The sequence below is a fragment of the Rhineura floridana genome, chromosome 2 (assembly GCF_030035675.1).
Source record: "Rhineura floridana isolate rRhiFlo1 chromosome 2, rRhiFlo1.hap2, whole genome shotgun sequence".
Taxonomy (NCBI): Eukaryota; Metazoa; Chordata; class Lepidosauria; order Squamata; family Rhineuridae; genus Rhineura; species Rhineura floridana.
The window spans coordinates 145,471,029-145,759,386 of NC_084481.1; the positions used below are offsets into that span (position 1 = coordinate 145,471,029).

Sequence of the window (288,358 nt, forward strand, 5' to 3'; positions counted from 1 at the left end):
AATGAGCAGGTTGATTTCTAAAAAGGTGAATAGTGATATGGTCAGAGGAAGATGGGAGGTCCATCCTGTGTTGTGTGTGTATATGTGTGTGTTTGTAGGGGTGTGTTTGTACAAGTGCCTATGGGATAAAAATGGTGTAATTAGGATGAAGCACCCCCTCCAATCCAAATTATTGATTTGATTTGATTACATTTATGAATTACTTCCCATAAAATAATTGGAAGTGATTTAGTAATAAAAACATCGACAATGAAAAACAATTCCATATATAAAAACAATCCCATACATAAAAACAATCAAAACCAATTTCAAATCCAATACAGAAATGGAATGGGATAAATTACTGTTAGCATAAGTCTTCCACTGCTAATCCACCCTTATGACCCTCAGAATACTTTATTTGGTGTGAAAGCAAAAGATTTTGTCAGACTGGGGGGGAACATATCTGAGCCAGCCCTTCCAAGCCACTCTGTTGATCATAAGAATGATTATTATGCTAAATACAGATAAATATTTGGCACACGTTTAGACTGATATTTCAAAGCACTGAGTTTCTTCAGCTTTCATATTTTGTTCATTTATTATGTTGTTTGTTATTTTTTAGGGGTATGCAGAGACCACAAGGTTCACGTTCTATCTGTATCCATAGCATTTGGAAGCAACCTGATCTGTTTTGGATCTGCTCTGTGTCATTCCAGTTAAATTTATTATTCAGGTACAAAACTGGTCTGTTAAATCCTAATCTCTGTTTCACCTCCATTGACTATAATGGAGAATCTGAAATATGCAGGTGAAAGAGCCCCTCCCAGTGCGAACTAATCCATCCTGGGTTCACCTATAGTTTATTAGGGTTTTCACATTATTACAATAAAACTGTACAATCCCATATTTCCTCCCTCCCCACCCACCCCTCCCAGCTCCCCTACCTCCCTCTGTCCTCAGGCTCCCCTTTTTTCTGATGTTCAGTTGTTTGGCATGTTATGTAGGGTCCAGGTTCATATGCTTAGATAAGGGTTAAGGTAAATGAGTGTCAATGGTCAACTGGAGTCCCAGATTAACAGCTGTTGGGTTAACAGCTGCATTGTATTATGCCTTCCACTTCTTCCAACTGTGGGTTTTGCTCGGCGAAGAGTTCCAGAAATGTGCTACTAATCCCTTGGAAGTTTGATTTTTTTATATAGTTTATGATCAAAGGGTTTTTGTGCAAGGAACCTTTAAAAGTTTTTTTTTTAAAGTAAGCCTTTAACTTTTTTTAATTTTCTGCCAGAATTGGATGCAAATTGCAGGCATGGTCATCCATGAAGGCATTTACTATTTTGGGGTGGGAAAACAGAAATCATATTCCTGCCCCAAGTTTTTTTTTGTAGGCAATCAGTTTGAACACTGGGGGACATGAGGGAGGTGCCTCTGAATAAGAAACCTGACTAGGTTCAGACAAATAGGTCTAAGGGTATCATGCTAGGTAATTTTAGCTTCATCAAAAAAACATAGGAAAAGTGAGGAAAAGTAACCGTTTTTTCCTCACTCCTTGAAGGTGTGAAGAAAAAAAGACAGAAAGCTATGCTTTTTAATTGTTTGTTGGAAAATGGAATGGTTGTGGAAGAAGCAGGCAACCCAGATAGTCTAACTCAGCTGTTTATGCTCTGCTCCCATAGCCAAAACTCAGAAGAGAATGATGCCTCATGGGGAGAATAACTATTTATTTACTCTCCCCCAAATCACTTGACAGGAGCAGTCTTGGAAAATAGTTCACTGTGTTTAAAAACGGGGCTAGTTCATCAAAACTACCTCCCCCCAAACTCTCTACACTGTTCCTTCTTGAACTTTGTCAGTTAACTTGGTTTTCTTTCTCAAAAAAGAAAGAAAGAAAGTGGAGAGGAAAGGTGATGCATTTAACATTTTGGAAAAACCAAGGCCAAAGAGCAACTTGGAAGCTTAGGGGGTCCCTGATCTACCTTGTGATGTTTTGTTGGCAGCCTGCTCCAACTTGGGAAGGTAAGATCATGACCCAAGTCACTCTGTTTTGCCTCGTTATTCAGGGTACACACAGAGCCAATGCACACCCCTTACATTTTTTTCCAGAGAGGGGACTCGTCATGGCTAGCAGACGTTAGCTTTTATATGGATACTCTGTACCAGGAACTTGATCATAGCACCACTGACATAGGCTCACTCCATGGAATGTTTGGTGGAGTGAATATCAGGCAGAAAGGGTCAGTTGGAAAATGATGATTGAAGTGTAGCTGTGTGAGGGACAAACAACTGGTTGGGGAGAGGAGAAGAAAAAGATTTGAAAGTATTTATAACCATAATTTATTACAATATATCCCAGCTTTCTGCCATGGATCTCAAGGTGGGTTCTTGTCCTCTGCATTTTATTCTCATATGTACTGTCTTCAAGTCGATCCTGACTTATGGAGATGCTGTGAAGAGGGTTTTCATGAGGCTGAGAGGCAGTGACTGGCCCAAGGTCACCAAATAACCTTATGAAGTAGTGTTGTGACCCAGGTTGGGAGGGAAGGGTGATACCAACTTTGAGGACTGGGGCGATGAGCTGAGGGAGGGGTCAAGCAGTGAGTTCACAGTGTGCCCAGTCTCCTCCCCCTCCCCACTGGAGCCCAACCTGAACTGTCAGAGACTGCCCTGTCAGAGACTGCTCCATTAGACATGCCCCCATTGCCCAAGATGCTGCCTTGTCAACAGGACATTCCCCACCCGAGTACCTTCCCATGCTGGAGCAGGCAGGCCCCACCACTCAGAGGGGGAGGATGAGATCCAGCCCCCAACGCCTCACACTCGGAGGATTAAGTGGTGCAAAGTTCAACGGACAGAGTTAAGGAGGAGCCATCTTTTACATGTGAAAGCCAAGCCTACTTAAGTGGACTCAGGGGAGGGGTTCGTTGCTGAGTCAATGTCTGAAAGCTGCGAAGATATGCTTAGTCAGAGTTAGCAAGGGCAAAAGTTCCTAGAAAGAGTAGTTAGGGTGATGAGTTGCAAAGCTTTTGATATATCTATTACTTTAATAAAGAGAAAATTTCACAGAACCGCACAAGACTGCATTCCTTGGCTTCGGGCAGGACAGTTTGACTCAGTCACAATCTTCTCCATCCAATGCCCCCATGACAAAAAGAATGGAAGCGAGTGGTGGAGCAGGGGAGGACGTTCACAGAGCCATCAAAACCTTGATAACTGAAGTCCAGAGCCTCAGAACTGAAACCCAGTGTCTTTGAGCCAAGAATCATGCTAGTACCTCCAGAAGACTCAGCTAGTGACCCAGGGGATCCCCACACAGCAAGCACAGGGAGCTGCCAGCCCACCCCAGCACCCCAAATCAAGTCTCCCATGCAATGCCAGCCCATTATGGAGGGAGAGTTGAGCAATTCTCCATGTTTTTAGCCCAATGTGAGCTTTACTTGCAAGTGTGACAGAATTCCCCAACGATGATGTGAAGGTGGCATTCATCATCAGCCTCCTGGAGGGAGAGGCTGCCCAGTGGGCCACACTGTTGCTACTCTGAAATGACCTCATCTTGTCTCAGTATACAGCCTTCGTTAACGCCATGGCCAAGATCTTTTGAGACTCCCAGCGGAAATACACTGTGTCCCACCAGCTGGGAAACCTACAACACAGGAAGAACTTGGTCAGGACTTACTTACACCAACGCCTTTCATTTCCTTGCCCAAGAAACAGATTTTAATGACTTGGGACTAGTGTATTTGTATCGCCAGGAGCTCAATGTGGAGGTCCTGGATGAGTTGGCAAGAGCAACGCAGCTGAACACTTTCTCAGAACTGATCCAGCTGTGCCTGCAGATAGACAACCGGCTTGAAGACTGTTGCCAGGAGTGCAAAGTGGAATCAGCTTGATCCCTTGCCACCCTTGCCACCCTCTGCTCCCACATTCCCCCCGTCGAAGGAACCTCGATCCCACCAGGGGTGGAGCCCATGCAGATAGGAGGGGTGTGGCCACATCTGACAGAAGTGGAGTAGAAGCGTCAAAAAGAAGGGCTGTGCTTATATTGAGGAAAGGCAGGGCACCTGACTAAGTCCTGTCCAGCCAAGTTGGAAAAGTCTCAGGTGCAGTAAAACTCCAAATCCCAGACCTTGTAGAGGTCCATGAGCTGGGATTGTCTATAAGTCAGCAACCTCAAATTAAGCCACTCCTGCCGAAGTCCGCTTGACATTTACTAGTTTGCATTGGCTTGCCTGCAGGACAAGATATTCAGGTGTATGCCATGGTGGATTCTGGAGCATCCAGCAATTTTATGGACTTGAGTTTTACAAAAAAACACAACGTGCCAATCATTGAGCTTGAATCACCACTCTCTGTGGAGACCCATAGACGGTCTGCTGCTGAAGTTAGGAGTGGTTGCCAGGGGCACCATACTGCTGAGGGTGAAGTTGCCAGGGCACATGGAAAAGATGTATTTCTATCTAGCCACCCTGCCCCACTTCCACGTGGTGCTAGGCATGACCTGGCTGGCTCAACATGATCTGGTTATCTCTGGGAAGGAGGCTACCATGACATTTCAGTCGGACTATTGTCAGCAGCATTGCCAGCCCCTGAGAAATCTGCCCCATTAATGCTGGCAGCTACATTCCCACCCAAGGAGGCATGTCTGCCTGAAAAGTACCAGGACTTTAAAGACGTGTTTGATAAAAAGGAAGCTGCCCAGCTGCCCCCCCCCCACTGCCCTTATGACTGTGCCATAGACTTAATGCCAGGGGCTAGCATCCCTTCAGAGTGCATCTACTCCCTGTCAGAACCGGAGCTGGCGGCACTGAGGAACTTCCTGGACACTAACTTACAGTGAGGATTCATACGACCGTCCAAGGCACCTTGTTGCTATTTGTCAAGAAGAAAAACAGTGAGCTGTGTGCTTGCCAGGTTTTCAGGGAGCTGAACAGGATTACTATCCCCAACAGATACCCCCTGCCTCTGATCAGCTCCTATGTTGGGCAAACGTCTACACCAAGCTGGATTTAATAAAAAGAGAAAAAATCACAGAACTGTGTGAGACTGCATTCCTTGGCTTCGGGTAGGACAGGTAGGTTAGGTTGAGAGGCAGTGACTGGTGGAAGGTTACCCAGTGAGCTTAATGGCTGAGTGAGGATTTGATACGGTTGCCATTTTATCTGGTTGGCCAGGTTTTATCTGGATTCTAGCCATACCTCTCGGTGCCCATTTACACCATCATTTGGCCTGGGTTCCCAGTTTTCATTTAAAAAATAAAGCATTTAAAAAGCCAAGATATGAGGCAAAATGTGCTGGCATGATCTGTCCAATCATTTAATAAAATATGAGCCCACCCTGCCTTCCATTGTTCTTGGCCAATGAGAGTAGTCCTAGCTATAGTATAGGGACACACTTCTTCTGTACCAAAGAAACATCCTGGTTCATTTTGAAGCCAGGTTTTCATTTTTCACGAGGCAGTCGCATTAGTTGATCACAAGAAATAAATAAAAAATCCAGGCTTTTAGTATAACTGTGACTGGGTACTTGAATGTCCATGCAAAAATAAAAGGTAACAACAGAGATAGGAATTCATTGTCTTTCATGCAAAAAACAAAAAACAACAACCCTGATTTATACGTTTAATTTGTGGACATTTTAAAATTGTGCAAGTGTTAATGAAAATCTGAATATTTATTATACCCATATTGCAGATAAGCAGGGTTTGGCTTAGAGATCTAGCCTGTATAGTAGCCCAGTGTTCTTATACCCATTTGGGTAGGCTAAAAAAAGTAGTAAGACAATTGTAGTGTAGTTCAGTATTCTTATCCAGTCTCCTGGTATGTTGGATTTTTCTTTACAGGGGCTTGGTATGTATGTATAGGCCCTTCTTGCACACTCTGAACTCATAGTTGACAAGGTTGGCTAGTGGGCCCACTGGGCAGATGGCAGGACTAGCTCACTTGGTCCAGTGATTGCCCCTCATGTTCTTTAAATGCGTGGAGGGATATGAATCTGAACCCCCACCCCTTTAAAAAATTCCATTTGGGGAACACTATGAGATTGATTGCAACAGCAGTTCTGGGCAGGGGAATGGCAGATTGCTTTCCCACTCCTGGTAGGAAAGTCAGCAGGGGGAATCTCATGAGAGGAAATAGGGTTGCCAGGTTCCTGGCCTGAGACTGATCCTGTATCTTTAGGAGAAGAGAAAGTCAGCCACGTGTAGGTGTTCTTGCAACTCTGTAATGGGAAAAACCACAACGTGGAATTCTACCTTCCCCCTGCACAACTTTTAAAGATACAGAAGACCTCTTGGAGGCTGAGCCTGGCAACCAAGAGGTTTTCTGTATCTTTAAAAGTTGTGCAGGGGGAATGGAGAATTTCACCTTGTGGTTTTTCCCATTACAGGGTTGCAAGAACAACTGCACTTGGCTGACTTTCTCTTCTCCTAAAGATACAGGATCAGTCTCAGGCCGGGAACCTGGCAACCCTAAGAGGAAATGCTGAAAAGTTGATTGCATAAGCAGAGTGGGGAGGGGAGTGTTAATCACTCCCAGTGCTGCTGTTGCAACCAACTTCTCAGTCTGCTAGCCCTGCATTTCCCTCAAAAAACAAACGCACCCCCTAAAATAATCAGGTGTAGTTGGAGCCTCAGGACTGTTAATCAAACCATCTCTTTAAATTTTTTATTTATTTACAATATATCCTGCCTTCACTTCTCAGAGCTCAAAATAAAACACATGGTACTCCTATTTCAGTTTTATCCTCACAACAACCCTGTGATATTGGTTATGACTAAAGACAGTGACTGGCCCAAGGTCATCCAATGAGTTTTGTAGTTGAGTGGAAACTTGAATTTGAGTCTCTCTGGTCCTACACTGACACTCTGTTATACCATGCTGGCTGTAGCAGAAGTTATTACAACAGATGGCAGAAACAAGAATATGCAAAGAGGATTCTTCAACAGGCTATGTTTAAAGCCAGAAGGATAGAGAGGAGAGACATGAAAACATAAGGAGAATAAGAAAATAAGAAATGCAAGAAGACAATAAGGGATGCTAAAAAAGAATTTGAGGAGCACATTGCTAAGAACATAAAAACCAACAACAAAAAATTCTATAAATACATTCAAAGCAGGAGACCATCTAGGGAGGCGATTGGACCCTTGGATGATAAGGGAGTCAAAGGTGTACTAAAGAACGATAAGGAGATTGCAGAGAAGCTAAATGAATTCTTTGCATCTGTCTTCACAGTGGAAGATATAGGGCAGATCCCTGAACCTGAACTAACATTTGCAGGAAGGGATTCTGAGGAACTGAGACAAATAGTGGTAACGAGAGAGGAAGTTCTAGGCTTAATGGACAATATAAAAACTGACAAATCACCGGGCCCGGATGGCATCCACCCGAGAGTTCTCAAAGAACTCAAAGGTGAAATTGCTGATCTGCTAACTAAAATATGTAACTTGTTCCTCGGGTCCTCCTCCGTGCCTGGGGACTGGAAAGTGGAAATGTAATGCCAATCTTCAAAAAAGGATCCAGGGGGGATCCCAGAAATTACAGGCTAGTTAGCTTAACTTCTGTCCCTGGAAAACTGGTAGAAAGTATTATTAAAGCTAGATTAACTAAGCACATAGAAGAACAAGCCTTGCTGAAGCAGAGCCAGCATGGCTTCTGCAAGGGAAAGTCCTGTCTCAGTAACCTATTAGAATTCTTTGAGAGTGTCAACAAGCATATAGATAGAGGTGATCCAGTGGACATAGTGTACTTAGACTTTCAAAACGCTTTTGACAAGGTACCTCACCAAAGACTTCTGAGGAAGCTTAGCAGTCATGGAACAAGAGGAGAGGTCCTTTTGTGGATAAGGAATTTGTTAAGAAGCAGAAAGCAGAGAGTAGGAATAAATGGACAGTTCTTCCAATGGAGGGCTGTAGAAAGTGGAGTCCCTCAAGGATCGGTATTGGGACCTGTACTTTTAAACTTGTTCATTAATGACCTAGAATTAGGAGTGAGCAGTGAAGTGGCCAAGTTTGCTGACGTTACTAAATTGTTCAGGGTTGTTAAAACAAAAAGGGATTGCAAAGAGCTCCAAAAAGACCTCTCCAAACTGAGTGAATGGGCAGAAAAATGGCAAATGCAATTCAATATAAACAAGTGTAAAATTATGCATATTGGAGCAAACAATCTTAATTTCACATATACGCTCATGGGGTCTGAACTGGCGGTGACCGACCAGGAGAGAGACCTCGGGGTTGTAGTGGACAGCACGATGAAAATGTCGACCCAGTGTGCGGCAGCTGTGAAAAAGGCAAATTCCATGCTAGCAATAATTAGGAAAGGTATTGAAAATAAAACAGCTGATATCATAATGCCGTTGTATAAATCTATGGTGCAGCCGCATTTGGAATACTGTGTACAGTTCTGGTCGCCTCATCTCAAAAAGGATATGATAGAGTTGGAAAAGGTTCAGAAGAGGGCAACCAGAATGATCAAGGAGATGGAGCGACTCCCTTACGAGGAAAGGTTGCAGCATTTGGGGCTTTTTAGTTTAGAGAAAAGGCGGGTCAGAGGAGACATGATAGAAGTGTATAAAATTATGCATGGCATTGAGAAAGTGGATAGAGAAAAGTTCTTCTCCCTCTCTCATAATACTAGAACTCGTGGACATTCAAAGAAGCTGAATGTTGGAAGATTCAGGACAGACAAAAGGAAGTATTTCTTTACTCAGCGCATAGTTAAACTATGGAATTTGCTCCCACAAGATGCAGTAATGGCCACCAGCTTGGATAGCTTTAAAAGAAGATTAGACAAATTCATGGAGGACAGGGCTATCAATGGCTACTAGCCATGATGGCTGTGCTGTGCCACCCTAGTCAGAGGCACCATGCTTCTGAAAACCAGTTGCCGGAAGCCTCAGGAGGGGAGAGTGTTCTTGCACTCGGGTCCTGCTTGCGGGCTTCCCCCAGGCACCTGGTTGGCCACTGTGAGAACAGGATGCTGGACTAGATGGGCCACTGGCCTGATCCAGCAGGCTCTTCTTATGTTCTTATGTTCTTATGTTCTTAATGAACCTGCAGAGGGGAAATCAAGTGCGGGAGCATTCTGATGATCCAGGCAAAGCCTGCTTGCAGCCATAGGGCGACTAAACCTTGCCTGAGCCCGGGGCTGCCCTGTGCCAGACCCCAGCTCAGGCCACACCCTGAAGATGTGTAGGGGGTCCAACCCGCATCACTGTTGGCTTGTGTGTTGTTGTGTGAAACAGCATACATTACTTTGGAGTTAAGTTGAGCAAGAAAACGTCTTCAGAGCATGTTAAGAGTCTTTATTAAGACATTAAGGCCAGAGGCTTAAGAGTAAATACATGATTCTTCAGTCACCCCCCTTCTGGGTACATCTCTCTCCATAGATAAACACAAAAGACAGCCTCTCAGCTCAGAGGCATAATACAGAAGAGAACAACACATAGACTCTGTTAGAACTTTCCCAGTGGCTATCAGATGGCTACCATAGCAACGACCCTGGCAGTCCGTTCCCAGACAGAGCATAGACATAACTCCCCCTTAACCACAATTACGTCTTCAAACTTGCAGGCTTCATGGAAAACTACTAGAGACAGTAATGCCTACTGGTCGCCAGCCCAACAGCCTCCCTTTTTTTCATTAAGACTGCAAAATACACATGAAATACATCTCCATAATACATAGTCATACAGTCATACATTTCTACAATACCTCTTGCAATACATTTCAGTACATTGCATTTTCAGTTCAGTACAGTTCAAAAGTATATCTCAGTACATAGCAGTACATTTCAGAACTTTATTCACTCAAACTTTGGTTCATTCCAAGCCTTGTCACCAGTTTGCCAAATTTCTCCTCACACAAAGGCTTGGTCATTATGTCAGCCACCATGTTGTTAGTGTCACAAAATTTTAGGTTAACAAACCCCTGCTGCACACAATCCCTTACGTTAAAGTATCTGACACTAATATGTTTTGTTCTCTTGGTATGAGCTTCTGATGTGGCTATCTTAATGCAGGTCTGATTGTCTTCATATACAGTAATCGGAAATTGCATATCAATGCCTATCTCCTGCATGAGCATTGCGAACCATTGTAGCTCATTACAGGCCTGTGACAGGGCCACATACTCGGCTTCTGCACTTGATGTTGCAACCACATTTTGTTTCTTGCTGCTCCAGTCAATGCATGACCTGTGCCACATCACAACTATGCCAGAGGTTGACTTACGACTGCTCAGCTCCCCTGCATGATCTGCAACCACAAAACATTCAAGACCTCCTGTCTTTGCTCCTGACAAAACCAGACCCTTTGTCTTCGTGCCTTTCAGATAACGCACTATCCTTTTAATCCCTTGCCAGTCAGCCTCTGAAGGATGCTCTACCTTCCGGCTTAAAATACTGACTGCATTACATATGTCTGGGCGAGACACCTTCACCAAATATTGCAATTTCCCTATTATGCGCCTGTACTTCTCAGGATATGTACAAGGCGTCTCCTGCACATTCTGTTGGAAAGCCACAACCATTGGAGTCTTCACAACATTGCATTCTGTCATGTTGCATTCTTCTATGATCTGATTTATTTTACTTTCCTGACTCAATGTTATGCTTCCGTCTTCTGCACGCACAATATCCGTGCCTAAATAGTGTGTGACAGGCCCCAAATTCTTTGTGTCCACCTGCCTGCTCAGTTGCTCCCTTTGATCCCAAGGTTTTTCTGCAACTTTAATGCTTCTACTCAGAATTAACTGCTGTGTTTCTGGACACCAAACTTTGAAATATGCATTCTCTTGTGCTCTAGGTGCACGTTTGCCACGTCTCTTACCCTGTGGCTTGTAAACTCGGCTGCGATGCACTCTTTCAGGCATCAGCCTGACTGCATTACATGAATATTGTGGCTGTGTGCTTTTAACAGCTGTCTATTTACAGCTCTAACCGTCATTCTCTTTCCACCCCATTAAACTCAAGGCATTAGCACACTTCACACCCACGGTCATTTTAAACTGCCCTTGTGTCTTGAAACCCTGACAGACAACATTTTCTCCTCTTTGCACCCAACATTTTCCTTTATCAAACCAGACTGAATATTGACAACTCACCAGTTTTCTCACAGATAAAATATTATGAGCCAATCCTGGAATAAACAAACATTCTGACATTAGTCCAAGTTTGTCAAACTTAACCAGACCACGTGCTTTTACGGATTTCCATGATCCATCAGCAAGTAAAACAAAGTCCTGCTCATCTGTAGACGTGTAAAACAGACTCCTGTCTTTGATTAATATATGGCTTGCTCCGCTGTCGACAATAAAGTTAATTTGTTCCAAGTCTTTAGACTTCTGTTTACAAACAAAGTTCACACTTCCCTGCTTCAAGCCTCCGTCCCTGGAGTTTCGCTTGATTGCACAATCTTTACGGAGATGCCCACGGGCCCCACAGGCAAAACAAGACTTCAGCCGCTGCTGCTCCCGTTTGTTTTCCTGTCTGCTTTCGGCAGCCTACTCCGGTTCGGCACATTTCTCCGCCTTGCTTCTGACAGCCTCCACCGGCTGGGCTCTCTGCGCCTCCTGCCTCTGCTGCCATTCCTGAGACAAATCCTGCAACGCGTCCCACGTCTGTTTAGCCGACGGCTCATCTCTCACACACATCAGTTGAGAATCCGATAGAGCCAAGATTATAAACGCCTGCGCCCTCTGGTCTCGACGCTTCCAGGCCGCGGTCGGTACCGCCGGGGGTTTTTCCTCAATCACGTCCCATAAATCCTCTGTTATCAGCAAAGCCCTCATCCTCGGCTTCCAGCTGGCAAAATTCTTTTCATTAAGTCGTTCCATCGGCAAGCCTCCCCCAGACAGGTTTACAGCCATGTTGCTCACCTCCGTCTGGTTCAATCAATCAAGCTGCCCTCTCTGGAACTCCGTCTGCCTTTCAGACCAGCAACTTACTCCGGTGTAATGCGCTGTGGAGCGTAACCATCCTCTGCTACCACTGTTGGCTTGTGTGTTGTTGTGTGATATCATAATGCCGTTATGATATCATAATGCCGTTGTATAAATCTATGGTGCAGCCGCATTTGGAATACTGTGTACAGTTCTGGTCGCCTCATCTCAAAAAGGATATGATAGAGTTGGAAAAGGTTCAGAAGAGGGCAACCAGAATGATCAAGGGGATGGAGCGACTCCCTTACGAGAAAAGGTTGCAGCATTTGGGGCTTTTTAGTTTAGAGAAAAGGCGGGTCAGAGGAGACATGATAGAAGTGTATAAAATTATGCATGGCATTGAGAAAGTGGATAGAGGAAAGTTCTTCTCCCTCTCTCATAATACTAGGACTCGTGGACATTAAAAGAAGCTGAATGTTGGAAGATTCAGGACAGACAAAAGGAAGTACTTCTTTACTCAGCACATAGTTAAACTATGGAATTTGCTCCCACAAGACTCAGTAATGGCCACCAGCTTGGATGGCTTTAAAAGAAGATTGGAAAAATTCATGGAGGACAGGGCTATCAATGGCTACTAGCCATGATGGCTGTGCTCTGCCACCCTAGTCAGAGGCAGCATGCTTCTGAAAACCAGTTGCCGGAAGCCTCAGGAGGGGAGAGTGTTCTTGCACTCAGGTCCTGCTTGCGGGCTTCCCCCAGGCACCTGGTTGGCCACTGTGAGAACAGGATGCTGGACTAGATGGGCCACTGGCCTGATCCTGCAGGCTCTTCTTAAGTTCTTATGTTCTAAAAACTAGCATGATAGTTCCTTTAACTTCTGATGAGTTCAGTGGACAAATTCAACATATTTAATTATCGGGGTCTGTTAGGTGTAAGGAGTAAACACACTCAGAATATGAGACACCTTCTACTGCACAATAACTTAAGAAAAACTAATGATGGAACAACACATTTGGCTCTATTTAACAAAGCCAAAGGTTATTTTTCCTGTGACCAATGTAGCATGTGTATTAACTGTTAAGCTTAAAGACTTTGTTAATCAGGTTGATAAAAGGAAGTATATCATGAAAGAATGCCATCATTTCAATGCCAAAGGAGTAATTTATGTGGCACAGTGCCCATGTAATCTCATGTATGTTTGCCTGACTGCCAGAAAACATGAGATGAGAATATGTGAGCATAAAAGTTGCATTAGAAACAAAAGACAAAAGTGAGCTATGGACATACTGAAAAGAATTTAAAATTCTGGACTTGAGAAATTATTGGGATCTGGAAAGCACCCAGAAGCAAAGCTGAGAAGCAGAGAGAATTTTTTCTCTGACTCTTGTGCCTACTGGACTAAATGAGGGTTTAAATTGGCCTTCTGTACTGTAAATTCTAAGAACATCTTTGAACACTTTTCTTGGTTTGCTAGAACATGCTTGTATTATTTGGCCACTTTGTATTTCTGATCTATTTTTATGTTTTTGCATGTAAAGCTAGTGGTGTAGTACCTCCATTGGATCATAAAAGGGTTAACTTCTGTTTAATAATTGTCAGCTGAGGAAAGTTATTCAATTGCCTCTCCGATAAACTCTACAGCTGTTTGAGGGTGAGATAGGAAACTTACTTATTTGATTTATATCCTGCCCTTCCTCCCAGTAGGAGCCCAGGATGGCAAACAAAAACACTAAAAACATTCTAAAACATCATAAAAACAGACTTTAAAATATATTAAAACAAAACATGCTTAAAACATATTAAAACAAAAATATTTTAAAACATCTTTTTTAAAAAAAGCTTTAAAAACATCTTTTTTTTAAAAAAAGCTTTAAAAAAGTATTAAAAAGCAATTCCAACACAGATGCAAACTGGGATAAGGTCTTTATTTAAAAGGCTGTTGGAAGAGAAAGGTCTTCAGTAGACACCAAAAAGATAACTGAGATGGTGTCTGTCTAATATTTAAGGGGATGGAATTACAAAGGGTAGGTGCCACTATACTAAAGGTCTAATTCCTCTGTTGTGCGGAAAAGACCTGATAAGATGGTATGTGCAGGAGGTCCTCACCTGCAGAGTGCAGTAATCGACTGACTGGGTATATGAAGGGTAACACAGTCTTTCAGGTATTCTGGTCCCAAGCTATATAGGGTTTTGTACACCAAAACCAGTACCTTGAACTTAGCCTGGTCCCTAATAGATAGCCAGTGCAATTCCTTCAGCAGAGGGGTGACATGTTGGTGATACTCTGCCCCAGTGAGCAGTCCTGCTGCCGCATTTTGCACCAGCTGCAGCTTCTGGACCAACTGTTGCAGTTTTTTTATGTTTCTTACAAACATTTCCTAACATAAAACCAATGTCACCTTACAATAATTGATTTTGAGTTTCAGTATTTCAAAATATCATACCAAATGAAATTACATACCATTTGTAATTCAGTAATATGAGAGCATTGGTCAGGGCTCTGATTACTTTTGCAAGGCACTGTATATATAGTAAAGGAACCCAATGGGAATCTGAAAAAAACTGCCATACAACTTAAAAACTGTCCCTTTTCATTTACTAAAGCTTATACAGAATTATGTATTTATTTTTTGTCCAAGCTTTAAAAATTAAGATACGGATTAAGAGCAACTTCAAAAGCATTTCTTTTCTCTCCCAATGGCAGGCTTATCAAGATGTTCAAACCACAGTGTCCTTCTGTTTTTTGTCCCACAGAGCTCATTGTAGCAGCCATCCTAGTGGCTAGATTATCTTCTTTGTTTTTAGCACTAAGGCCTGCAGTGAATAGCAATTTTCAACTCCAGACATTAATTCCAAGCACTTGGAATTTAATGACTGACAGATAAAACTTCACTCAAGCTGTAACAATAACAACAAAAACTAGGTATGAAAATAATAATGAAAAACATTCATCCCTCCAAATTATATGAAATCCTCAATATATCTCTAGAACACAAGCTTCTCAGTTGAATATATTAAAAATGAATTACAAGAACTCAGCTTGTACCCAGCAGTATTTTTCTGCAGATTAGCTGATGACAGTTTTAAAAATCAGTCGGCAGCTTCAGGCTATTACACAAAGAATTGAGTTCTTGGCTGGAATAAAGTTACTCAGTAGTTTCAAGCTACTACAATTAAACGTATTCTTTGATCTCGTCTGGGAATAAGGCTGTGTACCTATGACAGCTTTTCAGAGGCTTGAGGGCGATGTGATAGAGCCTTTGTTGGTCATGGTATAAAGCTTTAAGGTAGGACAGGAAAAAAATGTATAATCTATTTAACTAGGGCAGAAAACCCTGCTCAATGATAGCTAGTCATTTTTTCCTTAACGTTTCTCAAAATTATTGTCTGTAAACACCTTAAGAGACTATCACAGCAATCTATACTAAGAAGTAAGCCCAATTTAGTATCCAGTTTAATTAGGATGCAACCTATTTTACACGTTACTAATTTAGGTATATCATACTTTTCTTCCATTATGGAACTGGAGGCAGCAACATACCTACTGTTATCAGATGGTCTCCCAGCCAGGAACTGATCAGACAGCAGACCTGCTTACCTTCAGCAATATTATTTAAGGGGAAGGGCTGTGGCTCAGTGGTGGAGCATCTGCCTTGCATGCAGAAGGTCCCAGATTCAATCCCCAGCATTTTCAGGTAGGACTGGGAAAAACCCTTGGCTGAAACCCTGTCACAATGACTTGAAGGCAGGCCATTTTCATTTTTCAAAGCAGCTTCCTATCTTCCTATGTTGTTGCATTGCATGTCTCCAGGCCATACCACTTTAAAAGATGTCACCAATGTCGCATGCTACAAAGATGTTTTAGTTACATGTTGGCTTGTGCATTATAGACACTAGAGGAAATGTGAAATATTTACATAGGTCAATGAGTTCTGCCCATCAACTGTTAACAATCTCATTTGCAGTTTTGCAGGAAGACAGAAGATATGGTTTAACATAAATATTACTATAGGTTTAATGTGAGACTGCTACCAATAAATTGGTAATGTCATAAATGTAGCATTTGAACAAAATCCTAATCCCTTCATAACAACAAATGCAACTTGGCATTGTATTCCAAAATGATCAATATTTCTTCTGAATTAGCAAAAACAAAACAAAAACAAAAAACAACCCACCTATGAAAGGTGCTATGCAAACATATCACTCAGTGGGCTTTAATCTTTAATTCTTGGTGATTAAAGGGGGGGGGAAGAAACCTAATTGGAGCTTGGGTTTCAGATAGATCAAGATTTTATCCACATCCCTATTCATATACATCCTATGCTGTGAAAATACGCTACACTTGTTTCCCGAACAATAAACCTTGGGGATCCTGACTACATTAGACAGACTGTAAATTCACCAGGAGAATTCTGATTGATCAGTTATGATGAAAAACTCCATTAGTGGCAGTCAACAAGAGAGTCCAGGAAAATAAATGAGAGATCAACAGATGAAGAATGAGAGCAGATATACCTTTTGACACACAAGAAAACAGAGAGATTGGCTGAACTGTGGAAAGGGATATGAGTGTAGATTTCATAGGCACCCATATAATTCCTGCTTTCAAACGTTCAAAGGTACAAAAACTGGAGGACAAGAATGTGATGTACAGGCAGCTTGATCCCGTGTATGTTTACTCAATAAGTACGCTGAGTTCAGTGGGGCCTACTAAATATGCATGTATTATGGGATTGCAGCTTCAGTGGCTTTAATGGTTCAACTGACTATTTTCACATAATTGCAAACAGGATTAAGACTGCTCTAGGGCTTCCTTAAATTCTAATAATAACAAACCACAGAAAGTAGCAATTGACTGTAGAGTATCATATGTAGAAGAACAAGAGTTCTGTGGAGTTGCAGTCACTCATGAATGGGAAGCACTGGAGGAAATAAAATAAAATCTCTCCCTCTCTCTCTCTAAATAATTCAGCATATTTTCCTGTCCTGAAAATAACAGGTTACCAGGCAGCCTTAAGAACAAATAATGCATATTCACACAACTAGCCCTATGTTGAATATCCTGAACTGTCAACAGAACAATAACAAAAGTAGTTTAGCCTCAAGAAGCACACTTACTTTACTATCTCTCCTGCAAGCATGCTTATGTGCTAGAGTCTTTTAGAATAATTATTTTGGTCCACCATGGTAATAGCCAGTCTACACCAGCATAAACATAGACTAAACTTTAGGAAGAATTTCCTGATGCTATGTGCTGTTGAGAGTAGAACTTACTGCCTTGGAAGGTGATGGACTCTTCTTCATTAGAGGTTTTTAAGGAGAAGCTGGAAGGTTACCTATCAGGAATGAGGTAGTAGGGAATTTCCTGCATCAGCAGTAGGTTGGATTAGTTAAACCACAATTGTGTTGCCAATCTTTCTGGACAAGTGGGCATTGAATTTTGAGAAAGTGCCGTGTGTCCCAGTCTCAAAATGGCTGCAGTTGGATGCGTACGGCATAACACTAAATGACTGCCACATCTAAAAGAGCAGAAAATGAGACAGGACCACATAAGTGAGAAAAAAGGGTACCTACATCAGCTACCACTGCACTTGCTCACAGAGAGAAGCTCTCTACACCTTTCTCTGTTCAGAACGAAAGGGAGGGTGGGTGTCCAATTCTGGCATCCAATAAAATGTGAGTATGCTTAGATGGTGGTGGTGTTCAATACTGGATAGGTCAATCTTATGCAAATAGGAACCAAGCAGGAAGAGCAAACAGTCTGTTGTGCACTGCAGACTTTTCAGGGGATGTTTACTGAAACCTTTTGCAGGTAGCTTAGTAGGTACCAGAAGGTGCAGTAATACCTGTGGATGCTGAGTTGGCAACCCGGGGACAAGATGACTTTTGAGATCCCTGTTCCAATGCTATGATTCTATAACATCAACAGGAATTCTATGCTTTGTGGTGGCTGTGTAGGTGGATCAGAAGGAAGAGTATATTTTGCCTCCCCACAGAGTTAAATTGATAGTGGCCTGTTAGGTTGACGGAATGGCTTTCAAACCAGTACCGGTCAATGGATCCCATCCTTACTCTGGAGTGGGCATATTACCAACATATATCAGCACAGGGGACTTAGCCCAAATCCTAAAATGCTCCAACTGCTAGTATAGTTGAAGTATAGGATTTGTGCTGTGAGAAATCTTGAATTTAGAAACATTTAATGAAATGTTTTTCTTCATACTCTCATAATCTGTTTGGTCTGTATGTTCAGAAAGGATTCCCTCCTGCCCCCATTAGCTAGTGATTCTTCTTTATTGTTATTATTTTGCCTGCCTTTCCTTGCACCTGATTCTTCTGTTGAAACCATCTAGACTATTATTAGGAATGTGTATTGTGTAGAATTTGATATGCATTCCATATGACATTCATGCATATGCTTATATTTCAGGGGTGCACAAAGCAATTCATTCCAAGGGCCACTTTTATTCTTCTGCAATACTAACTCAGAAAGGACAAATCAGTATGTTAGCACTGGGAAAGCACTGCTTTTTAAAAACAGTTTAACTTTTTTCTTTTCAGTCCAGTGGTTAACTCCCCTTTTTGATGCTTTGTCCTAAGCTAAGGGGGTACATTTCTGGTGTACAAATGAGTCAGTTGGACTATTGCCCTCAATGCACAACCAGCAACTGCAGTCCACCCAAGTCATATGTCATGTGGAAATCATGAGTTGTCTCTGTCATGTCCTCAGGGAGTCCTCAGCAAGAGGCCACAGAAAAGCAAAGAAGTGCTGGTCAGCAGGCCCCAGGGTTGGCCCTTTACAGCTACAATCTTTAGGACAAAGGGGTGGAGCTTGTGAAAGCTGGATTTGAAGAAGAGACTCATTATACAGCCACGAGAGTGGCTGTATACTATAGCCAGCAGGGATTTTTCACATTACGCAATGTTAAATTGAAAATAGCCCCCATGCCATTCTGATGCTTCCCATAAGCTCATTTCAAAACAAAACCTTACATAACTTATAGTCCTGAACTCAGAAACGCTTGCTTAACAACCCTGTCAATTTTCATGGCGATACACAAAACAGTCAGAGAGAATAGACAGTTCAAAGTGTAAAAAGAGAGAGAAAAACCTCAGAGCCCTTTTGGACTTTTTTCTCTGTTCTCATAATCTGTTGAAATTCATGAAAAATCAGCCATGTTCACAGAGTACCTGTAATCCTAATACTGATGTTGCCCCATACTCTGACCTTCATCTGCTGCAGTTTAAAAGTTTAAAAAAATGCCTGGCTGATTTTAAATTAATTTAATAAATTTTGGCTGGAACCCAATGATAACATGGAGCATGCTCAGTAAGAACCAACTGTCAGAGTTCTAAAAGCCTCACAGCTGCTGGGCTTGCCTAATCAGAGGGCCACACCCACACCAGACTTTGATTTCATGTGAGACAGTCATGGCTTCCCTCAAAGAATCCTGGGAAGTGTAGTTTGTGAAGGGTGCTAAGAGACCCCTATTCCCCTGAGAGAATGGTTTAACAGTCAGCCACTCTGATTGAAGGTCTGTGTGGGGAACAGGGCGTCTCCTAGCGACTCTCAGCACCCTTCACTAACTACACTTCCCAGGATTCTTTGAGAAAAGCCATGACTGTCCAAAGTGAAATAAAGGCCTGGTGTGGATGTGGCCAGGGAAAGCTTTGGTTTAAATTTGGGTGGGAGGCTACATGTGTCTGCTGAATAATAAAAAGGTGGGGGAAAGCCTGAAAAAGAATGATTCTGTTTACAATGTTTTCCTTTTGGAAAGGAAAGGGGCTTCCCTTCTGCCCAGTGCCCACCCACCCAATCCCCTCCCACTCCCTGCCACTTCCCTGGGTCAGTGTTGGACTATGACTTGGGAGACCAGGTTTCGAATCCCCACACAGCCATGAAGCTGACTGGGTGACCTTGGGCCAGTCACTGCCTCTCAGCCTCAGAGGAAGGCAATGATAAAATCACCTCTGAATACCGTTTACCATGAAAACCCTATTCAAAGGGTTTCAATAGGTGGGGATTGACTTGAAGGCAGTCCATTTTCATTTTCAAACTTGATTGCATAGAAATAAATCCCACTGAAATATGCAAATGATCAAACCCACCCTCCCTTCTCTTTCCTCCTATCCCCTCCTCTTGCCCCTTCCCTCCCCCTTCTTTTGCCCCTCCCTCCCCATCCCCTTCAAATCCCCTCTTTCCCCTCCTCCCCTTCCCCCTCCTCCCCTTCCTCCTCCCCATGGTCAGTTTTACCTATCTTAAACATGATTGCACGGAAGTAAATACCACTGAAATGGCATGCAAATGATCAAACCTGCTCTCCCCTCCACCTTCCTTTGCCCCCCTCCAATACGCTCCTTCCCACTCCCACTCCTCCTCCCCCATGGTCAGTGTTTCCTATCCTAACCAAGATTGCACAGGAGTAAATCCCATTGAAAATAAGCATGCAAATGATCAGACCTGCTTTTCCCCTCTCCTCCTCCCCTGCCCACTCCATCCCTCCCTCCCCCCCTCCCTCCCCTGGCCAGTTTTACCTATCCTAAGCATGATTTCATGGGAGTAAATCGCACTGAATTTAATAAACATGCAAATGATCAAACCTGTCCTTCTCCTCCCCTCTCCATCCTGCCTCCTCCCCTCCCAGTCCTCCCCTCTGCATTTCCTCCCCTCCCTCCTCCTCCTCCTCCCCTCCCCATCCTCTGTGGTCAGTTTCACCTATCCTAAGCATGATTGCAGGGGAGTAAATCCCATTGAACTCAACAGGCATGCAAATGATCCATCCATTCTCAGCAAACTTGGACAGGATCCCATTTCTTACCTCCGGGTTAAAAAGCAGGGAAATTCACTAATAGGCAAAAAACCTTGCGGTTTAAGAACGTACATATAGCCCACAGCTATTTCTATCAAACTTTAAAAAGCAGGGAAATTGGGCAGCTATAGTGAATGCACCAGGGGAGCAGGAGACCTGAACTTCTCTCTGAGATATTGGACTGCCCTACAAATTGGTCAAAATGCAAACACCATTTGGGTTGGTCTTTCACAGTCCAATCCACTTCCTGTGTAGCTTGAAAGAATTTGGTAACATATGGTGAGTGGTGGCAACACCTGCACTCAGCCCAAATAATAGAAAGAAGACATGTGCTGTGCTAATCTTGTTTTAGCAGGGAGGAAGCAACATTATTAAGACAGTTGATATAGTTCAGATGGTCACTTTGAATATGTCTGATTTCCTTTACAATTTTAGTGATGTTTCCCATAGGAAATCATTTTCTTTTGTTTCTATTTCTGTGAATATGTGAAGTACAGCAACTCTTTGCAAAATTTCTACTAAAAAAACTCCAAACATAATTGTGGAATAATGGCACTGACTTCTGCAGAATAGTCTCCAGTGGACCTCAGAAGTGTCTCAATTTGCACAAGATAAAACAGTGGGAGGTAAAATATATTCTAGCCAAATGCTAGGTGTGCTCTATGTTTTTAATTGACTGTGCCCACCTTGCCTTAAATGAAGTGGTTTAAACATAGCAGGCTGAAAACATGCATCCTCTTTTTTCCCAACAGCTGGAGACATTGCTGAAGTAGCAACATATTGGAATCACTGCAGGTCCAAATTCCACTATTAATGCACCCAAAATAGAAATAGAACATAACCTCCAATTTGAAACACAAAAGGCTGTCTTCACCATCATATGACACTGACCAATAAAAAGGCTTTGAAATTAATAAAAATAAATTTGACACAGATTTCTGGGATGAATAATGAGGGAAATAAAATTTTCTAGTGTAGATTCTCTGTAGAAACATTAACAACACAAGAAAGAAGCAAAGTAAGAAGAACAAAAATATAATTCTCTATCTTTGGAGATGGCAAGTGTTGCCACCACTCACCATATGCTCACAGGCACATGTTACCAAATTCTTCCAAGCTACACAGGAAGTGGATTGGACTGTGAAAGACCAACCCAAATGGTGTTTGCATTTTGACCAATTTGTAGGGCAGTCCAATATCTCAGAGAGGAGTTCAGGTCTCCTGCTCCCCTGGTGCATTCACTATAGCTGCCCAATTTCCCTGCTTTTTAAAGTTTGATAGAATAGCTGTGGGCTATAAGTATGTTCTTAAACCGCAAGGTTTTTTGCCTATTAGTGAATATGTTATATAGTGAAGAGTTCACAGTAGTCAGGAAGATGGAATGTTGGAGAGGTAGAGTCCTGGCAACAGGTGCTAGGCAATGGTTGCTAGGAGGGAGGAGAGGTGGTTGGAAAAGGGTAGACAGAAAGATCACTGTTCATTTATTCTAGCGCTTGTCTGGATCCTTTGATCCCCACCCTAGATCCCTCTTTACTCAAACTGATGGCTTCAACAGTTACACTCCTAACATTTTTTTGACAAGTGAAGGTGTGAGATGTGCAAGTAAATTACAAAGGGCTTATAAAGGTGCAAGAGGCAACATTGCAGAGAACTGAGTTTAGAGATACTGCACATTGAGATTAATAATAATAATAATAAATAAATAAATAAATAAATAATTTGCCTGCTCTTTATCAATAGGTCCCAGGGCGGATTACAAAATCAAGGGTGTGTCTAGCTACATAACAATATTAAAACAAAAAAACATTTCAATTACATGAATAGGGTGGGTTCTGAAAACAAGCATCTCAGGAACCAAAGGCCAGGGTAAAGAAGTATGTCTTCAGCATTCACTGAAAACTGTACTGTGAAGGTTGCAGACTTTGGTAAGCCCACCCTTCTGGTCTGTAATATCCCAGCCAAGGATCAGGCGTGTTTCATAGAGGCCATGAAGTCCCAAGCTGGCCCATATGAACGATCCTCAGCATGGATACAGAAGAAAAAATGTAGGGAATACATCTCTTCAACATAACTACTTTTCCGGTCTTTGACAAGATAAGATACAGCATGAAGCACGTGTTCATAATACACTAGCTGTTCAGTTACTTGACGTGAATGACCTAATAATTGCCAGCAGAAAATACAATTTAAACAGCCTGAAGTAATTTTATTGGCAGAACAAATTATGACCTCTGTTGTTGCCATGGTTAGGCTTGAGGAAGAAATTCAGTCCCATCTCAACGATGGTGATATCCTTTTGCTAAATGATGTGTTGGAGTAGTATGTAGCTAGCAGAATGCTCATCCACGATTATCCCTAATAGCTACATAAGTTATAAATTTACATTTAAAGAAAAAAACCTAGTTGCTATTTGGGGTTCTGTGACAAAGGGTAGAGAAAACGTTTATGTAAAGTCACCACTTATTATTTGAACCAAGTATATCCACAGCCAAAACTTTTGGTTTGTATCGAATATAGAGTTGTATCAAATATAGCACTAAGTAAGCATTCCATCAACACAAGGATTTCCACTTGTCAGTGTTCTAAAAGCACTTGGCTTGGCTAATCAGGTGGCCACACCCATGCCAGACATTTATTCTACTTTAGACAGTCATGGCTTCCCCCAAAGAATCCTGGGAAGTGTAGTTTGTAGTGAGGGGAATAGGGCCTCTCTTTGCAATTCTCAGCACCCTTCACAAACTACACTTCCCAGGATTCTTTGGGGGAAGCCATGACTGTCTAAAGTGAAATAAAGGTGTGGTGTGGATGTGGGCAGGGACAGCTTTGGTTTAAATTTGGGTGGGAGGCTACATGTGCCTGCTGTAGAATAAAAAGGTGGGGGAAACCCTGAAAAACAATGATACTGTTCACAATGTTTTCCTTTTGGAAAGGAAAAAGGCTTTCCCTCTGCCCAGTGCCTACCCACCAAATCGCCTCCCCCCCTTCCCCCAAGTCAGTGTCACCTATCCTAAGCATGATTGTACAGGAGTACATCCCACTGAATTCAAAAAGCATGCAAATGATCAAATCTGCTTTTTCCCTCCCCCTCCCTTTTGCCCCTCTCTTTGCCCCTCCATATGCTCAGAAGCATGTTACCGAATTCTGCCAAGCTGCACAGGGAGTGGATTGGACTGTGAAAGACCAACCCAAATTGTATTTGCATTTTTACAAATTTGTAGGGCAGTATAATATCTCAGAGAGGTGGTCATGTCTCATGCTCCCCTGGTGCATTCACTATAGCTGCCCAACTTCCCTGCTTTTTAAAGTTTGATAGAAATACCTGTTGGCTATAGGTATGTTCTTAAACTGCAAGGTTTTTTGCCTATTAGTGAATATGTTCTAGGTGTTTCCCCAACCCACCAGAGCAGATTTGGACAGGGTGTGGGGTGCATGGGGGTGAAAGAGGAGAAAGTCCTGTTGCTTGTGAAGGAAGATAACAGAGGCAACAATGAACCTGGTGGTTACCAAAACAGAGTTATGAGCATTACTCAGGATTTGGTGCATTGGGTGAGTGGAGATGAGAAGCTAACTTCCTTGTAACAAGAAACTGTCACCTTTTCATACTCTGACAATTTGTGACAATACATTTCCCTTCGGCAACCACACAAAAGATTTCACCATGGAAAGTGTGTATTATCTACCACTGTTTGCTGAATAATTCAAGTAAAGGTGAACTGGTACCAGAAAAATTAGCAGATGCTGAATATCCATCTGTCTCCTGTATGATCATGGCAATGTAGTGTCTATCAGTCAGATTTGATGCACAATGTTCACAACAAGTAAACCAGAATCAATCCCTTCAACCCAGAATGTATTGCAGCAACATAGGAAAAGAATTCACTATCAGAGCGGTGTGGAAGAAAGCTTATAGACCAATTCCTGTCATTCCAAGTTCTAAAGATATGGGATGGACATCTGAAAATGGAGAACTGAAACATGTGCTGATGAATTGATGGCACTCCCAAATCCTGCAAAGAAAGTATGTTTTGTGAATACAAGAAAGGATGTGGAACATGTCAGTGCATTTTTTAAAAGCAAAATAACATGTACCATTAATGGTAAACGTAGCCTTAAATGTGTTAACTTCAACTTCAAAGGGGAAATGGTTTGCTGAAATATTTTTTAGATGTTCCATCGTGATGTCATGGACAATAATAATTTTAAAGTCGAATGGTATCATGTCCAATTTTATAATTCTCTTACAGAAATTTCATTGTATGTATGTATACCTTTTGTACTCAGGCCTTTAACAGGTTGGATGTGGTGGCTTCAGTCCCTTCCCCCCTCTGCAGGGGTGGGAGACCTATTAAGATGATCTGCCTCTGGAGTCCTATGGAATCCAATAGATTCCTGAATGCTCTGGGGAATCTTCCTCCAGTCAATGCTGGCAATTCTGCTACAACCCTAGTTTTACTATGGAATGGCAGGGCACTGTGGGTCAACAACAAAATTGCACACATGGTACTGTAAAGCCTGGGTAGCCCCCTGGTTTACTGAAGAGCTCCAGACAATGAAACAGACTTGGAGACAGCTGGAGCACAAGTCCCACTGTGAGGGTGACTGAACATGCATTAACCCACATAACTGTACTTACTGCACAGCAGTGATGGTGGCAGTGAAGGCCTATGCCACTTCCATTGCATCCTTGACTAGCTTTCCAGTGGAGCTTTTCTGAGTGGCATGAAGGTTGCTCTTAATCTACCCTGGCTAACCTAGTCTTGGAGCCCTCAGAGCCCACTGTAATGATTTTGTAGTGCACTTTATCACCTGCCTCCATGCAGACTTGAGTGCCACCATTAATATAATATCTGTTGAGGAGTCCAATGCATCATCCTGTCCATGTTTGTAGGATTAGTTTTAGTTACTGATGCTTGAGGATATGAACAAGCCGCTTGCAGCCATGCAGCTTTTTACATGCTGTCTTGATGCATGCCCATCAAGCCAGCCATGGAAGGCTGTCTGGGTGGATTCAGGGTGTGGTGCATGATGAAGTGATCCCTGCTGCCTTGAAGGAGTAGGTGATGTGGCTACCATGAAAGAGCCTACCCTGCATAGGGTTGCCATATTGCCCGGATAGCCGGGTTTTACCCGGATTCTAAGCATGCCACCCGGCACCCGGCTAGCTCCTTAGGTGGCCCGGATTCTCAGCTTTCATTAAAAAAAAAAATTAAGTTTCTAGGTGGTGCGGTTCTCGAGATATATATAAAAACGTCAGGCACCCCCCCCCCGTTAATTTTTTTAACTACTGTATAGCACTTCGTAGCTTTAACCCCGCCCATTCAGGATTGCAGCCAATCAGGGATTGTGTTTCAGTTTCATTGACCTGAGGCAGGTCTAGAAAACAAAATGGTGGTTTCGCCCCCTTTTTATCTGAAAATCTCATAAATTGGGTAAGTATATACATTTCAGTTTCCCCCCCTCTTGTGTGTAGGAGTCAGATCCTGGGCAGTGTTTTGAAAACCTTCCCAATACTTGCTTTTGTGGGGGTAAAAGCATTGCTAATCCCATATGTCCAGAGTAAATCCTATTGAATTCACTAGGAATTACTTTTGAGTAGACATGATTATGAATGTGCTGAAAATCAATGGGACTTTGGAGTGAATGTAAAAAAGAATTGTGTTTGTGTTCTCTTTCTGACCCCCCCCCCCCAGTCCTATTTTAAAGCAAGTAGGCAGGGCTTACGTAGGTGTTACAGTTTTTATTCTGTAGGAAGCTAATACTGATTTTTTAAAAACGAATACTGATTTTTCTGCAATGACCAACTGGTTTGACAATAAACTATTATATGGGCTGTATGTATTTATACATCTGCAGTGTGTGCGTGTATGTGTATGGAGTCTTTCCAACACCCCTGTGAGGTAGGGTTGGAAACCAAGGCAGCTCACAACAAGAAATAAAGCCATTTAAAATCCAATAACCATAAAAACAAGTATAAACAGTTGCAAAACAGTGTAAAGTGGCATGATTCGGAATTTTGGGTTGTGTGAATGAAGTTGCTTATCACTTGAGGTTGCATTTCTGTCCCTGTTTGAGTAAGCCCCACTGAATACGCTGGGACTTGCTTCTGAATAAATAAATTTAGGATTGCACTATAAATATCTTTACAGTTTGTGTAAATAATAAATATATTTGATAGTCATGCTTATATAAATATTTCTTCATTTATCATATTTTTGGTTTTTGGTTAGGAATCTTGACTGGTTGTGAGATGCTTAGTTTTTTGCCTTACTCATAGGAATCTTGTTGTGGTTGGTATGGTATTACATTTAGGAAAGTGTTACTGCCTTCTGTATTTTTTTTTCCTATTTGCATTTCACTTATCTTTAACCTCACTCCGTTACAGCCATAGAAGCAACAGCAGCATATGCAAGATAATTAACTCCCATTAGTGATAAGAACAAGAATTTATAATTATTATTTCAATTAAAACAAGAGGCTTATCAATACTTTGAAGAGGACCAGATATTTATTTTCTTTCTGAGCCCAGGACTGGGTCTTTCATGATGCCCGGTGTGTGTGTGTGTGGGGGGGGGAGCAGGAGAGTAGTCGATAAGACAGACATCCTGGCATTGATAATCGAATTAGCAAGGTATGTGTGGGGATGTTGTACACTTCCAGGCTCAGTTTCATTTTGAGTATGGAGGTGGAACCTGTGTAGATGTGGTTATCAAAGGGAGAAGAAATTTTGAGTTAAGCAAAGCTCTGCTTTTATAAAACCTAAGAAACATACAGATACTTTGAATGTCTGAGTGCCTGCACCAGTGGAATACTGGAGGAACTTGTAAAACTTGCTGCAACACCCACCACATCTGTGAAATATATCGTATATGGTTAACCGTACTGCTGCCCTGACTTACTTTATGTTTGTTGCTATGTTGTGTTCTTATTATGTTTTTATATTGATTGTATATTTTTATTGTTTTTATTATATTTGTAAGCTGTGCTGAACTCTGTTTTTAACAGCAGAAGGGCAGGATATAAATCCTCTTAATCAATCAATAAATATTCCATAGTGTTGGAAACTAGAGTCTAGGCATTTAAGGCTGAAAATGTTGCTTTAAAAAAAAAAAGATTTCTCACATCTTTCCCCAGTTTTTGGTGGTAATTCCTAGGCACAAAAACAAAACAACTGGACAATCCAAATATTAACATGCAAATATTTGCATAATATTTGCATAATATGGAAATAATTTGCATAATATGCAAATTAACCTACCTGGATTTGTGGAACTGGAATATGGCAACCCTAACCCTGCACTCAGAGGTTTATGCCAACTGCCACATTTTTGGGGCAAGGTGATTGAAATGGTGGCAGCTGTTCAGTTGCAGATGCTCTTAGATGAAACTAATTTTCTTGACCCATTCCAGACAGAGTTCAGTCCCATTTTTGAAAAGAATCAGCCTTGGTCACCCTAGAGGATGAACACCTTCAGGAGAGGGACAGAGGGAGTGCAACCCTGTTGATTTTCCTGGATTTTTCAGTGGATTTGGATGCCATTGACCACAGTATCCTCCTAGACTGCCTCCATGAGAAGGGACACTGTTTTATGTGTATTTTGTTTTAATGTTTTGCTCCTACTTGTGGAGTCAATTCCAAAAAATAGTATTTGGTGACTGTGCCATGGCCCCCGGGGCCACAGGGCATGATTTTGTCCTGATTCTATATATATAGCTGCTGGGGCAGTTATTTGGAATTTGGGGCAAGGGGTCTCCAGTATCTGGAATCCCAGTCTCTATTTTTGGTAACATCTCAATCAGGACAGACTGTGTGTGTCCTCAAGTGGTACTTGGATGCAGTCACAGGCTGGATAAGGGCTAATAAACTGTGATTGAATCATGACAACACAGAGACCCTATAGATGGGTAGTTCCTCTGTCTGAGAATTGGGTTGTGTACCAGCTCTGGAGGGGATCACACTCTCTCTGAAGGAGCAGATGTATAGTTCGGGAATGCTCCAATCTATCACTGTCCCTAGAGGCCTAAGTGACCTCAGTAACTCAGAGCGATGATTACCAAGGTAGTTGGTTGGTGCGCCAACTACAGGCGTTCCTGGACAGGGACAGCCTTGCCACAGAGGTCCACATATTGATAACTTCACAGTTAGCTTACTTAATGTGCTGTATGTGGGGCTATCCCTTATGCCTGGTTGAAAAGCAGCTGGATAGGCTGCCTAGCAGAACACCAAGCTTTACACATATTATACCAGTGCTGAAAGATCTGAACAACTTGGGATCAGGATATCTAGCAGACTATCTTCCCCAGTACAGGTCAAGCCAATCTTTAAGGAGGAGCCCTTGCTGGTTGCTCCATGACCGATTGTTGCTTGGTTAAATGCGGAAACTGGCTGTCTCGGTGCCAGTGCTTACCCTTTGGAATGCTATCCCTTGGATAATTCATGAGGTGAAAACACCTCTGAAAAATTATGTTTAGCTGAGTGTTCCTGGACTGACTTGTAACTTTTATTTTTGTTTTGTACACTGCTCAGTTTTATTTGTCATATATATTTTCATTTGGTTTTTATCGCCCTTTTAGGAAATTATATTGAATGACTTTGTTGTATTTTATTGTTTTTATGTAAACTGAGTTTTTATTATATTAATTAGCATAAGTTTTTAATAAATGAAAGAATAAATAAGTAGTCATCTGACTCATTTGTATACTGTGTGCTATATACATTCCTTTAAACCTAAGACAAAGAAATTTATGACATTATGGAAATTCAACATAAAGAAAATCAAGTGCTGTCAACTTCTGGGATTTGAATTTGAAGAATTTGTAGTAAGGTGCCATAGACAAATTGTTGTAACCTTTTTAATGAACTGATTCAAAAAATTAAATAATCCTTGTGAAAATGGCTATAAAAAGTATGTGAAAAATTTGATGGGTTTGATAGATTGTACCTAATAACCAAAAATGTGAAAATTGGCAGCCATTTTCTAAATAAGACATTTGACAATCTAGATTTCTGGACTCAGCACACTTTTTTCATTTAGAAACACCCACTTGCATTTAATTCCCCCCAGATGCCGTCACCTTCTTCAATTTTATAAAAGTGATCTAGTCTAAAAGAAGAGCCGGGACCTTGAAGTCGCTCATCAAAAGCACCTGGACAAAAGACTAAGAAGGCGCACAAGCTATTCAATTTCTATTTAAATTATAGTAATTGTTTCTAAATGTACATCTTATTAAAATTAGCTCATGCAAATCTTATAAAAATCTGTACCTAGATTTGATGTCTATTCCAGTGAACAGATAAATATGGGACTTCAATCTGCTATTCTGCCTCCCAGGGCCGGCCCCAGCTTGCCCTGGCACACGCATCCACACCCCACCTACCTACCTTGCCTGTCATCAGCCAAGATGGGAGAGTAGTGCTCCTCTTCCGCGATCTGCAACAGGGTCGTGGCTGCAGATTGCAGGGACTGAGCTTCCAGGCCACTACATGTGTGCACCCCTGCCATCAACCAAGATAGCGGCAGGGGCATCATCCCCTTAGGGAAACCTCGGCCACCATCTTGGTTAATGGCAGCCCTGCATACACAGCGTGCATAGCTGGAAAAGACAGGTGAGAGAGGTAGGTGGAGTGAACAAACTGGTAGGCAGCCAGGCAGCTCCCTGCCCCAGATCGCGGAAGGGCAACACTACTCTCTCACTCTATCCTCTAACAGCCATCCAACTCCAACGTAGTGTTGAAGCTTGAATTAACCACAAGACAGGATACCATACCCACGGCTGTATTGTAACGGTGCAATTGGAGCAACTGCACCAGGGCCCAAGCCAGCAGATGGGCCATTCCCTGAGCAATTTTTTTTAAAAGTAAGTTTCTAGACCTTTTAGAAGAAGTTATAAAGCAAAATGTACAATCTTTAAAGCAATTTCTGTGAGATACGTGGCTGCTCCAGCCTTTCAGTGGTTTTAGACAATGAGTGAAATTAGGACTATGATTGATGATTGAGTTGTCTGGACACCAGACTATAGGAATCCCTGCAGCTCTAAAGCGCTGCTTTCCCCTCCCCTTTAGTGCACTTTTCTTTCCTGCTTCTGTCTCATTTTCTAATTTTTTTGAATCTCTTGTATAGTTTGCTATTTCTTTCTAGCAACTAGGATGCATCTTTCCTTTGGCTGGTTTGTCTGAGATCAAGTACTGCCTTAAAGTTCTAGGAACATAGGAAACTGCCTTATACTGAGCCAGACCATTAGTCTGTCTAGCTCAGTACTCTCTACACTGACTGGCAGTGGCTTTCCAAGGGCCTCTCCCAGCTCTACCTGGAGACTGAGACTGAGGCTTTCTACATGCAAAGAAAATGCTCTGTCACTGAGATATGGTCCTCCCCTTAAGTTATTTTCTACAAATACTACTACACAAAAAGTGTGGATATTAAAGCATCTTCCCCCTGCCCCCCATGGCAAATGCAAAATGTGAAAACTTTGCAGAGGCTTAGTCATATGTCCTGTTGTACAGAAGCTGAATTTCAGTTACTCATTAACTCACAGTACAACGGTATCTCCTTCAGAAGTAAGTCTCTCTGTTTTTAACAGGATTTATCCTCAGGTAAGTGGGTACAGGATTGCAGCCCTGGGTTTCTTATGAGGAAGAGGAAGAAGAATTTGTGTGGTATAGAGCCAGATAACCATTTTAACACATTGATATTAATAAAATACAAAATACTCTATAATATTTAAAAATTCTGTTATCTCAGTGGTTTTGTTATTAGGGAATATGCTTTTCCTTACTATTTTAGCTGCAAAAGTAACATATTAAAAAGTTTTTTTTAAAAAGTATTTTTAAAATGAAAGCAGATAACTGCTTTCTACAGATCCTCACTCCCAGTGGCTAGCTCCTCCTAGGAATCAATCCCCTGTACACACTAATCTGGGAATAATTTCAACTATACACAGGAGGAATTTGTGCATCGAAAATACTCTAATCAGCCCAGATTAAGATTGGTTGAAGCCTTGGAGCTGTAGTAAGGGGGATATCCCTTCATAGTACAAAGATACATTTGATTGAAAGAACCAAATTTTGATGCCTGTGTTAAAAAGCTCTAAGTCCCCCTTTTCAACCATTTTATACCTCCTCCAATATATCATCACAACTGTCATATTAAGTAAGTTAGCGGTACAGCAGAACTGGTGACTGACCCAGGCCAGTAAGCAAACAAACACAACGATGTGTTGAGTTTAAAATGTGAAACTGCTTATATTCAAGAGATTTTTTGGTGCATTTGATTGACTTGGCTGGTTCAGATGTTGTTCTGGGCTCTGTTCAGAAAGATGTATTACTGCATGGAACGTGGCTTATGTGGAAGTTTTGTGTCTTATTGCATGCATCCCATGTAGTCATGTTGGACTGGTGACTGATTGGGAAGTCGCTGTTCCGGGCTGTTTTACATAAAAGCGTATTATAGCCCGGAATGGGTATCGGAACGTAGTTTTCGTGGAAGTTTTGTGTCTTATTGCATGCATCCCATGTATTCATGAGGAACTGGTGAATTTCGGAGGTCTGGCTCGCTGGGAAGTCGCCATTCCCAGCTGTTTCATTCTGTTCCGGAGGGCATTTTGGTTGTTAAAGGGTTAATAAAAATCCTATCGGAATGCTTTTTGTTCCTAAATGTTGTTCTCAAGTGTCTCTAACAGATCCCAGTGTTTTTGGCATCAATTTCTTTTATAAAGGGCCCGTTCCAACCTGTTCCGTCTTTTACACCGTCCCCTGATAAATACAGAATGCCCTTAGTATGTTAAACAGAGCAGTTATTTTGTTGATGGAATATACTTGTTCCACCTTGTGTCTCTGCCCACCCAACCTAAATATTCTACTGAACTAAATTGGACACAGTCCCTGAGCAATACTGCTCAGTCTTGCGGCCTTAGGCCTAATTGTTACCTACCCTTTACATAAGTTCCTTTGAGTGGTATTCAATGCTAGTCCTACTCAGAGTAGCACCAGTGAAGTTAAGCCATGACTTACTTAGGTTCGTTAACTTCAGTGGGTCTACTCTGAATAGGGCTTAATTGAATACAGTATAACTCAATTAAGCGGGGATTTAGTGGAGGTTACTGACAAGTAGGTACGCTCTGGATTGCAAACCGCGCGGCACAATCTTGAACACATTTTACTCAGAAGCCAGTCCCATTAAGTCCAGTGAGGCCTACTCCAAAGCAAACATGTCCATGATTATGAGAGGGAAAGCTGGGTGAGGTCAGATCCTTTGCCAACTTGAAGCTCTGCTAAGTGCTGGAGTGACAACGCAACTGCTCCTTGCTGAGCACGCAGCGAGACGGTGGTCGGGAAACTGGGGCACCGCAGGGCAGGGTGGAGAGGCAGCCTGGGATCAGGGACGCCGCGAGGGCGGCACAATGGCAATAAGTCGCATTGCCGCAAAGAGCTGAAGAGAGTGTGTGCGAGGGAGAGAGAGCGCAGGCTGCTGGCTGGGCGTGAGGGTCCGGCTGCTTAGGAAGGAGGGAGCCTCCCCCGGCCCTCCTACTTCTTCTCCGACCGCTTCCCTGCACTGTAGCCTGGGCCTGGGCCGGGCCGAGAGGCACTCAGGAAAAGAGGCTTTGAAACTTTGCAGAGTGGCCGTCGCGCTGGGGCAATGTGGTTGCTGTGGCTGCTCCTGGGCTCGGCGGGTGAGTCGAAGCCGGGCAAAGAGCGTGGGGGCGGGAAAGAGCTCTCGCTTAAGGCTAGAGAAGGTGGGGGGAAGCGAGCGAGCTGGCCTGGGGGAAGGGAAGAAGATCACACGGTGGGACGGAGCGTTCATGCTTGAGGATGGTAGTGGCGCCGCACACCTCCCCCTCCCCCGCATTATAACTCAGGTTGAGGGTGGAGAAGAAGGCGCGAGCTTTGCTGACCAAGGAGGGAGGGGGCTCTAAGAACCCTCCGGAAGAAGAGTTCTGTATGGCTTGAAACCCATCAAGGCTGTGGGAAGGAGGGAGAGCCGAACATAAACTACAACATGTACAGCAGCTTGGGAGTGCGTTTGCTTCCACTCTTCTTGAGGTTACCTGAATAGCTGCTTACTTGTTGTGATAGCCCCAAATAGAGCTAACGAGTGTGGTACCAAGTTATTTATTTGCGTTTTGTTTGTGGCAAAGTTGCTTAATCCTCCCCCGCCGCAGCTTGACAGGCAGGCTGATAACCGGTAGTGGTCTGCTGTGTTCGCTTAAAATGTTATTAGATTGCAAAATGCTACAGAAACGATCAACAAAGTGCCCTACAATTCCTCTTAACAGCTTAGTTTGTGTTGGGTTTTTATTGGGGGTGGGGGCGAGGCAAAACTCTCAGTCTTTTGCTAGAGGAATCCTCTGGCATGGATATAGAACGGCTTTGCAAAATACCCCCCCCTCCGAACATTCTGAAGTACTGGGAGAGTGACCTTCATTTCCTTAGAACAGCCACATATGGCTAAATGTGACCTTAATTACTTTTTTTGTTGAGGGTTCTTCCTATCTTGCTTGTGATGCAAAATCTGTCAGGGAGTAGCAACTTTTGTTCAGGTGGGGATCCTTTGTTGTCTGTCTAAAAAATACACCTGGAACCTCAAGGGCCTTCTGTTTCAAAGGAACATGTGTTTGGTTGGTGTTGGTGATAGTGTTGACGTTCTGCTGTTAGGGAATTTTTGGCTGTAGATTTTTCTGTAGCTGTACTTTATTCTTGGAACTTGAAAGGCCAGACCAGCATCATTCTGATTTCTGATTAGTTTTGTTTTGGGTTCTTCCATCCAGACTAACTCTGACAGGAGTTAGATAGGTAAAGCTTAGCAATGTTAAACATATCTCTAGAAAAGAAGTGTATGGTATGTACTTGTGGAGAGAGGAACCTGAAAGACTACACCATCTCTGAGACAACGTAAAATAGGAAGGGTACAATCATCTTCTACTCCAGTCCCCTCCTATGAGAAAATAACTCTCTCCCTCCCCCAATTCACCCAAGAGATCCATGCTATAGAGTAATGAGAATCAGACATTTGAAGTGAATCTACTTTCTGGTAATTTGGGAGAGGCATTTTAACAGTGCAAAACAGAGGCTCTTGGCATCTGAAAAGATGAACTGCATATTAAACCTTCAAAACTCAGATCAGGGCAGTTTGGCTGGGACTGAGGACAGCTCTGCACATCTAGCAGCAGATATGAATGTTGCAAGAATACACAACATAGTACACTCAATATAGAGGAATGACTCTGGTGGTTTGTTTTTTCCTTTATAATATATTTTAAAAAGCAACTCAAAATTTGTTGTGTTTGCATCCAGTTGAAATTGCCCTTTAAATTGAATGTGCAAATAATGAACACAGGTTCAAAGGCTATTTCTGTGTACAGGTTTTAGTGAAAATGCTGACAGAATGCTAAAGAATCTCCTTTTTCACACATTTTAGACTGTTTCCCCTCCCCCATCATTGGAGTTTTGTACAACTCTGCATCTGCACTTAGAATTTTCCCACTTCCAATTGTGGGCACATTTTATCAAAACGTAAGCAGACATGCTGGTGCTAGATGTAAAACTTTCACTGTTTTTGCTCTTATACATCATTCCCTCTTGGATTTTCAGTTTTCATTGAAGCTGACTAACTTCAGTATTATGTCAGTATTTGTAGCGGATAACCCTGTGTAATCGTGATACCCTGCTACAGTAGATGTTGGCAGAAGACATCATGGGTGTTCAAAGGATTTTGCTGTAGCAACTCTGCGATTTTCAAAAAGTGTTTGCAAAGCTCATCGGAGTTCTTTCATGGGCTTCACCATATTTTATTTATTTAATTAATTTATATCCCGCTCTTCTTCCCAGTAGGAGCCTAGGGTGACAAACAAGAACATTAAAAATACTCTAAAGCCATATAATATTTTTCTAATATTAAGAGTGCTTTATCTGGGTACGTTGATGTCATCTTTTGTTGCATTCTTTCTGAGAAAATGCTGAAATTGTTGCTTTCAGTGCTGTATTTTTATCTGTGCCATTGGAAGTAGCATCACAGCCTGCTGTTTCACAAGCAAGAAGTAAGAAGTGATAGCACACATATTTCTTAACACATATTTTTTAATATACTTTTAAATCTCTCATAGTTCAGAAGTCCTGTTCTTCTTTGGCTGATGAGTAAATACTTCTATTTTATTTGTAAATATATTTGTATACTGCTATTTTGTTAAAAACATCAAAGTGGTTTACAACACGTTAAGAACAACAACCATAGAATTTAAAGAACCACACATTAAAAATACCAAAAAATGTCAGTTGTGAAAAACGCACCTTCTTAATTGCCTGTATAAGCCTGGCGGAACAGAAAGGTTTTCAACAGGCGCTTAAAAGTTAAAACTTGTAGAGTGTATTCATTAGAAGAGAAGTAGAACAAGGAGATCTGTGCTATCTGCTGTACCATGTTTTTTTTCTTAAGAGTACTGAGAATTTCATAGCAGTCTGCATTTTCACATTGGCATCACCTGAAGCTTATTCACTGGAAGCATTTGTATTGCTGCGGATATTGTCTTAATATGAAACACATCAATAGAACTTGTTTTGATAGATCCTGTTGCCTTCTAACTTCCAAGTTATCTTTATATTGTAACTTTGGTCTTGGAGGTTGGTTTATATATTATGACTTCCACACATAATCACTGTTACCGTATGGAAAGGCATTTCTGTGCAGCAGCTTGCCATGCTGTTGGGTGATTTTTAAAATGCTGTTGACAGCCCCCTCTCTAAAAGTGCAGTGGCAAGGGAAACACTGATGCAGTCTGTATGGTAAGCTGTTGTGCACCCAACTCTTGTGACACGGTAATGCCAGAGGGAGTTACACGAAGACAGTGGCCACAGTGTGCAAATTGGCCTTTTTAAAGAGTCAGTGTCCAGCTTAACTCTGCAGGGACCTTAAACCCATGGTTGCCTTATTTGTACACACTGGTTTATTGCAGCCTTGTAAACAAATCCAGAAAAGGTGCTAGCTTGCTGGGGGCTGGCAGAAGAGTGTTGGAGAACTCTGGCCTTTGCAGCAGACCACGACATTTCTATGCTAGATGCAAAGGATTAATGGAGTGCTTTGCTTACTTGCATGTAGTTCCTTGCCCTCACTTCCATGCAATTCTTCAGTTGCTGGAAATCATGAGTGGGAAGAATGCTATTGTGATTATGGCTTGCTTGTGGGCTTCCCGTAGGCATGTGTTTGGTTGCTGTGAGAACAGCATTCTGGACCAGATGGGCCTTTTTTCTGATCCAGCTGGGCTCTTCTTATATTCTTACATACCAGGCTAGTGGTTAAATACAAGGCTAATTTACAAAAAGTACAGGTGGTGGATGTAACACGGTGCTGAAGATATTCTGGAGAATGCTATTATTTTATTATTTTTATTATTTATTAAATTTATTAGTCGCCCATCTGGCTGGTTTACCAGCCACTCTGGGCGACGTACAACATAAAAACATATAATTCACATTAAAACCTTAAAATTCCAACAATGACACTAAAACCTAACCTGCCCCCAAAGCCTGCCTGAAGATCCAGGTTTTCAAGGTCTGGCGGAAGCTCATCATGGAGGGGGCATGGCGGATGTCATTTGGGAGGGAGTTCCACATAGTGGGTGCCATGATTGAAAAAGCCCTCTCCCTAGTTCTCACCACTCTAGCTGTTTTAAGTGGTGGGACGGAGAGAAGGTCTTTTGAGGCTGATCTTGTTGGGCGGCAATGTTGATGATGCTGGAGGCACTCTTCCAGATAGACTGGGCCGAAACTGTGCAGGGTTTTAAAGGTCAAAACCAACACCTTGAATTTGGCCAAGAAAGCAACTGGTAACCAGTGCAACTCCTTCAGCACTGGAGTGATGTGGTATCGCCGGCGGCTACCCTTAATCAGGCGAGCCCCCGCATTCTGTACCAGTTGCAGCTTCCGGACTGTTTTCAAGGGTAACCCAATGTAGAGTGCTTTACAGTAGTCTAGGCGAGAGGAGACCAGGGCATGTACCACCAATGGGAGCAGATGGTTTGGAAGGTAGGGGCACAGCCTTCGTATTAGTTGGAGTTGATAGAATGGCTCACAGCTGAGACCTGAGCCTCCATGGACAGCTGGGAGTCAAGAATGACCCCCAGGCTGCAGACTTGGTCTTTCAGGGGCAATTGTACCCCATTGAGCACCAAGTTAACATCCCCCAACCTTCTCTTGTCTCCCACGAACAGTACCTCGGTTTTGTCAGTGTTGCTAGTGAATTTCTGGCTTGCCATTGTTATAAATACTAACGCATACTCTTATAAATGCTAATATATAGTAAATGTTTCTACAATGTGTCTTTTAGTGTAGTGGCTGTTATTAACAGCCTATGATTTAAAAATAGATCCAGATATTAGGAAGTGTTATTCTTCCCCTTGAATATGGAGCTGATATAGCAAAATTTTCACAGCTTAGTTGTGCAACTCTAAATGGATAGTCTTTGCGTCCTTTCAGTGTATCATCTAAATGTCATATAGGAAGGCTCCGATGGGTAAAAACTGATATTCCTCATGTTGACAGATATTTCTCTATAAAATTAGCAGGAATATATAATTGGCTACAAAATTATAATGGTAATTGATCGAGTGTAATACCATTTAATGTAATAGATTAATACTTAACTAGAAGATAGTTGGTCCTCACTGGTGCTGCATCGCTCCTTGATGATGAAGTGATGACAAAAAGAGGCAGAGAAATCCCACAGAAGTATCAAATTCACTTTTTCCAATAACTGTAGAAGTTTCTTTGAGGAAAAAACATAGTTGCTATTCATTTAGATTTTTAGGAACTTGTATCTATATCATTTCATGATTCTCTTTAACTCTTAAAAATGAGGCAAGCAACCATGAAAATATGCTGTTTGTAAACATTTGGATTTTACATGCTATTGATGGAGTTTTGGGCTGCATTAAGATGAATAACCACCGTGATCACATACTTTCTCCTCTTCAGTTCCCTCAAATAAACAGGACTGTATTCACTATTTTCTCTCAAAGTTTGCTTTTATGTCTGAACTATGGTTGGAGCGATCCCTCCTAACCAGGATTACAGACTGTGGCTATTAAGTTCTACAAAATGAAATCTCAAATATTAGTTTCCAGGTCCCAGATCTTACTCATTGCAGTATTCAGAAAAAACATAAAGTAATTAGGATTGTAATTGAAGAGCTCAAAGAATGAGCTAAATTAACATTAGGAAAGAAAACAAGACTTTCTAGTTTCTACATACACACCAGCAACATCACTGTAAGACTTAAATACACAAATTTACCTTGGAGTTAAAATCTACTTAATGTAGGATATGTTCCAAACTAATCCTTGGAATTTGTATGATAACATGTAGAGTTTAATTTGAAAATGTAATACCAGCTTCTGATTTCTTTTCCAAGTTCCACATTATTACTAACGGTTGTTTATTTGCAGTAGTAGTAATTTTTTAACAACCGAAAGCATCTTTCTCTTGATACATTCTGGAGTACAATAGGAAGTTATTGACTCAAACCTATCACAGACAAGCAAGAAAACTCCCAGTTAATTCTTTCTCAGTCTCCTTTGAGAGAATAACCACATGCTTGGTGAATGTGAACCATATAACTGAATGTTAAGTAGATGTTCATTTTTGAAGGCCTTTTCTTTGCTCTTGATCATTACATATGATGGTTGCATATAGTTCTCAAATGAAAGATAGGTAAAACAAAGAAGTAAAAGATGACGTGTGAACCTATTTGTGTTGTTTAAGAAAATAGTGTTGGCTTTTTGTTTGCATGGCATAGTAAACGAAAAAGACCACCTAAAACAAGGGAACAATCACAATTCAAAATAGCTTCCAATTCCTCATCTAAGCTGGCAAATTTTAGGAATATTTTTAGGAAACATGTTTAGACTACAGCTTCGCAGCTTCAACTTTCCTAATGAAGAAATCTTGCATATAATATGATTAATAACATGTCATCAACATAACCTATCCTTAGTAGGTTTATTATCCCTTCCTAGCACCACAGCTATTGTTGCCTGAGCTTGTCAAAATACAGCCAGAAACTGACTCAAAAATACATGCAAACAAATTACCATTGTTGAAAAGCATTGCCTATTCAAGGGCTCTGCAACTGACAAGCAGAGAAAAATGCAATGTTTGCATTTAAAGTTCGCAGCCATTTTACCTGGGAATAGTGCTTGGTCTCTGTTGTCTTCTAAGTCTTTTGCAGGAACACTTTGGTTGAAATTGTGTTGTCTTTTCTGTTGGTTTCCCTTTACTAGTGAAGCAAAACCAAAGTTTCTGCTCCTGCTTCTACATTGGGGGGCATCAAGAGTTGTATCCTGCTCAGAAACAGCACAGATTGCAAAAGTTTGCTGCTAAACTAGACCATAACTTCAAAGAATTATGGAACAGAGTTGAATTAACAACTTGTGGTAGTAGGGGAAGTAATGTGATATGGCTGCTATTGCTTATGAATGAGCTAGTGAGAAATAAGTACCACCTCTACTTAGTTTTCATAATATAAGAACACGTGAGGTGCTAGATGAAGTTGTAGATGCATAAACATGCTGCTGAGCAAGTTGGAAGTGACTGTTGAAAATCTGTTTCACTTAATAAGGCGACCATGTATGTGTACAATATGTCAAATGTAAGCCAGTATTTATTTGAAACATACTTTGATTTATGTGCACAGTTGGAAAATACTTAGATTTTTCATGATAGGTATTGCACACTTGAATGACCACTGATGCATCAACATTCGTTGTTGTTGTTGTTATGTGCCTCCAAGTCGACTGCGACTTATGGTGACCCTATGAATCAACGACCTCCAAGAGCATCTGTCATGAACCACCCTGTTCAGATCATGTAAGTTCAGGTCTGTGGCTTCCTTTATGGAATCAATCCATCTCTTGTTTGGCCTTCCTCTTTTTCTGCTCCCTTCTGTTTTTCCCAGCATTGTTGTCTTTTCTAGTGAATCATGTCTTCTCATTATGTGTCCAAAGTATGATAACCTCAGTTCTATCATTTTAGCTTCTAGTGACAGTTCTGGTATAATTTGTTCTAACACCCAATTATTTGTCTTTTTCGCAGTCCATGGTATGCGCAAAGCTCTCCTCCAACACCACATTTCAAAGGAGTTGATTTTTCTCTTATCCGCTGTTTTCACTGTCCAACTTTCACATAGAAATCGGAAATACCATGGTCTGAATGATCCTGACTTTAGTGCTCAGTGATACATCTTTGCATTTGAGGACCTTTTCTAATTCTCTCACAGCTGCCTTCCCCAGTCCTAGCCTTCTTCTGATTTCTTGACTATTGTCTCCATTTTGGTTGATGACTGTGCCAAGGTATTGTCCTTGACAAGTTCAATGTCCTCATTGTCAATTGTAAAGTTATATAAATCTTCTGTTGCCATTACTTTAGTCTTCTTGACATTCAGCTGTAGTCCTGCTTTTGCGCTTTCCTCTAACTTTCATCAGCATTTGTTTCAAATTGTTACTGGTTTCTGCTAGTAGTATGATATCATCTGCATATCTTAAATTATTGATATTTCTCCCTCCAATTTTCACACCTTCATCTTGGTCCAATCCTGCTTTCCGTATGATATGTTCTGTGTACAGATTAAACAAATAGGGTGATAAAATACACCCCTGTCTCACACCCTTTCCGAAGGGGAACCAATCGGTTTCTCCATATTGTGTCCTTACAGTAGCCTCTTGTGCAGGGTATAGGTTGTGCATCAGGACAATCAGATGCTGTGGCACCCCCATTTCTTTTAAAGCATTCCATAGTTTTTCATGATCTACACAGTCAAAGGCTTTGCTGTAATCTGTAAAGCACAGGGTGATTTTCTTCTGAAATTCCTTGCTCCGTTCCATTATCCAACGTATGTTGGATGTAAATTGCTGATTTGTAAATTGCTGATTTGTACTGTGCACAGACCTATAGCCAGCCTACAGAAGGAGGGGGATTTTTTAGGTGGGCTGCCCCCCAACTCTCCTTCTGTGGGCCTGCTGTGCACCAAGTGGATCCTTATGTAGAGCAAGTAGTTCCATGTGTCAGACTGAAGTACCCAGCAGACACTTTTCCCAGATTGCCACAGGACAGAGTATAGTGGAAGAAGTTGCAGAGACGGGCGAAGATGTTTTGGTGTGTAAGGCAAAAATTCTAAGTAGTGGTAAAAATATAATAATAAATTAAATAATTTGTTACCCTGATAGTGTCATAAAATCTGCCCTTAAATATGGGCTACTGTTTCTAAAAGTAGGAACTATACACAGTGCCTTGCAAAAGCGATCAGACCCTTGCCCAATTGCATAAGTATTCAACCTCCACACATTAATATTTGGTAGAGCCACCTTTCGCTGCAATAACAGCTTTAAGTTTAAGCTTTAAGTTTTGGGGTAGGTATGTACCAGCTTTGCACAGTGTCGGAGGAATTTTGGCCCATTCTTCTTGGCAGATTCGCTCCAGATCGTTCAGGTTGGTTGGATGTTGCTTGTGGCCTGCAATTTTCAAAGAGCACCACAGATTGTCAATGGGATTGGGATCAGGACTTTGACTGGGCCACTGTAGGACGTTCACCTTTTTGTTCTTGAGCCACTCCAATGTTGCTTTGGCCATGTGCTTGGGATCATTGTCCTGCTGAAAACTGAATTTCCTCCCAAGCTTCAGTTTTTTAGTGGACTGAAGCAGGTTCTCTTGCAGTGTTTCCCTGTATTTTGCTCCATCCATTCTTCCTTCGATTTTGACAAGATGCCCAGTCCTTGCTGAAGAGAAGCATCCCCCCAGCATGATGCTGCCACCACCACACTTCACTGTAGGGATGGTGTGTCTTGAGGCATGGGCAGTGTTAGGTTTGCACCACACATAGCACTTTGAGTTTTGGCCAAAAAGTTCTATCTTGGTCTCATCTGACCACAAAACTTTTCCCACATCACAGCTGGGACACTCTCATGCTTTCTGGCAAACTCCAGATATGCTTTCAGATGGTACTTTTTGAGTAACGGCTTCTTTCTTGCCACTTTCCCATACAGGCCAGTGTTATGTAGAGCTCTTGATATGGTTGGCTGGAGCACCATTATTCGACTCCCAGTCACTGAACTCTGTAGCGCTTTCAAAGTGATGGTTGGCCTCTCTGTGGCTTCTCTCACAGGTCTTCTTCTTGTTTGAATGTTGAGTTTTGAGAGACGGCCTTTTCTTGGCAGTGCCTGGGTGTGATGCAACGTCCACTTCCTGATTATTGATCCAACTGTGCTCACTGGGATATCCAAACACTTGGATATTCTTTTGTACCCTTTTCCTAATCTATGCATTTGTATTACATTATCTCTCACTTCTGTAGAATGCTCTGTGGTCTTCATTTGCCTTCAGATCCACAGCCTGACCAATGATTCTTCAACAGTGGGTTTTTTATCCTGACAATATGACAGCAACTTTAATGGTTCACAGGTGGAGGCCAGTGGTAAGGTAATTGTGTCTTCGATAGGGCAATTCCTTACATCTATGTAAACTGGGAGCTTCCACAGCACAGGGGTTGAATACTTACGCAAGCAACATGTTTCAGTTTTTTATGTTTCTTACAAACATTTCCCAACATAAAACCAGTGTTACCTTACAATAATTGATTTTTGAGTTTCAGTGTTTCAAAATAAAATATCATACAGAACGTAATTACAATGTACCATTTATAATTCAGTTATATGAGAGCATCGGTCAGGGGTCTGATTACTTTTGCAAGGCACTGTAACTTCAGTGTCAAAGCTTTGTAAAGCAAGGCTTCTAATTCTGCTTATGTAAACATTTTAGTTCGATGTGCATTTGGCCACACATTTTTGTAGGGTTTCTATGCCTTTGTTGTACTTACATACAGTAAAATCCGTGCTTAATTTATGTTTCAGTGTTAAAAAAGACATTTATTAGCAGTTGCAGGTGCAAGGCTTTTCTTCATGCCAAGCAAAATTAATTTTGTAGGCCCCTGGTTTGTCATCATTCAGTTCTCCTGCTTTTAGTAGTATCATCTTTTCAGTGAGTGGGTGGTTTGCTAATAGGCACTTAAAGCAGTGTGTTAAAAGTTGGATTTGACAGGAGCTTCAGTTTAGGCAGAGAGCTTCCGCTTCTGTGTATCAAAAGTTTAGAGTTGCAATTATTATTTTTTCAAAAAGAATATTTGTCTTGGCAAAAGGGTATGATAAAATATATTTTAATGTAATGAAACAGGAGACAGGATTTTAAAATAGTTCACCAGTGCTGTACCTTGGACTGCCTACTGACCTTTAACTTAAATAGACTATGGGAAACTTTACAAGCTAGCATCATTTGTCATTAATAGAAGTTGGGTGTGCTATTTCTTTTACTGCTGAAAAAAGTCTTAGTCCTACTACCTCTCCTTTCCCCAACTAGAAAGTCTTTCCTATGAAATACTGTTTTTAATTGGTTCTGAAGGGAACATGCTATGTTAAGAGAGCTTTTGAAGCATGTTTTTGGTCAGTGAACATCTAGCCAAGTAATATGGAAGAGTTCTGAGACTGTATCCTTTCATATAGCTATTTCACATAGCAGTTTTTCAATAAGGAAATTCCTGTGTACTTGCCATTGGGAAGAAAGTTGCACTTTCTCTGATAATTCTAGTTTTTTATGTTCAGAGCATTCAAATATACCAACATCCTCCTCTATTATACTTGTAGTCTGAAAAGGTACCATCTCAGAAGAAATCTTACCAAGAGATTTTGCTTGAATGTGTCTTCTTGAGTCTAGAAAATAGGGGTTAGGAGCACAATGTCGTCTTGAGAGTTTTACATGAATTGAGAATTCTGTGAAGTCTTCAGGTAATTGCAAGTAGTGGAGGCTATGGGTAATACCTAACTTTGTGTGAGCGCTTCCCCTTCCTCTCCTTCTCCTTATGCCCTCCTAGAGGAGCTCCAGAGGGTCTCTCACCAATATGAAGCAGATTTGTTGGGTGCACAGGGGCTGCAGTGGGGAGGAGAGAGAGGGGAAGTCCTGTTGCATGAGCAGAAGTCCATTCTGCAAGTGGATGAACATAAATGGACAACTCCCTATATGAAAGCACTTGTTTGCAGGGAATGAGGAACTAAAATGTTTGTTACTGAATCTGGAGTGTTGGCCTGGTCTCAGATGTGGTGCTGAGGACCCCAAGACTGTTAGTCTTGGGAGATGTCAACATTCATGCCGAGTCCGCTCTGTCTGGGGCAGCTCAGGACTTCATGGTCTCCATGACAACCATGGGGCTGTCCCAACATGTCATCGGGCCAACACATGTAGCAGTGCACATTCTGCGTTTGGTTTTCTCAGTTGGACAGAGGGTATCTGAAGGTGGGGGACGTAAAAGTCCCTGTGTCATGGTCTGATCACCTGCTGGTGAGCTTTAGACTTACAGTGGCCTTTTCCCTCTGCAGTGGTGGGGGACCTAGTAAGATGGTCCATCCCCAGAGACTGATGGATCCTATTGGTTTTCAGAGGGCCCTGGGGCATTTTCCAGTTGGCATGGCTGGCTCTTCTGTCAAAGCCCTGGTTGATCTGTGGAATACAGAGATGATCTGGGTGATTGACACAATTGTACCCGAGCACTCTCTCCCAACTGGCAGAGCTCAGAAAGCTCCATGGTATACCCCAGAGCTAAGAGCAATGAAGCGAGAAGGGAGATGGCTTGAGCACAGGTAGAGAACAACTCCTAATAAATGCAACTGAACACTGGTACATGCTCATATGTGAGCCTACTCAGTGGCAGGGCGATGAAGAAAACTTACTTCTCCTCCTCCATTGCGTCTTCAGCTTGGCATCCAGTTGAGCTGTTTAGAGTGGTGAAGGGCTTATTACATACTGGCCCTGGGGAGGTGGTAGAGCCATATAAAGCCCGCTGTGACATGTTTGCTAAGGATTTTGAGGATAAAATTGCTTCCGGCTGCTAGGATTTGGACTCCGTTGTTGATGCTGATGATCCAAGTGAGGGTGTCTGGAGACCTTTCTTGTCTGATGTCATTGAATAAGTTTCAGTTGCAGCAGCCTGAGGACATGGACAAGGTACTTGGTCGGGTCTGTGTAACCACCTGTGTTTTGGACCCTTGCCCTTCATGGGTGATAAAATCTGTCAGGGAGGGGACAGCTGGGTGGGCCAAGGAGATAATTAATGCTTCTATCAATGAAGGAATGGTACCAGGCTACCTGAAGGAGACAGTGGTAAGACTACTCCCAAAGAAGCCTTCCCTGGACCCGGAAGATCCTAATAATTTTAGACCAATAGCAAATGTCCCCTTTCTGGACATGGTTCTCGAGAGGGTGGTTGCCAACCAGATTCAAGTACTCTTGGAGAAGACAGATTTTCTAGATCCATTTCAATCAGGATTCAGGCCTGGGTTTGGTATGGAAACTGCCTTGGTCACTTGGTTGACTGTCTGAGCTGGGTATTGGGGGTACTGCATCGCAGTGGGTCCATTCATACTTGGATGGCCAGCTCCAGAAGGTGGTTCTTGGGAAGCATTGCTCGGCTCCATGGGCTGGCTGTCCAGCATGGAGTCCTGCAGGGGTCAGTTCTGTCCCCCATGTTGTTTAGCATTTACATGAAACCACTGAATGGGTCATGGAGTTCTGGAGTGTGTTTTCATCATTATGCTGATGACACAGCTCTATTTCTCCTCTTCATCTTGTGCAGGTGAGGCAGCTGATATGCTCAGTCAGTGCTTGGTTGCGATAGTGGACTGGATGAGGGCCAATAAATTGAAGCTTTATCCAGACAAGACTGAGATGCTGTTGGTGAGTGGTTCCTCTAACCGGCTGAATGGTGTGTGGCCTGCTCTAGATGGGGTCACGCTCCCTTTGAAGAAGCAAGTTCATAGTTTGGGGGTTCTCCTGGATCCACTGCTGTTGCTTGAGGCACAGGCGGCCTCATTGGCGCGGAGTGCCTTTCATCAGCTTAAGGTGGTGGCCCAACTGTGACCTATCTGGACAAGGATAACACGGCTACAGTTATCTATGCTCTGGTAACCTCAAGGTTGGATTATTGCAGTGCACTTTAAGTGGGCATGCATTTGAAAACAGTTTAGAAGCTTCAATTAGTGCAGAATGCAGCTGCCTGACTGTTGACAGGTTCCAGGTGAACAAAGCATATAACACCTATCCTGTTCCAATTGCATTGGCTGGCTATATGCTTCCGAGCCCAATTCACAGTGCTGGTTTTGACCTATAAAGCTCTTTACAGCTCAGGATCCCAATATCTTCTGGAATGCCTCTCCTAATATGAACCTACCCGGATCCTTAGATCTTTCTTTGAGGCCAGGTCCGCCTTTTGAGGGAAGCTTGGAGAGTGGTGACAAGGGAGAGGGCCTTCTCAGTTGTGGCTCTCTGTCTGTGGAATATGCTCCCCAGTGAGGTCCACCTGGTGGCATCATTGACATCTTTTTGGCACCAGGTAAAGGCGTATCTTTTCTCGCATGCATTTGATAGACTGAGATGATGTTTTGTTTTAATATGCTGCCAAAACTTGCTGTGGATGTGGGTTGTGGTGGTATTGCTATTGTTTTGTTGTTTATTGTTATGTTTTTATAGTATGTTTTATTTGTTTTGTTTTAATTGTGTAAGTTGCTTGAGCACCTTTGGGTATCAAGCGACTCATAAATCTATATAATAATATCTAAAATAAATAAATATCTCATCCAAGTGCTGGCTTTGGCTTACATCGTCAAACCTATAAAAAGAGAGTCTTTTTGTTCTCTATAACTCAGCAGCTTTATATTCTGGGGGATGTTAGGGGAAAGGATGTACTGCTAGATTTGCTCCAGTAACCCTAGAGGCCAGGACCCTATGAGCGACCCTTGGAACATCACAGGGGGCATTGTAGGGAATTTAGAGGGTGGCTATATTCAACTGCTTAGAATGCTGGGACAGAAAAAAATTAAGGGGAGCCCAGCACAGGTATCCATGATGGCTTTGCCAGGTGCTCAAGGATGTCAGGCGCTGATGTGGTCCTTGGTGCTTGTATCACATTTGTCAGTTGTCTTGTTATGTAGACTTTGAGTGAGGTTTTTTAGCGATTTGCTGCTTCAAAATGTGTCTGTGGCAAGGATAATATCTTGTCTCTTTTATAAGTAAAATTATGAATTTTACATCTGAAGTCAGAACATTTTGGGAGTACCCTTCCATGTGCAACCTGTTCATCCACCTGCTCTGTATTTGGCTTGACTTTATTTGGTCTGGGTTTATGTTCAGTTACTGAGGGCCAATTTACAGAACCATGTCTATTGTAGTTTAACCACAACTAGTAGTGTGCAGTTGTCTGGCTATGTTAAATTTTATTTCTTAACTACCACTTTCCATGTTGTTTGACTTGGCCCTGCTTTGCCATGCAGGGACAAATGACTTTCGGGAAGGAAGTGATGGGGATGCTGTTCAGCATGCATGAAAGAAGCCTACGCTTAGGTTGGCCTGTTATCTGTGACAAGCTCTAGGTTAGCTCATTGGCCAATTTAGCTGCTGACTATGTATGAGAACATTTGCCACTTGAGCTGTATGAATGGTCTTCTGGCTGCAGCCATGGCAAGGATGATTTTGATGATGCTAATAAAGAGGAACACTGCAAAGCTGCAGGGCAGCCTGGGGGGGGGGAGCAACTGGTCCCAGGCTATGGTCTGAAGGCACATAAGGCCAGCTCCCTGCTGAAGCTAAGCAGGGTTAGGTCTGGTCGGTGCCTGGATGGGAGATCGCCTGGGAACCATATGTAAGCTCCCTTGGATTTTATGAAAAGAAAGGTGGGATATAAATTAATTAATAATAATAATAATAATAATAAGCTAATGGTACATCTTTATTTTATTTAGCTGAGTTTGTATGCAGCTTAATTGTAATAATTAACAAATGTATTGTGGCATAAGCAGTTGTGGAACAGAGCCCACGTTGTCTCCTAAATGGGTAAATTGGTATATATGCAGGTACAGAGGGAGCAATGGCGTAGAGGAGGCCAAGAAAATGCAGGAGGTGGCAGTAAGTGTGCCTCATCTCTTTGTAATAGCAACAGCAGAGTTGTAAGGAGAGGAGCCAGCTGAGACCATGGAGCACCATCGACACCCCCCCCACTATCCTTTTAGCTATCAATATCTGAAGTCCAGCCTGCCAGTTCCGTACCATTTGACTGAATAGCTGCTCTGGTTCTTATTTGACATCCCTGGCCTATCTGGGACTTTTTGCTTACTCCCAGACCATTTTGGGTCAGGAGCCTTCCCGGGGCAGGACACCTTTGCAACAACAGGAGTATAGGGATGGATATGAATTGAGAGCATCTAGTCACCCCCCCCATCTTCTACTCTAACTGTATCAGTTTTTAAAAAATAACATATAGAAGCATAAATGAATACAAAATGTAGTTGGGGTGGGAGTGACATCCTGCCTACCCCAGCTGCATCTTGTACTCGTTAGCACAGCTAGAATCTGGTAATTTTTGTCTACCACAAATTCCTTATGAATAGGAAAACAGCCCTTTAAGGGTGGGTTTGCATAGTCACATCTGTAATAACTGCAACTTGATTTGTAAAAATGTTACAATGGAAAGAGTTTTCTTGTCCTGCAGGCACAATGCTTGATAAGTTTTGTTTCACCTGTCAAGTGAAGTGCAAACCTTATCATTGGATTACTTCTACTTTTAATAGGTCATATGACTTAGTCCTTGTAGCAGTTGTACTGGTACTTCTCATAGGTCTCCTATCTTATATTATAGTTTTTCAGTATTCTGTATGTCTGAGGCACAAACTACATGTGATATAGTTTGCACAAAGTTGGAGTGGGGTGGTGGTGCCAACTTTTTAAGGGCAAAAGTGTGTGTATGGGATGCTAAACCCTTTGCTGACTCGCAGGATACCCGTCTGAAGCTTCTGTCATCAGAACATAAGAAGAGCCCTGCTGGATCAGGCCACTAGCCCATCAGTTTCAGTATCCTTTTCTCATACTGGCTAACTAGAAGCCTGCAAGCAGGACCTGAGCTCAAAAGCACTCTTCCCTCCTGCAGATTCCAGCAGCTGTATCTGGAAGCATACTGCCTCCAACCATGGAGGGAGAACACATCCTCTGTGAATTTGTCTAATCCTCTTTTAAAGCCATCCAAGTTGGTGGCCATCATTGCCTCTTGTGAGAGCAAATTCCATAGATAAACTATACACTGCACGAAGAAGTACTTTCTTTTGTCTATTCTGAATCTTCTAACATTCAGCTTTATTGGCTGTCCACAACTTCTAGTGTTATGAGAGTGGAAAAAACTTTTCTCTATCCACTTTCTCCGTGCCATGCATAATTTTATATACTTCTATCATGTTCCCTAAGCTGGGCTTTAGTATTGGAACTGAGTCCAGCTATGAGAAACGTAGTCATAGGAAAGGCTACAGAGTGTTAAGTCGCAAGTACAAGGAGGGATGATCTCCCTTTGCTATGTTCCCTGTTGTTTCGCACGCACGAACACACGCAGAGTTTCTACCCGTCTTTATATATAAAAACATTTATAAACTGCCCCACATACAAAATATCAGGGTAACGTACAACAAAGTTTTCGAAAGAGCTAAAATACCATTCAAAACAATACAAAATGATCATAAAAATTACTCACTTATCTTAGAAGTTTAAACCACTGAATAGGCCTATTGACATTTTTTTTTAAAGGCTGCAGGTGTTGTCTGAAGGTTGAAAGTGAGGACTCCTGCTAAATCTCTGCTGGGAGAGTATTCGACAGCATAGGACTGGTGGCACTAAATGCCCAACTTCTCACTGAAGCCAGTTGAGCTTTATAAGTGATTGGGACAGACTCGGTTTTTAAAAGCTGAGCAGTTGCATGTAATGTGAACCTTATCACAAACGTATTCCATATAGCTTCTGGTAATATTTTTTGTGCCGTTTGGCCACTAAAGGTGTTACCATGGCATGATCTCCTGTTTGTATTAAGGTCTGTGGTAGTCGCTCCTTCTGTGAGTACATGGCATCAGGGATTATTTCTAAAATAGCTAAGGGGGAACCAGTTCAGAAACGGAGGCTAAATGCATGATGTTGCACGGTGAAAGCAGATGATACATATCGGAAAGCCAATTAAACTGTCATTATTTCTAAAACTGACCACCTATGCAAATTGTCCTTAGTGAAGGAAAGTATTTTACATATGTATTGAATGTGCCAGTTTTTCTCTTTTTTATAGATGAAAATAAGGAAGCTACCTGGTTTAGAGCTTCTGGATGACAAATCACTCTTAAGAGAGTGATCAAATGAAAACAGTAACCTACAGCATTTTTGTAAATTTTAATTTTGGAAGCAGTCACACCCACATGATAGTAATGGGATGGGTGGTTCAAAGCATTAGTTGTGTAACCAGAAGCTCTTGTGACTTCCAAAATTTGATTGCTTGGAAGACTAAACAAAGTGGAGTCATTCCAGTCCTGGGTGTGTACATGTAAAACATATGTTTCTCTGGATTAAGGCAAGAATATAAATATGTGACTGACTTATGTTTGCAAAGCTTCATAAGCATATTTGAATGCATGAAGAAAACTTGGGGGCAAAGAAAAAGAATGCTTGCAGTGGTACATTAATTTGGGCCAAAATGTATCTTCATTAGTGTAGTTGTTGCCAAATGACTGACAAAACATTTTGGCAAGGAAATCAGGTGCCGGCTTCTCTTTTGGCACACAGCGGGTCTCTCCTTCTACTAGGGCAATGTTTGGGTGGAGTACTGTGAAATTACATGCAGTAATATCCTACAGTCAAAGAAATGAGAGATGTCTGGTTTATCTTGTTAATTTCATTCCATAAAGAAGTTTCTTAATGCATTGTGCAACGCATATTATTTTAGCTGGCAGCTTTCAACGTCTGTCTTAGTATCTTTTAATCTTTCTCCATTTAAATGAAGGCACAGCTTTGCTTGTAGAAAGTGGAAAAAAGGTGACTTAACAGCATTAATGCTCCCAGCCACTACACAGTGCACATGTCATTGTGTGCTCACTATTTGCTGTGCATTTGAATCTTGCCACAAAAGCACTGGAAGAGTATTTGTCAGCTTGCACATGTGATCTTTCATTACAGACCTGCACATTCATTGGTAGAAGTTGCTGCGAAGAAAACTGCTGTTTCTTGCATAATGCATTGAAATTTGCTTCCCTGCAAGACCAGTTCCAGGGGTTTAGTGCTTGAACTGGGAGTCATGGTCTGAGTGGGTGGCACTTTGTCTAGTGACCTACTTGTATCTGTGTCCATCCAAGCCATCTCCAGGCAAAAAAGGCTGTAGGAGCTGACAACACTGCCTCCTCTGATTGACAGGCAGAATAAAGCCAATTTATATCCAGACCTGGTACAAATACTAGGAACCCTTGGCCTTAACTAAACATGCCAGTGTCTTCTGCCTGTTGTTGTTCAGACTCCATCTCCAGGCTTGTAGTATCAGTCCTGAGCTCTGGAACTCTGTTCCAGGCCTGCATAAAAGTAAACCCTCCCAAGACACTATCCCAACTCCAGCAGCTAATTGAAAATACTGCTGTGAATGTTCTTGCTAAGTTTCCATTCACAGCAGTAGTTAGTTTGTAACTTCTCCTTTTTAATGCATGCCCAGTATATCTCTGGATTTTAACCTTTAACTAGTATCAAGATCTGCTGAAAAACATTTGCTAAAGACTTTATGATAACCTAAATTTAATAAAAGGGTGGGTGGTTCTGCAGCATTTCCTGATCTGAAGCGGCTTAAACTAACTTTATTAATAAGAACCTGAAGAACAATTGCACTCTACTTTCCCATGACCCTAATACAGCCTTTTAAATGGGTTCATGTAGTGGTCTGGTTTGTATGTTTGCCAAATGCTCTAGCAGGAAGGAGCTAAAATGAAGCCTTGACCTTTATGCCCTGGCAAAGTGTTTTAAAACAAACTGATTAGTTTAACAAGCGAACTTCATAACCTATGGTTTGAAGTTGGCTTGTTTGAATATTGTCTAGTTTGTTTTAAACCATGATCTCTTATTCCTACACAACAGCAAGCCAAGATTTTGTGAAAATAGAAGTAAACACTAGTTTGGCTGTCCTCCCAGCCACAAGAGAGAAGAGTGGGAGAATATGAGCCTGAGACTTTGCTTAGGAAAATAATGCCTATTTTCTATGTTGTTCAGGTTGTTTCTAACTGTTTTAATTATGTGTTTTAAAATTGTTGTAACTTACCCTGGGACCTCCGGATGAAGGGTGGGTGGTGGTGGTAGTAGTAGGTTATTTCTATCTCGTGCATATAGCACTAAGCCATAGTTTAGTGAAACAACATATATCATTTTTTCAAGAGCATCACCTCTGTCCATTTGGGTCTCACACCCATTAGCACTGATGTATTTTCAGCATGTAAGGAACCTTGATGGCAGCTTGTAATTGAGGATGATATGGAAAAATATATGGTGGGGACCAGAAACAAAGGATGTTATTGCTGTGTTGCAAGCTAAAAATCTTCTCCCTTGGAATGACATGCGCAAGTGTATGGCATAGGCTACCCCAGAAGCATCCCCCTGCTGACTGCGTCTTCTGGAGAACTTTGAAGCTTATGTTTGGGAGAAGGATATATCAGGATGGAAGGACAAATTACAATTAGCTACTCCTTTTAAGCTCCTGCTGAATGTAAAGGCTTCCTGCTTCAAAAAGACTTGTTTGTATAAATGCCTGTTTATGTACCTGGTTACACCAGCACAACTTCATTATCAACAAAGAAGTCACACCAACATGAAAATGGAGTAACTAACAGGGATTCTAGTTTGAAAAAGACATCAAATAATTGCTTGCTTAATTTCTATTCTGCTCATCAGAGTTAGAGCTTTCATGTTGCTTACTGTTTTCATTCTTGTTCTGTAATGTTTATTTAGATAGGGTGTTGCTTGATTTTTATCTCCCACTGCAGAATTGTTTACACCAAGTTAAAAAAAAGTGTGTTGGATCGTGATTCATAGCTGTTAGCGAAGAGTTTTTGCTGGCAGGGTGTCACTTGTAAAGATGTGTCTTTAGCAGAGGTTGGCGTGTCACCTGGATCCTGTTGTCAGACTGGAACTTCATAGTCTGGACTTATTTATTTGTTTAACTTTTAACACTGCTGTTACACAGTGTTTTCATGAGCATTTCCCAGAATATTTTTTAAAACAAAAATGCAGTCAACAACATAAAATGTACAGTAACATCCAAAAAATAAATGACAAGGATTAAAACTACTGTCCAGTTGAAAAGCCAGTTTTCTCATTGAAAAGCCAACATGAAAGTTAAAATAACAGGGAATTTATTTATTTATTGTTTGATTTATATCCCGCCCTTCCTCCCAGCAGGAGCCCAGGGCAGCAAACAAAAGCACGAAAAACACTTTAAAACGTCATAAAAACAGACTTTAAGATACATTAAATCAAAACTACTTTAAAAACATTTTTAAAAAGCTTTGAAGACATCTTTTTAAAAAAGTTTAAAAACACCTTTTTTAAAAAAAGTTTTAAAAACATATTAAAAAGCAATTCCAACACAGAAGCAGACTGGGATAAGGTTTCAACTTAAAAGGCTTTTTGAAAGAGGAAGGTTTTCAATAGGTGCTGAAAAGATAACAGAGATGGCACCTGTCCAATCTTTGAGGGTAGGGAGCTCCACAGGGTAGATGCCGCCACACTAAAGGTTGGTTCCTATGTTGTACAGAATGGACCTCCTGATAAGATGGTATCTGCAGGAGGCCCTCACCTGCAGAGCACTGTGATTGACTGGGTATATAAGGGATAAGACGGTCTTTCAGGTATCCTGGTCCCAAGCTGTATAGGACTTTGTACACCAAAACTAGAACCTTGAATTTGGCCCAGTAGCAAATGGGCAGCTGGTGCAATTCTTTCAGCAGCGGGGTGACATGTTGGCGATACCCTGCCCCAGTGAGTTTCGTAAATAGGGCAGTGCTGTGGAGGCTATATTATATTATATGCCACCTGAGGGTCTCATCTTCCAGTACTATCTTGTGTTGTATTTTGGATACTTTCTTCGTAGGGTTTTCGTGGTAAGAGGTATTCAGAGGTGGTTTACCATTGCCTTCCTGTGAGTTTGAATGCATCTTAGTCTGGTGTCTCAGCTTTGACCATTCCGCCATGGGTGCCCCTGCTAGGAGTCTAGCCTCTTGTTCTAGACTCCTGACAGCATTGCTATCAGCTTCTTTGACACTCTCAGACCCCCTTACCACATTAAGGTGTGCATCCTAGACAGGGTGGTGGTGGGGGTGATGGTAATGTTTAATTAACAAATGGTCAGGAGGGGGGTGGGGGAAGGTGAAGACACTGTGTCTCCCTCACTACCCTTTCATACTGCAGAGAGCATGTAGGAGGGTCCAGTCCTTCTGGGTGCTTCTTAAGTGCCTTCTCAGTGGGGAACATGCTTCTGAAGCAGCGAGCTGTAACCTGTGGGATTGAACCCTCTTGTGAAGGAGCATCCTGAAGCCAGCAGGACTGAGTCTTCCACTTACCAGCTGGTGAGCGGAGCGTTAAATCCTGCTCAGTGTCACTGTGTGTGTTCCCCTCTAGGTATGGGTGCATGCAGTCAAAGGGCAGCGCTGGGCTATTTCAAAGCCTGGCAAACAGCCCTCCATTGCTCTTTGCAGAGGCTGCCTATCCTTGATCCAGTCTTCTCAATCCTCCTGGGCAGTACTAAAGGATATGTTGTTGGTGGCATTAAAAGCTGATGAATTCTAGGAAGATCAGCAAGAGCACTGTCCTCCTCTTATCTCCTGGCAAAAGTAATCAGAATGACCATCAGATAGTTTCTGTTCCCAAATGAGATCTGAAACCAGATTGAAATGGATCTAAATATTCAAAAAAAATTCACCACATCTTATCTGTTTGCTCCAAAAGTATATGAAAGACTTGTGAGCAACTCTCTCGATCCAAATAATCCAGGGAAATTAGGAGTGGCTATATTATGGTAACCTTAAAAGGTGTAGAAACACACCTCAATGGGGTGGTAATGATAAACTAATGCCCTTATGTTGCATTTTGCTGCATGCAAACTTCTTAAATGTGTTTGTTCTGAATTGTTAGGATGGGAAAGTATTTGAAAGCCTTTACTTTTGTTAAAATGTCACATTTACAAAATAAGTATTATTGACTATAATATTAAATACTGTGTATATCTGTCTAATCAACAGATAGTTTTTTAAAAACGTGAATGGCCTTGGCCCACCTCTCACGGATATCAAAATCTGGTGTGGAAGAACAGATATTATGAGCACAAGTGGCTTGTTGAACCATTCCAAGAACCTTGTCCACATCGTTTAGTTTTTAATACCTGCAAGTCATCCAAGCAAAAGCAATGAGATAGAAGCAGGGATGCCCCAGTCCACAAAAGAGTCCAAGCTGGATCAGATGTGAAAGATTGTATCAGTAGAGTTCTTGGCATATATCTCATTGGATTACAAATCATCAGTGTAATCTTTGGGCCCCAGTACCTAAAGGGACACCTCTTTCCATACATAACTACCAGTGCTGTTAGATAATCGCTGGAGGCTCTTCTTCAAGTGCCCTCTCATAATAAGTCCTAAGTAGGGTTGCCAGGTTCAGGGCCTGAGACTGATCCTGTATCTTTAGGAGAAGAGAAAGTCAGCCAAGTGCAGGTGTTCTTGAAACCCTGTAATGGGAAAAACCACAAGGTGGAATTCTCCCTTCCTCCTGCACAACTTGTAAAGATACAGAAGACCTCTTGGAAGCCGGACCTGGCAACGAAGAGGTCTTCTGTATCTTTAAAAGTTGTGCAGGGGGAAGGGAGAATTCCACCTTGTGGTTTTTCCCATTACAGTGTTGCAAGAACACCTGCACTTGGCTGACTCTCTCTTCTCCTAAAGATACAGGATCATTCTGAAGCCCTGAACCTGGCAACCCTAGTCCTAAGGAAAGGGTATTCTCAGTGAAGGCCTCTGTCTGTGTGATGCTCTCCTTACAGAGCATTCCTTCAGGAACAAATGTTCTTTTTTTCCCTCCCATGCCTTTTAACACCATTTAACATCTTTCAATATATTTAATATCCTGAAAAATACATCTTTATGTAATAATTTCAACAATGGCCTTGCAGCTTCACACAGTCAGATTATCAAGGATTATTTTGTTGTTGATATGTCCAACACATTGTTCAAGTGTGAAGCTAGTAGCAATATGTTGCATGATCCTCTTTATTATTACTAATGTTTTCTTTCTCTTAAAGTGAAAATTTAATTATTTTTAATATATCTTGCTCTTCTGTTAGAAGTATCCACTGGTGATTAAACTCTTCTCATTATTCTCAAGATTTCTGTGCAGTAAGCTGCATTAAGAAGCTATTTTGCTTATTCACAGCAATGCAGAATCCTATACTCATAATTGTGGGTGACAGTGAGGCACTGGTGTATGCCTAAACTGTAAGGCTTATCCATGCTTCTTTGGAGAAGATACTGTTCAGCTGAAGATTCTAGCAACAATAAAACTTTTCATAATTAAAGAGGTTTTGGGATACTTTTCTACATAAGAACAATGCACAGAGTTTTAGTCTGATGCTGCTGCACCTACATTTTATTGAGGAGTTAATCAGGAAGATGTCGAGGAATGGTTAATGCAGTGAGATGTTTTGCTGCATGTTTAACTTACTGAGTCAGGAATAACTATGTAGATTATTCAAAGGGTTGAACTTACAACTCTGCCTCCACAGTATGTTATAGAGTATATTACATTTGAACAGAGGGAAATTAATTGCTTAAAAGAGGCTAGGAAGATGGTGGGAATACATATAATCATTTATCAAGTTCTGCAGTATTAGTGAACATTATAAATCTTAAGTTATACAAATTGTATTTATTCTTTGAGCTTCACGCATTCATCATTTTCCTTTTTAAAAACAAGTCTCTCATCCATACAATTGCCCTGTAGTCTCTCATCCATACAATTTCCAGCAGTGGTATTCACTTTATGCCCTCTTGTTATATCCTTCTGATTTAAATGGAAGGCGATAGCTATCCTGCCAACATAATGGACAACAGCAATGCTCAGTTCTTAGGAAAAATACTCCAGTTACATGACCATTAATAGCTGAATGATTAATGCAGTGTGTCTTGCAGAGGAAACTTTTTGACTACTGGATATCCTCTTACAATTGGCATGTTAGTAGCTGGCAGCATAGGAGCTATACTGTATTGCATGGGGTGAGAAGACTCCTAATATGAACAGGTCTGAATCGGAGCTGAGTAAATAATAATAATAATAATAAATTTTATTTCTAGGCCACCTATCTGGCCGCACAAGCGGCCACTCTAGGCCGCGTACAGGATAAAGTAAAATACAACATACAAACTACATAAAAACCCAAGAACTACAATATAAAACAAAACCGAACCCACCCATAGCTAAAACCAATGGCACCCAAAAGAAAAAACAAACAAAAACAAAAAACAAAACAAAAGACAAAAAATGGATTTGTAGGAAGACGTAGTTCTATAGAGCTTTGTTTTCTGATACCAGGGTGCAGAATCTTGCATTTTGGAACAAATGGGATAAATGTGGATACTGAAATGGGACATGAAGTTCTTAAGTATTTGCCATTGATCCCATTCAGAGCTAAATGATCTTACAATTGGAAGCAACTGCCATCTCAAATGTGACGTTGTGCGGACTAACAACTTCCTTGTGAATCCTAAACCATGCTGCATATTTTCCCTTGCATTAACAGTTAGGGCAACCATCCTGTTTAGCTGATGTGATAATGTGTCACAGAGCACTAGAATTCACAGAGATAAGATCCTTACCCTTTGGGGGTAAGACATTAGAAAGAGAAAAAACGCTGCTTTGATGGATGGTTTTCATTCAGGCCGAAAGGCCTAGGTTAGACATAATGAATAAATAATGGTTTTGCATTATGTGCACGAGCCTCAGGCACTTTCATTCTCTGACATTGTGACAATGAGTTTGGAAGCTGTTGCTTCTGATTTAAATTAACAACAGTTTCATGTTACGTTTGAACCTTGAACTGGGGGTAATCTTTTAGTATAGTTTATGGTAATAAGCCAGCTTCATAAAAAATGATTTACAGCTGTTTCTGTAAATGAGGAGTGGCCAGCCTTTTTTCTGGCTGATGGCTGCATTGACATATGGTTAATCCTCTAAAGGCTGCATGTCAAAGCCCCTCGCTGGATTGTAGTGGTGAGTGGGCTTGTGTGTTCCAATGAACTCTGTGAGCAATGCTGTTGCGAGTCATGTACTCCCAGCAGGGTCACCCATGGCGGTAAGGTCAAGGGAGAAGAACCAGACAAAGAACGATCCAAGAAAGTCTTCAACAGCAGAACAGGCGGAGGATAACAATGTGTACTTTACAACGGCTGTGAAGGCGGGTGAAGGCTGCAGCAGGTAAAAGACTTCCAATTGTCATTGGATCCATGCCATTGGATCAAAGCCTTTTTCTGTCAAGATTGTGTGTTGATCGTCGTGCACCGATCTCCCCACATAAAACAAATTCATGCACAGGCGTCTTTCAACCAAACCAAACCAAAAGTCCCATGGCGGTTGGCGAATGGTGACGGGGGCAGGACTGTGAAATCCGGAAGCCCCTGGTTATGGACCGGCACATGGGCAGTGGATACAAACTCAGTCGTCCTGGCTCAAGGACTGAGGCAGTTGAGCAGCTATATCCATGACTGAGCGGTCCTATTCAGGACCCACTCTGCTCACCTCGTATGGGGACGGGGCTGAAAAGGTGCCCTAAACATAGTCTGCCTCATCTCTCTCCCTGACTGGATTACCGCATCCAGTGCGGCCACCACTTAGCGGTTGAAAAGACAATTGAATTTTGGAACATGGGATATACGGACATTGTTGGACAATACAGATAGTGAATGCCCTGAATGCAGGACTGCCATCATCGTGAGGGAGTTGAGACATTTTAATATTGACATAGCAGCACTCCAAGAAACACGAAGAACAGGAGAATGACAACTGAAGGAAAAAAAAGGAGGTTATACCTTTTTCTAGAAAGGACTGCCTGAACAAGAACGATGAATACATGGGGTAGGCTTGCTATTAAAAATCATCTTGTGAAGCTCTTGTCAGAAGTTCCTATTGGCATTAATGAACGACTCTCAACTCTCTGGTTAAAACTTGCCAAAAACCAGCAGGCAACTATTCTAAGTGCTTATGCACCAACATTAGATGCTGATGAAGACGTCAAGGAAAATTTTTATACCCAGCTGGACGTCATCTTATCAGAGATACCTAAGGAGGATAAAATTATCCTCTTGGGTGACTTCAATGCAAGAGTTGGGCGTGATTTTGATTTATGGCCAGAAACCATTGGGAAAGAAGGAGTTGGCAATAGCAACCTGAATGGAATTTTACTTCTGACTAATGTGCAGAGCATAATCTTATTATAAACACACTGTTTCGTCAGAAAAATAAATTTAAAACATCATGGAAGCACCCTCGGTCAAAACACTGGCATCTCCTGGATTATGTAATTGTCCGTGCCAGAGATCATCGTGATGTACTCCTCACTAGGGCCATGACGAGTGCTGATGACTGCTGGACAGATCACCGATTAATTCAATCCACTATAGCCATTAATATTGTTCCTCAACATAGGCTCCAAGGAAGAAAACCAAGGCGTAAAATGAACATCCATGCCCTTCAAGATCCTATTAAGCGAGCCTGCTTTCAAACAACTCTCAAGAAACATGTACTGATGGAACTTCCTGAAAATGTCGAGGAACACTGGATTAAACTGAAGACTTCTATTATTGCAGCATGTGAACAAACTATTGGATACCAAACTAAGAAACATTAGGATTAGTTTGATAAGAATGATAGTGAGATTGAACATATGATTGACAAGAAAAGGAAAGCCTTCCAGATATGGCAGAAAGACATTAACTGTGCTGCTAAGAAAAAAATCTATGCCAGTGCAAAGGCTGAGGTCCGAAGAAGAACTAGAGAACTTAAGAATGCCTGGTGGATAAAGAAAGCTCAAGAAATCCAGCACCTTGCAGATGCTCACGATGGATGGGGCTTTTTTAATGCCACAAAGGCCATCTATGAACAAACAAATTACGGTACAAATCCCTTACATTCAATGGATGGTAGCAAACTTCTTAAGGATAAAGAGTCTATTGCACTGCCCTGGAAAGAGCATTACCACGACCTCCTCAATTGTAACTCTATTGTGGCTGATGAGGTCTTCTCGCAAATTCCACAACAACAAACTAGAGATGAGCTTGCAGTATCCCCTAATTTGGATGAAGTCAGTAAAACCATCAATCAAATGAAGAACAACAAAGCTAGTGGACCTGATGGGATTTCTGCTGAGGTCCTTAACTTACACAACAACTTCATAAGCTCATCGAAAAAATCTGGATGAGGGAGGAGATCCCGGAAGACTTTAGGGATGCCATAATTATCACCCTTTTAAAGAAGGGTGATAGAACAGATTGTGGGAACTATTGAGGTATCTTTGTTCTTGCTACCGCAGGTAAAATCCTTGCAAGGATCCTCACAAATCGCCTCCTGCCAATCTCAGAGAATGTCCTCCCCGAATCTCAAAATGGTTTCCGCCCTTCCAGGGGGACAGTGGACGTGATCTTCACTGTACGACAGCTTCAAGAACAATGCCGGGAGCAGAATTGACCTTTATATATGGCGTTTATTGATCTGACTAAGGCCTTTGACACTGTGAATCGAACCGCTCTCTGGACCATCCTTTTGAAACCTGGATGCCCTGATAAATTTGTGAATATTTTGCAACTCCTTCATGACAACATGACAGCAACAATTTTGGACAACAATGGTTTTCAGAATGATCCATTCAGAGTCGGATCAGGCGTAAAACAGGGATGCGTCATTGCTCCTACCTTATTTGCTATCTTCAGTGCTATAATTCTACACCTTATTGAGGGGAAACTTCCTGCTGGTGTGGAAATCATATATTGAACAGATGGAAAGCTTTTTAATCTCAGTAGGCTGAAAGCAAAATGTAAGGTAATGTCAACCTCTGTCATAGAACTTCAATATGCCGATGATAATGTAGTCTCTGCACATTCAGAGAAAGATCTTCAAACTATCCTAATCGTCTTTGCAGAAGCATATGGAAAGCTTGGGCTCTCACTTAATATTAAAACCCCCCGAAGTGCTTCATCAACAGGTGCGAACTAGTCCCTCTGTAGCACCATCAATCCAGCTTAATGGTGTGACGGAGAATGTCGATCACTTCCCCTGTCTTCACAGCCATCTCCGTAAAAGCTGACATCGATGCTGATATTCAACATCGTCTGAGCTCTGCGAGTGCCACATTCTCCTGAATGAAGAGTAGAGTGTTCGAGGATCAGGATATTCGCAGGGAGACCAAAATGCTTTTTTACAAAGCCATTGTACTACCGACCTTACTGTATGCCTGTGAAACATGGACCATTTATAAACGCCACTCCCAACTTCTTGAAAGATTCCACCAACGCTGCCTCCAGAAAATTCTGTAAATTACTTGGGAAGACAGATGGACTAATGTTAGCATTTTGGAAGAAGCAAAGACTACCAGTGTTGAAACAATGATCCTTCAACATCAACTTCGCTGGACCGGCCATGTTGTTCGAATGCCTAACCACCGTCTTCCAAAGCAGCTACTCTACTCCCAACTTCAGGATGGAAAACGGAACATTGGTGGACAGCAAAAGAGGTTTATAGATGTTCTTAAAGTGAATCTAAAAAAATGTAACATGAACATCGAGAACTGGGAAGTCTTAGCCCATAAACGTCCCAAATGGAGGTTGACTATTATCAAAGGTGCTGTGGACTTTGAAGCATGAATACAGGGCAAACAGGACAAACGAGCTAAGCGGAAGGCACGTCAAAGAAATCCTCATCGCGACCATCTGGAAATCTATGTCCTCACTGTGGGAGACTGTGTGGATCCAGAATTGGCCTCCACAGTCACTTACGGACCCACTGTTAAAGACCTTATCTTGGATGACAATCTTACTCGGCCACGAGTGATCGCCAATGAATGAATGAATGCATGTCAAAGGGAGTGTGGGCAATTTTTTAAAAAGCAAATTGGGATTTAGGCTTGGGGGGACACACAAACTGTTTGGTATCACAGCAAGGGATCTGTGGGATGGTCACTATATATATATATTTAAAAAATGTTGAAAACCTTTTTCAAAAACAATGAACGAATTTTTGGGGGGATGTCACCAAAAACTTCTTGGTGTTCCAGTAAGGTACCTACAACAACCTATTGGAACAGTTGCGCGCGTGCGTTAGTATCTTTGACAAATTTGGAGAGGCCTTGCGAGGGACCACCGAAAACCTCCTGGGGGTCCAAATGTGGTCACTGGGTTAGCCACCACTGCTGTCAACCATCTTGAAGACTAACTGCAGTTTGCCCAGGTTCAGTCATGATGTTTAATTGTAGTTAGTTAAACATGGAAGCAAAAGCTTCCAGTTTCTTCATACCTGTGCCAGGATGGGAGCGGGATTACATGATCTTGAGATTCACCTAGGCTCATTCTTGTAACAGTAAATGGAAATGGACTGCTGTCAAATTGATTCCAACTTATGGCGACCCTATGAATAGGGTTTTTATGGTAAGCAGTATTCAGAGTTGGTATACCATTCCCTCCCTCTGAGGGTGAAAGTTAGTGAATGGCCCAAGGTCACCCAGTGAGCTTCATGGCTGTGTGGGGATTCGAACTGTGGTCTCCCAGGTCGTAGTTCAACACTTAACCACTACGCCACACTGGCTCTCTTGTAACAGTAAGCAGTGGGTTTATCATTACATCTGAATGGGGCCAAGGCAAGGGATTGCTTTTCAATTGATGCTGTAGGTTTGGTTTGTGGTCCTACTTTTTAGGAACAAATGAAATATTATATGTAGTTGGCTTACAGGAAGTAGGCCTCACCCCTTCAAGCAGCTGGTGTGCATCCTTGGGCAACAGCAACTGAAATTCATCCTACAAAACTAGATCAGATGGTGGCTATCTATATAATGGCCAAGCTTCTGGTGTTACTATTTTGAGCAAAAAACTTAAGGAAGCATTATTTTACTCATGGTAATTAATAAGATTAAATGAATAAGATGAGGACAAAGCCTTAGACATGGAAAACCTACTCTCCTAATTAATTTTTCAGAAGTGTAGTGGTACAGTTCAGACAAGTTGTCTTGAAGTCAAGCCAATCTTATTTGCAATTATGCATGCTTGGCTGCAGTTTATGGGTTTGAATAGGATCTGAGATTTTGTGAATTTGCAATTAATCCCTGTATGTTAATTCATCTGCCCCCTTCTGACAACAGTGAACTTCTTCACAAGGTTGTTGTATAAACTGTGGTACTATATGATGCTTTTTAATTTTTCAGAAATTATAGATGTAATGGGTGCTACCCAGCTTACTCAGAGTAGACCCAATGAATCCAATAGTCTTGATTTCAGTGGGCCTGCTCTGAACATTTGATATCACTAATTGGTTTTGACTGAAAGGTCACAGTTAGAACTGGCGTCCTGTGCTGGATATACAAGCCACGTACAGTCTAGGATTAGTGCATGTTTTATATATACCATGGAGAGCTTTTTCTAAGTCTTGGTAAAGCAGCTGCAATTCGCCATGTTCCTTGGAATATTATTGTTATCTGATTAGTGGCTATTGCTTTGCTTTGCAGCCTCAGTCTTTCCCTTCTGAACCTCATTCCATTATTTCCTTACTGTTCATGCATTGCACGATAGAGCTATCATTTAAATTATGTAATTTGAACCTCACTTTGTATAGTGCAAGCCATTATGTTATGCTCCTGCTAGTTGCAAGGCTGTCTTAATATATTACGTATTTGACTAGCATTTTGTTGTGGCTGTTCTTGTGGGTTGGAGTTTGTCACTTGTGCCACACAATAAAATTAGCCCTTCCTGCTCCCTTATTCTGCCACTGGAGAATGCTGCACATGACAGTACACATTTATTTCCCATCCGCATTGGCTGAATATGTGTTCTATTGTAATAGAGAGAGATATATTTTCTTTTAGTGAGGGTTTCTGTTGTGATGAATAAGTGGAGTAGATAAGGTGAAATTAAACTCCTGTGAGAAGAATGTGGCTGACTTCAGTATAATGCCTGCTGTGCATCTTCATAACAGTTTGTATCCCATTGACAGAATGCAAATGCCATTCATTGGTGTCATTGATTTGCTTGCAGAAAGCAGCTGAAATCTAATAAAGCAGGAAATAACAAGTTGCGTTATATTTTGCACATACTTTAAAATTTATTGCTGAAGAGAGCATATTTAGAAGAGGAGTCTACTGTGTTTTTGTTTTACACAAGGTAACTATGAATGCTATTATTTTCTAGGTGCCTGGTAGTGATTTCATCTGATTATGATATTTTAAAGGCAATAAAACAACTATATTTTTATCTATTTTAAACTGTGTTAACTTTCATGTGAAGCTTACAAAGTGAACATTTTGACATATCAGTGACCGCAGGTGAGAGAGCTCATACTCACTCATTGGCTTCTGCACTCTTGGTAAGACTTTGTGATGCATGTTTTGTGATGTACTTGGGCATCAGGGAGACATACATACCGTATATTCTGGCGTATAAGACGACGGCGTATAAGACGACCCCCAACTTTTCCAGTTAAAATACAGAGTTTGGGATATACTCGCCGTATAAGACTGTTGGAATTGCGGCTTGCCTGTCAGGGCAATGCCACTGCGTAGAACAGGAGTGAATAGAGACAGAACGCTAGAAGTGGTGAAGATGAATCTTTTACTGATTCAATAGCTTACAGATACACAGATACACGAGCTCTCTCCTTCACATACATCAAATGCACCCCCCACACCCTGAGCTGTTTCTATGGAGGTTTTATAGCCTTGGCAGCTTTCCTGCCCAGCCACCTGCAGCCTTCGGTCTGCTCTCTGTCCTTGAGCCCCAGAGTGTGCTTATTTTAACCCTGTCTTGACTCTGTCCATGTCTTTTGGAATACATCATGTCTCAGCATTCTAACAAGCCCCCACCTTCCAAACAGACATGGCATTCATACATTTTACACTTTACAGATTTTTCATCTTACACATACCACTATTACAATTACAGTTCAGTTATTCACAGTTGTACAGTTTCTTTTTTTTTTTTGCTTGATATTGTTTTATTGTTACATTGCAATCTTTGTTACTCTTTTACTATACACATGCCCATTTTGTTTATTAACCTGTCATGCATTTCTTCAGTCAATGGTTTTGTTAATACATCAGCAAGCATTTCTTTAGTGTTCACATAGCTCAATTTAATCAATTTGCTTTGTACACAGTCTCTAACGTGGTGAAACCGCACACTCACATGTTTAGTGAGCCTATTGTTGGCTTCTGATTCAGCCAAACGTATGCACGACTGATTATCCTCATATACTCTTACTGGTTTTTGGATTTTTATCTGTGCTTCCTCCATTAAGAGTTCATACCAATTCAATTCGTGACATGCCATTGACAGGCTGATGTATTCTGCTTCAGTACTAGATGTTGCCACAAGCGTTTGCTTTCTGCTGAACCAGTCTATTGTAGACCCATGAAACATAATCAACACACCCGCTGTTGATTTACGGTTATTTTTGTCTCCAGCATGGTCTGCATCTACATAACATGCTAGATTTCCTGTTGCTACAGCAGATAGAGCGAGTCCATAATTCACCGTACCCTTGAGATATCTAACTACACGTTTAACCCCACGCCAATCTTTCTCAGTGGGCTTGTCTACTTTTCGACACAGTATGCTAACAGCATTAGCTATATCCGGGCGTGTCACTTTGGCTAAATACTGTAGTTTACCTATGATTTGTCTATACAAGTCTGGGTCAGTAAAGTAGTCACCTTCTGTTTTGTTTTGAAATGACACCGACATGGGTGTTTTCGTTTCATTGCAATCTGCCATCTTACTGTCAGCTAACAGCTGCTCTATTTTGCTTCCTTGATGTAGGATGAAACCACCATTATTATCATGTATTACATGCATACCCAGATACTCTTGTACGGGCCCTAAGCATTTTGTTTGCATGTATCGTTTCAAACCAGAGGCAAATTCCTGTTCCTCCCTCTCATTGTTATGCATATATAGGATATCGTCTACATAAACAAGACAGTAAGAGATGTCTTTTCCTTGTTTAATATAGACACATGGATCTGCTACGCAACGTTGAAACCCCATGGCCTTTAAAACCTCATCCAACTTGATGTTCCAACATCGTGCACTTTGTTTCAGGCCATATATAGATTTGTGTAACCTGCATGCCATTCCTGGTGGTGTTACACACCCTGGTGGAGGCTGCATATAGATCTCTTCTGTTAAATCTCCATAGAGAAATGCAGTCTTGATATCATAATGATATACCTGTAAGCCTCTTACAGCTGCCACCTTCAATAGGAGTCGAACAGACTCATGTCTGATTACCGGTGCAAAGACGACATCATAATCTGTGCCCTGTTTCTGTAAGAACCCTTTGGCAACCAGACGTGCTCTATGTATTTCACCTGTGTTTGTTCTTTTATGTTTGAATACCCACTTGCACCCTATCATTGACTTGCCAGGAGGCAATGGCTCCAATGTCCACGTTTTATTGCTATCCATTGCCTCTAATTCATCCCGCATGGCCTTTTGCCATTTGGCTTGCTCATCCGGAGACATTTGTTTAATCTCATTTATATCCCCTGGATCTCTCTTTGTGCCTCCCTCAATCCACGAGGGACGTTCCTCGCACAACGCTAATGAGGCTTTTATTTGCGGCAGCGCTTGCACTTTTTCCTTCACTACTTGAGTACCTGTAACTGCAGTGAGTGTCACATGAAACAAAGACTGCTTAATGAAACCTTTCAAACATGTCTTGTTTCCCTTCACTATCTCACATGTTCTGTTTCTAAATGTAACTAAATCCCATCGCACATAATTTAGATACAGATAAAATGTTACATTGAATGTCTGGCATGTACAAAACGTCAGTAATAATCGTATTTAAAGCACTTAAAGTCACAGTACCCATAGCTTGTACCTGTTTCTGTGTTCCATCAGCCAGCACCACGTGTGAAGTCGCTGGAACCATTGTTCTGAACAGAGATTTGTCATTTATTAAATTGTGCGTAGCCCCAGAATCAATAGTCCAGGTCCCTTTAATTTTATAGTTTCTTTCTCTGTCTTTATCTTCAGCTTTCACTAGCTGCACTTGCGACAAATTCTTTCTCTGTTTTCTCTGCCGCAACTCACAGTCTCTTTGAAGATGAGTTAATGACCCACAACGATAGCATGCCTTTGTTCCAAACGACCTGCCAAACGACCTGCCATTAATCTCAGTCTTTTCACTTTTTCCTTCCGACTTTCTTTCCTTCTCCTGTTCAGAAGCCTCCTGACGTCTCTCCCACTGCTGTATCAACTTGCCTGTCACGTAAGGGAGCGATAAATCCTCTTCAGGGAGCGCTTTGAGTGAACTAATAAGATTGTCCCATGATGAATTTAATGTTGCCAGGATTATATATATTTTTTGTGTGTCCGGATATATTACATTTCTTTCTTGTAACTCAGCAAACAGCTTTGAAATTTTAAACAAATGTTCAGCCATTGTGACGTTATCTGTGTACTTGAGCTGGTACAATTTTCTTGTCAAACTTATTTTATTGCTTGTTGCTTTTCGAACATGGATCTCATTCAGAGCTTGCCAAGCTAATTTCGCTGTTTCTTTATCCTGCATGTATAGCAATTGAGAGTCACTTACTGCCAGGATAATATACGATCTCGCACGTTCATCCAGCCGTCTCCACGGTGCCGGTGGGGGATCAGACGGGGGATCCTCTGTTACAACAGTCCATAAGTCTTCCTTTGTTAGAAACGCCTGCATTCTCAGTCTCCAATTCAAGTAATTAGTTTCGTTCAGACACTCCAGCGACATTCCTTGCAAAAGTGAAACTGCCATTTTTCACAGTTTCCTTGCGTCACTTTGGAGAAACGAAACTTCTCTTTTTACAGCTTCACCGTATCTGATTTCTTTACACTCCAGGCCTCTTTTACGTCCTGCACAGGCTTCCACTGGCTCCTGTCACCGTTCGTGCTGCCTTCGACAGTCGGTTCAGCTCTGCTGCCTTTCTTTCTTCACTGCACTCTGCTTATGCTCTATTCCTTTCCTGTCTCTGGGCCCATAACCCTTTGTTGGAATTGCGGCTTGCCTGTCAGGGCAATGCCACTGCGTAGAACAGGAGTGAATAGAGACAGAACGCTAGAAGTGGTGAAGATGAATCTTTTACTGATTCAATAGCTTACAGATACACAGATACACAGATACACGAGCTCTCTCCTTCACATACATCAAATGCACCCCCCACACCCTGAGCTGTTTCTATGGAGGTTTTATAGCCTTGGCAGCTTTCCTGCCCAGCCACCTGCAGCCTTCGGTCTGCTTTCTGTCCTTGAGCCCCAGAGTGTGCTTATTTTAACCCTGTCTTGACTCTGTCCATGTCTTTTGGAATACATCATGTCTCAGCATTCTAACAAAGACTACCCCTGCTTATGACATGCAGGTACTTAGCAGGAAAACTGTCACTTATAAACATAAGGCTCTTTGTCATCAAACATGTAAACATAAAACAGTGCAAGTGGATTAAACTTTTCCTAATTCACTCTAAAGCTGAAAGGAAGGAAATTCCCTAACGGCTCTCAGGGTGACCGCGGCTGCGGCTCCTTTCGTTTTTTCCCCCAGTAAATTGCCTACGGCTTTCAGGGAGGCTGCGGCTGCGGCTCCTTTTGTTCTGTGGTGGCTGACGCAGCTCTAATCAGGAGCTTGCGATCGCGGCTTCCTGGCCCGCTCCGCGGCATTTTTTCCTGACTTCTTTGGCTTACTTACATAAGGAGCCTGTACATACGGCTTCCTTTTGCCTCCTGAAGCTCAGTGACGTTACGGGAGACCGCGGCTGCGGTTCTCCCCCCCTCAGCAAGCCACCTAGAATTAACTGAGAGCTTGCAGCTGCTGCTCTCAGTATTGCTGCCACTTTACCTTTTTCACGGCAGCTCCAGAGCCTGCAGCTGCGGCTCTGTGTCAGAGCCCCTATCTGGGGGGTTGCTTCGCCTCCCCCGGCTCGTCTGCGGCATCTTAAGCCTACCGCAACTGCCTTTAGAGCCCGCAGCTGCGGCTCATTCTTTCCCTCGTTTGCTGAGCCCAATCGTGCTCTCGCAGCCCAGCGGCCCCAGAGTTTTGGTTTGAGACTGTTTTGTGCTTGCTGGTGCGTTCCTATGACCGCCATTGCTTCTTTATCACCCCAAGCTTCTCTGATTGGCCAATTTTCCCGCAGTTTTTTGCGGCCGCCATTTTATTTGTCTCTTTCTGTCTAGTCAGTTACAGTGCCAAAAAGGGGGGTCTCAATTACACGGGCTGTAGTTTGCAGAGCCAAGGCTTTCTGGCAGCCCCACAGCGTGATTTACATAGCTTTCTCTCTGCTACTGCTGCTGCCTCTTGCGACTATTTGAATACTGCAACTGCTTGAAGCTGTTGATGCTATCCAAAACTGTTTGACAAAGACTGTCCATACTATACAAAAGGCTCGGAAGTTTCAGCATCCGCCCTATAAGACGACACCCGGTGTATAAGACGACCCCCAACTTTTGAGAAGTTTTTCCTGGGTTAAAAAGTCGTCTTATACGCCGGAATATACGGTAGTTACTGTACATAGTTCTCTAGAATATGCTAGATGTCTTTATATCCTTCTCAAGAATTAGAGACAAAATGGTTTCCTTTTGAACACTTATCTCTCATGAATTTCTTCATCCCCAAAAGCTTGAAAGGAAATAAAAGAAAAACTTCCTGAATCTGGAAGTGATTGATATTCTCCCATCTGGAAGGATGCTTCCGGCAAGGCTCCTTCTCTAGACTTCTAATTTATTTGCATCAGTTTGTAGCATTAGTTTATAAACTATCAATAAAAAGAGGACACGTACTTTAGGAATCAAAATAAGCAAGACTTTTTTTATAGTTCCTTAATCATCTTCACTCTCATTCAATTCCCACCTGCAAGCAGCTGTATCCATTTCTCAAGGCCTATCTCTCTGGAGCAGCATAGCACACTGGCTCTGCTTTTTTTGTATAAAAGGCGTGTGAACAGGCTACATTCCATCTGGCTTCTTTTTAAAACTTCTGTTTCAGTCCATTCAATTAGCAAGCCTGTTAACAAAAATCAAGGAAACGCAGAACAGTCTTTCTCTGGTTTATTATTATTATTATTATTTATTATTATTTATTAAATTTATACCCCGCCTTATGGCCAAAAGGCCCTCAAGGCGGCTTACAAAAACATGAATATAACACATCATAATGCATAAATACAATAATGCGATTCTGAAAATTAAATAACAAATAACATTATTAAAAGAAAAGAAAAAACATTTAAATGTGTCACAATAAGAGAACCAAACACTTTATAAAAAGGCCTAGATAAAAATCTTCAATTTCCCAGCAAATAAATAGCATTTTTATTTTTAACATATAAATATACACAGTATATTGGTTGGCTATACTGCAAGTTTGATCATGGTCTGAATATTGGCAAGGCCAAATTATTTATCAGAGAAGGATTTGCAGTATTTAACTCCTTCACAGAATGCACGTTGAATTTTTTTAATATCTTTGTATAACTGCTCCTACTGAACCTTTTGTCTATATAGAAAACTGACCAATTTGTTGGTTTCTTGTTTTAATTACTGATAACCTTAGCTAAGTACATTTTACCCAGTCCAAAGAAGAAGAAGCATGCTACAAGTGTACTTGCACACCACCTTGGACACTGAACAGCATGAGGGGTGTGTAAAAATAAAGGGTTATATTCAACTAAATCCTGCTCAGAGTGGACCCATTGAACTTAATGAGCCTAAGTTAGTCATGTCTTTTAATTTCAGTGAGTCTAATTTGAGTAGGACTAGCATTGAATGCCACCCAGAAGATTTTAAAAAATAGGATTTTAGAATTAAATTATCCTGATTTTCAAAAATCCCAACTACAGTGCCTTTTGTTTCCCTCACTGTAATTTAAAATTAAATTTGAGTTGACGACAAATACATCTACACAGTTGTCTTTTATAATTGAATCATGGCCATTTATCAAAACCAGGGTTATTGATTGAAGAAATCATTCAGCCTAACCTACTACCTCACAGGGTTGTTGTGAGAATAAAATGGGGGGGAGCCACGTACAATGAATTGAGGTAGGATTTAAAGATGAATATTTTGATGATAAGTATGCACCATTTCAAATTAATTCTGTATGAGAAGCATTCCATGCCAAGCAATTTCTTTTCTTATACATATATACAAACTGAATGAGATGTATCTATGTAAAGCATTTTTCCTTCCCCTTTTAATTTTTTTATTATATTAGTACTGCTATGTAATTTTGTTTTCCTTAATAAAGATTATTTTAAAAATATTATTAATCATAATGGCAATTACAAAATTGCTTATAGTGTGTGTGTGGGTTATGAATGGATTGAAATGGGTTTGCTTTGGAAGGAAGGAACTCTGTGTGTGCGTGTGCATGTGAACATGCACCTTCAAGTCAATTACGACTTACGGTGACCCTATGAATCAGTGACCTTCAATAGCATCTGTTGTAAACCACCCTGTTCAGATCTTGTAAGTTCAGGTCTGTGGCTTCCTTTATGGAATCAATCCATTGCTTGTTTGGTCTTCCTCTTTTTCTACTCCCTTCTCTCTTCCCCAGCATTCTTGTCTTTTATTTATTTTATTTATTTATTATTTTATTTATACCCCACCCTTCCTTCCAGCAGGAGCCCAGGGCAGCAAACAGAAACACTAAAAACACTTGAAAAATCATATAAAGACCTTAACATACATTAAAACAAAACAACGTTAAAAACATAAAAAAGCTTTAAAAACATCTTTAAAAAGGGTTAAAGATATTAAAAGACATATTAAAAGCATATCAAAAGCAAGTCTTTTCTAGTGAATCATGTCTTCTCATTATGTGTCCAAAGTATGATAACCCCAGTTTCATCATTTTAGTTTCTAGTGATAGTTCTGGTTTAATTTGTTCTAACACCCAATTACTTGTCTTTTTTGCGGCCCATGGTATCCGCAAAACTCTCCTCCAACACTGCATTTCAAATGAGTTGATTTTTCTCTTATCCGCTTTTTTCACTGTCCAACTTTCACATCCATACATAGAGATTGGGAATGCCATGGTCATCCTGACTTTAATGTTCAGTAATGCTTCTTTGCATTTGGGGACCTTTTCTACTTCTCTCATAGTTCCTTCCCCAGTCCTAGCCTTCTTCTCATTTTTTGATTATTGTCTCCATTTTGGTTAATGATTGCTCCAAGGTATTGATAATCCTTGACAAGTTCAATGTCCTCATTATCAACTTTGAAGTTATATACTGTTGTCATTATTTTAGTCTTCTTTACATCCAGCCGTAGTTCTGCTTTTGTGCTTTCTTCTTTAACATTCATCAGCATTTGTTTCAGGTAATTACTGGTTTCTGCTAGTAGGATGGTATCGTCTTGCATGTCTATTGATATTTCTCCTTCCAATTTTCACACCTCCTTCATCTTGGTTCTATCCCGCTTTCCATATGATATGTTCTGGATATAGATTAAACAAATAGGGTGCTAAAATTCACCCCTGTCTCAAACCCTTTCTGATGGGGAACCAGTTGGTTTCCCCATATTCTGTCCTTAAAATATACCTTAGATCTATCTTTTTCAATATGTATCATAAAGGCTTAAGAATTAAGGAGAAAATTGCTGCAATGTCTTCTATATATAAAAGATTTTTTATGTTGAGGGTGGTATATAGACACGTTTATAAATAAAGAAAAATAAAATGTGTAGAGGTCAGATCTTGCTGGATGTTCCTTTTGAGTTCAAATCGGCAGTAGCTTCTTGTCCAGATTATAGGTTGCGCATCAGGGCAATCAGAGGCTGTGGCACCCCCATTTCTTTTAAAGCATTCCATAGTTTTTCTATTATCCAATGTATGTTTGTAATATAATCTATGGTGCCTCTTCCTTTTCTAAATCCAGCCTGGACATCTGGTATTTCTCGCTCCATATATGGTAAGAGCCTTTGTTGTAGAATCTTGAGCATTGCTTTACTTGCATGGGATATTAAGGCAATAGTTTGATAATTTCTGCATTTCCTGGGATCCCCTTTCTTTGGAATTGGGATGTATATTGAATGCTGCCAGTCTGTAGGCCATTGTTTTATTTTCCATATTTGTTGACAAATGGAACAAACCTTCCCTGCCAGCAACTGAGGCATGTGCGGGGCTTGCCCAAGCAAACATTATTAAGGTATAGGAGGCAGGCTTCTAAATTGGAGGGAGAAATATCAATAATTTAAGATGTACAGACGATACCATACTATTAGCAGAAACCAGTCATAATTTGAAAAGAATGCCGATGAAAGCTAAAGAGGAAAGCGCAAAAGCAGGACTACAGCTCAACGTCAAAGAGACTAAAGTAATGACAACAGAAGATTTGTGTAACTTTAAAGTTGACAATGAAGACATTGCTCCCCCCCCTGCCCAAAAGTAATGCTGGAAATGTTACAATTATACCTCAAAAGTAATAAAATTACTCCTTGTTCTGTTTGAATAAAATATAAAGAAATTACCCACATCTTCCTCAAAAAAGTAATTAACGACAAGTAATTCATTTTCCCTAATGAATTGCTTCCAAGCTCTAGTCTGAACCCATACAAACTGTGGATAAGTTTAACTAAACAGGCCAACTTTGGTTTTTTTAAATAATAAAATTTAAAATTTCACTATTGGAAACTACGAATAAATTCAAACCAGAGGTCACAGTTCTGTGGCATTTCAGAAACCAACTGACAACAATTCTGTGGCATGTAAAAAAAGCCAGGCTTTTTTTTTTGAGCCTTGGTGGGCAAAAGTTCATTTCCAGTATTTTTCTTGAACAAGCAAGTCAGTAGATTTGATCACTTGAAGTAAAAACTTTTATTTGTGTAGTTTTCTAGTTAACACTTGTCACGTTATAGTTCTGGGGTATGGTTTCCACACAGTTTGATTTTAAGTAATTGTTATATCTCCCAGTAAAATAAATGGTTTTACATTGAAACTTGAGGGTATAAGTATGCAAGGAGACACTATATTTCGACAAAATCACATCCACAGCTGTTGGTTTGTGTACATAATGTCATAAACAAGGTACATTATTTTATCTGTTCAGCTTTGTTTTTTTATTGTCCAGGTAATTAGTACTAATAAAAACTGAATTTGCATAGCAGAATGTGGAAACTTTAAAATGGGAATTAAGGTCAAGGGTAGAATATTAATAAGGAACTGATTTGGTGAAAGTCTTTCTGAGCATTTGTGGGAGTAGTTGAGTACCTTTGGGTACTCAGTTTGCAATTCTGGACAATGGTTCATTCTCTATTTAGGAATGTTGTCGTGTGTCTTTCATTTATCATGATGATTTTTTTTTTACTATATTACATTTTTATAAGTGTCATGCTGCCTGTGAATACTTCTGCACAGGTGCATCCCTGCACTGAAGCGTTCACAGGTAGCATGGCGCTTACAGGTGTGGAGGGCAAGGAGAGGCAAACCTTGACTGTGATGGCAGTGGCAAGGAGGAGAAGGTAGTGACGATGATGAGAGGGGCTGGGGGGGGCTAGGCAGGACCTAGCAAGTGAGTGAGTCAGCAGCAGCTGCAGAGCAGCAGCAAGACTATAAGGTAAGTGGGGAGGGTGTGTGTGGAAGTTTGGAAACCCATGGGGAGTGGGGGGAGGAAAGTTTGGAGACTTTTGGAGCGGGGGCGCTTCAGCGACCATTGTGTGCCCGGGGGGCTCTGGCGACTCGTGTGGGGTAAGGTTGGTGAGGGGTGGGGGGATGGCTAGGGGCACCTGGCAGATGCAGTGGGAGGAGTTGTAGGGACAGCATGGCAGAGCGGATGGAGAGATAGCTAGGGGGTGCCTGGTAGTGGTAGTGGGGTTTGGCCTTGGGGTGCTGTAGGGTGGAGTGTAGGCAAGGTTGGTGAGTGAAATGAGGTGGCGGCCCCTAGTGTTTTAAAAAAAAGAATCATGCCTGTGTTACTATTGAAACCATTCAACAGTTATGGAACAAGTGTTCTTTGAACATTGCGCTTGCTGACTATTTAGCTTCACAGCCTCTATATGTCTGCTTTTTATGCTTTTGTGGCTTGAAGTTACAGCCCTGCAACAATTTTGGTTCAGTGGTACTTATCCAGCTATAGACTTCCACTGTAATTTGAAGAAGTATTTGCTAACACAGAACGGAGAGTGGATGAGTGTGTGTGTGTAGGCATGGGTGAAAACATATCTAGCTAATATGACTGACTTTCCTGATATACCCACCATCATCTGTATATCAACATTGATTTGAGCCTTCTCATGTTTGTGCTTATATAGCCAAAATCACATCACTGACATACCAGCGAGAAGCACCGGCGGGATGCACAAGTACAAAAAATGAGAAGGAAAAAATCCTTAGGGAAGGGGAATCCCCCAAATAGCTCTATAACAATTCATAAGAGGTGAGATTCAAACTAGACATTTTCCGAATGTATAGCTCCTTCTGTTAGTCAATGATATAGGAGGTCTGCAAGATGACATTCTAGGCTTTTTTTATTCTTTTAATTTGCATTTGGAGCACATTGGACCTTGGGGGAGTCAACTATCACTGGTTTACTAGTTTATCTTTTTATTCCTTCATTTGAATGCATATGGACTTAATGGAGCCTGCCTTCCAGATCTTTTTCATCTGCCTAAAGTTTGGCTGAAATTCTTCCAAATTTCTCCCTAGTTTATTTTGGCGCAGAGTGGTAAGCGGCGATAACGCAGCCAAAAGCTCTGCTCATGGCTGGAGTTCGATTCCAACGGAAGGAGGAAGTCGAATCTCCGGTAAAAGGGGTCGAGGTCCACTCAGCCTTCCATCCATCCGTGGTCGGCAAAAGGAGTACCCGGCATATGCTGGGGGGTAAAGAAAGGCCAGGGAAGGAACTGGCAATCCCACCCCATATATACGGTCTGCCGAGTAAACGTTGCAAGATGTCACCCTAAGAGTCGGAAACGACTCGCACTACAAGTGCGGGGACACGTTTACCTTTTTACATGCCCAAAAAATCTGCATCTGATCCTTTTTGCAGATCCTTTTAATTTGGACTGTTTACTTGACGTTTTACCCAACGCACATGCATTCTACTGCTTTTGCCTTTAACTCCGGATTAAATAGATGCGACAAAAACCAGCATTTGCTTTTAAAATCTGCACCTGCTTCTACTGTGTATTACCTTTTAAGCGCCTTTTCTGGCTGCACAGTTTCTTCGCCATTAGATCCTCCCTTTTCTCCGCCCCTTTCACTGTCTCGGGCCGTCATTTTGTTTCCTGCAGTTGACGAAGCAACTTCCGGTTGCTCTCTCCTTCCTTTCTCCTGTTTACTCCCACTTCCCCACCAATACATTTCCTCCCCTGCTCCTTTAAACAAAATCACATTCCTCACCCCTTCATCAAGGGTAGCAGGGCTGGAGCTCATAAAATTCCTTTCTCGGAGCTGTGATTTTGGCGCTGTTGTTTACATCTAGCGTGTCTGTGTGCGAGAGAGAGTGTGAGAAAATGTGTGTGTGGAGGACCTCTTCTGCCTCGTAGCATCCTTCCGCTCCCCCCCAAAGCTGGATCTCTCCCCCCCCTTGGGCTGATGCATGTGCCATTTTCACAGCCACGGCGAGAGGAGGCTGGCGAAGGCGCCGCTGGGGTAATTTATAAGCGCCCAAAAGCGCAGGGGAAAGGTAAGCTGCCTTGGCGTCTCATCCCAGCATCTGCTCCACTCACGGAGAGCGATAATATTAAACGGCCAATGCTTCCTTTAGCAGCTGCTTTTAATGTCTCTCTAAAGATAATTGTTTGGGGTTTTTTTTATGTTTCCCAGAATGCATGCTGAGGCTTGTCCTGGGGTGCCAAAGGCACACCAATCTTGCTCAGGGACAGCCTAACTGCCACGGGTGGGAACGAGTCCCTTTCTTTCAAGCACCCATTCCTTTGTTTAGGGAAACACCACCCCTTCCCTGCCTCCGCAGTTAACATGCTAATGTGCGGGCGCGGCAACAAGAAAACGCTGATAGCAATAAACGCACATGCGTGTGAATGCTACAACGAAAAACAGCCAATTCGTAGCAAGGGTGGAAGTATGTGAACTGTCAGAATCAATTGTGATGGAAAAAGCAGCATTTTTAATGTGGATCTGGGGTCCCATGTAAACAAACCCTTAGTCTACCCTACTCTTTCTTATGCAAATTCAGAACCGCTTACATGGGTAATCCAGTTGACTCCCTATCCAGACTCTGATCAGATCCATGCTTACTTAGCTGTTAACTAAACTCCTAAGTGCAATTCTTTGTAAAAGTGTGGGTATGTATTGTTACCTTTTGGTCTCAAAACTCTTAAGACATCAAGACGTTTCTAGTGTTCACTATTTCTCCCATTCACTCTTTTATGGTGTCTGAGCTGTATGTCCTTACCTGTTTATGTAATCTTATGATGGTCAGAAGTATTCTGTTGCCAAATAAATGTTAGGGGTTGTGTTTACTAAAAGAACAATTAGCTACAGTCAGGTTTAACGGCAAAACTATAGACAGAGTTTCAAGTACAAACATGTTTTTCTAGCCATGATAAACATTTTCATATGAAGTAGACCAGTGCATGCCTTTAATTAGTTTTTGCAACTGGTATGCTTGCACACGTGCTGAAATTCACTGCCAGAATGTTTAGTAAGGACCATCATCTTAGATGGATTTAAAATGGAATTAGACAAATTCATGTAGTATAGGCCTGAAAAGATAGTATAGGCCTGAAAATATAACAGAGATGGTGACAGTTTAATATTTAAGAGGAGGAAATGTCAAAGGGTAGGTGCCACAACACTGAAGGTCTGCTTCCTATGTTGTGCAGAGTTCAGTGATCAACTGGGTATTTAAGGGGTAAGATGATCTTGCAGGTATCCTGGTCCCAAGCTATATAGGGCTTTGTACATAGCAAAGGACACAGAACAACATTCCTTCTAAGTCATGGTGCCATAAGCAGTCTGCTCACCATGCTGTGAAGTCATGGACTTCCACGCTATGCCATTTTAATTTTTTTCCTTTACTAGTATTAGCTTTGGTGCAGTTCTAAGTCTGCCCCAGTGGGTTTAAAAGACGTTGGTTTCCAAGTTGTGTGATGATTATTTTCCTAGATAAAACTAGGGCTGTGCACATAACAAATATTTAAAGCATGTTGAAAGCATGTGACTCTTCCCAAAGAATCCTGAGAACTGTGTTTTGTTAAGGGAGTTGGGAAATGTAGCTCTGTGAGGGGTACACTACAGTTCCCAGTTTTCTTTGGGGGAGTCGTGCTATAAATCTACGGTGTGTATGCAGCCTAAATTTGAAGACAACGTCATGAAAATAGTTAATGTGTACATTTTTTGTTATATGAATAGCAGCCTCAGGAAGCTTTAGCTTCTAGGCTATGGGGGGCTGGGTTGGGAAAGGAAGTTTTAATTCTTTATCTCTCATTACTAGAAGCTGCTGTTTGCAATCAAGAGAAGCTTCCATAATGGAAAATACCTGCCCTTCGCACTCAGAAACGATAAGCAACCTACACACATAGCAAGAACCAATGTAATTAGAGAGCATATCTTCATTATAGTCTGGCCCTAGCACCTCTCACTTTAGCAATTGTCTTTCAAGGGACACAACTAAAGTTGCCAGTTTGTATCCTGGAGAATTGGTTTTACTTTTGTTGCCAGTAAAATGGGATAGGAGGTAATATGTATAGCTCTTTAATAGGTTGCTTAATGCTGTTCATGTGTTAATATGAAATATGACTACTATGCAAGCACTGAAATAGTACAGCCCAAACATCATCATCGTTGTTGTTATGATTTTATTAATTATTGATGCTATGGCCTCAGTTTCCCATTGTCTGAATGTTTGCTGTATAGATGCTCCACTTCTCTGGTGTTTTGTCAGAAATGTTCTTTTGGAGAGGAGGGGAGAGGCAGGGCCAATAAGTGACTTTCCTATCTCTGGATGTCCTCCCTGAAGCTCTGCTTATGTGTTAGGGTACATCCATGTTGACAACAGAGATGGGCCGTGCTTTTAGCCCCACTGCTACCCTTGAGCCTTTTCCTCAGAAGTTGTGTGTTACAAGCTGTTTGCAGAGAAATTCAAATGTGTGGAGCCCCTATATGAAAATAGGTGCTCTCTCATATTTGATTTTTTCTACAACCACACACAATGTATGGTTGTTGCAGGAAGACCTGGGGCAGGGCTAAAAACATGAACCTGCTTCACTGTCAACACAGATATGCCTTACAGATATGCCCTACACACAAGTAATGTGTGAGCAAGGGTTGAGTGAACAGTCTTGAATATGTGGTATATTTCTCCTCTTAGTGGTACTTGCCTGGTTTTTTAATAGCCTTTTTGGTGGATAACATGTAGTCCTGTCAAGCTTGTTCTTTTATGCTCAGTAGTATTGGAAGTATTATTTTCAGGCAATCACGTGGAGCTGGTTTCTTATATAAGCAAGAAAGCACTATCCAGTTTGCCTTGAGTTGGACTGTATATTGGTTTGATGCCATCTACAGCTTTCACACAAACTTTATTTCCCAGTGGCTCATGTTCCTTCTTTCCTCTCACCCATTAAAGAGGGCTTGTGAGCTTTGTCTGTATTTATTTTTGTCTGTGTCCAAGCAGAAACAACAGCTGCTGTGGAGACAGCTAAAACCTAAGGGTGGGGATTTCACCAAGAATCTCCAACTGTGAGGCCTAGCCGTGTCATGTTTGGTGGGATTAAACCAGGCACAGTCCATTTTGGGATGAATGATTCTTGTATTGGGGAGATTTAATAAAGGAGAGATATGTCAGCATGTTGGTGGAGCATGTTGAGAAAGCATCTGATTTGGTACATAGAATTTCTAGAGCAAATTTTGAAATGCAGTCCTCTCAAGTGAAATATGATGACCATTTAGAACTTTGAATAAGAGTTAAAGTATATATGACACAATTTAGAGCAGGTTAAGTGCAGTTAAATTCTGTTGAAATGACATTGGAGATGATCAATGCTCTTAACTCCTCTATCTGTCCCTTGAGATATAAAATCTGACAGAACTATTAGCTTTGATTGCAAACTAGCACTATATAAGAAAGGAAATAAGATTATTGTAGTCCAAGTAATAGAGCAGTTTTTGACATGGTTAAGTGAGGCTGGTATAGGTGTCAAAGTCATATACTGATTTCTCTTCCTTTCCCCATGCCTCTTGTCTTTCATCTGCATTGTATCAGACACCTGTAACAACTTATTAGGGTATGAGTAGAATATTTGTTATTTGTATACTTTTCAGGACTGTGGAGTCGGTACGTCAAACCTTCGACTCCTCTATTTTTCTACTGTCCGACTCAGACTCCTTCATAAATGGCAAATGTATATTATCTATTTATTTATTTTATTATTTGATTTATATCCCGCCCTTCCTCCCAACAGGAGCCCAGGGTGGCAAACAGAAATGCTAAAAACACTTTAAGACATCATAAAAAGACCTTAAAATATATTAAAACAGAAAAAATTAATTATTAATTTGAGTTTGAAGCCAGAGTCGGAGTCGGTACATTTCTACCGACTCCGACTCCACCCAAAATTGCTTCCGACTCCACAGCCCTGATACTTTTACCCTGCTTCTCAATTGAAAATTGGAGGTAGGGAGAGAGAATAATTCATTTTCTGCATATGCAACTAGTGTCGGTTTATGTTTGTTTGTTTTTTATTCTAGGCATGTATATACAGCTGTTCAAACTAATTCCCCAGGCAGTTTGCATAAAATGTCTATTGGGACGGTATCTTCACTGTGTAGAATAGTACTACAATAAAAAATCATGGGGGTAGGGGAGGATTTCATTGCAGTAAACTGGAATTAATTGCTGAAGTTTCATGTGTTTAATAGAATTCACGAGTAGGCAAAAAACCTTATGGTTTAAGAATGTACCTATAGCCCATAGATATTTCTATCAAACTTTAAAAAGCAGGGAAATTGGGCAGCTATAGTGAATGCACCAGGGGAGCAGGAGACCTGACCTCCTCTCTGAGACATTGTACTGCTCTACAAGGTTGTCAAAATGCAAACACCATTTGGGTTGGTATTCCATAGTCCAATCCACTTGCTGTGTAGCTTGGAAGAATTTGGTATATAGGTACATTCTTAAACCACAAGATTTTTTGCATATTAGTGAATTTCTCTGCTTTTTAATCCAGGAGGTAAGAAATGGAATCCTGTGCAAGCTTGCTGAGAATGGATTGATCATTTGCATGCTTATGGGGTTAAGTGGGATTTACTCCCCTGCAATCATGCTTAGGATAGGTGAAACTGACCACAGGGGATGGGGAGGGGAGGAGGGGGAGGGGAGCAGGAAGAAGGGGGAGGGGAGGGGAAGGGAAGGGCAGGTTTGATCATTTGCATGTTTATTGAGGTCAGTAGGATTTACTCCTATGCAATCATGCTTAGGATAGGTAAAACTGACCGGGGGGGGAGGGAGGGAAGGATGGCTGGAGTGGACAGGGAAGGAGGTAGAAGGAAGAGGAAAGGAGGAAGGGAGAGGAGAGGGGAAGGAGAGGAAAGCAAGGTCTGGTGATTTGCATGTTTATTGAGTTCAATGGGATTTACTCTTATGTAATCATGGTTAGGATAGATAAAACTGACCATGGGGGAGGGGGAGGGGAGAGGAGAGGGAAGGAGAAAGGGGGGGAGAGGAGGAGGGGGAAGGGGAAGGGGAAGGAGTGGATTAAAGGGCGGCAAAGGAAGGGGCAGGGGGGCAGGTTTGATCATTTGCATGCTGATTGAGTTCAGTGGTATTTACTCCCGTGAAATCATGCTTAAGATAGGTAAAACTCACCATGGGGAGGAGGAAGGGGGGAGGGTGAAGGAGAGGATTGGAGGACGAGTGGAGGGAAGGGGCAAGAGGGAGGGAATAGGATGGAGGAGAAGGGAGGGTGGGTTTGCTGATTTGCATACCTTTTGAGTTCACTGGGATTTGTTTCTTTGCAATCATGTTTGAAAATGGAAATGGACTGCCTTCAAGTCAACCCCAACTTATGGCGACCCTATGAATAAGGTTTTCATGGAAAACGGTATTCAGATGTGGTTTTACCATTGCCTTCCTCTGAGGCTGAGAGGCAGTGACTGGCCCAAGGTCACCCAGTAAGCTTCATGGCTGTGTGGGGATTTGAACCCTGGTCTCCCAGATCATAGTCCAACATTGACCTGGGGGAGGGGCAGGGAGGATAGGAGGAGGGGGAGGAGAGGAGATTGGGTGGGTGTGTGGGTACTGGGCAGAGGGGAAGCCCCTTTCCAAAAGGAAAACATTGTGAACAGTATCATTGATTTTCAGGGTTTCCTCTACCTTTTTATTCTACAGCAGGCACATGTAGCCTGCCACCCAAATTTAAACTAAAGCTGTCCCTGGCCACATCCACACCAGGCCTTTATTTCACTTTGGATAGTCATGGCTTCTCTCAAAGAATCCTGGGAAGTGTAGTTAGTGAAGGGTGCTGAGAGTTGTTAGGAGACAGCCTGTTCCCCTTACAGACCTTCAATCAGAGTGGCTGACTGTTAAACCAGTCTGGCCACTGGAGCTCTCTCAATGGAACAGGAGTCACCTCTCAGCATCCTTCACAAACTACACTTCCTAGGATTCTTTGGGGAAAGCCATGACTGTTTCAAGTGAAATCAGCCTGGTGTGGGCATGGCCCCCTGATTAGGCAAGCCCAGCAGTGGTGAGTCTGGCTTTTAGAACACTGACAGTTGGTTCTTACTGAGCATGCCCAGCACTATCATAGGGTTCAAGCCAAACTTTCTTAAATTAATTAAAAATCAGCGAGGCATTTTTTAAATGTTTAAACTGCAGAAGATGAAGGTCAGAGTATGGGGCAACGTCAGTAACAGGATTACAGGTACTCTGTGAACATAGCTGATTTTTAATGAATTTCAACAGATTATGAGAACTTGAGAGAAAAAAGTCCAAAAGGCGTCTGGGTTTTTTCTTTCTCTCTTTAGACTTTGAACTCTCAATTCTTTCTGACGGTTTTGTGTATCACCATGAAAATTGACAGGGTTGTTAAGCAAGCGTTTCTGAGTTCAGGACTATAAATTTTGTAAGGTTTTGTTTTGAAATGAGTTTATGGGAAGCATCAGAATGGCATGGGGGGTATTTTCAATTTAACATTGTGGAGTGTGAAAAATCCCCACTGGCTGTAGTATACAGCCACTCTCGTGGCTGTATAATAAAAGGGCCAGTTGAGACAGGCACTGTAACATCTTGCTACTTGATTGCTCAGTGCATGGTGATTTACAGCTGAATGTATTTGTGGACTCTGCTGAAAAGCACTAAGTTTGATGTGATTGAAAAGTCTGACACTATCCATTGCACCAGTAAAGAACAGCACATGAGCTCAGAATTTTAACTCATTCTGATCACTAAGTCTCAGTAAACCTGAGGCACAGGCATAATTAATGGGGAGCAAGAAAAGCAGAAGCAATAAAACTATAATAAAAAATCTTCTGAAGTTAACCATGATGGCACACTTTGAGATAGAAAAGAGCTATATCTCTGCAAGCAAGTCAAGGTTGCACATATTGTATTAAGACAACCATCTAGGCCTAGTATCATCTGCTTTGACTAACAGCAACTAACTGGGTTTCAGGTAATAATCTGTAATATAGCACATAAGATTCTTTTAACTAGAGATACTGAAGATTGTACTTGGAAAATTATATATAAAGATTCAAGTTCTATTATGTAAATATTCCTCCAATAACTTTTAGTGACATTAAAATAATGTCCCTGACAAATGCTATACATCCAGGTTACTAGATTTGGCAAATTCAATGTGGATTAAACAATGTCTGCTGTTTGTTGGCCATAAACTCGATTTTGGAATTCTAAAAATAAACTAGTTGTATGAAGATGAAAAAGTGGCCCCTTTTGCATACAACACACTACTTATGCATTAGGCCTCATCTTGAATACTGCATCCAGTTCTGGTCTCCGCACTTCAAGAAGGGTGCAGACAAACGAACAGGTTCAGAGAAGGGTAACAAGGATGATCAGGGGACTGGAAACAAAGCCCTATGAGTAGAGGCTGAAAGAACTGGACATGTTTAGCCTTGAGAAGAGAAGACTGAGGGGAGATATGATAGCACTCTTCAAGTACATGAAAGGTTGTCACACAGAGGAGGGCCGGGATCTCTTCTCGATCATCCCAGAGTGCAGGACATGGAATAATGGGCTCAAGTTGCAGGAAGCCAGATTTCAACTGGACATCAGGAAAAACTTCCTGACTGTTAGAGCCATATGACAGTAGAACCAATTACCTAGAGAGGTAGTGGGCTCTCCAACACTGGAGGCATTCAACAGGCAGCTGGACAGCCATATGTCGGGAGTGTTTTGATTTGGGGGATTGGACTTGATGGCCTTATAGGCCCCTTCCAACTCTACTATTCTATGATTCTAAAATTGGGGAATGGAAAATATATGGGTGGGATGGAAAAATCCTAGCCTGCAGTTCCAGTCTTAAGATGGATTGGAGGGGATACTTTGCAGGCTAAGGATTGTATTCAACTAAGTCCTACTCAAAGTAGACCCATTGAAATTCATTAACCAAAGTTGGTCATGTCTATTAACTTCAATGGATCTACTTTCAGTAGGATAGCATTAAATTCCACCCTCACTGTGCATCCTGTATATATCTACTCAGTAGTAAGACTCACTGACTTCAGTGGAACTTACTGCCAGATATGTATGGCATTGCATCCCTAATCATTGTAGCTTTTCCCAATACAAAGAGATCTTGGGCTGTGAGATCTTTCATGTTAAAGTGAATAAATAGTGGCTTCTCTTCCTTTGGATCTGCCTGTACCCCTAATCAGAACACATGGGTCTCTTGAGACCAGAACTAAGGACAAAGATGATAGTCTTTATGGGTTGTGTCCAGTACTGCCCTTCCATTCACAGAAGGACCTTTGATCAAATGAAGATCTCCAGTAATGGAAGGGGGGAGCCAGTAGTATTGCTTCAGATGTGAAAGCCATTTCTGCATATGTAAACACTGTGCATTTTATCTTCTTGTTACAGAAGGCCAACAGTTGCCTTGGAATAACTTCACAAATGAATGTAATATTCCTGGAAACTTCATGTGCAGTAATGGACGTTGCATCCCGGGAGCCTGGCAGTGTGATGGGTTGCCAGACTGTTTTGACAAAAGTGACGAGAAGGAATGCCGTGAGTGACTTCTACTTACTTGCTACCTTTCATATTTTGAATAGCAAGATGTAGCTGTGTAAAATCAAATGCTTTTCAGTGATTAGTATTCAACCAATGCATCATATTTCTTATTTGTTTGTCTAACTGAAGTGACTCTTCACTTCTTGGTTGGTGTCGTTAAAATTTATTGTGTTCCTATCCAATGACTTCAGAGTGGGATACATGGTAGGAACCCTGTGTGAGGTAGGTTAACATAAAAACAGAAGCTTCCTGAAGGGTGCTGTGAATTTCATGGCTGCACAGGCACTTAGGCTGTGTTTGCCCTTATCCAAATTAGGGATGAGCTGATGCAATCTGTTCTAGCTTGTTGTCTTCTGTGGGTTGGATTTGCTCCATGTTTCACTCTGTTTGTCTTCCAGTTTTAACAAGCATAATCTCCAAAATTAATTCTGGAATTGGCACATAAACAGTTTCCCATAGTTTTTAGTTTATATTTCCCTCCCTGCTTCCTGGTTATTGATGTGCAAAAGTGCATATGCTCACCGAGTGCAATACCTGCAAAAAGGGGTCACTCTTTTTTGCAGAGTGTTACTTTATAATAAATGTACACAAATATTGTATCAAGATAGGTTTTAATCAGTGCAGGTATGCAGAGACATGTATTAGTAACTGGTAAAGGAAGAAAGACACAAAGTGAAAACTTAAGCAAAACTGAAGAGACAGCAGTCTGAACAAAAATAACAGAAGAACGGTACATCAGTAATGCATCAGTACCTTTCTGCAAACAACATCAGATAAATTAGAACCGTCAAATCCAGAGAGAAATTCATTTGAGCAAAATTTCATAATAATACCTAAATAGTTTGTTAACTGTTGGCAAATTTATGCTTTCAGTTGTACATCTTGCCTGTTCTCAGAAATTCTGTTTGTTCTCTATAAGACCATAATCCTCAGAATGTTCTCAGGCCCCCTCTTATACCATAGGACAGAGCCTAGAGTTACTCTTGGTCTTTGCTCTTGGGACCCAAGAGCTGTAACTCTTCATTGGGTACGAGTGAGAATAACCTGGGTACGAGTGAGAATAACCTATCTTTCCTCCTAGAAACACACTTCATAGTTCTCCCAACTTTCCTGTGATACTCCTTTCTCTTCTTGTCCTTTGTTTGTTGTCCATCTACCTTTTTTGTTTCTCTTTCTGTGCTGCTTATAAAACTACCAGGGCTTGATTTCAAACAGGTGGAATGGGCCAGGAGACTAATCACCTTGGCTTCTCTCAAGCCTCAACCCATTCTGTTCCAGGGACTTATTTGTGTCATTGGCACAAAGAGTCCTGGGACAAGTATTTTCCAAGGTGACTGAAGTTTATTCTAAGGGCTTGGGTGCCCTGGGAAAAATTACATTTCCTGGGATCCCTGACTTCTTGTGATGCTATATAACAGTATTCAAAGCACCAGGGAGACCATGTACAGAAGCTTCCAATGGTGCTCCCAGGTAAGTGAGAAAAGAAGCCGATGGACTTGGAAGGCTCTGTGGAGGGATAATTAGTGGGGAGGATTTATTTCTACCACATCCTGCTTATAGAGTGATGGGATCTAAATTTTGGAATTGGGCCTAGAATAAAACTAACTGTTTCAGTTCTAGAGTTGTGGCAGGGAGGTAGTGGGGGACTTCTCCCATCACTAATCCAAACCACTACACTGGCTGACCTGTTTCATAATGGATAAATGAACTCTATAGTTGTTCAGACCTGCATCAGTTTTCTATCTTTGCATGATATCTAACCTATTAGATTCATTTTAATGATTTGATATGAAACATAGACACAGAATTAACTGGGAAAGTTCACACTTATAGCCGATTAGTGCAGTTCTTGAATTTGCTTGGTTAAGATTTTCTAGTTCAATATCCTCCACAGAAACTGCAAGTTGCATAGGAAACAAAACCTAGACTATAATTGTAATTTGTTTAGCCTATGTACTTAAGCATCTGACTATACTTTTGTGACAACGAGGACAAAATGCGTCTATTCAGTGAAGAGTCAAAAGTTAATTGACTTGTTTCAAATGTTTGCTATATAATTCTCCTTTGATCAAAGGTAAATTCTCTTTATTTCAAATAAAAACATTTTAATTGCAACACCTGCTCAGAACAGGAACAATCCTGGATATTTGGGTTGACATGTTTTGCCAGCTATAAAAGATACCTGTGAAATGTCAGTGTAGCAATGTGTTTTTGTGAAAGTGCACTGGCATAGCCACCTATACTCAGTTGTTTTTAGAACTTGTTTGCTGACATAACAAACTTTCTGAAAAGGCCAGAAAGCACATGCTGTGTGCATCCTTCTTTAAATAGATTGTCAGAATGAAATGTGAGGGATAAACTTAATATTCCATTATTAACTGTAGCTTGGATTCATAATGCCTTTTCTGCCTTTATTTGTTACAGAAATTCTCTATTTGGTTTTCGGTACAATATTTGCAAAAAGAAGCCAAGGTCCCACAAACTTCATGTGTCTTACAAACACTTTCTCCAAGTTCTGTATTGGCTATTTAGGCAAAAACATTTCATGGCACCAAAATCACTATTGTGATGTAATGTTAGTTGCTTAGAGCTGTGTGGCCCAGATCTCCTGACAACAAAAAATTAACATTAACTGCAAAAAGTGGTTTGGATTTCCTTTTTGGCTCACAATTGTGTCTTAAATTAGGTGTGCTGGGATTGTCATTATGGGACCTGAGATGATCATCTCTGGCCAAGATTAAGAGTAATTCAAGACTCTTTCTATCTATAGTATTTAACACCAAAATATTATCATTAAGCCAGGTAGAATAAATTTTGTATGTGTATATGTAAATATTTTTTTAAAAGAAAAATCACCAAAGGGATTTTTCTTTTTCTTTTGTCATCTCCAGCCCCCCTTATGAAAACAAGCAGTTAATGAAATATTGCTGAACAGGGCTCATGTTTTGCTTATGAATAAGTTGGTAATAGTCAGCCACTGACCACAGACTTCATTCACAATATTTCTTTGTCACTGAGAATAAGCTGGATCCAGTAAGGTTTTGTTAGAAAGGAATATAGTAACTGCAGATAAAATTTAAAGAGCTGCAAAACCTCAGTTCATAAAACTCCTTTCTTAGTTGGATCGGGTTAAATACCTTGGGATTTCACAATTGATGGTTTTGCAGAACTGTGATCTTTTCCCCTCTTTCTTTTCTAGTTGGGTTAGATTATTAAAATATTTTAGCTAGGTCATTTTAATTTCATCTAAGCAGAGATAATCATCCTGTTTTTCCATTTCTCCTTCCTTTGTCTCGTGCCTAACTGAATTGTGCCTAACTTAACTGATTTCATGAATAAATTTAAAACAAAAGCAAAGGAAAAAGAATCTAGGAGCAGGTGATTCATTTCCTGTTTTGCCCTGTAGTTGACAGGTAAGGTACAAGAAAACAGAAGAGACTGTGTTGATAGATTTTGAGTTTCAGATAACTCCGGAGGGTTGCAGACTTTCATTTTTATACCCTGATTTTCTCATTACAAAATGGTGGTGTAAGTTTCCTTACAAAATGGGGGAAAAGGACAAGAACAAGAACATTAATTAAACAAACACCACAGGGGGGATCATTCCGCTATAACATGCCAGAAAACACAACAAATCCAAAATGTAAAACTAGTGGTGTGAAATTAGGAATGTTTAAGGTATGAGCTCCAGCTGGGAAGATCATTGCTTATTTGGGATGCTACAAGCGACGGAGACCTACTTTGTACCTCTCGGGATTTAATTTATTGTACAGGTTAAGTGGATCAGACTTTCTCACATAGATCAGTTGGCAGGATGGTTTAATATGGGGAAAGACACTGCTTCAGTTATGCTGGACCCTTAGCCATGTATGGATTTAAAGGTAATAACAAGCACCTTGAATTGTGCCTGAAAGCTAACTTGCAACCAATGTGATATAATACACTTGTGTCTCATGCTGTTTACAACGTGCTCCCACAAATGACGTAGGCCTTACATTATCTGCAGTTATGAACAATTTTTAATGTTAGCCTCTTAGAATCATAGAATAGTAGAGTTGGAAGGGACTTAAAATGCCATCATGTCCAACCCCCTGCTCAATGCAGGAATCCAAATCAAAGCATTCCCAAGAGATGGCTGTCCAGCTCCCTCTTGAATGCCTCCAGTGTCGGACAGCCCACTACCTCTCTAGGAAATTGGTTCCATTGTCATATGGCTCTAACAGTTAGGAGTTTTTTCCTGATGTTCAGTTGAAATCTGGCTTCCTGCATCTTGAGCCCGTTAGTCTGTGTCCTGTACTCTGGGACAATCAAGAAGAGATCCCAGCCCTCCTCTGTGTGACAACCTTTCATGTACTTGAAGAGTGCTATCATATCTCTCCTCAATCTTTTCTTCTCCAGGCTAAACATGCCCAGTTCTTTCAGTCTCTCCTCATGGGGCTTTGTTTCCAGTCCCCTGATCATCCTTGTTGCCCTCCTCTGAACCTGTTCCAGTTTGTTTGTATCCTTCCAGAAGTGCGGAGATCAGAACTGGATGCAGTACTCAAGATGAGGCCTAACCAGTGCTGAATAGAGGGGAACTAATATTTCATGTGATTTGGAAACTATACTTCTGTTAATGCAGCCTAAAATAGCATTTGCCTTTTTTGCAGCCCCATCGCGCTGTTGGCTCATATTCAGCTTGTGATCAACAACAATTCCAAGATCCTTCTCATATGTCGTATTGCTGAGCCACATATCCCCCATCTTATAACTGTGCATTTGGTTTCTTTTTCCTAAGTGTAGAACTTTGCATTTATCCCTGTTGAATTTCATTCTGTTGTCTTCAGCCCAATGCTCCAGCCTCTCAAGGTCCCTTTGAATTTTATTTCTGTCTTCCACGGTATTAGCTGTGCCCCCCAATTTTGTTATCATCTGCAGTTTTGATAAGCATGCTGTGCACCTCCTCATCCAAGTCGTTAATAAAAATGTTGAAGAGCACTGGGCCCAGGAGTGATCCCTGTGGTACCCCACTTGTTATTTCTGCCCAGTTTGAGAAGGAGCCATTGATAAGCACTCTTTGAGTACAATTCTGGAGCCAGCTTTGGATCCATCTGATAGTTGTTCCATACAGCCCACATATAGTTAGTTTGCTAATCAGAATATCATGGGGCACTTTGTCAAAAGCTTTGCTGAAGTCAATATATATTATGTCCACAGCATTCCCACAGTCTACAAGGGAGGTTACCCGATCAAAAAATGAGATAAGATTAGTTTGGCAGGATTCGTTCTTCATAAATCCATGTTGGCTCCTAGTAATCACTGCATTGTTTTCAAGGTGCTTACAGACTGACTGCTTTATAATCTGCTCCAGAGTTTTTCCAGGGATTGATGTTAGGCTGACTGGTCTGTAGTTCCCCGGTTCCTCCTTTTTGCCCTTTTTGAAGATAGGGACAACATTAGCTTTCCTCCAGTCTTTTGGCACTTCCCCAGTCCTCCATGATTTTGCAAAGATAATAGATAGCTGTTCAGCCAGTTCCTTCAATACTCTAGGATGCAGTTTATCAGGTCCTGCCAATTTGAACTTGTTCAAAGTGATTAGGTATTTCTTGACCATTTCTATCAATCACAAGCTCCAGTCCTGCCCCTTCCACTTCATGTTTCCCGGGAGAGTCATAGACCCTTTTTTGGAAGAAGACTGAGCTAAAGTAGCAATTGAGCACCTCTGCCTTTTCTTTGTCATCTGTTATCATTTTGCCATCCTCAACTGTGCCACCATTTCTTTTCTCTGTATTTTACTGTGGATGACCCGGAAGAAAGCTTTTTTGTTGCTTTTAGCATCTCTCGGTAACGTCAGCTCATTCTCATCTTGAGCCTTCCTGACACCATCCCAGCAATTCTGTGCTACCTGCCTGTACTCTTCCTTTGTGGCCTGGCCTTGTTTCCACTTTCTGCATGCACTTCCTTTTTTGTTTTCAGGTCAGCTCTAAGCTTTCTGTGAAGCCACATTGGCTTCTTCTGCTGTTTCTCCCCTTTTTTCCTTGTTGGAATTGCTTGCCATTACGCTTTTAGAATTTCCTTAAGGTGTTGGACTACAACCTGGGAGACCAGGGTTCGAATCCCCACATAACCATGAAGCTCACTGGGTGACCTCGGGCCAGTCACTGTCTCTCAGCCTCATGAAAACCCTATTCATAGGGTCGCCATAAGTCGGAATCGACTTGAAGGCAGTACACACACACACAGAGAAACTCCCACCCATCTCGGACTTCTTTTCTCATTAGGGTTGCGTGCCATGGAACCGTAATTACAGTTGTTCTGAGTTTATTAAAACCAGCTTTCCTGAAGTCCAGAGTGCACATATGGCTACTCTCAGCTTTTGTTTCTGTTAAAATCAAGAATTCAAGTGTGGTGTGGTCACTTCCCCCAGAGTTCCCGTAACTGCCACTTCATCCACCAAATCATCTCTATTGGTTAGAATCAAGTCCAGGATAGCTTGTTCTCTGGTTGCTTCCTCCACTTTCTGTAGGAGAAAGTTATCTCCAACACAAGTCAAAAATTTCTTGGAGGGGCCGTGTTTGGCAGAATTTGTCTTCCAACAGATATCGGGATAATTGAAGTCCCCCATTACTATTACATCATGACTCCTAGAAACACTGGCAATTTGCTTTTCAAAAGTTACATTCTTGTCTTCTCCTTGATTGGGTGGTCGGTAGTAGACTCCATGCACCACATTCCTTTTATTACTTGCCCCATTAATTTTAATCCAAATACTCTCGGTGGAGCTACCAAGCTTATCTTCCTGTATTTCTGTGCAGGGATATATATTTTTAACATATAGCACGACTCCACCTCCTTTTTATTCCTTCTGTTCTTTTTGAACAAGTTATATCCTTCAATTGCTGTATTCGAGTCATGGGAGTCATCCCACCAAGTTTCAGTTATACCTATCAAGTCGCAATTATCCTCCTGTATTAAGAGTTCAAGTTTGTCCTGCTTGTTTCCCATGCTCTGCACATAGTATACAGACATCGAAGACCATGTGATTTATGGCTTGGCTTCCTTACTACATTTTTCTGAGGACTGTTACTGGTCCCTATTACAGCTGATCTCTCTGTTCCCTTTACTGTGCACAAGCCTTCATCAGTCGTTACTACCAAGTTGATGTCTCCCTCCCCCTTAGGATTCAGTTTAAAGCCCTCCTGATGAACTTCTCCATGCTGTGGCCAAACACATTCTTCCCAGTCCTTGTGAGATGCAACCCATCACTTGCCAGCAGTCCATCTTCCAGGAAGCATAGCCCATGGTCCCAGAATCCAAATCTCTCACGTCTGCACCACCTTCGTAGCCATTCATTCACATGGAGTATTTTTCTTTCCCTTTCTACTCCTCTTCTAAGTACTGGAAGGATGGATGAAAAAACTATCTGGGCCCCAAAGTCCTTGAGTTTCCTTCCCAGAGCTTCAAAATCTGACGTGATTTTTTCATAGCTCCGTTTGGCAGTATCATTTGTTTCCACATCAATGAGGAGAAAGGGATACCTGTTGGTGGGCTTGGTGAGTGATGGCAGCCCTTCCGTCACATCTCTAATCCGTCCTCCTGGTAGATAGCATATCTGGCGAGTTCACGGATCTTCTCGACATACTTGAGTTTCGATCCCACTCAGCAGGGAGTGTTCCACTACTAGTACTCTTCTCTTCTTGTTATGGGGTGTGGTTTCATTGCCTCTGCTTGATTGAGCTTCACCCTCTTGCTCGTTGTCGCATGGGGTCTCCTGTAATTCTTCCACCACAGGCTGTCCTCCAGTCTCATCCTCGAATGGTTGAAAGTGGTTCCATAGTTCCACTGGTGATGGGTGTCTTCTCGCTCTTCTGCTCCTGTCACCCTTTGCCATGGAGTTTCCTCCACTTCGTTGTTCCTCTCCAAAGCAGTCTCCGCTTCTGCTACCACATGTTGTTTTTCCATGTCCACTTCTCTTTGCTGCTGTTGTTCCAGCGTTCTGTCTAAGAACTCTTGATCTTCTCTTATAGTCCTCAGTGTGGCCACCCGCTGTTCCAGGCCTCTCACTTTTTCTTCCAACAGTACCATAAGCTCGCACTTGTTTTATTTATTTATTTATTTATTTAATTGCACTTTTAAACCGCCCTATAGCAACAAGCTCTCAGGGCGGTGTACAACAAGATAAAACCACATTTAAAATACGAACAAGTGTGGATTACAGTATACAATTATAAAAACATATTTAAAAACAAAATTAGAATACAAATTAAAATAAAAATTACAATTACAGTTTAAGTTTAAAAATTAAAATTAAAAATTAAGCTTAAAATGCCCGGGCAAAGAGGTAGGTTTTTACCTGGCGCCGAAAGGATAACAAGGAAGGCGCCAGGCGTATCTCATCTGGGAGGGCATTCCATAATTCGGGGGCCACCACGGAGAAGGCCCTAGATCTAGTTGCTGTTCTCCGGGCTTCCCTATGAGTTGGGACCCGGAGAAGGGCCTTGGACGTTGAGCGCAGTGAACGGGTTGGTACATAGTGAGAGAGGCGTTCCAACAGATATTGCGGTCCAATCCCATTAAGGGCTTTATAGGTAAGAACCAACACTTTGAATCTGGCCTGGAAACATATTGGTAGTCAGTGCAGTTGGGCCAGAATAGGTGTTATGTGGTCAAATTTCTTCGTCCAAGTAAGAACTCTGGCCGCAGCATTCTGCACTAGCTGAAGTTTCCGAATCGTCTTCAAAGGTAACCCTACATAGAGTGCATTACAGTAATCCAATCTAGAGGTTACCAGAGCGTGAATAACTGAGGTGAGGTTCTCCCTGTCCAGATAGGGTCGTAATTGGGCTACTAGCCGGAGCTGGTAGAATGCATTCCGTGCCACCGAAGCTACCTGGGCCTCAAGTGACAGGAGCGGATCTAATAAGACCCCCAAACTACGGACCTGCTCCTTTAGGGGGAGTGTAACCCCATCCAGGGCAGGTCTGACATCTACCATCTGGGCAGAGAGCCCCCCCCACCAACAGCATCTCAGTCTTGTCAGGATTGAGTTTCAGTTTATTAGCTCTCATCCAGTCCATTATTGCGGCCAGGCAGCGGTTCAGTACATTGACAGCCTCACCTGAAGAGGATGAAAAGGAGAAATAATGCTGCGTATCATCAGCATATTGCTGGAAACGCACTCCAAAACTCCTGATGACCTCATCCAGCGGCTTCATATAGATATTAAAGAGCATGGGGGACAGAACTGAACCCTGTGGGACCCCATATTGGAGTACCCAGGGACTCGAGTAATGTTCCCCAAGCATTACCTTCTGGAGACGATTCTCAAGATAGGAGCACAGCCACTGCCAAGCAGTGCCTCCAACTCCTAAATCCGTGAGTTGCCCCAGAAGGATACCATGGTCGATGGTATCAAAAGCCGCCGAGAGATCAAGGAGAACCAACAGAGTGTCATCATACAGGGCGACCAAGGCCGTTTCTGTACCAAACCCCGGCCGAAAGCCCGATTGAAATGGATCTAGATAATCAGTTTCATCCAAGAGAGCCTGGAGTTGGTGAGCAACCACGCGCTCTAGAACCTTGCCCAGAAATGGAACATTTGCTACCGGTCTATAGTTGTTGAAATTATTGGGGTCCAAGGAGGGCTTTTTTAGGAGCGGTCTCACCACCGCCTGTTTCAGGCAAAGTGGGACCACTCCCTCTCGTAAAGAAGCATTAATCACCTCCTTGGCCCAGCCGGCTGTTCCATTCCTGCTAGCTTTTATTAGCCACGAGGGGCAAGGATCCAGAGCAGAAGTGGTCGCCCGCACCTGTCCAAGCACCTTGTCCACATCCTCGAGCTGTACCAACTGAAACTCATCCAATAAAACCGAACAGGACTGTGTTCTGGACACTTCATTAGGTTCAACTGCTACAATATTGGAGTACGCCATGTTGTTCTCAGGCAAAAAAACAAGCATGGCACACATCTTACAGGTCACAACCACTGCAGTAACCTTCCTGTTCATACTCTCTTCTACCTTTTGTTTCTTTCTAACTACTTGTTTTGGAGCGGCCTGTGCTTTGTCCTGTCCTACTTCAGGGTAAACTTGAGAGTCCCACTGGTATGCGGTGCGCCGTACAAGAAGAATTGGTAATTATTTTTTTTAAAAAAATTTTTTAGGGACCTCCCCCTTGACCTCCCCTGTCGAACTCCTTTGTCAAACTTCTGTTTGCTCACTCTGGTTGCTCACTCTCTGAAAGCTGGCTTGCTTGTTTGTATCTCCTCTCCTGTGGACCAGCTGAGACAGCTCCCTCTGCTCTGCTCAGTTAGGAGTCAGGAAACAGAACCTTTAATAGAGGGTTTAACAGAAACCAATCCTCATGCTTACCAAATTAAGTATGACAATTGCCAGGTTTTCATTTTACAATTAGGGGTGAACTGGCATATATAATACATAGGATAAAAAGTGCCATGCTGCCATTTCTTTTTCCTCTGGCAGAGGCAATATGCCTCTGAACACCAGTTGCTAGAAATCACAACTGGGAAGAGTGCTATTGCACTCAGGCCCAGACTTGCCATAGGCATCTGGTTGATCACTGTAAGAACGGGTTGCTGGATTAATTAGATGGGTCTTTGGCCTGATCCAGTAGAGCTCTTCTTACATTTTTAGAGAGTTCTATAGGTCAGGAAAAGGAACTTGTAGCCCTCCAGAAGTTGTTGAACTACACGTCCCTTGATCACTGACCACTGGCCATGATGACTGGGACTGATGGGAGTCCGACAGCATCTGGAAGCCACAGGCTCCTAATCCCTGCTATAGGTGTTAAATTCTACTGGGGAAAGATGTCTTGTAAGGTACAACAACATTCCATCTTATGGAATGTAGAACCGCACAACTTTCTAGTATTGTAAAGAGAGGAAAACCTTAGAGCAAGCTTAAGGTGGAGTCCCTTTTCTCCCATCATAGGTGGTCCTGTTAAATTTGATCGTTAATAGTTTATAAAGATGGTGAGAACTCCAGAAGAATTAACATGGCTGTTCTTATAACAGGAGATGCTACAATGCCCCATGCATTGGGTGTGAGTCGTTCCAAAAAATGTGCCCCGAGAAAGGATTTATTCTAGGGCCTGGAATATTTCATTTTAAGTACCTGAAGCTTTTATTCCTCTCTCTGTGCCCTGTTTATTCTAAACAAGATAATAAGCTAGGGCAGTGGTTCCCAACCTGGGGGCCGTGACCCCCATGGGGGCCGCGAGGTAATCCAGAGGGGGCCGCAGACAGTAAAGAAATGATTTTTTTTTAAGGCTTCACTCTCCCTGGACACTGTCTGCTCCCCACTGCCACTGCAGATGACACCTCTCCCTTGCTGCAAATGAGAGGGGAGGACTTTTGCTGAAGCGCCAGAGCACTTTTCAGGCACTCCGAGGGCAGGCATCTGTCTGTAAAACATGTGGCAGATGCCAAAGGAGGCTGAGGGTGCAGATACCGGAAGAAGGGATTACTATCACTGACTCCAGTCTCCTCACGTTTCCGCTGCTGATGGCACCCTTACTCAGAACGAGAGGAGAGGGCTTTTTGTGAAGCAAGGCTGCAAGGAAAGGCTGCTTTCCCCCTTCCTTCCTGGGGGGAGGGGTTCATGAAAATTTATGAGTTTATAAAGGGGGTCCCGTACCCATAAAAGTTGGGAATCACTGAGCTAGGGTCTTGTCCCCTAGTCTGCAAACATCATGTTGAACAACTGAAGATTAATGGCCATTACATATACTGTCGCCTTGCTCAAGAGCAGAAGATTTGAAACTCGCTTATAATTTATATTTTTGTCGAGACAGGCTTTTGAAAGAAGCTTTCCAGTAACCACTGTTTTCAGAGGTAGTAATGGCATCGTCACTTCCTGAAGAATAGCATTAACCTCAACAAACTGGGCAGGTCTATCTGAGTATGATTTAACTAGTCCATATTGGCAAGGGTCAGGTGCACACACAGTAGCTGAAATGATCCAATAAAAAGGATCAACTGAAATTTGCTGATAGACTACACTTTACAATAAAATTCTGATCAGTTTTGGCAACGTTAATTTGCAACATTGTGAGTTTCCCCCCCAAAAAACATTTAAGATCTTTAATAAAAAAATTAATTTAGTATATGAGAGGTTTTGTAGATAACTACAAAAAAAAATGTTTTCCAATTGCAATGATTAGGGTACTTCTACCTGTGCTTGCTTTACCTTGCTTTCAGCACTCCAGAGTGTGTTCACTTGCATCTCTTTAAGGCAGTGCTAAGTCCAGTGTGGTATTATCTCTGTATTAACAGGCTTAATTTAGTTTAGCTGATTCCCTGCAGTCTTTTGTGCCCTATGTCATTGAATGCTGGGGAACTTCCCAATGACCCCTAGAAAAGCCATGTGTAGTCCCCATGCCAAAAGAGGTAACTTAACCATGAATTTCTGTCTTGGATGTCTGCACTAATTGATCCTCAGTGTGCAGCTATTCACTTTGGCTTCCTAGTGATGATAAATTTGTTAATCTGAAAGCCGCTTAAGACACTCTGTTGTGTTGGTTGCTATAAACTAAAACACCTTTTCTTCTTGTGAAAACTACTGCAAATGTCTTTAATAGAATTTCAGTATTTGGACTGGTTGTAAAACAGGTGGGGAAGCTGTGGACATTCAGATGTTGGTGGACAACAACTTCCATCATTCCTTACAATTGGCCATACTGGCTAGGGCTGATGGATGCTTCTGAGTAAACATAGAATTGTGCTTCTATAATCTTTTTTTTTTTGGTAATGTACAGAGATTTGTTATGTACAGAGATAACCTGTGGATGTGGACAGACTATTGTATGCTGGCCTAGAGAATAGCCTGATGTTTTCAGATGTAGCTCATGCCTGGAGTGAAGGAGGTAAGGGCCCTGCCTGTAGTGGGATGAGAGATTACCTTGAGGCCCCATATAGATTGCTTTGAGCAACATGGAAGAAGAGTGTTATATAGGTCTAACAAAATAAATATATGTGCATGGCAATGAAAGTTTAACAAGTTCATAATGAAATTTAGAAAGCCCGGCTTTCCTCTTCTTTCTTTTATACCAAATCGAGACCGGGTGGCTGGGGTCTTCCATGCTTACCTTTTTTCTGTAAAGCTTTCCAACTTCACCAGGTGGTACCCATTTTACTGCTGGATCGGTCCAAGCCATGGGTAGAGATTGAGGCACTAGATAACCAGGAACGTCCTTTGAATGCACTATTACTTTCCCCCAAGCTGTGCCCTTTTTGGCATTGTGAGTGTAATCTCTTTTACCAAATGCTCCTTGGGGGTATGGCGGCAATGGCAGCACAAATTAATTTCTTCCCCTCCCCATCAACTCTGCTTCCTTACCATCTGTTATTTCATGCTTTGAACAAACAGGCCCTTTCCTGGTTTTTGGCCCAGGCAGGTCTCTCTCACTTACTTTTTACATGCAAGACTCCCTATCTGAACCTCAATTGGCTGAGAGGCTACAGGGTTCTGAATTGGATGGATTATGTATTAGGAAAATCTTTAGGTTAATTAACATTCCTGGAGTACATGGTACTAGGACACTTCAGCCCTCTGAGACTTTTTTGAATTTCTAGGTAGCTATAAAGGGCTGGCCTCTGCACTGTACTCTAAGCTTTTAAATATGCAATTCTCCCCTCTGGAATCTCTTAGGATTGCTTGGGAGTCAGACCTTGGGCTGGTGGTGGACTGTGCCCAATGGATTAAACTCTGGCTTTCCCGACCTTTCTTATCTGTGTCTGCTAGTGTTCATGAAAACTCTTTAAAGGTTGCACACTGGTGGTTCTTGACCCTGGCTGGGCTTGCACGTATTACTAGGTTGGGCACCCCATGGTGCTGGAGGTATATCAGAGGTACTTATCACAACATTTGGTGGGCTTGTACTCATGTATCAAAATTTTGGGTGGATGTGTTAAGGGAGATTAGTCTGATTATTGGATGGAAGGTGTGTTTGGATCCTAGACTCTGCCTTTTGTCAATATTTGCTGATCATAATTCAGATTTGCCTTGTAAAAACTTGATTATGTATCTGCTGCAGGTACTGATTTGGTGATTGTGCAATGATGGAAGGATGCCACAAGTTATTGTTTGGATGTTTGGTTTAAAAAGACTCTGTTCCTTGTCATTTCTGAAAAACTGACCCATCATCTCTGTACAAGCCCATGGATGGTGTATTCCGTCAGAGTATGTTTTTATTTGGAGATCTTAAATATTGTTTCCCCTGTCCCCACTCTTGTGCATTTTGGGTACACTTTTTGGTCCTCATTTCTTTCCCTTTTTTGTTTAAATCTATTTTCTTATGTGAACTGTTACCCTCTGTAAGCTCTCCCACAGGTAAAAATTGTTGTCTCTTTTTTTACATTGTATTTCTTGATAAATTACACCCACACATTTTTTAAGGCATGATGATTATGATGTCTCTGGGAGTATCAAGTTTGTGGCAGAAAATGATTGACTGGGCCATGGAATCCTTACAACACATCCCCAAATCACAGTGTTCTACACTGGAAATATATATCCAGGAGCTGGTTCACTGTTTATAATCATGAAGATTAGAACAGTAGAATTGAAAGAGTGGGCTAAAAATAAAGAAATGAATTACTAAGCACAAAAGGGTGAGTAAAATGGATGTGTCAAGTGGCCTGGTTTGTATGTCACACTAAACCAAATCATGGTTTTGTGTAAGCATGTTGGCTTTGGGAGAGGTGATTGCTGTTGTTTTGCTCCTCCCCTGTCTGAACCAAGACTAAAATTTAGCTCTTTCCAGTCTAATCGCAAGCTGCAAGCAAGGTTTGTCCTGTGCTTATGGCTCATGGTGTGTATGGGAGAACTAAACAACGAGCTTGGGTTGGATGTCACACTAAGCCAGACCATGGCTTAGTTCAGGGCAATGCAGCACAGCAGTAGGACAACCAGGAAGGTAAGTCAGTCATAAAACTTTATTGCATATAGCTAAAGGCAATTACAAAGTATTAAATGAAGAATTCAGTGCAATAAAAAAATTTAAAACATGAAATAATTATAAACAGCTCAGTGGATCGGCTTTTAGGCATTCCATTTTAGACCAACCTCCAGGAAAATCAAATCCTCCAAATCTTAAGAACTAAGAGTTACAATTTTTTAATATAGCGGGAACACAGCTTCTCGGCTGCAAGTGTGAATTGAGCTACTATATACATAATATACAGTTGGTTATCGGCTAGCAACGCTACTACAGCTTCCTGTGGCATTCGATCTGAATGCAACTTAAGAATGGATGACAAAAGAAATTCTTTGGGATCCAAATACAAAGGACAGAACAGCAAATAATGAATTATTTCTTCAATCTGTTTACATCCAAATATACATTTCTGTTCTGTAACTGAAATTCCAAGATATCTCCCTTCAAGGTATGTGGAGGGCATCTGCTGGAATCTGAGTTCTGTGAAAGCCCTGCAAAGCTGCAAGAGAGTCAGTGACTCAGGGTAATGTGCCCTTGTTTGATTAACCTTGAGCTGAGCATACCAAATAGAGGAACATGTGCCAACAATAACTGCCCTATCTTTGCTGGCATCATTAGCAAAGAGCCAATTCCTAAGAGCATATGGACTTATTTTTCCATGGTAAGATTATAGGCCTCTTTACTTGGCACTGCTGTGCCTATCCTCCAAACCTTAATTGCTCTTGCCAACATAACCTAGTAAAGCAATGGTCCTCCAGTCCATTTAATCTATGCCAGTATCTGAGGTATGACAGGTCAATTCTGGCTGTGATTGATGGGAAACATAACTGCCGCCCTGGGCTCCTGCTGGAAGGAAGGAAGGGGTATAAATAAAATAATAAATAAATAAATAAACTCAGCCCTAGGACAGGCTGACAGCTGGGAAGGATCAAAGCAGTTACCTCCTTTCCAGGAGCCCACACACTCATGTCCTCAGCCATGGTTTGGCTTAGTGTGATGTGCAAACCAGGCCAGTGTGTGGCTAATGCATGTTAAGTAATCCTGAGTATGAGTCTTCAGTAATCAGCAGTGCAATTGTTTGTTTTCTCTTTGTTCTAGGTAAGCTACATGTCTCCTGTGCACCTTCTGAGATAGAGAATATTTTAATTTTCTTTGAAATAGCTGTTGAAGTGGCAGCAACTAGCCAACATAGTTGTGAAAAGTGTGTAACCCTGGTGATTGGTTTTGCATCATGAAAGCTGCTTGTAGTAGGCAGAAAAGGCTTGACCTAGAAGGCTTTTGCAATAGAAACAGAGATTATTCTTGACACATACAAAATCTCAAACAAAAGCCAGGATAAATTGAGAAAACTGGAGGAGACTGTTAACTCTCTGGTTTCTGAAGTTAATTCTGGGACTAGGCACCTTGGTGATACATTTGTTTGCTTGTTCACGATGCATCTGTCAGTCTGCAGTAAAAGGGGGCCAAGAAGAGGTCCAGTCTCTAGAGCTGACTGTTGATCAGTGTGTGTTTGTTACACACACTGACATAAAAATCAAAGTATGAAAGGAAATGCTAGAGAAACCAGTATAAACCTTGCAGGGTGAAAAGCTTAAAATGTTTTACTACATTTTTGAATATTGTGAAATGTATTTCATTTCTTGTTTTGCTAATAGTAACGCTGGAACAGCTGGAAGGTGTTTTCCCTGGTTTCCAGCCTCACACCACACAGGTCTTTAGTTGTGAACCTTGTCATTAGCTTTACTGGGAGTCAGATCCTGATCATGCTGCCATATTAAATTTTCCTTTGTACTCTGTGTTTTTTCTGTACTCCTTCTTTCTCATCAAATATAATCTTCTGTCTGAAATAATCTAATAATATGTGAGCATTGAAAGTCGCTTTTGTAGGCTAATGAGCAACAGCTACTTAGAGAGTTGGTAGGTTGCTGCCTTTGTCAGCTAACGAGCAGCAGATGGTGCATTTTCAAAGTATGGCACATCATCCTAGCTTACTGCCTGACATGATAGGAGCCAAAATTAAAGCTGTACCATATATCCAGACGTTTCTGATTATAACCCCCTTCACCAACACCTTTGTGGGGAAAATACACTTTTTTCTGCCAGTTCTGTGTGCTTTCAGAAAATGTGTCTGTAAACCAACAGTGACACCCAGTGACCAGCCACATTAATCTTTCCTGTGTGTGACCATTGCATTTAAAGTTAGAACAGCTAAGCAAAAATTGACTGAATACTATTAAGGGTTTCTTCATGGCACATTTTGTGGTGTTTCGGTGTAAAAAGGAAGGAATTTGTAAATGTCTTCACAGCAAACTGAACTTGGGATATGAAAACAAAGCAGGCCTTATGGCACTGTTTCCAGTAACTGGGTCAATAAATACTCAAATTAAAATAACAGTCACTGATCCATGATGCACCTGAAGACTCTTTTGGAATAATAGGGGTGAGAAATCTGTGTTCAATTAGATTCCAAGATCTTTATCCTGGACCACACATCCCTGCTCTACTGCTGCTTCTCCCAGTGATACATCTGTGGCAAAGCTGGGGAACTGGATCTACCCAATTGGGCCAGATCCTAAACTCTAATCCACCCCCCACAATTAGATAATTTTGTAGCGCCATAGGTCTATCAATGGTTATTAACTATGATGGCTAAATGGAATTTCATGTTTAGAGGCATTATAACTCCCCCCCATCAGTTGTTGGGAACAAATAATGGAAGCAAACCGTTGCTTTCACTTCCAGGATCCTGGAAGAATTATCTGTCCGGCCACTGTTAGAAATGGATCATATGGCCTGTTTGTCTAATCTAATCTTAAATTAGCCTAGCTTAACTTTATTTACACTGTCAATGGCTTGCCTTTGTCTTTGATAGCTCATTTTTTTTTATTGAGTAACCTCCCTGGCAGACTGTAGGAATGCTGTGGACATAATATATCTCAATTTCAGCAAAGCTTTTGACAAAGTGAGAGCTTTGCTATCTGGACTTCAGATTTTAGGCCTCATTGCCATGGTGAAACTGACAAGATCACACAGTTTCAGCTCTCATGATGCAAGTCTTTCCCTTCTTTTTCTTCTTTTGGCAAGCCAAATGTTCCCATCTCTTCAATGCTGACACTCGCATCTAGGCCCTTTAAACAAAACAAAAAACAAAAAAGTAAAGAGAATATCAATACAGCTCCGTATTCCACCGCTGTTCTCTTGCCCACTTGTCTGGGCTGGAGATTTCAGTATTACCTTGAACTAAGCCTTTCAGGAGGATTCTGAAAAGGCAAGCAAGTGGTAGGGTCACAGTCTGAATGGATTCTGTCTTCATTAAACCTTGGCCTATTAAAGGTTAGGGCTTCAGATCATGATAATGACTTTGAAGTCAACTATATCATTAGATTTAGGATCTGCAGTAAGAGCCAGAGCCTGTGTTTTTGCAAAGTATGACAGTAAGCTTTTTATGTCCTATTAAATATCTCCCATTGGTTCTTAAATGTTGCTGTTAAAAAACCCAAAAAAACACATGCGTGTGTGTGCATGCACATCAGCACCTAACTGTACCTTTGTCAATCTTCTTTACTCAGGACTCATTGTGCCTTGTCCCAAAGGCTGCTGAATTCCTTAACTGTGACATGGTGCCTTTTTAAACCTCCTTTCTCTGTAAAGGTACATAGGAACAGCCTGCTGGATCAGGCCTATCTAGTCCAGCATCCTGTTCCAGTTGCCCATGTGAACTCGCAAGCAGATCTGAGTGCAAAGAGCACTCTCCACTCCTGAAGTTTCCAGCAACTGGTATTTGGAAGCATACTGCCTCTGCCTGTGGAGGCAGAGCATAGCCATCCTGGCTAGTAGCCATTTATAGCCTTTTCCTCCATGAATTTGTCTAATCTCTTTTAAATCCATCCAAGCTGGTGGCCATCACTGGCTCCTGTGGGAGCAAACTCCATAGTTAAACTATGTGCGGTGTGAAGAAGTACTTTCTTTCGTCTGTCCTGAATCTTCCAAAATTCAGCTTCATTGGATGTCCACGAGTTCTAGTGTTATAAGGGACAGTAGTAACGAATGCTGACGAAAGTTAAAGAGGAAAGCACAAAAGCAGGACTACAGCTGAACGTCAAGAAGACTAAAGTAATGACAACAGAAGATTTATGTAACTTTACAGTTGATAACGAGGACATTGAACTTGACAAGGATTATCAATACCTTGGTGCAGTCCTTAACCAAAATGGAGACAATAGTCAAGAAATCAGAAGAGGACTGGGGAGGGCAGCTATGAGAGAACTAGAAAAGGTCCTCAAATGCAAAGATGTATCACTGAACATTAAAGTCAGGATCATTCAGACCATGGTATTCCCAATTTCTATGTGGAAGTTGGACAGCAAAAAAGCGATAAGAGAAAAATGAACTCATTTGGAGTGTGGTGTTGGAGGAGAGCTTTGCGCATACCATGGACTGCAAACAAGACAAATAATTGGGTGTTAGAACAAATTAAACCAGAACTATCACTAGCAGCTAAAATGATGAAACTGAGGTTATTATACTTCAGACACATAATGAGAAGACATGATTCATTAGAAAAGACAATAATGCTGGGAAAAACAGAAGGGAGTAGAAAAAGAGGAAGGCCAAACATTAGATGGATTGATTCCATAAAGGAAGCCACAGACCTGAACTTACAAGATCTGAACAGGGTGGTTCATGACAGATGCTTGGAGGACACTGGTTCATAAGGTCACCATAACTCTTAATCGACTTTAAGGCACTTACCAACAACAACAAAAAGTAAATGACTTTAATTTTTAGGCAACAGGAAAAATCTTGCTTAAACTGCTTCATTAAAAGAGAGAATGAAAAATATTTAAAAACAGCACTGAAGTTTGGGCCTCTTAAGAGATAGGAAAACTTCAATGTACTTTGATAGTTGCTTATGATCTTGGTTACAATTATTATGACTGATATTAATTGGATTGCATTTATCCACACAGGAGTCAGAGGTTAATGAATTGATTTCATGAATAGAAACTCACAAAGGGCATAAAAGTAGCTCAGGCTGCTCTTCTAGAAATGCCAACCTTGAGCACTCAGAACAAAGTATTTTGCTAGGCATAGTAAGGATTTCACTTCCTAAGAAATGCACCTTCTGTAGTAGTATCAACATGAGAAAACACTGGGAATTGTCTAAAGCTGTTATGTGCTTTCAAGTCAATTACAGGCATACCCCGCTTTAACGTTCACAATGGGACCAGAGAGTATACTTTAAATGAAAATCTACTTTAAGTGAAGCAATTGTCTTCACTTGTACTGCACGCAATGACCACTAGATGGCAGTGGCGTCATGCCAATAAAATGTACGTTATTGCAAAGCACGCGAACATTAAGCGGGGTATGGGGACGTATGGAGCATGTACGTTATAGTGAGGCAACGTTAAGTGATGCAACGTTAAGCGGGGTATGCCTGTATGACTTATGGCAACCCTATGAATCGGCGACCTCCAATAGCATCTGTCGTGAACCACCCTGTTCAGATCTTGTAAGTTCAGGTCTGTGGCTTCCTTTATGGAATCATTCAATCTTTTGTTTTGCCTTCCTCTTTTTCTGCTCCCTTCTGTTTTCCCTGCATTATTGTCTTTTCTAGTCAATCATGTCTTCCCATTATGCGTCCAAAGTATCAGGTTTGGTCTGTCTATTTTTGCTTTTTATTTCTTAAAGTTTGCCTGAATATCAGTATTAGGTGCAGGAAGACAAATTCTGCATCAGCTCCATTATACCGACTTATTCATGTACTCATCTATATGCAGTGGAAAACACAATGTGCTTCCAAAATTGCAATAGTACTTATGTGAACTACTGAACAGTTGAACGCTTGTCAGGTAGCAGAGCAAAGCACTGTTCATGAGTTCTGTACTTTTTGCTGGCAAGTCATTCAAACTTGCCTCAGTGCCACTTATCTAAAAATAGGGGTTGCATTTATGTATCTGAGAGCGATCATTGTTTTAAATTGATGGTTATTTATAAAATACTTATTGTACCACAGACTATGCAAGTGTAATTTGACAGGAATAATTTGTTCGTTCACATAGTAAACTTTCTAGTTAGCTATCCAACATGCTTAACAAGCAATCCTCATTTTAAGTTAAATGGCCCAGCTTCACAGAAAATAATGGAACCTTATTACGAGACAATAATTTCCTTTTCTTTGACCGGCTTCCTGCATTTCCTGGATTTGACAATGCCACAATAATTTTTAAATCACGACCAGGTGGCAAAGCCAGCACCCAGTGATTTTTTCTGTAGTGGTCTGTCTTGTGACTAGAAGATTTAGCCTTTGCTGTGTGTTCACACTTGACACTTCCTGTCAAACCTTTAGAAAAGACAGGGGAAGCAAACAACTAAATAGCCACAGTCTTGAGACATTTTGGAAATAATTTGAAGCGTTCACAAGATCGTTCCGCAAGGCTGGCACAGATATCTGAAGCAGCACAATAGCATGCAAATCTGTCAGCATTTGGGAGATAAAAAATTATTGTGAAAACCATTCCAAAGTTGTTCTATTCTGTGTCACCTCATTAAAATATGAAGAGACAACTCTCTGGAACAGGAGTTAGTTCTTAAAAAGGTAGTTCACTGAGAACCCCTCCCCCAAGAATTATATTCCTAGTTGTGTTTTGTAATTCAGTCAAATTGGTTAATATACATCCCCATTGATCAACATGCCCCCTTCAACTTTTAAAAAAATATCTGGCTCATTAATTCATAAGATTTTATCTTTTCCTATGTGTCTTCATTTTGTGCTGTTGTACTGGACCAAGGAATACAACATAAACTTTCATGGTTCAGAAGGATAACACAAAATGAAAAGAGAAAGAGACATAGTTTTATAAAATAATCTACTGACCAAAAAGGTTTTTGACAGCCATAAATACTACATCCATAATATTCAGTTCTGTACCATCTTGGAGTATATTGGAGACTCCAATATACTCCTCTCCCCCCCAAACCTACAACTTTCAGCTGCTTCTCCAATCATTTCCTATAGTTTTTTCACTGGTAGTCTTGAATTTAATATCTGAATGAACTATCTTCAGAAAAGAACAAAGAAGGAAGGCTTGAAACAAATAAGCTGTAATCAGTAATGTAATGGTACAAGTGTAAGAGCTTATCACAACAATTTCCACAGCCGCACCCCTAAGAAGAGCACAAAAATACAGAACATTCCATTGAATTCAGGGGTGCTTACTTCTGACTGCATAGGATCAACCTGTAAAACACACTGAACTATAAGAAAAGATCTTTAGGCAGCTGACATTTAACCTTTAGCTTTTAATTAGAAATGCAAAAAATCTAGCAAAGAAGCATTAGTGTGAAGTACAGGAAGCCCATCAAAGAAAAGGAAAGAAGTACCTAGCCTCTGCTTAAGTGTTTTCCTCATTCTCTGACTTCCTCTATGCTTATCTGTCACAAGCCAACTTGAAAGCCTCATTATCATATCATTCACTTGCCATAGGAAGGAGGGCCCATTGATTATCCAGGCACTCCAGCAGAGGACATCATCACTCCTGCTCTGAAAAAATCCCCTGATTTCCTGTCCGCTATCCATGGCTGTCACCAGAGAAGGTGATCAAATTCTGGTGAAAATGCTTTTAGCCCTTTTTTTAATGTTTCTATTCAAAGCAAACACTTTATCACTATGTACATCTAAGCCCTCTAGAAAAAAAATCCATGCATTTTTCATAATTGTATTCTCTCTTTAAGAAAATATTGTACAGAGCTAACCAATCATATTTGATTTCATAATATTTGCAAGACAGCTTGTTTGCAGACACCTGCAGGATCATTAACATAGTCTTGTGGCAGCCGGTTTATCATGACTGTTTTCTGAAGACTCATTTGGGGCTTAATATCTTCTTGAGCTATTAATTTCTTTATTAACGCTTGGCATTACTTTCCTCTCCAGTTCAGTTCAGAGATGTGTTCAGATTTCCTCAACAACACTAAACCAGATGAACATAGAATAGGATAGAAACGTGAGCAGAAATCTCAAATCTTTCAGGATTCTTTCATGCTCATCAAGTTGAAGCATGAGGAGCATAGCAAGATAAAGAACAACTTCCCCTTGGTTTGTGGTATTGTACAATCCTTTGAAAAAATTGCTAGATCCCTCACAATGGTCTGGAAGGAGAATAATATTTAGAAACCAAACCTATGCATCCTAAACTTACCTCAGTGTGTTGAATACTGGAACTTTGCAGCAGTGTGGCATGCCACACGTGCTCCAGTGACACACATTCAGCTTACAGGAATTTCTCTGGATCTTTATAACCAGTGAATCTCATCATCTCTTATTTCTACAGGAACCATTACAAAATCTTGGCACTGCACTATGAAATCCATGAATCAGCTACTAATAAACCATCCAATTAAGTGACAATGGAGTACCCCCTACATGGATCAATGGTGCTAATTTCCTTTGGCAAATGACCATTTTTGCTGAAACTATACATAGTTTGCATTAAAGTTGAGCCAATTTTTATTTAACAAAATTTATATACCACTTTATTGTGAAAAAGCGATTGACAAAAAATGGCACAATACTTTTCAAACACGGCAACACAACCTACTGTGTTACAGGCAATGCTATGCTATGTAGAATTATAGAATAGTAGAGCTGGAAGGGGCCTATAAGGCCATGGAGTCCCACCCCTGCTTGATGCAGGAATCCAACTTAAAGGATACCCAGTTACCTCTTGAATGCCTCCAGAGTTGGAGAACCCACCATCTCCCTAAGTAATTGGTTCCATTGTCATACCGCTCTAACAAGCAGGAAGTTTTTCCTGATGTTCAGCCAACTTGAGCCCATTATTCTTTGTCCTGCACTCTTAGATGATCGAGAAGAGATTCTGGCCCTCCCCTTTTCAAGTACTTGAAGCATGCTATCATGTTTCCCCTTAGTCTTCTCTTCTTAAGACTAAACATTCCCATTTCTTTCCGTTTCTCCTCATAGGGCTTTGTTTCCAGTCACCTGATCATCCTTATTGCCCTCCTCTGAACCTGTTCCTTCTCTGAACCTGTTCCTTCTTGAGGTGTGGTGTCCAGAATTGGACACAGTACTCAAGATGAGGCCTAACCAGAGGAAAACTAGTACTTCATGAGATTTGGAAACTATACTTCTGTTAATACAGCCTAAAACAGCATTAGCCTTTTTTGCACAGCTGTACACAGAGCTATGACAATAGGAAAATGGTAAGTCAGAGCAATCCAAAACAGGGCTGGATGGACTGGCAGAACTGCAGCTGTATCCTACTGGGAGAAAGGGTGGGATATAAATCTAATAAATAAATAATAATAATTAATAAATAATCCTAAACCCTGCTGGGCCATGCCAACCAAGACCAGGGAGAAGGGTGCCTTTCGTGCTATGCTAGCTCCAGGCTGGCACTGCACAGGGGCCTGAGGATCCAGCAGAACCAAAACAGTCAATGCCCTACCCCTAAAACATCCCATTTCAGGGCTTAGCTCTGGTGGCAGCATTCCATCCAGCCAGGCAGAGGTTTCCATCACGATGGTGGTCATAGAGAGCAAAATAATAAAAGGAACAACAGTGTGACCCAATACATGTTTACTCTAAAGTAGGTCCCATTGTTCCAATAGAGCTTACTGCCAGGTAAGTGTGCAGATATCCAGATTTTTATCTCTGTATTAAAAAGTCACAACAATCTTTGCAGGTGTTGATGATTAGCTGAATTTGATTGCTATGCTTCTGGGGATTGTTTAGGGAGGTCTCAGCTTTAGACCCCCCTCTAAAATGCACACAATAACGTGGTGAGGGGGGTTGAGAGTGTTGAAGAAGCTGAGAGCAATGCCGTCAGGAGTCTAGACCAAGAGGCTAGACTCCTAGCAGGGGCACCCAAGGTGGAATGGTCAACGCTGAGACACCAGAGTAAGATGCATCCAAACTCAGAGGAAGGCAATGGAAAACTACCTCTGAGTATCTCTTACCATGAAAACCCTATGAACAGAGTATCCAAAATGCCACACGAGACAGTTTTGGAAGATGAGACCCCCAGGTGAGATGGCACTCAATGAGCTACTGGGGAAGAACAAAGGACAAGTACGAGTAGCGCTGTGACTAATGACGCAGCTGGGTCAACGCCAAAAGGAAGCCCAGAGGCTCATGTGCACAGATGCAAAAGGAGAGTCTGGAGTTATACGACGCACACAGTAGGAACATGCAATGAAATCAGAGACATTATCAGAGGAGAATGCAAAAAGGCAATACCTCTAGTTAAAAAGAGAGAAAGACCTCAACGGATGACTGAAGAAACTCTTAAAATGGTTAAAGAGAGAAGGAAGGCAAAAGCTAAAGGAGATAGAAACACAGTCAGAACCGTAAATGTAACAATACAGCGTCTAGTACATAGGGACAAAGGGAACTATTATAATGGTTATTGTATAAGAATTAGAAGAGGACCACAAAAAGGGTAGAACAAGAGCCCTATTCCAAAAGATTAGAGAAATGAAAGGGAAATTTAAACCAAGGGTAGGGATGTTGAATAATCAACAGGGGAACACACTGACCGACCAAGATGAAATAAAAGGAAGATGGAAGCAATACACTGAAGAACTCTATAAAAGAGATGCAAGCGTGACAGATTCATTCATAGAGGAACCATATGATGAAGAACCAGAAATTTTAGAATGTGAAGTGAAAGCTGCTCTTAAAATACTTGGAAGAAACAAATCACCAGGAACAGATGGCATACCAATTGAGTTGCAGCAAGCTACTGAGACTGAATTTTGAAATTTTGAAAAACATTTGTCAACAAATATGGAAAACTAAACAATGGCCTACAGACTGGAAGAGTTCAATATACATCCCAAATCCAAAGAAACGGGATCCCAGGGAATGGAGTAATTATTGAACTATTGCCTTAATATCCCATGCAAGTAAAGTAATGCTCAAGATTCTACAACACAGGCTCTTACCATATATGGAGTGAGAAATTCCAGACATCCAAGCTGAATTTAGAAAGGGAAGAAGCACCAGTGATCATATCGCAAACATATGTTGGATAATGGAACGGCCCAAGAAATTTCAGAAGAAAAATCACCCTGTGCTTTATAGATTACAGCATAGCCTTTGATTACGTAGATCATGAAAAACTATGGAATGCGTTAAAAGAAATGGGGGTGCCACAGCATCTGACTGTTCTGATGCGCAACCTACACTCTGGACAAGAAACTACTGTAAGTACAGAATATGGAGAAACCGATTGATTCCCAATCAGAAAGGATATGAGACAGGGGTGTATTTTATCACTCTGCTTGTTTAATCTATATGCAGAACATATCATACGGTAAGTGGGACTGGACCAAGATGAATTACCAATACTACTATGTATTAAAGTTAGCAGAACTGTGTGATGAAAGAATGTTGGCTCAAGATATCCCTGGGTAAGAGCTGAGCAACACAAGAGAGCTTCAGCTATGGGGTGGTATACAAGTGCAATAAATAAATAAAATAAATAAATAAATAAGAAGAGGCTACATCATGAGTACTGGTTTCAGTCTGATGATGATGGTGATGAATTTGACTGATTACAACTTTGGTGCTCTTTCATGCAGAAGCAACCATTTGGTGAATACAGGTGGGCCCCACATTCCGGCGTTCCGCTAATGCGGCGGTGGGAAATTCCCCCTTTTAAAGCCGATTTTGCAGCATTTCGCGACATTTTCATGCGACGGCCCCATTATAGTCTATGGGTTCCGCTTTATGGCGGGGGCCTGGTCCCTAACCCGCCATATAAGCGGGGCCCTACTGTAGGTTCTTTATCCTTTGAAGAGAACTTGCTATACTTCACTGTCACAGACTCATCCTCAGCCCCTTCTCTTTGCCAGGCTGCCCTCAGCAAACTCCAGCAGCTCTGCTACAGCGGCATTCTTCAGATGATGAACAACTTCTGTGCAATCAGCACCAAGTGACTTGATTTATATAGTGTCTCTACACAGCCTAGGAGGGTCTACTAGCTTAAAAGCACCCTGTCATGTGGAACAGTGGCACCACTGGTGGAAAAGAAAGCACATCATTTCTCTTATGCTCATTTATTCAGAGACCATCAAAAGAACTTCAGAAGCCTGCAGTTGTTTTGTTTTTAAATTCTCAGAGTGAGGCTAAGGGAGTAATATTGTTTTAGCTAACTACCTAAAGCAAACCACAGAAGAATGACTTGGCCAGTACAGTTAGGAAGAAGCTCTTGGCCTTCACACAGGGCTGCTACCTTGCACCAGATGCTCACACAACAGAACAGCATTCTAAAACAAGTGCACTGTGCTAGCCCCACCCCACCATCACAAGTCACACATCATGAGCCAATGCGCATACAGCAGGCTTACCTCTACAGAGATTCCCCCTCCCCTGACCCAGTGCATAGACCAGCAGGCACTACCTCATTCTTCTTCTCACATGACTGTTAATCGTTAATCACGTGAGGGGAAACATCCAAAAAGGGCTAAAATGAACTTGCAGTGGGATAGTAAACTCCAAACTAGATGTGACAGGCAATCTTATCTTTCTCCTGACTTCTTCAAAAAAGCAACCCCAAAAGTAGCCTCATGAGATTCAAGTTTGAGCAGAGGAACTCCTTCTCATGTTCCCCAACCCCCTCATATCCTATTCTTGCACTCAAAATTGGCCCTCCCCTGCTGCTGCTGCTGCTGCTTTTAACACCCAGGCAAGGAAAATATGTAGATTACATGGTAGAAAGATGCAGGCATATTTTTCCTTGACAAAGGGTTAAGCAATCTGTTCGCCTTTGTCATTTTTTCTGCTCAAACTACTCACAGGCTTCTGAGGCTGCTTTCGGTTAAAAAATAAAAATTAGGGAAAAGATGCAAGCAGTTGCGTGTCATGTCTAATTTAGCCCTAAGCCTCACATCTGCTTCAGTCCACTTAACTCTGCTAAAAACAGACTTCTATTAACTCTCAAAAATTCCAGCTTGACAGCATATATAACATAAGTAAGAGCTGGGGAGTTCTCTATTTTAGTTATACCATTCTGTGCCATGATGCCAGCATAACATACTGCAAATAGTTTATCTACCTCATTCCCATGAACACATCATAATGGGCAGAACTAGAGTCAGATGATGCAGACAGCAGTTTACCTCCCCAGCAGCAGTTACCTTTGGAACTTGGAAAATTTAGAAGCCACAGCTTCAAAATATCAGTGCAATCTTCAAGGGTGCTCTGCACTGTAACCCAAAACATCTGGAGGGGAATAAGCTGGTGGAGACTGCTCTAATGGCCTGGGCAAGCAAGCGAGTCTTCACCAGGTGTCAAAAACCCATAAAGAGCTAATACCAAACATGTTTCGGGTGACATTAGTAAGCTAGTTCACTCATGTACTATGATAAAAAAATCAATTCATGCCACAGGTGACAGAACTGAATTTCCTTTTAAACTGTAGTTCAGCCATTTCTCATTGGACTTTCTTTGTTCACCTTGAGCTCAATTCCAGAGTGCCCTGGTAGGTTGCTCTCCTATTGGTTCATGAAAGCTTTTGCCACAATATAAGTTGTTAGATGGGGCAAGACTGAGGGTTTTTTTTGTTGCTACAACAGACTGACATGGCTATCCTTCTGGAAACTAATTTTGTGGTTGTCTTTAGGGTTTTTTTGCCCAATGGGGGGTGCAGTGATGAAATGACACTTTGGAGGCTGTGAACATATCCTCTTCAGCATGGAAGCCCACTAATCATTCTTTTTCACACGGAGGTAGAACTGTAGTCACCCTTAGCAAGACTATTTACCTGTGCATTACGTAGGTACAGTACTTCCCACCACTGCATATGAACTGGGGCTAAACCTAGGATAATCAGTCCACAGTATGACCTGAGGAGCAACTAGTATTTCTTGTTTTTTAATAGCAGCTTTCAAACATATGGCAAGTGACAGTCATTTCATAACTCCCAAAGCAAATGACAGACTAAAGAGAAAAATGAAATTGAAATCTGAGTTTCCACGTTAACAGAGATTTGACTGTAACACGATGACGATGTCGACGACACCACCATCACCAAAAGAACAAAGAAGCCAATGTGGTTTTACAGAAAGCTTAGAAATGACCTGAAAACAACAAAAAAAGGGATACATTCAGGAAGTGGAAGGAAGGTCAGGCCACAAAGGAAGAGTACAGACAGGTAGCACGGAATTGCAGGGATAGTGTCAGGAAGGCTCAAGATGAGAATGAGCTGACGTTAGCGAGAGATGCCAAAAGTGACAAAAAAGCTTTCTTCAGGTACGTGCATAGTAAAAGGCAGAGAAAACAAATGCTGGTACAGCTACTCAATGAGTATTGCAAAATGATAACAGCTAACAAAGAAAAGGCAAAAGTGTTCAATTCCTATTTTGGCTCAGTCTTCTCCCAAAAAAAGGATCTATGACCCTCCTGGGAAATGTGAAGTTGAAGAGGCAGGATTGCAGCTTGAGATTGATTATACAGCCACAGGAGTGACTGTTGTATGTATACTATAGCCAGCGTGGATTTTTCACCTTCCGCAATGTTAAATTGAAAATACCGCTCATGTCATTCTGATGCTTCCCATATGCTCATTTCAAAACAAAACCTTACAAAACTTATAGTCCTGAACTCAGAAACGTTTGTTTAACAACCCTCTACGTTTTCATGGCAATACACAAAACAGTCAAAGAGAATTGAGAGTTCAAAGTGTAAAACAAGAGAAATAAAATCAAGACCCCTCTTGAACTTTTTTCTGTCAGTGGTATCATAATTTGTTGAAATTAATTAAAAATCAGCCATGTTCACATAGTACCTGTTATCCTATTACTGACACTGCCCATACGATGGCCTTCATCTGCTGCAGTTTAAAAGTTTAAAAAATGCATGACTGATTTTTTATTAATTTAAGAACTTTAACATTGAAGTCAATGATAAGCACGGGCATGATCAGTAAAAACCAACTGTCAGTGTTCTAAAAGCTGTTTAGATTGGCTAATTAGGTGGCCACACACGCCAGATATTTATTTCCACTTTAAACAGCCGTGGCTTCCCCCAAAGAATCCTGGGAAGTGTGGTTTGTGGAGGGTACTGAGAGTTGTTAGGAGATTCCTATTCCCCTGACAGAGCTCCATTGGCCAGAGTTGTTTAACAGTCAGCCCCTCTTCTGAGGATTGTAGCTCAGCGAGGGGAATAGGGCATCTCCTAGCAACTCTCAGCACCCTTCACAAACTACGCTTACCAGAATTTGGGGGGGGGAAGCCATGACTGTCTAAAGTGAAATAAAGGTCTGGTGTGGATGTGGCCAGAGACAGCTTTGGTTTAAATTTGGGTGGGAGACTACATGTGCCTGCTGTAGAATAAAAAGGTGGTGGAAACCCTAAAAAACAATGATATTGTTCACAATGTTTTCCTTTTGGAAAGGAAAGGGGCTTTCCCATTGCCCAGTGCCCATCCACCCAACCCCCTCCTTCTCCCCTCCCCCCCGCCACTATCCTTCCTCCCCTACCACTACCCTTCTCTCCCCCTCCCCCCAGGTCAGTTTCACCTATCCTAAGCATGGTTGTACAGGAGCAAATCCTGCTGAACTCAAAAAGCATGTAAACGATCAAGCCTGCCCTCCCCTCCTCCTATTTCCTCCCTCTTGCCCTTTCCCTCCCCCTTCCTTCACCCCTCTTGCCCCTCTTCCTCCTCTCTGCCTTCCCTTCCTCCTTTACTCTCCTCTCTTCTTCTCTCCCCTTCCCCCTTCTCTTCCTCCCCCCCATGGTCAGTTTCACCTACCCTAAGCATGATAGCACAGGAATAAATCCCACTGAACTCAATAAACGTGCAAATGATCAGACCTTTCACCTACATTCTAAAATTTCTGGTTCTTCATCATACGGTACCTCCGTGAATGAATCTGTCATCCTTGCATCTCTTTTATAGAGTTCTTCAGTGTATTGCTTCCATCTTCCTTTTATTTCATCTTGGTCAGTCAGTGTGTTCCCCTGTTGATGATTCAACATCCCTACTCATGGTTTAAATTTCCCTTTCATTTCTCTAATCTTTTGGAATAGGGCTCTTGTTCTTCCCATTTTGTTGTCCCCTTCTATTTCTATACAGTAACTATTGTAACAGTTCTCTTTGTCCCTATGTACTAGACGCTGTATTGTTGCATTTAGGGTTCTGTCCGTGTTTTTATCTCCTTTTGCTTTTGCTTTTGCTTTCCTTCTGTCTTTAAACATTTTAAGAGTTTCTTCAGTCATCCATTGAGGTCTTTCTCTCTTTTTAACTAGAGGTATTGTCTTTTTACATTCTTCCCTGATAATGTCTCTGAGTTCAATCCATAGTTCTTCTGGCTCTCTGTCAACTAAGTTTAAAGCCTCAAATCTGATCCTTATTTGATCTTTACATTCTTCTGGGATGTTATTTTAATTGTATTTTGGCATTATGATCGCTTTGTTCTTCTTCTTTAACTTTACTCTGATTTTCGATATGACCAGTTCATGATCTGTACTGCAGTCTGCTCCTGGTCTTGTTTTTGCAGAAAGTATGGAACTTCTCTATCTTCTGCTACCAATTATATAATCAATTTGATTCCTATATTGACCATCTGGTGATGTCCACGTGTACAGTCGTCTTTTTGGTTGCTCAAAAAATGTGTTTGCAAGAAACAAATGATTGACTTCACAGAATTCAATAAGTTTCTCCTGCTTCATTTCTGTCTCCTAAGCCCCATTTTCTCACAATTCCTAGTTCTTCTCTGTTCCCTACTTTTGCATTCCAATCCCCCATGATTACCATCACATCTTGTTTTGGTGTGTGATCAATTTCCTCCTGTACTTCTGCGTAAAATCCCTCCAATTCTTCTTCTTCTGTGTTTGACGTAAGAGCGTAGACTTGGATGATGGTTATGTTAATAGGTTTCCCATTTAATCTCATTGACTTCACTCGCTCAGACTTTGCGTTATAGCTCCTAATTGCTTTTGCTACATCACTTCTCACTATGAAAGCAACCCCGTTTCTTCTTGATTTCTCATTTCCTGCATAACATATTTTGTAGTTGCCTGATTGAAAATATCCCATTCCCTTCCATTTTAATTCACTCATGCCAAGTATTGTAATGTGTTGGATGTGTAATGTGTTGGATCTGGCAAGATATATTTTAGAACTGGCAGTCTTTTTCACATGAATATTTCTTAAAGTTTCCCAGGTTTCCTTTGCCGTTGTTGCATCACGCACGTGCAGTAATTGAGAATCATCAATAGCAAGAACAATTAACGCCTTTCCCCTCTCATCCAGCCTTCTCCAATCTGCTGGAATTGGCACCACGGCGGGTGGGTCTTCTGCGATAGCTTTCCACAGGTCTTCTTTCACTAGAAAAGCCTGCATTCTCTGTTTCCAAGTGCCATAATTTTTCCCTGTCAGCCTTTTCAAGGGAATCCCGGCCGATAACGTAATAGACATACTTTCATTTTCACAGTTCACCGCCTTTGTAATTAGAGCTTCTCACCTCTGTCCTTCAGTCAGGTTTTTTTTTTCCCATGGCTCTCTCACAGCTTTCAGCTCAGCTTTCGGTTTCTCCGTCTCTCTGCTGTTTTACTCGCTGGTCTGCAATCCTGGCTTTTCTCTGCCGCTTTTCTGCAATCCTCCGCTCCAGGTAATCCTCAGCACCAGGTAATCCTCAGCACCAGGTAACCCTCAGCACCAGGTAACCCTCAGCACCAGGTAACCATCCTCTGCTACCACTTGTTGGATGTTGTATCTGGCGCAAGCAGATGCCCAGGATGCAGAACAGTATAGTGACAGGCTAGATGCCAGTTGAAGCAATGAGCCGGACAAGCAATAAGTTTTAAGAGTTACTTTACTGACAATATATCACAAGCTCTCTCTATACAAACTCCTCGACCCCCACACCGACTGGCCAGATCTGCTAAGTCTTATAGATAAGGCCAGCTGGTTGCCTTGGCTACTTGTCCTTGAGATCTGCACGGACTCTGTGCTTCTTGGCCTTGTAACTCTGCTGTGGAAAAATACATTCAGGCACTCTTTCTTTGCCAACATAATGTTGATGCGTTCCATTTCTTGCTTGACAATTTCTAACTTTCCCTGGTTCATGCTTCTCACATTCCATATTCCTGTTGTGTGCGTCATACAACTCCGGACTCTCCTTTCGCATCTGTGCACATCAGCCTCTAGGCTTCCTTTCGGGGTTGACACAGCTGTGTCATTAGTCACAGCACTACTTGTAGTCCTTTTTTCTTCCCCAGTAGCTCGGTGAATACCTTCTGATCTGGGGGTCTCATCTTCCAGCACTATCTCGTGTTGCATTTTGAATACTATGTTCATAGGGTTTTCACAGTAAGAGGTATTCAGAGGTGGTTTCCCGTTGCCTTCCTCTGAGTTTGGATGCATCTTAGTCTGGTGTCTCAGCGTTGACCATTCCGCCTTGAGTGCCCCTGCTAGGAGTCTAGCCTCTTGGTCTAGGCTCCTGATGGCATTGCTCTCAGCTTCTTCAACACTCTCAAACCGTCTCACCACATTAAGGTGTGCATCCTAAATGGGGGGGGGAGAGCCATTGGAAATGTTAGAATTGAAATTCCAACAACCCATCAACCATGTAGTTGAGTGAACCTGGAACATCTTTACTGAGAGGGACCAGTGAAACCTATTGCTTAGATTCACTAATAGGCAAAAAACCTTGCGGTTTAAGAATGTACCTATAGCCCACAGATATTTCTACCAAACTTTAAAAAGCAGGGAAATTGGGCAGCTCTAGTGAATGCACTAGGGGAGCAGGAGACCTGAGATATTGTACTGCCCTACAAAGTTGTGTAAATGCAAACACAATTTGGGTTGGTCTTTCACAGTCCAATCCACTTGCTGTGTAGCTTGGAAGAATTTGGTAACGCGTGCCTCTGAGCAAGGTTTTTTGCCTATTAGTGAATTTCCCTGCTTTTTAATCCCGGAGGTAAGAAATGGGATCCTGTGCAAGTTTGCTGAGAATGGATTGATCATTTGCATGCTTATGGGGTTAAGTGGGATTTACACACACACACCAGGCAATCATGCTTAGGATAGGTGAAACTGACCACAGGGGATGGGGAAGGGAGGAGGGGGAGGAGGGAGGTGTGGAAAGGCAGAGGGGAGGACTGGGATGGGAGCAGGCAGGAGGGGGAGGGGAGAAGAAGGACAGATGTGGTCGTTTGCATGTTTGTTGAGTTCAGTGGGATTTACTCCCGTGCAGTCATGCTTAGGATAAGTAAAACTGACTGGGGGGGGGGAGGGACGGAGGGCTGGAGTGGGCAAGGAAGGCGGAAGAAAGGGAGAGGAAAGGGGAAGGAGGGAAAAGGCAGGTCTGATCATTTGTATGATTATTGAGTTGAATCGGATATACTCCTATGCAATCATGATTAGGATAGGTAAAACTGACCAGGCTGGGCCTGCCAACCAAGACGTCTTCTGTATCTTTCAAAGTTGGGCAAGGGGAAGGGACAATTCTACCTTGTGGTTTTTCCCATTACAATGTTGCAAGAACACCTGCACTTGGCTGACTTTCTCTTCTCCTAAAGATACAGGATCAGTCTCAGGCCCTGAACCTGGCAACCCTACCTCCCACCCAAATTTAAAACAAAGCTGTCCCTGGCCACATCCACACCAGGCCTCTATTACACTTTGGACAATCATTATTTATTTATCTATTTATTTAGTGTATTTATATATCGCCCCATAGCCGAAGCTCTCTGGGCGGTTTACAATAACTAAAAACATTGAAAACAAATATACAAATTTAAAAACACATCTTTTAAAAACAATTTAAAACAATTTATCATGGCTTCTCTCAAAGCCAATCATGGCTTCTCTCAAAGAATCCAGGGAAGTGTAGTTAGTGAAGGGTGCTGAGAGTTGCTAGGAGACGCCCTGTTCCCCTCACAGACCTTCAATCACAGTGGCTGACTGTTAAACCATTCTCTCAGGGGAATAGGAGTCTCTTAGCACCCTTCACAAACTACATTTTCCAGGATTCTTTGAGGGAAGCCATGACTGTCTCACATGAAATCAAAGTCTGGTGTGGGTGTGGCCCTCTGATTAGGCAAGCCCAGCAGCTGTGAGGCTTTTAGAACTCTGACAGTTGGTTCTTACTGAGCATGCTCCGCGCTATCATTGGGTCCCAGCCAAAATTTATTAAATTAATTAAAAATCAGCCAGGCATTTTTTTAAACTGCAGCAGATGAAGGTCAGAGTATGGGGCAACATCAGTATTAGGATTACAGGTACTCTGTGAACATGGCTGATTTTTCATGAATTTCAACAGATTATAACTCTCAGAGAAAAAAGTCCAAAAGGGCTCTGAGGTTTTTCTCTCTCTTTTTACACTTTGAACTGTCTATTCTCTCTGACTGTTTTGTGTATCACCATGAAAATTGACAGGGTTGTTAAGCAAGCGTTTCTGAGTTCAGGACTATAAGTTATGTAAGGTTTTGTTTTGAAATGAGCTTATGGGAAGCATCAGAATGGCATGGGGGGTATTTTCAATTTAACATTGCAGAATGTGAAAAATCCCCGCTGAATATAGTATACAGCCACTCTCGTGGCTGTATATGTATAATATACAGCCACTCTTGTGGCTGTATAATTAGAATCATGAATCTTAGTTAGCCATGTTGTGATGCTGTCCTCTACAAGATTGCTTCTTTAGGAGGGGGTTTATCCTATGATAATGAAGTAAGGCAATCTTACTATTGGATAATCCTGGCCATGTGCCTGGGACAAGAGGCTATACAAATAGAATTTATTATTACTTAGGTTTATGGTAGTCAGTATAGTTGTTACAATTTCTGTGCTGAACATTGCTTGTGCGGGTGCGTCTGCTGCTTTAGGACTAACGGGTAAAGGCAAGATGGAGGGCCAATGCAGTAGAACAGGGTTCGCTAACCTTTTTAAATCAGCAGACACTTTGTGAGCATTGAGAAAGTGCTGTGGATGCCAGTCAGAAAATGGCTGCCATGGGGACATAGCATACCACAAAATTAAAGAGGATACAGTCATTGCTGCCCTTCTCACTGACACCTTCATGCTTGCTGTGGGAAGTCACCGATGTTCTGCTAGTCCTGATTATGGAGATAATACAGTATTGAGACACGCACACACACACCATGATGCTCTCACTGTTTAATAATGGAGCATTCCCCAATACTAGGAAAAATATATACACTCACTGCCTCTCGTATGCGCTACACACATACAGACCATAAACACATATGTGTATCTCCCTCTCTCTGTCTGTCTCTCACAGACACACACTAACATAGAAATACACACACACATGGACACCATAGTTGAGCACACCCACACTCCTCTTTGGGTAGGGAAGTGCCTTTCAAAAAAAGGCCCCTCCCTCAAAACAGAAAAAAGATGCATGAGGGCCAGCAACCCTGCTTTAGCAATCCCTGCTTTAGAAGAAGTAGATCTTCTTGGAAAGGTTGCATGCTTGAATGCTACTCACATTCAGAACTCCTTGTACATGATACATGAACCTATTAAGGAGAAGAACAGTGTATGAATGTGGCCTCAGAAAGTTGCTCATTGGATAGTCAGGCCGCTCTCAGAACCCTGATTTATTCAAAAGCCTGGAGACAGTAGGATTCAATGTTTACAAGTTCCAAAAGCCAAATGTAAAAAGACCATTCATTTTAAGGATATATGGACTTGCCTCTTCCTGCAAGGCTACTGAATGGTATAGCAAAGCTCAATGTAACCACAAGTTCATATTCATAGTTTCATTTGATTTTAAAATTTGGAAGTGGTTTCAGTGTTTTAAAAGTATTTCTGCTTAAGAATTTTCCACTACTGGAGTTGGTATGTCACAGCAGTAACTCAAAGATAATTTATTTCCTCTATTCAAAATTATGGCCTCCCATTTCTGAGTTGGCCTTGGGTCCTGTCTAGAAAAATGTTAGTTGGTGTGCAAGTGACATTTAGTTGATATGTCTCATTTTCTGCTCTACAATCCCAGCTAAGGAGTAATGCATCTGCAAAGGGTGCATGCCATAAAGGAATTGCATTGCTTTGTTTTTGAAAGATAGTAAATCAATTTAAGAGTACTGTGGCTGCTGCTTAATAAAAATCCTTTATACATTATTACCTGCTACCAGATACTGGAGAAGCCTTCAGTTCAATGGCAGTCATTTAAGCTCTGAAAAGGATCTTTGTCCAAATGGTTGCTCAACATTTGCCTTTTCCATCTTCTTAACTACCTTGCAGCTTCTTCCTCCCCCTTGAAATTTCCTTCATTTTCCCCTTAATTGATCTTCATGGACTGGGGATTCACACATGCACGTTCACCGCTGAATGACTGCAGCTTCATTTTTCACGTGTGAATCTACCATCACAGTTCGAAAATCATAGATGGGATATATTATGTCAAATACAGTGTTTTTCATAACACAGAATACCACATACATTCTGCAAATTGAGTAACAGGTTATTAAGCGACTGAAGATACAAAAGTGAATTAGCCTCATTTATCATTGGTAGAAATCCCTGACTTGAACCTGTTCAGTTGACAAAAACAAGGGAAAATCAGCACGTATGCTTTGGCCAGGTTCACTTGCACCTGATACCCATATGTTTAGCCAGTCCTTTCTCTGTGACTGGGCACACTGCATTTTGTATGTAGATTCTTATTGCATAAGTAATATTTTGAGTGTATCTGCAATACACAGCATTTCTTGTAGCATGACTAGTTCAGCTGACTGAAACAGGATAGCAGACTAAAACATGCGGAGAGAATATTACACCTGCTAGTTCCACCCTCATCTCTTCTACACAGGCTGATGTAGCCGTAAGAGGTGGGGGCATGATCCACGGGCATAATTCTCTTCCCACATACTATTTCTTGCTTTAGTCAGCGAAATAGGGTTTTGTTGCATAAAATCCTATGTACTGCAGATGCACCGATAATATTACTTCAGTAACATTGCAGGGACTTTAGAACATGACATTTGAAATGTACATATGGCCCCTTTTGAGTGGACCTTAACATGGTTTCACTCAACTTTTTATTAAATTTTATCTGGATTGGTATTTTAACTGCTGCAGTTTTGATTGATTTTAATTGTATTTTAACTATTGCCTATTTTATTGTTTTCTTAATCTTGTAATCCATTGGAGAGATTTTAACCTGGAAGGTGGGGTGTAAATGCATTGAATCAATGAATCATATAAATAAGTCTGTTCTGGAGAATTGAGCTCCTTTTCATCTAATCAGTGGGGGGGGGGGCTGTTCACTATAAAATAAGCCGATTTTCCACTACTAATGGACAGTCTTCACATTGATACTATTGTGATCTGTCTCATTGGTTTGTTTTATCCAGTTCTGAATCCATTAATCAACCACACTGAAGGTATCTAAATGATACACTTTTGGACTAATTTCTAGCCTTGATTGTGCAATAGAAAAAATACTGTCAGAAAGGACAGAAGGTGTACAGAACAGATTGGTTGGGGAAATTTTCTTGATGAGCTTGAAATGCTATAGAAAAATAAAATTACAAAGGTTACCATTTTGTCTCAAATAATACATTTTTGGAAGGAGGATGACTTGTTAGTGATATCTCATTAGTGTACCTTGTTCAAGTAAGAATGTAGCTGTGATTGGTCTGTGATGTAAGAGCCTCTCCACTGATTCTAGGTCTTGCTGTTATTCCAAATCCTGTTCTTATCAGCTAGCTGAGGAGTGGGAACTTGTGTTCCTCCAGATGTTGTTGGGCTCCAACACCCAGCAGGTATGGCCAATGTTTCGGGATGATAAGAGTTAGAGTCCAGTGATATCTGGAGGGTCACAGATTCCCCACATTTGAGCTAGCTGATACTTTATGAAATTTGGGCCTGGTCTTTGTTCATGAATGTATAGGAAACACTTTCTTACCTGTTTACTTCGCTTTGAACAAAAATCTAAGAGCTAGGAGTCTAACCTTCCTAGCCTTGCTAAGGTAGCCAAAAATTATAGCCCTCCACTTCCTGTTGGCCTTTCCTTTTAGACAGGGCATTTCAAATCTCCCCCATCCAGTTCATTCGTCCTAAGGGAAGGACAGGTGGGCAGGTTGGTCAGTTAGGGCACCTTCAAGCAGTAGCATCTGACACTCTACCCACTCACCTTTCCTGTTTTGGAGAGGAATAGGAGAAGTGCCATTCTGGCCCTGAATGGCCAAGACTCTCTGCATCTCCCAAATAATCCCTGCCCTTCTTCCCAACCATGGAGGTGGGGAAGTGGCAAAGAAGTGCTGTGCAACTGCTGCAAAGATCTCTGACCACCGTTGAAGCTTCAGTGTTGGAAAGAAGTCTGGGTGCTTGTCATACTTGCCAGAAAGCAGCAATTAGAATTACTGAAGCCTGGTAATAGCCAGTTCAATCATTGGGAAATCTTATGGGTTAAAACTGGTTAGGAATGTAATGAAACTTTAAATGACTAGAGTACCAACACTGTAGTAGCCTAGTCCTGTGGTGTATTGATGGCTTTTTTAAAAAGTGTGTGTCACCAGCTAAGCAAAGGGAAGTCAGTGCTTGACTTTAGCGTTGTTGTTGTTGTTATCTTTATTTATACCCCGCCCTTTTTCCAAACTGGAACTCAAGGCGGCTTCCAGATAAAATACACATAATTAAGAACATACAAAAATCTGCATTAAAATATAATTAAACTATTGAAGTATTAAAACCATTTCACAACATTTAAAATACTGCAAACTCAGTTTCAATAGCCATGCAGATAAAACAATGACAGTACAGCACCCACTTCAAGCCCTGTCCTTAAGACATTCAGGTCCCGGACTTCCCAGGAGGATTGCTCCGCCTGTGACTGCCTCTGAGACGAGCTCCCGTCTCAGAGGAAGCTTTTTCAGTTTTAAAACCAGTCAGAAGAGTTTTTTGACTGGCAAAAACTTTCTCCCAGGCAAGGGAGAAACGAAGAGATCATCCACAAAAGCTTCGTTGTGTTTGTTGGGGACTGGAATTCATTAGGATCGCCTATGAACGAAGGTGTAGCCAGCAGCGTCGAACGGAGCCAGGGATTTCAAGCAAGCTCAAACTGACTAAGCGAGATGTGTTTTTTTTCTTCAAAGAAAAACGGATTTTAACAGGCAAGCATTCTTCTGTCTACTTTTATCATCTAGCCTAAATTGTTACAGTAAAAGAGATTTGTTAAAGAATCAGCAACAAAGAATCCCTGGGTGAGTTATAACTTTCTCTTTTTTACACGGAATTAAGGAGGAAGAAAATCGAAATAGCTTATCTTTGTTTTTATTGCAAAAAGCTGGCATGGAATTGAGCATTATAAAGATACAAACGGATGAGGGGCATCTAATCTGAGGAGGAAAATCTGATTTATATGAACATTTGAGTATTATATGTCTGGGACTATTTTTTCTGGTCTACTTCATTTTGACGAATCTGCTTATTCTTTATGCCACTAACTATTTTGATGCTGGGAACTAAATTTGTTTTGCACTCTTGGTCATATAAGAGATAAGGCAGTTTGTGCTGTCTAGATGATGATGTCAATAGGCTTAGAAGATTAACTCCTTTGTGGCTGGAAAAAGAAATAAATTGCTTTTTGTTTGGGAATAGTGGCTATATTGGAAATTGAAGGGGTTCTTTCTCTTGGTTTTAAGAATGACAATCAAGAAAGTGGCTGAGACCTTGGCTGTACAGAAAGGGGTTCTCTCTCTAGATATGTTCCAGAAAATAGTGGATGAGATTAAGATAACGAAACAAGAACTGAGACAGGACAGACAAGAGATGAAAACTGAATTTGGCAAAATGAAACAGGAGCTGAAAGAAATAGAGGACTTTATGAGAAAGGAGGTAGATGAGATTAAAGATATAACTGGACAAACAACAGAAGATGAAAGAAAAATTAAAGGGAAGGTGCAAGTCCTGGAGATTGGAATAGATATATCAAATGTGGAACTGGAAAAAGATTTGGATTTTATGGCTATGACGGATCCTAAAGACAAAGACTACTGTTTGGAATTCAGCGCTGTCTCTGAAGGAATGGATGAAGATATTAGAGATAAAGTTACCAACGTTTCAAAAAAATTTCTGGACTGGAATGATTTGATGGACTTGAAATAGAGAAAGTTTATAGAATTAATTCTAGATATGTGACAATGGAAAAACTCCCAAGAGATGTGCTAGTGCACTCCGTAAAAAGGAGGATTAGAGATATGACTTTACAACAACATTTCAGTAATACATTCAGAATTGATGGCAAGGAAATATTTGTGATGAAGGAAATTCCTATCAGACTTTTACTATATGACTATGACAGCAAGATCATTATATGTGCGAAGATGGAAGATGGAATTAATACTGATAATGGAAGAATGGCTGTTGAAATTACTGGATTTAGTAGACTTGAAGAGATGGATTAATTGACATGTCTAATTGGAGAAAAATCGATGGATATATTTCTCAAGGACTGGAAACCTCTCTTTGACTTTTTGTGGAAAGATTAAAATGATATGATGTGAATGAGATTTGATGATTAAGTAAGATAACCACTGGAGGAAGGTGATTTTGTAATATATTAAGAGACAGGTTTGTTATATATTATAGACATATAGCTGATCTACGACAAATTGGAAGTCAATATTTTTTATTATATTAGTTATTAATTTGTATTGTATTAGTTATTAATTTGTTTTTTCCCTTTTTGTTTTGTTTTGTTTTTTGAAATTTTGAATAAAAATTAATATTACAAAAAAAAAAAAAGACATTCAGGTCCCAAACCCTGTAGGAAGAGAAAAGTCTTTACCTGCCGACCGAAGGACTGCACAGAGGAGGCTATTCTTACCTCCCTAGGAAGAGAATTCTACAACCTAGGGGCCACCACTGAAAAGGCTCTATCTTGCGTCCCCACCAGTCTAGCTTGTGAAGGTGTTGGGACTGAGAGAAGGGCGTGGATATTTATTTTACTACTAAGCCATTAAATTAAGCAGTGCGGGAAAACTGATCTGAAAAAGAATATTTGAGAGCTTTGTGTGACAATTTCTGACATGGAGCTCTTTCTTTTTCTCCTCCTACAGCAAAAGCCAAATCCAAATGTGGCTCCACCTTCTTTCCCTGTGCAAGTGGAATTCACTGTATCATTGGTCGCTTTCGATGCAATGGTTTTGCGGACTGTCCTGATGGCAGCGATGAAGAAAACTGCAGTAAGTATCTGCCTAAATGCACATAATGAAACATTCATTTTTAAAAAATAAATTAACATGAAGATGTATTACCAATTTCCCAAGCCCAGATTCAGCACAACAATCCCTACCACTTATTGTTTACAAGTATCTGCGTGTGGCTTTGTTAGAGGCAGAACCCTTCAGAGGCAAACTAAGATTTTATAATTGGAAATCTCCCCCCATATAATGTAAATCCCAACACTTCTGTAGAATCCCGAAGGTTATGTAGACAAGTGACTTATCTCTCTTGCAGCTTTGCTTTTAAAATCCACTGTTTTCACATTTATAACACACTTTTCTTTGTAGCTGATTGATTTAAATTTTAAGGCCAGCATAGGGCAGCTCGTGAACAAGTGGAGTTTAAAATTAATATCTCTACAGCTTTTACTTACTTTTTAAGAAAACTATTATATTAAAGTGCATGCTGTTTGTAGTGTTTTTGAAAGTTTTCCATTTATCTTTGTCAGATATTGGCCTTAATGACTGCCCTGCTGTGCAATTCCGTCTTGCTGCCTTTCATACCTCCTCATCCATCTATCTCTGTTATGTTCTTTACCACCACATCCTCTGTGATGCCCTCTGCATCATGTTGTTCCTTAACCCTGTAAAAAAGAAAAGTGTGTTTTATTTAGGCTTACAGAGTCAGTGCAAATATGAAAGAACAAGATGGGTTTTTGCCTGCCTTTTATATCATCAGCAGGACTTCCTGCAGACTTGCTGTCAGAACGGTTGCCATAGTGCTTGATAAAGGTAGAAAAGCCCCAGCTGCTTTTTTTTTTTTTTTTTTTTTTTCAATAATTTTTATTCAGATTTTCATAAAACATACAAGACAAAATCATAAAACATTCAAAGACAAAAAACAAAATCAAAAATAGTTAAACAAAAAGAAAAAAAGAAAAAAAAAACAAAAATAAAAAATAAAGAGTAAAATATTGACTTCCCATTTGTCAAAGATCAAATCAGTTATAAGTCTATAATATATAACAATCCTGTCTCTTAAGTCATATTATAAAATCACTTTCCTCCAGTAGTTATCTTACTTAATCATCAAATCTCATAAACATTACTTTATTCTTTCCACAAAAAGTCAAAGAGAGGTTTCAATTCTTTAAGAAATATATCTATCAATTTTTTTTTCCAGATAAGCATATCGATTAATCCATCTCATTACTAATTATGATAATCTTATTGTCATAACCATAGTCAAAATAAACATTTCAATTAATCCATCACATCACATCAGAATCTGTTAGGTTCAATAATTTCAGTAGCCATTGTTCTATTATCTCTATTAGTTCCATTTTCCATCTTCCATCTTCAGTAGTCTTGTTAAGTCCAGTAATTTCAATATCCAATCTTCCATTATCAGTATTCCATAATAATCTTGCTGTCAAAGCCATAGTCATATAGTAAGAGTCTGATGGGGATTACCTCTATCCCAAATATTTTCTTGCCATCCATTCTGAATAGGTTGCTGAAATACTGCTGTAAAATCATATCTCTGTTCTTTTTTTCAAAATACACTGGGTCATCTCTTAAAAGTTTTTCCATTGTCACATGGCTGCAGTTAATTCCATAGATTTTCTCTATATTGGGCTCCATCACATCATTCCAGTCCAGAAGATTATCCATGCCATTGATAACTTTATCTCTAGAATCTTCATTCATTTCTTCAGAGATAACATTGAGTTCCAAACAATAGATTTTATTTCTAAAGTCCATAGACTCCAAATCTTGTTCCTGTTCCACGTTGGTTCCAATCTCCGGGATCTCCTCTCTCACAGGGACCCCTATTCCAGTCTCCAGGGTCACCTCTCTCACAGGGACCCCTGTTCCAATCTCCGGGGTCTCCTCTCTCACAGGGACCCCTTCCAGGGTCACCTCTCTCACAGGGACCCTTATATCTTTAATCTCCTGCTTCATTTTACTCAATTCAATTTTCATTATCTCAATCTCATCCATTATTTTCTGAAACATAGTTATTTCCAGATTTTCAGCCACTTTCTTAATTGCCATTTTAAAAGAAAAATATAGGAAAACCACTTCTTATTTCAGCAACAATTGGGTTAATACTCCAAACTTGGTGACATCACAGTATAAACAGAGCAGACAGCCTTATCTCTCCAATAGTTAAGTAAACAAAATGCAGTTCCCAGGATCGAAACAATTAATGGCAATCGTCAAGAAACAGATTCGTCAAAATAAAATAGACCAAAAAGAGAGTAGTCTCAAAACAGTATAATATTTTTCAAAATAAAAATCTGGAATAGAAATCCCTCTTCTGTGTATATCTTTAGAATGCAAATCCAGGACAGCTTTTTTGCAACAAAAACAGAGATAAGCTATTAATTAGTGCGTAGCAGAGAGAAGTTATGGCTCCCCAGTGAGATGTCAAAAACTGATCAATCTGGCAAATCTCTTTTAAACAGCAACAATTTAAGTCAAGTAAAAGAAAAATATAGAAAGAAGGGTGCTTGCCTGTTAGTGCGTTCTCTCTTAGAAGATAAGGTGAACGTTCGCTTTATCAGATAGAGCTTGCTGTTAAAAATCCGTCCCACCTTCGTCGGCTGGACCTCGTCCCATAAATTAATGAGATCTGGTCGTCCCAACAAAAATAGGCTTTGAGGTTAATCTCTTCGTTTCTCCCTACCCGGGAGAAGTTTAATCAGTCAAAAAAAAAAAGAAAAAACTGACTGATATATCTGAATAAGCTTCTTTTGAGGCAGGAGCCCGTCTCAAAAGCAGGCACAGGCTAAGTCACCCTTCCCGGAAGTGAGAAAAGCCCCAGCTGCTGATGCCTAGTGGTGCTTGGCAGTAAAAAGGATGTAATTTGCCCCATGCAATGGAGCAGCACTAAGATTGTGGCATCTAAATTCTAATCAAAAATTGTTAAAATCTCTTTGGGGCTTTGTGGTGTTCTCTGTATTAGTCACTTTTGATAAAAAGTATTTCTGTGTGAAAATAGTTGAAAAATGGGGTGGGAGACAGATACAGAACCAAGACTTCCTGTTATTTGTAAAACGATCCCAGGGAGAAAAAGTGCTCTGAATCTTTAAGCTGAAGTTACCTGCATATGACATGGATTTTTAGCTGCTACCTTTCTTTTTCTCCTCTGTGGTTGCAGGTGTTTCAAGTGCATCTTCCTTTCTACAACTCTTGTGAAAGCACTCTTTTTATAGATGGCTGAATAGATCTTATGGTACTGTGAACAAAATAGCGCAGCATTACAGCTGTAAGGAAACATTATGTTTGATAGTTATTGGTAAGAGTAGGTAAATGTTGTTATTATGTGCCTCCAAGTCGACTACGACTTATGGCGACCCTATGAATCAGCGACCTCCAAGAGCATCTGTCATGAACCACCCTGTTCAGATCTTGTAAGTTCAGGTCTGTGGCTTCCTTTATGGAATCAATCCATCTCTTGTTTGGCCTTCCTCTTTTTCTACTCCCTTCTGTTTTTCCCAGCATTATCTTTTCTAATGAATCAGGTCTTCTCATGATGTGTCCACAGTATGATAACCTCAGTTTCATCATTTTAGATTCTAGTGATAGTTCTGGTTTACCTCTGAATATCTCTTACCATGAAAACCCTATGAACAGAGTAGGTAAATAACTTTATTTACTTACCACAGTCTCATCAAATATCAGGGCAGTGTACAACAGTTTATAAACAATAAAACACAAAAAACCATTCAAAATGTATGAGATGGTGATTCAGCCATGCATTTTAAACAGCTGCATAGTCATGTTGGCATAAAGTCTTCATCAAAAGTAAGGATGCTTGCTGAATCTGTGCTGGAAGAATGTTTCACAGCATAGGACTGGTGACACTAAATGCTCAACTTCTAGTTAGGCCTCTGAAGAATGGGGGACAGCTAACAGCACTTCTCCAGAAGATCTTGGTGATAAAGCTGGGATGCAAGAGCTCAGGTGGTCCTTAAGTTATCCTGGACCCTAAGTTGTTTGTATATCAACACAAAATCCGTGAACCTGGCCCAGTAGCATATGGGTTGCCAGTGCAGACATCTTAGCAGAGGTGTTGCATGCTGTTGGGCATCTGACCCCATCACCCATATAGTCTCTGTATTCTACACTAGCTGGAGCTTCAGGACCATGCCGCACATAGAGTGAATTACAATAATCCAGTCTCAAGGTTATCAGTGCTTGGACTATAGTGGCAGGTTATCCTGATATGGCCACAGCTGGCATACCAGCACTCCTAGCTACCAAGGTCACTTGGGCCTCTAATGAAAAATATGTATCCAGGAGTATCTCCAAGCTATGTACCTGCTCCTCTAGAGAGAGGGCAGCCGTGTTCCAGACTAGGCCACTAGCCTATCTTCTGGACACAGTAGCCATCTACCCACAGTGCCTCCATTTCCTAGGAGTCAAATTCAGTTTATTGGTTCGCATCTTGTCCACCACTGCATTAAGGCGCAGAGCTTGCACTGCCTTTTCTCATTCAGATGTTATGGCAAAATAGTGCTGTGTCATCAGCATACTGATGGCACTGTGCTTCAAAACTCCTAATGACTGCTCCGAGTGGCTTCATATAGATGTTAAGTAGCATTGGAGACAAAGTAGTGCCCTGCAGAACCCCATAGGACAAGTGCCGGGTAGTTTATAAGCACTTCCCCATTGCTACTCTCTGGACTTAACTCTCTGGACAGAACCGCTGTCGTATAGTGGCTTCAGTACTTATCCCACACAGTCAATCCAGGAGGATACCATGCTCAATAGTATCAAAGGCCACTGAGAGACTGAGTAAGAATAACAGGGCTGCATTCCTCCTATTCCTCTTTTGATAAAAGCCTTCCATCAGGACAACCAATGCTGATTTAGTCCCGAAATCAGGCCTAAACCCAGATTGAAGTGGAACCCAATAATCACTGTCATCTAGGAACACTTGCAGTTGCTCAGCCACCACCCTCCAATACCTTTCCCCAAAAAAGTGTATTGGTGATTGTTGGTGGTAGTTGCACATCATTGGGTCCAGGTTGGGCATATCTTCAATATGTTTTGGATGCACACACCTGCTAGAGGAAGCTGGAATGTTGTTTCTCAATGACGTTTAAAGGTAAGGAGAAGGAAAACACATCTGGGAAGAACAGATCTGTCTATTTTTGGTCCTCATCAGTTCCATGTGTGCTCATTCTGAAGGCCATTCTACCCATTTCCTCTCTAATCTGTGAATTTTTTCTTTTGAAAATCCATATGAAAGTTGGGATTTAAATATGTGTTTTGTAACAAAACAATATTTGAATACACATTTTATCTCGATGTACACATTTCTAAATGTATTTTGTTCTACAATATAACTCCATAGTATTTTCCAAACTTAGAGAAGTGTGTAATCCAAAGGTTGGTTAATTGCAGTCTGATCTGTATATTAGTCCAAGAGGCAGAAGAACATCTTGGAACCATGAAGCTCAATAGCTGGCAGCTCCATCTCAACATTTGAGGATATTTGTAATTAATGTTGAAATAAAACTAAGACAATTATACTTTTCAATGAAGTATAATTAACTCCTAAGTAATGAAGTGGGTTTAGGTTTGTTAAGAAAGTATTTTGCTTATATATTCCCCCACCCAATTTTTTTTCAGGAAAAATGTTTTTCTTTTGAATGTTTGGTTAGGCCTCAATCTCTGCCCTGTTTGTTATTTTGTTGACCAATGGATGTCTAGTTTTTGCTGTGGACTTTTGCTCACATTGTCATGCATACGTGAAGTGTGTGCTTAGTGGTTTTATTACAGAATCGCAAGAGCAATAAATTCCCAGTTTCTCTGCTGTGGATTATATGTACCTTGTCTTTAGGTTTTTGTTTGTTCTTAGAGATTCTATACTTGTGCTCTTTAATGGGTCTTTCTATTTGATTCGCTTAAAAATAGCAGAAAACTCCAGAGTCTGAGAGCTGTAAGCCAAGTTGTAATTGTAACCAATAATATTTTTGAAGCAGATTGTGAAACTAAAGGACATTGCAAATCTACTTTTATAAAGCTGTTTAAATTTACACTTGCAGTATTATGCTTCATTTATAAACAACATAGGAAGCCACCATATTCCAGGCCAGACCATTGGTCCATCTAGCTTAGGGCTGTTGACACTGACTGGTACCAGTTCTAGGTTTTCAGACAGAAGGCATTCCCAGTCCTACCTGGAGATGTTGGGGATTGAACCTGGGACCTTCTGCATGCAAAACAGATGTTCTACCACTGAGCTATGGTTCTTCCCCATTTCAAATTCTTCATTGGAAATACCTAATAGACATTCAGAGAAAAGGGGTGTGAGATAAAGATTCTATGAGAGGAATATAAACAACATGTGTGCACTACTGGTAGGTCACTGCTCAGTATAGGAAGCAAGGCCATTTTTTGAAATATTGCTGCATGCTCCAAGATATTCCCATGCAGATGTGAATCCAAGAGTCTTCATAACACCCACTTTTGGAAACCAGTTGCTATAATCTCTGGATCCATGTGGCAAGCTACTGCATATTAATGCATATTAATAATACCTAATAGACATTCTGAGAGAAGTGGCACAAGATAAATATTCTGCGAGAGGAATATAGACAACAAATGTACATGTGTGCACTACTCTTAGGTCACTGAGCACAAGAAGCAAAGACTATTTTTGAAACATTGCTGCTTGCTGCAAGATATTCCTATGCAGTCTTGGCATGTAAATCCAAGATTTTTTGCAACATCTTTGGTGCACACCAGTTGCCATAATCTCTGGATCCACATGGCATAAGCAAGTTAAAAACACATGCTATTCAAATGCTGTTAAAATGCCTGGGAGAAGAGGAAAGTCTTGACCTGGTACCAAAAGCGCACCTCATCAGGGAGATCATTCCGTAATTTGGGGGCCACCACTGAGAAGGCCCTCTCCCTTGTTGCCAGCCTCACAGCTTCCCTCTGAGTAGGCACCCAGAGGAGGACCTTTAATGTTGAGCGTAGTGTACGAGTAGGTTCATGTCGGGAGAGGCTTTCCATCAAGTATTGTGGTCCCAAGCCATGTAAGGCTTTATAGGTTAAAACCAGCACCTTGAATTGAGCTCGGAAACATACAGGCAGCCAATGCAAGTGGACCAGAATCGGTTTTATGTGTTCGAACCATCTGGTCCCTGTTACCAATCTGGCTGCTCCATTTTGCGCAAGCTGAATTTTCCACTGCAGCCCCAGATAGAGCGCATTGCAGTAATCTAACTTGGAGGTTACCAGAGCATGGACAACTGAAGCCAGGTTATCCCTGTCCAGATAGGGGGCATAGAAGGCCACCAACCGGAGTTGGTAGAAGGCACTCCGTGCCACTGAGGCTACCTGAGCCTCAAGTGACAAAGATGGTTCTAGATGAACCCCCAAGCTATGAACCTACTCCTTCAGGGGGAGTGCAATGTGAGGCGTCCCTCCCTGGCTCTCCCTGTCAGGTTCCTACCTGCTCGTGGTTACTGCCTGTCTCTAGGCACCACCAGGGACTCCACCAGTCCGGACCGCTCTCTCTTATGTTTTCTCTCCCCGCTCTAGCACAGATCTCAACAGATCCCCCTGCTAGGCAACCACCAGTAACGTCCCAATACTAGTATTCCCAGAGACTCTGAATACTGGTATTGTTATTCTCTTCACCGCTGCCACCATTTGTTACAGTTCCCCTTCAGCCTTGGTCATTACCTTACCCTCCCTTCTGGTCTGTGAAACCCCAGCCAAGGATCAGGCCTTTGGTAAACCAAATTAAGTATTTATTAAAGATAACAAAGCTAACAAGATTAACAAGATTTCTTCTTAAGGCACATAAGCATATGGTTTTACTCAATACTAATCCGAACTCCACCCCCCTCCTTCTTCACTCTCTCCTGGCAAACAACTCTCTCAAACCCCACCAAGCAATCCACTCTTTCTCTTCTCCCCCCAGATTCCACAATTCACCACCTCACATTCACCCATTTTAAACACTCAGCCAATCATCTCGCATTCTACTGCCCATTCACTCCCCCTCTTTCACTCCACTTACCATGTATCTTCTAAAACAACACATACCATATATACATTAATATAGGAACATCACATGCAACCCCATCTAGGACAGGTTGGACATCCACCAGAAGAACCACCCACTAACAGCATCTCAGTCTTGTCTGGATTGAGCCTCAGTTTATTAGCCCTCATCCAGTCCATTGTCGCAGCCAGGCACCGGTTCAGCACATTGACAGCCTCACCTGAAGAGGATGAGAAGGAGAAATAGAGCTGTGTGTCATGAGCATACTGATGGCAGTGCACTCCAGATGACCACACCCAACGGTTTCATGTAGATGTTGAACAGAACTGACCCCTGTGGAACCCCATACTGGAGAATCCATGGGGCCAAGCAGTGTTCCCCAAGCACCACCTTCTGGAGCCGACCCGCCAAGTAGGAGCAGAACCACTGGCATGCAGTACCTCCTATTCCCAACTCAGCCAGTCGTCCCAGAAGGATACCATACTTTTGTCAGTTGTGCTGTGCCATGAATTGTTGTGCAAGAGCTAGTAGAAGACTGTGATGTTGTATGACAGGTTGAGCAATGCCTTGTGATTATAGGGATATTGAGATATTGTGCAGTAAAGTGTGCAGTGTCTTGCCTAAATGGAATCATTCCTCTTGTATTGAGGTTCTCTTTTATCACTGCAAGGAAGAGGCCTTCTGCTTGCAAAAGGGCACCTCTGACTCCAACCCAGTGCCATAAGTGAGCATGGCACTTAGAGGACAAGTCCCTGATCTGAGGACCTTAAAATTGACGTGGGAAAAATAGAGGAATAGGATACAGAGTAAAGAGAGAGATATGTGATTGCTTCAGATAGAGATATTTTGGCCTGGCTGCAGTGTGGCACAGCTTTCTGTTCAGGAGAGCAGCATTTTCCAAACTTTTTGTTTCCCATGGACCACATGAAAATTGCTGAGGGTCTTGGCAGACCGCTTAATGATTTTTCTGCTGTTGTAGTAATTCAAGCTGTAATACAATGTAAACAAAAGACACAACTCAAATACAATTAAAACTAAATATGAATATTCAGTGTGATGGATGTGCTGTCTCCCGTCTTCAGTCACATATCCACAGACATGCTGTGGACCTCCTAAATGAGGCTAGTTTGGGAACCTCTGCTGTAGAGATACTGTTTATCTTGAAAACTGCCTCTCCCTAAGCAGCCAGTACTAAGTGTACAAAGCATTGCATTATGAAAGCAGAAGACTGTCAGGTTGAAATTTGAATCACACACTGTATGGGATTACTCTTGTGAATTGTGTCAATCTGGGTGAAGTCTCAAGTTTGAATAAAAAGTTATGTTTTTGTCTTCACAGCAGCAAATCCCTTGATATGCTCTACTGACCGATTTCACTGCAGGAATGGCTTGTGCATTGATAAAAGCTTTATGTGTGACAATCAGGATAATTGCCATGACAACAGTGATGAGGATAGCTGTGGAAACCCTTCAGGTAGGCACTTCCAGGTACTAAATTCTCTTGACCTCATTCTGACTTAATAAAATGCCACTGCTTCCTTTGCTTGGGTTGAAACATTGTAGCTTTCTTTTCTTCTTATTGCATAGATAATATTTAGGGATGTCTGAACAAATACATCTGTTGTTTAGTGGTTTGTTTTCAGAGAAAGACTCAGCTGCTTTGTCAAAACAATATGCTATTTATCTCCTATGGCGTCTTGCCTATGAATGTCACAAATTTTATTTATTTATTTTATTTATTATTTGATTTACATCCTGCCCTTCTTAGCAGGAGCACAGGGCAGCTCTACAAATTCTTGTAGATTATGCATGCTGTACAGTAGACACGTTGCCAGGTCCGTACCACAAGGGGGCATTTGTGGGCAAATTGCCAGCAGGAAGTTTCTTGGTACCAGTAAGAGCTATGGGATCTCCTCACAAGGTGGCAAGGGTTTCGCTCCGATATGACTGCTGGATACACTTGCAGTAGCACAAAGACTAGATGGTCTGAGCTTCAGCATCCCTAGCGCAGCCAACAGGGATGCTCCAGTTAAAGAGCCCAACCCTGATGCCACTGCTAGCAAGCTCTGTTGACCTCTGGGAAGAAGGGAAATGCCTTTGGGAAGCTCAAAAGCAGCAGAGCATGAGGATAACAGCATCCCCCTGTTTGTCACCAGCATTTGGTATTCAGAAAGAGGTTGTTAACCAGTGCCTATCCTTTAAAAAGCAATGTCTAAGGGCCTGCCATATCCAGGCGCATGTTGTGGAGATGCAGACTGTCTTCAGTACAAGTCTAAAATCAATGTCTAACCCTCAAAAAACCAATATCTACAAGCTTACACAGGCAGGTGGCATACATGTAACGAGAGAAGGAGGTGGGTACTACTGCCTTTAATAAATTCTTAAATCTAAAACCCACGTCTTATCGACACAGGTGCTGTGGAGGTGTGTACTGTCTCTAATACAGCTCTAAAACCAATATCCAAGCTTAAAACCAATGTTGATCAAGAACAAGTATGAAGCTGAATTAAAACAAACTCTGTTCCGCATTAGTGCTGTCAGGTTCCCAGTTCGGATGATTTTCTGTCACTCTGTGTAGGCTTCTGGTAGATAGATAGATATAAATGCCCAGGTGTATTTAAAAGATGTTGTATAGTGAGTGGCATGTGCTATGGACATGAATTATAATGTAACCCAGCAGAATTTCTGAGGCCCCACGAAGAGCATGTTCCTGGATATGACTCTGCACATTGCTAAACTGAACATGTAAATATAATGAGCCTCAAATCTCATTTGTGAGGCCTGCTAAATGTTGGATCATAGCTAGGTGTGTGACACACAAATGTCAACCTTTTTCTTAAAATACAGAGGGTTGTATCCGATAGGATAAGTTTTTAAACTTATCTTTCAAAGCTATACACTTTTAAAGTAATGCTGATTTTTTTTATTCTAAAGAAAAAAAATAAGGTGTATAGATGTTGAACCAGTTGTTGATTGTGTACATACAGTGAAGTAGATGCATATGAAATGGTCTTAAACTTTTGATATTTTTGAAGCCGCTCAAGGACCAAATGTTGGAGTTGTACGTTGTCCATCTCTACAGTAATTGGGAAGTCAATGTGGTGGCTCTAGGCAAGTCCAACTGAAGCATTGTCTAAGCACTTGGTTCCCTGTCTAAAAATAGCAGTTACCGCTTAATGCAAAATCTCTGGCGATGAGCAAGATAAAGGTTGTAATACACCTTGCACATTGGAGGCTCTATATAAAATGTGATTAATTGTAATCTATAATGAAGTCTGTCACTCTCTTGATAAGAGTGGAATATAATAGGAATGTATGTTTGGGGGGGGAATCTTCCTACAGCTTTACATTATTTTATGAAAACCATATGGTTGCTATACCTGGTTACCATCTCACGGATGATTTTCTTGCATCATCTTAACAGTGGTTACTAATTCACAGAAAATAATTTTGTCAGCTTTTCCAAGTTTGATCAAGTAGTTGACCCTTTCTTTACTCTTCAGGACTCTGAGACTGAATACATTGCTATATACTTTTCTAAAGTCCCAACTGAATATGCTGCAGAGCATTATAAAAGCTTTGTGGTTTTAGTTTTTTCTTCATTAAGGTAGGTTATTTCTGCAAGCCATATATTGCCAGCTTCAGTTCTACACTTTTTCTTCCTGTGTGTATATGTATTGGTATCTTAAACTGTATACCCAGTAAGACTTTCTTCTGAGGAGTCCATTGGATGGCGCTGTAATGACTTGCACATATAACACACTGATTATTAGTCCAGGCATATGATTTTACTTGGAAAGATGGTATTACAGGAGTTTTTGAAAAGTATATGGGTTTATTTGGGGAAAATACATCCAGTGGGAGTAGATGCAGAGCTTGATCTGTGTTCTTCCATGGGGCATTCTCTCTCTTATTCTGCACATCTAAACACATTCTGACATCACCAGAATGTTCCTTAATATTTAAGAAGCTATTACAAAAAAAGCTGTTCAGAATGATAAATCCTACAAACTAATCTCTTTATAGTGTTCTTATATTTTGGAGAGATGAACTAAATATTTCTGCTTTGTCATTTCCTTTTTTACACACAGCTGGATCTTACCTGTCTTCCTGGGTTTTATGCATTTAAAACATTTATACATGGCGCTTCATCTTAAGTTACAGCAATAGCAGATTTTCTTTACCTTATTTAGAATGCAACAATTGTGTGTTCAAATTATTCTTCCAAGTATTTATTTCTTTAACTGTATCAGTAATTCTGTAGCCACTTCCTTTATTTCTGCTCAAATGGTGCCTTAAAATATATATGTTCTAAAAAATAGAGTGGAAATAAGGACCGCCACAAAAATCTGCTGTTGTATCAATCCAGTCTTTTCTTAGTGGGCTTCTGTGCCTTGTCACATGCTTACGAAAAGCTCTTCTTCCTTTTAACCCCTTAGGCTACTGTAAACTGATTGTCCTTTTATTGCCGTGCTTATTGGTTCCTTAACTGACTCTGAATGATGCTTGCAAAGTGCCGAAGCATGGTGATATCTCTACAATGCTGTTATTAGTTTAATTATAGCATTGCTGCCCAATTACAGGCTGGGTGGTCTACAAGCCTCATTAATTGTTAGTTTGAGTATTATATTACCATGCTGTTGAAGACATTCTCTTTCTGATTAGCATTTTGTCTCCACTCAAACAGTTTCCGAGGAAAGAAGAAAAACCTGGCTATTAACCCCCCCCTCCAGTTTCTGCTGAGACTGCAGTCTGGTCTTCAGTGACTGCCTTCTGTTTTTAGCCATTTTCCAGTTGCTTAAGGTGGAAGGAATAAGTGATCCATTAAAAGATGCAAGTTTAATATTTGTGATTGCCCTCAAGTAAGAGGTTCTCTAGTCTCATGCTAATAGAAAGATTGCAGGATTCAATAATAGCTATTGCAAAGCCCTCAATTGATGTGCATGTTATCCATTCAAGCAACACCAGCACAGGCTGCAGTGACGGGGGGGGGAGAGGAGTTGCTGTGGTCTACAGAACTTCCATCTCTGTCACCAGGAAACCACTCTGTCTCAGAGCTGGCTGTGAAGGCCTGCACCTGGTGTTGAACGAAGAAGACAGGAAACTAGGGTTGCTGCTGATGTACCATCCACCCTGCTCTCTGGCAGCTTCTCTGACCGAGATGGTGGAGGCCATCTTGGCTATGGTATTGGAGGAGCCCAGAACGATGGTCCTGGGTGATTTCATTGTCCATGCTGAGGTTGCCTCTGGTGTTCCAACTCAGGACTTCATGGCCTCCATGATGACCATAGGGCTGTCTCAAGCTGTCACCGGCCCGACACATAGGGCAGGGCACGCCCTCGACTTGGTTTTTCTTTCAGATGGAGGAAGGGGTGGTCTGGAGATGAGGGGAGGTGGACCATTTTCATGGTCAGACCACTTCCTGGTGAAGTTTAGACTTATGGCTCCGATTCTCCCCTGCAGGAATTAGAGACACATTAAGATGGTCTGCCCTCGGAGACTAATGGAATCTACTGGATTCCTGAATGACCTGGGGGAGTTCCCAGTAGATAGAGCAGGTGACCCTGTTGAAGCCCTTGTCACACTGTGGAACAGCGAGGCGCATTGGGCTCTTGACACGGTTGCCCCCAAGCGCCCTTTCTGGCATTATGGAGCCTGGTGTGTACCTTGGTAAACCAGTGAGCTAAGGGCAGTGAAATAGGCTGGACGATGGCTAGAGTGCAAGTGGCGAAAGACATGCTGTGAGGCTGATCAGGCACAAGTAAAACATCATAACCGTGCCTACTGTGTGGCGATGAGGGCGGTGAAGATGGCCCACTTCTCTGCCACCATCACTTCCTCAAGTAGCCGTCCAATGGAGCTTTTCCATATTGTCAGAGGTCTGTTGACATCAACTCCAGGAAATGGAGTTTTAGACCCTTCAGAGGCCCACTGTGAATTGTTTGCAAGGCACTTTGAGGGTAAAGTTGCTCACCTCTGTACCAATCCTGATGCCCCATCCACATCTTCTGTAGTCCGCAGTGAGGTGTCCAGTGCAATGTCTGCTGCAACTTCTTTGGAACAATTTCACTTGATGTGGCCTGATGACGTAGACAAGGTGCTTGCGACAATGCAGCCAGCAATGTGTCCTCTCAACCCTTGCCCTTAGCTTATTAAAGTTTGCTGAGGGGGTTTGACAGAGTGGATCCAGGGTGTGGTCAATGCATCATATACTTCTGTTAATGCAGCCTAATATAGCATTTGCCTTTTTTGCAGCCACATCACACTGTTGACTCATATTCAGCTTGTGATCAACGACAATTCCAAGATCCTTGTCACATGTCATATGGCTGAGCCAAGTATCCCCCATCTTATAACTGTGCATTTGGTTTCTTTTTCCTAGGTGTAGAAGTTTGCATTTATCCTTGTTGAATTTCATTCTGTTGTTTTCAGCCCAATGCTCCAGACTATCAAAGTCCCTTTGAATTTTATTTCTGTCTTCCATGGTATTAGCTGTGCCCCCCAATTTTGTATCATCTGCAAATTTGATAAGCATACTCTGTACCTCCTCATCCAAGTTGTTAATAAAAATGTTGAAGAGCACTGGGCCTAGGACCGAGCCCTGTGGTACCCCACTCGTTACTTCCACCCAGTTTGAGAAGGAACCATTGATAAGCACTCTTTGAGTATGATTCTGGAGCCAGCTGTGGATCCATCTGATAGTTGTTCCATCCAGCCCACATTTAGCTAGCTTGCTAATCAGAATATCATGGGGCACTTCGTCAAAAGCTTTGCTGAAGTCGAGATATATTATGTCCACAGCATCCCCACAGTCTACAAGGGAGGTTACCCGATCAAAAAATGAGATAAGATTAGTCTGGCAGGATTTGTTCTTCATAAATCCATGTTGGCTCCTAGTAATCACTGCATTGTTTTCAAGGTAATTACAGATTGACTGCTTTATAATCTGCTCCATAGTTTTTCAGGGATTGATGTTAGGCTGACTGGTCTGTAGTTCCCCGGTTCCTCCTTTTTGCCCTTTTTGAAGATAGGGACAACATTAGCTTTCCTCCAGTCATCCGGCACTTCACCAGTCCTCCACGATTTCGCAAAGATAATAGACAGTGGTTCTGAGAGTTCTTCAGCCAGTTCCTTCATTCCTAGGATGCAGTTTATCGGGCCCTGCCGATTTGAACTCAAAAGGAACATCCAGCAAGATCTGATCTCTACATATTTTATTTTTCTTTGTTTATAAAAGCATCTATATACCACCCTCAACATAAAAAATCTTTTATATATAAAAGACATTGCAGTGATTTTCTTAATTCTTAAGTCTTTATGATACATATTGAAAAAGATAGATCTAAGGTATATTTTAAGGACAGAATATGGAGAGACCGATTAGTTCCCGATTGGAAAGGGAGTGAGGCAGGTGTATTATTACCCTATTTGTTTAATCTATACGTAGAACATATCATACGGAAAGTGGAATTGGACCAAGATGAAGGAGATGTGAAAACTGGAGGGAGAAATACCAGTTTAAGATATGCAGATGATGCCATACTACTAGCAGAAACCAGTAATGATTTGAAAAGAATGCTGATGAAAGTTAAAGAGGAAAGCACAAAAGCAGGGCTATAGCTGAATGTCAAGAAGACTAAAGTAATGACAACAGATGATTTATGTAACTACAGTTGACAATGAGGGCATTGAACTTGCCAAGGAATATCACTATTTTGGCACAGTCATTAACCAAAATGGAGACAATAGTCAAGAAGAAGGCTAGGACTGGGGACAGCAGCTGTGAGAGAACTAGAAAAGGTCCTCAAATGCAAAGATGTATCACTGAACACTAAAGTCAGGATCATTCAGACCATGGTATTCCCGATCTCTGTGTATGGATGTGAAAGTCCCAGGTTATGGTCTGAAGGCACATGAGGCCAGCTCCCTGCTGAAGCTAAGCAGGGTCAGGTCTGGTCAGTGCCTGGATGGGAGATCGCCTGGGAACCATATGTAAGCTCCCTTGGATTTTATGAAAAGAAAGGTGGGATATAAATGTAATAAATAATAAATAATAATAATAATAATAAAGTTGGACAGTGAAAAAAGTGGATAAGAGAAAAATCAACTCATTTGAAATGTGGTGATGGAGAAGAGCTTTGTGGATACCATGGACTGCGAAAAAGACAAATAATGGGGTGTTAGAACATATTAAACCAGAACTATCACTAGAAGCTAAAATGATGAAACTGAGGTTATCATACTTCGGACACATCATGAGAAGACATGATTCATTAGAAAAGACCTGAACTTACAAGATCTGAATAGACAGATCATGACAGATGCTCTTGGAGGTCGCTGATTCATAGGGTCGCCATAAGTTGTAGTCATCTTGAAGGCACATAACACAACAGCAAGGTATATTTGGGTTAAGCTTTAAAGCTCAACTCACTTCTGTGAATTGTGCCTGAAGGCTGATAGAAACCAGAATGTTTTATGCCTCATTGAGCTGCTACATTTTACATTGGCTAGGGTCTCCACAAAGTCTTCAAGAGCATGCCCACATAGAGTATACTGCAATATTCATCCAAGTTTGAGGGTATGAATAATTGTTTCTACATCTGCATTCAAGGTGAGACTATGCAGCCTTCTCACCAGATGGAGATGGTGGAAAACATTTCTAGCTGACACCGCAGATTAACTTATGCGGCTTAAGAAAGGAACCAGAACGCTCCCTACAAATCGGAGAGTCTTTTCAGATATTTCTGATCGGCATGAACAATCTGATCTCCCCAATAATGTGCTTATGTGGGCAGACAGTATACATGACCTCAGCCTTCATCCAATCGCTAACCACCCCGACACCATAGGACTGATGTCAAAGGTTTTGCTGGTGTCAGTGTAAATTATTACCAATGTGAAACTTGAAGTGTAAAGAAAGAAGACCTGGATGATTCTTTGGAGAATTATGGACTATGTCCTTTGGATAACATTTTTACATCTTAACTTTGTCTTTAGTAATGTGTCTTTATGAACCAAGACCTAAGTCATGAAAGGAGTAATTTCTTAGTACTTTCCAAGAAAATAAGAGAAATCTTTTGAAGATAGAACACTTCCTATTAGTTCACCTAGAGCAATACCAGTTTCTTTATCAGCTCCTGGAATATCAAATGTGAATAGTTCAATCCAGAAACTTGACACATTACATAGAAGGAAATGAACTAGGATCAGAATCCTTCTGTGTGATGGATTCCAAACATGGCTGCAAATGGTGCAGGCACATCCTGATTTGCAATAAAATACTGCAGTTTCTTATTTCTAAAATGGAAATAGCTTCCAGCACATTCTGCCTCATGTTGAGCCTGTAACCAGTCCTTTACACATGGCAGATTGAAATACCTTTAAGCTCATATGGCTACAATATTGCTTAGACTTCCTGATCTCTTACAGCCCAATTCTGGCTGTGTTAAGTTTCCTTTTATTGAGTCTGTCTTTGGCTTGCTATTTATGTAGGCTGTAAACTGAAGCTTAAGTTGCAATTATTGTACATTAGCTTAGTCGAAATGCAGCCTACATCTGGAGTTTAATAGTTAAAGGTAGACTAAATAAAAAGCAAGAAAATTATTCAAGAACAGATACAAATGAAATGACACCAGATTCTTAATTAAAGCAAGCCTGTGCTTGTGCATATTTTAGTAGCCACAAATAGCTTGGTTATAGCATCTGGTGTTCAGAAGTAGCTTCCAGAAAGTTTTATCAGCTGGAAATAATTTTTCATGATAAGTTATTCTCTTGCCTGTTTCACTCTATTTTTCCTCAGTAAAATGTGCTTCAGTAGTCTTTAAAAGAAGAAGTGAATGTATCATTTTAGGGGACATGTCTTCATGATGCAAAGCAGATATGGCAATTGTTGAAGCCATCTTTAAAGTGATGTCTGTGATGAGTTAATCATTGAATGACACTACACCATTGTGCAACTCTCTTGCAGTTGGGGTAATTTGAGAATTTATACAGAAATTAGACAGTTATTCATTCTGTTTTGATTTAATAATAATAATAATAATAATATATTTAATTTATGTGTCGCCTATCTGGCCAATGGCCACTCTAGGCGACGTACAAGTAGGCAATTAAAACACAATACAAAATACAATAATACAATATAAAACAATACAGCAGCGAGAACAATAATAATATCGGGTACGAGGCATTTCAATCATAGCAATTAACCCTCCCCGGAAATCCCGAAGGCCTGTTGAAAGAGCCAGGTCTTTAAGGCTTTACGGAATACATTTAGGGAAGAGGCGTGCCATAGATCTTGTGGGAGGGAGTTCCAGAAGGTGGGGGTCGCCACTGAGAATGCCCTCTCTCTAGTACCCGCCAATTTAGAAGGGCGAATAGTTGCGAATTGATTTGGAGAGAAGTGTTCATTTAAAGCAGGAAATTTTTGATTGATGGTGAAAGAGGAGAATGTTTCCATCACAGCCTGGCTTATCTTGGATAATCTTACAGGATTTATTACAAATAATTCCACATATACCTTTCTCTTCTTGTAAACTGTCCTCTTCCTTCTGAACGTTTCCTACATCAACATTATGTCTAGTTTGGCTCTCTGCAGTCTCTCAATTCTTTAGAATCACTATGTGTAGTTCAGCAAATATTAATGTTGCATAACATAGGACTTGCATGCCTTAAGCGTCATTATTGGTTAAAATTCCTTCCCCTTTCCCAGATGATGGAGCTTGCAATACACAAATACTCGGAAACAAGGTTATCAAGTGTGTGTTCAACCTGTGCACCGCTGTGTAGCTCTTGCTTGTAGGAGGCAACTGCAGAGCAACCTGGCATGCTCGCCCAATAATCCTCCTTGGCCATGTCCTGGTAGGCTACAAGTCAAGTGATGTGCCTTGACCCCCACTTTAAAAGCTTCCAGTTCAGACTTGCTTGCTCACCTTGGCAGCAAGATGACCTGCTACTGCTGAACAGAAATCAGTTTCAACTTCCACCCTGAGCTGTGCAGGAGCTGGCCCTAACACCATGCAGTGTGCTGGCTCCTTCTGCTGTCCATCAGGCTTGATGAGCTAGATCCTTAAAGATACCGTTCTTTGCCAGTTTGTGTTCAAACCTAGCACATATCTTGACTTTTATGATGTAACTACTGTGGCTTTTTTTCCTAACATAAAGAACCACAAGCAATTGAAACAGACAGTTGAAATCTTCTAAATTTTTCAGTTTGTGTGAACTTGGTTTGTTAAACTTACTTTTCTCTAGGTGTTTCGGCTCTATACTACTGGAGTATGAATACTGGCCTTGTTGATGATGGAAACATCAACTTTGCTGTTCTTTCTAACAATAAGTAGTAGTTTTTATTACTTTGTTTTATACTGAAAATAAAGTGTTCAAGTCTTTCCTTTTGCATTCATTAAAACTTGTAAAAAGTACATTTTATTTAAATTTGATTTGATTTTCCTCATTTACAATAGTTTTTCCAAGAACAGCTTCTGCAAGTTTAAGCTGTTCTTGAGAAGACAAAGCAGCTTTGAGGCCTGATTCCAGGTGCAGTTGGCAAAGATCCATACCACAAAGCTGGCCACTGTAGCTATCAGGATGTATTTCACACAGAATAAAACTGAGCGAGCTACTGTTCTTCCTATAAGGGAACCCTGCAGAATAGCAGTCGGGGAGCAGAAAGCTTTCAGGACAGCTGACGGCTGTTCTCATTTGGGGCTGTCAATTCAGACTTTTCATTGCACTAGATTTCACACCAAATAAAACCTAAGTGGATTTTAATATATGTGATATATTAAACTGATTTGTGCTAATGTAATTCTGGCCATTGTGTGCTGGTGGGAGTGAATAATTGTTGGCATCCAGCATAAAATACTACTCTCTCCCCCTCCTTTCTTCTTTAGTAATGTGTCTTAAATATGGGAAACAATAATACAAATCTATTCCTTGCATATTGTTTCCCCCTTGTGATCTGTATGCTGTGCTATGACTTTGAAAAGGATAGAAATCCAAATATTTCCTCCTTTTATCATTTACCTTTCTCTATTTAGTTTACTTAATTGGTAATTCAATTAAAAACCTCTTGATATATTAAAAAGTACTCCTGATTAATTAGGAAGTAAGACTTAAGAAAAAATTGATACGTGCTTAGAAAAAATGCAAATGTCCCATACCATCTTCCCTCTCACACACGAGGAAATGCCTCTTCTAATATGGTTTACCTGCTGCATCATGTGAATGCATAATATAAAAACAAAGTTAAAATGGGTTTTAATTCAGAACTATGCATACTTATGAGAGATACTCTATTAATTATTCATTCATTAATTCCGCACAGGGTACAATCCTGTACTCATTGCTTTGTTAGCTGAGTGGTCTTAGGATGAGGGGGAAAAGTCTTCCAACATAACCACAAATGAAGAACCGCTGCCTCCTGCCAAAAACACCCATGGAAATGCCACCAATCACTGCAGAAAGGCTTTGCCAGTTGAGTTGCACCCATGGATCCCCCAAAATGGGATGGAGTGATGGGTGGCACAGGAGAGGAACACTGATTCCTGGCCCCCTCATTGCATAGACACACCCACAAGAGCAGCAGGAATCTATGCCCGGATAGGACCTGGCATAAGTAATTCCCCTCCCACTGATTCCAGTAGGAAGGAGCTGGGTAAAATGGAGGTCTCTCTTCCTGTCACACCTTTCTTCTGTCTTTCCCCTCCCAAGCTGGGTATAGTTTGGTTGCTGCAGACATTCTGGAGCTATAATTGGAATGGTTTCCCCAACCCACCCCTTCCAGTGGAAAATATAACTACAGGGTTGCTCTGTTAATGCATTAAGATGCATTAATAGGGTGATTGTCTACATAGTTGTTTATTGTTCTATGAAAAATGATCTTTACTAAAGGTATAGTCAAAAGCTTTCATTCACATAATTCAAAAGGCCACCTTGTCCTCAAATTTGATCCTCCTCCTACTTACCTCTGGTGCAATAAGACTTCCCCCATCTCCATCCCCCGCATCCTCCCCAAATCTGCTCTGGAGGGTTAGGGACCTTTGCACTGATAGAGCTATTTATTTAGTACTATGTTGAATACAATCCCTTTGCTTGGTGTAGAAATGTACACACTTTTTTAAAAGTAAGATTGATGTAAGTCAAAAGCTCACACTCTCATACAGCAACAGAGGTTTATCTATGATATTTATTAACTTTTGTTTCAGAAAGTAACATGTATATCTCACCATTTAAGATAACTATAGAATGGACTTGATTATGGGAACCCTTGTTGGAATTTGCTTGGTATTCAGATTTTTTTATATGAGCCATTCCAGGGACTGAGGTGTTCGATAGTGCAGTCTCTTGATTAACAAAGGCATATCACACTGCAGGGTTCTCTCTGGAAGAGAGCTAGTTCTCAGCAGGAAAGATTCCAGCAATGGAAGCTGTGAAGCATTAATTTGCCCACCTACTTCCAGTCGTTTATCAAATCAATAGTAGCACTGAAGTTAAGAACACAAAGGGGTTAAAGGTGGGAACTCCTTACTTTATTGCTTGTTCTTTTCCTTACTCTTTTCCATCGCTTCTAAGCAACAGAAGATGGAAGCATGATGCATGGTTATTAATGTTCTGTCTCTTGTCTGCTTGGTGACAAGGTGTTTTCTATCACAGGCTCGTGGCATGTAGAATGCTTAAATATTCCTTAGACCACGTATATAATCATTTCTGCATGGATCAATCAAATGTATCCCTTTCACTGGTTGGAGAAAGCAGTTAAAAATTTGGTTGTCAATGTACAACAAATATTATGTGGTAGCTATTTCAATAATTAGCTGTTTGCAGGTTGTTCAGAGGAGTTGTGGCCACATAGTTCATCACAGGTTGGAGCTGGGGATTTCCTTTTCTTCTGGGGCAAAACAGATTTCCTTCTACTTCCTACTCTTCTGCTTTTTTGAAAAGAAAAGAAAAAGTAACTGAAGATGTGTACCCGTCTTTCTCTTTTTCGGGAAAAATAATATGATCCACTGGGGCACAAAATATTGCAACTATTCATTCTCCTGCCACAACACCCAGTTTCTCCTGAAGAGAAAAGAGGGATTAAACTCTCTCTCTCTTGCATGTGGTGTGTGTGTGGGGAGAGTATGCTGGAGAATCGGTATAGCCATTGTACTTTAATTACTGCTGCTGTCAAAACAGCCTCTGTGCATGGATAGTTCCATAATATTGGTCATATTTTCAACATATGTTCTGAAGTCTTGATGAAGCACCATAGGTGTATAAACTTCTGTTTAATGATCAGTTGTTCACCATCTGACCTATATAGTGGGTATGAAATACTGAGCTATTCCACCCGCTTTCATCATGACTCATACTTAATTAGTATAATTGAGAAGGAAGCAGACTGGGTTAAAAATAAAAACAAAATGAACCATGGAATAAAAGATGTTTGAAGCTCTGACATTTTGACAGTGTCACGGCCCTGGCTTTGAGCTCAGAGTCAGCAGAGCAGGGGAAGCAGGCTGAGGCTGCTCAGTGGGGACTTGGATAAGGCTCCTGACACTTACTGCAAGGCTGCTGAGCTTGAAGCTGATGGGCAAGTTCCTACAGAACCAGAGCCATGACACTAGTATTCGCCCTCCCCCCAGCATAAGAAGCAGTGTGCCTCCAGCACTGTCGTACCTGTCTGATGATGCTGGGAGAATGCCAGGTGGGAAGCCAGAGAAATAAGAAGAGCCCATCAGCAGGTCAAGGAGTTGGCCCTTTAAGAATTGGTATCAAGCAATTCTTAGGGAGGGTGAATTGGAGGCAGAGACTTCTAAGGTCTCAGCTCACCTCCGGTCTTTGTTGGAGCAAGTTGTTTACTAAGAGCTTTTCATGGTGCCGCAACTAGTGGCTTGCACATACCATCTATAGTCAGATCCAAATTGCCAAGGTGACTAAGGGATCACTACTATGAGTTGACATGATGTCTGAATGGACAAACCATGGTTTGTGTTTGGAAGCCAAACCAGAATATGAAACCATGGTTTTGCAGAGGGTTTGTAAACAATAGTTTGCAATATAACTTGATGTGATATCCACATTGACAAACTATAGCTCAGGCTGGAGGAGCAACAGAATTGCTAACCAAAACTTTGTCAGCTAGATATATATCCAGGTCAGGTGAGCCTTGGAATTGATGTCCTAGCCCAGCTGTGGTTAGACTTTCGTTTCTTGTTACCAGTATTTTCTCTTTTCTAGATTTACCATGTGAACTTGTGCAGTAAATGAAAGTAATAATACACATGTCATGGGTATTTCTGCTGATGCTTTTCTGTATGTGATTAGCACAGAGAGAGCCATTTCCTGAACAGTTTTGGCACAAAGGATATGTTTGGCAGCAACATTTTCCTGTATGACACCACCTTGAACAGAATATTATGGAAGGGGGAGGACAGGGAATTCTTGGGAAAGAATTAGCATATTCTTGGGTTTAATCGTGATAGCTTGAGCAGGTTGTATGCTTTTACTGGAGCTAGATCATCCCATTCCAACTCGGGGCATGACTGAAGGCTCTTTACTAAAAGTGCAGGTTTAGGAACATATGCTTGTACTTACCAAGTTGCAGGCTTAAAATTCTTTGTGGCACTCCAGAAAGGACAGACTTTGAAACTGAGTTCTTGCCACTCTATTTTCTCTCTCCCTTCTGGAACCTGTGTAAATAGAGGGAGGGAGAGATTAGGATTGTAGCTGCTGGCCCCACTGCTAATCTTCATGGGTTCAAGGTTGCATTTGCACAGGGTCCTGCCTATATATACCTGCCGCCCTGGGCTCCTACTGGGAGAAAGGTTGGGATGTAAATCTAGTAAATAATATATATACCTCTTGTGTTCAGTCTATATCCTGCAAAAAATGTAGGGTACTGATCAAGCACAGGGTGCCTATATACATTCAGCAGTGTGCAAATGGGATTTGAATGTATGGAGGTATGGGGTAGCAAAGCCAGGAGGCACAGTCCCTTTCCCTTAGTTGAACAGCTTGTAAACATCTGAATAGGGTTACTGTATTCTCAGGGAAATGTCTGGCTGTTGCTGGAGACTGGATGTCTTGCAATTTGGCATCTTTGCAAGAGCATTTTCCTCTACGTAGCCAAAATTGTGTGCTACAGTGTCTTGCTACCATGTTCCTGGGGAAGGCATAACCAGATCCCTTCAGCAATGCCAGACAATTTGTAATTAATATACTTCCTGTTCAACCCTGTTCCTCTTTGTTTAAGGACATCACACAAGAGAATGAGCATGAGCCTCGTTCAAATCTAACTGTGTGTGTTTTGGCTAATTACTACTTTTCAGCCTCAGCCCCCTGTTATATGGAGGTACTGTAGTAATATTGGCCAGCCTACTTTGCAGGGTTTCTATAAAGATTGCAAAAATAATTTACAAAAAGAGCTGCTTTTTCCTTATTGAGAGCATCTGCAATAGTCCCTACTTTTGTTTAAAAGTGCAGTGTACCACTTAACCAAGCAGCTGCTGTTAGCAAGCATCTTTGGTAGACACATGTTTCACATACACATCAGGAGTCTCATGATTTTGGATCTTTAGGCAGTGGTAGTAGTGCGCCTTGGCAGATTTATCCATTACTTTGCACTCACACGGATCTTAAAATGAAGATATTTATTGCACGCACCATGAGCAAATCATAATATACACGTTTAACACTTTAATGAGGAATAGCTCAGCAACAATACATATCTATTATGGCAGTGGAGATAGATCAGTAACAATATGCTTTTCTTTGGTTTGAAGGAATTAGCCAATTCTAACCATAACTAAATTAACTCGCACACACAAGACAAACACAAAAGGTGTTAGAGGGAGAGGAGATGGGGTAGGCACGTCAGATTGTTCTTTCTCTTTGGGCTCGCTTTGCAGACTAGGCCTTTGCAGTCACGCACAGCTGGGCAGGGAAGACCAGAGGGTGGCTTCTAAAATTCAGTTACAGAGAGAGAGAGAGAGAGGAAGCCAAAAGCAGATCTGAAAATACAGTCTTGCTCAGAGATAGGAAGAGGGAGTAGAGGGGGCTACAATTTGTAGGGAAGGGAGCAAAGTTATCTTTCCAGCCTTGCTGGGCGATAAAACTGGAGCAAGAGAACGAGGGTGTGTTGAAGGTCCTGGGATAGGCAGTGAAATAGCAGGGAAAGCAGGCAAGTGGTAGCCCTGAACATATCTTCTTGGCAACTATAAGAAGGATCTCTGCTTAAGCTAGTAGGGATCTGGGGAGGCAGGTGGCTAGTGTCAGTGGAGGAAGAGCAGAGACAGATAACAGAGTCAGACCCTGGCAGCATCCAGGAAGTGATTTCAGGCAGAGTGGAACTGAGCAACCAGAACAGGAAGTGTGCTCAGGAGCCCAGTTTTTATATCCTTTCGGACAAAAGCTTCAAAGCAAATTCAAAAATTAAGCGGATCAGGGAGATATTCCTAGCTAGCCTTACTTAGTATAGCTCTGCAGTTCATGGCAGGATGGGACAGGTCCCTACACTGATGGGATTTTCTTTTGCAAAGACATGTGGTTTTAGTCACTCTGTTAAATTATTAGTCTCTTGATTTCCTGAGGGGCACACTATTTAACGATTGGCCCGAGCTATGCATATGACTTGTTATAGCACCTCCACTGAGATGACCAATTTAACTCCTTCAGCTAATTTTTTCCCCATCAGGCAGGCCTCCGTTCTTTTATTCCAAAGTGAACCAAACTGAAGCTGTTTTTAAAATCATGTTCACCAGTGTTCTTCACCCTTGGGTCCCCAAGTGTTGTTGGACTCGACTCCTGTTATCCTTAGACAGCTTAGTCAGGGATGATGGGAGTTCTTCAACCTTGGGTCCCCAGATGTTGATGAACAGTGATGTAGACCATACTGGAGTGGAGTGTCTCTAAGGCTTTTGAGCTGGCAGCCTGCCAACATTTCTGTTCTCCCTTAGTAGGCAAAGGTGGGTGCAGCAAGCAAAACTAGGAGCAGCTGTTGCTTCTGCTGAGGACTGGATGGCTCCTTTTCCCCTGAGAACACCACTCAGGGCAAAACAAAGTAAACCTGTTCTTTGAGCCCTTCCAGCCCTGTCTGCATGTAGCTGATACTGGAAGAGGAAAATCCCTTCTCCAGCAAACCAATGTGAACAGAGAAGGATTATTAAAAAAATGCACTTCTCCTTCTAGCCAGCAATTATTTTTCAGCGGTATAACACCTTTAGTGAAATATAAGTTAACACACATAACCACCTAATTCAGGGATGGGGAGCCTGTGGCCTTCCAGCTCTTGTTGGACTCCAGCTCCCTCAGTCCCAGCCAGCATGGCCAGTGGTTAGGTATGATGGAAATTGTAGTCCAACAACATCTGGAGGGCCATAGGTTCTCATCCCCTTGCTTAACTATATGCAGTACCTTGTACTATAAATACAAGCAAATGTGGAAAGGTTGAAAAAACAGGGTCACAACCTCTATAATTCTGAACTTTTAGCTGGGATTGCCATTCCATTCTCAAATGCCTTTAAATGAAAATAGATGTTGTTAAATTCAGGTGAAAATGTTTGACGAAGGCATGCTCATGGCTTATTACCAATCCCTACGTTTGGGGGTTTATAGTGCTTAGTAGTGTGTGCTTATGCTTTGAGTTCTAGTTTCTAAACAAAAAAATAAAAATCTAATCATATTCACCTAAATTTCATTCTCCTAATCTCTTTTAAATTAAATTAGCAAAATTCAATCAGTAGCAGACTGTAGACTGTTACAAAATGTTTATCTTGTTTCTTAAGGTGCAAAGTATATACATGCTGTCCCTTTAATTTGAGCCTCGCTGTCAGATAAATGCTGAACTTTTGCTTTGCTTCATCAGAGCACCACTAAATTATGTGTTAGAGATGGTTGCCTGTACTAATTGTTGTCCAGAGCTTGTATTGATTGGTATTATACAGCCACAAGAGTGGCTGTATGCTATATAGCCAGCATGGATTTTTCACATTCCGCAGTGTTAAATTGCAAATAACCCCATGCCATTCTGATGCTTTTCGTAAGCTCATTACAAAACAAAACCTTACAAAACGTATAGTTCTGAACTCAGAAATGCTTGCTTAACAACCCTCTAAATTTTCATGGTGATACACAAAAGAGTCAGAGAGGATCGAGAGTTCAAAATATAAAAAGAGAGGGGGGAAACACCAGACCCCTGCTGGACTTTTTTCTGTCAGTGTTCTCCTAATTTGTTGAAATTAATTAAAAATCAACCATGTTCATAGAGTGCCTGTAATCCTATTACTGACCTTGCCCCATACTCAGACCGTCATCTTCTGCAGTTTAATAGTTTAACAAATGCCTGTCTGATTTTTAATCAATTTAAGAAATTTAGCATTGGAGTGAATGGCGTGCTCAGTAAGAACCGTCAGTGTTCTAAAAGCCAGACTCACAGCTACTGGGCTTGCCTAATCAAGGGGCCACACCCACACCAGACTTTGATTTCATGTGAGACAGTCATGGCTTCCCCCAAAGAATCCTCAGAAGTGTAGTTTGTGAAGGGTGCTGAGAGGAGACTCCTTTGTCTAAAGGACGAAGAGTCTATTGCACTGCGTTGGAAAGAGCATTACTACGACCTCCGTAATCGTAACTCTATTGTGGCTGATGAGGTCTTCTTGCAAATCCCACAACAACAAATTAGAGATGAGCTTGCAGTATCCCCTAATTTGGATGAAGTCAGTAAAGCCATTAATCAAATGAAGAATAACAAAGCTAGTGGACCTGATGGGATTCCTGCTGAAGTCTTTAAAGAAGGTGGGCCTGAACTTACACAACTTCATAAGCTCATCGAAAAAATATGGATGAGGGAGGAGATCCCAGAAGACTTTAAGGATGCCATAATTATCACTCTTTTCAAGAAGGGTGATAGAACAGATTGTGGGAACTACCGAGGCATCTCTCTTCTAGCTACCGCAGGTAAAATCCTTGCAAGGATCCTCGCAAATCGCCTCCTACCTATCTCAGAAGACATCCTCCTTGAATCCCAAAATGGTGTCCGCCCTTACAGGAGGACAGTGGACATGATCTTCACTGCATGACAGCTTCAAGAAAAATGCAGGGAGCAAAACCGACCTCTGTATATGGCGTTTATTGATCTGACTAAGGCCTTTGATACTGTAAATCGAACTGCTCTCTGGACCATCCTTCTGAAAATTGGATGCCCTGATAAATTTGTGAATATTTTGCGACTCCTCCATGACAGCAACAGGTTTGAATAACAATGGCTGTCAGAGTGATCCATTCAAAGTGGGATCAGGCGTCAAACAGGGATGTGTCATTGCTCCGACCTTATTTGCTATTTTCATCGCCATGATTCTACACCTTGTTGAGGGGAGACTTCCCACTGGTGTGGAAATCACGTTATCGAACAGATGGAAAGCTTTTTAATCTCAGTATGCTGAAAGCAAAAAGTAAGGTAATTACAACCTCTGTCATAGAACTTCAATATGTCGATAATAATGTAGTCTCCGCACCTTCAGAGAAAGATCTTCAAACTATCTTAAATGTCTTTGCAGAAGCATATGAAAAGCTTGGCTTCTCGGTTAACATAAAAAAACCCAAAGTGCTTCATCAGCAAATGCGAACCAATTCCTCTGTAGCACTGTCAATCCAGCTTAATGGTGCGACGCTGGAGAATGTTGATCACTTTTCTTATCTTGTAAAAGCTGACATCGATGCTGAAATTCAGCATTGTCTGAGCTCTGCGAGTGCTGCATTCTCCTGAATGAAGCGTAGAGTGTTCAAGGATCGGGATATTCGCAGGGAGACCAAAATGCTTATTTACAGAGCCATTCTACTACCGACCTTACTGTACGCCTGTGAAACATGCACCATCTATAAATGCCACTCCCAACTTCTTGAAAGATTCCACCAACGCTGCCTCCAGAAAATTCTGCAAATTACTTGGGAAGATAGACAGACTAATGTTAGCGTTTTGGAAGAAGCAAAGACCACCAGTGTTGAAACAATGATCCTCCAGCATCAGCAACCGGCCATGTTGTTCAAATGCCTGATCACCGTCTTCCAAAGCAGCTACTTTACTCCCAACTTAAGGATGGAAAACGGAATATCGGTGGACAGCAAAAGAGGTTTAAAGATGTTCTCAAAGCTAATCTAAAAAAATGTAACATAAGCATTGAGAAGTCTTGGCCCATGAGCATCCCAAATGGAGGTTGGCCATTATCAAAGGTGCTATGGACTTTGAAGAAGCACGAGTACAGGGTGAAAGGGACAAACGAGCTAAGCGGAAGGCATGTCAAGCAAATCGTCATCGTGACCATCTTCCATCTGGAAACCTATGTCCTCACTGTAGGAGGCTGTGTGGATCCAGAATTGGTCTCCACAGTCACTTACGGACCCACCGTTAAAGACCTTACCCTGGAAGACAATCTTACTCAGCCACGAGTGATCGCCAATGCATTAATAATTCCCCTGAGAGAGCTCCAGTGGCCAGAGTGGTTTAACAGTCAGCTGCTCTGATTGAAGCTCTGTGAGGGGAACAGGGCATCTCCTAGCAACTCTCAGCATTCAATGAGAAGTGCAGCAAGTCTTCCTAAATTTGTGGTGCTATTCATATTTTATTTCCAGTGTCCATTTTATAACTATTTTTAGTCATTGCATTCACTCCTTCACAGAGAATCCTTTTTGGATTTCGTTTTTTCCTCTCTGTCCTAGTTTGAATGAAAGTGAACTCAACAAATATGTAGTGCAGGCTTATGATTGCCACTCCTTAAATCCTTCAGATCTTTGAAAGTGTTCACAGTGTATGGACTTACATATTTGCGAATGCTGGCCCTTTGTGTAGTGAGAAGTTGAAATAATAGGGATGGGCACTGAAAATACTCCATCTTGTGACAATTGCAAGGGCTAGTTATATCTCCTGATGAAATTATCTCTTTTCTTGAGCATTTTTCTGGTGCCTGAAACGCCATATCACAAACGGGTTTATTTAAAAGTAAACAAATGAGACCCTGTTTCCCTTAAAAATATTGGATGGCTATTTAAACTTTGCGTGAGAGGAAAACAAGCCACTGAAAAGAGAGGGGTTTTTATCAGGTCTTTAAACCCTGCTTTATTACCACTTACAGTATCTTTGAACTCTGGCTTAATTTATCAAGTGAATATGTAGCAAATGTAAGAAGTGAATACGTAGCCTGAAGAAGACAGCTTTAATATTGTTCATTCATTTTATTTCATTCATTCTCTTTCAGTATAAGGAAGACTCCTTTGGGAGAAGTTTTTTATTTGTCCACTGTCTTCCAGCCTCTTTGAGTAGGGCTGCTGGCAGTGAAACGGCACCAGTAGTCTTCAAGTGCTTTTTGTCACAGCAGCTTATTTACTGAAGAGAACACCTACCCTAGTTTACACAAATCTGGTATGTGGCTACACCTGAAAACTGATTGGAGTTACTACTTGGAATTGGTAGCTATGGTATTTAATCCACACACAAACTGATAAAATCATTCTCAGACATGCATGCAGTGTTTCTAACCTGCCTAACCTAGGATTCAAAGTTACCATTTTAGGCTGCAATCTCATACATGTCTACTAAGTAGTAAACTCCACTGAGTTAAATGGGACTTTACTCCCAGGTAATTTTATTGAATTGCAGCCTTGGTCTACAACAGGGTTGGTTAAAACTGTAGTCTGAGACTAAGACTGCAATGCAGTGCACACTTATCTAGGAGTAAGTACCATTGAACCTAATGGAGCTTTCTTCTGAGTAGGCATGTAGTGGATTGCAGCCTAAGTCTTGAAGAAGGCTGTTTTTCACAGTCACGGGCAAATGAGTTCCTGTCTGTGTTGCCAAGACTCCTGGAGGTTCAATCTGGAGTTTTAAAGAAACTTTGTTACATAAGACCAGAGAGCACAGAGTCCAGGAGTTTCTGCATTATCTTGTTGCAATTTAATAGTTGGTGCTAGCAAATTTTGCTTGGAGATTTGCCACACATTTCTTCTCCTTTCCCCCTGCAACTCACTCAAGGATGGCTGGAGAAAAGCCAGCAAAAGTATTTCTTGCTGAGACTTTAAGGCTCTCCAGAGCCACTAGGTCTGTGGAAAAGTGATCTTTGCCTAACAGCAAAACTGTGTAAAATGCTTTGTAGGCCAGTTCCCTCAACAATCTACTGATGCTTCTATCATTTTCATCACTTATTTTCCTGCACGTTTGGTCTTTTATGCATATGTTAACATGTCTCTGTATGCTGCTTTTTCTTCTTGGTATGTCTAGAATTCTGTTCTTTAAAAAACTGTTCTTGTGGAAATATGCAGAGCAAATAAGCCTAAATTTGTGTGTTTGTGGTATGTGTGGGTAGGTGGATGGATTGAAAGACAAAAAGGTGTAGGGATGAGGCATATGCATGCTATCAATACTAAAGTCCTGGGGAGGAAAAGTAGGCTTTGCAGATTGAAGACTACACACACTCCAAAAATGACCTGTTATATTTTCCAGAAGGTCTGCTATCTGACCATCTCTTCTAGACTTTATGGAGAAAGTGTATAAATACAATCCTCTATGATGAAATTCATCAGGATTCTGAGACATACATTGCTGCTTGAAAAAGGTTCTTCAGTTTATTTGTGACTGCAGCTCTCAAAAATCCTATGGTAGTGTTAACTGGACTAAACCAAATTAGAATAAGAAACTAAAAGCATAACATCTTACATATAAAATGACATCTGAAAAGGAGAATGAGAATTGCTTAACGTGTGTAATTTTTAAAAATCTTGTTTAGCTAAAATGTTATCTAGGAACATATTTCTTTTCATGCATGTAGTGTTCTCATTAAAGCATATATAGTAGTTCCCATTCTTCAAAGCAAATTCACTTATTTGCCCATTCATTCATCTCTCATTCATGCACAAGTAGGTTTAACCAGTCTGAAAGAACATCCTTCTCGCTCTCCTGTTCATTGAAAAACTTTTCATTTGTCCTCTTAAGTAGAGTGTCTTGAAGTAGCTGAGTCTCTTTAGGTGGCCCTCAGGTCTCTAGTCAATTGAAGGGAATCCTTTAATAAGTTGAAGAGTTCAGAAAGGGCAGATTGATGGATTGGTTGGCTTATTCTTGAAGTTATTCAGCTTCTTTCTCTGTTTCTGTTTAATTAGGAATACATTCTTGGGCACTTGCAGTGATCTATCGGTGTTAACAGTAGGTTCTGATGATCAAGAAAAGATCCACTGTTGTAATTAACCAGTTGTATGAACCTCGTATGAGCTGTATTAACATCAGGGCTGAAAACTCACATGAAATCATAGGTCTTCTTCCATGCACTTGAAAAATCACACAGAGAAAACATATCTGTTTCCAGAATGCAGGAAAGATTATTATTATTACTGGTAATTTTTTTTTTACCATTAATTTTTATTCAAATTTTCAAAAACAAAACAAAACAAAACAAAAATAATTAAACAATAAAATAAAATGTTGACTTCCGATTTGTCGCAGATCAGTTATAGGTCTACAATATATAACAAACCTGTCTCTTAAATTATATTACAAAATCACTTTCCTCCAGTAGTTATCTTAATTAATCATCAAATCTCATAAACATTACTTTATTCTTTCCACAAAAAGTCAAAGAGAGGTTTCAATTCCTTGAGAAATATATCTATCAATTTTTCTCCAAATAAACATGTCGATTAATCCATCTCATCAAATCTGTTAGGTCCAATAATTTCAATAGCCATTCTTCCATTATCAATGTTAATTCCATCTTCCATCTTCAATAATCCTGTTAAGTCCAGTAATTCCAGTATCCATTCTTCCATTATCAATATCCCATAATAATCTTGCTGTCATAGCCATAGTCATATAATAAGAGTCTGATGGGAATTTCCTTTATCACAAATATTTCCTTGCCATCAATTCTGAATGTGTTGCTGAAATATTGTTGTAAAGTCATATCTCTGTTCTTCTTTTTTACGAAATGCACTGGCACATCTCTTGAGAGTTTTTCCATTGTCACATATCTGTAATTAATTCCATAGATTTTTTCTATGTCAAGCTCCATCACATCATTCAAGTCCAGAAATTTAGCCAAGACATTGATAGCTTTATCTCTAATATCTTCATTAATTTCTTCAGAGACAACGTTGAATTCCAAACAGTAAATTTTATCTCTAATATCCATAAACTCCAAGTCTTTTTCCAGTTCCACATTTGTTCCAATCTCCAGGGCTTGCATCTTCCCTTTAATTTTTCTTTTTTCATCTTCTAATGCTTGTCCAGTTGTATCTCTGATCTCATCAACCTCCTCTCTCACAAGATCCAGCTCCTGCTTCATTTTGCCAAATTCAGTTTTCATCTCCTGTCTACCCTGTCTCAGGGTTTGTTTTGTTATCTCAATCTCATCCATTATTTTCTGAAGCATAATTACTTCCAGGATCTCTGCCACTTTATTGATTGCCATTCTTAAAACCACGAAGAAAAAAAAAACCACTTATTCTAGCAACAATTGGGTTAATATTCCAAGCCTGATGACATCACAGTGTAGACAGCACAGCCTGCCTTATCTCTTATATGTTCAGGAATGCAAAACAAATTTAGTTCACAGCATCAAAACAGTTAGTGGCATCGTGAACAAGCAGATTCGTCAAAATGAAATAGACCAAAAAAAAAAATCCCAGACATATAATACTCCAAAAGTTCATAAATCAGATTTATTTATTTATTTTTCTCCTCGGAATAGAAATCCCTCATCCGTTTGTATCTTTAAAATGCACAAATTCCAGGCCAGCTTTTTGCAATAATAACAAAGATAAGCTTTTTCAATTTCTTTCCTCCTTAATTTTGTGAATGAAAGAGAAGAGTTACAACTCACCCAGGGATTCTTTATAGCTGATTCATTGACAAATCTCTTTTTGCTGCAACAATTTAAACCAGATGATAAAAATAGAAAGAAGGATGCTTGCCTGTTAAAATCCGTTTTCCTTTGAAGAAAAGATAAACGTGTTGCTTAATCAGTTAGAGCTTGTTTGGAAGTCCGTCCGGCACTGCTGGCTGAACCTTCTCTCATAAACTAATGAAATCCAGTCCTCCCAACAAACACAGGCTTTTGTGGTTAATCTCTACGTTTCTCCCTGCCCGGGAGAAAGTTTTTACCAGTCAAAAAAAAAACGTTCTGACTGATTTTAAAACTGAAAAAGCTTCCTCTGAGACGAGAGCTCGTCTCAAAGGCAGGCACAGGTGAAGTCACCCTTCCCGGAAGTCACTGGTAATTTTTTTTAAAAAAAATGTTATTTTGAGGCAGTGAAGCAAGGATTTCCCTATACAGTAGAGCCCCGCTTTACGGTGTTCTGCTTTACGGCACTTCGTTCATGCGGCGGTTTTCAATTAGGGAAAGGCCCCGCTCTTACAGCGCTTGTTCCGCTAATACGGCGGTTTTTTCCCATCGCGTGCCATTTTGACGTCATTTTGACATCATTTTCATGCAACGTGGCCCATTATAGTCTATGGGGCCCTCTTTACAGCGGGGGCCTGGTCCCTAACCCGCTGTATTAGCGGGGCCCTACTGTACTTTGTTGTTGTTATATGCCTTCAAGTCGATTACGACTTATGGCGACCCTATGAATCAGTGACCTCCAAGAGCATCTGTCATGAACCACCCTGTTCAGATCTTGTAAATTCAGGTCTGTGGCTTCCTTTATGGAATCAATCCATCTCTTGTTGGACTTTCCTCTTTTTCTACTCCCTTCTGTTTTTCCCAGCATTATTGTCTTTTCTACTGAATCATGTCTTCTCATTACATGTCCAAAGTATGATAACCGCAGTTTCTTCATTTTAGCTTCTAGTGACAGTTCTGGTTTAATTTCTTCTAACACCCCATTATTTGTCTTTTTTGCAGTACATGGTATGCGCAAAGCTCTCCTCCAACACCACTTTTCTTTTTTTTTTTTCAATAATTTTTATTCAGATTTTCATAAAACATACAAGACAAAATCATAAAACATTCAAAGACAAAAAACAAAATCAAAAATAGTTAAACAAAAAGAAAAAAAAGAAAAAAAGAAAAAAAACAAAAATAAAAAAATAAAGAGTAAAATATTGACTTCCCATTTGTCAAAGATCAAATCAGTTATAAGTCTATAATATATAACAATCCTGTCTCTTAAGTCATATTATAAAATCACTTTCCTCCAGTAGTTATCTTACTTAATCATCAAATCTCATAAACATTACTTTATTCTTTCCACAAAAAGTCAAAGAGAGGTTTCAATTCTTTAAGAAATATATCTATCAATTTTTTTTTCCAGATAAGCATATCGATTAATCCATCTCATTACTAATTATGATAATCTTATTGTCATAACCATAGTCAAAATAAACATTTCAATTAATCCATCACATCAGAATCTGTTAAGTTCAATAATTTCAGTAGCCATTGTTCTATTATCTCTATTAGTTCCATTTTCCATCTTCCATCTTCAGTAGTCTTGTTAAGTCCAGTAATTTCAATATCCAATCTTCCATTATCAGTATTCCATAATAATCTTGCTGTCAAAGCCATAGTCATATAGTAAGAGTCTGATGGGGATTACCTCTATCCCAAATATTTTCTTGCCATCCATTCTGAATAAGTTGCTGAAATACTGCTGTAAAATCATATCTCTGTTCTTTTTTTCAAAATACACTGGGTCATCTCTTAAAAGTTTTTCCATTGTCACATGGCTGCAGTTAATTCCATAGATTTTCTCTATATTGGGCTCCATCACATCATTCCAGTCCAGAAGATTATCCATGCCATTGATAACTTTATCTCTAGAATCTTCATTCATTTCTTCAGAGATAACATTGAGTTCCAAACAATAGATTTTATTTCTAAAGTCCATAGACTCCAAATCTTGTTCCTGTTCCACGTTGGTTCCAATCTCCGGGATCTCCTCTCTCACAGGGACCCCTATTCCAGTCTCCAGGGTCACCTCTCTCACAGGGACCCCTGTTCCAATCTCCGGGGTCTCCTCTCTCACAGGGACCCCTTCCAGGGTCACCTCTCTCACAGGGACCCTTATATCTTTAATCTCCTGCTTCATTTTACTCAATTCAATTTTCATTATCTCAATCTCATCCATTATTTTCTGAAACATAGTTATTTCCAGATTTTCAGCCACTTTCTTAATTGCCATTTTAAAAGAAAAATATAGAAAAACCACTTCTTATTTCAGCAACAATTGGGTTAATACTCCAAACTTGGTGACATCACAGTATAGACAGAGCAGACAGCCTTATCTCTCCAATAGTTAAGTAAACAAAATGCAGTTCCCAGGATCGAAACAATTAATGGCAATCGTCAAGAAACAGATTCGTCAAAATAAAATAGACCAAAAAGAGAGTAGTCTCAAAACAGTATAATATTTTTCAAAATAAAAATCTGGAATAGAAATCCCTCTTCTGTGTATATCTTTAGAATGCAAATCCAGGACAGCTTTTTGCAACAAAAACAGAGATAAGCTATTAATTAGTGCGTAGCAGAGAGAAGTTACGGCTCCCCAGTGAGATGTCAAAAACCGATCAATCTGGCAAATCTCTTTTAAACAGCAACAATTTAAGTCAAGTAAAAGAAAAATATAGAAAGAAGGGTGCTTGCCTGTTAGTGCGTTCTCTCTTAGAAGATAAGATGAACGTTCGCTTTTCCAGATAGAGCTTGCTGTTGAAAATCCGTCCCACCTTCGTCGGCTGGACCTCGTCCCATAAATTAATGAGATCTGGTCGTCCCAACAAAAATAGGCTTTGAGGTTAATCTCTTCGTTTCTCCCTACCCGGGAGAAGTTTAATCAGTCAAAAAAAAAGAAAAAACTGACTGATATATCTGAATAAGCTTCTTTTGAGGCAGGAGCCCGTCTCAAAAGCAGGCACAGGCTAAGTCACCCTTCCCGGAAGTCCTCCAACACCACTTTTCAAATGAGTTGATTTTTCTCTTATCCACTTTTTTCACTGTCCTACTTTCACATCCATACATAGAGATGTATACAGTATTGGAAAAGAGTCAAGAAGGTAAAATGTCTTCAGGATGCTTGGAGTATTTAAAAACGAAATGGAAGCCCAGATTGAATATATGGTTTTGGAAAATGTACAGTGGCAGTGTAGTTAGCACAGTTAAGAATGAACATTATATTATTTTTTAAAAGTGGCCCTATCCAAATTAGAAAAATATGAAACTGCCCAAATTCTGGTAAAACTAATGATGCAAGTCCCTCTAACCCAGTAGGAAACCAGTCAGAGTGGATTGTAGACTACTAGATTAAAGAGGGGTTATTAAAGGAGGATAGTGAAATCGTAATGAATCTGAATAAATTCGCAGCAGCAGATATTGGACAGATACCACCTTTTTCTGTGAAACTCTTGATGGAGAAGAATATATATTTGTTATTAAATCAGCTCCTTAAGGCTTTGAAACTAGCCAACGTAGCACAAATCTTTAAAAAGGGCTCCAAGGAGGGAGGTGTGTATGAGGAAATTACAGGTCTCTTGGGCTAACATATATCTAGATACTTTGGTAGAAATGCATTACTAAAGTCAAAATTGTTACACATTTAGAACCACAAGCCTTGGTGAAGGAAAACTGGCATGCTTTTTGGAAAGGAACGTTTTGCCTTAGAAACTTTTTGGAAATATGTGAGGGTGTTAACAAACATGTAGATAGAGGCAATATGATAGACACAGTGCTTTTTTGGTAAAAATGAGGTGCCGGTACTCATACCATGATAAACTTCATGGGTGCCAACCCAAAATGGTTGCCGTGGGCAGCAAAAAAAAAGTGCTGGTACTCCACACCAGTGAGCACGGTCACAAAAAAGGCACTAGGTAGGCATATATTTTGAGTTACAAAACACTTTGCAAAGTTTGTTACCAAAGTTTCTAAGTGAAAGTAGTTCTAGAATAAAAGAATAGGTTCTTCTATGGATCAGTAAACAGTTAAAGAACAGGAAGCAGAGGGTTAGGAATAAACTGACATTTCTCACAGTGGAGGGAGGTAAGTAACGGGATACCCCAAAGATATGTATTGAGATTGGTGCTATTTAATCTTGAGTTTAAGGTGCCCAAATAATGCCCCCTCCTGTGAATATTGAGCCAGAAGTTCTTATAGAATAGTAGAGTTTGAAGGGGCCTATAAGGCCATCAAGTCCAACCTCCTGCTCAGTGCAGGAATCCAAATGAAAGCATTCTCGACAGATGGCTGTCCAACAGCCTCTTGAATGCCTCTAGTGTCTGAGAGCCCACTACCTCTCTAGGTAATTGGTTCCATTGTTGTATGGCTCTAACACAACCTTTCCCAACCGGTGTGCCTCCAGATGTTGTTGGACCACAACTCCCATCAGCCTCAGCCATTGGCAATGCTGGCTGAGGCTGATGGGAGCTGAGGTCCAACAACATCTGGAGGCACACTGGTTGGGAAAGGCTGCAAACAGTTAGGAGGTTTTTCCTGATGGCCAGTTGAAATCTGGCTTCCTGCAACTTGAGCCCATTATTCCGTGTCCTGCACTCTGGGATGATCAAGAAGAGATCCCGGCCCTCCCCTGAGTGACAACATTTCATGTACTTGAAGAATGCTATCATATCTCCCCTCAGTCTTCTCTTCTCCAGGCTAAACATGCCCAGTTCTTTCAGTCTCTCCTCATAGGGCTTTGTTTCCAGTCCCCTGATCATCTTTGTTGCCCTCCTCTGAACCCGTTCCAGTTTGTCTGCATCCTTCTTGAAGTGCGGAGACCAGAACTGGATGCAGTATTCAAGATGAGGCCTAACCAGTGCTGAATAGAGGGGAACTAATCCTTCATGCGATCTTGAAACTATCCTTTTGTTAATGCAGCCTAATACAGCATTTGCCTTTTTTGCCGCTACATTGCACTGTTGACTCATATTCAGCTTGTGATCAATGACAATTCCAAGATCCTTCTCGCATGTCATATTACTCAGCCAAGTATCTCCCATCTTATAACTGTGCATTTGGTTTCTTTTTCCTAAGTGTAGAACTTTGCATTTATCCCTGTTGAATTTCATTCTGTTGTTTTCAGCCCAATGCTCCAGCCTATCAAGGTCCCTTTGAATTTTCTTTCTGTCTTCCACAGTATTAGCTGTGCCCCCCAATTTTGTATCATCTGCAGATTTGTTAAGCATGCTCTGTACCTCCTCATCCAAGTCGTTAATAAAAATGTTGAAGAGCACTGGGCCTAGGACCGAGCCCTGTGGTACCCCACAGATATATTATGTCCACAGCATTCCCACAGTCTACAAGGGAGGTTACCCGATCAAAAAATGAGATAAGATTAGTCTGGCAGGATTTGTTCTTCATAAATCCATGTTGGCTCCTAGTCCTTCTCATATAAGAACTTTCAGCTCAGCATGAGTGAAGACAAATACCAGAATTTAAATGAAATCCTTTGGTAACAGACAAAAGAAATTGGTAGAGTGTTTAAGCATAACATTTATAGGATTAACTGTCACGTAAATGTAGCGATGGCTATGGGTGTTACCTGGCTTGACAATACATGTGGAAATGATTTAGTGGTTTTTAGTATACCACAAGCTAAACATGAATCAGTAGTGTGATGCAGCAGCTAGAAAGGCTACTGCAATTCTAGACTGTGTCAATATAGTATTTAGATGATAAGTAGTACTGATAATACTTGCACTTCTTCAAGAATATTGACAAACTATAACATGTCCAGAGGAGGGCAGCAAAGATGATGAAGGACCTAGAGACAAAGTTCTGCGAGGAAAGGTTGCATGAATTCTGTACGTTTAGTCTGGAAAAAGATCATTATGAGGCAATATGATGGCTGTAGCCAAATACTTGAAGATATTTGGAGAAAAATATTTGTGTGTGGCTCTACAATGGGTTCAAATTACCACAACAGAATTTTTTTAAAATTGCATGAACTTCTTTGAAGATACAGTGTGCTTAAAAGTGAAACAGGCTGCTTAGGAAGATGGCAGGTGCTCCTTCATTAGAGGTTTTTAAGCAGAGACTGGAAAATATTGAACGGGGTTGCTGTAAATTTCCTCCATCTGTAGGTCTCAATGACCTTTGAGGTTCCTTCCAAATGTATGATTCTATGGATTCAAATGACTTTAACACTGAATTGGATAAATTTATTACTAGCCTATCAATAACTGTTGGCCATAATAGTAATATAGAACCTCCATGTTTAGAAGCAGTTGATCTTGGAAAGTAAGGGGACTGGCCAATACATTCATGTCTCTCTTATGAGTATTTCAAAGACTTCTGGCACTGTGGGAAATAGAATGCTAGACTGGATGTGCTTTTGGTGTGATCGAGCAGGGCTGCTCTTACATTTATAGATTAATGGGTCTGCTTTGCATCCCATTTGAAATTATCCTGAATAGTTCACTGCTAGTTCTACTCAGAGCAGACCCATTGAAGTTAATAGACATTCCTAATTTAGGAATACAGTCCCCCTTTGTTTGCACATTGGATGCACCTAAGTGGTGTGTACAAACTAATTACAGTACTGTTGTGTTATTTCCACTTAGTATTGTTTCATTCACTTTTCCTTGCAGGCATACTAGGCTATGCTAAGCCAGCTATGGCTTAGTATGAACGGATGGGCTGCTTTGCTCTTCCCTGATCATTCTGCTGCTGCTAAGCCATGTCATCTCTACCTGGGCTCATGATTTAGCTCTCCTGGACAAACCATGAGCCATAAACTGTAGGGCAAACTTAGTTTACAGCCCAGGGTTGTCTGGAAGGGAGCTAAACCACAAGGTACGTTTATAAAGGCTAAGAAGGTTGAGAAAGAAATGACATACCAGGTCAGATTTTTAAATTGCATTTATTGAACTGAGCCGTAATGACTTCAGTTCCCTGTGAATTGGGCTCTGGAAGATTATTATCTGATTTTTTTCTCCCAAACATTGTGCCATATTCAACATGAAAGCTGGATATGGCAGAAGGAGGCAAACTATGCTGCTTATTCAACTGCAGCCACTGTTTTGAGAGGAAAAGCAACTAACTGAAGAAGTATTCATAAGTTTCATATTACTTCCCTCAATATATATCTTCGATTCAATTTTCACTGACTACATGGAAATACAGAATATGCCCTTTGTTTATTTCCTCTTCTGTGTACTTTCATACAATTTCAGTTCTTTAGATGGATAGATACAAAATTGATTTAATGTTGTCCGAAAGCTGTTATCCCTCCCTCCCCCCACCCTGCCATCTTATCCGTTAAGGCTTTGAACAGCATAAAGATGTTAGTTTTTGAACAAAAATATAGTAGTTTAATGAAAGCTTTCAACTGAGTATTACTTTTGCAGATTGTTAGGCAGGGCTTGTCTTGAATAGTCTGGTTGTAGCCTTAACATAATTCATCCAGATCCCTCCCTTTCTCTGCTTTCCCAAACCAGAGTCATACAAGACTTCCTGAGGCACAGTGATTGAACGCTGATTTCTCATGTCAGACTCATTAAATGTAGCCTCATCAAAGCAGAATACTAAGGAGTCAATAAGTAGTAAGAATATCCCCATACGCAAGAATTCTTTTTTGGTCTATTTGTCAGATTTCAACCTAGTTATGAGCAACCCATCAAATATGAACTAGTAATGTAAGGTGGCTTCCATGCAAGTCATTTTCCATGTGATGTGGCCAGTGGAAATGGATATAGTGTGTGACTCAATATAGAGACAAGTGTAATGAATACACATAAATATAATGTTCCCCAGGGCCAGTCCCAGGCATGCGGGGCCCTTGGCTACCACCCTGCCCCGGTGCTCCCCTTCCGCTATTCATGGCAGGATTGCTGCTGCGGATCGCAGAGCAGGAGCTTCAGAGCTCCCACCATTCCCTCGGTCAACCTGCCTTTCTCGGCTGTGTTTTGCAGCTGTGTGCGCAGCATGCGCAGCACTGCCCTTAACCAAGATGGCGGCTGAGGTTTCTCTAAGGGGCTGAATCCTCTGCTGCCATCTTGGCTGATGGCAGGGATGCACACGTGTAGCCCCAGGGCCCCACCTGGCCACCCTTTTGCATTTCCCCAGAATATAATCAGTCATATTTTTGTACATCCTATCTTAGCATGCTGTGCAGAGCATAGCACAGTTCCATGTTGATTAAATTTTGAGACCAACTACTCAAACTAGTAGTTTCAGCACACGTCGCTGATCCTCTCCAGTGAAAAGAGGACACCAGTCATGTTCCCAGAAGGAAATTTGCTTTCACGATGTTGCCATAGCGCATGTCTTTTGTTTCTTGGGAATAGTAAACTGAAGGAAGGGTGTATGCCTTGATGCTGGAGACAAAGGCTGAAGAGCTTAATGGACATAGGACTATGTAAGAAGTGGCTAGGAAGGGCCAGGCAGAGAGGTGAAGAGGTTTAGGATGACAACATGCTTAATACCAACCATCTTTGGATCACCTTATTAATCCCTATGAGCTTCCATCCCGTGTGTGTGTGTGTGTGTGTGTGTAGTTCCTCTGAGCTATCTAGTCCCACAGTAGTTTGTTAAATCTTTAATAATTGAATCGCTTGATACATTGTATTTTTCCAGGGATCAATCTATAAATGTTGAGTCAGCAGCTTGAATATTGAAGGGAAGAGTTTCTATAACACACAGGTTTAATTTATCTGGATTCAGTGGGTGGCTGACTTGTTCAGTGCATCATGTGCACTGAAAAAATGTTCTGACCAGTAATAATATTTTAGTATTATTAATCAGAGTACTGCCAATTTTTAGGTTTTTTTATACTTTGTGGCTCTGCAGTAAATATTCTTGGTTTAAGGATCATATGATCCTTATATGATCCGTATTCCCCTTACGAGGAAAGGTTGCAGCATTTGGGGCTTTTTAGTTTAGAGAAAAGGCGGGTCAGAGGAGACATGATAGAAGTGTATAAAATTATGCATGGCATTGAGAAAGTGGATAGAGAAAAGTTCTTCTCCCTCTCTCATAATACTAGAACTCGTGGACATTCAAAGAAGCTGAATGTTGGAAGATTCAGGACAGACAAAAGGAAGTACTTCTTTACTCAGCGCATAGTTAAACTATGGAATTTGCTCCCACAAGATGCAGTAACGGCCACCAGCTTGGATGGCTTTAAAAGAAGATTAGACAAATTCATGGAGGACAGGGCTATCAATGGCTACTAGCCGTGATGGCTGTGCTGTGCCACCCTAGTCAGAGGCAGCATGCTTCTGAAAACCAGTTGCTGGAAGCCTCAAGAGGGGAGAGTGTTCTTGCACTCGGGTCCTGCTTGCGGGCTTCCCCCAGGCACCTGGTTGGCCACTATGAGAACAGGATGCTTTACTAGATGGGCCACTGGCCTGATCCAGCAGGCTCTTCTTATGTTCTTATGTACACCATTAGTTCACATGCTGTTTGGGGCAAAGTACACAAACTCTAGGAAAGAATGTTATTTATTTTATTAAAGTATTTATAAGCCACACTTTCATAAAATTATATCAAGGCAGCTTACAACATACAAGGACATTATAAAATTAAAAACCAATTAAAACATCATTAAAAGCAATAATAAAATAACAAATACTGCATTGGTTGAAAGAAAAAAAATCATGTTAACAGGCTTATCTAAAAAGTTTGGTTTTCAACAGATGCCTGAACGAAAGAAGGGATGGTTCCTGCCAAACCTCTATTGCTAGGGAGTTCCACAGGGCAGGGTCTGCCACACTAAAGGCTCTGTCCCTCCGAGATGTGGGGAGTCACCAAAAGTGCCCCATCAGAAGATGTCAGTGATCGAGATGGAACATAGGGAGCCAGGCGGTCCTTAAGCTACTTTAGGCCCAAGCTATTTTGGGCTTTGTGAATTAACCACAAAGAAAGGAGAAAAAATCCCAAAATGCTGAGAAAAAATATTTCTTGGGAAAGCCCAACGTGTTTTGGCCTCTAGTATATTGGGCCTTCATCAGGGGCTAAAAAAAGACAATATACTATATTAATACATATAAATAGACAATTATAAATCACAACACAAAATATAGCATTAAAACAAGTACTAACTGATCTTTCGAAAATAAGTGACATTTTGGTCAAAAGTGAACTTAGGGATCATAAGCCACCTAGTTCCAATATCCTACCAGATACAAATGACCCTAAGGGCCATCACCCATGTAGTCATTGCGTTTACTGTAGATTCACATGCAAGATGACAGAGTTTGAAAATCCTGTCAGCCGCAAAAGACACCTTTTGAAACACTTTTCAACCTGCAATGCTGCTTGTGTTATTTATGCCATTCAATGTAGCTGTCCAAAGATTTACATGGGGAAAAGATGAGAAATATTAAGAAATGCACATGTGAACATCTCAGCAATATCAGAAATAAGAGATTGGGGACCTGTTTGGTTGACCATTTTATACAACGCAATCATTCTTCAGAGTTCAAGTTTTGGGTTTTAGAAAAATTAAATACCAAAAATAGTAATGTTTTGCTAAGGAGAGATGGCATGGATATTGGAACTAAAAACTCTGACCCCTGGTGGGCTTCATTGGGAACTGGAATTCCTTCCCCTTTTGTACTGTAGTTTCAAACAATTGCAGATCCCTTCTTTATTCTTCGTTCATGGTCACACGCCATCCCTTGATGGCAAATTGGAAACACCTGAAATCACAGGTGTTGTAATACATATATCTGTAGGTGTTCAGTTTTCCTCTTGTAGTTACCATTAAAATTTTAAGCATTTTTGCTATTAGAGATATCTATAGAAATATGTATTTACAATTTTTTCCCCAAAGATCAGTTAGTTAAATCAGTTAAATACTTGTGTTTTAATGCTGTATTTTGTGTTATGATTTATAATTGTCCATTTGTATGTGTTAATGTAGTGTATTGTCTCCTTTATAGCCTCTGATGAAGTCCCAATATACTAGAGGCTGAAATGTGTTGGGCTTTCCCAAGTAATAAATTTTTCTCAGCATTTTGGGATTTTTTTTCTTTCTTTGTGGTTCTTTGGATGCTGAGCATATTTTGTTTCCAGTCCTTTGTGAATTAACTCAAGTACTTTGAACATGGCCTGGTAGCAATTTGGCAACTAGTGCAACTCTTTTAGCAGCGGGGTAACATGTTGCCAGTAATCTGCTCCTGTAAGCAGTCTGGCTGCTGCATTCTGCACTAGTTACAACTTCTGGACCAGATACAAGGGCTGTCCCACTTAAAGCAAGTTACAATAATCGAGTCTTGAGGTTACCAGTGCCTGCACCATCATCATCATCAGAGTGCCTGCACCACTGTGGTGAGGCTATCGTGATCCAGGAGTGGTTGCAGTTTGGCAGAAAGCACTCCTGGCCACAGAGCTCACTTGAGCCTCTAGTGACAGAGATGGATCAAGGAGTTAACCACAAGCTGTGTACCTGCTCTTTCAGAGAAACTGCAACACCACCTAGGGCAGGCAATTGACTTATCTCCCAGACATGGTAACCACTCACTCACAAGCCCTCCGTCTTTTCAGGATTCAAGCTCAGTTTATTGACCCTCATCCAGTCCATCACTACATCCAGACACTGATTCAGATGTAATGGAGAAATAGAGCTGGGTATTATAAGTGCACTGATGGCACCTTACTCCAAGACTTCTGATGACCACTCCCAATGGCTTCATTATTATTTTTATTATTAAATTTTATTTATACCTCACCTTTCAGCCAAGGCAGCTTACATGTAGATGTTAAAAAGTACTGGCAACAAGGTAGCATCTTATGGCACTCCATAGCATAAACACCTGGGACCCTAGGAGCATTCTCTCAGTGCTACTCTCTGTACATGACCTTGCAGGTATGAACAGAGCCATTGTAGCACGGTGTCACCAATACCCATCCCACAGAGCAGGTCCAGAAGGACACCATGGTCAATGGTATCAAAAGCCACTGAGAGATTGAACGGGAGAAGTAGGGTTGCACTCCCCTGTTCTTCTGTCTCTAAGGTCATGCCTCAGGGTGTCCAAGGCTGATTTGGTCCAAACCCAGGCCTGAACCCAGATTGGCAACTGACAGCTTATAAGGCCACATCTAGCCTCCTTAGGAGTGCCTGCTTGTCCCTAAAGCTTCCAACTTAAGTTTTGAGCATGAGGTTAGGGATGAGGAACCAACTGAACCTGAGGCTGGCTGGTAGGCAGGCTGGCAAGAAGACACTGAACTGCATCCGACAGTACCAGGGTCTGTAGAACCAGAACTGGTATCCTCACAAGTGTATTTCTTTGAGTCCAAGGAATTGAGTGCCTCCCATGCGACCTTGCCAGTCAAATAATGCAGGAATTACACAAGGGGAAAGGCCATGGAGCAAAGTAGGAGTGCCAGTCTTCAGGTCAGAGGGTTGGCTTTTTAAGAAACTGTACTTCAACAATGGGAGCAGAGCCTGGGAGAGGTGGACTGGAAGCAGAGGATCAAAAGGACTCTGTTCCCCTCCAGCTATTATCAGACCAAGTTTCACTTGGAATATTCCTTAACGCTACAGTGACCAACTTGCCTTGCCACCTTGTCCTTTGGGCATCTCCTTGACACCAGAACAGGATATCCCTATGCCTTCAGCTGACTGGGGAAAGTATATGTACATGTGCTAAATTAACATGTGTCCATTTTGCCATTTGTACTCATGGGTAGAAAAATCATAAATGGCTGTTGTATATAGGGAAACAGGCACATTTTGTCACATGTTGATATGTGTTTTTCTTACTTGCACAGTCTAGGGGATGCTGTTGGGAGTTAGCATCCCAGTTACAGGAGGTACAAGGCTTTTACCAAAGTATTCACCAACAAGGGCATGATTGCACATGCAGCACAGTCCAAATAAACCAAGGTCAAGATCAGTACCACAGGGAGTTCAGGCAAGGTACAACACAGCAAGACAAGGAAATTAGAACTGGGCACTAGAAGCCAGAGCTTGTTTCCAGCAATTGGAAAGTTCAAGAGGAGGCCTTATATATTCTGGCTTCCTAAACGGTTCCCTAACCACAGCTGCTGGTAGTGAAGGAGTATCAGGGATTGCTAACTTTCAAGTAGACCTATTATTAATGACTAGACTGACTAATCCAGGTGAATAGGTACATACTGTGTTGTTCTTTGACCTGGACTCAAAGCTTTTGGTGCCCACCCTCTCAAGGATTGGGGGGGTAGTTCCACCTCCTACCCTTCAGACAGTTCCAGCAGTTCTTTATCAGTTATCAATCCAAACAGCCTCAAGGAGGACCCTCAGTATTGGATTCAGGGGGGCCTGCCTGATCCTCCAGGCCCTCATCCTGTGGGGTATCTGGTCTGTCGTCTGAGAACTCTGTGTCTGGTACTAGGTCAGGGCTAGGCATGACACTTCCTACATAAAGAGTAATTTCTCAATGAATTCTTAGCTAGTATGTACATTTTCCATTACACCATTTGCTCTCTGTGACACATGCAAACACTGACACCTCATTTCAGTCATTTCCCCCTCACAGCTAAGCTGTTAATATACCAAAGCAGGTCCTGATTACTTTGGAACCATTCTACTTTAAGGAAAATTGGAATCCCTCACCTCCTTCCAGCTGCATTCTCCTTTGCTGTTAAGATGGATTCCAAAGTACGGTGTCAGTGATAAAAAATAGCGCGTTAAGCTGCTTCATTCCATTGATATTATAATGTCAACTTTTCCAGAGCAAATCCTTTTGTGTGAAGAGGAAGTAGTACTATTAGGGTTACACAGATATAGCCATAAAACAAGCAAGGGAACGTCTCTGACATCTAATGTGATTTGTCTTATAAAGTGTGTAGCTGTTGAAGACTCTGAAAACCATTTATTTTGGAGGGTTCATTATGGAGCAGATATCTTAATAAATGCCAAGCAGGAAGTTATTTGTGCTTAACAACTTAATTAAAGGAGTTACAATGTGGAGATACATTATCTCCATTTCTGTTTTTAAATTCTTGTTTTGTATGCAGGTGGGGCATAGGCAATTGCTAGTTGAGGAGCATAGTCCTCAGATCTCCTTCCAAGGCTGATTTCTATGTGACCTGTATTTCTTACTTTTTTATTGTGCAATGGCTATGTATGCTGTGTTATCCCAGCACTTCATAATTTACTTCTAAAGGGTTTTTTCCCACCTCCTGCCCCATTGATGGCCAGGGGAAGGTCTCTCCCTTTTTGATCTAAGCCTTTCCTCCTACGTAGGCCCTGAATGAGAGTGATTTCCCCCCCAGGCAAGTTGTGCCTTGGCTGCATTTGTGCTTGTAACACACCCAGGGATCCTTTAGAGAGTTCTTGCCACTCTCTGTATCTTGGTAGCCCCTGGGGTCACTAGAAAGACCAATTTAACTAGGCATCAAAATGTTCCAGGTTTATCACTAGGATTAAACCTACAATATAATAGTCCAATGCAGTACCAGCTGGCAGGGCAGCATGGCACACCTGGGTTCCCAATGTCATTTGTTGCTGCCAGTTCCCAATGCAATGTGAGGCATGGCAGCAGGGAGTTCAGCATGGTACAAATGCAGGAGCGGACCCAATACAATGCACCTGATGCTGTGCCCGTGCTGAGCTTCTCTCTGCTTTTCTGTAACTGGCAGTGACATGCAGCATTGGGAAACCAGATGACCAACAACCCTGCCTAGCTGGCCACTATTGGCCCACTGGATTGTTAGCGCTCACCACGTACTGAATATAGAGTAGTAGGACTCTAATGTAGCTTGGCTAAAAGGCCCAAGGCAAGGACTTCCTTTGGATCAAACTAGCTGTACATTCAATGAACAATATTAACAAAATGCATAGAACATGGTATTAGTGTCTGAACTTGCCCTAACTTCTAACACAGGCAGGTACCTTATTTTATGCATTGAATCAGCAGTCTCACCTTGATGAACAGCATGGATTTCACCAGCTAACTCCAACTGAAGATACCTAAAGCAAGACTTGGTTAAGCATTTGTAGATCTTTGCCTGTGAAATTGAAACAGAGGCCTAGACTGCATCAGGAAGGGATGAAACAAAAGTCAACCTTGATTATCCATTGAGGAGGGAAGGCAGGAAAGAACATTGAGGCCTTGGGGTGCAACAAAAGGTCAAACTTAAACATTTTAGGAACTTTCTATAATTTAACCCTAAACTGCCAAGTCTGCAATCAATACATGTTTACTCAAAAGTAAGCTCCATTGGGTTCAATGGGACTTACTCCCAGGTAAGTGTGTATTGGATTGATCCATATGTACAGATTGGCCATAGAAAATTTATCACTCATCATTTTATTTATACTGTCATACAAGCCTACTTGTTAATACATACTACAATACTGTATGTAGTGGGAAAAACAGTAGGTAAGGAGTCTTTGAAAAGGTTCTGATTTTTTGCTTTGACATATGAATTGTTGGAGAATTTCTGTTCACTATAAACGCTACTGTTGCAGGAATCAGTATCATCATAAACAAAGCTTAGGGCTGAGGCGTTAACTTTAAATGGAGCTACTAAGTCCTAATGCATGTTGTTGCAAACAGGGAGAAAGAGAAGCTAGTAGTCGCACCCAGCCAAAGCACAAGTTTGTATTACAAAATTCTATAAACACTCTTTCTGTAGGCTAAAAGGGAGGGAACAAGGCTATAGCTCTTATTCAAAATTAAAAATGTAGGGGGCAATAGAAATGCCTTGAAAGATATAATTTTCCAATTCAGTTGGAAAAGAGATCCAGATGGGACAAGGTTAACAAATGACTGACATCAAAGTACATTCTAGAGTATAAAAGCAATCCTTGCATGTTCTCTTTCTTGATTAATAATACAAGCATCTCATTCCCCGTTGAAAGTTACATTCCAGAGAGATAGATGCATTAGGGTGCATCTAAGTGTGGGGCGGTTAATTGTTGTAATACTGCAAATGGGGTCATTTACAACAGGTTTTTTAATCAGATTTTCACTGAAAAGAGTAATCCTTAGTCTATTGCAGCAGAAACAGAATCTTGTTGATAGATGTTTTGCTGTCAAGTTGGTTGGAGAAAACCTGACCATCTGTTTGCCATGGAAATGGTACCTGGGTTTTTTACAAGGAAAAAATGGCTTGGTTATAAGTTTCCAGTGTTTCCAAACAGCCACTTACAAGTGGTAAAGGAACGAAAATCACAAATGAATAATCATATCAAGAGCTTTTCAATAAATTAATTATTTTATTATTTGACCTAAGGCAACATAATACTTTATTTTTTTAAGAAAGAACTGATTTATTAACTATGTTGCATGTCCTCCACATCATATAGGTTTGAATTCCTGTCTTTTGTGCAGTGTTTCTTACCATTGAACACTTACACAGATTTCATTATTGACAGTATATTCATACAGATGCATTCCTTTGATGCCATAGAGGTGTGGTAAGATTTAAGGAATCATTCCAGTAATTTCAAGCCTGAAAGGAAAGCTGTAATTATAGGAAATAGAGAGGGAAGGGCAATAAAAGGCTATTGGGACTGGAAGCAATCTCCTGTTGCTGTTCTGTTAAAAGAAATATGAATGCCAGTGGCATAGGATTGCACAGCGAGCTGGGATAATTTAGACTCCAATACCTGGGTGAGCAATTGGATGTGCAGTATTGCATCCCTCCCTCCTTTATTTTGGCTCCTGACCCCAATGCCCTTTTAGTGAAATCGTTAAATTAAATCATACACAGGGCTTGAAATAATGTCAAATGGGTGGGGCCCAACAAAGTCCTCCAAGCCTCTCTGTCCCTCAGGACTCTCTCTAGGCCATGTCTAGGGGAGGGGGAGGGGGAGTGGTGGTTATTTATCAAAGGTCCTTGGTTCTCACCAGACCCCCACTCTATGAGACCAAGGTGGCAGATTGCATGTACTGGAGGTTGGGCCCAAAGGGCAGTCTAGGGATTCTGCTCGTGTACCGTCCACCCCGCTGCACGATGGACTCCCTAGCCGAGGTGCTGGGGGTGGTCTCGGATGTGCGGGTGCAGTCCCCAAACCTTTTGGTGTTGGGGGACTTCAACGTACATTCGGAGGCCAGTCTCACTGGAGCACCTCGGGACTTCTTGGAAACCATGGCTTCCTGGGAGCTGCACCTTATTTCAATGGGGCCCACCCATGTAGCCGGTCATGCACTCGACCTTGTGTTTGTCTCGGGAGAGGAGGGGAGTGGTCTGAAAATTGGGGATACATCCATCACCCCCTTGTCATGGTCAGACCACTACCTGGTGAGGATGGACCTTTCGCTGCCACAAACCCTCTGTGGTGTTGAAGGGCCCATTAAGATGGTCTGCCCCAGGCGTCTGATGGATCCTGATGGATTCCTGAATGCGCTTGGGGATACTTTGGAGCAAGCACACAGCCACTCGGCTGAAGCCCTGGTGGAGGGCTGGAATGCCGCGATCACCGGGGCACTAAACTGAGTGGCTCCAAAACGCCCTCTCCCCCTGAATAGAACTCAGACGGCACCGTGGTTTACCCCACGGTTGCAAACTCTGAGGCGGGAGGTGAGATGGCTAGAGCGCCGGTTGCGAAAGTCTCGCTCTGAGGACGATCGAACACATGTTAGAGCTGCTGCTGCAGCCTATCATGTGGCAATAAGGGCAGCAAAAAAGGATTTTTATGCTGCCTCTATTGCATCTGCAGAGTGTTGTCCCAGGAGACTGTTCCAAGTGGTCCGGAGCCTGGTCAGTCCGGTTGCTCCGGAACTGGTGGAACATGACAAGGTCTCCTGTGAAGAGTTTGCTAAACACTTTGCGGATAAAATCGATTGTATTAAAAGCAATATTCCGTACACTGTGGATACAGGGAGTGAGCCAGAGGTGATCAGTGTTGCTCCGGTGGCGTGGGATCGGTTTCAGCTTCTTCCCTCTGATGAAGTGGACAAGGTGCTTTCAACTCTAAAGCCGACCACCTGCCTACTTGACCCTTGCCCTTCGTGGCTCATTATGAGCTGCAAAGATAGACTGGGGGAGAGGATCAAGCTGGTGGTAAATGCATCGCTTGAACAGGGAATAATGCCATCAGTGCTCAAGGAGGCGATAATAAAACCAATCTTAAAAAAGCCCTCCTTGGACCCTCAAGATCTGAACAACTTACGCCCAGTCTCAAATGTGCCATTCTTAGGCAAGGCAGTTGAGCGGGTGGTGGCTAAGCAGTTGCAAGCACACTTGGAAGAAGCGGATTATCTGGATCCATTTCAATCGGGCTTCAGACTGGGGCATGGGACTGAAACAGCCTTGGTCGCCTTGGTAGATGATATGAGAAGGGCGTGGGATAGAGGCGAATGCACCTTCCTTGTCCTCCTCGATCTCTCAGCGGCTTTTGATACCGTTGACCACGCTATCCTCTTGGACCGCCTGCAGAGGTTAGGAGTGGGGGGCACTGTATTGCAGTGGTTCCATTCCTTCCTCTCTGGGAGATACCAAAGAGTAGCACTGGAGGAGGAGGTTTTGGATCCCTGGCCTCTCACTTGTGGGGTGCCACAGGGATCGATCCTCTCTCCAGTGCTTTTTAATATCTATATAAAGCCGCTGGGAGCAATCATCAGGAGATTTGGGCTGCAGTGTCATCAGTATGCGGATGACACGCAGCTCTATCTCTCATTTAAATCTTCACCAAGGTTGGCTGTGGAAACCCTGTCCAAGTGTCTGGAGTCGGTGAGTGGCTGGATGGGAAGGAATAAGCTGAAGCTGAATCCTAACAAAACCGAGGTGCTGTTTGTGGGAGACAAGGGTAGGTTGGGAGATATAGACCTGGTGCTTAACGGGGTACGTTTGCCCCTGAAAGACCAGGTCCGTAGCCTGGGGGTCATTCTTGACTCCCAGCTGTCCATGGAGGCTCAAGTTTCGGCTGTGAGCCGGGCAGCTCTGTATCAACTCCATCTGATACGGAGGCTACGCCCCTACCTTCCCAATCATCTGCTCCCACCAGTGGTACATGCCCTGATCACCACTCGCCTAGACTACTGTAATGCGCTCTACGTGGGGTTACCTTTGAAAACAGTTTGGAAGTTACAGCTGGTACAGAATGCGGCGGCGCGTCTGATTGCAGGCAGCCGCCGGCGAGATCACATCACTCCTGTGTTGAATGAGTTGCATTGGTTACCGGTTGTGTACCGAGCCCAGTTCAAGGTGTTGGTCTTAACCTTTAAAACCCTATACGGTTGTGGCCCAGCTTATCTGAAGGAGCGCCTCCAGCATCGACAGGGATGCCGCTCAACAAGATCAGCCTCAGAAGACCTTCTCTGGATCCCACTGGTTAAAACAGCTAGACTGGTGAGGACTAGAGAGAGGGCCTTCTCAATAGTGGCCCCCACCCTGTGGAATTCTCTCCCAAATGATCTACGCCATGCCCCGTCTATAATGAGCTTCCGCCGGACCCTGAAGACCTGGCTTTTCAGGCAGGCTTTTGGGACGGGTCAAGTTTGTACTGTTTTTTAATTTTTAATTGTTTTAGTTACTGTTTTATCTGTACATCGCTCAGAGTGGCTGGACAACCAGCCAGATGGGCGACTAATAAATTTAATAAACAAACAAACAAACAAACAAACAAACAAACAAACAAACAAATAAATAAATGTCTCCTCCATAGGTTGCATCCCCTCTCCCCAGGCCACACCTTTGCCTGGCTGGAATGTGTCCTTTAACTCTGATAATGCCCTTTGTTTGTCTGGATGGAGGACAGAAAGATGTGGTGTGGCTGGATGGAGGGGTTGGTGTGGGTGTAGAAACATTTGAGTATTATATGTCTGGAATGTACAGGGATAGGACTCTCATCCATTGCTCCACCCACTGTAGCCTCTGGTCCCGATCAACACTGACAAGGGTTATTTCTTCTTTTTTTCCTCTCTTCCAAAATGCCCTTGCCCTGGTTGTCATATGGCAAAAAGTGGGACTCAAACTGCTGGAAGTGTTGGATTTTGCTCTTTTGCCTTCTGGCATTGAATGCAGGTAACTGATGTAGGAATTGACCCAACTGCCTGTACACCATTGGAGTCTTTTCTTCTTTTTTCACTCTCTACTGGTGATGTTCCCAAGTGGCCAGCTTTCTGTCAGACAATTCTGTTTTGGAGTCCCTCTGGCACAGGAAAAAAGGAGAGTGAGGCTGGAAATCTAACTCAAGATTCCTGCGGCTTTTCTCTCTCTCTGTTCAAACAAATGGGTTTGGTCTGAAAAATTCATACATCAGAACTAAAATAGTGTATCAGTAAGCATGCTGCTATCATCCACCGGGATTTGGAGGAATGTGCCTTTTTGAATCTGAATGAAAGTTTACGTAATCCTCAGAGAATGCAGTACAGCAGAAGACTCCTAGTCTTTTGGGGAGGGGGCGGTGGTGGAGGGAAGCTTTTGTGAAAATAGCTTAAGTATATCCTATTTTTGGTGTGCCTATTTCAGTCATAATCAGCAAACATTTCTGCATATCATTGGCTGTTTCTTTTCAATCTACTTAACTCAGACTGATTCTTTTCTACTTCAGGTAGGACTAAACTATAAAGTTGCACTGGAAACATTTGGTGAAGGGTAGGCTATAAATACAAATCAATAGATTGTATGATGGGGAAGATCTGCAAAAACCAGGTGTGTGGATGTGCTTTGATTGATTTAGGTAATTTATAACCCACACTTCATTAAAATCAGTAACAGAGCAGGATACAGCATAAAACAATATATAATACATAATAAAATAAACAATCTGAAAAACCACTCCTGCTACTAATTAATTATTAGTACAAATTATAATGACAGAACTTAATCATGGCATAATATTTTTGCTTTTACTTTCCTATGCTTTTATTTTATTGATCCTACTCTGGCATTGCCAAAGGTACTCAGATATTCATACATAAACCAGTCATTTCTTGTTACTATATTACTTATTAGTTGTAGTAGTAATAGTATTTATTAATTCAATTTATGAATTAACTATGCCACAATCTATAGGTGACACAAAATAGTTTTAAAACATCAAACAATAAATACAGTCCAGACAGATGCATAGCTGGGCTGTGAACTTAAGCTGTTAGAAGTCATTCTGTGCCACATAAGGAGAACCTGCTGGATTAGGTCAGTGGCCAATCTAGTCCAGCTACTTGGCCCACAGTGGCCAACCAGACACCCATGGAAAGTCCAAAAGCAGGACCTGAGCACAGCAGCTCTCTACCCCCTTGCCCATCAATTCCACCAGCTGGCATTCAGAAGCATACTCTTTTTGACAGCAGGGGAAGACCATTTGAGCCGCTATTGAGAATGAAGAACCCAAGTGTGTCCGCAGGCTATGGACCTGATCCTCCAGGGGGAATGCAGTGCTGTCCAGAAATGGTTGAATACCACTTGTCCAGATAGAGGAACCACCCTCTACTTGAATCTATCTTGTTTGGATTTAGCCTTAGCTTATAAATTCTCATCCAGTCCATTGCCACAGTCAGGCACTGATCTGGCCTACCTACCACCACACCTGATTGAGGTGAGAAAGAGAGCTGCATGTCATCTGTATATTTATGGCAGCACACTCAAAAACTCTGGATAACCCCATTCAATAGTTTCATGTAGATGTTGAATAGTGGATAAAATTGATCCATGTAGAACCCCATACTGGAGGTTCCATGAGGCTGAACAAAAATCTCCCAGCACCACCTGGGATCAACCATCCAAGTAGGAGCAGAACCATTGCAAAGCAGTGCCTCCTCCCCTTAACTCTGACATCTGTTCCAGGAAGATGCCATGACTGATGGTACTGAAAGTCACTAAGAGATATCAGTCTTACTGCTTTGTGTGTGGTAAGAGTTTTCTCTTGTATGCACACCCAATGAATTGCTATTAAGTGTTACTCCCTTACCAGCAGTTGTGTATGATGGCTTTGTGATGGCATTATTTTCGTTGTGTCTTTCAACCACCTCTTTTAAAACATCCCTCTAATCCATGATTGGCACATCTAGAAACTGCTGCAGAATAAATCAGTTTTTAAAGGGACCTCTAAATATGTGAGAGATATGTGATGTTTTGAGTTGGTAGAGTAGTTGCAGTGCTATGGTCATGTTTACAGTCTCTGAACCAAGTGTAGCCATGGGGTAGAAGGTTTACACTGGTACAGTTTCCATCTCAAGCATACTATAGGTTTATGGTTACTCAGGCAGTTAATTTAATTGTATGCCATGTGCCTTTTTCCTGTTATGCATTCTTATGCATTCTTCTTATGCATATCAAAATACTATTCCTATGAGACTAAATATAGTAATAGCGTCATGATATTTTATGGCCTACTTCCTGTAGAAAAATTATTTTAGTTAGAATCAATAGCACTCTTCAATGAGCCACAGTGTTTTTAATTGTTCATTCTGTAACATTGTAATGAGGTAAGCAACTCATATTTTATCAGACTGTGAAGCTGCAGCAAATACGCCAGAACAGAACTGGACTATGGACCGGTTTAAATTTGTAATGTATTTGAACCAGAATAGTAGTTTATGTCTTAGCACAGCTCTTAATCTGTCCAGAAATTATATTTTTTATTATCATATAAGCTGAGGTATGTTTTCTCTAGAGACAGAAAGGACCTTTGAAAATAGTTGTCATTGTTTGTTAGAATTCTGTCCCACACTTTTCCCCAAAGGAGCCTAGTCAAATCCTTGTAACTAAGACAGGATCCTCCATATTGAAACATTGCTAGAGGAATCAGTCCATTAAAAAGTTAAATTTAGTTTATGATGCTCCATATAGTTGCATGGTGGGGTATGTGCCTACTCTCTTAAGCCCTATAAGAAATTAATTTACTAGGACAGTGGTTCCCAAACTTTTTCCCCCATTGACCACTTGAAAATTGCTGATGGTCTTGGTGGACCACTGACAGGTGTTATTTTTTTGCTTGTTGTAGCAATTGTAAAGCACTGTGCTAGATGCTGTATGATTTTTAATTGTATTTTATTGCTTTTATTTCTTATATTTTATTGTATTACAATTTGCATTCCATAGAATTCAACTTGTAATACCAGAAATACAATATAAGAAACAAAATAAGCAATAAAACTACAATCAAAATCAATATATTTAATGAAGACGTGCTGAGGATCACCGGATTGAAGCTCACAGACCACAGTTTGGGAATCCATGTACTAGGGCAAAAAATAAATTTACTATAACATTCAGTGAGAAGTTGTGATTTATTACATTATTATTATTTATTTGACTTGTTAGTGGTTTGTTACCAAAGGTCTCCAAGTGACTTACAACACATTTTCCCCTTTCCTAAAGAGTGGACAGTCTAGTAGATAAATGGGGAGGAAAGGTTGGGATGGATAGGGCACAAGAGCAAGAAGGTGGCAGTGGTGAAAGATTTGTAGAAAGAGATTATTTTAATTCATTATTATTCTAATTTAAATGTAAATTATTAGACAAATAGCAAAAGGCTATAGCATAGCTCTCCCATGTTTCAAAAGTACCAAATTCTGATTTCGAAAGGAATTTAATCTAATAATAAGCCAGCCAGCCAGCCAGTCAGCTTCTATACAGGTGCATAATTTGATCGTTACGATATCACAAATGGGTTGTTGACAACAGATTTTTGTAAACATATCCAATTTTCCCCCTGAAAGAATAAATCCAGATTAAAGGGGGGGGGAGTTTACTGGCATTTTGATGCAAGTGAGGTTATGTGGACCCTGCAAAAAAACTTCAGGAATGAGGACAATTCCCACAATAAATACCTGCCTGGAAGCATCCCCAGCCCAAGGTGTGGAGAAAGTTTCTACAGTAACAACACCCCTCCCAGCAATATAGTCTTTGGCAATATAGGTGAATCTCTCATGAAAACATCCTCTTGTAAAAGAATTTTCAATCTTGCATAAATCTGATCTTTCACACAGTGAAAAACTGTTAAAATTAAAGAGCTTTGTTTTTCAAAAGACCTCCATGCTAAGCAGATTTGAATTGAATGCAAAATCCATTTAGTCTGCAGCATTCTTCAAAATTCTTCAAAGAGGTAGCTGCTTCATACATTTTCATTCATTTCCTGCAAAGTATGTAAAGGTGCAGTTCTCCTTTGCCTTTTTGTATTTGCATGTATTTTCAATTGACAGGAATATGAGTAGTGAGTGTGGCTGAATGTTAATACAAAAAATGTATTCTTTGTTCTACTTCTCTGCTGTAAGTAACAATGGTAAAGAGAAATTAACTGCATTTCCACCTCTTTCCTTATATTTTAGTTTTCCTATACTCTTGTAGGAAAAGCTTGAATAACCAGATTCTAGAAATAGGCTTCCATGAAATAAAGTCTCTTATAGAACTAGGATTCTATTTTGCAAACCTAAGTTAAGCACAGCATCGTGAATAAAAGTTTGCATTTCAGGCCTTTGAGATCAAAGGGGCCTAAGAAAGCATTTGTGTACTAACAATTGCCCCTATATTGCTACCATTGAATGGGACGCCAAAAGTGAGAAAAAGGCATGGAATAAGAATGTTGGCAATGGCAAGGAGAATGCAGAGCTCTGAGACTGCAGAACCTGAGGCTGCAAAGTCCATACTACCTACCACCAGTGACCAGACATGTTATGAACCTTCAATTGACTGGCATAGGAAAGGCCTCAGCACTACATAGCCTACACAGTGTTTTTTTCCATCAGTTCAGACATCTTGGATAGCACATAGGCCCACACAGTTATGTTTTTGCATGTTTATATGTTTAGGTAGACATTTTTGGTATTCTGTTGTAATGTACATTCTTGGCATTCCTCCTTTTTGTGTGTTCTTATCAAACTAACCCAGTCATTCATGGGATCAATTTTATATCTGATAAAGCTGTTTTGTTTTTGGAATTTGTATGCATGATTTTAGTGTTTTTAGATTGTTGGATTGATTTTATTGTTTTTAGATATTGTGCTTGTATGTTTTATTCGGTATTTATCTTGTACGCTGATTCAATGGCTTTACGCTACATTTGTATAATAATAACGGTAGAGCAGACTCTACAGCTTGAAATAAATTAAGGATTGTTCACCACATGCTGTTTTGAAAAGTTCTTGTATTCTCTTCCAAGGCTTACCGGCCCTAGCTGCATAGAAAGAGGTCATTGGGACCTTAAGGGAAGAAACAAAACCTTTGAGTGAGGAAACTAAAGTATTTGAATATCTTTTCCCTAGACCAGAATAATGTATGGAATTTTTTTAAAAAAACAATAATACATGAGCAAAATTGTTTGGGAAAGATACAGGAAGTGTTTTTAAGGTTAAATACCAGATATCTTCCTTAACCATTTGGAAATTTTCTGTAAAAATATATATAGAAATAATTTCTCAACTGTATTAAATCCAAGAGCGACTGGCAGTGAGAGAACATGAAGTCTTGGATGAGAAAGAGGTGATGGGGCTTCTTTTACACTTCAGACTTACTTGGAGGCATATTATTGGCTTCGTGTGGTTTGCAGATATTTAGTGATTTACATATATTGCTATTCTTGAAAAATCTCTTTAGTATTAATTATATAATATATTGTGTATATATTTGGAATACATGTGAATTGAAGGTATTCAGTTTTCCTTTTGAAAATAGGAGCATAGGGAGCTGCCTTACACTGAGTCAGACGATTGGTTCATCTAAATATTTAAATTGTCTACACTGATTGGCAGCTGCTCTCCAGAGTTTCAGGCAGGAGTCTCTGCCAGCTGTACCTGGAAATGCCAGTTGTGTCTACCAAAACATGAAGGGAACTAAGTGACTGTCAGTGTGAACCTCAAAAAAAAATGCATTTGTGCAATTTTGTATCTTCCTTTCAAGCAAATGATTGGTCAAGCTGAAAAATCAAAACAAATGGGGTCAGAAAAATTACCTTGAAGTGCATAACTTTCTCAGCTGAAAAGGCAGAAAGAACAGAGGCCAGAACAATTACTGAGTTTTATAGTAATCTCTGAACAATAAACCACCGATCCATTTCCACACTTCTGCATGATTGTACTTTTAAAGTAATTATGATTAGCTACTGGAAAGCTTTGCCATACTCAGTTCAGCTAATGTTAGAGAAACACAGCAACTGCCAGGAGGCAGTTTCAGAGCAGAACATGGAATCTTTTTTAGCTTATTACTCTGAGCGAAGAAATATTGCTCAGTCTGCCATACATTGTTAGGTACATGTCTGTACTCTTTAAGATATTTAAATGTTTTGGAAATTTCAACTGATGTAAAAATATTGCAGTCTTGTTATTAACTCGGAGAAGCAGCAGGAAACATGCCAGGCTTCTGCATTGTTTTCAGATGTAATTCAAACTGCTAGTCCGCCCATACGGCATGAATCTGTGGTACTTAAAAGGAAAGCCTTTCATAATAGTTCCTTCTCCTTGCTGAGGATGTCATCTGAAAGACTGCAAGTGTCATACTTTAGTGAGGTTGGAAATATGGTGATACAAAGTGGCAGCTCTTGGGTAGCAGGACCCCCATTGATCCGTCCTCCCTGTCTGAAGTGGGCTGCCTATTGTTATTGTTATTCAAATGTATGGACCGCTTCACAGCATAAAGCCATTGAGGTGGGGTACAAGATAAAAACAGAATGAAAGACAAAAACACAATTATCTAAAAACTATAAAACCATCCAATACAAATTCAAAAAACAATACAACAGTTTCATCAGATGTAAATTAATATTTCATATATGACTGGATTACACCTCAGAGAAAGCCTTCCTAAATAAAAATGTCTTCAGTAGGCACCTAAACATCATCACACTTAAGCTCCTATCTGATTTTAGGCTGGCAATCAATTCCAGAGAACTGGAGCTACAACACTAAAAGCCTGATTTCTAGTACAAGCTAAGCATATGGTACTTTCAGGGGTGCAGTTGTCAAGCAGGGATATCTTGAGCAAGGCAGTACCTTAGATACACTTGTTCCAAACTTTTTAGAGCTTTTAAATGCTAAAAGCAAAACCTTGAACTGCATCAAGTAGCATATTGGTAGCCAGTGTAGCTCCTTCAGCAGAGATGTTATATGATGTCAGTGGAGTGCCCAGTCAACAACCTTGCTGCTGCATTCTGCACCAGCTGCAGCTTCCAGGTTAAGCCAAAGGGAAGATCCACATAAAGTGCATTGAAGTAATCCATTTTCCACAGGTAGCCTGCCATCAGATTGGGTAGTACTGCCATCTAGCATCCGAAGGCAAGAATGCACTAGAGTTAAAACCTGGGGCTCGAGCCCCTCCCACTCCAGTCTTCATTCTTGCCTCCGTCCGAGGCAGATCTGAATTTAGACAGAGCGTAGCTAAGTCTTATTTCCATTCTGTTACTCTTCTTATCTTTTTACCTCTTGATTTCTTCGGGGTTCTTCCCTGAGGCTTCACCAGCAGCGGCTGCTGCTTTTACATTTAGCGGGGACTCCGTGGCTGCGATCCTCCCCCCCCTTTTTTCTTTGCCGTTTGTTACTCAGCTTTCAGAACTTCCTCCAGCAGCGGCTGCTGCTCTTTCCCATTTAGCGGGGGCTCCGCGGCTGCGGTCCCCCCCTCCCCCTTTTTTGCCGTTTATTACTCAGCCTTCTCAGCCTCCTCCAGCAGCGGCTGCTGCTCTCTCGTGTTTGCGGGGGCTCCGCGGCTGTTAGGCTCCAACAGCAGCGGTTGCTGTTTTTTTTCGTTTAGCGGGGGCTCCACGGCTGCGGTCTCCCCCCTCCTTATTTCAGTCTATATTTTAGCCTCTACATAGGGAAGCTTGCGGCTGCGGTTCCCTCGTAGACACCCCGCCCGTTCTGAAGCCTCTTGTAGCGCTCCCGTTTTTCCCACCAACCCCTATATCGCGGCCGCCATTGTTATTTATTTCTGTCCTTAGGGAAGCTTGCGGCTGCGGCTCCCTCGGCGGCCGCCATTGCAATTTCTTCAATTTTTTTACAGAAGCCCTTCAGCCCTGCTGTTCATTCAACCCGGCTTGGGCTCAATTACGCTTACCCTCTCGCCTGTTTTTTAGCACCCTCTGGTGGCATATCCTCCCAGCTGACTCCCAGCCGTTTTCAAACCCTGCGGCCGCCATTTTGTTCGTTTTTTGCCGCCTTTTTTCTTTTCTAATCACTTGGGACTTGTGTGCTCTCCTGTTAACAAACATATACTCACCTATTCAGTATTCCCCTCAGACACAGCAAGTAGCCCTGTTGTGGGACTTGTGTAGTCTCCGGTTATCAAATTTATATTCACTTAATCAGTATTCCCTTCAGATACATCAGGTAGCCCTGTTATACCACACCTTCCTCTTCGTGTGTGTGTATATTTGTAGGTGCACCTCCAGTAGCCCTGTTATACCACACTTGCCCCATTGTGTGTGCGTATATTCGTAGGTACACCTCCAGTAGCCCTGTTATACCACACCTTCCCCAGTGTGTGTGTGTATATTTGTAGGTGCACATCCAGTAGCCCTGTTATACCACACCTTCCCCATTGTGTGTGTGTATATTTGTAGGTGCACATCCAATTGACTAGTCTGTGCACCTTGGTGGTACCGCACCTTCCCCATTGAGTGCGTGTATCTAACCTTGGCCACACTGCGATTTTTAAATAAAGCTTACCTCTCTGGCAGTGTCACTAGCGGTCTCGCACCTTCCCCATTGTGTGCGTGTACTTAGCTCAAGGCCAAGTTGGCAGTGTAACTAGCGGTCTCGCACCTTCCCCATTGTGTGCGTGTACTTAGCTTGGCGCCAACCTTACCCGAGTTGTTACCTTTCTCGTACTGGGCGTACTCACTCCTGTCATACTGTTTCTAGTCTGTCCTATACTATTTCTACCTTGGCTCTGTTACCGCTCCTTCCCCATTGTGGGCGTCATTCAGAGATTGTCATGGCGGATTTGAACCCTGAGGTGACAATATCCCCTGAAGCAGGCCGTCCATCCCAGCCAGCTAAACATAAACACGCCAAGGCAAAAGCAAAGACTAAACACCTGTCTGGTCATGGAGCGCCCAAGAGAGCACGCTACGTATCATCACTCCCAGAGAAACCTCGCCATGCAGCCGTTCCTGCACTTTTCCAGTCTCCTTCTGAGTCTTCAGAGGAAGAGTTTGAAGGATTCCCCTGTCAAGCTCCTCAAACTCCGCATGGGCAGCCTCAAATTCCTCTTCAGGAACAGGCACTACCTTCTTCCACTCCCCCAGGGATACAGTTGACCCCTGACTTCCTGCAACAACTACGAGAGCTGCTGGGGTGCCTATCCCATCCCCAGCCTACTCTACATTTGTCTTCTCAACCCGGAACCTCGCGACAGCCCAGCTCTGCGAGACAACCCGGTGACAATACTGATGCTCCACTACCCTCTCCTAACCCATATGAGGTGGTCAGGGGTAGATTGGACGTAGAACAATCTCAGTCTGATGACTACATGAATGTTTTTCAGACTGACCTGGATGAATGGAGTGGGGAATCTGACCAGGAGGAAGAGATCTCCTATTGCCTGTTTGACCCGGCGGATTTCTCTCGTCTGTCACGTAGAGTCATGGACACTCTTGGCATTCAACCAGAACTTATTCAACCGGTTGTCCCTCCTGTCAAGGGTGCCAGAGTTCTCAAGTCCCCCAGATCAGTGCAGCACTTCATTCCCGTGCCAGACCCCATTAAAAAACTGACCAGAGAAGAATGGGCCCGTCCCCTTTGTCCACGTCGTTCCTCCTCCTTAGCCAACAAGCTCTATACCCTGGACCCGGAATCCATGTCCTTTCTGAACGTCCCAGGGGTGGACCAACCTATTTCCAATCTTGTATCCCGTTCTCTCCTTCCAAAGGAAGGCGAATCACTGTTCAAGGACCCCTATGAGAGGAGGCTTGACTTTGTCTTCCGTAAGATCCATGAGGCCTCTGCTCATTCCATCCGGGCATCTTCTACTGCCTCTATCTTCTCACGGGCTTCCATGATGTGGTTAGAGGATATCCTTGATGAACCCAACCCGGATCCCGCCAAACTAAGGAAAGGTATCCTCAAGATACACAAGGCTGCTGCCTTTGTGGCCGACGCCACATTAGACGCTTCCCATCACGGTGCACGCACCCTTGCAGCCGAAATTGTAGCTCGTCGTACTCTATGGCTCCAACATTGGGACGCCGACTCGACTGCCAGAACCAACTTATCCTTAGCTCCATACTCGGGAAATATGCTCTTCGGCGAGGACGCTCTCAAAGCAGTCCTTGTCGACCCCAAGGACAATCGTAAACCTGCACTAGCTACGGCCAAAAGAGACGACCGCAGACCCGTACGACGGTTTACCCTTTACCGTTCCTTCCAACCCTTTCGGAGAGGACGACCCGGTGGACGCGGACGGGACACCAGGCCTACAAATTTCCGTCCCTTCGAGGCACCCTGGTCCAGACAACGATCACAATACAGGGGCCAATACCAGAGCAGGCAGGCATATGGCAGAGGAAACCGTCAACGCAGGCAGTTCTGACTCCATCCCCATTGGAGGCAGACTCTCCTTCTTCTCCAGCATCTGGCTAAACTTGACAAACATCTCCTGGGTCAGACTTCTCTTCACCCAGGGCTACAATATAGAATTTTGGCGGACACCACCGGACAAATTTTGCATCTCCCCCGTCTCCAGGGCACGCAAAAAGATCATGCAGGACGCACTACGACATCTACTAGAGATAGCCGCTATAGAGCCTGTTCCCCCATCCGAACGGCTACAAGGCGTGTACTCCATCCTCTTTACGGTCCCCAAGCATAGAGGGCGGTCTTAGACCTCAAGGGCCTCAACCGCTTCGTCAGATACCGCCACTTCAAGATGGAATCTCTGGCATCTATTGTAGAGGCTCTACAACAAGGGGACTTTATCGCATCCATCGACCTGAAGGACGCTTACTTACGCATCCCAATTTGCCCGGGTCACAGACGGTTCCTGAGATTTGCACTAGGCCACCTCCATTTTCAATACCGGGCCCTTCCATTCAGCCTCTCCTCGGCCCCCCGAGTCTTCACCAAAATGATGGCCACCATGCTGGCGTATCTCCGCCTCCAGGGGGTCCACATTTATGCTTATCTCAACGACCTCCTCCTCCGAGCAGGCTCCCGGGACTTGGCCAACAGGCAGATCCAGTTCACCCTAGAGGCACTACACTCTCACGGCTGGCTGATCAATGCCGAAAAGAGTCATCTACAACCAACTCAGCGCCTCCAGCACTTAGGGGCAATACTGGACACATCCCTAGCCATGTCCTTTCTGTCCCCAGACCGTATTGCTTCCATCACAGCCATGGCAAACTTACTTCTACATCGCCCCACAGCAGATGTCATGTTTCTGGCCCAGTTTCTCGGGGCAATGATCTCCACCATCCACATCGTTCCGTGGGCCCGACATCATTGCAGACCTTTACAATGGGCTCTCCTACCCTTTCAAGCGGACATCTCCAAGTCCAACCATCGCGTAATTCCTCTGGGCCAATCTCTGACGCAATCATTCCGCTGGTTGGTATCCACAACTTCCCTTACCAAGGGGACACCGTTCCGGGACCCAACCAGAGTCCTAATCACCACGGATGCCAGTCTGTCCGGCTGGGGAGCCCACTGCAACTCCACCTTTGTCCAAGGTGTGTGGTCAACCCAGGAACTAAGTTACAACATCAACTGGCTGGAGCTCAGGGCTGCTCATCTCGCTCTAAGACACTTCCAGCCACTATTCGCTCTACAACACGTCCTAATTCGCACGGACAATGTTTGCGTGAAATCTCACATCAACAGACAAGGAGGCACAAGGTCCAGGGCTCTACAGGAGGAAGCGACACGACTCTTCGACTGGGCCGAGTCCCACCTCCTGTCATTACGAGCAGAACACCTCAGCGGCACGCTAAACATTACGGCCGACTGGCTCAGCAGGGAAACGATCCATCCGGGAGAATGGAAACTTCATCCAGCTGTGTTCACCCTCCTTCAGCGGCGGTTCGGCCCCCTCTCACTGGATCTCTTCGCCTCCAGCCAAAACTGCCAACTGCCTCGTTACTTCTCAAGGTACCTAGAGACAACGGCGGAAGCAGTGGATGCGCTGACGACACCATGGCCACACGGGCTCCTGTATGCCTTCCCGCCTATATCACTCCTAGGCAGGACATTGACAAAACTCTCCTCAATTCTGTCTGTTTCTTCATCGGCAGCACCCCTAGGCACTCACCCGCTCATCAAACGCTTCTTAAGAGGAGCTACCCACCTCTCTCCAGCGGTACGTCACCACTTTCCATCCTGGAACCTCTCCAAAGTTTTGCAGGCATTACAGCGACCTCCATTTGAGCCTCTTGCCTCAGTGCCTCTAAGACTGTTGTCTTTTAAAGTCCTTTTCCTTGTGGCTATCACTTCAGCGAGGCGGATTTCGGAGTTACAGGCCCTGTCATCGGCCCGTCATCTCTGCGTATTCCATAAGGACTCTGTAGTCCTGAGGCTGGATCCATCGTTCTGTCCTAAGGTCAACTCAGTCTTCCACAGTAGCCAGGACATTGTACTTCCATCCTTTTGTCCAAAGCCTGTCCATCCCCTCGAAAAGGCCTGGCATTCGCTGGATGTTAGGAGAGCGCTCAAAGTTTATCTCTCTCGCACCCAGGATATTAGACAGACAGACGCATTATTTGTATCCTTTCATCCGAGATCTTTGGGAAAAAAGGTGTCCAAATCCACTTTGTCCTGTTGGCTTCGAGCCTGTATTTCTATTGCATATCAGTCACTTAATTTGCCAGTGCCGTCTAACATCACGGCCCATTCGACCAGGTCTGCTGCCACTACGGCGGCTTTCCTAACTAATGCTCCTCTTACAGACATATGCAGAGCGGCGGTATGGGCTACCCCTAACTCCTTTGTGAAGCATTATAAGATTGATCGCTATGCTTCAGCTGACGCCTCTTTCGGGAGACGTGTCCTGCAACACGTTATTTCTGATTTGTAACTTCCTAGGAATCCCTCCCTATTAGGGGGCTACGTTGGTACATCCCAATCTGATGGCAGGCTACCTGTGGAAAATGGTCCCTTGGACCCACCTGAAGGGTGATTTTCACAGGTACGCCTGCCATCACGTCCCTCCCTTGTGGGGGATTTCTGGGGAAATTCGTTCAGTATTTCGTATATAGTTCAATCTATGTGCTTCGTGCTCTGTCTGATTTTCTTTAGTTAAAACCTGTTCTTATGTTGCAAGTTCTATGATATTTGCTGTGTATATTTTCTTTGCTGCTGGGGCTTTTGCCCTTTGGTTACTTTCAGATTACCACTTCGGACTCGTCATCATGAAGACTGGAGTGGGAGGGGCTGGAGCCCCAGGTTTTAACTCTAGTGCATTCTTGCCTTCGGACGCTAGATGGCAGTACTACCCAATCTGATGGCAGGCGTACCTGTGAAAATCACCCTTCAGGTGGGTCCAAGGGACCATTCTTGAGTTTACCAGTGCCAAGATCACAGTGGCCAAACTATCTCAGTCTAGGAACAGCTGAAGCTGGTAAAGTAGCTTCTCCTTGTTTTTAGATAGCTAGCTAAATGTTTATGTTTTGGAAGGTGTTGGAAGGTCTTAGCTGAATTGTTGAGTTTAAATTGAAATTTTAAATGTATTTTATGTATAGGCCACCCAATGTTTCCTGGGTGGCTCACAGAAAGTTAAAATAATAAAATACAATATCAAAACCATCAAAAAGTATAAAAATTGTTCTCTTTGCTAAATACAGTATTAAAATACAGTATCAGAACAAAAGAAACAGCATGAAAAATGTTTCCAGTAGACGATGACATAAAACAATAAATGTAGATATATAGTAGAATACAACTAATAAATTGAGAAGCCCAGATGGTAAAACACACACATACATGTGTGCGCTCACACACAAACACCACTATTTATGCATTTACCTTCAGCGTACAAGTGCTCTCAGCAAAGCTACCATAGAAATATAATCAATTATACTGTGAAAGTCTCATGACAATCTTTTAGTACATCTGTTGAACTGATTGTATCTTTTAAATTTTGGTAAGATTTTATGCTGATTTAATTGTCCATTTAATTTGTAACCTACTTGGAGGACTTATAGGAATACAGGAACCAGACACCTCAATCTATTAGTTGTTTATCCACATTTATTCTATTTTTATTCTTTTACATCAATAAAAGTATTTTTAATAAGAAAAAATAAGATTTATTTTTGGCCATGTATATGTATAGGCATTATGATTGCTTTGTTCTTCTTCTTTAGCTTTACTCTGATTTTCGATACGACCAGTTCATGATCTGTACCGCAGTCTGCTCCTGGTCTTCTTTTTGCAGAAAGTATGGAACTTCTCCATCAGAGTAAAGTTAAACAAGAACAACAAAGCAATCATAATGCCAAAATACAATTTAAATAACATCCCAGAAGAATATAAAGATCAAATAAGGATCAGATTTGAGGCTTTAAACTTAGTTGACAGAGAACCAGAAGAACTATGGAGTGAAGTAAGAGACATTATCGAGAAGAATGCAAAAAGATAATACCTCTCGTTAAAAAGAGAGAAAGGCCTCAATGAATGACTGAAGAAACTCTTAAAATGGTTAAAGAGAGAAGGAAAGCAAAAGCAAAAGGAGATAGAAACACGGTGAGAACCCTAAATGCAACTATACAACGACTAGTACGTAGGGACAAAGAAAACTATTACAATAGTTATTGTATAGAAATAGAAAGGACAACAAAAAGGGAAGAACAAGAGCCCTATTCCAAAAGATTAGAGAAATGAAAGGGAAATTTAAACCACGAGTAGGGATGTTGATTAATCAACAGGGGAACACACTGCCTGACCAAGATGAAATTAAAGGAAGATGGAAGCAATATACTGAAGAACTCTATAAAAGTGATGCCAGGATGACAGATTCATTCACGGAGGAACCATATGATGAAGAACCAGAAATTTTAGAATGTGAAGTGAAAGCTGCTCATAAAATACTTGGAAGAAACAAATCACCAGAAACAGACGGCATACCAATAGAGTTGCTACAAGCTACAGAAAATGAATCTGTCCAAATTTTGACAAGAATTTGTCAAAAAATATGGAAAACTAAACAATGGCCCACAGACTGGCAGCGTTCAGTATATATCCCAATTCCAAAGAAAGGGGATCCCAGGGAATGCAGTAATTATCGAACTATTGCCTTAATATCCCATGCAAGTAAAGTAATGCTCAAGATTCCACAACAAAGACTCTTACCATATATGGAGCGAGAAATGCCAGATGTCAAAGCTGGATTTAGAAAGGAAAGAGGCACCAGACATATGTTGGATAATGGAACGGAGCAAGGAATTTCAGAAGAAAAATCACCCTGTGCTTTATAGATTACAGCAAAGCCTTTGACTGTGTAGATCATGAAAAACTATGGAATGCTTTAAAAGAAATGGGTGTGCCACAGCATCTGATTGTCCTGATGGGCAACCTATACTCTGCACAAGAGGCTACTGTAAGGGCAGAATATGGAGAAACCCATTGGTTCCCCATCGGAAAAGGTGTGAGACAGGGTTGTATTTTATCACCCTATTTGTTTAATCTACATGCAGAACATATCATACGGAAAGCAGGATTGGACCAAGATGAAGGAGGTGTGAAAATTGGTGGGAGAAATATCAATAATTTAAGATATGCAGACGATACCATACTCTTAGCAGAAACCAGTCATGATTTGAAATGAATGCTGATGAAAGTTCAAGAGGAAAGCACAAAAGCGGGACTACAGCTCAACATCAAGACTAAAGTAATGACAACAGAAGATTTATGTAACTTTAAAGTTGACAACAAGGACATTGAACTTGTCAAGGATTATCAATACCTCAGCACAGTCATTAACCAAAATGGAGACAATAGTCAAGAAATCAGAAGAAGGCTAGGACTGGGGAGGGCAGCTATGAGGGAACTAGAAAAGGTCCTCAAAGGCAAAGATGTATCACTAAACACTAAAGTCAGGATCATTCAGACCATGGTATTCCCAATCTCTATGTATGGATGTGAAAGTTGGACAGTGAAAAAAGTGAATAAGAGAAAAATCAAGTCGTTTGAAATGTGTTGGAGAAGAGCTTTGTGGATACTATGGACTGCGAAAAAGACAAATAATTGAGTGTTAGAACAAATTATACCAGAACTATCACTAGAAGCTAAAATGATGAAACTGAGGTCATCATACTTTGGACACATCATGAGAAGACATGATTCAGTAGAAAAGACAATAATGCTGGGAAAAACAGAAGGGAGTAGAAAAAGAGGAAGGCCAAACAAGAGATGGATTGATTCCATAAAGGAAGCCACAGACCTGAATTTACAAGATCTGAACAGGGTGGTTCGTGACAGATGCTCTTGGAGGTTACTGATTCATAGGGTCGCCATAAGTTGTAATCGACTTGAAGGCACATAGCAACAACAGTGTATAGGCAAATGTATAGACCTTTCAAGCACAGAGGCTACAATCCAAAGTGCTACATTGGGAAAATTCCTGTGTATGCCAATCTCCTTTCCACTTGGAGCAGCTTGTGCCAAACTATCACCCAACAAGCATCTTCTGAAATTCAAGGGACCTTTGGGAACAGCCTCTGTACAGTGCAAGGATCCATGATTGGAGAAGGAATTACTTGTTTTTACTTCAAATACCTACACATAGTTTCACAAACTTTGATCTTTACAATTCCTGCAGTGGCAGAGTTGCTGCTACTATATTTAATTAAAATTCCTGGATCCATGTGTTCAAAGTGCAACATGATGCAAAAGTACTTTTTGGGTCCATTTTTTAAAAAATACCAAGCCCTCTCTAAAATCAACAGTGATAGAATCACTTACACACAAAATAGCTTACCTTACATTTCAGAGTAATTACTAAGCGCACTTTGATTTGGAAATTGTCTGAGGTAATTATTAAATGCAAATGACCATACCTGACCAAAGCATGTACCCTTTTCCTATTTTAATTGCCGATTCCCTTTAAAGTAATAACTCTCAGTTCCAGATTTTATAATGAACTACAAGTGGGGCATTGTTTTACTATGTTAAGAGAAGAGACATTTCAAAGGAAGTGCTCTCACATTACCTGACTGTGGGAACCTTGTTAATTTGGGGCTAAAATTAGCATCATAAATTGATTCAGATCATAGAAACTGATTGAGCCCGATGGAAACCCATGGATTCTTTGCCAGTCTTTCATAGGAACAGTTACTTTTACCAATTACCTTAAAGAAATGCTGTTCATCTTGGTATCTATGGATATATACACATAGGTTTTGAATTATGGTAACTTTTCAGTGTTGAAGCCATCTCAGCATTCTACCAGTTAAGGTAGTTAGGAGTCATTTCTTCTTTTTCTTAAGTTGCCTATTCTCTTTGATGTTTTCTTCTCTCTGTGGATTATGAATAAAAATAGGTTGTTGCATTCAAGTGTTCTTGAGTGGTGTGCATGTATGTGTTCAAAATGTCCCTTATCTCTCTAGTTGTTCTGCCGCGTTATTGATGGAGAGAGGTGGGGAGGACTACAGCCATTATGCTCAGAGAGATGGGGAAGGTCAGCTGTCTTGCCTATGGATGTATCTTCCTCAGAATTCCTCTATAAATGGCTTTTCACAGGCAACTTGGACCAATGTGCTGCTGGGTGAATAGCCTCACAACAGGTTGCTATTATTATTATTATATGTTCCTTAACAAATGTCCACTTATACATTAGGGTTGTTTTTATGTTTCAGACTTTTATTTTTTTCTGGGGAGGGAGAGAAGGACAAGCACTGCCTCCTCCTTTATCATTATATGAATGAGCCTTGGTCTTGTCAAATTCCCCTTCCTTCTGCAGTGTGGTTGCAAGGGAGTTAACCACAGTTTAGTGTTACAAAATGTGGTTAGTGGTATCCAGTTTCCTAAAATGATCCAACATCAAGCCTTTGGTTATGAAGCTGGTTTGTTTCAATAAACCATAGTTAAGATTAACTAGTTTGTGTGGGTTGAGACATAATACTAAACTCTGGCTAACTGAAAATTGAAGTGAGAGATTTCCTCATGGCTGCAACAGGGGAGGAAGATGGAGGGTGCATAATCCTGAGATGCATTTCACATAACAATATAGTTTGTTGTTACACCAAAATGCAATCAGTGATGAACCTGGAAGAAGTGAAAACTAAGAACATAAGACTATAAGAAAGAGCCTGTTGGATCAAGCCAGTGGCCCATCTAGTCCAGCATCCTGTTCTCACAGTGGACAACCACATGCCCCTGGGCAGGGCCGGCTCCAGGAATGCCGGGGCTCTTGGGCATCAGCTTGCCCTGGGCCCCGGTGTGTGTGTGCACGTGTATGCACGCATGCGGCCCCCCCACCTACCTGTCTGCTGTCTTTTACCATTGCCCTTAATGAAGATGGTGGCTGCGGTTTCCCTAGGGGGATGACGCCTCCGCCGCCATCTTTGTTGATGGCACGCGTGCATGCTACATGCGCGCATCTCTGCCATCAACTAAGATGGTAGCAGGGGCTTCAGTACCTTAGGGAAACTGCGGCCGCCATCTTTGTTAAGGTCAATGGTAAAAGACAGCAGACAGGTAAGTGGGTGTGTGTGGGGGGCATGGGGGACCCGCGGATTGCAGAAGGGGAGCAGAGGGGTGGCTGAGGAGCCCCCTGTAGCTCCAGGGGCCGTCGGGCCAGTGCCCCACCTGGCCGCCCTTTAGAACTGGACCTGCTCATGGGAAGCCTGCAAGCAGGACCTGAGCACAAGACCACTCTCTCCTCCTGTGTATATGACAGAGAAAAACTTTTTCTATGCCAGCAAAACTAGAAAAAAGAGAGTAGATCCAACCTGAGTGAAGTCTTGAAATAAGTTGTGAGAGAACTTAATGGAGAATGCCCATAGACTTGTTCTTTTTGTTCTGAGCCACAGCTCACATTTTTCTATATCTGCAGTTTTTCTTCTTATACTTATGTCATGTTTGCTTTCTGTCTCCTTAACCGCTTTTTAGTTAATGAGCCATAACCAGAGCTTAGAAGTAATTAGTTAGGAAGAATGAGTTACTTGTAATTTATTACTTTTTGAGGTAATTTCTGAACATTTTAATTGTAATAGAATGAGGAGTAATTTTATTACTTTTGAGGTGTAATTGTAATGTTTCTAGCATTACCTTTGGGTGTTCATGGATGAAAATCATGTGCCTCAAACTGAGCTTCTGTGTAGTGTTGCTCTTGAGAGCGAGACGGGTGAAATGGAGAGAAAAATGTTTAAAAAATGGGTGGTGGTGGAGAAGAATGGAGTGGATGGAGAAAGGAGCTGGAGGACAAGGATGTAAATGAAGGAGGTAGCAGAGGAATTGAGATGAACTGTAGAGGTGAGAGACAACGGTGTGTGTGTGTGTGTGTGTTCTGTGTCTGCATTTGGCATGCAAAATGCCAAACCGCCTCTACCGCCCTCCCTGGCTACTTTGCTGCATTTATACTTTTTTGTACCCCAGGGGAAAATGTTTGCTTGGGCAGGTGTGCCTTAGGCCACATTCACACCATACATTTATTCTACTTTAAACAGTCATGGTTTCCCCTAAAGAATCCTGAGAACTGTAGTTTGTGAACGGTGCTGAATGTTGTTAGGAAACCCTCTTATCTTCCTTGCACAGTTACAATTGTCTGATAGGTTAACAGTCCCTCTTCCCAGTGAACTCTGCGAATTGTAGCTCTGGGAGAGGAACATGAACACCCTTCACAAACTACACTTCCCAGAATTGCTTGGGGGAAGCTTGGACAGTTTAAAGTGGAATAAATGTATGATGTGAATGTGACCTTAGTTCATGGCATGGCAGGATCCGGGAGGTGGCTGAGTGAGAGAGTGAACGAGTAAAAGTGAAGTAATAAAATCCTTTCAGAACAGTTGTAATTGTAATGGCAGTTTATTCTTTGGGGGAGCCATGTAACAGTAATTGTAATTTATTCCTTTTTCAAAATAATCTTCCAAGCTGTGGCCCTACCTCTTTTGACCTAGTCTGGAACAAATGGGCAGCTTCTTCTAGAATAGCCAGCTTTTGCAGGCATATCTGTCAGGCTGAGATTTTCCATCTATATCATTCACTGAGTTGAAAATGATTTTACAGAGAACAGGCTACAAGGTCAGAATCAGACAGTGATTGTTTCCCCCCCCCTTTTTTAAAAAACCCTCTATGTGGACTTGAAATGAAACCATTGGTGCATCAACATATGTTGCAGAAAATGCCTGAAGCTCAGCTAGGGGGTACTGGAATATAAACCTCTTTATCAAATAGTGATCAATGCAGTAGAGTTTCCAGGTACAAAGAAAAGGGGATACAGAGGAAAAAATAGGGGCATTAATTGCAACAGTGAAAATAAATAGCTAATAGATCTTTTAAAATTTGTGGAACAGTATAACCTGGAAAGAATAAATAGCTGTGGACTTACTTAATTTTTCAAGATGCAAGGTCTTTGGTGCAGAGGTTGGACTAGGAACCACATGCACAGTAGAAACACATTTGGATATAGGTGATTCCAATGCCAAAGAGGCAAGCTTGTTGATCAGTATCAAATGGCATTCTATACAACCTGAGAAACTTTTTAATTGAAAAAAATGACCTTTCCTCCCTATGTACACACTTTTCCCTAGACTCGTTACTGTGACATTGGGTCACAGGCAAAGGATATATGCAAATATAATAATGGATTGATGGGATTGACTGCATTCTGACATATCTATTTTGAAAAGACTTTTTTCCTAATTTTGTATATATTTTTATTTCCTTTCATGTAGAGTACAGTACAACTGCTTGACAGATCAGGGGAAACTGCATTTGTTTTTATTTGAACAAGCTGTGGAAATGAAAATACCTCCTGGTGTGCTAGCAATTTGCTATAAGCAGCACATATTTCATTCACATTTTCTTTTTAAAACTAGTAGCATCATAAACCTAAAATTGTTTTTGCCTAAATGCTTTTGGAATTTAATAGGTACAGTATAATCTAGCAGCAGAACAATAAATATGGGTGCAAGCCTTTGAATGCTTCAGAAGTGCATGTGTTTGTGTTTAAATAGCAAAGCAACCTGTTGAGACCAGACAAAGAATATAAGGTATAAATCAAATTCATTCTTAATTGTATTAAGTGATTATTTAAAAGGGGGATTACAGTGATTATGACAAATGGTGATGCATTAGATTTCTTCCTACTGTAGTACCTTATATGGAAAAAAAATAAAAGTGGGCATACTTAAAAAAAAGAAACTGGTTTGGAAGGTCCCAAGGTTCCCAACTGTCAGTCATGAGAGTAAGAAAATGAATATGTGGAAATATCAAACTAAGGTCTTAGGCATGTGGTATATTTCTAACTACAGATTTCACGCTTGTGAGATGACTTGGTTTGTTTATTGCAAAATAATTTTGGAATCGTTATAGTAACAGGTAGCTTCTTGATGAGATTTTTCATGTTACACTTTCCATTGGATCCTGTACAAGAGAGATTGCCACATACATTTAAAAGAAAAAGAAGCATCCTTTCCTTAGGGGGAGTGGGGCAGATTTGATACATTTTCATCCTCTACATAGAGATTAGTCAGTTGCTCTGTAACATTGCCACATAAAAAACACATGAAGGTTTTTACCAATTCCCATAATTCCGTTCCATTTCATTTTTATTTTGTATATTGTTTTTCTTCATTGCTGTACCCGAGGCAGCTTAAAATGCATAGAAATGACAAAATATTCAACAAAAATCACATTGCCAATCCATAATGGCTTACCAAAAGGCAATAGAGTAGAGCATGACCAAACCACGCTAGGGATAGCTATGTTACAGCACAATCCAGACTCAAGATCCACTGGGATGAATAATTTAGGAATAGGTGGATCTTGGACTACCCCTGGCTCAGCCGGCAACACCCCCTTTCTTAAATGGAGTTTGGAATACAGGTAATTTACACTATCTTCCTGTACTTAGGATTGGTTTGTTAGTCTCTTGCAGCAAGCACAACAAAGAGTCTTGTGGCACCTTAAAGATTAACAAATGCCACAAGTGCCATAATAAATTTGTTAGTCTTTAAGATGTCATAAGACTCTTACAGAGGACTCCTAAATATAGGAAGTCAGCAGAATTTACACTGGTTTAAATTAATCTTAAATTACACTTAAAGTAAGTGTAAATTACTCCTATTCCAAACTGTGTTTAAGAGCAGGGCTAGTGGCAGAGAGGAAACAAGCCTTTAGAATAGAGTTTGACTTACACCACCCTTTTTTCCAGTGTAAGTTTCACAGAGTTGCCAGGTCGTGACTGGGCTAAAAGAGGTTTGGAGTAGGTGTTAGTCTCTCCTTGCCTCGCCCCCAGAACACCCCTTTGTGCTGGCTTAAGTTCCGCTGTTGAGCCATCACAGTCCTTGCTCTGTCAGGTTGAGGGAGTTACAATGGCCAGCCAGGACAGCACAATATCTGCCCATTCCAAACTCACTCATCCTGGCGGATCTTGGGTTCAGATGATGCTGTTAATTGTGTTTGTTCTATAAACTGTTTTTTTAATTTCACAGTTCAGGTATTCTCACAATGACGTGTTAAAACATTCCTGTTATTTACTTGAATTTTGAAACTGTGATCTGCCAAAACATTTCAAGAAAATGCAGTGCTTTCTCTTAATATGTCAGATTTCAGTTTGAGCTACTTTAATTTTTAAAAATGGAAACAAATTTTTGAAAACTCCATTTAGTATTAACTAATGCTACATTTTTCATATAGGCTTTATTGATTTTTTACAATACTTTGCAAATCTTATATTACAATAATGGTAATGATATTGGGTGAGATCCAGTGTTACTCAGAGTAGTAGACCCACTGAAATCACTGGTACCTGATTTCAGTGGGTTTACTCTGAGTATGCCATTAGCTTATATTGGTTATGCAGACTAAAATCAACTGTAGAACAAAAATAGCAAAATATTTATAATACATGTCATTTATAATACATCTCTTTTATGAGATGAGCAGGGTGCTAACCAACTGATGAAGAGTGGTGGTAAATTGCTGTTTGATGATACTTTTGCTGCATTCGGCCTCAAGATGATATGGGGGAGAGTGTAATAAAAGAACATGTATTCCATGTAGTGTGGGGGGTTTTCTTTTAAAAAAACCTTTTGTGCCCCACCTTTTCTACAAGTGAACTCAAGGCAGCTTACAAAACACATCCTCATAATAACAAAAAAAAAATCATAGAATGGCAAATCTTGAAGCATAAAACACAACTGTAACAGGAACACTATTAAAATAACAAGCCAGCAGAACCTTCAGCCAAATGCCTTCTTGAAGAGCCATGCATACTTCTTCCAAATGCAGAGTTAATTTTATGTTCGGTTTTCTGTTTTGGTTTAGAAACTGATCAGTTTAAACTAATTTTGTTTAATAAAAATCAGAGGTATATAGTTTAGCAGTATAGGCTATGGGTTGTCCAGTGTAGTGCTTACTTCTTGTTTTAAAATGATTTATAATGCTACTGATCATTTTATCAGGCTATATAATTAATGAAAAGGCTTTATGTTAATTCCATTAAGTAGAGAGAGAGAAGAGAAAAAAGTATAAATTGTGAAGGAAGACAGGAAGCCATCAGATTTCAGGCAGGAAGATTAATTTCCAAAAGGAATTTTTTCAGCTTGCATACCGCGTTAAGACATGTCTAGAAAAATTCTCCGCTAGTGAACATTTCAGTAATGTAATCCCTCACTTTCTCAGATAGTGATGTAAAAAAATGATAGAGAAACAAACAAAAGGGTTTCAAAACTCTTTTCACCAGTAGGTGGAATACATCATGGGCATTCCAGCTGGGGTAAATTTGTGGTTAAGATACCAAAGAAGAGAATTAGGAGCACTCAATGGTGGCCTAAAAAGAAAGGCAGGCAACCCTTGCATAAAACTAGCCTTCACTTTTATAATAAAATATGGCAACTTTAACTGCTGTTCTAGTATTGAACTGCTACAGCAATACCAAACCGTCACCTGTTTAGATTTTGGGTAAAAGTAGTTTGGGGGTGCTGAAATGTTTCCACGTCGTATGTACACCATGTTTGATCCCTGCTCGCATTATTGTCATTCCCCATTGGTTCAGCACCCTTAGTGGAACATAGGCAGCTACTTTATACTGAGTCAGTCCATTGGTCTATCTAACTCAGTAATGACTTCACTGACTGGCAGCAGCTCTGCAGGATTTCCGACACTGTTCTCTCCCAGTCTTAACTGGAGGTGCAGGGCATTGAACCTGGGACATTCTGCTTGCAAAGCAGATACTCTATCACTAAGCCACAGACCTTCCCCTAGTTATACAGCCAGTTGGTAGTGATGTTATTGCACTGCCTAGCCCAGGGACGGAGAACTTTTTTGGCTTCATGGGCCAGTTCCTTGTCAATTTTGGCCTCATGGGACAAATTTGACAGGGGGGTGGGGCTGCCCAGCTGTCAGTCACATGGTGATGTCATAATCACATCACATGAATGACAGGTAGGTTGTCGTGCAGGCTTCCTTCTTACACTTCCTGCAGCAGCAGCAGGAGGGCAGCTTCTAGAGAAAGCTTCTTTCTTCCCTTCATTTCTGCCCCCCATCCCACTGCTGCTGCCAATGCTGTTGCCAGAAGCGAGAGAAGGAACCCTGCATTTTAAAATTCCTTCTCTTGCTCCCAGCAGTAGCAGCAGTGGCAGGAGGGGGAGACAAAGGTGAGGCTCCCCTTTGTGTGTCCCCCCCCGGGGCAGCAGCAGGGGAAGCATGGGAAGGCTTGCAAAACACCTGTTGCCATTCTAAAGTGCCCACTGTGGGTGAGGGAAGCCTGAGAAAAAGTCTGCTTTTTAAAATGCAGGCTTCTTTCTTGTGCTTTCTACAGAGCTTCTTTCTCCCCTTCATTCCCGAGCCACCCACCCTCGTTGCTGCCAAGGGGGAGCTTGGGAAGGGTTGCAAAGCCTGCCCTGCACTGATCCCTTCAGCATCAGGTATCATTCAGCCTAAGATATCACAGGTTGAAAGGATCAGTGCAGGGTGGTTTCAAAGAGCAGCACTGGGAGGAAGAAGCATTTCCCATTGAATGGAAACCACTTCCCTCCTCCTTGAGCAAGGCGCGCTACTACCCCCAATAATCTGGTAGGTGGTTGTGAGCATGCCTTAATCCAGCGAAGGAGCAATCAGCCTGCTTGAAGCTCCTGATTGTTCCTTTGAAGCTCCTCCTTTATCCACCCCACACCTGATGCACCTCATGGGCAAAATGGAGGGGGGCTGGAGGTTCCCAACCCCGATCTAGCCAATCAGATTTTGCTATGTGGCAACATGAAGAATCCAGTTGAGAGTGAGCATCATGTTTCCTGGATCAACATTGTTCTCTCTGAAAGAGCAAAGACTCATATATATATATTGCTACCTGATAAATCATCAAAGTGAAAAATGTGTTTTGCCACTACCAAACATTTTCACAAAAGGCCAGACACCCCATTCAACCGAACGTACTCAGTTCAGTAATGGGGCACATTACTGGCTATCAGGGGATGCCTCTCTCTGCAATACCCTCCTTTTGTTTGGATGAAGCCTAAGACATTATATGGCGAGAGTTTGTGAGGCAACTCGAAGGCAAAATCTAGATGACCTGGGAATCCTCTAGCCCACTTTGATCAACTATAGATCAGAGATTCCCAGGTTTTCCAGCAGCAGTCCTCTTGTTCTGAATGAGGCAAGTAAGTGAAACATCTTTTTCTGAGAATCCCATCTTCCTTTGGCCTGAAGCTCTTGGAAAATGCATAAGGACAAATGGTGTGTACATGTACCATCAAACTTTACTTGAATATTTACCCCCAGTGCATGATAAGACTATGCTGGAGAAAGCCAGAAATCAGTCTTCCCCAACCTTGTGCCCTTCAGGTGTGTTGAAGTCCCCAGGCAGTATGGCCAGTGGTCAGAGACGATGGGAATTGTAGCCCAAAACATCTGAAAGTCACCAGGTTGAAGGACACTGCCATAGATTATTCTGATGTAACTTTTGTCAAAAAAAACCTGTCTAGATGTAAGTATTGTATGAACACCGTAAAATGAGTTCCCTGTATAGAGCCTGTAAGAGCACAGAAAGCCAGTTTGGTTCATGAATAAAGGGTTATCCCTTGAGCCTGGACAATATGACTTCAGGTTATGGACCCACTGCAGTGTTTTGTGTAAGTCGCTTCAGTTTAAAAATAACATTTGCAGAATTGTGAAGGTAAACTTTAAAATTGTGAAGCACTTTGTATATGAAAAGTGATACTGTAGTAATAGTTGCAATAGCAGCTGCTTCCCTCTGTGTAACAGAGTTGAAGAGGAATAAGTGGTACATTCAGATCACCAGTTTTCTGATGTCTTTTCCTTCTGGGTCATGACAGGGTGCTCTAATTGCGAAAGCAAGCAAGCATTCTGTCATTTAAATTGTGGAGAGCCCATCCTCTTGTTCTGCTCTTTTTCTGTTAGACATGATTTTCAGTGTATGGAACCTGATTTACTGACAAAACTCCCCATAGGAGCAACTAGATAAAAGCTGTTGACAATGAAAAACTATTATGTATTCTGTTCTTTGTTTTTTGTCTAGACAGTATAACACCCCAGGATAGTTCTAAAAATACAGTGACAGGTGGTTATTCTTTCTGAGGGTAAGAAAGGGTGAGGCAGGAAATAGTGTAGCTGCATTTTTTCATATATTTTACTTTCTTAAAAACTACTTCTGGCTGAATAGAGCCCATAGCCACACTTGAATAAGTGAGCAAGCAGAGGTTGTGTTGTGATCATGGCATTTCTGTGTTTATGCCCAAAACCTGGATCAGGAAATTCCAAATGGTCCATGAGCTCCATTCAGATAGTCTATGCAAATATTATGGAATAATCAAGAATATTTGTATTTGACCCTGCACTTGATTTCTGACAACAGAGACTGAGGCCATTTGTCAGGACTCCCAGCCGAAGTAACATCCTGGGCTCTGTCTCCAGCAAGGAAAGTCCACTTGAATCTGTCACTGTCATTGGAGACAGATGTCAAGATCATTGCCCTGAGTAGCAGCCTGGATTCTAACTCTTGACTTGGAGAGGCTGGTCTGATCCATTGGTCCAGCAGCACTGGAGGACAACCTAGTCCCCAGCTGTAGCCTGAGCCCAGAGGATCAAAGGCTCTTGAGCCAGAACCTATGGAGCCAGCATACCCTGAGGAACTGCCCCCCTCCATACCAGTGACCCACATCCTCATGTTAACCCAGTAATACATGTGGAGGCCTTGTCAGGATGGACAGTGCTAGGCTCCAAGTCAGAGGCCTGTCCCTCATTTCCATTCCTCAAGAAAGGGGTGAAACAGGTCACTGGATGTATAAGAGCCTTCACTAAAGAATTTATCAGAGCAAGTTGCTCACTGTGCGTGCTCCCCTCCTCTCCCAGTGCCCCATCGGTCCTTTTCAAGACAAGGAGTGGCCCTGGGCCTCTGATTTTTGTAACTTGGAGCTGATGCAGTCTACTAATTTTATCTCAAAAATTACCAGTTAAAGGAGCCCTTCTTAGCAGTGTGATTTTGGGTCCAAATGCTGTGCTGGCTTTGATCCAAATAATGAGCTGTTTTTTGCCTGCACTGAAGAAAAAAGTTTATTAAGTCCCCATCTGCCCCAGCAATCCTAAAGTGGGAGGGGACAAAGTTGGAGAACGGCTAACAAAAATGTTTGAGTTCCATAACATTTTGAAGACTTGAACTCTAAAACATTGGTGCAGAAGAAGAATGACTCAAAAGTAGCATAGACTTGCACAAAATACTTGAAGGTGGTGTATGGAAGTTGCTCACTGTCATGTCCCAAACACCAAGGCCAGCAACCAAGTTTGAGGCAGTCCTGGGTGAATTGGTCTTCCCCCAGTAAACTGGGCAATCAGTGGCAGCCAGCAGCAGGGACTGGCATCTCTTTTTCAAAACATTTTCACTAGGGCAGTTGGCTGGTGCCTCTCAGTCCGCTACTGTGAAACAAAGCTCCAGATATACTATAGTACTTGCCATCTTAATTTCACCACAATGCCTCTGTGCCCCACTACTCTAGGCTCAGAACATTCTGCGAAAAAGAAGATAGTCGGTGACTGCAGCCTGGCCTGGTGCTTTGCTTAAAAAGAAAGAAAAGAAAAAAAAGGAGATGCCAGCAACTGGTGTCAGCCTTAGGATGCTTTTTGAGGCCCATGGGGCTTGGCAGTTGCACTATAATGCCAGGTGCTGATCCCGAACCTGCAAAACGCATGCAGATTTTTAATACCATGTGTTATGAAATGGTTGCACAGGTAAGGAGCCACAGAGATGTCTTCAGTTTCTTTCAGATATATGTGCTTGGAAATGTAAGGCTTGGATTCTTCTTCACCTTCACAGAAGGGGCATTCCCTCTGTGGCCCCCATTACTCCTAAAAGTTTGGAGACTCTTGTGAAAGGTGTGGGATATGGAGAGAGGGACATAAATTGGGGAGTTTCCGGAAATTCTCTTCCCCCTTGCATGAAGAGAAGAGCAATTTAGGATCCAATCCATACAATCTTAAAAGAGCCTAATCACAGAAGAATGTTGTGGGTGGTTCTGTGCTGTGAACTTATATCTCATTTTATATTCATAACTCCTCCTCTAAAGAATGGCCCACAGACTGGAAGCGTTCAATATACATCCCAATTCCAAAGAAAGGGGATCCAAGGGAATGCAGTCATTATCGAACTATTGCCTTCATATCCCATGCAAGTAAAGTAACACTCAAGATTCTACAACAAAGGCTCTTGCCATATATGGAGCGAGAAATGCCAGATGTCCAAGCTGGATTTAGAAAAGGAAGAGGTACCAGAGATCATATTGCAAAGATACGTTGGATAATGGAACGGAGCAAGGAATTTCAGAAGAAAATCACCCTGTGCTTCATGAAGTGTAGCTAAGCTTTTGATTGTGTAGTTCAGTGGTTCCCAACCTTTATGAGCACAGGACCCCCTTTATAAGCTGAAAAAAATTAATGATCCCCTCCCCCCAGGGAGGCGGCTGGCTGCCAGGAAGGAAGGGGGAAAGCAGCCTTTCTGTGAAGCCTTGCTTCTTTTTGCTTCACAAAAACCCCTCTCCTCTCATTCTAAGTAAGGGCGCTGTCAGTAGCGGCAGTGCAAGGAGATGGGAATCAGTGATAGTAATCCCTTTTTCTTCCTGGTAGCTCCACCCTCAGCCTCCTTTGGCATCTGCCATGTATTTTATAGGCAGATGCCTGCCCTTAGTGCGCCTGAAAGACGCTCTGGCGCTTCAGCAAAAGGCCTCCCCTCTTATTTGGAGCAAGGGGGAGGTGTCATCTGCAGCGCCAGTGGGGAGCAGACAGTGTCGAGGGAGTGAAGACTTCTTTAAAAAACAATAATAAATAATTCATTTATTTACTATTCACGGCCCCCTCTGGATTACTTCACGGCCCCCCTTGGGGGTCCCGGCCCCCACGTTGGGAACCACTGGTGTAGATCATGGAAAACTATAGAATGCTTTAAAAGAAATGGGGGTGCCACAACATCTGATTGTCCTGATGGGCAACCTATACTCTGGACAAGATGCTACTGTAAGGACAGAATATGGAGTAACCGATTGGTTCCCCATCGGAAAGGGTGTGAGACGGGTGTATTTTATCACCCTACTTGTTTAATCTATATGCTGAACATATCATATGGAAAGCGGGATTGGACCAAGATGAAGGAGGTGTGAAAATTGGTGGGAGAAATATCAATAATTTAAGATATGCAGACGATATCATACTACTAGCAGAAACCAGTCATGATTTGAAACAAATACTGATGAAAGTTAAAGAGGAAAGCACAAAAGCGGGACTACAGCTGAACGTCAAGAAGACTAAAATTATGACAACAGAAGATTTATGTAACTTTAAAGTTGACAACAAGGACATTGAATTTGTCAAGGATTATCAATATCTTAGAGCAGTCATTAACCAAAATGGAGACAATAGTCAAGAAATCAAAAGGAGGCTAGGACTGGGGAGGGCAACTATGAGAGAAGTAGAAAAGGTCCTCAAAGGCAAAGATGTATCACTGAACATTAAAGTCAGGATCATTCAGACCATGGTATTCCCGATCTCTATGTATGGATGTGAAAGTTGGACAGTGAAAAAAGCAGATAAGAGAAAAATCAAGTCATTTGAAATGTGTTGGAGAAGAGCTTTGTGGATACTATGGACTGAGAAAAAGACAAATAATTGAGTGTTAGAACAAATTAAACCAGAACTATCGTTAGAAGCTAAAATGATGAAACTGAGGTTATCATACTTTGGACACATCATGAGAAAACATGATTCAGTAGAAAAGACAATAATGCTGGGGAAAACAGAAGGGAGTGGCGAAAAAGGAAGACCAAACAAGAGATGGATTGATTCCATAAAGGAAGCCACAGACCTGAACTTACAAGATCTGAACAGGGTGGTTTATAATAGATCCTATTGGAGGTCGCTGATTCATAGGGTCGCCATAAGTCGGAATCAACTTGAAGGCACATAGCAACAACAATATTTATAGCTATTCACAAGCCATTCTTTCTAATGTATCTAGCATTGCATTTAGAAACTTTTTTTAAAATGAGGAATTAGTGTTTGCTTTTTACATTAAACATCCCATTTGTTTTCCATGTCATGGCATTCTTTTTCAGTGACCACTCTTGTTAATGAACTTAAAAAACATGGTTGTAGCTGGACTTTACTTACTCAGGGATACTAATGATATTGGAGTTTTTTCCCAACTGATTATTTTACTGCATCAAGTTTGTTTATATAGCTTGCCAGTTCAGGTCAGTGTCAGTACAGCACTTGCCATGAAAATAGATAAAAAGCTATCTTTCATCTCTGGTGAAGGAATATGCAGGTTTCTGAGTTACATGCACTATAGATGGATTATACATGCATTTTAAAAGTCTGTCTTTCCCAATAATGGTGGTGATAAAGCTTCTGGGATTGATTCATTCTCTTCCTTTTTGTAAGTCCAAAGGTTAAAAATACAACCGAAATCCAAAAGTCCTGATATGGTTTTCCCTATGTGCCACAACCCCTCATGCCATATTAAATACTTCTCCAGAGGGAAGAACAAGTTAGGTTCAAACTGTGTCAGTCAAGCAGTAGAGTGCAATTGGAATTTGCATATCAAGAGGACATGCAACAACTTGTCTTACAAATACTATGGGTGTTATTAATTGCTAGTGCTACTCAGAGTAAACACATTGAAGTTAATGGACATTACTAACTTAGGTTCATTAATTTCAATCAGTCTACCCTGAGTAAGTTGAATATAACTCTGTATTTGTAATGGTAAACATTATGTGAGGGGTTGAAATTTACAACATTCCATGTGCCTTATTATTGCATGTAATTAGAAAGTATGCTAGTGTTCACTGTTTTCTGGTGTAAACCATTGCATATGAGTTTGGGGAGGATCCAGATTTCAAATAAGCATGAAAGGACAGAGTGCAAGATTAAGTAACTTGCAATTAATTTCAGTATTAATTATGTAAAAAATTCCAGGCATGTGTAAAAGACAAGGAGTATGGTATAATTAGATGTGGGATTTTTCCCCCTACTGCTGTAATTACACCGATGAATATGCATGAGGCAGCTTGAGAAGGCAAGCACAGCAAGCAATTGTATTTAATTAAACTTTTAGCTGGCTTAGCTATGGAAGCTGCTTTTTTGTTTTAATCCTCTCAAAACTATTAGAAAATTTCCGGGAAAATAACCTGTACGCTAGGATATGAAAATGACATTTCATGTTCCATTTTTCACTTGCAGAGTTCTTTGGGGCTGTATATCATTTCTTTAATACCCTCAGTTCTTGTTGGGTAGCTGTTACACTTTAATACCCTCAGTTCTTGATTTTCTGTGTGCAAAGCTCTCTCAAACTCATGTAAACTTAACATTTTGGGTATTTGAAAAGAAAAGTGTTTGCTTTTTGTGTGCATGTGAAATGCAGCTGAGAAGAAGCATTCTTCTGCTATCAATAATACAGCTTTTAAAATATGCCATTCTGTTTGGCCTTTTGTCCAAGGCCAGAATAAAGTCTTAATTATACTTTTAAAAAATCTGTTTGTAGACATTTTGTCTGAAGTGTGTTATCCTGTGTGCTTTATATGTTGGCAAAGGGCCGCTAAGCCTAGCTGAAAAGAAGAAAGTAATGAAATTGCTCAAACCTTAATGGGTTGGGGATAAGTATTCCCTGCCTCTCTATCCTTTCTGTCCAAATCTGAATTTTAGTTCAGAAGTTGCTATTTGTACATTTTACATCAGTGTCACCTGTTTGTATTCCCACATTGAAGTGATGGCTCTGTATGCTCTTTACGAAGGTGTTTCAAGAAATCTTTGTAAAACCATCCAAATTGTTTACTCCCTGTACATTCTGTGTCAGCAAATTCCATTCTGTAACTATGCACTCTGCGAGGAAGTACTTTCTTTTGTCTGCCCTAGATCTCTCAGTGTTCAGGTTGACTCATGTTCTAATACTGTATGAAAGGGAGAAAAACGTCTCCCAATCCACCATGATTGGGAAAAAGTAATCTGAAACTGCAACATCTTTGCAGAGATAGGGATGGAAAATGTGAAAAACTTGGGCAAGAGTTTTAGCTCTCCGAGATCCATTCCCTTCATTTGATAAATTACATCAATCAAATATGAACATTAAAAATGAAAAAGCATCTTCTTCCACTGTGCTGGTTAGCTTTTCTTTTTTTAAGGAATGGGAAGGCATCTTTTTGTGTGTGTGAACTGGGGTGCTAGAACAAGGAAATTCTGGAGAGAAAAACTAAACCAGAAGTGGATTATTTGTGCAGGGAAAGCTGTGGACTCAGCCTTCGTAATGAATATCCTGGACTGAGCATGTGCTTGAAATTCTGCTTCTGAATGCTCAGTGCCTGGGGGAACAGGACTGCAGCTTGATGATTAAGGAAAGACATTCTGCACTTACTTTAATTCATATAGTCTCAGTTGGATGGTGGGGGGGGCAGGGAGGAACAAGAAGTTGATTGTTGTGTGGAAGAAAACAATATATTTTCTCTGGCTGTAGTTTTCTTCCAACTGTTTTGATTTCTAAAGACGGAGCTTTTGGGGGTTTTAATCTGTGTGGAACATAAGTCATTACTCTGTAAGCCCTATTTTTCTAAAAATAAAAAACCTGTGAGGAGGGAAAATGCCTCCTTTCTTTACTGATAAATGCAACTGTAGTTTGTATATCCACAGATAAATCCTAAGTGTGTGGTGAGAGAGGAGGTTACAGTTGCTCAGTAGTGAGAAGAAGGCACTCTGCATATGCTCAGAAGCACTCATTTACTTGATTGCTTTTGCTTAAGAATTCCCTGCCATTATACACTAAATGATCTTGGGCTGGTCACCCATTGCTGGGCTCAATATGCTTCATCTCTAAAATGGTAGCAATATTTTCTAAAGTACAAGCAAGCAGGTGACACCAGATGACAAAAGCAATAAATAGGTCACAGGCTACAAGGCAATTCAAATGTCTACAAAAGACACATACATGTATTTGAATTGACTTGCTTGTTGCTTTTGTTGTCTGGTTGCTTGTACTTTTGCTCCCGTTTTTCTGTTGAAGCACATTTGAATCTGGATTATGATGGTCCTGCCATTGTTTGTCAGGCCATCCACTGGATTTCCCAACTCTGCCCTTCACGCATGTTCTAAGTTTACATTAGGCAGCCAGCACTGGTACAGACTGAGAATGCATTGTAGTAACAGGTGGGTGACTGATTGTGGGGCAGAAACTAGCAGTGATCAATGTGTCAGTCATATGAATTAAAGCCTGCAATCTTAATACAATTGTAATATTTTTGGATAATTCTTGATCATTTCCCCTTGGTTGCTTATAACTAATTTCACATTCATTTTTTTCATTGTCTCTTTACCATATTTGCTTTTTCTTCAGACTGTACACTGTACACAAAATGTGATATTACAACATTTAATGAAAGGAATAACATGCTGTTCTTATGCTTTTTTAATGCACCATAGTTACAAAGAAGAATTCTGTTAGGTTTCTTGGTTGTAATTCTAAACACCGAACCAAGAATGTGCCAGAATGGTTTTTTCTTCTTTTAAAATACTGGATATAGCAGTGAATTTGAAACCTTAGGCTGCAAAGGTATACTTTAGAATACAATCTGCCAAGCACTCCTACTGGGGCAGCAATTTTCTCTAGTTTAAATAGGACTTGAATTGATTTCCTGCCCAAATCACCACTAAAATGGTCAGAGTATGTTCCACAACAGTAATCAGTAGATTTGCACCTATTCTGAATAAGATTTACTATCTTTTGGAATACATTGCTTGTAAGTAGGGCCCCGCTTTACGGCAGCCCTCTTTATGGCAGTCTGCTAATACAGCGGCTTTCAATTAGAGTAAGGCCCCACTCATACGGCGCTTGTTCTGCTTTTATGGCATTTTTTGGGCATCGGGCACCATTCTATTGAATGAGTTCCGCTTTTTGGCGGGTTTTGCTTTTAGGCAGGGGTCTGGAACATAACCCACCATATGAGTGGGGCCCTACTGTATTGCTTTTTAATTTAACACTTGTCTTCCCTATTCTTAATTAAGCCCTCATAAATTGTGACCCACAAAGCTGAAGACAGTCTATTAAGAGCTCAATAAATTATGGCTGATATAACTTCCTGTAATACATAGTGTTCAGAATGGGTGGGTCACAGGTTGCGCAGGTCTGTTGTATATGTGTATTTGTTTCCATTAAGAATATAAGAGAAGCCCTGTTGGACTGAATCAAAGTTCCACCTTATCCAGCACCTTGTCTTCAGCAGTGTCCAGTTAATACAATTTTATGGCCAAAGGGGAAACCATTTCCCTGCAAGTGGACAAGCTTAATATATTCACTTCAATCATGCTTTTGTTGCCAGCAATAGCTTTTTAAAAAAAAGAAAGAAAAAGAAATGAACAAAGTAGAAGAAACTTCCTGCTAAGTGAAGCAGTTTTTTCCTTTCTGTAATTAAAGCAATCTTTTGCTTAATTCTTTTCTGTGAAAACTCGGTGAAGTCAGACTGAATCTTTATGCAGTGTGTACATCAAATGGGAAATAAGGAGCTTGGAGAGAGTCCCAGGGATTGTAATATCTTGATTTACTGCCAGACATGCTTAACTGAATCCATCTACAAAAGAAATCCAAGTTAACTTTACACATTGTTTCAAAAGGCAAATATTTTAATATGCTTGTGATTTGCTTGTAAAGTTTTAGAATTTATGGAACTGTCAATTGTGTTTAATGAAATTGGTATTGGGATGAGATTATATTTATGTCAAACACCTTTGACATAATTCAAAGGTATTTGCCATTTAAATAGGTTCAGAATGTCTCCCAGCACTGGGTCCTCTCTTGTGCTGGGTGACGAAACTGATAGAAACGTGTCATTTTTCTAATACATCATTTATATATTTAACTAGCAAAATGAGAATCTATTAGAGAAAATTGTCTCAGTATATAATTAATTATACTTGAACACACACACATCAGCGACATTTTAATGGAATTTCTGTTCTGCAGTAGCTAGAAATTCAGAAAGCATTCATGCTGATATAGGAGTATTTACTCCTTGCATTTATCAGTGGGATATGACAGCTTTGCAGGTGATTGAGTGAGTTTGCTAATCTATCCAGTTGCATCCACTGTTATGTGCATATGAAGTGAAAAACTTTTTAAATCTAAAATGTATGTTTGAATGGAATTAGGCAATACTTATATGAATTCCATTTCATTCATTATTAATAAATGAGAATGGATCAGTTGTTGCATGGGTTAGGTCCACCTCTGCTATTGTACTCTGTCACCCACCTCTTTTCCAAAACAAAGAATCAGCAAGTTTCACTTGTGGATAACTTCCCCCAGCCTGTCTTGGCAGAGAGGATTGGTCAGATACAGGCTTTGGTAGGGTTCAGAAGTTATTAATTTGTGATATGTGCTATTCAGAATGGAATGTGTTGTAGAACTTAAAGATGGTGGCAACAACACCTGGAAGGATTCTAAACTGGGTCATTGGCTTAAAGGCATTTCCAGTATTTAACCAGCTACTGCTACATCTCTGTTGGTGAGAATCAAGTCTAGTTGTTTCCTCCACATTTTGTAGAAGAAGGTTATCTCCAACACAAGTCAGGAATTTCTTGGAGGGGCCATGTTTGGCAGAATTCATCTCCTAACAGATATCAGGGTAATTGAAGTCCCCCATTACTACTACTATTACTACTACTACCTCCTCAAAACAGTGGCAATTTGCTTTTCAAAAGTTTCATCCTCATCTTCTCCTTGATTGGGTGGTCAGTAGAAGACTCCAACCACCATGTTCCTTTTATTCCTTGTCCCGTATATTTTAATCCAGATACTGTCAGTGGAACTACCAAATTCATCCTCCTGTATTTCTGTGCAGGGATATATATATTTAACATACAGTGCTGCTCCACCTCCCTTTCTATTCCTTCTGTTCTTTTTGAACAAGTTATATCCTTCAATTGCTGTATTCCAGTCAGGCGAGTCATCCCACCAAGTTTCAGTTATACCTATCAAGTCGTATTTATGCTCCTGTATTAAGAGTTCAAGTCCATCCTGTTTATTTCCCATACTCTGGGCATTAGTATACAGACATCAAAGACCATGTGATTTATGGCTTGGCTTCCTTTCTACATTTTTATGAAGACTATTACTGGGCCCCATTAGAGCCATTCCCTCAGTTCCTCTTACTGTGCACAAGCCTTTGTTAGTCATTGCTGCCAAGTTTTCATCTCCCTCCCCCTTAGGATTCAGTTTAAAGCTCTCCTGATGAATTTCTTCATGCTGTGGCCAAACACATTCTTCCCAATCCTTGTGACATGCAACCCATCACTTGCCAGCAGTTCATCTTTCAGGAAGCGTAGCCCGTGGTCCCAGAACCCAGATTGCTTGCATCGGCACCACCTTTGTAGCCAGTCATTCACCTGAAGTATTTTTGTTTCTCTTTCCACTCCTCTTCTAAGTACTGGAAGGATGGACGAGAAAACTATCTGAGCCCCAAAGTCCTTGAGTTTCCTTCCCAGAGCTTCAAAGTCTGACGTGATTTCTTTGTAGCTCCACTTGGCAGTATCATTTATTTCCACATGGATGAGAAGAAAGGGATATCTGTCAGTGGACTTTATGAGTGATAGCAACCCTTCTTTCACATCTCTAAACCATCCTTCCGAGACACAGCATACCTGGCGAGTCCATGGACCTTCTTGGCATACTTGGTTTTCAATCCCACGCAGTAGGGAGTCTCCCATCACTACTACTCTTCTCTTCTTCTTGTCATGGCGTATGGTTTCATTGGCCCTGCTTGATTGAGCTTCAGCCTCTTGCTTGCTGTTGCGTGGGGTCTCCTGTAATTCTTCCCCTTCAGACTGCCCTCTAGTCTCATCCTCAAGTGCCTGGAAGTGGTTCCATAGTTCTACCGGTGATGGCTGTCGTCTCGCTCTTCTACTCCTGACACCCTTTTCCACAGAGTTTCCTCCACTTTGTTGTTGCTCTCCACAACAGTCTCCTCTTCTGGTTCAGCATGCTGCTGTTCTCCCACCTCCTGTACTTCTCTTTGCTGTTATTGTTCCAGTATTCTATCTAAGAACTCTTCATCTTCTCTTATACTCTTCAGTATGGCTACCAGCCATTCCAGGCTCCTCATTCTTTCTTCCAACACTGCCACCAGCTTGCACTTGTTGCACATGTACACCATATTGTTGGCAGGCAGGAAGACAAACACTGCACACAACTTGCAGGTCACCACTACTGGAGAGTCCTTCCCATCCATAGTCTCTAATGCCTTTTGTTTCTTTCTTTCTACTTGTATTAGAATGGCCTGTGCTTTGTCCTGTCCTCCTTCAGGGAAAATAGGAGAGTCCCACTGGTATGTGGTGTGCTGTACAAGGGGGGGATTTAGGGACCTCCCCCACCAAACTTCTCTGCCAAACTCCTGTTAGCTCTCCCTGTTTGCTCGCTCTCTGAGAGCTGGCTCGCTTGTATCTCCTCTGGACCAGCTGACACAGCTCCCTCTGATCTGCTCAGTTGGGAGTCAGGAAACAAAATGCCATAGTACATTTGTTAGTATTTAAAATGCCACTCTTAATTTTTAAAAAAGTACCTTCCTTAAGGAAAAACATCAGTAATCAGAAATAAAAATTGTTAGTGAAAACTATTGAAATCCTTCCCTCCCCCTTTTTTTCCCTTGGCTAGTGAGAACTATGCTGCTGCTTGGTAATAGCAAAATTTGTATTTCAGGCTTGATGAACTTCTTGTTACCTATCTTCTGTGACTATTAATTTTTTTATTTTTTTTGCAATAGATTAACATTATTTTGTGGTTTCAGGATGCCTCACGTGTTGTAAAACACCAGTAGCTTTTGTATGAAAGTGTACCCTTTCACTGCCACTATCATTGAGACATAATAGCATTTTAAAGTTCTGTGAAGACCAACCATCTTTCTCTTGAAATTTGCAAATTATGTGCATCCTACATACTCGTTAGCACAAACTTTTGTTGTTCATGTATTCTCCTTTTTAAAAAAAATCGATGTGAAAAGTTAAAATTCCTAACCATGACAGTTGATCGTGCATGGTAGAGCATCCAAATCAAGTAAACTGTCAGATGTCATGCTGTATAGTCACATGTCAGTAACTCACCTTTGGGGATAGTTTCCATTTTCACAACTGCATGCTAGAACACATAAGTACATTCTGAAATAAACTATTATGTGCTCATAAGTATTAGAAATTCATGGTGGTGCAGTTTTAATACATAATTTTGTTTTACTTTCTGTTCACATGATTCCATGCACTGCTGGCAGGCATATGAAAATATTTGTCTATGTATGAGAATTGAAAGTCTTTTATATTTATTTATTATTTTTATTTATTTATTGCGTTTGTATACCACCCCATAGCCGAAGCTCTATGAACTATGGGATCTTTTGGATACATATATAGATAGGTTGATGATAAAGCACCTAATGTTTTATTGTATGACTAAGGTCAAGCTTCCCTACTTACGCTATAAAGAATGTAACGAAGTTTCCTTTAAGTAACAAAATTTCTTTTTGTCTCCATAGTGTCAGTAAGTAGCCTGAGAACTGGGATGTATGGTAGCTGTATTGTCCTTTGGCAGGGAATAATTAGTGGCCGAACTGTCAAGATTAAGAACATTCTGCCGCAGAATGCCCTTGGGCAGAGGACCCTTTATCAATATAGTAGTGTCTAACTTATATCCAGATAGCATCTCTACAAACATATGTAATCTAACCCAGAAAGCCACTAAATCTGTGGTATTGTGATCCACACCAGAGACTCTATATGCAGTAACAACCCTTCTATTTAGAGGGATTGAATGGTTAAAAGGACTGAGATGTCCTCGAAACTTTGCACTCTTCCTGCTCCACAGAAGGCAGTGCCTTTTTCTTGGCCCTGATTTCAGCTAGTATTTCATTTAGCTGTGCCCCAGTCAGTTTGGACCTAGGGGAATTTGTGAACCAGATTGTGTTCTTGAATCAAGATGAATATTTTAGTACCATATATGAAATAGCTTAATCAAGGGAGCATGTTGAGGATGGGTGGATGGTCTGAGCCCTCCTGCTGCCCAGTTAGGGTACATAAAGCATCAATTGGCTTGTGAATACTGTTGGAGTTGATTGCTCTGCTCAAAGTACTATGCCGTCCAAAATGGCATCCATCCCTGACACCTTAAGCTGGTGTCTATTTCCCATTAGTAGAAGAGGAGTCTACAGCTGCAGTGATGGCTCAGAGACATACCCCCATTTAACTTTCTAGTCAGCTGGATAGCTGTGGTTTTGTGCTTGGTGATATATGCCCATCCAGTTGCAGGGAGTGAATCCGCTCTCGATATATGGCTGCTTTGGCTGTAAGTACAGGCCAGGTCAAATGACCTCAAGGGGATTACAGTGAGCCTAAGAAATTCTGCCTGATCTACTGACATATTGTAATTGGGAGGCAAAAATTATCTAATTAATCACTGGATGATGGATTGATATTCCTTTTCCTTCCAATGAGACAAAACTAATATGGGAAGGCAGGAGTCCCTCTTCCTAGATAATGTTTTAATTTTAAGGACCCCCATCTGCCACTAAACAGAAATGCAATTCCAGTTGCCATCCCCCCTGCAGGTGTGTCACTGCTGCTTATCAGCACTGCATCAGTCTCCCCATCACTTCATCCCTTTTCCTCCCAGTAAGTGGCAGCAACACACTTGCTGGGAAGGTTGTGTTGCAGCTCTGCTGCACTGTCCAAGCCACTTCTGGTTGTCAGATTTCCCTACTGGTTGGAAACAGACAGATGAAACTATTTCTGTTCCATTTCAATTTGGCACACATTCAGTCATCAGCCCATTCTGCAGATTAAAAAAAATTAAAAAATGTGTTTCAATTGTACACATGTTCTCTAAGACATGCTTGTATGAATTTACCTCCTAGAATATGCATTTTTGTATTTTTATGCATTTCCCCATAAAATGTATTTTTGTATGCATTTTCCCATTAAAATACATATTTTTGTAAGCATTTTTTAATGAAACTGTATCACCATTCAGAGAAGTGTGCAGTCTGACTGCTTTCCAATTTACGTATCCAGGAACTGCACGTTAAGCTGGTTTGCTTTAAAGTGTAGACCCCAAAAAATTATCCTCGATGTCTGCTACTGACACTAGAAATAACAGAAATGTATGATAGCATCTTAGCTGGTAGATATGAAAACAGGGCAAGTATGGTAGTTACCAAGTCGTTTAGTCTCTGGCAGTATGTCATCAGCATCACCAGTGCTTGCAACAAATTCAAACCGAAGAAGTGCACCAACTAGGTTGGAAATTCCATTCCCACCAAGGCACAACAACACTCAGTTTGGATGATCTTCTGTTTGCTTCTTGCATTTTTCGCTTGTATTACTCAAGACTTCCTATGGATTTTGAAAGAGGTTTCCTGTCCCCCTCCTCCTTTTCTCCCACTTTTCTTTTTCTAGGAGCAATATTGATAACATGGCCAGGCAAATATTACTTTACTGATATGTATTTGCATGACCATTTGTTAGTCAAAATCCATAAATGCAAAATAGTATTCATTGAGATGCCATCAAGAATAAAATCTACATAAATTAACAAATGCATGACTGCAGTGTTTGTCTTGGTGATCATGGAACCTCAGCTGTCTTTCAGTTATTTTTGAACATATAATGTTCCATTATGGCCAAAGGATTCTCTGCTGATTCCTGAAATCTTGGGCAAGTCAGCATTGCCCGTCTTGGTTTTCTTTCTCCTGGTTACCTATGTAAGCTGTCTGATGAACTTCCTTTCCTGTCTTAATGATGTATGATATTCTCCAGTATATACCTAATGCTTGCAAACATTTTTGCCTGCACAGGTGGGTAGCAAAGCTGTATGTTGGGACCTAATTCATGATTTTGTGAATTGTAAGGTGGGTGCAATATCTGTATAGAGTAAGGGAGATCCTGCTTTCAGTTAACTGTAGAATCTCCCATTTTGGATGTTACCTTCTACCATGTGATCTGGGGAGGGCGTGAGGGGGGATGAAATGTGAGATCCTATAGGCCGCTTCCAGTTTCACAATACTTGGAAGTGAGGCTTTGTACAACTCTTATTTATAGACATTATACACAGTGTCTTGCAAAGGTAATCAGACCCCTGACCAGTGCGCTCATATTATTGAATTACAAATGGTACATTGTAATTTTGTTCTGTATGATATTTTATTTTGAAACACTGAAACTCAAAATCAATTATTGTAAGGTGACATTGGTTTTATGTTGGGAAATGTTTGTAAGAAACATAAAAAAACTGAAACGTGTTGCTTGCATAAATATTCAACCCCCACACATTAATATTTGGTAGAGCCACCTTTTGCTGCAATAACAGCTTTTAAGTCTTTTGTGGTAGATACGTATCAACTTTGCACACAGTGTCGGAGGGATTTTGGCCCATTCTTGGCAGATTTGCTCCAGGTCATTCAGGTTGGTTGGACGTCGCTTATGGACCGCAATTTTCAAAGAGCGCCACAGATTCTCAATTGGATTGAGATCAGGACTTTGACTGGGCCACTGTAGAACATTCATCTTTTTGTTCTTGAGCCACTCCAATGTTGCTTTGGCCTTGTGCTTGGGATCGTTGTCTTGATGAAAAGTGGATTTCCTCCCAAGCCTCAGTTTTTTAGTGGACTGAAGCAGGTTCTCTTGCAGTATTTCCCTGTATTTTGCTCCATCCATTCTTCCTTCAATTTTAACAAGATGCTCAGACCCTGCTGATGAGAAGCATGCCCACAGCATGATGCTGCCACCACACTTCACTGTAGGGATGGTGTGTCTTGAGACATGGGCAGTGATAGGTTTGCACTACACATAGTGCTTTGAGTTTTGGCCACAAAGCTCTATTTTGGTCTCATCTGACCACAAAACCTTTTCCCATATTGCAGCTGGGGCACTCTCATGCTTTCTGGCAAACATGCTTTCAGATGGTACTTTCTGAGTAATGGCTTCTTTCTTGCCACCCTCCCATACAGGCCAGTGTTATGCAGAGCTCTTGATATGGTTGACTTGTGCACCATTACTCCACTCCTAGCCACTGAACTCTGTAGCTCCTTCAAAGTGATGGTTGGCCCCTCTGTGGCTTTTCTCACAAGTCTCCTCCTTGTTCACGTGATGAGTTTTGAGGGACGGCCTTTTCATGGCAGTGCCTGGGTGGTGTGATGCAGCTTCCGCTTCTGGATTATTGATCCAACTGTGCTCACTGGGATATCCAAACACTTGGATATTATTTTGTACCCTTTTCCTAATCTATGCATTTGTATTACAGTAGGGCCCTGCTTCCCGGTGCTCCGCTTCCCGGTGCTCCGCTTCCCGGCGTTCCGCTAATGCGGCGGCTTTCCTCCCCTCTTTTAAAGCCGCTTTTGCGGCATTTTCGCACAACGTGCCCCATTAAAGTCAATGGGGTTCCGCTTTACAGCAATTTCCGCTTTATGGCGGGGGTCCGGAATGGAACCCACCGTATAAGCAGGGCCGTATTGTACATTATATCTCACTTCTGCAGAATGTTCTTTGGTCTTCATTTTCCTTCAGATCCACAGCCTGACCAATGCTCCTTCAACAGTGGGATTTTTATCCTGACAATGTGACAGCAACTTTAATGGCTTACAGGTGGAGGCCACTGGTAAGGTAATTGTGTCCTCAATAAGGCAGTTTCTTTCATCTGTGTAAATTAGGAGCATCCACAGCACAGGGGTTGAATTTTTTTTTGCAAGCAACTTTCAATAATTGATTTTGAGTTTCAGTGTTTCAAAATAAAATATACAGAATGAAATTACAATGTATCATTTGTAATTCAGTAATATGAGAGCATTGATCAGGGTCTGATTACTTTTGCAAGGCACTCTAGATAATGAATACTATGATTAAGGGTTGGAGGTAATGTCTAATCAGGCCCTGTGTGACCTAACAGGGCTTGCTTCTGCTTTCTGGACTGATTTTCAGCCTTAGTCACAGGATGCTGCAAATTTCTAAATCATCCAGACACTATCTTTTGAAGAATGAAACTGTATGGACTACTTATCTGACAGGAGGATCTCTTCCCTAGAGCATTTCTTTAAAGGAATTGTGTTCATAAAAGTAATATGCCAGAGCAGATAGATGTTGTGCTAGCAGTTTTTCAGAGCATCACTTCTGGAAAAAAATTGAGTCTTTGAATGCTGCATTTAAATTTTACAGTATATCTAAATCACACTTAAGCTAGCAATATTTCTTGCCTACTGCAGCTGACTCTGCAGGCTCATTAAACCCTTGCATTATAACTGAGTCTTATTATCACCCTGCCTTCCCTCCCATGCAAACCAATTGTCTGTACTATTAACATAGTATCATAGTATTAACATAGTATCTCACTATTAAGTTAATTTGCTATTTTTAGGTAACATCAGATTTGTTCTGTCTGTGTCCACTCAGTAGGCTAAATGTTGTACGGAACATGAAGTAGTATGCTTCCTGCGTAGAAGGTTTGCAGGAGTGTAGAGAAGTTCAACAGACAGGAAGAAGGGAGTGCTTAACCCTTCCTGTGCTCACTGATTCTCCTCACTGTCATCTTCCTCCAAGCCAGGCTTATTTTCAGCCTTGGAACTTTGCTGGAGGAAAATGGGCTACAAATGGCCAGAGCAGGCATTTGCAGGGGAAAATTGGCAACCAGGGAACAGCTATGCACTTGCTCCTTCTACCCATCGAATTTCCCCTAAAGATATTCTCTTTGACTCACTGTATTAGCTTTACAAGGCATGCATGACATTGGGAACTTTGTTGGCCTTATAAGGCATATTTGTACCCCAAATAACATCTGGAAAGCCCCTGCATGTTAGTAAAATGTGTGTCAGTGTTCTTCATTGAGGAACACTTGCTTTGGCAATGAAATTGAACCAGTAGGTTGCAGCTGAATGGAGTATTTGTTGGACTTGAGAGAACTAGGTGCTCATCCCAGCAGTCATGACATTCTCTGGATGTCCTATATAGTAAAGACCAGTTCACACAGCATCTGTGCTGACTTCACTCTTTTGCAGTAGATATATGTCTGGGTTGGTACGCAAGCCATGCTGGACTGCCTTTTTCCTGCGAGTATTGGGGACTGAGATAGTTATGTGAATCGTCCCAGAAGCACTGCTCCTCTAGCCTACCTTTTAAGACCTTTTGTGGTGATAAATCATTTAAGCTTTGTAATGTGTTTTGTACACCATGTATAGCACTTGATGTAATCAAAGCCTGTCCTTTTTATAGCTGTTCAGATTAATTTTAGAACTGCAACTAAGTATTCATGTGCTCTCAATATATTTTCTCACTTTGCTGATTGTGCCCTTTTTATCCTTGCACACTGAAACTGGGACAGAAGAGGTATTCTGGATAATTATCCAGCACTGTAGGAAATAAAAAAGGAGAGAAGGTGAGAGGTGAAGTTCTGGGTCTTCAGTCTGATGAGTCAGTGCACAATCATCCTGCAGGGCTAAGCAATAGCTGAAATGAACTATGCAGCCACTAGCACTGTTCCTGTGGAGTGCCATCAATTACTTAATGAAAGTTCTATGTGGTAAGGACTAAATTAGTGGTTGGCGGTACACTAAGAAATGTGTTCCTTTGACTCTGAAAACATTACAATATATACAGATGCCATTTTTATTTCAATCTACTTAATTGCTGTGATAAATTTCAATTGCTGTGGCTCAGTTTAAAAAAGGTGGAGTTTAGTTTTCATTTGATGTCTCTCTTATTTGTTTGTATGTGTGTGTGATCATTTGTGGAATTTTTTACACTGGCTTGGGCAGTTGTGCCCTGAAAGGCAGTTTATAAATAACTTAATAAAATAAATAATTAAATTAATTGGACATATTTATGGAAGATTGATCTCTCAACACCCATTAACTACGGTAGCTGTGTTTAAAATCTATCTGTATTGTCCATGTCTAAAATAGGTTCCAGAGCAGTTAACACAGTTAAAATGGAATGCAGGATTCTTCTCCAAGGTTAGGCAGCAAAGAGAGTCTTGTTCCAAAACTCTGGCAGTAGACACATTCACTGTGGACCCTCTCTGGCATGTGTTACGGCCTTTTCCTCTGGGGTCAAGAGCTCTCATCCCCTTACTGGAGGTTGCAGGTCAAGTACTATAAAACATGCTGCCCAGCTGAGGCAGATTCTCTTTTTCTCCTCCTGGGTGCATAGCTGAAGAACTGCCTTCAGAGCCAGCATAGCTCAAGCAGCAACTTCTGAGACTCTTGGCACAGCTTATCCACTATCATTGGGATGAAGTACTTGAGCTGGACTCCATTTCTCTGAGCAGTTATGAAGGTGGGCAGCACCTCCTTGAGTGAGGGACCTCTGCGTACAAATGTAGTTTATATCTGAATACCAAACACTGAGAACTGTTGACAGGACCACCCCTTTCACGCCCTGCCTGCAACCCTTCAGAGGCATCTGACTTTGGACACTGCTGGACTAGATGGATCTTATGTGTATAACCTTTTGCATTCTGCAGGCACAGATCCTTTTTTGGCTTCCACTGCAAATCTCCAGGTTCAGGTACATAAAAGAGAAAGATTCTGTGTGCCCGTCTTGCTAGACTTTCTTTCTTATGTATTGCCTTGGATAACATATTTAGCAAATTGCTGTATGTATAATAAGCACCTGTATAATAAAGAAAATGAAGGTGCACTCATTATGCGCGTAAGGGAGAAAGAGTGATGGGTCAGTGACACTTAACAACCCTCTGCCTTTTACTCATTTTCCAGCATGCCAAGAGGTGAAAGCCACTCTAGGCAACGCATCTCAAGTGTCTTTGTCAGTGACTATGTTGCCACTGTTACTAAGACAGATAGGAAGATCCTGTGGTTACCCATCACCTCTAAACCAGCACTGCTTCTGAGATGGGGACTGAGTTTCCCTATCAGCAGTGAAGTACATAGAGAAGTCAGCACACAAGCTCCATCCTACCTGGGCTTTTGAGGTCAGCTTCACTTCTTAGAATCATAGAATAGTAGAGTTGGAAGGGGCCTATAAGGCCATTGAGTCCAAACCCCCCGTTCAATGCAGGAATCCAAATTTAAGGCATACCCAACAGGTGGCTGTCCAGCTGCCTCTTGAATGCCTCCAGTGTCAGAGAGCCCACTACCTCTCTCGGTAATTGGTTCCGTTGTCGTATGGCTCTAACAGTTAGGAAGTTTTTCCTGTGTCCAGTTGAAATCTGGCTTCCTGCAACTTGAGCCCATTATTCCGTGTCCTGCACTCTGGGATGATTGAGAAGAGATCTCGGCCCTCCTCTGTGTGACAACCTTTCATGTACTTGAAGAGTGCTATCATATCTCCCCTCAGTCTTCTCTTCTTCAGGCTAAACATGCCCAGTTCTTTCAGTCTCTCCTCATAGGGCTTTGTTTCCAGTTCCCTGATCATCCTTGTTGCCCTCCTCTGAACCTGTTCCAGTTTGTCTGCATCCTTCTTGAAGTGCAGAGACCAGAACTGGACACAGTATTCAAGATGAGGCCTAACCAGTGCTGAATAGAGGGGAACTAATACTTCACACGATTTGAAAACTATACTTCTGTTAATGCAGCCTAATATAGCATTTGCCTTTTTTGCAGCCACATCACACTGTTGATTTATATTCAGCTTGTGATCAACGACAATTCCATGATCCTTCTCACATGTCGTATGGCTGAGCCAAGTATCCCCCATCTTATAACTGTGCATTTGGTTTCTTTTTCCTAAGTGTAGAACTTTGCATTTATCCCTGTTGAATTTCATTCTATTGTTTTCAGCCCAATGCTCCAGCCTATCAAGGTGCCTTTGAATTTTCTTTCTGTCTTCCACAATATTAGCTATGCCCCCCAATTTTGTATCATCTGCAAGTTTGATAACCATGCTCTGTACCTCCTCATCTTCAGAATGTCACACTTTGTAGCAGAAGGAGGATATCCCAAGAGCCTCTTTCCTCTGCCCATCACCTTGTCCTTTTACAGCTTTTCAGTGGCAAGCAGATCCTGCCAGGGACCTCAGGGTAAAGTGAAGGCTAGCTTGATTATTGCCAAAACTAGTCCTCTGGCCGTTACACAACTTGCAACACCTGGGGTTCTGATACAGTGCACCAATACTCCATTCATGGAAAAGACATGTCCAGTGGTGTTCCCAATGGTGCTTTAAAGGTTATAGGAAGTGCAAGATACTGTGTGAGATCCTCATTTGCTACAAGGTATCAGGGACAACATGGGCTTCTGGAAGGGAAAGTAAACAGGTCCACCATACTTGTTATGTACTCATTAGTATTAAAATAATGAGCTTAGGTACACAATAGGAAGTTAACAAGAGGGGATACAACACCCTCTAAATAGACCTTTCTGAATAGGCTGCCGCCTGCCCTGATTAGTACCTGTGACTCACATAAAGAGCATATTTCTACTTAACCCTGATGAATAAGACCAGTGCAGTGAATTGAGCCTTTAGTCTATGTGTGAAGTTTTTCCCACAAGAGTTCTTGAGGAGCTGCCCATCCTCACCCCTCTCTCACACACCTGTACTCAAAGCTTACCCCTTAGAACATAGGCAGACACACTTTACATGGCATTACTGGATTATGAAAATCAAAACTGACTGCCTTCAAGTCAATTCCAACTTATGGTGACCCTATGAATAGGGTTTTCATGGTAAGTGGTATTCAGGGGTGATTTACCATTGCCTTCCTCTGAGGCTGAGAGGCAGCGACTGGTTACCCAGTGAGCTTCATGGCTGTGTGGGGATTTGAACCCTGGTCTCCCAGGTCGTAGTCCAACACTCTTAACCACTACGCCACACTGGCTCTCTACTGGATTATGAAGCACTACAGAATTAAGAGGAATGGTAGAATCCATAGGGCCACCTTGAGCTCTGATCTGGCAGCTCTAGTTCCTGTACAAATAATGTGTGCTAGCCAGCAGCCTTGATGATTTTGCTTTCTCATCTCTTGTAACCTTTTAAGTGGCTGTCACATTTTTGAATCTGTTGAAATTTAATTGGGTGTTCAAACAGGTATCTTTTGTTGGAGATGGACAGTGACTTGTCATTAAAGCTGCAGGTGCCTGCTCCAATTATGTGTTTGAAAAGCTTTTAGCTCTGATGAAGTGTGAAACAGCTAGGCTGCGCAAAGGCTCAGGAGAGACAAAGTAATGGCCTCTCCAATTCTAGAGTCTTAAGAGGCTTAATACAATCGGCCCTAGACCTTTTTAATAATTTTAAGATGGTGTAATTTGTTCAAGGATAATAAAACAGTCCTATGAGTACACCCTGTAATGTTTTCCATTACTATCCTTCTGTTCAGCCTTAACTATTTAGACCTTTTCTACATACATTTATCCTCAAAGCTTCTCGTTTGCACACTCAGCGTGCTTCCTATAATGAGGTTTAATAGGCAAAAGTGGCATTGATGAACTATCTCTACCTAGTGCTGTTAAAATACATAGATCCTGCTAAGAAAACCAGAGAAGAGTGGGAGTTGCATGAATCTGAGTTAATTCCGCTTGCCCGTGCTCTCAGTTATTGTGAAAGAGAACAAACAGTATTATAAATCTTCCCATGTCATACCTGGCTCTTCACAGAGAAATTGTTCCTCTGTATTACCAGGAAACCTAATTTGGTGGCTTCGTCTGCGATGTATAAACATTTGCTGAAAGTTATTAGAGCAGAACTAAAAGGCCATATATTTCTCTAAAATGATAAACTGAATATCTACACAAAATGCTGCCTTATTTCCACCCACTAACATGTGTTATACCCAATCACCACCATCCAGTGAGAGCAATCGGGAAACAACTGGTGTGGATCTGCCCTCTCGAAGGCTGAAGATAGGGAAAGGCTGTATTTAGCACCAGGAGCAGGCGGAAGTACAAGCAGTGTTCCACCTGCCCTCCTTTGTTCATCTCCACTTCAGGCATAGGGAACATCAGCTATAGAAAGGGCCAGCCATCAGTTTTCTAACAGTTGTCCTGAATACTTATCCTTACTGTAATAATTTTGTATAGGTTTGGTGTAATTGAATACCACAGTTTTTTTTAATAAAATACTGATTTTTTTTACCATGCCAGTGTAAATTCAGTAATTGTACTAGCTAAACTGTTCATTATGTTAGTATCCCAGGAGGACTGAAGCAGTATACATGGCTTCTCCCCCCCCTTTTTTTTAAACTATCAACAGAGGGGTTAGTCTGAGAGGTGGTGATTGCCCAAAGTCATCTAGTGTGTTTCATAGTGGAGGGAGGGTTTGAACCCAGATCTTCCTCATAGGTCCAACATTCAGTCCACTGGTTTTCTTGTGCATAGTATGCAGACTGCCTGTCAACTCATCACTCCCAGCTGTCAGTTCTGACAAAGCTAGTAATTGTTGAACATAAGACTCAACCAACAGTTGATCTGTGCTATGATAATTGTTAGTGCTTAATCTTCAGCATGGGAGCGTGGGACCTCCATGAGTAAAGTAGCTATTGCATGCTCTCCTCTTATTTCCTTGGGTCGCTGCACCCATTTATACATGTAGAATCATACACCACTGCTTGCCATCCTTTTTTTTTAATTAATTTTTTTATTCAAATTTTCAAAACCAAAACAATACAAAAAGAAAAAACACAAATTAATAACTAATACAATAAAAAAGGGGAAAAAACTATTGACTTCCGATTTGTCGTAGTTCAGCTATGTCTATAATATATAACAAGCCTGTCTCTTAATAGATTATAAAATCACCTTCCTCCAGCGGTTATCTTAGTTGGTATCAAATCTCATTAACATCATATCATTTTATTCTTCCACAAAAAGTCAAAGAGGAGTTTCCAATCCTTGAGATATATGTCCATCAATTTTTTTCTAGATAGACATGTCAATTAATCCAACTCATCAAGTCTACTAAGTCCAGTAATTTCAAATCGCTCTTCCATTATCCATGTTGGTTCCATCTTCCATCTTTACACACCCAATAATCTTGCTGTCATAGTCATATAATAAGAGTCTGATAGGAATTTCTTTTATCACAGATATTTCCTTGCCATCAATTCCGAACGTATCACTGAAGTATTGTTGCAAAGCCGCATCTCTGTTCCTGTTTTACAGAATACACTAGCACATCTCTTGAAGGTTTTTCCATTGACACAAAACAGGGATTAATTCTGTACACTTTCTCCATTTCAAGTTCCATCAAATCCTTCCAGTCAAAGATATTATCGGTTCGAAAAAATTCTTGATCTCCAACCTCTTCATCAATTCCTTCAGGGACAGCGCTGAGTTCCAAACCGTAATATTTGTCTCCAGGATCCATCACAGCCAGGAAATCCAAATCTTTTTCCAAGTCCATATTTAATCCAATCTCCATAGTTTGAACCTTGCCTTTAATTTTTCTTTCATCCTTTTTTGGTTTTCCAGATCTATCTTTATTCTCCTTTCTCATAGAATCCTGAATTTCTTTCAGCTCCTGTCTCATTTCGCCAAATTCAATTTTCAACACTTGTCTGTTATTTCTCAGTTCTTGTTTTGTTAGCTTAATCCCATTCATTATTTTCTGAAACATATCTAAAGATAAAGTCCCTTCTTGTACATCCATGGTCTCAACCATCTTCTTAATTGTCATTCTTAAAACCAAAGGAACAAAACTCCTTCAATTTTCAATGTCCCAAGCAAAGAACAGTTTATTTCTTTATCCAGTTACAAAGGAGTTAATCTTTCAAACCAACTAACGTCACACTCTAGACAGCACGGACTTCCTTATCTCTTATATGTCCAGAAGTGCAAAAACAGCTTTAGTTCACAGCATCCAAATAACTAGTAGCAGAAAGAATGAGCAGATTCGTCAAAAAAAAAAAGAAAGAAGAAAGTAGACCGGAAAAAATAGTCCCAGACATATATTACTCAAAAGTCTTATAAATAAAAAAAAATTTTTTTCTCTTCCAATTAGAAACCCCTCATCCGTTTGTAATCTTTATAATGCTGATTTCCATGCCAGCTTTTTGCAATAAAAAAAAAAAAGATAGGCTATTTTTATTTTCTTCCCCTTAGTTCCGTGAATAAAAGAGAAGGTTATGACTCACCCAGGGTTTCTTAATTGCTGGTTCTTTGACAAATCTCTTTAGCTGTATAGATAACAAAATAATGAGCGTAGACAGGAGAATGCTTGCCTGTTAATCCATTTTTCTTTGAAGAAAAAAAAAACGGCTCACTTAATCAGCTGAGCTAGCTAGAAATCCTAGCTCCGTCCGAGCTGCTGGAAGACCTTCTTTCACAGACAATTCTAATGAATTCCAGTCTCCAACAAACACAACAAAGCTGTGTGGGAAATCTCTACGTTTCTTCCTTATCCGGAAGAAATTATCCCCAGTCAAAAAGCCCTTCTGACTGGTTTTAAAACTGAAAAAGTTTCATCCAAGACGGGATCCCGTCTCAGAGGCAGCACAGGCGGAGCGATCCTCCTGGGAAGCACCACTGCTTGCCATCCTATTTGGTCAAGCGGTCAAGGTTGTCCACTTGTAGGAGCAAGCAAGTGCATGAAATATTCCTGTTGCAAAAGAGTGTGTGAAAAACTGATTTAGCATTTCTCTCAAATACTCTTGAGTTTCAGTCATTGAGCTGTTTCTGTATATCTTTATAGAAGTGTATATGTGACAACAATTGCCAGACTGGAGAGAACTATGAAGTAAGTCCTGGGGTAAAACTCAAGAGATGCTAGTTTGCTGTAAATCAAAGACTATGCACCATCCTAAAGATAGCAGCACTTACTAATTCATTTCCCCACTTATTTGTCTTAGTGCAATTGCACAGCATTGTATGGCAGTCAAAATCACTATTCTGTTTTTTTTTCTCTCTCTCTCTCCCCCCTCCCTTCAAATTTAGCATGTGGTGGTGGGATTATAAGTAATAAGCCCAGAGGCAGCAATAGCAGCAACTGAGTTCTGCTGGGGTGAGTGGTTGTCTCCCATTGATGTTCCTTTCTTTTAAATTGCCTCAAGTTAAAGAGGAGAATGTCACGATCAGGAAATGCTGGGTTCCTTAGGAAGGTTTTGACTTGGTCTGTAACAGGAAAGATTTTTTCAGTAATAAAATGCCACAGGATATTAATGGCTCGTATTTAGCATTTCTTCAGATAGACACAGAACAAAGCAAAGTATGACTTACATGTTCCCTAATGATATTCTCTTCTTTCTTACCTAGTGCAGCAAGCTCTATTTAAATAAAGTTTGAATTTAATTAATTGATTATATTTAAAATCCCATCTTCCTGGATTGGGAATTGTTTTAAGTTGCCACAGAATATGTAACTTGCATTTAAAGATTTGAAGTTCTGAAATTTAAAGCAGAAAGGGATGGTAGGTTTTGGCTTTAGGATATTCAGAAAAAAGCTTTTTGTTGAGTTCTCGGAAACCATTTTCAATCTTTACAAAACCATAGAAGCTTCTGATGTTTGTTACCAGCTGACAGGTTATCATCAGTATATTGTGGCCTGTGGCTTACCAGCATCAACAAGAGCTTTTACAAAATAAATGGATACCACTTATTGTCTTCATACAATATTGTGCCAAACAAGCAGATACTTTAATATTTCATCATTATTACCTTTTCCTTACAGGCTGTTGGTTTTGCTAAATATATATATATGTGTTTTGTTTTGTTTTGTTTGCAATGAAACAGTTTGTATCCTGAGGAAGACAATATAGAGATAGCACTCTAGTGACTAACACAGAATTGTAAATTGTCATTCACCTGATTACCTACAGCAAGGAAGAATCACGTCCAGGCAGTTAGGCAGGGAAGCAATAAAAATGTTTATTCCTTTTTTTATTTTTAACACCAAGTAAGTGAGGGTGTGGGGGCAGGTGAACAGCTGGTAATTTTTGTGGGTTTGTCTGTTGGATTAGCATTGCACTGGAATTCAGGCAAGATACATTCTGTTTTAAACTTTACCACATGGAAACAGGATGTGACTTTTTTCCATTCAGCTGTTTACTAAAAGTTAAATCATAAGTGCTGATACATGGCTAAATAAATCTTCTTGTCTTTCCTGTTGAGTTTTCTTTCCCTCCACAGTCATTGAACACATCTGTGCAAAGCAGAAACATCTGAAGCACACAAAGGGGAATGTGCAATTTCAGTCAGCTGGTCTCCATTTTGGGTGCATATGTTCTGGATAAGCTCATTTTCCACACTTCCTAAAGGAGGATGAAAACTCTGTGGGAAGCTAGCCAGGCAGTGGTACATTAGCGAATAATATGTCTAGGGAACAGAAGTGCAGCTTCTCTTCCACAAAGACTAATTTTATCTTTGTTCTGCTTTGCAGAAGCTAGCAGTGACCAGAATTATGTGACCACAGAGCCTCAGCTAATCTTCTATCCCAGCATTACCTATGCGGTCATTGGCAGTTCAGCTATTTTTGTTCTGGTAGTGGCCCTTCTCGCCCTGGTCCTGCATCACCAACGAAAACGCAACAACCTTATGACACTTCCTGTGCATCGACTGCAGCACCCTGTCCTCCTGTCCCGGCTGGTTGTCCTTGACCATCCACATCAGTGCAGCGTCACCTACAATGTCAACAATGGCGTCCAGTACATGTCCAACCAAGCCTACCATAGGCCACCAGATTTAGACTCCCCACCATCTTATTCAGAAGCTGTACTAGATCAAAGGTATGTGTAGCAAGCATTTATCCCAGCACTAAATCAATATAAAATGGCTGCCACTTGTCAAGTCTGTGGCACCATTGCTTCTATACATAGCTGTGTATTTATTCTCTTTTATAGCATGCAGTGTTTTGACTGTTTTCCCATAATAATTTTGCCATTCTTAATCCATTTGTACTGATCTTTGTGTATAACTCTCCTGGACAGTGCCGTTCTTTTTAATTACTTGAACTCAATAACTAGTTGGTAGTACTGGGTTATGTTAGAATTGGCAGAATGTCTACTAGATATCACTTCCTTTTTAATGTCATTTGTGGCAATTTGGAAAAACATCCTTTTCCATATTGCATGGACAACATGGTGCCCTACAGATGTTGTTGGACCACAATTCACATCATCCCTGACGATTGGTCATGCTGCTGGGGGTTGTAATTCAACTACATTCTGCTGGGAATTGTAGTTGGCTATCCTTGCCCTATTGAAATATGTAATGTAAAATACATGGAGTTATGTTTTGTAACACTTACTGTTTCACTGAGAGCCAGTGTGGTGTCGTGGTTAGAGTGTCAGACAAGGACCTGGGAGACCAGGGTTCAAATCCCTGCTCAGCCATGAAGGTCACTGGGTGATCTTGGGCCATTCACTGTCTCTCAGCCTAGCCTCCCTCACAGAGTTGTTGTGAGGATAAAATCGGTTTGTACTTCACCTTGAGCTCCTTGGAGGAAAAGTGGGATATAAATGTAATAATAAATAAATAATAAAAAATAATTAACATTAATTGGGGATACTTGCTATACTCAGGGTCATTCCTGCCTCATAAATGTGATATTCTGTCTCCACATAATGGAGAAGAAAGACAATAATAATTCAGGGATTAAGTTTGTTGCTGCCTTTTTAAAAAATCCAGAAAGATGTCTGCAATTCTGATGGAATAGGAAGAATGAAGAGCCTTCAAAGAACTAAACTGCAAAATGCTGGGCCATTGTTGTCAGGGGCTGGAGGGAGGAAGGTGGCATCCACTTTTTCTTGCCATTCACCATTTTTCCTGTAAGGCACTGCACAAGCACTTTTCCATTCAAATGGTACAGCATTGGAATGTGCAACGTCTGAAGAATAAATAATTCAAAACAAAATTAAACTTTTACAAGATTGCACACTAGCAAGGGTGTAGGGAGTTGTCCTTCACTGTTAATGGCATTGCTAACTGCCCATGAGATTCTTGCAGCCTTGTTCTGCAGAGCACTCATAGTCATAATTCCCACATGTGGGAGGGGAAATTGTATTTCCCAGGCACAAAATATTTAGGTTTGTGCCCTAGGAGAATGTGTCATCCCTATATAGAAGTGTTACCTTGAGAGCAGACATCTAGATCCTCTAAAACAGATGAGTAAACAAAGCTCATTTATTGTGTAAGAAAAAAAAGAAAAACACCTAGGAAAAGACCTAGCCTGTAGGATTCTTTGCTCAAAGTTAATTGTGGCTGCTAACAGTTAATTAGTGGCTTCATGTATTTATTCTGAAATTTGGCTTGGCTTTCCCTAGATTTTAAAATGCAGCTCTTGAAACTTAATGGCATGCCTGCTCCATCATCAGACACTGTTTCAATAAAAACACTTTCTGCCCACAGTCTGTTGTGGGAGATACATAGCTACAACTGCGCCTTTTAAAAATAGGAAGCCATTTTGTTCATTTCTTGGCTTTGCTACTAAGACCAATATGGCTTCAGTGGTGATTGGTGGCAGCAGGCAGCGGCTTTGTAATTTTGATGGATTTCCAACATCCCTTCATCTTAGGCCAGCAGTCTACATCATTGCTGTTCTGGGGCTAGGAAGAATGGCTGGCATCATGCAAAATGAAATGTTCTATAGCCCAATATCAACCTGTGCAAAGTATGTGATTAATTTAACATTTTCATATTTGGAAGGGTGAATGGGAGCCAAAAACTGAAATATTGCTTGCCACATATATGCCAAGCATTATTCATGTTAGGGTGCTTACAAAACTACCTTTAAACAGGACTTGCCAGTCTCTGTTTTTCTGCCTGAGTAAGCCCAGCTTTCAAACACACATACACAATCCATTTGATAGATGGTGCTTATCAGCAGTTGGAATGCTGATTCAGTTATCTGTCCTGCATCTCGTGTTTTAGGCAGATGGCCCACCTTTTAAAAATATATTATTTTAAGTGCTGCATGAAATGTATTCATTTAAATATTGATATGACATTTTACGAAACAAAATTTAAAGAATTTGAAATCCTTTATGTTCTAGGAGCCAGCAAACCACTGCTGTGCATAGGTAGAACAGGTTTTCTTGGACAGATAATTATTTGTCTGTAAACAACACTAAGTGTACTTCTACTTACTGAACAGCTTGGCCACTCATGAAGTGTATGTATGTCAGTATCCTTATTCCAGTACATTAACTGTATAACTTGGTATAACAAAATTCAGCTACGTTTAGTAATATGCCATCTCATTTATACCTTGCAGCCGACCGCCATGGTTTGATCTTCCTCCACCTCCTTATTCCTCAGAATCAGAATCCCAGAATCATATAGAACTTCCTCCTTATCGATCTCGGACTGGAAGCATTGTGAGTGCAGATGCTACAGTAGCAAGAAGTCCAGAGACTGTGGGAAGAAGTCGAACAAGAAGCACCATTGCCAGTATGGATTATCATAATGCACTGTGTGCAATTACAGCTGAGCAGAGTGACACACTGATCAACTCAGATTCTGTCAGAGCACTGTAAAGTTATTTATGAGGTTCTTATGGATGTCTGTTTGGGGTTGGACTGGACCTCAGAAGTGCAGAATCACTTGGATGTCTTCTACACAATGACTGCAGTGTATTGGGGAGATTCACTAGTGCATGCCCTGTTGAAATGAACTGGAGCTGTGCAAGCCCCATTAAAACAACTTATGTCACTTGTTTCAAGGGACTGTGAACAGGAAAATGACACTAGTGGCCTCAGCCATGTTAGATTTCAATGTTTCGAGTTCATGGGAACAGTTCTAGAGTCTCAATTCAGATTCACTCTGACTTTCTGTAACACATCATGCTTTTAAAATATTTGAAGGGTATTGACCGTGTGCATGTGTCATAATATAATACATACACGTGAGCCTAGATATATTCCTGTGTTTCAAAACATCTCTATCTGGATTTTTTAAAATGTATATTTATGTATGTAAGTATGTATATAATATACTAGTAAATGAAGCTTGCATTATGCAAGTGTTGATCTGTGTTGCTGGTGGTTACTGGAAGCCCCACCATGGAAAAAAAATCCAAGCCTGAAGAGGCAGTAGAACTCATAGAGCCAAACATTCTGCCCTACATACGGTTTGATTTACTTACTTTATGCTAGAATCCTGAACTCTCTTATGAGACTTTATGTCCGTGTTTTGATGGTTAGATGGAAAAATGTCCAATCTCCAGACTCGTCTAGTAATCACAGTGTACCTAATGTCATCCTTTTCCTCAGTGGTTAAGACTTTGAGAAGTTTCTCTTTCAGACTTCTGTAGCAATGATTAGTGTGCCTTGCATTACAAGAGTAACAGATTTCAGCTTCCAATATAGCATGGGAATAGCTTAACCATTTAGGGGGTTCATTTTGAGTCCTGCTTTGACAGATGTACGAATCTCTCTCTCACTCTCAAGCTTTTCTGGCAATTAAGATGTTTCAGGCTATATGTGTGCCAAAATTTATTTTTCTGGTTGCTCAGAAATACCTTAACCACTTAGAAGCATGCTTTAATTTCCCCATTTTAAGAGAGATCATGTTTTCATTCCCCCCGCCTTTTTTTGGTTGTAATTTGAAGTGCCTTGGAATATGCAGGTACCAAATTTCAGAGCTGTAGCTAATCAGGAAATAACTTTTGATATCCTAGGAGTTAGACCTTTTTCATACAGAAAAAAATCCTGTTTATTCTTCATAGTGTTTGCTGGATGAAATTATGATTCACACTGTACGCAACAAGCTCATTTGCTACATACACACCAGCATTTTCAGGCATATAAATAAAGTGCAAAGAGGAGGTACATGCTACAACTTGTCCTTGAATGATTACCAACATGCATCTATGCTGTACACTGTACAGTGTTTACCACTGCGAACACTGGTACACACAGGGCACTCATTGCTGCATGGTGTGGCTCAGTCTTTAAAATGATCAGGGCTTCATTCAGATAGCCCTTAACCAGTGAAACTAAGGTACTGCATTTACAAGTTTTAATCGAATGCAGTGTTTCCTCTTTTAATAACTGTCCTTACTGTACAATGCATTTCTTTAGGCTGTATATTTGTACATTTGTGTTGAAATATTTAGTTTTGGACTTCTAAAATAAATACTTTTTTAATGGTATGTTTTTCATTTTCCCTGCTCAAACTAAGAATGTGCTTGGTTATTAGAGCAGTTTTTAAAAATATATGAATAAGGTATACATAGGGCAGTATAAGGGGACTGTGCTTTTTGAGCTCAGTGTAGGAAATTGCTTGGTAACAGGACACATAAGACTAGCATGTCTACTGTGCACATTTGGTAAATATTAAAATATCCTTCAAAGGCAGATTTATTTTCATATTCATATATCTTAATATTTATTATGTCCTCTAATGTGGAAACATTAAACCCCTCAAGAGGCTATCAATTTTGAAGTGTGTTGAGAATTTGTGCATTTCATGATGGGATTTAATGCAAATCTTGGGTTAAGATGTGGTTTAAAGCCGTATTTTAAATAGTCATGCATAAATAGCGCATTTTTTTCTACAATGCATTAGCTAAGTTTCTTCTTCTTCTTGGAGTATTATGATTTACCATAGGCCAGGATCCAAAGAGCTACTTTAGGAACACCTAAGTGCTTGTGCACTTAGTCCTGGTATAGACTACTACTGCTTCTTCCTTGGAATAGCGGACACTCATGCAATCTCACATATTTGTCCCTTCCAGTTTCACATGGCACAGGAACAGCTCTGTAAAAACCACAAGCCTAATACCTCCATGGCCATGAGGAACTTTTGATCCCAGTCCACAGTATTTGACTAATACAGGGAAGAGGGACCTTTGACCTGCCAGATTTTGTTGCTGGTCTGTAACTCCCATCATACCTGATCATTGACTATGCTGGCTGGGGCTGATGGCAGTTGGACTCCAGCAGCATCTGCAAGGCCACAAGGTTACCCATCCTTAGTCTAATATATGGTAATTGTGATCAGTGAAATAGTTATATATTCCAGGAATTATAGCTTTCATTTTAAAAACCATTATGTTCCTTTTGATAATGTTTATCATATCAGCAGGCTATAAACCAGCAGTGGCTACACTTTTTTTTTTTTTTAATGTGAGGGTTGCATTAACCCTTGGCCAACCCTCCAGGGGCCAAATGCCTGCAATGATAGACACACACACAGGCAGAAGAATACGGACTTGGGTGAAGGAAATACAGTTCCAAATACAATTCACATAAAGTACTGCAGAGAGCTAATTATCGGCCCTTTTTCCTTTTTAAAAAAATAACAAGCTTTTATTACAATTTTTGAACAAGGTAATTAAAGTAACATTCAAATGAAAAGGGAAAGTTAAAATAGAAAAGGGGGATATGAGCTAAAGTGCTTTGAACATATGAACTGGAACTGGTGCATGTCTCAAGAAAAGCTGACCAAATGTCATTTTATTTCTCTTCTTTGCAGTCATGTAGGCACATTGCCAGCTCAAATAAAGACTGTAAACTGTGAATCTCCTTTAGTATATGGAAGGCAATGGCTTTTTCTTCCAGTGTTGAAGCACCAGTCATTTGGCTGACACTAGTGCAAGCACGACCCATAGCTCTTGTTCTGGTGGTAAATTTTAAATAGTAGGACTGTAATCCAGCAAAACACGGGTGGGCAGACTTCAGTCATGCAGAATCTACTTTGTGTTTTACTAGAACCCCAAGAGCTATGAACTATAGTTGGGAGCAAAATACATACACTTAAACTGTGGGCACTCTAGCAAATCATTTCCATTGGCCACACCTGGAGGGGCCACGTGTTGCTCTGCCAATCAGTTGCAAAATTTGTTTGAAGCTGAATTTTAAGAAATGCACTCGAGCTGATCCAACCAGGTTTTAGAGTAAAAACGGGCAGGTTTTGACTAGCAACGTGTACACCCGTTCTCAGAAAATAGAGGTGGAGATGCACTGGAACAGGCAGAACAGTAAGGGTGTCTCTACCTGAGCAGTTGCTGAACCCAGAGATTTATTTTGAGACCCAGAATTGAGTTCACAGTCCTTTCACACAAAAAATCCATTCCTGACTACCCTCAAGCATTCTTCATTTCAGTAGTCTAATTTGGCAGCAGGGAAGAGGTGTTGCTTTTAAACCATTGGGATCAGAAATCCTTGCTGGTCTACTGCAAAACTCCCAGAGATCTACCAACAGATACTGATCTACCTTCTGCCCACCTCTGGTCTATATATCTGAAATGAAGTGAGATTTGCAGGACAACATTTATTACTATCAAGGCTTAATCCTAAAAGGGTTTTACTACTAGGGGACAAATGGCAGTAGCAAATATGGAAAAAATGCTGATCATTAAAAGGATAGACCTTTTTGTTCCCAATTTATAATAACTACCTCTGCTGTGAAAATAAAATGGCAATCAAGTTGCAGCAACTAATTTTCCGCTAATGCTAGCTGGAAGCTGCATATTTGCTTTTACTACCTATTACTAGAATACTGAGCTAGTCTGAAATCTGTGGGAGAAAACAACACACACTTTTCTTATCACCCTCGTACAAAGCATGAGCGAATCAGGCTTTCTCACTGGATGGCCAGTACACCCATTCTGACACACCTTTAGCTTAATTTTAAGTGAGGTGGCAAACTTATCTGACCTGTATAGCAGAGGGGCATAGGAAGCTGCCTTACACCGTGTCAGACCATTGGTCCCTCTTGCTTGGGGTTCTCTGTGCTAACTGACGCGAGCTCACCAGGGATTCAGACGGGATATTCTCAGCCCTACCTGGAGATGCCAGGGATTGATTGAAGCTGGAACCTTCTGCAATGCAAAGCAGATGCTCTACCACTGACCTATGGCCCTGCAGGTGAACATTCATGAAACTAATAAGCTGCACTCCCCAGCTCAAACTACTGCACAGCGAATCAGCACAATTTCCCTGAATGGCTGTTGCTCATACATAACTGCTAGGTTTTCTAGATGAATTTCCATCCTATAGTTTAGATCTAAGTCAGGGGTTGCCATTCTGTTGCCCATGGTGCCCATGGTGCATACCTCCTCGGGGAGACTATTCCACAGTTCGGGGGCCACCACTGAGAAGGCCCTAGATCTTGTCACCACCCTCCAGGCTTCCCTATGAGTCAGAACCCAGAGGAGGGCCTTCGTAGTAGAACGTAGAGTACGGGCCGGTTCGTATCGGGAGAGGCGTTCCGACAAGTATCGTGGTCCCGCGCCGTATAAGGCTTTATAGGTTAATACCAACACTTTGAATCTGGCCCAGAAGCATATTGGTAGCCAGTGCAGGCAAGCCAGAACAGGTGTTATGTGCTTGGACCGCTTGGTCCTTGTCAACAATCTGGCCGCCGCATTTTGCACTAGCTGTAGCTTCCGAACTGTCTTCAAAGGCAGCCCTATGTAGAGCGCATTGCAGTAGTCCAAACGCGAGGTTACCAGAGCATGAACAACTGATGTAAGGTCCTCCTTACTCAAATAGGGACGTAGCTGGGTTACCAACCGAAGTTGGTAGAACGCATTCCGTGCCACCGAGGCTACTTGAGCCTCAAGTGAAAGGGAAGAGTCTAAAAAGACTCCCAGACTACAAACCTGCTCCTTTAGGGGGAGTGTAACCCCATCCAGGACAGGATATGTATCCACCATCCGATCAGAGAAACCATCCACCAACAGCATCTCGGTCTTGTCAGGATTGAGCCTCAGTTTGTTAGCTCTCATCCAGTCCATTGTCGCAGCCAGGCAACGGTTCAGCACATCGACAGCCTCACCTGAAGAAGATGAAAAGGAGAAGTAGAGCTGCGTGTCATCAGCGTACTGATGACAACGCACTCCAAAACTCCTGATGACCGCTCCCAACGGCTTCATGTAGATGTTAAAAAGCATGGGAGACAAAACCGACCCCTGCGGGACCCCACACTGGAGGGCCCATGGTGTCGAGCAATGTTCCCCAAGCACTACCTTCTGGAGACGGCCCGCCCAGTTAGAGTGGAACCACTGCCAAGCAGTACCTCCAACTCCCAACTCCGCGAGCCTCTCCAGAAGGATACCGTGGTCGATGGTATCAAAAGCCGCTGAGAGATCAAGGAGAATCAACAGAGTTACACTCCCTCTGTCTCTCTCCCGACATAGGTCATCAAACAGGGCAACCAAGGCCGTCTCAGTGCCAAAACCAGGCCTAAAACCCGATTGAAATGGATCTAGATAATCGGTTTCATCCAATAGTGCCTGGAGCTGGCCAGCAACCACTCGTTCCAAGATCTTGCCCAGGAATGGAACATTCGCTACTGGTCTGTAGCTGCTGAAATTTTCTGGGTCCAAGGAAGGTTTTTTCAGAAGTGGTCTCACCGCTGCCTCTTTCAGACAGCCAGGGACCACTCCCTCTCATAGAGAGGCATTTATCACTTCCTTGGCCCAGCCAACTGTTCCATCCCTGCTAGTTTTTATTAGCCAGGAGGGGCAAGGATCCAGTATCGAAGTGGTTGCACGTACCTGTCCAAGTACCTTGTCCACATCCTCGAGCTGAACCAACTGGAACTCATCCAATAAAACATGACAAGACTGTGCTCCGGACACCTCGTTAGGATCAACTGCTATAAATTGGGAGTCTAAGTCCCGGTGGATGCATGAGATCTTATGCTGGAAGTGCTCAGCAAACCTATTACAGCGGGCCACCGATGATTCTACCGTGTCCTGAAGGTCTGGATGGAGTAGCCCCCGGACAACTCTGAAAAGCTCCGCTGGGCGGCAAAGAGATGACTTAATAGTGGCAGCGAAATGCTGTTTTTTTGCCGCCCTCACCGCTCCTACATACAGCTTGGTAGAAGCACAAACCAGCTCATAATTGCATCCGTCAGGAGTTCGTCTCCATCTCCGCTCAAGCCACCTCCTATCTTGTTCCATCGCTCTCAGCTCTGGAGTATACCAAGGAGCTGTATGAGCTCTACACAGGAGAGGGCGCGCAGGAGCGATCGTGTCAACAGCCCGGGTCATCTCCGCATTCCACAGATCAGCCAGGGCTTCAACAGGAGCGCCAGTCCTATCAGCCGGAAAATCCCCCAGAGCCCTTTGAAAACCTTCAGGATTCATTCGTCTCCGGGGGCGGACCAATTTAATAGGTCCCCCACCCTTGCAAAGGCTACTGACAGTCTAAACTTCAACAAGCAGTGATCTGTCCATGACAAAGGGAGAGATGTAAGACTCCCCACTTCCAGATCACTATCCCCATGTCCAGTAGCAAAGATAAGGTCTAGAGTATGCCCCAACACATGTGTTGGACCACTAACATATTGAGACAGCCCCATGGTTGTCATGGAAGCCATGAAGTCCTGAGCTGCCCCGGACAAAGTAGCCTCGGCATGGATGTTGACATCCCCCAGTACTAATAGTCTGGGGGATCTCAGCAATACCTCCGAGACCACTTCCGTCAGCTCAGTTAGGGAAGCCATTGGGCAGCAAGGTGGGCGGCACACCAAGAGGATTCCCAGCCTGTCTCTTTGGCCCAGCACAAGGTGCAAACACTCCAGACCGGTAACTGCATGGACATGGTGCTTGGTGAGTGAGATGGAACTCTTATAGACCACAGCAACCCCACCTCCCCGACCCTCAGATCTACCATGATGCTGGACCAAGTACCCCGGTGGGCAGAGCTGGGAGAGACTAACTCCTCCCTGCTCACCCACCCAGGTCTTGGTTATACATGCCAGATCGGCTGCCTCATCCACAATCAAATCGTGGACGAGGGAGGTTTTATTATATACCGATCTGGCATTTAAGAGCAGCAACTGGAGATCTGAGAGTTGGCTGAGAGGACAACCAACGACCCTGCAGGTGTGAGAAGGACAGGAACAAGGCACAGCCACCACATGTCTGGGCCACATTCCCCTTACCTGGCACGTCCTTCTCACAACGCCATACCTCCCTCTGCCCGTCACTACGGTAATTGGGGCCCCCTCAAGTCCCCCCGCTTGATGGAAAAACCTCTTTCCGAGGCACATAATAAAACTTATATATACAAACACTTATATGTGCAAACAACTTATAAATACAAACATACACACTCACAACACACACTCATATACACACCCACTCATCCAATTCAGACCAACACGTCAAACATAGTCCCGCACTCTGTGCACACAGACACCGGCTCCAAAATCTCTCTTCTTCCCACAAAAAACGCCACCCTCGAGGAGTCCAGATGATAATGGTGGCAAGGAGGCATGGGCCGCCAATGGAAAGCATAGACCGCAACGGCAGGGATGGAAAAACACAGGCCGAACAGCGGCAAGGAAACACCAACTGCAGCAGGAAGAGAAGCCGCAGCGACAATGGAGCACAAGCCACGACAGGAAACGAAGCACAGCAACAGCAGCAGCAGCAGAGGGCACAGCCACGGTGGCGGCGATGGAAAAGCACAAACCGCGGCAAAAAGCGCCGCATATCAAGCCTTTTCTGGTATGGAAACACAATTATGGGAAAGCATTCAGCATGACTGCTCTCTAATTTTGTGTTATGCCATGCTCTCATGGCTGCAAATACTGTGAGTGCTGCAGCACTCCCTCAAAATTTGAAATGTGCCCTTTGGTCCAAAGAGGTTGGTGACCCCTGATCCAGGCCATAGTGATGCTGATTAAAGCCATTTAAAAGAGATTAGCCCATTTCTGATGTCCTGGTGTCAGTTTGCCAATTTTTGGTTTAGCAGGTGGCAACTGTGCTTCACAAATAAGCTGCTCCTCCCATCTCTTTTTTTTCTAGTTTACAATAACCTTCATTTGCTATGATGTCCAACTCAACCCAGCTATGGTTAGTGCTAACCAGTGCTTTTTTTGGGGGGAGGGGGCCAAAAATATATAAGGTGCCAGTACTCTTATCTTGAGTACTGCCATGGGCAGCAAAAAAACAGGTGCCAGTACTCCATAATGGTGAGTATTGTCGCAAAAAAAGCCCTGGTGTTAACATTACTTCCAACCCATGGTTTTACATCATGGTTTGGAGGTGCTCCACATGAGTGCTAACCAGTGGTTGCTTAAGTCAGATGCCACAGCACATTATAGTTATCGCAAACCAGGAAAGGAGAACAGAAGGAGCCCATGAACTGAAGAGGGGAGGAGAGAGGAATGCCAAGACTTCGTTTAAACTGAGCCACTGTATTAATTAATTACAAAAGCAATGCAGCCAAAGAGAAAATTCAGCAACAATGAACTTCAGAAACCCTAAAAGTGAACTTTTTTTTAAGGGTTAGTGAGATAGCAATTGCTTCACATGCAGAAGGTCCCCAATTCAGTCCCTAGTATCTGCAGTTAGGGCTGGGACAGACTCCTGTCTGAAAAGGAGAGCTGCTGCCTGTCAGTGTAGACAATACTGAGCTAGATGGACCAATAGGCTGAGTCAGTATAAGGCAACTTCCTGTGTTCCTATGCAACTTGATTGTCCATTTCAAATAACAAATACAGGATCTAAGTTGCTTTGCCAGAAACATAATAGAAAACGCCATAACTTGAGCCAAAGAATGGAAAGCAAATGCACTATTGGCCATGTCCACCTGACAACTGAACCTTTTTATTTATTTATTAACAGCATTTCTATGCCAGAATAACTGTGTTCTCTGGGCAGCTTGCAAGCAATAAATATTAAAATACAATAATAATGTGAAATCAAAAATGGCATACAAATTTCACCAGTGGAAAGAATTGCACAGCAGATTGGGACCTAAGAAACTCCCACAGAAGGGATTGTTGGAAGGTAATATTCCAGCCCCTTCTCTCCCCAGCAGCCCCCTGAGCTCTCTGGAAGAAACGCCTGGGGTTTGGGGAACCCTGCTGAATGGAGCAGACTGTGGTATGGAATCTGCAGGGGAAGGAAGCACCTTCCATGCATGGGAGCTCTAGGAAGGTGTCTCTGCCCGATTTGGGGATATCCCCTCTTTCCCCTGAGACCGCGCACTACAGCAAACTCCATTAGCAGTCATAGAAAAAGGCTTCCCCGATTATTTCTCTGTATCCAACTCAACATCACTAAAAATACATACAGCCATTTCTAAAGTTTGATGAATTCAAACGTTCAAAATCTAAAATGTAAATGTTTAGGAGAATAAAAAGGTCATCTTCCACCAAAAAGACCACTAAGAATGAACTCCTCTGGGGAGAGCATTCCATAACTAGGGTGCCACTACCGAAAAGGCCCTTTCTCCTATAGCTAGCCATTGCATCTCTCTTAGTGGGGTCAGCCAGAGAAGAGCCTCTGAAGATAATCTTAGGGTTTGGGGCATGTACCTGTGGGAGGAGGTGTATACAGGGCTCAAGCCCTGTATAACTCTAAAGATCAATACCAATATGTTGAATTGGGTCTGGGAACAGAGTGAATGCCACTGTCCTGTTCTGGATGAAATGATGTTTCTGGACAGTTCTCAAAATCAGCTCTACATACAACATATTGCAGTCATCTAAACTGGAGGCTATCAGAGCTTGAATAATTGAAGTAAGATCGCCATCCTTTTTTCATGGCTACTCAGGGTTGCAACTCAAGAGATGTGTGATGTATACTTTCCCACAGTATCTGGAAAGAGGCAAAGACATTGCACATACTATTTTTAGTACTTAAAAGTAATTGCACTACAGCAACACTGGGTCTCATGCTCTACTCCATTTGTACCATCTTCCATTCCCTTTCTGAAAGAGTGCTAGTCCTTCATGGGGGAAGGCCTCAGGAAACATTCTTTCTTAAAACATAATATCCACATAAGTGTTCCAAGCAGTTAACTAGACAGTCTTGGTTCAGGTTCCTCTTTCAATGAAAAAAATGTATTCAATCCTCCACCCAATATGGAAGATGGAAATCTCTCTAGCTACATTTGATCTGTGTATTGGCAGCTTATGTGAAAATGCTGATCATTTTATCCACTCAACCCTTTATTTTCCATTGCTCTCCATCCCATGGAGACACTGTGCCCCTCTGCTTTTAATCTGCCTGGTTTTATTTTTCACTTTGCTATCTGAATTTTATGTATAAAAAAACAAAGCAGGAAGTTGGAGATGTAAGCCCATGCCTGGTTAATGTTACCTGCCAAAATCTGGAAATGTTTCACATTATAGTCTTGTTTGCTGTCACTTTGACAGCTCTTTATAGTTATGGCCATTTTTGCATTATTGGAAGGTTAGCGATGTTTTTGTCATACTTGGCTGGGTTCTGACATATGCGTGGTACTTTCTACACTTTTTTTACCTTATTGTTCAGCATCAAATCTTTTTTTAAAAAATGGTCTTTCTTAAAGCTATGTGCAAAAAAAAGTGGGCGAAGAGAAATTAATCTAATTTATTTACTAAATGCAAAGAAGATGCCTTTATTTCCCTTTCTAATTTCCAAGTCTCATGGTATTTGCACATAGACAGGTTGAAGCAGCTTGTACTTTTGCCTTTATTAGCATTTCAGCATTGCCCTCTGATGGCTCCTGTCAGAAACAGGGCTTCATTATGTGCATGGAAATTCTCCTTTAATTGTCTCTTTCATCATACACTGTACATAAGGGCAAGAAATGTTTTTAATCAAGACTTCTACAGTGAAATTATTTGGGGAGGAAACATCTTGATGGAAAGGAAAGTTCTGAAATAACAAGGCTTTTGTTGTTTGCTTGATTGCACAATAATAGTGCAGAGTTCTATTTTGTTGACTTGCTTGCAAATGCTTCTCTTTTTTCTGGTGAATTATAATTTAATGGAAGCTAATCTTTGCTGGCATGTTTGGGTTATATTAAAGCTCAGCTGAAATGCCCTTCCCAAATGTACTATCTCGTGGGTTTGGGAAAAGGTACTCACTGTGTGAAGAAACCTTACTTCAGGTCTGCCCTAATACCCGGAAGCAGCAGGAGTCAGGAGAACTTCAATGGTTGTATTTATTCATAGTAAACAGAACAGCATCTCAGCAGAGCATAGTAGCTAGGACTGGGACTTGCCTTACACACAAAATCTAAGTCTAAGGAAAAGCTTCCAACCAGTTCTAGCCAATTCCAACAGAGGGAAGGGGACTTTTCCCTACAGGTAAGTCATGTCTCTTAAAGAGACAGGTGACACACCTTCCCTTTTGCAGATGACAGAAATGGAGGGGAACAGTTCAGCAACTTGGGGGGATAGGGGCTGCATCATGATGTAGAGGTCCTCTAGATGTATTGTGGGGTGAAATGGGGCACTGATTTGTAGCTCTGTCACCACAAGAACACACACAAAAATCTTCCCACCCCTACTATGCTAAACATCCTCCAGAGCCTGAAAATTGTAAAAATTTCTGTTGCTCCCTGAGAATATTACCAAAAATGCTGCCTCACTTTGGAGGCCTGCAAATGGGACTGCAAAAGTGGCGTTTTTGACACAGCTTTGATTGATTCTGATCTATTAACATAAGAACATAGAAAACTGCCTCATACTGAATCAGACCATTGGTCCATCGACTTCTGTATTGTCTACACTGAGTGATAGCAGCGCACCACGGTTGCAAGACAAGCCCTACCTGGAGATGCCAGGGATTGAAACCGGAACCTTCTACATGCCAAGCCAAGGCTCTCCCACTGAGCTCTGGCCCTCCCCTGATTCTTGCAAATTTCGTAAGACTTTCACAACTCAGAGAGATACAAGGAAATAAGCTGGCATAAAGGCTTTCAAACATCACCTACAGAGTTCAGCCTCATTAACCCCACAGTACAGGATGCCCCAGACTTCTGGGCCCAGGTAACATGTTCCCTTTCTCCCCCCCCCTCACTCTGCCTAATGGTAGAGCCAGTCCTGGTTGGACAGAAATTAGTTCCTGAAAACTAGCGGTGTGGTGTGAAATGGGAGGAAAGGGAATGATTCTCCTGTGACCTTTGCACATGGTATCTCTGGTTGCATACCTGGCTGGTTTAGTGCAATATAGCCTAGAGTGCCCCTGTTTTGCAGACCACTTTTTCACTAAAAAAACTACTTGATGCTATACAGACAAGTAACTAGATTTTCTAATACTGACAGATAAGTGTCTGTTTGACCTGTGCTGATGACATGTTAAAATGGGAGGCTACCAGAGGTTTGGCAGTATGTTGATTCATGAGAATTTGCAGGTTTTCACTAACTTGAGCTCCCTGATGATTCAGCATTTACATTTGATAATTTTTATTTCAGTATTTTTTTTAGTTGTGATGCTTACATTCTAAATGATAAGCTCACCATTCCATACTGATGAGCTGTTCAAGTTATGTCTAGAAACAATCAATATAATCTTTCAGGCTAGATTGCCTGTCAGTCAAGAGTGCTAAAGGCCACACAAGCTTGATGTGCTGGATTCTCTAGAAAGATGGTTTATTGATTGCTAGTAAATCAAGGGAGAGCTTTCATAAGGAAAATGTGCAACCCTTTATTATATATCTCTTTTAAAATCAAAAGCTAGGATTATTTTATTTTGAAATTGCATGCGCTTATCCATCAATACCAGAGAAAGTAATAACCCATTTAACAACTGAAAAAAAAGACTGAGAGGCAATTATACAGATTTACCAACGCCGACCACCTTTAAGAAGGAAAAACGCATTGTGGCATTTGTGTCACTCAAGTGATGTTAGAGTGCATTAAAATAAATTAACAAAGAGGTTAAGAAGGAACAAATACAAACAGAATTCAGAGAGACACCTGCTTGAAACCTGGAGAGCCACTGCCAGCCAGGGTACACAATGCTGATCTAGATGGATCAATGGCCCAACTCAGGATAAGACAGCTTCCTATGTTCCTAAACTAAATTAGAAATTGTGTTATTTTTGCAGATTTTTTTCTTTGCTCTCCTCATTTGATTTGGTTTATGGTTAAGGTTAAATCATTTTTCTGTTTTGTTTGTTTCAAGCATCAAAGATGTCAACTATTAGCCCTATGTCAAGAGCTTAACAATGCCCGTTGTGTTTCAGTGGTACTGTCCAATTTTCATGGCAAATGTCCAGATTTTCTTTTATGATAGGAGAGGTCCAGTTTATGCAATCAGTAATTCCCTCCCCCCCGGATGGTAGTAGATACAAGTGGTATCCAATGCAATCTACAATAATTTATGCTTGAACAAATGCTTGTGGGCTTTCCCTAGGCATCTGGTGGGCACTGTGAGAACAGGATGCTGTACTAGATGGGCATTTGGTCTTTCCTTTATGACATTCTTACCCTGTGCCCTCCCAAAATCTGCTCTGGAGGGTTGGGGGAAAACCCAGAACAGATTTAGGGGGTGTGCGGAGGGGGGGGAGTTCTGTTGTGCAACAATCAGTGCTTATGCTAATGGAACTAGTTACTTAGTGCTTGGATATAAGCCTACATCAGGCTTCTGGTGGGGATGTCGATTGTTAAATGTTCCCGCATAAAAACAAACTCCCTTGACTTGTAAAAATAGTATGTCAGGGGGAAACATCTAAACCAGCCTTCTCTTTTTCAGTGTACAGAAGTTTGGATCTAGACGAAATTATTAATGAGAAGGAAGAAAAAGCGAAGGAAAAAGCTACAGATGGGCATGGAAGGATCTGTCCATTTTGGTTCTCTCCGTTTCTAATTTTTCCAGTCTTAAATTCAGTTCTCCATATTTCTGCAGCAGTTTGCATTTGTTTTCGTTTTTTAAATCCGAATGAAAATTATTCAGCATTTTGGTGTGAATTTCTCCTAATAAACACATTTTTGTCTGCAGTTTTGACTAACGAACACAGTTTTTGCAAGCACTTTCTCATCATATAATGCATTTTTGTATGCTATTCTCACTAATAATATATACATATGCATTTTTATCAACTTTGATTGGAGAACTGCATAACAAAATGTGGATAAGTGTTACTTTTGAAGGATGGCTATGTTTCAGTTCTTATATTTTTTCAGATAAAATTCAGCTGTAAACTAAATTGCCTTTCTCCCCATCCCTAGCTACTGGCAGAACTACTTGAGGACAAACAGCGCACCTCTTGGCTGGGAAGAACCAGTGAGACGATGGAGGGGGTTACAACTACTTATCAGTAAGAGACTTTGGGACTAAGGTTGGTGGAGCTATTGCGGATCCATCTGCAGCGTGGTAAGCTACTAGTTTTGCTACTTAACATGGAATCTTGGGACAGAAAGAACTAAACTGATGCAGACATAAACTTGAGCCTTGGAGCTCTACAGATTTTTTTTTATGTGTGTACGAGAGTAAAAGCAGAGAAGAGTAGCCAACAACAAATATGTGGACTGCTGTAAGTGTAGTTTATCTGCCATCTTTAGGCTGTGTAAAGCTGTGGCTTCCTTTGTATTTTTGGTCCACGCATAAATTAATCTGTGGTTACAAGTACAATCAATAGTGCTTCACATGCCATTTTTCTTCGGTCTAATTCTTTGTGATGACTTGGTGCTCATTCATTAAATTAAATAGTGCCAATAGTGGTTACCACTTCCCTGTTGCTAGAAAGATCCCATCTTGTCCACCCAGTAACATGTAATGATGTCTAATGGGTAGATCACATAAAAACCTTCAATGTTAGTACCATCCTCCTTTTACGATCCATCCCATGAAACTCAAGCATTACCAGAGCTTGGAAAAGTTACTTTTTTAAACTACAACTCCCATCAGCCCCAGCCAGCATGGCCACTGGATTGGGCTGATGGGAGTTGTAGTTCAAAAAAGTAACTTTTCCAAGCTCTGAGCATTACAGTATAGGATCCAGCATGCAGGAAAACTGCAGCCATATCATGCTGATTACACGTGAGTCTTAGATAAGTCAGTATGGGAAGTGTAGTTAAAAGACATATGCCACTGATCTCAGGATTGTATATCACAATGTTAAGTCATTGACCAAATGATGCTAAATAGCACTGTAGAAGAGTCACAAGACCTGATGCTTATGATCAACTCAGTTCAGTAAACACAACCTCCAAAAGCACTCTTGGGAATCAACTAAAAGGAAAACCAGTGAAGTCCCCTTGTAGTTCTACTATGTGAAAATCAATTCAGAATAACTTTTTTACTTACACATTGGCTTGAAAGGAGTAACTCTTTAAATTGGTTGCCTTAAGGTAAATAAAATTTCATATCCCATTTGCTGGCCATAGTAGAAGTTTTACTGTGACCCACAAATCCTCTTGATTTACGTGTGACTGATCATTCAGTAGCAGAGGTATGGCCGTCAGTAGCAAGATGTCTTGCCCCATTTCAGCTAAGACAATTTGTTACAAATAACAAGATATTCTTTGTTTATATTATAAAAAATACCCTTGCAGTAATAATAGTAATGGGAACAATCCACCAGGATCTTCTCCTGCTAGGATTCTTCTGAAATGAATAGAAGTAGTCAAGAGCAAAATTGTTTTTATGCCATTTCCATTCCCATTCATTTCAAGGAAGGCTGTGCAGCAGACACTCCTGATGAACTGTACACAAGGGAAGTGGCTTTCCCTTTTTTCTCTCCCTTTTTACCTTTCGAAAACTTGAAATGTTTGTCACAAGAATCCCAGGCCTTCTGTGATAGCCTGAGGTTGAACTAGGGTTTTACTGCCCCTACTACAATTACTCTATATAACCAGACACTCTGGAAACCTGAGATGCGCATAGTGGTTTACCAGCAGCGTCTGACAGACCGAGGGTTATCCTGTACATCCTTCAGGTTGTGCTTTCAGATGGTTAGGCCTTAGACAAGCCCTCTAGGAACCACACATGCAGTCAATTTCAGTTACCTTAAACAGGGATGTATTTATTAAAACAAAGACATGGAAGCACACTTTTAAAAGAATTATGAAAGATCCTTAGAACTGTCCAATACTAGTTTCCCTTTGTTTTGCTTTGAGTAGCACAAGAAATCTCAAACTCAGTAACATCAAAAGTGCATTTGAAGTTGGCTTCAGAAGTCTCCCATATATTTCAGTTACTGGGGACAATATTCAACGAAATAGTAACACTAGTGCAAGGATTAGGAGGAGAGGTGGAGAAAGTCCAGTTGCACTAGTGCTATTATTATTATTATTTAGATGTATTAATCGTTCAATACCCAAAGGTCCCCAAATGACTTACACAATGTCAAAACAAAAACAAATCAAACACGCTATAAAAACATAACAATAAACAACTCATCATTCGTTCATTGGCGATGACTCGTGGCCGAGTAAGATTGTCATCCAAGATAAGGTCTTTAACAGTGGGTCCGTAAGTGACTGTGGAGGCCAATTCTGGATCCACACAGTCTCCTACAGTGAGGACATAGGTTTCCAGATGGAAGATGGTCGCTATGAGGATTTGTTTGATGTGCCTTCTGCTTAGCTCGTTTGTCCCGTTCACCCTGTATCCGTGCTTCTTCGAAGTCCATAGCGCCTTTGATAATAGCCAACCTCCATTTGGGACGTTCATGGGCCAAGACTTCCCAGTTCTCGATGCTCATGTTACATATTTTTTAGATTCACTTTAAGAACTTCTTTAAACCTCTTTTGCTGTCCACCGATATTCCCTTTTCCATCCTTAAGTTAGGAGTAAAGTAGCTGCTTTGGAAGATGGTGATCAGGCATTCGAACAACATGGCCAGTCCAGCGAAGCTGATGTTTGAAGGATCATTGTTTCAACACTGGTAGTCTTTGCTTCTTCCAAAACACTAACATTAGTCCATCTGTGTTCCCAAGTAATTTGCAGAATTTTCTGGAGGCAGCGTTGGTGGAATCTTTCAAGAAGTTGGGAGTGGCATTTATAAATGGTCCGTGTTTCACAGGCATACAGTAAGGTCAGTAGTACAATGGCTTTGTAAATAAACATTTGGTCTCCCTGCGAATATCCCGATCCTTGAACACTCTACGCTTCATTCGGGAGAATGCAGCACTCGCAGAGCTCAGACAATGCTGAATTTCAGCATCGATGTCAGCTTTTACAGAGAGATGGCTGCCAAGATAGGGGAAGTGATTAATGTTCTCCAGTGTCTGGATTGATGGTGCTACAGAGGGACTAGTTCGCACCTGTTGATGAAGCACTTTGATTTTTTTATTAATTGAGAGCTCAAATTTTTCATATGCTTCTGCAAAGACATTTAGGATATTTTGAAGATCTTTCTCTGAATGTGTGGAGACTACATTATCATCAGCATATTGAAGTTCTGCGACAGAGGTTGACATTACCTTAATTTTTGCTTTCAGCCTACTGAGATTAAAAAGCTTTCCATCTGTTTGATATATGATTTCCACACCAGGAGGAAGTTTCCTCTCAATAAGGTGTAGAATCATAGCAACGAAGATAGCAAATAAGGTCAGACCAATGACACATCCCTGTTTTACGCCTGATCCAACCCTGAATGGATCACTCTGAAAGCCATTGTTATCCAAAATTGTCACTGTCATGTTGTCATGGAGGAGTTGTAAAATATTCACAAATTTATCAGGGCATCCAGTTTTCAAAAGGATGGTCCAGAGAGCGGTTTGATTCACAGTATCAAATGCCTTAGTCAGATCAATAAACGCCATATATAAAGGTCGATTCTGCTCCCGGCATTTTTCTTGAAGCTGTCGTACAGTGAAGATCATGTCCATTGTCCCCCTGGAAGGGCAGAAACCATTTGATATTCGAGGAGGACATCCTCTGAGATTGGTAGGAGCCGATTTGCGAGAATCCTTGCAAGGATTTTACCTGCGGTAGCAAGAAGAAAGATACCCTGATAGTTCCCACAATCTGTTCTATCACCCTTCTTAAAAAGGGTGTAATTATGGTGTGCTTAAAGTCTTCCAGGATCTCCTCCCTCGTCCAGATATTTTCAATGAGTTTATGAAGTTGTGTAAGTTCAGGCCCACCTTCTTTAAAGACTTCAGCAGGAATCCCATCAGGTCCACTAGCTTTGTTGTTCTTCATTTGATTGATGGCTTTACTGACTTCATCCAAATTAGGGATCCTGCAAGCTCATCTCTAGTTTGTTGTTGTGGAATTTGCGAGAAGACCTCATCAGCCACAATAGGGTTACGATTGAGGAGGTCGTGGTAATGCTCTTTCCAGCACCGTGCAATAGACTCTTTATCCTTAAGAAGTTTGGTACCATCCACTGAATGTAAGGGATTTGTACTGTAATTTGTTGATCCATAGATGGCCTTTGTGGCACTAAAAAACCCCCGTGCATCATGGGCATCTGCAAAGTGCTGGGTTTCTAGTTCTTCTTTGGAGCTCAGCCTTTGCACTGGCATAGATGTTTTTCTTAGCAGCACAGTTAATGTCTTTCTGTCATATCTGGAAGGCTTTCCTTTTCTTGTCGATGATATGTTCAATCTCACTATCATTCTTATCAAACCAATCCTGATGTTTCTTAGTTTGGTATCCAATAGTTTGTTCACATGCTGCAATAATGGATGTCTTCAGTTTAATCCAGTGTTCCTCGACATTTTCAGGGAGTTCTGTCGGTGGATGTTTCTTGAGAGTTGTTTGAAAGCAGGCTCGCTTAATAGGATCTTGAAGGGCATGGATGTTCATTTTATGCCTTGGTTTTCTTCCTTGGAGCCTATGTTGAGGAACAATATTAATGGCCATAGTGGTTCGAATTAATCGACGATCTTTCCAGCGGTCATCAGCACTCGTCATGACCCTAGTGAGGAGTACATCACGACGATCTCTGGCACGGACAATTACGTAATCCAGGAGATGCCAGTGTTTTGACCGAGGGTGCTTCCATGATGTTTTAAATTTATCGTTCTGGCAAAAGAGTGTGTTTGCAATAACAAGATTATGCTCTGCACATTTCATCAGAAGTAGAATTACATTCAGGTTGTTATTGCCAACTCCTTCTTTCCCAATGGTTTCTGGCCATAAATCGAAATCATGCCCAACTCTTGCATTGAAATTGCCCATGAGGATAATTTTATCCTCCTTAGGTATCTCTGATAAGATGGTGTCCAGCTGGTTATAAAAATTTTCCTTTATGTCTTCATCAGCATCTAATGTTGGTGCATAAGCACTTACAATAGTTGCCTGCTGGTTTTTGGCAAGTTTTAACTGGAGAGTTGAGAGTCGTTCATTAATGCCAATAGGAAGTTCTGACAAGAGCTTCACAAGATGATTTTTAATAGCAAAGGTTACTCCATGTATTCATCGTTCTTGTTCAGGCAGTCCTTTCCAGAAGAAGATATAACCTCCTTTTTCTTCCTTCAGTTGTCCTTCTCCTGCTCTTCAAGTTTCTTTGAGTGCCGCTATGTCAATATTAAAACGTCTCAACTCCCTTGTGGTTATGGCAGTCCTGCATTCAGGACGTTCACTATCTGTGTTGTCCAGCAATGTCCCTATATTCCATGTTCCAAACTTCAAATGTCTTTTGCAACCGCTAAGTGGTGACCCCACTGGATGCGGTGATCCAGTCAGGGAGAGAGATGAGGCAGACTATGTTTAGGGCACCTTTTCTAGCCTCTTCCCCATACGGGGTGAGCAGAGTGGTTCCTGAATAGGACTGCTCAGTCGTGGATACAGCTGCTGAACTATTCAACTGCCTCAGTTCTTGAGCCAGGGCGACTGAGTCTGTATCCACTGCCCATGTGCCGGTCCATGACTGGGGGCTTCCGGATTTCACAGTGCTGCCTCCGTCACCATTCGTCGATCGCCATGGGACTTTTGGTTTGGTTTGGTTGGAAAATGGCTGTGCATGAACTTGTTTTATGTGGGGAGATTGGCGCATGACAATCAACACACAATCTTGACAGAAAAAGGCTTTGATCCAATGGCATGGATACCAGGACAATTGGAAGTCTTTTATCTACTGCAGTCTTCATCTGCCTTCACAACCGTTGTAAAGTACACATTGTTATCCTCCACCTGTTCTGCCGTTGAGGACATCCTTGTATTGTTCTTTGTCTTTTTCCTCTCCCTTTACCTTACTGCTATGGGTGACCCTGCTGGGAATACATGACTCCCCACTGCATCGCTCATAGGGTTCACTGGAACACACAAGCCCACTCACCACTACATGGTGACAATCCAGCAAGGGGTAAACAACAACAAAACCATAGTAATAGCACCCCCATGCAGCCACAGGAAAGTTTGGCAGCATATTAAAACAAAACATACAGCCTTAGGTGTCGCTCTGTTTGTCAGCAATGAGACAAATCAAGGAAAAAATGAAATTAAGAATGTATTTTGCATAGGAATAGTCTCTCAGCTCTTTTTTCACCCCTGCCCAAACATTACCATATCTCTCTTATGCAAATCCTAAGCCAAGTAGAAAAAGCAGACCATTCAGGAGGCAAATGTCCACAATGCCCATCTACATCAACACAAAAGGCAGACCCCCAGCATCAAAGGAGGTTTATGCAGACAAAAAGTTGCTTCACTGGCCCTGAAAGCTCCTATGGAATCCATATAGCAGGCATTGAAATTTGCCTTATAAGAAAATATCCCAATGGTTAAAGTTGTTTAATTGATATTAATATAACTTCCCAATGGTGCTGGACTAATCACCTATGAAGGGTACTGACATTTTCACAGATGGTGGGCTAATTATATGCCTCCTGTTGTTTCTGAACTGTTTATGAACAGTCTGCTAAGTGTTTGATATATGGTATATTCTTGGGGGAATGTGCCTTCATTCTGCTGTGTTCAAGTGTTTTATTATTATTACTACTACTACTACTGCTACTACTACTACTACTACTACTTGGAATGTGCATTCTGATCTGGAGATAGCAATCGAGGCAATGCAAAGCTAGTGCGGCATAGTAAATGCAGTGTGTGGGTTAGACCATGGAGACCCTAGTAGTTCAAGGCCCTGCTCAGTTATAAAACTTAGTGGGAAAGCAGTTGAGTTGGTATAAAAACAGTCTGATTGAGTATTGCTTTCCAACAACCTAATGCATGGAAGGAATTTCTGTTTTCAGATGCCATCATGGCTAGCACAAGGTATTTTAATATGTAAGGCTGCACATATACTTACCTTGGAGCAAGCCATATTGAGCACAGCAGGACTTTTTTCCAAGCAACTATGCATTGGCCTGGATCACAATGCAGGAAATCCAAATCACCCACCTCACTTCTAATTAACACAGGGCACATTTCACATTCAACACTGTGCAGTCAATGTGTTCTTAGTATACCTGAATGACTGTTCCACAGAGCACAGTACAAAATCTAATCAGCTGAAAGGATTAGAAAGGATTAGGAGAAGCAACTTTATAGTAAGAGTGGTTCAGTAATCCCATAGGTGGTGGTGTCTCTGGAGGTCTTCAAGCAAAAGCTAGACATCCATTTCTTGGACATGGTCTACCAGCTCTGGATTTCCTACACTGAGGAGAAGGCTGGGTTAAATGGTTTACAAGACCCGTTCCAACTCTATGGTTCTAAGTAAAAAAACAAACAAATGTAAATCAACCATTAGTTGTACTCTTAACATTGTGGCCTGCGTCCCAGAAGATATCTGAAAATGGTTACCACATGCTTTCCATGGCTTGCTTATTGCAGAGTATTCTTTACCACACAGAATGAGTTTCTAACCACACTTCCCACTCTCAGCCCCAATAAGGATAGTTATTTTTGGTCTATCATACGTGATCTTTGTGGGACTCTCCTGACAGCTTTAGCCATTTATGTGTAAGCAGAACCATTCTTCGCCTTAAACCAGTGGACTGAAAGAATCTCTGAGCATAGATATAAGTATGATACAAATAAATAACATTTCACAGTCCTTTGCTATGGATTTATCCAGAGCTTGGAAAAGTTACTTTTTTGAACTACAACTCCCATCAGCCCAATCCAGTGTCCATGCTGGCTGGGGCTAATGGGAGTTATAGTTCAAAAAAGTAACCTTTCCAAGCTCTGGATTTATCATCATGTCTGGAAGCGAATATAATAGTAGTGTTTTCTCCTGACCATCTGTTTAGTTTATTCACAATAGCTCAGTCCTGATAAATGCTCAGCCAGTCTAAGCCCAATCAGGATAAGGGTTGTGACCCTAAAACCAAAGACAAAAGCATGTGGAGCTTTCCTTCCTGTTTTACTGAAGGCTTAAATTTAATCAGTGCTTAACTTCACTAGACCCATAAATATTTGATGGGTTACAGAGAGTACAAACTTTATTTTGAAGGCCAGTATATATAGAAAACATACCACTTTCAACACCATCAAATTCTACTTGATTTGTTGATCAGCTGATCTCTTTCCTTTGGAGGAGAGCACTAAACAGCCATGTCTTTTCAATATGTGTGAGTGCCTCTTCCCATAACCATTAACTTTCCCCTGTCATTTTCATATGCTGAAATTGTTTTGTGACTGAGCCCTTTTGTGATTTATATTATAGTAACTGAGTGTCTATCTTTTGGTTGAGATGTGGTGACTCTCTTTCTCAAGTTCAAATATATTTGACTTGCAGTGCGAATTTACCTGGCCTGCAATCTCCACCTGTATTTTAGAGTGACAGTCCTCCTGAAAGTACTCTTCCGCTCACAATTTAAACAGAGAATATTTTAAGCTTCTGCGACTTAAAATTCCTCCTATGGGCACAAGATGGTAGCTGCTGTGTGACGCTGTGGGCATACTAGCTGTTTCAAAAGCAGCAAGTTGTGTTTTGAAGCAACTCTGCCCTCTGCTGGCCACACTTCTCTTCCCCACTGCTGATTCCAGACCTTTCAGGACTGCCCATAGCTGTGTTGGGCCAATCACTGTCTTTGCCTGAGCTCAAAGCAAAGCACTTCCATTGGCCACACCTGAAAAGCAAACAGGTTGATGTACCAATCAGTTGCAAAATCTGTCTGAAGTGAATTTTTTAAAAACACACTCAAGCTGATCAGAGCCGGTTTTAGAGTAAAAAGAGGTGTGCATGGCTGGACTGGCGCTCAGTAGTAAACAGTGCTTTGAGTGCCCTAGAAGCACTGCTTATTGCAGATGCATCTGCTCAACTGTAGGAGAGAGAGAGAAAGAGAGAGAGAGAGAGAGAGAGAGAGGCCAAGCACGCGGTGTGTGTGTGTGTGACTGCCCCTTGCCTGCCAGGTCAAGTGTACAGAGAAGAGAACTGTGCTCAGATCTTTAGACTGTTACAGCAAGATGCTGCATGATAAAAGAAAAGGCAGGCATTCCTGGCTGCATTTTGGAAGAAGCCTTCAAGTGGTGTGTATGCGAGGCTTACTTGACCTGGTTGTTTCATTTCAGACATGCGCATTGTTAGTTCTGAATAAAAAGTTTGCTGAAATATGTTTAACTGCTCTTCTTTTTTGTGGTGTAGAAAATTATCGCTATTTTCCCATATTATTCTTACCTCTGGTACCAAAGTTTCTGTTAAAGAAGTAATGTCCAGGAACGCATGTACTTCGTTAACTGAAGTATTACTGTATTTGTTTGTTCATTGCTGAAACTGACTTGAAATTTTAAAAATGGGTATATAATTTACAGAACAGCGCCATGGCTACTCACTCAGCCCAAAATGAGACCATTGCAAAAGCAAACCAAGTGAATGCCGTTGTTGTAAAAGTAAAAATCTTTGACAATTTAGGAATAAAAAACTTTCTTTGGAGGGCAATGAACCAACCAATGCCATGCAGACCAATGCAACAGCCAAGTGTCTCTTCCATGGATGTTAGGGCAACAAACAGCCTTCCTTGCGGAGCCTCACGCTGCATCTCTCAAACTCTAGTGTGAGAACGTCCATGTGCAAAAACATATGAGTTGATTTAGAACTCTATATTTTCCTGATACTACAAGCAGTTGCAATGGAAGCTCACAAGTGATGGTTCCATTATGCTTTCAGCATTGCTATTTGAAAAGATCAGTTCATTCACGTATATCCATCAACTGTCTGATGTGACATCAAGTGATGACATTTGTGTGCGAAAAAGTCATCACAGATCTTACATCATGGATGGACCTCTTCTGACTTTCTCCTCCACCTTTTTTGTTCATTTGTGTGTTGCCCCTGCTAAAACAACTGCATTTGACTGCTCATGTGCTTTTAGACCAAAAGTTACTGTATGCATATGCAAACCCTGAACAACTTGGGTCCTGGATACTTTAAGGATCTCTTGCGCCCTTATATCCTAGTTTGATCACTGAGATCATCTGGAGGAGTGCTGTTAGTTGTCCCCCATGTTACAGAGGCCCAACTGGCCTCCAGTAGAAGCCAGGCATTTGGTGTCACCAGTACCATGCTGTGGAACATGCTTCCAGCAGAGATTCAGCATCCATCCTTGCTTTTGACTCTCAGGCGTCTCTTGAAGACCTTTTTATGGTGACAGGCTTATGCAGCTGTTTAATTTTTTGTAGTTGTTTGATTAGCCAGTCATGTGAATAATTATCTGTATTGGTTTTATATTTTAATGTTGTACACCACCCTGATATTTTATGATATGCCCAGTACAGGAATAATGTTATAAATAAGATAGATAAATAAATATTTATTAATTGCCCAATAACCTGGGTTCCCCAGCTGACATACAACTGAACCCTTTGCAACAATGAAAACATTTAATCCATAATCACAATATGCACACAAACAAAAAAGCCCAGATAATATGGAATATGCCATGTTTGTTTGAAAATGAGTTCAGGAATGCTCTTTGATCATATATTTGGGGTGCAGAATTTAAAGCATCATCCCCACTATCTCTATATTAATAGTGCATCAAAAGTGAGGTGATTGTAAGTGTGTGTTACGGGAAGAAGGGGCAGGAAAAGTGGATTGAAATTATTTTTTGATTTTTTCCCCTCCTTCAGAGTTAATTAGACGGCATAGTAGCAGCTTCTGATCGGCAGAAAATTCTCTTTCATCTTACCTCTCTATTAAAAATAAATGTATTTTCATTTCTAGTTTGGAGAAAAATATGAAATGGGGGGAAGAGGAGAGGGGTAGCAAGGGATAGCACTCAGGTCCAGCAGTTTCCCACATTAATTACACTTTTTTGGGTAAGATCTGAGGGCACTTGAGACAGCAAGTAACAAATTAATGAGAATTTAGGAACTAGTGGTCCACAGTAAAGATGACCACTGGAAGGAGCAGTGCACAATCTCAAAGAAACTGTAAAATATTAACAAGCTCAATAGTTTAATTAGCATCCCAAATGTGTTCTGCTTAAAATGTTGAGACTGACAAGGGATGTGGAGATATGATGGGTGTTTCCCTTAATCATGCCTGACAATCTCAGTCAGTCAAGAGCCCACATTAACCCTATAGTTCATTAATCACGTTTAAGGCACCATCATTCATCATTAAGTACAGCTTGCATCTATCCTAATGGATATTGAAATATTAATAATGTAGAGATGGGCTAGGATTGCAGGCTGCATTTTTAGATTGCATGCCCCTTGGGACAGAGATCTTCATGTTACACTGTAAAGCAACATGCATACTAATAGCACTATATAAATAAATACCTACCTATATTTCCAGTTTTCAAATATTATGTGAACAGACCATGAAGCAATTCCCATGATGGAAATGTAAAAAATTATCCCGATCTTTTGTTTTGGAGATTTGTAAGGTTAATTAATCTTACAAAAAAAGTTTAATCATTCCCCACTCCCAGTTCAGATGATTGCCCTGCAGAGTCTGTCTGGATAAAGCAGGTAGTATATATGTTAAGGGTTACATGGGCCCCAATATTCACCTCGTACGTGTATCTGTGCATTTTTTCAAAATCTGGTCTGCCTCTGAATCACTCTGTGCTCTCTCTGCTTCAATCTGTGCATGGGAGCAAAGCTTATGCGAGCACTAGAGATACAGAGTGAAGACTTTTTCTTTCCTTTTCATATTATCAGTGGGTTGGGTTAGCATGGATTTACAGCAGGGGAAACTGTGTGATAGCTTCTGTTTGCCAGTAACGTCATGTGAACCATGCAAATTTAAAAGAGATACAAGTAGCACCAAACACACAGTAAACCACCATGTGGATTAGTCTTTAGTCAGATTCAAGGAGCTTCTAATCCACAGTAAATACTAGTGTGGATGACTGAGGAGGAGGAAACTGATAATACCACCCCCTGGACTGGTTGTAAGTAAAAAGGTAAGCGGGTGAGATCTGATAATATCCTATGCCGTGCTAACTGTTGAAACAGGAATGCTAGAAAAGAAGGGATCACATTTTCCCAACAACAAAATGTTGTTATGGGTTTGGGGGTTCAGATAGATGATTTCTTTGGATCCCCTTCAAGCCTGCTACCTTGAATTTGGAAGTGACATCTGCAGTGGAAAATTTTCCTTGTTCAGCTAGCCTGGAAGCTAATAGGTTTGTCAAATGGCCACCATTTAGCATATGTAAGAAGACAGCATGGAGAGATTCTGTAGCTATTGGAACTGTTTTCAGTAGAGGGGCTGGCCTGCCCCCCTCTCTCCTGGAGGCTTGTGTGTTTTTAGTCTAGGCTGGGAAAAAGCTGGGAACGAGGGAGACAGACAGAGAGGCTTGTTTGCTTTCTGGACCGCCAAAGCAATGGCCAACGGGGAGCAAGATCTGATGGACTGATACTGCTGTGAACCCCTCCCTCTTAAGGTCAGGTTGGAATGTATGTAAATAAAAACCATATTTCCTAAAAGACACCACAGTCTCCGCTGGCCTTCTTTCCAAGGAAACCAAACCCTGGGTAAGCGCAGGAACCTCTGAAAGTCTCACACTACTCAGAAATTGGGGTGGTACACAGCAATATTGTTGTTTAGTCCTGGGAAAATATGATTTCCAAAAGACATATTGGAAAAATATGGAAAAGACATTTGGGCCTGTCTGGAAGTATAACAGAAAGGCACTCAGACACACCATTCTTGTGAGTTAGAACAAAGTGAGAGATGTTTCCTTCTTAATTTAGTCACTGCTGTCACCATGTTGACTCTCCTAAATCTGGATGCTTGAATCATTATGGAGAAGGGGACATATCTGCTACTTTTAATTCTCCTTAAAAGCCTGGAGCATGAATAAGTGATTAAACAAGCGAGGGAGTCAGATCCTGAGTTAAGAAAGTGCTCAGTCACTTCCAGAGTTTGAATTCAAGTCTTTTATTAAACAATTCACAATATGGAAAATGAAAGAAATAATAGCCTGAATTAAAAACACAATAAACAATGATTTCTAACTGATCTTAAACTGATATATTATGTAAGGAAGATTCACTAATTCCAAGCAGAATATCTTTAATGGATGTGTATCCAGCAAACAGACAAGGAACACCTAAAACCACCTTATTGTTTAACGTGGCGTTCAAGGGGGAACAGATACTCATTCAAAAGGCAGTAAAAGAATATGTGTGGTGTCTGCCCTTTGATAGAGATGGATACTTAAGCACTTGTCATTCACAAGGGTTAGGGGTAGAGAGGCACTGACCTGCCAGACTAGAGGCAATTCTCCTCTTGACTCATCCAAATTATTAGGGTAAGGGTTGGTCTTGGAATCTTTATCCCAATATACTGATTAATAAAGGATTTTGTGCTACTTCATTCATTTTACGCTGAACACAAGGTATGTACACATCAGTGCTAATGCGCATGTGAGTCACACAGATCCATTTTTTTCTGTGTGTGCTGTTGTACGTTCTTCCACAGATGAGCGCTTTCAAAACTCTTATCTCAGTGTTTCCTATCCATAATAGTGGGTGGTGATATATTTGTATTGTGTGTTCTTGTCCTCTCCCCTCAATTCTTACTTTCCCACTCTCCCTAAGTTCGGGAAACCTGAGATCCATTGTGGGCATGTGGGCAAGTTTTTGTCTACCTGTGCATGCAGCCAATTTTAAATTTATTTTTGAGATACAAGCTTTCTGATATACCAGACTTGCACAAAACACTGCGTTAAACACACACACACACACACACACACACACAGGCTGTTCTCTGAGGAGGCCTTTGCCAACAGAAATAAGGAGTGTGGTGATAGATGGCACCCACAGAAGTGTCACCACACATATAAAAAACATCCGTTTACCCAATGTGCTTCAGTACATCCCCGTTGGGTAGGATGTGATTTTATGTTGGATTTTTTTCCTTACCACATTATCTGCAGATCAGGATACATGGAGGGGAAATGTGGGCTGACATTTGGATAAGGACAAGATCATATGGACATGAAGAACATGCAAACATGGGACGTATCAAAATGGCAGTATGTACACAACCACAGTAAGGATTTGTATTCCCCATAGAGAGGTGGAACTTCAGAGTTGATGTGATAATGGTTCCTCATGTCCCATTACACCAATATCCCTCAAGAATAGATATTGTCAGGGCTGCTTTGTGAGTGTGAGCCAACAGCTCTCCCTTTGTATCACTCTGCAAAGTGCCGTTTCACACTTTGATTTGCATATCATCCGCTCCCTAAATAATCTGATTTGAGTCTGTCATCTCCTGCCTCATACCATTTCACTGAGCCTCAAATTTCATTTAGGTTCTTCTGCTGTACCATCATTGGCAGCATCTAGATTGGCAAGTGGATACAAGAAGTTCTCTCCTCTGCCCACCTTTTACTTTTCTGAGATTCATTTTGAACTGTCTGTGCCAGGTGAGGCTTCAGAAGGCAGAGCTGGAAGGAAGGCTCTTTTTCTCCAGCTCAGTGAGAATCTGCTCTTTGAGTCCCCCTTAGATCTTGGATGTGCTGTCATGCATGCCATGGATATCTGGCAGTCTGTGGCAAAGGCATGAGATATCTCTGCCTTCCACCTCCCTGCTCAGCAGCGGCATTGCAAGTGAAAAATGTGCACTTTTCATGCCTGCTTACCCGCTGCCTTTGTGCGTTCTCAAGATAAGCTGCATCTGCCAGCAGCTGCTTGTTAATCACATCCATAGCTAGCCTGTGGACTCAAGCAGGCCCACAGCAGGCCTACCATTTAGTTTCTTGGAACCTGGGCTCCACCAAGGGGTCTGGGTGAGTGTAGCTGGCTTAGTGGCAGTGAGTTATTGTGTGTGTGTGTGTGTGTGTGTGTTAGAATAATCTTGGCTAATTTTATACCCTGAAAGGCTGTTTCACCTGTAGTTTCCCAAGTAGAGAATACAGATAAATAAACTCACCTAGGTGTTGCCCAGTGACTTTGACAACAGCTCCTTGAAATGCATGAAATGTTTGCTGCTTTATTTATTTATTTATTTATTTATTGTTTCTCCCAGACTACAAGCAAGCCAGTGTTTTCTGATTCAAGCGGGAGGCAAGGGGAAGTGGGTTGGGAGAATTGCACGAGCGGCTTTGAGGTGCATCATTTTCTGACAACAGACAAACCGCACTGCATTTTTTCATGTTCTTATTAGATATATTGAGAGCCAGTGTGGTGTAGTGGTTAGTGTTGGACTATGACCTGGGAGATCAGGGTTCAGATCCCCACATAGCCATGAAGCTCACTGGGTGACCTTGGGCCAGTCACTGCCTCTCAGCCTCATGAAAACCCTATTCATAGGGTCACCATAAGTCGGAATCGACTTGAAGGCAGTATATTCATTCATTCATTAGATATATTAGTTCAAAAGCATTTATGCACAGTTATATTTTGAATGCTCTTGTGAACGTTGACTTAGGTTGCCAGCTGAGTGTGGCGGGGTGTGTGTGACCATGGAGATGTGGGTGAATCAGAACAGAAATGAAAAACAGAGGTTGGCAATTCTCTCATTTAATAGGTCCTGGCATTGTAAAACTTTGAAGTGATTTCCACAATTGAGAGTTTGCTCGTGATCCAACAGTTGGATCTAGGAAGTGATCAAAAAGGAACGCGGAACTATTGCTGTTTAGCCTGTCAGTGTGGAGCAATTTTGTCTCTAGCTACAGAAACTCTAAAGAAAGAAAGGAGCATTTTATTTATTTCCCTTTCTCTTTCTTCAAAACTTATTTTCTTCCAAGCTTTTCAGGCCCTGCTACCAGAGCTTTGCTCCAACACTCTGAGGGAATGCAAAGTCTTATGCAAACATTTAGGATAGAATTAAGACTCTAAATCCCTATGAAATGGGATTTACTTTGCCACTTTGCCACTTTAGATAAAATACAGTGTTTGTATTGCCTGTTGGAGAGATGGGATATTTTATTTTGGGTGGTGTTGGCTTTGAATTAAGTGTGCTTATGTTGCAATAAGCGGGTACTGCATCAAGTTCAGGTAGAGGTGACAACGGGCAAATGGAGGATGTGTAGTGACAAGAGGTGGCCAGTGAGGCCCAGGTGCAGGAGGAGAATGGAAAAGAGGGGTGCATATCTGCAATAGTTGTAGTGCAGATACGGGGGAACTTCTATTTCCAAAAAAACACAGTCTAACATAGGCAAAGGGGTGAGGCAGGGGAATGGGAAGGCGAACAGACTACTCTAACATGCATAAAGTCCCTCAGGCAAAGGCTTCCTACTTGTTTTAGCTCATGTCTCTGCCTCAGGGCAGCCTTCGCCAACCTGGTTCCCCCCAGCTGTTTTGGAGAGTTGTAGGCTACAGGAGAGTTGTAGTCCAAAGCAGCTGCCTGGAGGGCAGATTGGCAGAGGCTGCCTCAAGGGACTAGAATTCACAATATTTGCCCTATCTGGCCGGTTCACTCAAGAGGTTGCCACCACCTTGGCCAAAGCTTTAATCACCCTTTTTAATCCCATTGTTTTCCCAGTAACTCATTCTCCAGTAGATTAGCACCATCACTCCTTTCATTGTAGGCCTTCCTTCTGTAACTGAGGTTCAGGGTTACGGATTCATGCTTCCAATGCTAGATGAATGGCTTGCTCAAATAAATAAATAAATAAATAACCATGTTTGCACTACTCCTTGGAGCACTATCAGCATTCTTGTGATTTTTCTTCAGTGACTGTCATTGCTACCTATTGGACAGTGCTTCTAACATCTCTGCTGGCCTGACCAAGCCTACTGTGCAGCCTGGCAAACATGGCCTTCTTTTCTCTTACTGGTCAGAACATGAGGTCCAATCCTAGCTTTCTGCTTGTCATAGCAATGGAAGCTGGGATTGGGAGGGCCCTGTAGAGCAATTCTTGTCTCCCACAGTGGCAAAAGGAATGTGGGTAGAGAGCTCTTTGTGTAGGGACATTTAAGCCAATAATGGGCAGAATACTACAGGCAATGTCTCCCTCTTCCCAGCCCCCTATGTCTTCATCCAAGCTGTGCTGTGATATGACGGGACTATACAGGCCTATGGAGCTTTCCTCAGCATCTGTACAAGGGCAAGTGAGCTGGACAGACTGAATAACCAGCCTGCTTGTGTCAGAAGAAAAGAACGGGGTGGAGCCAAATTACATTACTGCTCATGAAACGTTTGCTTGCATGGAGGCCCAATGCCAGCAGTGAGCCAGGCTGGGACCTGCCCAAGGGCCCCTGGAGGGCCCATCCTTAGGCTGGAAAGATGGAGTTCCTGCTTCAGGTAACACGCCTGCATGGGGTTGTGGGATCCAGTGACCCCATGGTGCCACAGATTGCAGAACGGGAGCTGCCTTTCAGCATCCCCCAATACAGGAGGCTCTGGCTGAAATAAGCCCACCAGCCCCACCTACCTGATGTTGACTTTTCGCCGAGCCTTGAAGACCTGGCTCTTTAGGCAGGCCTATGGGATCTCTGGGGTGGGCTAGATTTTATACTGTATTAGCGTAGGATGGTCTGTTAGATGAGATGTTATGATATTAATATTATGATGATTATGTATATGTTGAGATTGTATTTTATATTGTACGTTGCCCAGAGTGTCCGTCCGGTCGGACAGATGGGCGTCTGATAAATAAAATTTTATTATTATTATTATTATCAGTGTGCATGCCGTGCACTCTGTGCATGCATGCTTGCCATCATCCAAGATGGTGGGGGGGCTTTCCTAAGGGGTTGACACCCCTGTTGCCATCCTGGGTGATGGCAGGAATGCACACCCAGCATGCAGGGCGTGCACAATGACACCCTGATGCAGGAGGAGGTGGGGCATGCAGACTTGTTTAAGCTCCGCGCCATCTGCATTGGGAAGAGGTATTGGGTAGTATGGCGCTGCAGGCGTGCCGGGCCTATATGTATTTATTTATTAATTTTTTTATTATTTGATTTATATCCCGCCCTTCCTCCCATCAGGAGCCCAGGTCTGTATGCAGATCTAAGTGTGTGTGTTTTGCTCTGTGTATTCTATTCAGTATAGTGAATTAACTGTGTACTCTTCACTCAAAGGACAACCCAGGAAACAGATTTGTCCCACTCATCTTCTATCTGTTCACTGAGGACAGAAGTGGGGAACCTCACGCCTGGGGGTCAAATGAGGCCCTCAAGACTCTCCCAAGATCACATTTTCTTCCCAGACCGCATGCCTCACTGGACCTGTTCTACACCCTCCTTGAGTGTTTTTGCCTGGCTGGAATGTGCCCAACTGCTATGATGCTTTTTGCTTGCCCGGATATATATTGGTGAAGAAACTTCTGATTGTGCATGGTAGCTTACTGTACAAAGTAAGAGTCATATTTGTTCCTTTGCCCACTTTTGCCTCTGGCCCTGCCCACCACTGGCATGCGGCCCCTGGAACATAGTCTAGAAGGAAATATGGCCCTCAAACTGAAAAATGTTCCTTATCCCTAGAATTTCTAGGTGAATTTCTGCTGCAGGTCCACATTATGAGCCCTTATAGGAAGATGTATATAACCTTTTAAACAAATCAGTCAAGCTCCTAGAGAGTTACGTAGAGCGTGAATCTAATACAACCAAGGTTTATGAGACACTATAGATGCAGATTGTCAGTTTTAATGAATAAAATTAAAATAATATAAAAGCAGCACCAGTTGGTTCTGTAGGACTGATCTTTGTGAAACACTGTAGCACAACAAAGAAGGAACAAAACTGGAGGGTCTATATCATAGGCAGTGAATTTATGGAAAAATTTGGTGACCCCTTGCCCATATTAATATTTCTGTGTTATTTAATAGACAAGGAAAGTAAAAAAGAGGCATCAGTTCTTGAAACAGAGTCTGAAAACTGGACCAGATGATGAAATATGGTTCATTATTCAGTTGACAATAAATCCTTGGCTTGAACCAAGAAAAAAAGGTTGTTTTACATTTTCAGATGAAGGCATTCTGAATCAGTTTTCCAACTAACCCCTTTCTATGTAACAAATATGGTTTGGTAGGTTTAAAAATGATGTCTCAGCAAAGAAAGAAAAAGCTTTGCCTTTATTGGTGAACAGCAGAATCCCATATCCAAGTCTCAGTTTTTAGAAATAAGATTATTTATTCAAAAAAGGGGGAAGCAAGTTTCTAGTGCTTATGTTTGTAAGCAGTTAAAAACATTTGGATTACATCCACACCATACATTTAAATCTCATTTAATGCATGTTTAAAGTGCATGGCTTCCCCCACAGAGTCCTGGAAAGTATCGTTTACCATTCACAGAGCAACAGTTCCCAGCACCCTTAACAAACCACAGTTCCCAGGGTTCTTTTGAGGAAGCCATGTGCTTTAAACATGTGCTATGATGTGGATGTGAGCCTGCTCTGTGTCTTCTAATGGTTTGGATGATAGACTCTCCCAAGTGCAGTCATTGCTCTTTCATTCCATCAGCCCAATCTCTATAGACATTCCAAATCCCACAAACCTCCAGAATTTGTTTCTGGAATACATTAAGAAAATGAATAACAGAGTGCAATTTGCACGATTTACTCTGCTGAAGACTTTGAGTGGTTTTGGTGCTAAGATCTGTTGTTTCCTGACTGCATCTTTTGTGGATTCACCAGTCGCTTCCCTCCCCCGCATTCTGCATGAAGTCAACAGCCTCTCCAGCTGATGCTTCTGAGTGCTGACCAAAAGCAATGCATCATGGTATACCAGAATGGCATCAGGGCCTCCATATCCTGTGCACACCTTTGATCCATAATAAGCTTCTGGGCAACATCCCCGTGTCAGCATATTTTAGGGGAGAGGGGAAACACAGTAGGTAATGTCCAAACGGTAAGGCCAAAGATGAGGCCAGGAAATGCTGCCCAAATAATGCTGGCACCAAAAGGGAATACCATGCTGACACTATCCTTGAATGTGATTATATTGTGCTAATCTTTAATCTTGGGGCTGCAAAGCAGGATATGCGTATTCTAGAATAAATGAGGATTGTCACCTATTTGTTTTAAAAGTGCCAGCATCTAGTGCCTGATACCTGTTTTCCAGAAGATGATCAGTACTGATCATCAGTGTGGACGAAGGAAGTACCAAAGCTAAGGGCAGGGCAGGCACTTCTGTACAAAGAGTGAATGTTGTGTCCAGGGCCCTGGCCGAGGGTGCCTGGGTCCCAAGGGGCCCCTTAAGGGCCCCTACTTAGGGTGGGTGGGTAGCATTTCCTTCCACGATCCACGATAGTGTCAGCTCCCAACCCTGCCACAGATCATGAGAGGGAGCTCCCAGGCACCCCTCCTATTGCTGCACAGGCCCCCAATGCCCACCTGCATGCCTCACCTGCCTCTCCCTTGACACAAAAGCTGGTTGTACTGCAGGCGCAAGCCTGCCATCAACCAAGATGGCAGCCAGGGTTTCCCTAAGGGGTTGATGCCTCTGCCACCATCTTGGTTGATAGCAGGGATGCGCACATGTAGCACATATGTGTGCCATCAACCTAGGGAAGCCTCGGCCGCCATCTTGGTTTATGGCAGCCATGCGTGCACAGCATGTGCATCATTCACCAAGGGAAAGTGGAGCATGTGTGTGTGTGTGTGTGTGTGTGTGTGTGTGTGCCGGGGCCAGGGGCAGTCTGGTGCCAGCCCCTGTGTCCCCACCCTATCCCCAATTTTTCAGGCACGATGAGTTTATTTCCTGGGATCACCAACATATCTATTTGGCCAATTGATTCGATCAGCCTGAACATCACATTCCCTTCTGGGTAATCTTCTAAGGACCACATACGGCATGGCCAGAGGCAAAAGTGGGTGGCAAATGTTACCTTTGTACAGTAGTCTAATATCTACACACACTCACACATCTCTCCTTCCTACAGAAAAGCAAGAGTCATTATCAGAGTTTAAGGACTCATTCCAGCTAGACAAAAGCACTCGCGGTGCATGGCAGGGCCAGTGAGAGGTGTGGTCTGGGGACAGTTCCAAGGGCCAAACAGAGAGGCCTGTGCCTAAGGTTCCCTATCCTTCAATAAAGATGATTGTTATAAGCAGCTAAGTAGACATGCCCTGTGTGAAAAATATTGAGTGGGTCTGACTGTTCCCAATCCTTGCAGAGGCCTACTGGGATAATTGGCTCAGGTAGGTTTTGTTGGTGGGCCCTTGTTGGGTCCATATCAGGTGCTTAGGAGGAGTGTTAGTAAGGAGGGACATGGGTGATGCCACCCCAATTTCAGTGATCACGGATAGAGGGAAGTGGGGAGGTGGTGAATTACTATAGAAGATGAGGGCAACACTATCTACGCCTTGTTTCTTGCTGCCACTCCTCTCATGGATGGGTTCCTTGTTGCTCATCTGCTGTGCCCACTGGCCTGTGTGTGTTGTTTAACGCCAGATGGGTACACAATAAGACCACACTTATCCATGATTTGATCGTGGATGAAGGTGCTGATTTGGTGTGCATTACTGAGACCTGGATGCGTGAGCTGGGAGGATTTGATCTCACCCAACTTTGCCCACCTGGATACTTGGTGCAACACCTGCACAGGCTGCAGGGATTGGGGGAAGGAGTTGCTGTGGTCTACAGAACTTCCATCTCTGTCACCAAGACACCACTCTGTCTTGGAGCTGGCTGTGAGGGCCTGCACCTCGTGTCGGGCCAAGGAGACAGTAACCTAGGGTTGCTGATGGTGTGCTGTACACCCTGCTGACCGGCAACTTCTCTGACTGAGCTGGCGGAGGCCATCTCGGCTGTGGTACTGGAGAAGCCCAGAACGATAGTCCTGGGTGATTTCAATGTCCATGCTGAGGCTGCCTCTAGTATTCTGGCTTGGGACTTCATGGCCTCCATGACAACCATCTTATCCCTTATATACCCTGATCACTGCACTCTGCAGGTGAGGGCCTCCTGCAGATACCATCTTATCAGGAGGTCCGTTCTGCACAACATAGGAAACGGACCTCTAGTGTGGTGGCATCTACCCTGTGGAACTCCCTGCCCTTAAAGATTAGACAAGTGCCATCTCTGTTATCTTTTCGCTGCCTATTGAAGACCTTCCTCTTTCAACAAGCCTTTTAAGTTGAGACCTTATCCCAGTCTGCGTCTTTGTTGGAATTCCTTTTTAAGATGTTTTTAAACCTTTTTTTAAAATGTTTTTAACTTTGTTTTAAAAAAAGATGTTTCGAAAGCTTTTTTAAAAAAAGGTTTTTAAAGATTTTTTTAAAGTATTTTAAAGTCTGTTTTTATGATGTTTTAAAGTGTTTTTAGTTTGCCACCCTGGGCTCCTGCAGGGAGGAAGTGTGGGATATAAATCAAATAATAAATAAATGAATAAATAAATGGGCCAAAGCACTAGGCCTACAGGCCAAAGTGTAAGTGTAACTGCTATAGGGTGATAATATTGCTGTAGTTATCTTTATGAGGAAATTAATAAAAATAATAATCGTGGCAAAACAGCAAACTTGCTTGGCATAGCAAGCTATCATATGACTGTGAAGGTGCATAGGTATAATTATAACGTTTTATTCTTCCATCCCTCCTGCTTGCATTAACCTTTTCTGTAGAAAGCAGCACTGCCTTTTTTGCTGCAAATTCCCCGGAACCAAAGCTGACTTTGACAAAGAAGAGATCTTCTGACCCTACGTAATAACAGAAAAAACTGGATATCATCCTATTGCAAAATGAGATCTTTGCCCTCAATCCCCTTCAGGTTTGAGGCTGTTACTGTCAGCAGAAGTTATATGAAATGTTATTGCTCTTTTCTCTCCACAGAATAGACAGCATGTTTCCTAAGCAACAGAAATGGCATAGATTCAAACTAGGAAACCAATAAGGAGAGCGGTCAAGTCAATGAGGCTTAAGCTACTGTCAGATCACAATTTAAGCTGATGAGCAAATTAAAAAGAAAAGAAAAGATCTGCTACCAAAATCAGCAGCCCCTCATTGTTATTAAGAACACATCACATGGCTTATTGAACCAGCTGTCCTAAATGCTCATGCTGCCCTAATTTGTTTTTCTTCTTCCAGTTCCTCGTAATATTTTAGATGCTGCAGCCAAAGCCTGGAAGCAGTGGGAACTACCGCTTGCTTGCTGGGGTTGCAAACCTTGCTCAGAGCTCAAGGCAATTAAGAGTGCCAAGAGACTACAGCCTGGAAGGTTAAGAGAGAGAGAGAGAAAAGAGAATCAGCCAAAAGTGGGGAGGGGTGAGGAAGGGATAGAGTCATTTAATTCCAGTTGAAACCAAGCTCAAGTTACAGAGATGCCAGAGGGACTAAGCTATCCTTACCTTTTGAATTGGTTCCCTGAACTCAGGTGTGGGGAACATTTGGCTCTGTATATTTTCGAACTCGATTCAAGGTGCTGGTTTTAATCTATAAAGCTTTACATGGCTTAGGACCACAATACCTGATGGAAAGCCTCTCCCGACATGAACCCACCCGTACACTACGGTCAAGATCAAAGGCCCTCCTCTGGGTGCCTACTCCGAGGGAAGCTGGGAGACTGGCAACAAGGGAAAGGGCCTTCTCAGTGGTGGCCCCCAAATTATGGAATGATTTTTGTGACGAGGTGCGGCTGGCGCCAACACTGTTATCTTGTTGACGCCAGGTCAAGCCTTTCCTCTTCTCCCAGGCATTTTAGCATGTGTTTTTAAATTGTTTTTTAAAAATGTGTTTTTAAATTTGTATATTTGTGGGGGTTTTTTAATTGTTGTAAACCACCCAGAGAGCTTTGGCTATGGGGCGGTATACAAATGCAACCAACCAACCAACCAACCAACCAACATTGCTAAACTACAATTCCCATCAGCCCCAGCAAGCATGGCCAGTGCCTAGGGATGATGGGACATGTGGTTCAGCAACATCTGGAGGCCCGAAGGTTCCCCATGCCTCCCCATACTGTTTGTTGAAAGCAACAAGAAAGTCCTGGTTTGGCCACAATTGGGGGAAGACAGGGTGTAGGGCCTGTGGATTTTATTATGCCTGCCGCCACCACCACCTTTTCCCTCATATTTTGAGTACTGATCTGAAACCAGCTTGGCTTCCTAGTTCTCCTAGTACATTTTTCTTCTTGGAGCTTTTTGTTGGGGTGCACTTGGCAACAGCAAAGAGCATCAGAAGAATCACTGGCTGGCACAGCTTCACCTGGAACCATTCCAAATTGCTAGTACAATCCACTATTTCAAGTAGTCAGCTGGAACCAACCACACCTACAGATCTATTCATGAGTGAGCACGTCAGTAGATCCAGCAGGTCCCACAGTACCTGTTCAAATAGCAGACAGAATATATCAGGGAAGTAAGATTAATGAGTAAGTATATCACTTTTCCTACACCCAAAGCTGGAAGGAGAGCTGTAACCTGTGACTCCACTCAGGCCTTGGTGTAAATGATAACCACTTTCTTTTCCTGGAACATATTCAGGGAAAAGAACTGGTATAATCACACCCTCAAGATCAATTTTGGTGTTTTATCCACTGGAAAGGAAAAAGACCACACCATCCATTGTGGTACTAATGTTGTGGGGGAAATCAAGTGTATACTTCTATGTTGCATTTCCACTTCACCCAGGTTTCCATCAGGCCCCAATGACCATCAAAATGAATGGAGCAATGTATTCTCGGGAGCTCTGTGTGAGAGCAAGACTCTTAGCACTCCAGTGTCAGGTTCAATTACAGCTACTGTAGGTGTGAAAGCTTAAATTACCCTCTTGAACAGTAGCAGAAGCCTCAGTGGCAGAGAGAGATGTGTTGGAGATGGGCTTCTTAACTGCCCAGAGTAAAGATTTTTCCACTTATGTCCATCAGACTGGCAGAAGATGGAATGTGCTACATTGTTAATGTCAAACACAAAAAGCTTCATCTGAGAGATTAAAGAAAGTACAAATAGATTTGTTGATACCATTATAGGCAAGCTGCCATATGTGAAAATATGGAAGCACTCCCTCTCACCCAGTTGTATTGTTTCTGCTTTGCATCCTCCTCCAATTATAGCTCTGTAAACTAAATAGTAAGCATCTTGCACTCTCTACAACTGATCCCACAATATGCTTTTCAACCTCTTGCCTCATGGAGCCTCACCCACTTTCCTACTCATCACTCTAGTCTAAATCATGCCAGGCAACACAATCCACTAATGATCCTGAGAGCTTAGCAACAATGAAAACAGACGGCATCAGGCACCTTAGTGTAATGCAGGGCCAAAACAAAAGCATACATAAATAAAAATGCCTATCCCATTGCACAGACTGTAGTATGTGGTCCTCTTTGCACTTGCCTGGATCTTTAGAGATATTTATACAATACTGGGATGGGGAAATTGCTGGCTTTGTGGACCAGTCAGAGGGTAGGGAAAGCTATGGATACTTTAGATCCATTGCCTTCCCATGGTCCATCCTCTGGTCCATCCCATTTTCAGACCTACTGACATCAGTACAGCAAGGGCTGCAGAAGTTTCCACAGCAGCAGGAAAGAGTTGTACAAGATTGTTTGCCCTCACTGAGGTTTGATCTTCTCCATCCTCAGAGAAAAAAATATCAGATGCTTCCTATGGCCCATGGGATGTCTTTCCAGAGTCTATAGGACTGCAGGTTAAAAGTCATAGCAAACAACAGCTAATACAAAATTCACAATTTCTACAAACAAGTAAAACTACAGCAGCTGAAGAGAAGGAGCCAGCGGCGTCACTAGCAGGAGTGTGGGGGGGGTGCGGACCTCCAGCGCGCACCCTTCCAGGTGCATGGACAGGGGTGGCTGGTCTTGAGTGCGCACGCGTGCACACACACTCACCACACGCTCAAGGCAGGTGGTGGAAGGCCCGTCCCGGCTTCACCGCCAGCAAGCGGGCGCCTGCTGTCGATCTCGCCCGCCCGCCTCTGAGGAGGAGTTGGCTCCGCCGACCTGGAGCACTTCTCGGCTCCTTTGCCGGCCAACAGCGCGGGGGAGCGACTCTGGGTGTTACCCCCCTTAGGGTGTCACCCGGGTGCGGTCCGCACCCTCCGCACCCTGGTAGTGATGCCCCTGGAAGGAGCCAAATGTTGCTGGTCTTCCAACAGAGGCCCTGCCATCCCATCTCCCTACCTTTCCTATCGCCTTTTGGAAGAGCTGTTGTAGATGACAGCTGAGGGAGAAACTTGATGAAGCTGGACTTTCAGAAAGCAAATGGAAAGGCCTTGCAGTCCTATGTCTTTCTCTCTCTCATAGCCTGATGGAATGGCTACTGTAGATGGCAATTGAGGGAGGAGCCTGATGGAGTCTTACAAACATGGCTGCTAAAGACGCCCTGCAGCCTGAACTAGCCATTGGCCAGCCTGATCCAGCAGGGCTCTTAGGTTTTTACTTCATGGAAAAGACAAGATAGTTAATCAATTCTACCAAGCATCTTCTCAGACTGAACTATTTAGTAACCTGCCACCACATCTCAGGAAGACTGAGAATGGGGCTGCACTTGGACTTTAATAGAAACACAACAGGTAGAAATAAAACAAGAGCAGTCCTTCCAGACATGGAGATGTATGGATGGAGAAAGTATCACCTGAATTTCTGCCCATTCAGGACACTGGAACCCTGACAGAAAAAAATAAGAAATGGTGATCACTCATAGGTAGAAAGAATTTAGATAAGGGGGAATTAGGAGGCTGGGCAGGGAGTTGAGCTGAATGTAGTGCACTGAAATTGCTCTGTCCAGTCCTGAGGAAAGCAAAATTAAAATTAATGATCCTGGCCTTATACTCCAGTACTTTGGAACATGGCAGATAAGAGTTGAGGCTCACGAAAAAGGGGGGGGGGAGAGAGAGAGAGAACTAGACAATGTGGGCTAAACATTATTTTGCTCTGCCTACCTGAAAAACTCTTCAGAGAAGTAAGCAGTTTTTTTGGCACGGAGTATTGTTAAACTGTGATCCTCCATGGTGCAGAGTGGTAAGCGGCAGTAACGCAGCCGAAAGCTCTGCTCACGGCCGGAGTTCGATTCCAACGGAAGGAGGAAGTCGAATCTCCGGTAAAAGGGGTCGAGGTCCACTCAGCCTTCCATCCATCTGTGGTCAGTAAAATGAGTACCCGGCATACGCTGGGGGGTAAAGAAAGACCGGGGAAGGAACTGGGAATCCCACCCCATATATACGGTCTGCCTAGTAAATGTCGCAAGACATCACCCTAAGAGTCGGAAACGACTTGCACTATAAGTGCGGGTCACCTTTACCTTTTTATTGTTAAACTGCTAATACCTCAGCTTTAGTGCTTCTGAGCTCTCAGGATAGATCTTCAGTAGATTATGTTGCCTGGCATGATTTAGGCTGGAGTGATTAGTTGTGTGTTGCGCCAAACTTCAAGAACTAACTGGGGTTGTACTGTGAAAAGCACATTACTTGACCAGTTTCTGTTGGTGAGAACAACCCCCGACCCGCTTTCTCCTAAACTATTCCAGCGTGCTCATTTGGTCCTATGACAAATAAATCTTTTTCTCGTTATAGCATAACATAATCTGTAAGATAAGCAGTTTTGCACATGTGTGTTTAGTTTGCATAACTTAGGCCACTTCACTTTGCGCTTTGACCATACCATGGACTGCGAAAAAGACAAATAATTGGGTATTAGAACAAATTAAACCAGAACTATCACTAGAAATTAAAATGATGAAACTGAGGTTATCTTATCATACTTTGGACACATCATGAGAAGACATGATTCATTAGAAAAGACATTAATGCTGGGAAAAACAGAAGGGAGTAGAACAAGAGGAAGGCCAAACAAGAGATGGATTGATTCCATCAAGGAAGCCACAAACCTGAACCTACAAGATCTGAACAGGGCGGTTCATGACAGATGCTCTCGGAGGTCACTGATTCATAGTGTCGCCATAAGTTGTAATCGACTTGAAGGCACATAACAACAACAGTCCACTTCAAAAGAAAGGATGGTATTCAATGCTAGTCCTACTCAGAGTAGACCCACTGATGTTAATAGAAACAACTAATTTAGATCTGTTAATTTCAATGGGTCTACTCTGTGTAGGATGTACCTCAATACAACCAAAAGCCTTTCAAAAATTTGCAATGAAGTAAGAATTGAGGAATTGAAATATATTGAAAGCTTGGGGGGAAATTATGGTGGTATTGGAGGAATTGGTAGCGAAACTGCCAACAGAAGACTTGGCTGAACTTTTCTTCTTGACATGCTAATTTTCTCTGAGCAGGGAGATTGTGTGTGTGTCTCATACATAAATAATTTTATTTATTTAACCCAATTTAACAGCTGCTATAGCACAGTGGGGAGGAGAGCCTGGCTGGGAGTCCAGAGTCTGTGAGTTCAAATCCCCACTCGTGTCTCCTAGGTATCAAGGTTCTGCTAAAGATCACCCCCACAGTGAGTGGCTCAGGGGTTATGTGCCCTGCCACCTGTGCAGCCATGGGCAAGCTGCATAGCCCTCAAGAGCCCAGTTGCCCCCCAGCTGGCAGTTGCAGACAAGGAAGGGGCTGGCTTGTGCAGCTGTGGCAAGCTGAGCAGGCCCTAGCCAGCTGGGAGGACTCTAGCCTCAGAGGGAGGCAATGGTAAACCCCCTCTGAATACCTTTTACCATGAACTCCCTATTCATAGGATCACCATAAGTTGGGATCGACTTGAAGGCAGTCCCTTTCCATTTCAATTCCTTTTATTAATCGCTTCCCATAAAATATCTTGAAGCGATTTCACAAAAACAGCAGCAATAAAAACAATTACATAATTTCATAGAGAGAGAGAATTATTATTTTTTAAGAACCTAAAAACAGCTTCATATATAAAACAATTACTTGCATATGCAACAACAATTTAAAACAATTTTGTATGCAAAAACAATTTTAAATCTAATCCAGATACAGACTGGGTTAAAGATCTCCGCTTAAAAGGCTTGTTGAAAAAGGAAGGTCTTCAAGAGGCGCCAGAAAGGCTAGAGAGACAATGCTGGTCTGATATGTACCAGGAGGGAGTTCCAATTCTATCTATTTCCAATTCAAATCTTACCATGCCAAAATAGCATCACCTGCACCCAAGAGGGAGTTTGTATTAGCAGACTCAGAGTAACCTGTAGAGGCACTGACATGTTAAAGGAGGGCCCAAACCAGATGCTTTCCAGCACCACCACCATCCCTGGCTATTCCCTCTTACCTTAAATGTACAAGGTGGACAAAGGACATTATATTTTTAATTTTTTTTAAATGAGGGTCTTGCACCACTCTCTGTGGCTTGAGCCCCTCCATCCCCGCTCTTTCCACCTACACTTCCTAGAAGCACTTCTGAGTAACACAGTTTATATGCATCACTCCAGCCAGTCCGTGATGTTGGACAGGGGGGAGAACCCAGCCACACTTCCTGGAGTGGAGTGGCCATCATATTGTGTCAGGTCTGAAGCCCTTCTAGGAAATGTAGGCCGAAAGAGAGAGCAGAGAGGGGCTCGCACCACTGTGCGCCACACAAGACCCTTGTTGAAAAGGTTTTTTAAAAAACTGAAAACAACCCTCATACATTTAAAATAAGAGGCAGTCCCTGACCCCTTTGAGAAAGGTGAACCCCCTCATCCCTCTTTGGGTCCCCCTTGGCTGCATGGGGCCCTGATACTGCACCCACTAGTCCAGTCCTACTGGCACCTCAGTAATCGTGAGCCTCAAAAATGGGGGAGGAGGAAACTCACAAAACAAGAATGTTGACCATCTGAGAGGGGCCAAATGACAACCGGGTAGAAGAGAGGATGGAATGGAGTGGCTTGGAAGGAAGGAAGAAGGAAGAGACACAGATATAAAAACTGTAGAAAGAACAATCTCCTCAGTGTTAGAGTATCTGCTTTGTATGCAGAAGGACCCAAGTTCAATCCCTGGTATCACCAGGTAGGGCTAGGAGAGACCTGACAAAATTGAACCTGGTACTGGATCTCAACTGAATTTGCTGGCTCGTTATCCCTTTGGAGCGGCACCGATCTTTTGCGGAGGGCCACGGCTGTAATCAGCATGGAATTTGCAGCTGCGATTGCAATCAGCAAGATTCCCCCCCCCCAAAAAAATCCTCCCCCTATTTTACATAATTTTTCCCGTAATTAAGATGTTGTGTCAACCACAGGATTTCTATTTGTCCATTATATATTAATTTTTTTGTTATTATTGCAATATAATGCAAAAAAAAATTAGCTACGTGGAATGCTGTCATTTACATAAGTATCTATGAAAACAATTATGTAATTTTTGCAACCCCCCCCAAAAAAACCACTTGTGGATTGAATCATCCCAAAACGTTTGCAGCAGATTGTATCGGCAAGTGCCAGAGAAAGCAAAAACAAAAAAAGGATGGACTGGTAAAGAAACGACGGACTATCGAACTGCATGCGGATCAGCACCATGCAGTGAACCCCATCCCTACTGTTGGAGTGGGGGGATGAAGCAGAGAGGAAGAGACCCTGGGACCCTGAATGAAGTACTCCATGCTGCAACATTTTGTGGCAGGCCCGTTTATGCACATTCTGATAGGCAGCAGCCCACACACAGCCTCAAGTGATACCATCCAGCTTTACCAGATGATTCTGGTGAATGTTAAGAACTATACCTGAGACCAATGCTGCCACATCCTTTCTCTGGAGTCAGCTGTCTAGCAGCCCATCTTTTTTCCATGGGGACACCACATGAGTGCAGCCTCTTCTCCCTCCTAGAGCTCTCAGCCATGAACTGAAAGAAAAACGGCAGTAATTGGAGTGTTATTGGTGTCACTTGCTCAGTAATAGTGTCTGCCAGGTGACGAGAGAACACCAGCCTGTCCGCAGTAATGTCATGTAGACACATAAAGCCGGGATTAACATCAAAGGGTTCCGGTGCTGGGCTCCGGTGGCAGGCCCGCCCTTCAAAGCATTCTTCAAACTGGCTAAAATGTGCTAACAAGGCATGAAAAAGAGCCTACTGAGACAAAAAGAAAAAACGAAGCCGAGGAAGATGATCTGGATTATTTTCAAAGGCAGACGCACTGATGCAGGGACTGAGTGATAAAGCAGCAATACCACCTCAGGGTGTATTGTCAGGTTTTTATTTCTGAGTTGGACTGGCACTGGATTGAATTACGGGTAAAAGCATTCAAGGTGCTGGCATAGATGACTCAGGGAGTGGTGTGTTGCCCCGGGATACAGAAAAAAGAAACAATTTTCCACTGCAGTGAACCAGCAGATTGCTGCTTTGGCAAGGCAACTTTCTTATTATGAACAATGTGGGCAAATTCATTCATTCTTTCATTGAAATGGAATCAATGTTCTACAGCTTTCCTAGGTGAGGATATACTAGCTCATTGTTGAAAATCATCCTAGGGCATTTTAGGAAGATTGGTTAATATCATCATCCTATAATTTAATCTCCAGTTTGATTCTCCAAGTTTAAGACCATCTTCTATCTGGTGAACAGAACAAAACAAAACATCAAGTTAAAACACCATTAAACCATTAAACCAATACAATCATTCAGCAGTGGACACAAATGAAAGCTGCACCAGGTTTAACAAGACTTCCTAAGCCATGAACTGCAAGAAAAACTATTAGCCATGATGGCTATTGCTCTACCTCCACAGTCGAAGGCAAAATGCTTCCAAATACCAGTTGCTGGAAGCTGCAGGAGGGGACAGTGCTCTAGTGCTTCCGCCCTGCTTTTGGGCTTCCCATGGACATGGCTGGCCACTGTGAGAGGAGGATCCTGGACTAGATGGGTCGTTGATTTCTCCAATGTCTGTGTGAAAAGATGTGTTTTCAGATGTTACCTAAAAATAATGAGGCAGGGAGAAAGCCGTATCTCCAAAGGAAGAGAGAGATTGATGGAGTTCAGAGTACTGGTAGAGCATCTGCTTTGCATGCAAAAAATCCCAGGTTCAATCCCCAACACCTCCAGATAAGGCTTGGGGACACCTCTGTCTAAAATCCTGGAGAGCTGATGCCAGTCAGTATAGACAATACTGAGCTAGATAGACCAATGATCTGACTTGGTATAAGGCAGTTTCTGATGTTCCTATGCCATGGCTACCCTGACCAGGCCTGGTGCCAGCAGGTGACCAGGTCAGGCACCGGCAGAGGTCCCCTGCCGTTAGTCAAGGGTCCCTGTGGCTGGGAGGGTAGAACTCCTGCTCCATGATCCCCGACAACATCGGGTTCCCAGGTGCAACCAGATGGTGGAATGGATCTCCCAGCCAACATCATCCCCTCACACGCATGCAGAGAGTGGGCACCTCACTTCATGCATCAGTGTGCATGCCTGGCATCACCCAAAATGGTGGCAGGGGCTTGTGTGCATGTGGACGCTCAGGCATGCATATATGCGTGCACACATAGAGGGTGGCAGGGGGCACGGGACTGATTCCCAAGGGCCCGCAGCAGTGTCGGGCCTGACCCTGCTGGTGGTATTCCACAGGCAGTAAGGGGGGGGGAAGCATTCTGGATTGAGGGAGGCTTTGGATCCACCACAACTGGGAGCAGGGCTATATTATTTTCCAGCCCATTAGAAACAATGGGAGAGGGGGAATTTAAAATATAAAAAGCAATAAAAAAGGAGTGGAAATGGTAAAAAGCCACCTTTCACCTTCTGCCCTAGCTGCCATAGATAGACTCTCCTCCCTGACCTCCTTCGGATTGCTTAGCCTATTGCTATAGTGCTGTAGAGACTGCTAATTAAGTAATGATGGCTTCTGAGCAACTAAAGTTGAAGTGAGAGGTCAGGAGAGGGTAGGAACATGGGTGCAAGCAAAATCCCAAAGAGATAGTTGACCAATGCTCATTATAACTTGTCATGTGATAAAGTTTGATGGATCTGTCATATGTCCATCATTTGAGTGCTCCATCATAGTACATAGTGCACAGGTATATGAGTGCTGCACACATAGTGCTCATTTCATTAGCTCAACACCTATCTAGTCTATGATGTCAGAAGACCACATGGCAAACCCTATGTTGCCTAGAAGTCATGCTGTGGCCCCAAAAGCTTATTTTTTGTTATGTGAATAATAACAATAATTTTCATTGGTTATACATGGACCACAAATAACTTTAGCTTCCATGTTAAATGCTGATGGACTAGGATAATTCACATATAGGGGTACCAACTCTTAGAATACAAAACTATGGCATTAGGTAATGCCCAGGGATGGAATCCAAGGGGGAAGGGTCAAGAGATGAAGCTCAGCAGTTGGGATACGCCCACATAAAATGCTCTGTTCATCAAAAGCATACATTAAAGCAGAGAACAAACTGTATATCTGATATTTAAATATATGAATACACCAGCTTCCAATCCCTCTCTTTACATATCCTAACTTTCAAAAGTTCTGCAAAAAATAAAAATAAAATAATTTGAACAAAGGTTGGTGGAACTGCATGTGCACAGCTGCAGCAGGGCATAATTTCCAGCAGCACTCAGAGGGGGTGGAAACCCTAACTGAGTGGAGCAGAGCAGAGAGGCCCAATACGCTCGAGTTGGTAAACTGGCCCATCCCTGTGTCCAGAAGGCACATATAGCAACCACTGTTTTAACAAACATTATGGCAGGAAGGTGTGTACAATTGCAAAGTGTAGTGTACAAAAGGGCTCTAGGGAAAATTTCAAAGCATTTTTTAAAATGGTTTGACAAGCAAAATATAAGACAGCACTGTGTCCTTGAGACAGGGTTTTAATGGATTTTATTTTTTAAAAATAAAGTTATGGCATTTTCATAATTGCAATCAGTATACTATCTTACATCGATGTGGGGGGGGGTGAGGGAGAGACATCCATTGCTCTGCCATGTTCTGTACTCTGCCGTTACACAATGGGCAGGATAGGAGACATGGGGCAGCTTTTCTGTTACCCTCTCATTGACTTCTACGGGAAGAAATTCTCTGCACCAACCCCTGAGCTGGCACAGAGTCACATTAATTCCCGGGTGTTTTCGAGATCTCAAACAGTTTAGATTGTGAAGTCTCCACCTCTGCCATGACCCCAGCACACTCTCCTGCCCCTGCCCTGCCAGTAAAACATTGCAGGTGGAGCACCTACACCCATGGAGCTTTCAGCTGACAAAGGCCAGGGGACTTCTGGCTGAGTGTCATCCCAGCAGTGTGTCTCTGGAAAGGGCCATAACTCAGTGGCAGAGTATCTCCTTTCCATGCAGAAGCCCCCAGCTTCAATCCCTGGCATCTCCAGGTAGGACTGGGGATGTTCCCAGTCTGACAGCCTGGAGAGCCGCTGCCAGTCTGTATAGACAGTACTGAACTAGACAGGCCAATGGTCTGATTCAGTACAAGGTAGCTTGCTATGTTCCTCCATCTCATCTAGTGGAGCCGCAGTGGCAGCACATTCTAAGTTTCCTCAGCCGGCTTATCAGCGAGGGTCGAGTTGCTCCCAAAACAGTGCTAAATAAATGCTGAAGAATAGCAATGATATTGCCATTAATTCTGCACAATGCACAGAACTTAGAAGTGGTATAGTCCCTTTACAATATAGGACTCCTCCAAAAGACCTGTTTACTGAGTATTCATCCTGGTTTGCTTGCACAAAGCTTATCCAGAGGTGAGATTATATCTGTTCTTTACTTAGCATTTGTTCTAATTTGTTTGCAGTGCAGTTATACACCAATGAGTGTTCGCCCTGCATTCATCCTGATTTGCTTGCAGGATGTTTGTACATCCTGTTAATCATTAGTTCATCCTACACTTTCTAACGCTTTTCCCCATCGCTTTCCCAACTGCAAATGGTCTGATTCTTTTTTGAAGCAGATTTCTTGTGCTGGGGAAACAGAGCCCTTTAATTCACTCTAACTACACAAACTTTACGTTACACTATGTGCTTAAATACCTCCTGCACAATAGTGACAAACGGGCGTCCCTTGCCTCCTACCTTGCTCTTGGTTCAAGTGCTGTTCCCACTGCAACCTCCATTCCTTGCCCTGGTCTCTGCCCCTTGCTGTTTTGATTTGCTTTGGCTTCTAGGATGCTGTCTTTCAGTTCTGGCCTCCTGCCTTCTGACCTGTTTCTGGCCCTTGACCTGAAACTGCCTTGATTTCTCCTCTTCTAATTTCTGAAGCCTTTCAACTCCAGCTAGCCTCAGCAACCTCTCACTGATGGTCCCT

The 288,358-nt window shown here is 41.7% G+C and overlaps 1 protein-coding gene and 1 pseudogene across 5 annotated transcripts; both read left to right on the forward strand.

Annotated features, from left to right (window-relative positions):
• The first annotated feature begins 32,809 nt into the window (after nt 1-32,809).
• Nucleotides 32,810-240,786, forward strand: LDLRAD3 (low density lipoprotein receptor class A domain containing 3). 5 transcript variants are annotated; one of them, XM_061610794.1, is made up of 8 exons: nt 33,442-33,697; nt 85,818-85,964; nt 99,999-100,144; nt 127,965-128,090; nt 137,446-137,580; nt 235,782-236,127; nt 237,915-238,010; nt 238,614-240,783. In XM_061610794.1, exons 3-8 carry the CDS (start codon nt 100,123-100,125, stop codon nt 238,873-238,875), a joined length of 987 nt encoding a protein of 328 aa, XP_061466778.1. In that variant the 5' UTR covers nt 33,442-33,697; nt 85,818-85,964; nt 99,999-100,122; the 3' UTR covers nt 238,876-240,783. The 5 variants fall into 5 exon arrangements, with proteins under 5 accessions (XP_061466779.1, XP_061466775.1, XP_061466776.1 ...); XM_061610793.1 differs by having other exon boundaries at nt 33,442-33,671; XM_061610791.1 differs by lacking the exons at nt 33,442-33,697; nt 99,999-100,144 and adding an exon at nt 32,817-33,327 and having other exon boundaries at nt 238,614-240,781.
• Nucleotides 240,787-285,937: 45,151 nt separating this feature from the next.
• Nucleotides 285,938-288,358, forward strand: part of LOC133376086 (5-hydroxytryptamine receptor 4-like) — a 4,115-nt pseudogene continuing 1,694 nt past the window's right edge.

Coding starts and splice junctions, on each gene's coding strand:
- LDLRAD3 (XM_061610791.1), top strand. CDS start 33,294: ATGTGGTTGCTGTGGCTGCTCCTGGGCTCGGCGG. Junction 33,328..85,817: donor GCTGCTCCTGGGCTCGGCGG/GTGAGTCGAAGC, acceptor TTCTTGTTACAG/AAGGCCAACAGTTGCCTTGG. Junction 85,965..127,964: donor AAGTGACGAGAAGGAATGCC/GTGAGTGACTTC, acceptor CTCCTCCTACAG/CAAAAGCCAAATCCAAATGT.